The 284,845-nt window shown below is 47.6% G+C and overlaps 6 protein-coding genes across 13 annotated transcripts in view; 2 read left to right on the top strand and 4 right to left on the bottom strand.

The window, feature by feature from the left end:
• ACTN4 (actinin alpha 4) overlaps positions 1–49,914 on the bottom strand; it is a 56,036-nt gene extending 6,122 nt beyond the window's left edge. The window contains exons 1-8 of the mRNA XM_083370147.1: positions 49,570–49,914; positions 11,807–11,921; positions 8,502–8,621; positions 6,377–6,463; positions 4,528–4,615; positions 2,731–2,809; positions 2,170–2,251; positions 194–431 (exon numbers count right to left, since the gene is read on the bottom strand). Of these exons, the coding sequence (XP_083226273.1) occupies positions 194–431; positions 2,170–2,251; positions 2,731–2,809; positions 4,528–4,615; positions 6,377–6,463; positions 8,502–8,621; positions 11,807–11,921; positions 49,570–49,710 (950 nt within the window). The 5' untranslated portion in view covers positions 49,711–49,914. The remainder of the gene's footprint in view (positions 1–193; positions 432–2,169; positions 2,252–2,730; positions 2,810–4,527; positions 4,616–6,376; positions 6,464–8,501; positions 8,622–11,806; positions 11,922–49,569) is intronic.
• An 11,606-nt stretch (positions 49,915–61,520) lies between these two features.
• EIF3K (eukaryotic translation initiation factor 3 subunit K) lies at positions 61,521–68,694 on the bottom strand. Its single transcript, XM_083369838.1, has 8 exons — positions 68,447–68,694; positions 67,135–67,233; positions 65,820–65,940; positions 64,991–65,065; positions 64,211–64,277; positions 63,748–63,825; positions 63,144–63,269; positions 61,521–61,638 (listed from the first exon to the last, which is right to left on the bottom strand). The coding sequence occupies exons 1-8, from the start codon at positions 68,503–68,505 to the stop codon at positions 61,607–61,609; spliced, it is 657 nt and encodes a 218-aa protein (XP_083225964.1). The 5' UTR covers positions 68,506–68,694; the 3' UTR covers positions 61,521–61,606.
• Positions 68,695–71,260: 2,566 nt separating this feature from the next.
• Positions 71,261–98,822, top strand: MAP4K1 (mitogen-activated protein kinase kinase kinase kinase 1). Of its 8 annotated transcripts, none has more exons than XM_083369405.1 (32): positions 71,267–71,490; positions 73,985–74,042; positions 76,194–76,284; positions 77,104–77,168; positions 80,559–80,614; positions 81,419–81,466; positions 82,302–82,344; positions 83,531–83,603; positions 83,976–84,107; positions 84,244–84,306; positions 85,475–85,556; positions 86,168–86,281; positions 87,114–87,195; positions 87,349–87,407; positions 88,048–88,112; positions 88,212–88,253; positions 88,514–88,537; positions 89,141–89,255; positions 89,445–89,613; positions 90,157–90,233; positions 90,656–90,740; positions 91,674–91,750; positions 91,891–91,951; positions 93,465–93,570; positions 94,948–95,006; positions 95,125–95,228; positions 96,154–96,328; positions 96,662–96,730; positions 96,822–96,905; positions 97,838–97,908; positions 98,139–98,297; positions 98,478–98,822. In XM_083369405.1, exons 1-31 carry the CDS (start codon positions 71,380–71,382, stop codon positions 98,286–98,288), a joined length of 2,610 nt encoding a protein of 869 aa, XP_083225531.1. In that variant the 5' UTR covers positions 71,267–71,379; the 3' UTR covers positions 98,289–98,297; positions 98,478–98,822. The 8 variants fall into 8 exon arrangements, with proteins under 8 accessions (XP_083225536.1, XP_083225535.1, XP_083225531.1 ...); XM_083369407.1 differs by having other exon boundaries at positions 71,272–71,490; positions 89,141–89,183; XM_083369406.1 differs by having other exon boundaries at positions 71,287–71,490; positions 98,139–98,194.
• Positions 98,823–99,255: 433 nt separating this feature from the next.
• On the bottom strand, positions 99,256–215,088 carry RYR1 (ryanodine receptor 1). The gene is given in 106 exon segments (XM_083369446.1): positions 99,256–100,801; positions 101,875–101,926; positions 103,077–103,177; positions 103,652–103,716; positions 103,965–104,121; positions 104,386–104,520; positions 104,627–104,773; positions 106,142–106,202; positions 107,360–107,490; positions 107,838–107,880; positions 108,782–109,185; positions 109,740–109,826; positions 111,355–111,574; positions 112,518–112,600; positions 113,496–114,796; positions 116,247–116,328; positions 121,387–121,491; positions 121,783–121,911; positions 122,436–122,524; positions 123,349–123,429; positions 128,821–128,838; positions 129,596–129,669; positions 130,490–130,566; positions 131,217–131,296; positions 132,641–132,740; positions 132,841–132,869; positions 132,872–132,902; positions 133,473–133,524; positions 134,289–134,355; positions 134,358–134,394; positions 134,542–134,638; positions 135,257–135,369; positions 136,046–136,100; positions 136,102–136,181; positions 136,752–136,811; positions 137,310–137,480; positions 139,885–139,899; positions 141,081–141,173; positions 142,124–142,211; positions 142,922–143,162; positions 144,023–144,337; positions 145,781–145,911; positions 146,708–146,789; positions 147,258–147,496; positions 148,598–148,658; positions 148,912–148,961; positions 149,126–149,247; positions 150,384–150,451; positions 151,093–151,208; positions 152,714–152,837; positions 152,932–153,007; positions 153,387–153,461; positions 154,174–154,314; positions 154,477–154,566; positions 155,487–155,565; positions 156,488–156,651; positions 157,662–157,802; positions 158,018–158,108; positions 158,790–159,010; positions 160,132–160,301; positions 161,105–161,225; positions 161,953–162,064; positions 163,301–163,487; positions 164,166–164,301; positions 164,858–164,952; positions 165,573–165,705; positions 166,051–166,165; positions 166,918–167,191; positions 167,428–167,577; positions 168,205–168,316; positions 169,336–169,536; positions 170,329–171,247; positions 172,061–172,287; positions 172,453–172,539; positions 173,589–173,754; positions 174,071–174,231; positions 174,910–175,042; positions 175,336–175,718; positions 176,524–176,732; positions 177,263–177,437; positions 177,539–177,741; positions 178,629–178,776; positions 179,654–179,813; positions 179,906–179,989; positions 180,808–180,911; positions 181,333–181,437; positions 182,396–182,612; positions 184,577–184,769; positions 185,496–185,737; positions 186,267–186,400; positions 187,152–187,270; positions 188,008–188,103; positions 188,759–188,894; positions 189,810–189,996; positions 190,097–190,218; positions 191,163–191,327; positions 191,854–192,010; positions 192,389–192,463; positions 193,070–193,166; positions 193,379–193,472; positions 194,260–194,372; positions 195,995–196,073; positions 197,744–197,818; positions 203,132–203,236; positions 204,160–204,279; positions 214,926–215,088. Coding segments are annotated over 106 exon segments (15,183 nt in total). The 5' UTR covers positions 214,980–215,088; the 3' UTR covers positions 99,256–100,705.
• A 31,068-nt stretch (positions 215,089–246,156) lies between these two features.
• RASGRP4 (RAS guanyl releasing protein 4) lies at positions 246,157–272,209 on the top strand. The gene is made up of 17 exons (XM_083369447.1): positions 246,157–246,304; positions 248,841–249,048; positions 249,721–249,864; positions 250,989–251,044; positions 251,436–251,567; positions 253,298–253,451; positions 256,947–257,120; positions 257,405–257,521; positions 258,552–258,827; positions 260,723–260,803; positions 260,893–260,997; positions 263,140–263,249; positions 265,656–265,800; positions 267,226–267,262; positions 268,307–268,456; positions 269,554–269,771; positions 271,381–272,209. The coding sequence occupies exons 1-17, from the start codon at positions 246,282–246,284 to the stop codon at positions 271,510–271,512; spliced, it is 2,262 nt and encodes a 753-aa protein (XP_083225573.1). The 5' UTR covers positions 246,157–246,281; the 3' UTR covers positions 271,513–272,209.
• On the bottom strand, positions 272,176–278,880 carry FAM98C (family with sequence similarity 98 member C). Its single transcript, XM_083369441.1, has 8 exons — positions 278,813–278,880; positions 277,241–277,377; positions 276,528–276,662; positions 275,503–275,687; positions 274,614–274,697; positions 274,371–274,487; positions 273,539–273,706; positions 272,176–273,258 (listed from the first exon to the last, which is right to left on the bottom strand). The coding sequence occupies exons 1-8, from the start codon at positions 278,833–278,835 to the stop codon at positions 273,112–273,114; spliced, it is 996 nt and encodes a 331-aa protein (XP_083225567.1). The 5' UTR covers positions 278,836–278,880; the 3' UTR covers positions 272,176–273,111.
• Positions 278,881–284,845: the final 5,965 nt, after the last annotated feature.

Here is a 284,845-nt window from a genome sequence, read left to right as displayed (position 1 = left end):
GAATTTTGATGAGTTTTGGAGTTCCTGTTTGGTTGGAGAGTCCTGGTCTCGCTGCCGTAAAACGTTTTAAGGTTGCCTCTCCTTCTTCTAAAGTGGCCTCCATCTACGACAAGCCCTGGTTTCATTTCCCAGCCTCTCCCAAAGGAATTTTTGGTGAGTTTTGGAAAACCAGCCCGTATTTTTTTTTCCCTGCGTTGGGTCGTTCTGAAGCTTATCCTGAACTAGCTGAAGTCTGGGGTTCCCAGATTGCTTGTAGCGGCAGCCCTCTCCAAGGGAAGTCAAAAGAAGGCAGATGCTGGAAAGAACAGAAGCGGTTAATGGGAAAACGCTGTCCATCTCTGGTACCTTCTGCGCCCCGGAGAAGGCATGGTAGAAGCTGGAGACATAGGTCATAATAGCCTTCTCATCAGGACGGGCCGTGTTGACAATGTCTGAAAAGCGAACAAGAAGTATTAAGCACATCAGGAATAACTCATCTCCAAACTCATGCCATTTGAGCTCTGACATCACCAAGGGGCCGCAGCAAAAATCCAGCTTGGAAAAAAGTTAATGCCTAAGAATCCAGACGAACTGACACGGGATGTTAGCTGCCTGTCCATCGTACAAGCTGGGATGCTTATCCAAGATTTGTATCGCATTTCCTGCCCATAACTCAAGCCTGTTGAAAGACCGCAAAGCTCGTATATAACTTTGCGGCAATTCCTCGCATTCTTCTATTGCAGCGGGAATTTCAGGACTGCTCTATAATCTTCTGCAAGATCCCTTTCCGTGACACGAACAACGTTGGGAAACTGCCAGCTAGGCTGGAGGGAAGGGTCAAGTGGGGACTTAAGCTTGGAGTCGTTGCACAGCTGCAAACAAGCGTAAGCTTGACCGCCCCCGAAGACCCATGAAACCTTATCTGGTCCTTCCCAGGGGGTGGCAAGCAGTCTGGGGTGAGTCTTGTAACAGAGGTGGACTTCGACTATTCACATGTGGGGTCTGGGCTGCTGGCACTGATAGGCAGCCATATAAATCTGATTTAACAAATTTTGGGGGGGAATTTACATTTCTATTATTATTAAGAAATTCCACACAAGTCATTGAGTAAAAAGACTTGCGGCTGTTAATATGGAGGAGGAGGGGAAAAAATAAAAAATGCCTCAAAAACATTATTAGGAAGTTACTTGTTTCCAAGTCATACTCTTCCTTTGCATTGTATCTCGACAGAAAATTGCACACCTGTATGTTTGCAAGGAATGGTTTCCAAATTCCATTTCAGTCCTTCAGCCTATTTCAAAATGGTTGTTTCTAAAAAATTAATTTGGATGTTTGCAGTTTGCAACACTAATGTCAGCACTTAGCTCAGGTCACAAAACAGATTCCACAGAAATATTAGAACTACGTTTGAGATGCAGGTAGACCTTGACTTACCCCCATTCATTTAGTTACCATGGCATTGGGGGGGGGGAAGACTTACGGCTGGTCTTCGCACTTTATGACGACCGCAGCATCCCCATCAGATGGTCAAGATTTAGGCATTTAGCAACCAGCCTGTAGTTACGACGGGATCATGTGATCACCATTGGCGACCTTCCCAGCCAGTCAATGGGGGGAAAAACTGATTTGCTTAACGTCCACCGTGATTCACTTAACATCTGCAGTGATTTGCTTAATAACCGTGCAAAAAAGGTTGTAAAAATTGGGCATGACTTACCTAACAACCAGCTTGTTAATAACCGTGGCAAAAAAAGGTTGTAAAAATTGGGCATGACTTACCTAACAACCAGCTTGCTTAGCAGTGGAAATTCTGGTCCTAATGGTCGTAAGTCAAGGACTAGCTGTAGGCTACAATAACAGAATCTTGCAAGCCTGATTATGTTTTCCCTTCCCATGAATCAGCCTGAGCCTCTTCCTAATACTATCCTGTTTCCCAAGACTAAATAATATTTCATCCCTCTTTCTTCCTATAAAGGTTCCTCTTATTATGTCTGTCAAGATCGTCTCCCTAACTTTTCTGCACTGTCCCCTTCGACCAAACATTCTGACTGCAAAGAAAGGCAGAGGTTGTACTTCAGCGCCTGGTTTTACCCAACAAACTTCATTCAAACGCCGTTTTGACCTCTGCCTTGGTGGATCTGTGGAACAAAACGGGACCCCAAGATATTAAGGCATAAATCTCCGGCTTACCTTCTGCGTCTAACATCTTGGGAATGTCAAGGTACTTCTCTGCGACCTCAAAAGCGTTGTTCAGATTCGTGACCGGATCGTCCTGGGGAAAAGGTAAACCGCCGGAGAGGTTAAAACTCGGTTGAGACTGCCTTAATGGATCAATAGGAAAGGACAAACGTGGATCTCCCCTTTTTTCACTAGGACCAGCTTCAAACCTCTTAGCCAGGGCTCTTCAAACTTGGCCCTTTTATGACTTGTGGACTTCAACTCCCAGAAGTCCTCAGCCAGGCACGCGTGCCTGGCTGAGGAATTCTGGGAGTTGAAGTCCACAAGTCATAAAAGGACCACGTTTAAAAAGCCCTGGCCTAGAGTAACCCAGGTTTTTTTTGGGGGGGGGGGCAAACTGGGATTTGATCCCAGGCCTCACTCAACCCACTACGAACGGCACTGCAGAAAAAAGAAGAAAACGAGTTCGCCCAGGGTAAGGTGGAAAATATTTCAAAACCAAGAGGTGAAAGGCAGAAGAGCAGCCTGCCCCTCCCCCCTCTCTATCTCTCCCCCCCCCCCCGCAGCAAATACCTTTCTGAGCTTGTCATATTCGATCAGTTCTGGTCGGTGTCTGTGTATCAAAGCGTTAAAAGCCAGGCCGTCTTTCCAACTGGAAAAAAAATGGAAAATTAAGATCGAGTCAAGTCTCTGGAGGAAGAAGCCAAAGGTGTCTTTAAGAAAAATGTCATCACAAAACTGGGCGCCCTGTCGGGAGAACCTGTTGAGTTACGGAAGGAGATCAACATCCGGAGGCATCTGGCAAGCGCCTTTTCAGACACACACACACCTTTTGGTTCCAAGGTGGGCAACTTTCTGAGCTTTCCCAAAACAGAGCTTGCGGGTCCACGACAAGAGGAAAACGGCAACAGGATTGGGAACTTATTGTTTTCAATTTAGAGACTGTCCATTTCACTGTTGGAGCGACTCTGGGCAAGGATATAAATTTTGAATCATCCTCTGGCTGTGTGGTGGAAGGATCGACAGCCCCAGGGACTTTTCCCCGGCATCCATCAACCCGCCCAACACAGCAATGAAAAGTGAAAATATAAGAGGAATTATTCCAGAATTTGAGGATCGGCAGCCATTATTGTGGGGGGTGGCTCTTGCTATGGAGTGTCTACTCAGGAGTAAGCTGAGGAAGGGATAAGGCTGAGCAAAGTTAAGTGGACTTAATGAGGCTCAGGAATCTTGTGGTCATGGCTGTATTCTGACATTTCCTTCCTTCCTCTCTCTCTCTCTCTCTCTCTCCCTCTCTCTCTCTTTCCTGCCTCTCCTTCCCCCTTTTCCTCCTTCCCTCCCTCCTTCTATTCCTCTCTCACCACCTTTCTTCTTCTGTAACTCCCCTCCCTTCCTTTCCTTTCCTCTTTTTTTCTTCTCCTTGTCTGAGTTTCTTCTCTCTTTCCCAAGCTCCAGGGAAGGTCAGGTAGCTTTTAGCCAAAGTCCAACTTGTTCCCTTGCACAAGTTTTGAAATCTGGCCAAGAGCAGCCAATGCCCATCCTTGACCAGGGTCAGTTAAGCTGAGGGCGTGGGGTGAAAGGCTGCATTGCTCTACCTCCCCTCAACCTTGCTGTGTGGTGGGAGGATCAACAGCCCCAGGGACTTTTCCCTACTGGATGCTTCGTTGGATCGGCATCCATCAACCCGCCCAACACAGCAACCTTGCTGCAGCCAGCTGTCAACACAAAAGGCTTTTTGTGAAAAGAAGGAAATTTAGCCATTCACAAAGTTCCTTGGGCTCTCCAAATCCTGAGCCTCAGGTCCCAGCACAAAGCTTCAAAAAGTTGGCTTCCTGGCTGGCAGAATCTCTGAAGCCAGGAAATCAACATTCAGAGAAGCCCGTTTCTCCAGATGTGAGATGGCTGCTTCTGTGTTTCAAAGAGGTAAAGCCAAGAGTTGGCCCACATCTCTCTTTCTCTCTCTCTCTCTATAGATATATATATAGGTAAAGGTAAAGGTTCCCCCGCACATGCGTGCTAGTCGTTTCCGACTCTAGGGGCTGGTGCTCATCTCCGTTTCAAAGCTGAAGAGCCAGCGCTTGTCCGAGGAAGTCTCCGTGGTCATGTGGCCGGCATGACTAGACGCCAAAGGCGCACGGAACGCTGTTACCTTCCCACCGGAGTGGTCCCTATTTTTCTACTTGCATTTTTACGTGCTTTCGAACTGCTAGGTTGGCAGAAGCCGGGACGAGTAACAGGCGCTCACTCTGTTACACGGACTCGGGATTCGACCCGCCAAACTGCCGACCATCTGATCGACAAGCTCAGCATCCTAACCCACTGAGCCACCACGTCCCTTATATAGATATATATGTCGTCTTGAAAAGTTACCTGATGTGGAAATTTTGCACGTTGACATTCTTGTAAGGAGCCGTCTTCCTTTGGCACCACAGCAAGAGTCCTTCTTTGGCTGAAGTCTCTACAGAGAGAGAGAGAGAGAGAGAGAGAGAGAGAAAGGAGGTAATTGTGTTGTTTGTGTGGTGTTGTCGCAAGGGCAGGTCCACAACATCACATTTAAGTCCAGGCCAAAAAAAAAAAAGGACTGAGTGGTGTTTTTTCAACCTTGGCACAGTAAGATATGTGGACTTCCAACTCCCAACAAGGTTGACTGGGGAATTCTGGGTGCTGAAGTCCAGGCCTCTTAAAATAGCCAAGTTTGAAAAACACTGAGGTGAAGCCAAACCTAAATCCAAATAAATCAAAGATATCCCACTGGAGCATCTTTCGTTCCACAAAGAACAACATCTTTATACACGCATTCCTTGCCACGAGAAAAAGGATATTTTATTTCTCTTCCGCACTATTTATATTCCACCCAGATCCCCAGACTCTCGACGGGGAACAAGAGACTAAAACACACAATACAATAGCAAAGAAATAAAACAGATCCCACGTAAACCAGGTGCCAAAAAGAGAACTCAGGGCCGAAAATGTCTTCTCAACAAATGGCTTTCACGTGTCTGTCTGCAAACAGCCGGGAGGGCTTGGGATGCCCCCCACCCACCCAATGGAAACCCACTGGGAGGGGAAGAAGCAGCCTTTGAGGGTATTTGCAGGATGAAGGCAAAATTAAGCCAGCATCGGATCAAATCTGGCTGCAGAATGCAACTGGTGGCTAAAAAAAGGGGAAAGCGGGGGTGGGTGGGGGGAGATTCAAGGAGTGGGGGTGGGGTGAGACATTTGCAAAGCAGATGGGAAAAGAGGGAAGGGAAGGCTCTTGTTCATTAAGCTCCATCCTTCCAGCTAATTTCTGCTAAGCTTCCACACGCCAGATTGAGTAAAGCCTAAGTACACAGGTAGTCCTCAACATATGACCGTAAACGAGCCTGCAATTATGGTCGTTAAGTGGGTCATCACATGACTACGCTTCATTTTACAATCTTTCTTGCATTTAGACAGTCGTTCTAGGGCTAGGCCGTTGAAGTATCCAGGGCTGCATTTCAAGTCCATAAATCATTGCTTCTGCAGCTGAGTGAGCATCTGTGCCCTGAAAGATTTATTGGGACCGATTATTATTAATATTATTTGATTTGTATACCGCCCTTCTCCCTAAGGACTCAGGGCGGTTAACAGTGACATAAATAACAGAATGCACAAATACAGATATTGAAAACAAATTAAACCCTAATTTTGCCCAAATGCAGAAGATCTAGCCAGAAGCTACAAGCACAGAAGTCACGCTTAAGACGTGAGCACCATCCTGGATCACCACAAGACTTTGTCCTTGGTTTCGAATCTCGCCCTCTCACCTCCAGCAACTGCCTTCCTTCAATCAGGCGGTCTCCACATGGGTTGGACCACCGTTCCTGTCAATCTCATCCAGCCTGACCACTGTGGAAGGCGTCAAAGCCAAGTAAGTTGAGTTAAATCATTTTTTTTTTCAAACTTGGCAACCTCAAGATGGGTGGACTTCAACTCCCAGGGTTCCCCTGTCAGGACGTCTGGGAGCTGATGCCTGCCAAACTTAAAATTTACTAGTATGCTGGCCAAGGAATTCTGGGAGCTGAATTTCCACCCATCTTAAAAGTCCATCAGCAGTCTGGTGGGGAATTCTGAAGTCCACTCCTCTTAAAATTGCCAACTTTGAAAAACGTTGGGATACACGGGAGGCTGTTGCCGACTCGGGATGGGCGTGAGAAAAGAGCCTTAACCATCTTGCAAGCGCAAACCTGCCTCTTACCTTCCACTGAAATGTCCTGGATGGCAAACCGGAGAATGATGGTCCAAATCATACCCAGGGTCATCTTGGCGTTGCCATCGACGATTTCTGGAAAGAGAAGAGCAGGAAGAGAATGAGCAAGGAGTCTCTGCAGAGACATAGACCCAGTTTGCAAAGAGCGAAGATAATCCAGAGGGAAGCGTTTATGGGGATTCTCAAGTCATCCAGGGCACGGTTGTCCCAAAGCTGCTTTTTCAGGAGGGAACTGCCCTGAACTAAACTGAAGAAGCTTCCTGGATGAGAAGCAAAACGTCTTCCAAGAAAAACAAGAAATTCCAGTTGCCTCCTGAAAAAGCACCTTGGAGCAACTGGACTTATTTGTTTTTCCTGGAAGATGTTTCGCTTCTCATCCGAGAAGCTTCTTCAGTTTAGTTCAGGGCAGTTTGGAACTGAAGAAGCTTCTCGGATGAGAAGCGAAACGTCTTCCAGGAAAAAAAACAAAAACAACCCATGTCCTGTTTGCCTTCTGGAAAAAAGCATCTTTTGGGACTGTCCGGATGGATAAGACAAGATAACCTTTATTGTCCTTTATTTCTGTTTTTTTTACTGTGGGCACAACGGCACACATCGAAAATGAAATTTAGTTGCCCGCTTTCAAAGTGGAACACACACATGACACACACCTAACCATACTATATACATATATGTATAGACCCACACCCCTACCTATGCCTAACAAATAAGTATTAAACGTTAAGTATTAAATGGGCAAAAGAGATTGAAACATTTCCATCAAGATCACCTTCCTTACTCTCTACGCCTTCCGACCGGAGCGTGGACAGCCTGGCTGCCTTCACGCGGAGGTCCCGTGCTCAAAAAGAACAGGACACGCCTGAGATCAAAGGAACTGCTCTTATCAGTTGGCAACACTGGAGTAATTGTGCCAAGCAGGTACAATTCTTTCTCGGTCACCGGGAAAGGATCCTGGGTAAACACTGAATGCTCAGAATTGTACCTGCGCAGGCTGACTCTTCCACAAAACTCTGGCCGACGTGTTCTCACCATAGGTGGTACAAAGCCAGAACTCAAGCACATCCTCGAACACAGAACCACGAACACGCCCAGCCAAATGAAAATACACTTTTTTTTTAAAAAAAAATATGTATTTGCGTTTGTAAATTTGCTGCCCAAAGCAACGTTTTCTCTGCACAGCTTCACGAAAGGCATGTAAAAATTCTCATTTTTTTTACCCCTCGTCGTTTCAATGGGCTGTTAAATCTGGCAAAATTACGGTCAGCTTTTCTCTTGGATTTATAACGTATAAATGAGTCACACAGGTGATATTTGCTCGTGGTTGTACAGTAACCCGTATTTTCATACGGCCTCAAAACTTTACCTTGGGGTGATACATCCTCATATGTGGGTTTATGTCGATGTCATTTTTGGGAAATATTGTTAAGGAATTTTATAATTCTGGTAAATCTTTCTAGGCCAGGTGTAGGCAACCTTTGCTCTTTTATGACTCATGGACTTCAACTCCCAGAATTCCCGAGCCAGCCACGCTTGCTCAGGAATTCTGGAAGCTGAAGTTCACGAGTCATAAAAGAGCCAAGGTTGCCTACCCCTGGGCTAGACAGTCACTTGTCTGAGATGGTATAGGCTCTCCTGCTTGAGTGGGGGGCTGGACTAGAAGACCTCCAAGGTCCCTTCCAGCTCTATTCTACTCTATAGGATGGAGATGAACAGGGAAGCAGACTTAAGACAAATCAGATAAGCTAAGATAACCTTTAATGTCATTTTTTTTTACTGCGGGCACAACGGCACACACATCAAAAATGAAATTTAGTTGCCCGCTCTCAAAGTGCAACACAAACATGACACTCTCCCTGAGTCCCCAGGGAGAAGGGCGGTATATAAATTAAATAAAACATAAACATAAACAAGTGGGTGAACACGTACATGGCTACCCCCACCCCAAATATAAAGGGGGGGGGAACCCAAGTTCACTTTGAAGGCAGCTAATTTTCTATCACTAGACCTTTGCCCCCTTGATCAAACTCCCGCTTTGGTCCAGTACGTAGTAAATTGGCTGCCGATGACCAGTGCAAAAAAAAAAAACCCTCTTTATAAAGGCCGGCCCCCTTACCTTCAGCCCCTATGGACACCAACTTGACTCCTTTGCTGGCGATGAAATCCAGAGCTTTGTTCACATTGTTGATTTTATGTACTCGCATTTTCCCTCTTTCTGGCTTCGGTAACCGCTCACCTGAAATCCATAAACATAAATCCATATGTAGCCTTGGTGGCGCAGTGGGCTGATGCCTCCTTCAGTAACACCAGCTGCCTGCAATTAGTGCAGGTTCGCGTCCCACCAGGCTCAAGGTTGACTCAGCCTTCCATCCTTCCGAGGTAGGTAAAATGAGGACCCAGATTGTTGGGGGCAATTAAGCTGACTTTGTAATAATGCCGCTTGGGGTGTGTGTGAAAGCCCTAATAAGCAGGCATATACATAGAATGAAGGCTACTGCTAAGCTTGTTAGCCGCCCTGAGTCTTCGGAGAAGGGCGGGATATAAATGGAATTAAAATAAAAAAATAAAAAAATAAATAAATAAACAGAGGAGGTGGTATCTTAAAAAGATCCCAAAAAGGAACCGAACCGAGAATCAGAACACGAGTAGGGGCACGCCTCGTCTGACGGACACAACTGGGCCCAAAATTTCTGTCGCTAAGCGAGACGTTTGTTTTAAGGGACTTTTTAACCCCGTTTTACGACTTTTCTTGCCACAGGCGTTAAGTGAATCGCTACGGTTCTGAAGTTAATAACCCGGTTGTTAAGCGGGTCTGGCTCTCTCCCCCCCCCCCAAAAAATTGACTTTGCTTGTTGGAAGGCTGCAAAAACGGATTGTAGGGCCCCAGGATGCTGCAACCGTTGTAAATATGAGTCGGTTGCCACTGACGTTCAGATAAAAAAAATCAGATCAATTTTAATCACATGACCATGGGGATGCTGCAACAGTCGTTCAGTGTGAAAAACCATCACAAGTCACTTTTTTCTGTGCCGTGGTTAACTTTGAATGGTCACTGAATGAACTTCATGAGTGGAGGACCACCTGCACAGGTAGTTCTCAACTTACAGCCATTCGCTTAGCAACCGTTCAAAATCCCAAGGGCCCTGAAAAAAGTGGCTTGTATCTGGTCCTGCACTTATGACTGTCGCAACATCCCCACAGTCTCCTGATCAAAATCGGACCCCTTGGCAAGCCAGCACGTACTGATGAGGACTGGATCCTTAACTTGCCATTTGCAAACTTCGCAGCTGGTTCTGACAAGCAAAGTCACCGGGGGAGGAAGCTGGATTCGCTTAATGACTACGCAATTCACTCAATAACTCACTTAACAACCGCCTTTCTTAGCAACGGAAACCGTGGTCCCAACTATAGTCACAAATCAAGGAAGGCCTCCAGCCCTGCGGGATTGTTATAAATTTGTATCCTGCCATATTGGCAAAACTCTATAAACAATTATTAGCGAGACAAAGCCATCTCTTTCGCCTGTCAACTTTCTGGCTGTATTTTTTTTAAAAAAAAAAAATAAATTCATTTCCTCGTACCTCTGCATCAGTTCTTGGGTTAGCTCTTTTCTCTAAAGGGTCGCCCAATTCTCTGCATGCCTTTTGGGACAGACAGAGGAATCGCAACAAATTGATGAACGGAATTTTTGGTAGAGACAATTTTTTTTTGCCCCCAAGCTTATTCCTGTAATTATATTGTCCTCTCTCTTTACAATTGCAATATTTGTAGCTTGGGGGGGTGGGGGGTGTTCAATATACAGTTGTTGATATACAATGCACAATTCCCCCCCTAATTCACATATTTTCCAGCATCATTTGAACAGCAAAGAGAAGAGGCCAAACCATAAAAACAATATTGTTATGTTTCAGTTCATTTATTAATTCCGGAAGTGTAAGCCAAATAAATTTCACTCCCACGCTTTCAGTAGCTCAAGAAGAGCAGCGGCAGAAAACTTTTAAACTGAGGATTGTTTTGTATACATTTTTACATCTCAAAAGAATGCATTGGATGTGGTTACATCCTGCTTTGCTGCATTAGCCGATGTAAACAACCGCCAACTTAGCTCATTCTTAATTTAACGTTATACTGTACTGTTTTACCGTTTTAATCTTTTAGAACACTGTTTTTATTGTGCGGCAGGCCGCGCGGAGTCACTTGCCTGCAAGGTGGGTGGTATTTAAATTTAATAAATATAGCATATAAACACACATCGCTGTATTATATTTTCTTAGAAGAAAAAAATTTGACAGTTAGAACAATTTGCCAGTGGAACAACCTGCCTCCAGAAGTTGTGAATGCTCCAACACTGGAAGTTTTTAAGAAGAGACCGGACAGCCATTTGTCTGAATTGGGATAGGGTTTCCTGCCTGAGCATGGGGGTTGGACTAGATGACCTCCAAGGTCCCTTCCAACTCTATTCTATTCTATTCTATTCTATTCTATTCTATTCTATTCTATTCTATTCTATTCTATTCTATTCTATTCTATTCTATTCTATTCTATTCTATTCTATTCTATCCTATTCTATCCTATCCTTCCCTGATTGTTGCTTTGCTTGCTGTTCATCACTGAGAACATATTGTTAACAGAGAAACTCAGTAAATATAACACATTCGTGGCCTATGAAGAGTTGTTCTTATGGTCATTTCAAATCAGCATGGAAAATTAACAACCAAATTCCAGGTTTAAATGGGCTCCAGCTCAGCATACAGAAAAGGAGAAGGTGTGCTGGTGACCCATTTCTGAGACTGTAACTCCTGTTTGAATACTGGGAATACAGATAGTCCTCCACTTACAATCATTCATTTAGCGGCCATTAGAAGTTATGACAACGCAGGAAAAAAGTTTTTCACACAGAATCCATACAGAAGGCCAAAATATGGGGTACAAGCAGCCAGGAGACAGACTACTGACTAGATCTCATCCACTTCAAAACCGAATCTGAACTCAAAACTCAAGTTATTTCATTAAGACTGTCTGCTTAAATCAGGGCACTGAACTGGGGCCAGGGGAAGAGAGGGGGCTGATCGAATCTGCGTTCAGTTTAATTTAATTTAAGGGTTTCTTCACTGACTCCTCTCTACGATCTGTCGCTGAGGCTTCTTCGCCAGCAGCCAACGAGGCAGCAAAATTTAAGTGCTTTGGGAAAGCTTTTTTTAAAATAATAATAATAATAATAATTATTATTTTTAAAAGACGGCTTTGATCAACCCGATGCCCTGAACGTTGTCTGGGCATCCTTGGAATGGGAAGATCCCCATTTGGAGAGGACCACATGAGGAAGACGCAAGGATCCAGAATCATCTCCAGCAGCTACCTAGAGCTAGAGCCGAGAAGTCTTCTGCGGCCTCGAAACGCGCCGGCCCTCTGGAGCCTCACCTGAAATGACTTCCAGCAACAGCATCAGCTTGAGACCGTCGCGGAAGTCTTCGTCGATGTTCTCGATCTGCGTGCCGGCTTTCCGAAGGTGGGAATTGCACCATGCTGTGAAAGTCTAAGAGGGAAAAGAGAGAGAGAGAGAGAGAGAGAGAGAGTTGACATTCGGGAACATTCAAGGCTCAAAGGCGGAGCACCGGATTCTTGCGCTCCTTGAAGACAAGAGGCAAGCCAATGGAGATGTGACTTTGGCCGAGAAGACGACATCTCCAGGCGCCGATTTTCTGCCCCTCTTCCCATCCACTATGTAGCTGCTCCAAAACCGAGACGGTGTCAGGCCCGAAGAACCAAGAATGGCAGGAGTTACCTCTGAGTAGTCCCTTTATTGTTACTCGCCTGCAGGCAGAATCTTGGCAAACTAAAGCTACTACATCTGAAATAACTATAGAGATCCTCTGGGAACTGCTAGGGAGGACCCAACCTTGTCCTCTCCCTGCCCACCAGACATTCTCTGTCTGTTTGGCCCCTAGGAAGGACCCCCCCACTCCCTCCTGTAACTCTGGATTAATTCCACCGCAATTTCAGGAGCCGAAGTTTGGCAACTCCTGGAAATTCACAAAATTCCCCTGAACCCCGCACCGCCCGAGCTATGCAAGCCCGCAACCGTCCTTTTGGAAGTAAACCAGGTTTCCTGGCTTTCTCGTACAGTCCCTAGTAAAGCTTAGTTCTAATCTTCTGGTGAAGTCTGCTTCCTGATCTAGGCCACATCAAAGGCCTGGCCGAGATCTGCTCTCTGTCATTCCGGACACACCTCAAAAGTGAGTGAAGTTACAGAAAAGCAGGATTCGACTTAATACTCGTTCGTTCATCATTGAGAGGGCAGTTTGACAGCTGTTTTTTTCAAACTTGGTAAGTTTAAGACGTGTGGACTTCAACTCCCAGAGTTCCCCAGGCAGCATACTTTAAAGACAGGGGTCTTCAAACCTGGCCCTTTTCTGACTTGTGGACTTCAACTCCCAGAATTCCTCAGCCAGGCACAAGTCCACAAGTCATAAAAGGGCCATATCTGAAGACCCCTGCTTTAAGATGTTCCAGTAGGTTCCATTTGTAGGCTGAGGGAATCCTGGGAGCTGAAGTCCACACATCTTAAAGTTGCCCCTCTTGAAAATTCTTTGGTTTTGTTCTGAGGAACTCATCTCCACAAAACAAAAGCTTACTCAGTCAGCATGCAAAGCTCACATGACGTCCAGAGAATCTTTGCAATTGTAAAAGCTAGAAATGTTAACTTTCCCCCCCGATTTTGGTGAGATCCGGCACAAGCTGGAGAAAAGGAGAAGAAGCTACTGGTTTTCCAAGCTGCAAAATCTTGGAAAACTGTGGGTAATAACAAAAAACCTGCGTCACATACGATGGGCTGGAAGGGACCCTAGAGGTCTTCTAGTCCAACCCCTGCACAAGGCAGGAATCTTTATACCATCCTGGACAGATGGAATCCATAAAAACATCCAAAACAGGGGCACAAACAGTTATGAGATTCCAGACAAGGAATAAGCTCCAAAATTCTTCTAAAATTGAAGTTCTCCTTCCTCCCACAGTCTTGGAGGTAAAGCTACTCTCGTGAGGCTGAGACATAATTCACCTTGCTGAAAAAAGGGTCTGAACTGGCACGGCGGATTGGGTGCCCTGCATACAAGCTTCGCTTTTTCTCCCTTTGCAAAGTTTTGCAACTTGCAAACTAGTCCTGGGTTCTCCGAGCAGGAAAAAATAAATAACAAATGGACCCAGCTTGGATGCGGGAGCCAGGAGTTAACAGAGTAGCACAGCTGTTCACTGGGTGCGCCAGCAGAATTTTTTTTTTCTCTTTCACATCTGGAGGAAGCTTCCCCCCCCCCTTCGGTAGAAATGATGGGACCGTCCCGGCTCATTTTCTCCTACTAACCAGGAGAAAAGTGATCTAGAGCAAAAGTTTTGAACCAACCCCCCCACACACACTTCCCCATCTTTTTTCTGTAGGAGACAGAAAGAAAAAAAAAAGACGATGCTCTGTCTGCTCAACCTGAAGTAAACCTCAGATGGAAGGAGAAAGAGGATGTCCTGTTGACCTATGGCCGAGAAGATTATTCAGCAAGCGAGCCCACTTTTCTGGGATTAGCAACAGAAGTTTTGCAACAGGGAAAACTTTAGGCAGTGAAGCATCAGCTGGTTCCTCCTGGCCTTCAAGACCTTGCACATAATTTTGCAACCAGCTTCTCTTTCCCACCAAAGTCAAAGTCCTAATTCATTTTCAGGAACAAAACTCATGGGGTTTACAAGTCTTGCTCTACCTGTGTGCCCGCGGAACATGTGTGTAGTGGGTAATGATGAAATCCAAAGTTAACAAGGGAGTCACAAGGACACAGGGCCTGAGGGGAATTTGGCGTCAGCTTCCTGGAACCGTCTTTCCAAAGCAGGGGAAGAAATTTTAGAAAAGCCCCAGTTGCAATTTCTTCTTTTGAGAAAATTGCATAAGCTGCCCCAAGTTTACTTAGGCCTGGTCTAATGCATCAGGGTTGGCTTGAAGACGATGACCCCGTCAGATAGTTTTTGGAGGAAAGGATGAGTAAGGAACACATGTGGAAAGTGTGGTCTGAAGGAGACTGGATTTCATCCTCTTTCACCATTACAACGAATCATCCAGAGCAGAAGACCAGAAAGGGAAAACGGAAATGTAATGTCTTAAGTGATACACATGGTCATCCTAGCATCTGATACCATGAGCATGAGATGCGAAGAGATGAGACAACTGTAAAAGGAGATTTTCACCAAAATAGGCTGGGTTTATGTGTCACATTGACATAGTTTGGAAAACTGGAGGCTAAAACATGTAAGGAACGGTGGCTGGAATTGGGCATGTCTAGTCTAATGAAGAGAAGGACGAGCGGGGACATGATAGCAATCTTCCAACATCTCAGGGGCTGCCCCAAAGAAGAGGGAGTCAAGCTATTCTCCAAAGCCCCTGAAGGCAGGACAAGAAGCAACGGATGGAAACTAGCCAAGGAGAGAAGCGAGCTGGAACTAAGGGGAAACCTCCTGACAGCTAGAACAATTAACCAGTGGAACAACCTGCCTCCAGAAGCTGTGAATGCTCCAACACTGGAAGTCTTTAAGAAGAGAATGCACAGCCATTTGTCTGAAATGGTATAGGGCTTCCTGCTTGAGCAGGGGGTTGGACTAGATGACCTCCAAGGTCCCTCCCAGCTCTATTCTGATTGTGATTCAGATGTGCTGTTGCCTACTTCCCATCGCTCCAAAACCTCCTCCACCCTTATTTCTTTCTGGGATAAAAACCACCGCAAGTACAATAGTGAGTTTTCCATTATCCGACCGACGCCAGTTCTTCAAAAGAATCCATCATTTTTGTTCACTGGCAAAGGGATAAAATAAAATAATAATAATAATAAAAGATCAGGAGGCATCTGGGTACACCTTTTCTGACTAAGAAAAGTGATTTGTTCTGGATTTATTTGGTTACACCTAACAACTTAATCATCCCCGTTCTTCTTCAATTTTTGCTTCAGGGCAAAGCTGATTTTTATCCCTGCGCAGATAAATTTCTCAGCCGATCCATTTGAGCACAAAGCACGCTAGGCTTTTATGAGTTGTTTCTGCTTTTGAATGAAACGCATTCATCAGAAAAGGGCTACTGAACTCCTTTTGATTTTGGGCTATCCCAGATTAGTAGTATAGGTAGGATTTTGCCTCCCACAGTGCTGGCTTCCAAAAAAGGATGCCCAATGTGTTATTTTATATCTCGTATTTATGTAACTGTTCATTCAACTGACATGGCCTACTATCTCAACAGGACTCTGGTGTGTGTGTGTGTGTGTGAACAGAACTAAACACTAAACTCAAAACTAAACACTAAATTAAAACTGAACAATAAACTGAGCACTAAACCTTAATCTAAACTAAAAGCTAAACACTAAACACAATGACAAGCATTACAAAAATTAAAATGCAAAGCTCCCATCCAGATCGAGTACACAGCCTGTCTGAAACATCCCCCACCCACCCCTGGAAATTCAGTGGTGTCTCCCTTCTGCTCCCTCTGCGCATGGGCGAGGCGAGGCGAGGCGGGTGGCAGAAGACGCGGGTGGCAGAGCCGCCTTTTCTAGTTATCTGGCTCTGGGGCTACGAATAGGTCTTGTCATGCTACGTCAGTTGTCACCCGCAACAGCCCCGACTCCCAACACCTCCCTGTGTCTCACACTCACATGCACATGCACACATACACACTGGGAGCAGATGGGATGGCCTCTTCAACCATCCATCCATCCAGTGTATGTCTGTCCAACTACCCATCAACAGTGTCTCTTCAGCCCTCCATCCATCTACAATCTCTCCGTCCATCCATGCATCCATCCGTCAACAGTGTGTTTGTCCGCCTACGCTGTCTGTAGTCCATCCATGCACCCATCAACGGTGTCTGCCTATCCATCCATCTAGTGTGTCTGTCCGTCCACCAATCTACAGTCTGTCCGTCCTTCCACGCATCCACCCATCAACGGGCTCTGTCTATCCATCTACAATGTCTCTGTCTGTCCATCCACCCATCAACAGTCTCTATCTTTCCACCCATCTACAAAGTTTGTCCATCTCTCCGTCCATCTAGTGTCTGTCTGTCCATCCGCGCATCCACTGCCTGTCTGCGTCTGCCTGTCTATCTTATTTACACGGCTGCCCTTCTCGCCAGAAGTCACGCTGGTCGGCATACCACAATCAAACCACAGTATCGAAACAAAACCACCAGTATAAAATTGCTATAAAGGTAGGGACAATCGTGACGAAAAATCAAAATATTGCTAAAGGTTAGGTCAAATTCTGTCTGTTCTTCCCATTGTTTTCTTAACTTTTTCGTATGTCGTTTGAATTTGCAAATATGCCCACCATGCTAGCCCAATACCTTGACGTTGTACATCTTGCCTATCTTTCAGCTTTCCTGAAAAAATCATTTTTGCCGGACAAGCCCCTCTCGTTTTCTGTTCCACTCACCTTCTTCATTCAGAAAGGCAGGCCAGACCTGATCGAGGGACCAGCCGTGCCACCCCAGCTCCTCTGAGAGCGCCAATGGGGCTGGGCACAGTTGCCCGAGCCACTTTAACCAGGCCTGCAGAGCCCCGGGCAGCTTTGGGCCCCCACTCCGGAACCGTGGGACAATCGAAATGGAAAAAGGCAGCCCGGATGGGGGGCAGAATCCAGCAGGCGGCTTTGTCCTCGTCCCCAAAGCTGGCAAAGCAGTGCAAAGTTGACCAGCGTCGGAAAGAATCGGAAAGGGCAAGGGGGGGGAGCCTGAAGAAACCCACAAGAGAAGCTCATCTGTTCTTCTCCAGGCAGGCAGGACAGCCAGTGCTCGGGGTGGGGCAGGAGAGAGGCCAAAAAGTGGACAAAGGCACCGGCTGGCACAAAGGGAGCAATGTTGGGCTGGCCGGTCTGCGAAAAAGGGGAGATCGGATGCCGTGGCTCCTGCCGAGCGTCGCCCACTAATTACCTGACTGTTCGGTGCCACGGCCTCCCTGACCTAGAGAGGAAACGGAGAGGGGGGGGCAGTTTCAGCGGCAGGGAAGGGGCTGCTTTGAAGGGGCGAGCGTCGCTTCTTCCCAGCTGGCACCAGCTCTGTTACGCAAGGGATCCCAGGCTCATCATACACGACCCCAGAGTCGTATGGTTTCAGAAGGAGGATGCCCACGACCGGCTTCGAACGCCCGATGAGCGTCTTACAGAGTCGGCTAACCTGTGCGATTGCGATGGGAGAAAGAAATAGCCAGACCCCCGGCCAAGAACAGCATGACCCAAGTGCAAGAGAAGAGACGAGCAACTGGAATGATGAAAGGCCTGGAGACTAAAACATATATGAAGGACGGTTGCAGGAACTGGGTATGGCCAGTCTAGAGAAAAGGAGGACTAAGGGGGGGGGGACACCTGATGGCAGGATTCCAGTATTTGAGAGGCTGCCCCAGGGTCAACGTCTTCTCCAAAGCGCCCAAAGGCAGGACAAGAAACAACCCATGGAAACGAATCAAGGAGAGAAGCAATCTGGAATGAAGGAGAAACTTCCTAACAGCGAGGACAACTAACCAGTGGAACAGAAGTTGCCTCCAGAAGTTGTGGGTGCTCCGTCGCTGGAGGTTTTTAAGAAGAGGCTGGAGAGCCATTTGTCTCAAATTTTATTTTTATTTTAATTCCATTTATATCCCGCCCTTCTCCGAAGACTCAGGGCGGCTTACAAGCTTAGCAGTAGCCTTCATTCTATGTATATGCCTGCTTATTAGGGCTTTCACACACACACCCCAAGCGGTATTATTACAAAGTCAGCTTAATTGCCCCCAACAATCTGGGTCCTCATTTTACCTACCTGGGAAGGATGGAAGGCTGAGTCAACCTTGAGCCTGGTGGGACTCGAACCTGCACTAATTGCAGGCAGCTGGTGTTACTTAAGGAGGCATTAGCCCACTGTTCCACCAAGGCTCCACAAGACAAATTGTGTAGGGTCTCCTGCTTGAGCAGGGGGCTGGACTAGGAGACCTTCAAGGTCCCTCCCAGCTCTACTCTGATTGATTGATTGAAGACGGCATCCATCAGGCAAGCAAAAAGGAAAGCCATTTCTGCCAGAGGAGGGAGGCATCTGATGCGCTACCAGGACCGACGGACTTCCTTACTCAAGAACCAGGACTGGCCCCAGAGGCAAAGCTGAGCCTGGCCACTCACCACGCCACTGCATGCACCCGATTCCCACGCTCCTCCTCGGAGGAATCCTAAAAGTTTTGGGGACCCTGGGGGGGGGTCTGCATTCCACGAGACAGCCCCCCCGACACACACAAGGGGCTTCTCCTGGGTGGCATCAGAGGCACGTGAATGACCTGGGTGGACCGTGGCTTTTCCCCAAACCATTCGCCCTGCCAGGCCAGCCCATCGCTGCGGCCTCTGATGAGCTCAGCATTGAGGAACGCGGTTTTTGACAGCTTCAAACCCAGCATTCATTTGAGAAGAAAGGTGGCAAAGCGGGGTGGGGCCACCCCCCCCCCTAAGCCTAATCCAGGACCTCAGAGTTTCCCTTTTCCTTGTTTTTCCCAGTGTCGGGAGGAACCTCAAAGCGGAGTTATCCAGGCGGGGGGGGGGGGGGGGGGTCAGGCCAGATCGGAAGAGATGCAGAGCGGCTGAGATGCCACCTTCCGGGGGGCGGGCGGGGGGGGAAGAGAGGGGGAAGGAATATTGATAAAAAGTTTTGCACCACCCAAAAAAGAAAGGGAGAAAGAAAGGGCGAGAGGAGAAAAAGGGAAGCTAAATGCATTTACTGTTTCTTAAGAGCAGCAGGGGTCTTCAAAGTCGGCAACTTTAAGACTTGTGGACTTCAACTCCCAGAATTCCTCAGCCAGCCCTTGGCTGGCTGAGGAATTCTGGGAGTTGAAGTCCACAAGTCTTAAAGTTGCCGACTTTGAAGACCCCTGCTTAAGAGAAAAAAAAGTCTTGCTAGGACAAGCAAACAAAAAGAGCATATTTTGTCCTGACCCATAAGGCTCCCTCCAAAAATCAATTCCCCCCCCCCAAAAAGGTGACTGCAGCTAGGATCCTGAGAAGTGACTTAAGCCGGGGGTGTGTGTGTGTCCCCAACCTGTGGGCCACAGCCCACTACCGGTCCATGGCCTATTTGCAACTGGGCGGCGTGAGTGGCTGGCTGGCACACCCTTGTGGAGCGTCACTCGTCATGGGTGCTCTTGGCCCCACTCAGGCCAGCAACAGATGCTCGCGCCCGCGCGCATACGCCTATGCCTTCCACAAAACCATCTCCTCTTTCCCCTTGTTACACCACTTGTTTAAGGACCATCTGAAGTTACAACAGCGCTGAAAAAAGGGTGACCGACGGCCTCTTTTCGCACTTGCCACTGATGCAGCATCCCCGTGATCAGGTGATCAAAATCCGGGCACGTATTTATGATGGTTGCACGGTCCTGGATTCACGTGTGATCGCCACGTGCAACCTTCCCGGCTGGCTCAGGAATTCTGGGAGTTGAAGTCCACCAGTCATAAAAGAGCCAAGGTTGCCTACCCTAGGCCGCTTGATGACTTGTGGACTTCAGCTCCCAGAATTCCTGAGCCAGCCGCGCTGAGGGAAAAGGGAGAGGTTTCCAAGCTAAGCCGTGCTGGCTCAGGAATTCTGGGAGTTGAAGTCTACACGTCATAAAAAGCCAAGGTGGCCTAACCCTGGGCTAGGGGCTATCCTCACCCCCCACCCCACGATCTACTCAACAGACCATCATTCTAGCAAGCCACGGTGTAATTCAGCACCTGAGAATCCATTTCACTGACGCCAAAGCAGTTTCCCTCTGCTAGAGAGAAAGGCAGAAGAATCAGAAAAGGCCTTTTTGCTTTTTTTTTTTTTTAAAGAAGCTCAACATATTTTAAAGTCATTATCTCAATGTCTCATTCTTCAAATCCAATTTTTGGATGGCAAGCATTTCTCTCCGGTCAACAGAAGCCTGATTCCAATTCCCAGGGCTTTCTGGTGGAATTTGGGATGTTCTCTTCCAACCAGGAAACCAGAATGTGTCTTGTTCCAACTCCAGCTGATGTTCATTCTCTTAACTTCAAGGGATTCCATGGAGAATGGCCTATTTTTATAATTCCTGCCTGAAAGACAGCTGTTTGGATGGAGGGCAGAAAGGAAGAAAAACATATACCTATAAACACGACGCTGAGCCAGCTTTATATATAAATATGCTTTGGCTGGCCATTCGAACAATGGTTGCGATCAGCGTCTCTCAACCTTGGCAGCTTTAAGATGTGTGGACTTCAACTCCCAGAAGTCCCCAACCAGCATGGATTCTGGGAACTGAAGTCCACACCTCTTAAAAATTGCGTCAAGTGAGGAAACCCGCCTATCTTAAGGTTGCATGATGGTTGGGGAATCCTGGGAGTTGAAGTTCACAAATCTTAAAATTGCCAAGTTTGAGAAAGACTGGACTGGATATCCCAATGGGGACCAGTTCCGAGTTAAGAGGCGCTGCTCCGCAATCAGAGAAAAAAATAATAATAAACCAAATTAGTCTAGCACAGGGGTAGGCAACCTCGGCTCTTTTATGACTCATGGACTTCAACTCCCAGAATTCCTGAGCCAGCCAAGCTGGCTCAGGAATTTTGGGAGTTGAAGTCCATGAGTCATAAAAGAGCCGAGGTTGCTTACCCCTGGTCTAGCAGCATATTGCGTGACATGAAGCTTTCTGTATCACGTCTGTAACAGAATACGGGCACAGCCATACCTAATATCTAAAAATGCCTTTTTTTGGGTCTACAAATAACCCAAGGACGAGGGAAGGATCGAATTAAATGCATCCTGTTTAAAGGGAGAACCTGGGAGACAAATCTCTCGAGTGCTCTTAGCTGTCTTTCCCCAGCTAGCCGAGCCTTCAGGTCAAGCTGCAGGCAGTGCTGGAAATTAACAAGACTTAAATGTGTGATTTTGACAGAGGGTGTGACTTGGCATTTAGGGAACGCGAAGGAGGCAATTAAGCAGGCCGTGTTTTGCCAGGTCCCGTTCTGGCAAGCTCTCCACCTGTGCACACCCTCGCCAACCGTTCAACACTCTGGAGTTGTTAGCTAACTTTTCATCAGAGCCCCACCAGCCCAGATCTCGGGCGGTTTGTGAGCCAGCAGTTTCCTCCACACGCTGCTTAACCGCTTCGGCCTGCTCCTTCTTGCAACGGGCAGGGCATCCGAAACCAGGCCTGGGAAGCTTTCGTCAAACAAAGCCGGATCCTGGCAGCCGTGTCTCCAAGGTGCAGGCCGGAAAGTCAAGATGGCAGCCAGGAGGATTTAGTTGTTAAAAAAAACAAAAAAACCCGTGCTTTTAGGCACACCCATGCTGTTCTGGTGGTGGTGGAGGAGTGGTGGAGAAGAACAAGGGGGGTGGGCGGAGAAGGAGTGATGGAAAAGGAGTGGTGAGGAAGGAAGTGAAGGAGAAGCCGTGGAAGGAGTGGTGAGGAAAGAGGAGACAAGAAGTGAAAAAGAGGAGGAGTGGTAGAGAAGGAGAAGGAAGAGAAGAAGCAAGACAAAGAAGAAGGTGGCAAAGGACGGGTGGAAAAGGGTGGTGAAAAAGAAGTAAGAAAAGAAGAAGTAAAAGACGGAGGAGGAGTGGTGAAGAAGAAGCAAGAGAAGGAGGAGAAGACATTAAAAGAGTGGCGAAGGAGAAAGAGGAGGGATTGAGGAGTGGTGAAGGAGGAGGAGGAACCACCCAAGTTCTTTGGATATTGTCTGCTCATCCATCCGAAATTGGCCTCCAACTTCTCAAAACACTCAGCCTTGCGGAGCATGAGATGCTGGGGTCCTTGACAAGGCAAGATGCCTTTGGTTTGATGCATTTAAGCATTGAGGTCACCCGTTCTGTCTCTTGATCTGATACCTGGGAAATTTCAACCAAGCTGCTATGGAACCCTGACTAGATATCTTCAGAGGCTCCTACGCAGAGCTCCCTTTACAGAGACAAAGACCTCGTGTTTCTTCCACTCCCTGCACATATCCTAAAATCCGGAGACTCTGGGGGAAAAAGTGCAAAGAAGAGCAACTAAGACGATTAAAGATCTGGAGGCTAAAACATATTAAGAACGCTTGCAGGATTTGGGTTTGGCCAGTCTAGAGAAAAGAAGGACCGGGGGGGGGGGGGAGAGACATGATAGCAGTGTTCCAGTATTTGAGGGGCTGCCACAAAGAGCAGGGGGGTCAACTTATTTTCCAGAGCACCAGAAGGAAGGACAAAGAAACAATGGATGGAAACTGATCAAGGAGAGAAGCAACCTGGAATTAAGGAGAAACTTCTTAAGAGCGAGGACAACGAACCAGTGGAAGAGTTTGCCTTCAGACGTTGTGGGTGCTCCAACACTGGAGGTTTTTAAGAAGAGACTGGAGAGTCACTAGTCTGAAATGGTATAGATTCTCCTGCTTGAGCAGCGGGCTGGACTAGAAGACCTCCAAGGTCCCTCCCGGCTCTATTCTGATTCTAAAAGAGATCCTGGTGACAGACGATCAGTTAAGCTCCTATACTAACAACCACCACACGCTCTTCATTTCAAAGCAGAAAAACCTTTCTGACAACCAGCTGTCCCATTCAGGTTTCCCGATTGAGGATCTCAGGATGCCCCAGAAACACATCTCTATTTCTGGCAACAGAAAAAAAAAACCAGGAAAAAAACCCGCAGCTTGACTCTCCTTGGTGCCATGAGCCAGCTGCGAAAATACACTACAAAAACAATGCACGAGGGGCAGGGAAGGAGAGCTTGAGATGGAATTGGAGGTATTCCAAGACCATTTGGGGGAACAGGATAGGAAAGAAATATTTATGGAAAGTTTGATATATGGAGAAGGAGGAACGGTTTGCCTCAGGAGGGGGTGGATCTGTCGGAAAGTGGAAATTTGGAAGGGAAGACAGTGCATGCAATTCATAACAGGAGACGCTGTTTAATTTACGAGCTCTGGAAATAAAAATACCTCATTAAAAAGATCCATATTTATTATGCTTTAATTTCAGTGCTCGGCTTCTGCCTTCAAGAGCTCAGAAATGCAAGAGAGAGAAATTAAGAGAGAGAGAGAGAAAGAAAGAGAGAGAATCACTGCAAAACACTTATGCTAAGAAGCAAGAAAAACTGGATTTCGGAGTTAAAATTCTTCAAAGAGAAGTTCAGAATATACAAGTCTCTCAACTTTTTCCATGCCACTTCTGGCCTCTTGGCCACACCTAAATTCTTCAATTTCGCCTTATCTGGGCCGCGGCTGAATCCAGGCGAGCAGGAAGTAAAACAGGACAAAGCTGGGCTCGCTGATCAAACACCGGAAGATTTAATCTTCCTTGCCAACATCAAATCCCACGAGAATCGCTTCTTCCCACAGCAAGGCAAGGATTATTACTCCAGCAGGGACGGGCCAGTTTTTCAAGCACGGAACACGAGGTTGCAGAGAGCTGGGGGCCGGCGGGCTGATTCAATTTGAAAAAGTCCTTCAATTATTTGGCTCTCTCTTTTTTAAAAAAAGCCTTTTATTTTGTTCTGTTCCATTTTTTTTCCTTTTGGATTTTAATCTTTGGGAAATAAAATAAAATACCGGTAGTCCTACTCCTTAGGACCACCGCGCCGTGCCCAAAATTCCCACTGCTGAGACAGTGGTTTAGGCGAGTTTTATGACCATTTTACGAACTTTTCGGCCGCACATGTTAAGTGAACCACTGCAGTTGTTGAGTTAGGAACACAGTCGTTTAATGAATCAGGCTTCACCCATTGACTTTGCTCGTCAGGAAGGTCGCAAAAGGGGATCTCATGACCCCGGGACACTGCGACCGTCATAAATGTGAGGCAGTTGCCGAGTGTCTGAATCCTGATCACGCGACCCCGGGGATGCTGTAACTTCAAGGAGTCGAGGACTCCCTGTAGTTAAAAAAAAAAATTTGGCTTCTGACCTTATATTAAACAAAATAGCAATATCGAAGCTGAAGATTTTTCTTCCCTATCCCCCCAGACTTCCAATTCTTAGGCTTAGCAGACTGATGGGCTGACCAAATTATTATTATTTAAAAGATAGCATTTCCTTCAGCCGAGCTCAATTGGTTGACTTTTCTTTTCCTAAGCATTTCCAGAGCGTTTTTCAAAGTTAAACATTCCCCCGACTCTTGTAAATGCTGGAGTTAGGGCTTCTCCTGATCAAAACTCTGATGCGCTGAGCATTCTTATTTAATTAGGTTTCTTTATTTCTTATTTACTTAGGTTTCAGCAATTCAACGTTGCCTACAGATCTGCTGGTGATGTGCAGTAGATGCACAAGGAAAAGGAAAAAAAAAAACTTATTTTCCAAGCTAGAGGCCACAAAACCTCCTCCATTCCCTCAGCCTGGAATGTCTGGAACTGGAACAGGGTTTTTCAAACTTGGCCACTTTAAAAGACGTGGGCTTCAACTCCCAGAATTCTGGGAACTGAAGTCCACCCAGCTTAAAGTTGCATGGTGACTGGGGAATTCTGGGTATTGAAGTCCACACACAACTTCAAGCAGGCTGGATGGGGAATTCTAGGAGTTGAAGTCCATACAACTTCAAGCACACTGGCTGGGGAATTCTGGGAATTAAACTCCAAGCACACTGGCTGGGGAATTCTGGAAGGTGAAGTCCACCCCTGATCTAGAACCTCTCCACTCGCATTTCCAATATTCTCTGCCCTTTTCCTACTTTGCCCAGCTAGTATTAAGGGAGAAATTTCTCTAAGATGCTTCAGGCTTTCCCAGTCCTAAAGGCCGACCAGCTCTTCAATGGAGCCACCACCCCACCCCACCCCGAATTAACTGGAGGAAAAAAACGAGAAGGATAATCGGCCCACAAACTGAATGGGGAGGCAGGCTTCTTTGCAGCACCCCTTAATTATGGTCACTCCTTAGCTGCTTTGCAGTCCTCTGCCAGGTTTCTGGAGCAAGCCTCAAACACCATCTCCCCCCCCCCAAAAAAACCCCTTACAAGCAAGCAGGCTAGCAGAAGGGTCTACTCCGAAAAGCAAATCTCCACTAGACCGTTCACAAATCGTGGCCCACAATGCAAGGCAGCTCCGTGCAGGCATGACTTTTTCATTAACCTGAAAGGTCAGGAAAAGGGATGCAGGGGTAATCTGTCCGCGTTGCTGGGCAACTGACATTGGCAGGACACTCCGGAACGGTCAAGAGGCTGAGGCTTTGTCCTTTTCTGGAGAGGGGAGCAGGGTGTGTGTGTGTGTGTGTGTGTGTGTGTGTGTGAAAAATCAGGCAGCCAACAAGTACAAGCAAAGGGTCAAATCCTTCCCTTCTCCTCCTCCTCCTCCTCCTCCTCCCACATTAGCTCCCAGAATAATCGCAGGACTGGGATGGGCTGGCAGAGCCCCCAGCCAGGAGGGTCAGCAGAGTTGGGTAAAGGGTGGGGGGAGGGTTAGAAGCTGTTTAAAGCATCTTCCTTTTTTAAAAAATAAAAAAAAACGTCAACATCCTGCTAAGATGCTAAAAGGGGAGGCTGGAATCTAAACAGGGAACAATAGAAACGCGACTTCCAGAGACCAATTTTGGAGCATTACGGTTTTTTTGCAACTGCAAATTTGGGGAAAGGATCCCGCTGTGCCAGGTGGGAGAACTGGCAGGGACAGGCTTCTTGAAATGCCCGTGACGCTCAGTGGCCGACAGCAAGCCCTGGAGAAAGGCGAGGATTGAAGGACCCCTTCATTTGCTGGGCTTCGTAGCTTAAAATACCCAGAAAGTGCCCGATTCTAACTCAGGTGACAAGTTCTGTGTGGGCGCCAAATTAAAAGCCCATCGCCAGTAAACAACGAGGACATGCCGAAGTCAAGTCTATGGAGATTCTCAATCTTCCAGGTCAGGGTTGTCCCAAAGGTGTTTTTTCAAAAAAGAGAACTGGATTTTCTCGGTGTTTTTTCTTTCTTTCTTTCAAAATACTTTATTTATTTATTTAATTAGTTTTCTATACCGCCCTATTTGCTTCTCATCCAAGAAGCTTCTTCAGTTCTAGAGTTATTAGTTTAGAGCCGAAGAAGCTTCTTGGATGAGAAGCGAAATGGTTTCAAAGGGGGGGGGGGGAAACCCAAGAAAGTTAAGTTGCCTTTTGGAAAAAAGCACCTTTGGGACACGCTGAAGCCATCCACCAAGTGCAGGAGAAACGAGGGGCACCCAAGAGGCATCCAAACACCCCCCACCCACCCCCGTTCCTTCAGCACAGCATCCTTCAACCTGCTGCCCTCCGCAAATAACCATAGGCTCCTGGCAGGGTCATGGTGGCTCCCTATGGTTGCAGGTGCCCACCGTGCCTCTGATGTGCCTGATTTTAAAATGGGTGGAAGACCACTTACACGTTCTCGACTTATAACCATTTGTTTAGTGACTGTTTGAAGTTTTAATGGCACTCAAAGAAAAGTGACTTATGACAACTGCAGCATCCCCATAGTCCCGCAATTAAAATTTGGGTGCTTGGCAACTGGCATTTGTTTGTCTGTCTGTCTGTCTGTCTGTCTGTCTATATTCTCTATCTCTATCATCCATCCATCTATTATCTCTCTCTCTCTCTCTCTCTCTCTCTCTCTCTCTCTCTCTCTCTCATCTCTATTATCCATCCATCCATCCTCTATCATCTCTCTCTCTCTCTCTCTCTAATTTATTGGCCGTCCATATTACCACAGGTTAACTCTGGGTGGTTTACAATATTAAATTTACAGTATTTATGACAGTGACACTGGCCCATCATCTGATCACCATTTGTGACCTTCCCAGGTGACTTCCAACAAGTCAATGGGGAAACCCAGATTCACTTAATGACTTACTAACAGCTCTGCCGCTGGGGTGTGTGTGAAAGCCCTAATAAGCAGGCATATACATAGAATGAAGGCTACTGCTAAGCTTGTAAGCCGCCCTGAGTCTTCGGAGAAGGCCGGGATATAAATGGAATTAAAAAAAAAACTCTGGCAAAAAAGCCGTAAAGCGGGTCGCAAATCACTTAACAACTGTCTTGCTTAGCAACAAGAAACTTTGGGCTCCACTGTGGCCGGTACGTTGAGGACCCCCCCCCCTGTACTTGAGACCTAATGAAAGAGGACTCAACATGGCAATCCCAAGGAGAAGTTGCCAATCCAATGTCTTCCTTCTGCAAGCAAGCCTCTGCGGTTTACACTCCACTTCTGATGCTGCTTGGGCGTGTGTGTGTGTGTGTGTGTGTGTGTGTGTGTGTCTGTTTGGGGTTTTTTTTTTCTTCATTTGCACCGCTTTATTTATATTTAGGCTAAAAGCAAACATCCTAATTTCTATTCAAGTCCAGCTCTTCACAGCATACGTGGTCCCAACTCTAATGCTGGCTTCCAACTTTAGACCAGCCGCAAGTAAATGTGTAAGAGTCTTCTAAGCTTCTAAAACAGCCTCTCCACTTCTAAAATTAAATCCCCGGGGCCTCACAATTCAACGCCCCTCCACAGGAACTGGGGAGGAATCAGACGTGACCTGTATGAAACCCCAAAGAGAGCAAATTAAGGAAAGCGGGTGGGAGGCAAACCGCATGTTTCCTTAAGATTAAGCAAGAGAGACCCCTCCTCAACTCAGGTCCTGCACTGGCCCCATAAAAACGCCGGAAGGGCTCTGGGTTAGGAAAAGGCTAGCCCAGGGGTCGGCAACCTTGGCTCTTTTATGACTCACGGACTTCAACTCCCAGAATTCCCGAGCAGCTGGCTCGGGAATTCTGGGAGTTGAAGTCCGCGAGTCATAAAAGAGCCAAGGTTGCCGACCCCTGGGCTAGCCTCAAGCAAGAGCCTGGGAAATAGAAGACTGACATTCAAAGTTTGAGTCTTTTGAAGGGGGCCGGGAATATTCTGCAGATCAGGGCTGAAATGAGGGGGCTCTGGGTGCTCCCCGAGCTTGGTTGTTTTCACCCAGACGTTTCATAACCCAGCTAGGTAACATCATCAGTGTACTGATGAAGTTGCCTTGTTTGACTTATGAAGCATCTGCAAAAAACCAACTAAGCTGAGAGAGCAGCAAGGTCCCCTCAAAGAAGCAAGGCCCCCCAAGAATACTAAAACCCTTCCTTGATAAGGAAAAAAAACCCCTTCTTTTTTCATAACAAAACCTTGAAATATGGACAGCATTTCTCCTTCTCAAGAAGCCAGTCCATTTGGTCTAGTGGTTGAGGCGCTAGGCTAGAAACAAGGAGACCACGAGTTCTAATCCCGACATAGCCACAAAAAGCCAGCTGGGTGACTCTCTGGACCAATCCCAGGGAGATGCTGAGTTCTAGTCCCGCCTTAGGCATGACGGTCTGCTGAGTCACCTTGGAGCAGGCTCCCTCTCTCAGCCCAACACACCTCACTGGGTTGTTGTTGTGGCAGAGGAGGAAGGCCCGCTGGGTATGTTCGACCCCGTGACTTATTTGTAGAAATAATAAAGGCAAGATACAAATAAATAAAATAAAATACCAAAGAAGGTCAAGGCGGGCTTGACTTGACTTTCTTTCTCACCCTTTCCTGTTCTCCGGGATTCAGCTCACGATTGGTTTACAGCCTCTGCAAGCTCCTCCAAGGTCATCTCCGTGCCCTCCACAGAGGGAGACGTCACTGAGGCTGTCAGCTACACCCACCTTACAACTGACCTTCTTATCTGACCCAGGTTTGCTTCAGGAAGACGACTTGGGGGAGGAACTCAAGGGAAGCTTCTCCCAGGATCACATCCGAAGCACCGAGAGTCGACAGCAAGAATGGGCAACTAAGGTACCATCTATGGACTTCAACTCCCAGAATTCCTGGCTGGCTCAGGAATTCTGGGAGTTGAAGTCCACAGGTGGTAAAGGGACTGTAGTTGCCCACTCCCGATCTACAGGATGAACCTCTGGGTACCAAAGACCCCAAACTCTCAAAACCCCCAAATTAACTCCTTTGAATCAACCCAAGGCCCAAAGCTACACTCATTATCGCTTATGCCTTCAGATTCCCGTTGCATGCCAGACCAGAAACGCCCGCCAAAAAACAGTTACTTCAACCAGAGTCCAGAGTCTATACTCATTTTTTTCGGCAGAAAGCAAATAATGTCTCAAGGCAGATCCCGCACCATCAGTTAAAGCTTAGGTGGAGGACAGGGCAGAAAAACGCCAAATGTTCAGGGCCCAAGGCACCATTGGGGAGCTAACCCGCCATAAGGCCTGGAACAACCTACTCTGCAAAATCTGATCTCCAGATTCCATTTAAAAAGAAAAAGAAAGAAAAGGAACAGGAAGGGAGGTGTCAATCTTTCAGGGTGAGCTCCATGTCCATAAGTGGAATGAAAAAGGTTCCAGGCTGTGACAAAGCCTTAAAAAAAAAAGGAAAAAAAACTAATGACTAATGGTGGATGAATTTGACCAAGAAGAGGTCATATATGGTACTGGATTGTCACCTCCTCTTAATCACAACTGGGGGGAGGGGGGGACTTCACTCCAGTGGCCATGATTCCTACGCAGGTCCAAAACCCGGAACAACGTCCCCTGCCTGGAAAAAAAAATTAACTACAGGTAGTCCTTGGGGTAGTCAATGGGGAAATCCAGATTCACTTAAAAAAAAAATAACTTATCAACTGCAGTGACTCACTTAACAACAGTGATAAAACTCACTGAACAAATGTCTCACTTAACAACAGAAAGTTTGGGCTCAATTGTGGTCATTAAGTCCGAGGACTGGCACGCTCCAGGTTCCTTCAATTAACTAGTGTCTCCCAAGCTGGCAACTTTAATATGTGTGGAGTTCAACAGTACTCCAGCCAGCACTGAAAAAAGTAATTCATGACCAGTCCTCGCACTTACGACCGTCACAGCATCCCCATATTCAAGATATTCAAAATCCTGGCAAATGGTGTATATTGCAACATCCAAAAGAGTCGGGTGATCACCGTTTGCAAGCTTCTCAGATTGCTTCCGACAAGAAGAGTCAATGATGATAGCAGGATATGCTCAGCAGCCATGTGATTCACTTAACAACCCTGTGATCCGCTTAACAACCCTGTGATCCGCTTAACAACTGCAGACACCTGCTTAAGAACAGTGGCCAAATAATAATAATAATAATAATAATGGTAAGATTTGGCGCAACTCAGTCAACGGAAATCCGGATCTCATCGTAAGTCGAGGACTACCTGGAGTTTCAGCCTAGCTTGATCTGCAATATGTTCGACATTATCCAAAGCAAGCCTGCTACTCAGATAGCATTTTATTTTGCAGCCTGCTATGTGACAGCTGCATCATACTGAGGTCATCCTTCTTGCAAGGAATAAACTGAAAAATCATCTTATATTTTGCTGCAGTTATTCCTAAACCCCTCCATTGCTTTCCCACCCACTCCCCCGATAGAAGCGTGCAAAATCTGTGTGCGAACACCACCACCCCCACTTCCACAACAAGATGCTTTGATTCCACAGGAGCTAGAAACTGAATTCTTCAGCTTGCAAACCCTGATGAATCAATCAAAAAGGGAAACTGTGGTGTCCACCCTTCCAATTAGGGTAAGGGACATCCAGTTCGCAAATCCTCATTTAACCATGAACTACTCAATTGGCTTTCCTCTGCGGGATCCAAAGGATTGAAAACAAGGGCTGTCTGCCCTTGGCAATTTTAAGACCTGTGGACTTCAACTCCCAGAATTCCCCAGCCTGCATTCATCATCCAGCCGGCTTTCATGCCTAAGATGGTATGGTTCTAGAACTCACCATCTCCTGGTGCTTGGCCCAAAGTCACCAAGCCAGCTTTCATGCCTAAGGCAGAACTAGAACTCACTGCCTCCTAGTGATTGGCCCAAAGTCGCCCAGCCGGCTTTCATGCCTGAGGCAGAACTAGAACTCACTGCCTCCTAGTGATTGGCCCAAAGTCACCAAGCCAGCTTTCACACCTAAGGCAGAACTAGAAGTCACTGGCTCCTAGTGATTGGCCCAAAGTCACCCAGCCGGCTTTCATGCCTAAGGCAGAACTAGAACTCACTGCCTCCTAGTGATTGGCCCAAAGTCTCCCAGCTGTCTTTCACGCCTAAGGCAGGTCTAGAACTCACCATCTCCTAGTGTTTTAACAACTAGACCTAGCTCAGGGGTGTCAAACTGCCGGCCCATGGGCTGATGTGTCATGCCGAAACCGCGCCCACCCCATTGCTGGCAATGGGAAAAAAGTTGTGATACATCACGACACGTCACGGGACGTTGCGAGTTTGACACTCCTGACCTGACTGGCTATGATCAGGGCTGCATGGAGAATGTACAGGCCATTCCCCCTCGAAACCTGTGCATGGCCCAGAACAGGGGTAGGCAACCTCTTTTATGACTCGTGGACTTCAACTCCCAGAATTCCAGCTGGCTCAGGAATTCTGGGAGTTGAAGTCCACGAGTCATAAAAGAGCCAAGGTTGCCTAGCCCTGGCCCAGAACAAGGCGTGGAGCCAAGTGCCAGACTCCACATTGGTCCTTGCACAAAGCACTTTGGACGTCCGGTGATCTGCACAGCAGGCTAAGCAAAGACTCTCCTCTTTTGTTCGACGGGGAAGAGGGGCCAGCCAGGATGGACTCGCGGCTTCTCCTAAAGGCGTCTGAAAGCCTGCCTATTGGCAAAGCTAGAGGTCGGCCTGCATCTTCGCTGGCGAGATGAACAGCATCTTTCTAGACTTCCTTTGATGTTGGAGCTAAACACAACCAGTGACCTCAACTGGTTATGGCTGGGATGACTCAACAACACGCTTTAGCCTCTTGTGCCCAGACACGACCTCTTTCTTCCGCAACGTGGGCCAGACATTATTGTCCAAAACGCCATCAGATCCCCTTTTTTTCCTCCTTCCCACTCTGGGCGGAAGATCGTTGCACCTTTCCTTTGGACCCAGGAAAGAAGGAACAAAAAAAATGCAAGGAGGATTCGCACGCTCTCAAGAGACAAAATGAGCGGAGGGCGCTAGGGTTCACGCACGGAGCTCCACTGGCGTGAGCGAGGACACTTAAGCGAAAGGCGCACACCCTCCATTGGTGCAAATGGAGCTTTGCACGCAAGTGTCCTCCCCTCGCACAAGCGGAGCGCGCTTGTGCTCTCGCGCACGGAGGGTGCTTGTGTGCAAAGTTACATTCATACCAATGGAGCTGTGCGTGCGCACGAGCACCTGCCATTCTCACAAGAGGGCCGCCAAGATGGAAAGGCTGGGGACCGCTGGCATAGTCCATTAGCAGGAAGCGACCTTCTTTATAACAACATTCAGATTCCTGACACAGCTGTGTGTGTATATACCTCACCTTGGTCCACCATCCCTACCTAAGACACACGGCCTTATCTTCTCCAGGACCAGTTTCCAAAATAGCCCAGGAGAGAAGCCGAGGCTGGTTGGACCAGCTCAGCTAAGAACACACCGGTTTCCAGGGGAAATTCTCAGAAACGGAGCAAAACCTGCTGGAAATTAAAACCCCACCTGCAAAATTTCCGCACCCGCAAAAAAAATGTGCCTCTTTAGCTTTTGTGCTCTTGCAGGAAAACCACAAGAGTTAACTGTAGCTTGCTTCTTTTAGCCAAATGGTGTGTTGTTGTTTTTTTTAAATCAGGAGAAAATTTCTGAGCAAGACTTATTATGGCTTGCGACCACAACTGACCCCAGAAATTTCCGTTGCTAAGTGAGACATTTTTTCAGAGGTATCCGAATGGCTACTGCGCCACCCTGAATGCTGGTCCAAGATAAGGGCCTGGTCCTCCTCCATGCTCTGCTCTTCCCAGGCCTTCAAAGAGACAGCCGGGAAGCCTCCGTGCAAAAAAATCTCCCTGGGAGGACTCGCCGGGACCCCCTTCAGCCGAGACGTCACCTCCGTCCTTTGTGTCTCTGAAACAACATCGCCCTCCCCCCCCCACCCCCACTCGCCATCACATCTGAAGCCCCCGAGAGCAGCTCCAGGGAAAAGCCACAGAGAATTCCTGTCATTCTTTTGCCTTATTAGGCTGCAGAAGCGTGTAATTTGGTTTGTGTTCTGAGCAAGAGATTTAGGCAAAGCTGGAGGAGCGTCAGCAGGAAGCAGCTTTGGGGAGGGGGGAGCACGGAAAAACAGAGGCCGGGGTGGCAGAGATCAACCCCGCCAGTCAGCCGGATATTCCCCCTGCAAGAAGGTCTCGCTCAATGTCTGGGCAGATGTCAACAGGTGCGCGTCGCTTTTGAGGAACCGCTTTGGAAGGCTCTTGAAGAGACGGGGCACACTGAAACTTAAAACACACACACACACACACACACACACACACACACAAACGAGCATCTGAGGCTGCATTTCTCAACCTCGGCCACTTTCAGACAGGTGGACTTTAACTCCCAGAATTCCCCATCCAGCAGCACGTAGAAGAAGGCAGAGACTTTGAGATTTCAGGCTTCGCGGGTCCACCAACCTAAAGGAAGGGATGTGTTCCCAACGTGATTACGGGTCAAATTCCCCAACAGCCAGCCCAGGGGTGTCTGGGGATGATGGCTGTGAGAATCCAGCTGATCTGGAGGCCCCAAGTTGGCAAAGGTTGCCCTAGACCAGGGGTAGGCAACCTTGGCTCTTATATGACTCGTGGACTTCAACTCCCAGAATTCCTGAGCCAGCATGGCTCAGCATGGAAACCTCTCCCTTTCCCCTCAGCATGGCTGGCTCAGGAATTCTGGGAGTTGAAGTCCGCAAGTCATAAAAGAGCCAAGGTTGCCTATCTCTGCCCTAGAGTTTGGCAGTGCTCTCTCTAGATCAGTGTTTCTCAATCCTGGTGACTAAAAGAGGTGGACTTCCAATTCCCAGAACTGCTGGCTGGGGAATTCTGGGAGTTGAAGTCCACCTATCTTAAAGTCACCACGGTTGAGAAACGGTGATCAAGGGGCTTTCCAAAGATGCTCCAAGGGACTTTCACTTTTATGGAGAAGTTATGGGGGAGGTCAACCAGGCCGATTCCGAGCAAGAAGCACAAGGGGGAAAATCATCTGGTTGAACACCTGAAAGCAACCTGCATTTATTTCCCTCACCTCTGAGTCATCAACGCAACAGGCTGGATTACAACAACATTCCCACAAACCAACTACGGGAGCCAGGAGTCCCACGCATCGTGGAAAAACTTGGCCGAAGTGGGACCGCTTCGCTTGTGCTTCATGCTTCCCCATCCTTGATAAATGCTGCAACGTGAAGTTTCTTTTGAACATGTCTCCAGCTACGACGTTTGATGCCCTTCCCTGCCTTTCATCCATCCAGTCAGCGACCTGGGCGAAGTAACAACTATCAGTCATGGCTGGAATGGGCAGCTCATCCCTCTTTTTCAAGCAATGGTTCTTCTTGGGGCTTCTTGCAAAGGTGCCAACCACAGGTTCCCACAAGCATGCAACACCTCTTTTCACAATGTACCGGTTACGTAATGCCCCAACCCTTTGAAAACAGAGATAACGATCAACAGCTAGGCCCTGACGGGGCCTAGAGCAGTTTCTCAACCTGAGCAGCTTCAAGATATGTGGACTTCAGTTCCCAGAACTCTCCACCCACCATGGATGGACTTCAACTCCCATGCTGCATGGTGAATTCTGAGAGTTGAAGTCAAATGCATCTTTGGGGCCTACAGGAACACAGGCTGGATCAGAAGGAAGAACCTTTGGTTCTCCTTCTGTGATCAAATCCAGGGAGGGAGGGAGGGAGGGAGGGAGGGAGGGAGGGAGGGAGGAAGGAAGGAAGGAAGGAAGGAAGGAAGGAAGGAAGGAAGGAAGGAAGGAAGGAAGGGAGGAAGGGAGGGAAAGGAAAGAAGGAAGGAAGGAAGGAAGGAAGGAAGGAAGGAAGGAAGGAAGGAAGGAAGGAAGGAAGGAAAGGAAAGAAGGAAGGGAGGAAGGAAGGAAGGAAAGGAAGGGAAGGAAGGAAGGAAGGGAGGAAGGGAGGGAGGGAGGGAGGGAGGGAGGGAAGGGAAGGGAGGAAGGAAGGAAGGAAGGAAGGAAGGAAAGGAAGGGAAGGAAGGAAGGAAGGGAGGGAGGGAGGGAGGGAAGGGAAGGGAGGAAGGAAGGAAGGAAGGACGGAAGGAAGGAAGGAAGGAAGGGAAGGGAAGGAAGGAAGGGGTCCTGCACCAGCGGTCTTCAAACTTGGCCCTTTTATGACTTGTGGACTTCAACGGCCAGAATTCCTCAGCCAGGCAGAGAGAACTTTGCATTTTCCCAAATTTCCCCGTCACTCCCTGACCCCTGAAAGGAATTCTTTTTCCTTTCCAAGACGGGGTTCTAGCTTCAAAAATGGTTTAATTATTTACAAAGCTATGCCATGGGAAGTCAAAAGCTAACTTGTTTGCTGGGAGAAGTGGGGAGGGAAGCAGACACCGGGGACCAGAGAAGGGGGGGGGGACTGGATTTAGTTACCGGCCGCTCTACAGAAACACTGTTTTGAATTATACATCCGGCCGTGAAAATTTTAGTAGCTACCCCTTCAGCTTTGCTGGTTGAAAGAAACAAACCATCCAGGACAGGCTAAGAGACAAGTAAAGGCTTGTTGAGCAAAATATGTACTGTCACATGCTTGTTTGCACAGAAGTGGGTTGTCAAGGAAGGATGAAGCCACGTAGCACCAAAAATGTTGCTCGCAACCGGGAAGAAAACGTGGGCAACCATCTTTTTTTTTTTTTAAGGTGGTAAATGTAATTCTTGACCTACAACCATCTGCTTAGCGACTGTTCAAAGTTACAACAGCACAGAAAAAAGCGACTTGTGACCGCTTTTCATCCTTGCAGTAACCCTGTGATCGATCACACGATCAAAATCTGGACGCTTTGGCAACTGGCGTGTATTTAAGACGGTCGCCGTGCCGCGGGGCCATGTGATCCCCTTCTGCGACTTTCTGACAAGCAAAGACCATGGGGAAGCCGGTTCCGTTTAACAACCCTTTTACTGACTTAAGAACTGCAGCGATTCACTTAACAAATGCGGCAAGGAAGGTGGTAAAACGGGGAAAAAATTCGCTTAACCACCGCCTCGCTTAGCAACAGAACCCTTGGGCTCAATTGTGGCCGTAAGCCGAGGACCACCTGAATTTCTGCAGGGAAGCTACAGCATGATCACCTTTCCCGTGGAAAGGCAGCTGAATTCTCAATGTTTTAGCCTTTTGGCCAACGCCGTTACGGCCGCATCGTTTTTGACGGAAGGCCAAGAGTGAGGTCAACAAGGAGATGAGATCTTCAAGGCACAGATATGACACCATCGGTGCTTTGACTAAACAACTCCCTGCTGCACAGTCTGTACAAGGGGAGTAGGGGGCACGCCCCAGCACCACGAGACCCCTGCAGCCATAGCTTACCGTCTGTGAAAATACTGGACCGGTGGAATGTAGCTCTACAAGATTGTATCACCCTTCTAAATGATGTCATGGTTTTGCCAGAATTGGCTAATTACAGGAGGGGTCAAGGGAGATTATATAATACATACACACATGTATAATATCTGCATCTATATTATATCTACCTACCTACCTACCTACATCTATCTATCTATCTATGTCTGTCTGTCTGTATCTACCTACCTATCTACCTACATCAATCTATATCTATCTAGCAACTTACAACCATTTGTTTAGTGATGGTTTGAATTTACAATGGCATTGAAAAAAGTGCCTTATGACCATTTTTCAGACTTATGACTGTTGCAGCACCGTCGTAGTCACCTGATCAAAATTTGGACGCTTGGCAACTTCTTCATATTTATGACGGTTGCAGCGTCCCGGGGTCACGTACGTGATCCACTTTTGCGACCTTCGGACAAGCAAAGTCAAGGGGAAGACTGGTTCCCTTTAACAACTGGGTTACTGATTTAACAATGGCAGTGATTCACCCTGGACGTTTTTAAGAAGAGACTGGACAGCCATTTGTCTGAAATGGCACAGGGTTTCCTGCCTGAGCAGGGGGTTGGACTAGATGGCCTCCAAGGTCCCTTCCAACTTTATTATCATTATTATTACTTAACAACTGTGGCAAGAAAGTTTGTAAGATGGGGCAAAGCTCACTTAAATAGATGTCTCACCTAGCGACAAAAATCTGGGCTCAGCGCTGGCCTCGTAAGTGCAGAACGAGCTCTACTTATAATTAATCAACGATAGTTCGGAAACCTATGAACGTTGTGTTTTTAAATCCCTTAGCTTGCCTGTAATTAAAACCCTTTGATCTTTTTCCCCAAGTACTCCCCACCTCTTCGAACGGTTAAAAAGAAATAAAAGGACAATATAATAAAGAAAAATCCTGTCCCACCATCACCGCCAGACGGCGAAACGTTTTTTCTTTGGAGGCCAACTTGTCCTGGAGGCAAAGTGGAATTTCGGCTGTGGCGATTTGGCCAGGAGTCCCCTATCTATATCCAAAGCCATCATCAACCCGGAGGACTTCAAGCAACTGTTACTATCTCCACCAGGTCAAGGACCATTAATTGTGAGAAGGCGACAACGCTCACGCGAGGCAAGGACAGGGTTTCGGAGACGTCAGGAATTCACTCGTCCTGGCAACGTTTCTGAAAGCAAGGACGGTTCACTGAAGAAATCAATGGTCCAAAAAACCTCCACAAATTGCAGGCTTGACGGCTACACAACTTCCGCATTCTGTGCGCATTGTTAAGCTGTCAGCACTCTGGGCTCCAACAGCAGGGTTAAAGTTTTCCTTCCTGGGTATTGATTCCCCCCCCCCACCCTTATTATTATTAAGCTCTTGCTTTTTTAAAACATCTGTTGGCTTAGAAAGGTTTAGGCGAACATTCCTAACCAGGAACTGGAGAATCTCTCTGGCTGGGTTACCCCCCCCCCCACTTGTAATGTTCATTTTCTAAGTCAACTCTGGAATTTGGCTGGGGTTTCTTACTGCAACAAGACACCTGAAAACAAGGGGAGGAGTAAAAAAAAAAAGAGGAAAACTTTGGAGAGAACTTTGAAGAACAAAAGACGCTTAGTGCAGACAAAGCCTTGTTCTTTTTTTTTAAAAAAAAAAGAACAAAAAAAACCTCAGATCTTTGTCTGAAAAGTTGCTCTACCCGTCTCCAATGTGCCTTTTTTATGTCTACGGCTGTCTCCTTATATGGGAAGGAAGGACAGGTTTGAGAAAGAGATTAAAGCCAAAAACAACCCCAAGAAATGGGGTGGGGTGGGGGGGCCCTTGGGAAACCACTCTGCGTCTTTTAACACTTCCCAAAATAATAGGATAGAACAGAATACTTTATTTGGCCGAGGCTGGTTAGACACACAAGGAATTTGTCTCCGGGGGAGAAGCTCTCAATGGGCATGCAAAGCAACAGAGGAATCATAATCATAACAATATCAATAAGAAGATGAAGGATAATAACACTACACACATACAAAAATGGGTAAACATACTTAGGCGTAAGACAGTACTGGGGGAATTAGGTGTTCAGCAGAGTGATGGCACAAAGGGAAAGAAACATCTGTTGTGTCTAGTAGTTGTTTTGGCATGCAATGCCCCAGAATGGCATCCTGAGGGGAGGGGTTGAAACAGTTTATGTCCAGGATATTGGGGGGGGGGGGTTCCGTAGATCTTTTCTCAGCCCTCTTTCTGATCCGTGCAATATACAGGCCCTCAATGGAAGGCAGGCTGGTTGCAATTGTATTTTTCTGCAATCCTAACTATCCGTCAAGAGTCTCTACCTGCCCTGTTTAGTTGCTGAACCAAACCAGGCAGGTATACTACCTGTGGGACAGAAGAGAAATCGGCAAAACATCTCCAAAGAAGGTCAGCAAGTCATTCTTGGAGAATTCAGAAATTGGAGGAGGTCACCCAAAAGTTTTGAAGATGGCACAACTTGCTAGAAACCACCCGCACCCCCAGAGGTCAAAGGCAAAATGGAAAATTTGTCTCATTCACCAGTAATTTCACCAACGGTCCACAAAAAGGCTGGAATATAGCTCCTCGCCTGCTGTGAATCCAGAATTGTCTTCAGCAAACCATGGAGAGGATGCATTGTGAAATTAAAACCCAGCCTTGATTCATTTTTAAACCAGGACTCAAAATAAAATTCATCCGTGTTCCATTTTTAAACCAGGACTCAAAAAAAAATTCATCCGTGTTCCGTTTTAAAACCAGGAATCAAACTCAATCTAGCTGCATGTTTAAACACTGAGTCAAATTAAAACTGAGCCTTGTTCCATTTTTAAACCAGGACTCAAAATAAAATTCATCCGTGTTCCATTTTTAAACCAGGACTCAAAATAAAATGCATCCATGTTCCATTTTAAAACCAGGAATCAAACTCAATCTAGCTGAATGTTTAAACATTGAATCAAATTAAAACTGAGCCTTGTTCCATTTTTAAACCAGGAATCTCTCAACTTGGGGAGGCTTGCATTAGAAACAAGCAATTTAGCTCTAAGAGTTGAGTCCCTCTGTGAAATAAGAGGTTGTCTGAACTAAGCGGAAGGAGGCGCGCCTTCTGAGCCCCCCTCCTACTGTCACCCTTAGGGTCCGTGCATGGCGCACCCCAGCCTCTCATCTCCTTGCAAGAAAAATGCGGCCTTCTTCAGTCCAAGCCAGCATCTCCCATATTGCTCAGCAACGGATGCTGCTGATGGGATTTCAGCACAATGAGGTTAAAGACAAAGGACAGAAGCAGAATCGGGGTACAAGTTGCTGGCTGGCATGGAACCCCTTCACACTGTTTCCATAGGCAGGACCAAAAGGTGCAAAGATTGGCTTAACCAACCAAACAGTCCTAAAATTGGGTCTTGAAACACACCCACAGACTGCCACTCTGAAGGCACGTCGACTCCTACACAGAAATCAAAAAATAGATCGGTTGGCCTCTTCTGAGTTTCAACTCTGCTTTAGAGCCAAGTCAGCATCTTTAGAACTGATGTCCTGCAAGGCGCATGAATAAGCAACCCATCGCAGCCACAATATCTCACGGCTTGGATGTGCTCCAGCGCCATAAAAGTTAAATCATGACTGGCGACTAGGGCACTCTATCACCTGCCCGCTCTCCAAACTAACTCAAGCAAAATAGTAATAACAATAATAATTTTATTTTTAAGTGCCCAAGCAGCCAAACTGCCAGAAACCTACGGTCTCGGCTTTGCAAGAGATGGATGTGAGGAAGGTGCCAAGGTGCTTCTGAGCCAAGATTTGACTTCCTGTCTCCAGACAACCATTGAGATATTTCTCCAGGCTGGGAACGCTGGAAAATAGACAGGGCGATTCCTGTTTATTTTCCACGGCGAAGAAGACAAGAGCCGGCAAAGGCAGCGGCTACTGAAAAGGTGCAGAGGTGTCACTGCGAGACTAAACATCCTCGACAGTCGGTTCCTAAAACAAAACACGCAACCGCCTGACACGCGATGCACAACGTATTCACACATGGCCTCCATAAGTTACTTTAGCTTGCCTTGTTTTCAGCTAGTCAAAAAAAAAAAGAATATTCTAAGTCAGGGGTCCCCAACCCCTGGTCCATGGACCGGTACTGGGCTGAGGCATACCAACAACCGGTCCGCACAAGCAAGCAAAGCCTTATCCGTGGGATGCAGTCAGCACACAAAACCACGCACCCTCCGGTCCGTGGAAAAACCTCTCTCCACATAACTGGTCCCTGGTGCCCAAAAGATTGGGGACCTCTGTTCTAAGTAGCCTTTGACTTACGACCACATCGATTGAACCAGCTGTGCTGGCTCAGGAATTCTGGGAGTTGAAGTCCACGAGTCATAAAAGACCCAAGGTTGCTTACTCCTGTGCTAGAAAAAACAGAACAATTTCCCCAAGCCAAGAGACAGACAGCCTGTTGCAGTTTTCATTCCCACTTTATGTTGCTTCTCTTGAGTTGCAACTTTTGATATCCACTCAAGTGGGCACTTAAATACCGTTCTGCTATCAGCTTGGTGCCTTTCTTTTTCAAAGCCAGGAAGAAAAACCTTCCTATTCAAATGTGGGGGTTTTTGTTTTTTTTTTTGCTGGAAGTGCTTGGCCCATTAAGTGCCACCGGGAATTCTCTCCGATTAAACCAAAACTCCAAAACCTGAATCCTGCTAGTTTTGCAAACTTTATTATTGTGTTTTTTCTAGGCAGCTCTGCAGAATGCATCAAAACAAAAGCTATGGGGTGAGTCCCATCCATTTGTGGGGGGGTCCTACATCTCTACAAGGACCACCCATTGCATTCAAACAGTAGGAACTCAGCGCCCTTCAGCAGCCTGTTTTTGCAAGGTATTTCATCCCCCAATTATGGGCAACAGAAATCCACCTGATTGAGGAATTTAAACATTAAATATTTAAACATTAAATATTTAAACCTTGGCAATAGCATTTGACATGCCTGCCCCTCAGAGGGGTGGCAATCCCATGCCTTTTTGTGATGTTGTAAAAATTCAAACATGCTTCCAATTCAATATTAACAGGATTTCTTCCCTATGCTCATAAACAGGAAATGCATTATTAAAAATACCTTTAAACTATCCTGGCATTAATTAACTAATTGAAGGTGAAATTCACATCAGAAAGCCTTTCACTGACCAGTCCAGGGTGCCACTGTGTCCAAACAGAGGGGGCATTGCCCAATCAAACTGGGTAACTTAGTTTGGTATATATCCATCAAGCCAGCCATTCAGAAATACTTCTAAGCTTCAAGTGCATATTGGTAGTTCTCGACTTATGGCTACAATTGGGGCAGGAATGTCTCTCGCAAAGCGATGCAGTCATAAAGTGGATCCAGTCTGATTGTACAACCTGTTCTCCAGAATCATTAAGCAATTCCAGCTAAGAAAGTCATAATAAATACATGCCAGTTGCCAAGCACCTGAATTTCAAACAGTTCGTTAAACAAATAAAATTACCAGAAACCAAGACCTTACAGATCATCAAGATTGGAGAAAGTGAACTTTAATAAATCGGTGCTTTGAAGCGATGATGTTCCCCAAGGGAGCAATTTTAATCATGGTCAAGCTCAGGGGTCTTCAAACTTGGCCCTTTTATGACTTGTGGACTTCAGCTCCCAGAATTCCTCAGCCAGTGTGCCTGGCTGAGGAATTCTGGGAGTTGAAGTCCACAATTCATAAAAGGGCCAAGTATGAAGACCCCTGGTCAAGCTCGTTTCTCCCTGCCACTTCTCTGCCACCTCTCTCTCTCTCTCTCTCTCTCACACACACACACACACACACACACACAAAATTTCCAGGGGCAGAAGCACTGTTCATCCTGTTCGCAAAACCCCAAATGCACTCATGTTTCTCCCTTACACTGTCTGAACAAGAGACAGTTGCTCCCTGAGCAACCCAGCTGGATTGAAGCAGTTATGCAAAACAGATCCCATCCAACCGCCTAGCTGTGAAACTGGTTCACCAAGTCAGTGGAAACACGACAGATTTGCTTCAGAAGACAAACTTCAGGAAGTCACCGACCCGGTTAGAGGGCAAAGCGGTGACTTTCCAACAGGCAGTTGATGGTCTTCGCTTACTGTTTTAACGGTTTGACGCAGCCACTTCAAGTCATCTGGGCAAGAGGAGTAACACAAAAGTGTCTTAAATAAATGATAAAATAACGAACATTGGGAGAAGCAAGGTAGGAAAGAACCAGGTTCACAATGTGATCAAAAAGGACCAATTTGGTTTTCTTTTTTTTTTAACCCGGGGTAGGACAGGGGTGAGCTTACAACATAACAAACGGGTGGTCCTCAACTTACAACAATTCATTTAACGTCCATCTGAAGTTACAGCCGCACTGAAAAAAGTGAGTTATGACTGTAGTTCACGTGTATGATTATTGCAGCATCCCTGCAATCAAAATTCAGACGCAACTGGCATGTATTTACGATGGCTGCCGTGTCCGGGGGGGGGGTGGTCACGCGATCATCAATTCTGACAAAAATCAATGGGGAAAGCCAGATTCACTTAATAAATCATGTTACTAACTTCTCAACTGGGGTGAGTCACTTATCAGATGTGGCAAGAAAGGTCATAAAAATGGGGCAAAATTCACTTAACAAACCTCCCTGCTTAGCAACGGGAATTGTGGGCTCAACTGTGGTTGTTGAGAACCACCTGTACAAGTGTGTTTTAAGGATGACTGAGAACATGAGTAGGTGGGTGCTCTTCCCAGCCTTTTTGTTGAGACTCTAGAAAAAGTGAAGAAAAAAACAACCAAGATGATTAGAGGCTAAAACATATGAAGGACGGTTGCAGGAATTGGGCATGTCTGGTTTAATGAAAAAGAGGAGTTTAATGAAAAGAAGGACATGATAGCAGCGTTCCAGTATCTCAGGGGCTGCCCCGAAGAAGAGGGAGTCAAGCTATTCTCCAAACCGCCCGAAGGCAGGACAAGAAGCAACGGATGGAAAACTAATCAAGGAGGGAACCTGGAACTAAGGAGAAGTTTCCGGACAATTAATCAAAGGAATGACCTGTCCCCCAGACGTTGTGGAGGTTTTTAAGAAGAGATTGGACAGCCATGTGTCTCAAATGGGACAGAGTTTCCTTCCTGGGCAGGGGGTTGGACTAGAAGACCTCCAAGGTCCTTTCCTACTTCTGTTATTCTTTTAAGTCTTCTCCCCCTTCCATCTCAAGCAAAAAATGGAAAAGGAGAGGCTTTACGGGCTCTCCGGCACCTCAAATTTTCCACTCATTTTCACGTGCTCTGCAAAAACCAGAATGCCGAAAGTCAGGCCCGCAGGTAAAGCGAGGGAGAGTTACAAAAAAACAAAGACCACACAAGCAAACCCTTTTTGTCAGCTCCCCCCCCTCCCACCAGATTGTCTGGTTGTTGTTGTTGTCTACATGCAGAGAGGTGGCTTTGCTGGCTGGCACACACAGACACACAGAGAGAGAGAGAGAGGGGGGGGGGATTTGCAGGCTGGTTCAAACATGGAACCTAGAGCCCCCCTACACACACACACACACACACACGCACACACACAGAGAGAGAGAGAGAGAGAGAGAGAGAGAGAGAGAGAGAGAGAGAGAGAGAGAGAGAGAGAGAGAGAGGAGGAGAGAGGAGAGGGAAACACACACACACACTTCCAATTTACAGCCTGAAGCAGAACACTGGCGGGAAAATTCACGCTACTCTAAAATCGGGCCAATTCTACGGAGTGGCAGAGACCCACGGAAATTGCTCAGGTGCCACGTCACTGGAACAGAAGTGGCATCGAGCCCCGTAGCCAGGTGTATTTCTGCTACGGGTTAACATTCTGAAGGCTGCACCTCTTCTTCGTCCTGTGTCTTGCCCCCCCCCCCCCACGCACACCCCGGGGCCTTTATTCCAAAAACTTTGACTCAAGCAGCATTTGGAAGCAGACGCTGGCATTCGCGTCAAGCCACAGCTATGCCAGAAAAAAACATGGAAAAGCTATTAGCTGCTCGGAGCTGGCATTGATTCAGCGTAGTATTATAGGAGTCTAGCGTGGCTACTATTTTAGTGCAGGCGTTCTTTACCTTGGCAGCTTTATGAGGGGCTGGACTTCAACTCCCAGAATTCCCTAGCCACCATGGCTGGCTGGGGAATTCTGGGAGTTGAAGTCCACCCCCCCCATAAAGCTGCCCAGGTTGAGAAGCACTGCTTTGGGGGTCTCGACTTCTGCCTAGTTCCTTAATTTCGGTGGGGGGAATAAGTACAAAGCTTCAAAACTATTCCCTGTGTTCGAACATCACGGTCCCTGTTCGCAAAAAAAGTGACCTGTAGGGAATTTCTCTCCTGCCAATTCGGAATCTGGACTGCCGCCATTGCTCACTCAGCCTTAAACCCACTGGCAACTCACATCCCTTCACCGAAGACCAGATGGCCAGGTTTGGCATGTCTCATATTTGCCCAGAAATATGCGAAGGACAAGTCCTGAGTTTAGATGAAGCCAGCCAGCCATGCTGGAATTCAGGGCAAAGAAAGCGGCCTCCTGCCAAATCTTGGAGGAATTCCAAATTCAGAGAAGGGAAACTTATTTTATCCTTGATTTGCACTCGGCAGAACCACGGTTCCGCCAGAGAAATTCTATCCTTCCAATCCTGGTTAACTCCTCAACTTACGACCACAGCTGAGCCCGACATTTCTGCTGCTAAGCGGGACAGTTGTTAAGTGAGTTCTGCCCCATTTTACGACCTTTCTTGCCACAGTTGCTAGGTGAATCGCTGCAGTTGTTAAGTTAGTAAGTGAATCTGGCTTCCCCATTTTTTCTGCTTGTCAGAAGGTCACAAAAGAGGATCACATGATCCCGGGACACTGCAACTAAGGAGAGATTTCCTGACAAACTGAGGAGAAATTTCCTGACAGAACAATTAATCAGCGGAACAACCTGCCTGCAGAAGTTGTGACTGCTCCAACACTGGAGATTGGACAGCCATTTGTCTAAAATGGTATAGGTTTCCTGCCTAAGCAGGGGGTTGGACTAGATGACCTCCAAGGTCCCTTCCAACTCTATTATTATTATTATTAACCGTCATAAATGTGAGTCAGTTGTCAAGCATTCGAATGTAAATCGCGTGACCATGGAGATGCTGCAGTGGTTCTAAGGGTGAAAAACGGTCATAAGTCATAAGTTTTCATGCTGTTGTAACTTTGAACCGTCACTAACTGAACTTTTGTAAATCGAGGACTGACTCAAGAAAAGGAAGAGGGCTTGACGCTACACAGAAGATGAAAGCTAGTTTGGCCAATTCAGAGCTAGAAGAGGATCATTTCAGACAGAAATAAATGGGAGGGAGGAACGAGAAAATCATGACATCATGGTTATGCTTGCAAAGCCCCTGATGACTTCATTAACAGGAACCACCCGGAACTATTTTATTGGTTTATTATCATTTATTAAATTTATCTGCCGTCCACCTCATCTAAAAAGCCACTCTGGGTGGCTTACAGCTTAATGTATTTAATTTGCATGCTACCTGTCTCTTAACAATGCACAATTGAAAAACAAACAAATAAAAATAAGGAATAAAAAATAGCAAGATGACAGAAACCAGAGTGGAATGGGGGGGGGAAATCCCCCTACACACAGACACAAAACCGAAACAATCCACTCGCTCACCCTTGTTAAAGACCTGGGGTTTTATTTGCATTCCTCAATAAGCTTTAACAAACAAGTGAAATCTGTGTATCTACAAATGGTTCAGAGGCACCCACGCTGCCATAACAAGACCACCCACCAAGGTCAGGAGGGGGGGGAAATAGTAACACAACAACTTCAGACATCTCGGAGTTCACATCTCTGCCGCCTGCAGCAAGCCTCGCTCTCTGAAGCTATAACAATTATGCAATTTTCCGAGATTCTAGGCACCAAAATGCATACATATGCCTCTGACTCAGGGGTGAAGGAGTTGGGAGGAGTTTAAAAATACAACCTGGATTTGGCAGAGACTTGCACCCAAAATGTACAAATGTACAGAGAGATGCAGAGCATTTTGCAAAATTTAATAATGCCCTGCTGTTTTAAGATTTCTGACGGTCCTGAAACTGTTGTTTGCATATACAGGTAGTCCTCAACTTACGACCACAATTGAGCCCAAAATTTCTGTTGCTAAGCAAAACATACGTGAATTTTACCCGTTGACGACCTTTCCTGTTGTTAAGCGAATCACTGAAGTTGGTAAATTAGTAACACGGTCGTTAAGTGAATCTCACTTCCCCATTGACTTGGCTTGGCGAAAGGGGATCACGTGACCCCGGGACACTGCAGCCGTCATAAATAGCAGTCGGTTGCCAAGCGTCTGCATTTTGACGACGTGGCCACGGGGACACTGTGAAAAAGGTCATAAGTCACATTGTTCAAGTGCCGTTGCAACTCTGAAGAGTCACTTAATGAACTGTTGTAAGTCAAGGACTACCTGCATGACCATTTGGTATAGGGTTTCCTGATTGAGACAGGGGGGTTGGACTAGAAGACCTCCAAGATCCCATTCAACTCTCTTATTTTTTGTTACATCACTGGCGGTAGAAGTAAGAGGCAGGGATATTTGCTGCTTTTGTAGCCAGCAACTGGATGGGTCAGCTCCATCAGACATGACAGCTGACCTTGGGGACAAGGCTGGACACAGGAAAGGGGCGTGACAGGAACTCTCTGATCCCGGGGCCAACCAAAACCAGGCAGCATTGGTGCCTTCTAACTACAAAAGGGGTGAAAAAGGGGAAACGAAGTAAAATGCAGCAACCATCTAAAATTAGTGCCTGGGATAAATTATAATTGTACTGCATTATTATTACACCTGACATAGCCGTATTTATAACAACATATATTTATTCATATATTTATAATTACAGTTCCTCCCTCGGGAATTATACTGCATTGTTCAAATGTAAGCCAAATCAGGAAGGTGGTGGTGGGAACAGATAACATTTTCTGCTCTTCTGCAAGACAGTGACTATTCCAAGCGTGGCTTATATGGGGCAGAAGGGCGATTAGGAGAATTTTTGCTCCACAGTGACCCCCCCCCACACACACACACCCATTTTTTTTACACTTGGAAGATGTAGAGGCACCCCAATCGACTCACAGTAGCTCCGAGCTCCCAGGGAGCGGGATTGCAGTTTTAAAAAGTCAGTTTTCCCCACACTCCACGAGCTTAAAAGATGGGGGAAAGCAGCTCTAATCTCACATCTCACCCCACACTGCTGGATGAATAATTGTCTAGGGAGGGAGGGAGGAGGCAGCCCTTTGGCAGGCAAATGGAACTGCCCCACCCAGCGCTACTGTTCCTTTCTCTCCCTGCCCTCCCCCCCCCCTTCATAGGCAAACACCAGTCACCCTGACTGGCAGCCAAGCTTCGTGCCCTCTAGGAAGGTAATCCAATTCTGACCTCTGCCTTGCCCAATCCAGATAGGCATTCCTTTGACCGGCACCCTCCAGGTCAGCCATGCCACCTTCTCCGCCCCTCCCCGCCCCTCTGCAAGCATGCAGCATTCCAGACCAGACATCACGGGTTCACATGTCTCTGCCCTTCCCGGTCTCGCCCGGACAGGCCTGAAGTCTACAGAGCCATCCGCCTGGCAGCCTCCAAGCCAACCCGGTAGGCTGGCTCCGGTGCCCACGTACAAAGCACCCCCTCCAAATGGCAAAAATGGAGCAAAGGATCCCTATCTTCCTTCAACGGAATACCCTCTGGAGCTTGGGTGGGGGTCAAACCCTGCCACGTTTCCCGATTTAGTCCTTTGCCCCTGCCTGGGGCGGTTTAGGGTGCAGCTTCCATGCCAACTTGGGGTGCTCCAAATTCTCACGCTCCCCTGGAGCCTCTTCCCCACCCATCCCCCACCCCCAGCCCCGTTGCTCTCCAACCTCTGCATTGCACATCCAAGCCAGGACTCCAAAACCCATAAGATGCCAAGAAGGCCGGCCCACCCTCCAAGCCATGGCCACTTTGCCCCCCTTCCCAGCCCCCCACCCTCGCCCCAGGCGCACCCCGTGGAGGTGCCAAGTGCCCTGCTTTTCCCCACCCCCGCCCCAAAAAGGGCTCCTTCCTGGCCGTTGACTCAGGACCACTCCCAGGCAGCAGGGCTGGCGGATCGCGCTGCCCCGACCTGGCGCTGGCTGGCAGCCCAGTCCTTTCCCCCGGACCGCACCTGGCGCGGGGATCAGGCGCGCCTGGTCGCCAGGTGAGCCGCCGCAGGGCCCCCCTCCTCTCTCTCTCCCCACTCAGCCCCCCACCCACCCACCCATCCCCAGGCATGCCTGCCCCGCCAAGCCCCGGTCGGGAAGGCGAATCCAGAGGGCGGCAAACTCGGACCGGCTCTTCCTTCCTCCCCGCCCGGCGCCTTTCCCTCTCCAGCCGCCAGACGCGACCGGAGCCCCCCGGCTCTTTTGCAGGGCGAGCCTCCGAGAATGCCCGCCGGACGGGCAGGCGAAGGGAAGCGGGCCAGCCCTGCGTTGCCTTCCAGGAGAGCAAGCGCTCTGCCCATGCCCAGAGGCGCCCTCGCCTTCCCGATTCTGCAGTTGGCGGCGGCTTCTCGAGCCCAGCGTTTCCCAACCTTAGGAACTTGAAGATGCGTGGACTTCAACTCCCAGAATTCCCCAGCCAGCAGAGCTGGCTGGGGAATTCTGGGAGTTGAAGTCCACGCATCTTCAAGTTCCTAAGGTTGGGAAACGCTGCTCTAACCAACCGTGGAGAAGGGTCCTCCATCTCTAAATGGGGTCAGAATAACAGCATCACACAGGGGTCTTCAAACTCGGCCCTTTTACGACTTTGCGGACATCAGCTCCCAGAATTCCTCAGCCAGCGTAGCTGGCTAGGGAATTCTGGGAGTTGAAATCCACGCATCTTCAAGTTCCTAAGGTTGGGCAACGCTGCTCGAGCCCGCCCTCACCTTGCGCTGCTGCTTCTCCCAGGCGGGGTCGAGCAGCAGGTCCCGATCCCAGTCGTCCTCCTGAGCCATGTAGTCGCCGATGGCCGAGCCGTTGCCGCTGTAGTGGTAAGCGGGCTGCCCAGCGGCGTGGTAATCCACCATAGCCTGCGCTGGCGCGTTGGGGGCTCCGGACTCGAGGCGAGCAAGAGGCGGCGGCGGACGGAGAAGGAGAAGGAGCGCCCAGCTCCGAGCGCGGCGGCTGCACGGACCGACTGACGACGACGCGCCCCAGCGGGGCCGCTGCGCCTGCGCCGCCCCGCCCACCCACCCCCCCGAAGAAACCCCGCCCCCGGGAGAAGACGAGAAAGCCCGCTCTTGCCCGGCCGCCCACCAATCCTCGCCGCTTTCGGCCAAGCGCAGGCGCTTTCCGTCCGGGCCCCCCGCGCAGGCGTAAGAAGAGGCCCTCCGCGAGCGGGAAGAGCGAACGCCGCGTTGGGGAATCGTCCCTTTGCCGGCCGCAGGCTGAGCGTGCCAAGTGCGCGTGCGCGAGGGCTTCCCGAGCCCACGCGGCTGGGAAAGTTTGCGCCTTTTTGGCGTCTGGACTCGCTTTTAATTATGGCTTCAGATCAAAAAAAAAAAAGGCTTAATCGGGAAATCATGAACGCGGTGGGTTAAAGTGGCCCTTTGATTCGTGATTAAGGCAAATTCTTGCACGGTGTTTCTCAACCTTGGCCACTTTTAAGATGTGTGGGCTTCGACTCCCAGAATTCTGGCTGGGGAATTCTGGGAGTTGAAGTCTATATATCTGGCTGGGGAGTTCTGGGAGTTGAAGTCTATATATCTGGCTGGGGAGTTCTGGGAGTTGAAGTCTATATATCTGGCTGGGGAGTTCTGGGAGTTGAAGTCTATATATCTGGCTGGGGAGTTCTGGGAGTTGAAGTCTATATATCTGGCTGGGGAGTTCTGGGAGTTGAAGTCTATATATCTGGCTGGGGAGTTCTGGGAGTTGAAGTCTATATATCTGGCTGGGGAGTTCTGGGAGTTGAAGTCTATATATCTGGCTGGGGAGTTCTGGGAGTTGAAGTCTATATATCTGGCTGGGGAGTTCTGGGAGTTGAAGTCTACACATTTAAAGTACAGAGCGTTGAGATAGAATGCATTGGGGGTTGTAGCTTCCCTTTTAGTAACATCTATCTTTAATGGTTGCATGAAAGACAATAATTCAGTGAGTACTTTAGACCATGGAATCTCACCGTATGGAAGGAAGAAATTACAAGATAAAATAATCCACACTGATTTTTAACAATAGCAACTATTTTAAAAAGTGTGTGTGTGGGGAATTGCATTTGGACTGTGTTGTTCAGTGGACGATTCGACCACTTCCTTTCCGGGTGCAAACTTGAGGTTACAATTTAAGGAACTTGTGGTTTAAAATAACCCAAGGTTGTTTCTGCTTCCCTAACAGATAGTCTCCAGTGCTAAAGGACTTCAGGAAAGTGACCTTTGCAGTCTGAATTTTTCCTTCTGCATCAGGGATCACAGGATCTGCTCAGCTGCTCAGAAGTGAGGAATGAAGCAAACCCCCAAGGCAGGTTTTATTGATTTCAAGAAATGCAGGCTCCATTTATGGAATTTGCTCATCCTGTCCCAGATAACACCTCTCAAATGAGATTTCTCTATCTTTTATTTTGTACCTAACGATGTGAATGCTGGCTAAGGAATTCCTGGAGGTGAATCAAGTCCACATGTTGCTTACTAATTCAACTGTCTGTTCAACAATCCCGTAAGACAGTCAGCATTCTGTTGCTTTGCTGCAATCTGGTGACCATACAACCCACAACTTAAATGCACAGTTATATTTAATAAACTAGTCGAAGGCAAACAGCAGACAAGGTACATTAAGATCAGAATGGGGTGTGTGATTTTCCCCCCCTCCTCATGGGCAATTATTACTTGGGAAAGGGACAATTCTGGTGAAAATCACAGTCTGGCAGAAAATGTTCACCCCTACCCCCCACCTGCCTTGAACTGCAGTACATGTCCCTATTCTTCTTTCTTACTTTAGAGTTAACTTGTAAACCACAGGCAAATTAAACATAGTCATACATTTACCATAGCCTGTAGTTTGTCTTGAAGACTATGGCAATGATAGGTTGCCAAGACACCTAGTTTGCTAATCACAGACGAGACTCCTGTAGTTCTTACCTAGGCAGGGAAAAGACTCTTGTTTCAAAACTATTACATGCAGCTTTCATCCCACAGAGAGTCTTCAAGACGCCTCTGCAAGAGATAGTACAGCTGGTCCTCCACTTATGTGACCACAATTAAGCCCCAAATGTCCATTGCTAAGCCAGGCAGCGAGCTGCAACTATTTTAGGATCTCTCTTTTTTTCCCCTTGCCATAGTTAAGCAAATCAGTTAAGTGAATTTGACTTCCATTGACTTTGCTTGTCAGAAGCCGGCTGGGGAGATCACAAAGGGTGATCACATGACCTTGGGGCCCTGCAAAGGTCATAAAAACATGCCGGTTACTAAGCTCCCAAATTTTAACCGCCTGGTCCTGGAGATGTGCGATGGTTGTAAGTGCAAGGATTGGTCCTAAGTCGCTTTTTGCAATGCTGTTGTAACTTCAAACAGTTGTCCAGTGGACTGTTGCGGGCCACAACGGAGCCCAGAATTTATGTGGCTGAATGAACAATTTGTGAAATGAGATTTGCCCCTTTTTACGTCCTTCCTTGCCACATTTGTTAAGTGAATCGCTGCAGTGGTTAAGGGCATCTGGCTTCTTCCCCATTGACTTTGCTCGTCAGAAGGTTGCAAAAGGGATCACATGACCCCAGGACACTGCAGCGGTCATAGATGTGAAGCAGTTGACAAGCATCTGAATGTAAATCATATGACCACAGGGATGCTGTAGTGGTCGTGAAAGATTACCTGTTTCAAGTGCTGTTGTGACTTTGAACCGTCACTAAATGAGCTGTAAGCCTATAGTCAGAAAAGCAGCTATTGACAACAATAACTGGAAATATGGTATCAGGCTCTTCTCCAAAGCACCTGAAGGCAGGACAAGAAGCAACAGATGGAAACTCATCAAGCAAAGGAGCTAAGAAGAAACTTTGTGACAGCGAGGACAATTAACCAGCGTGGAACAGCTTGCCACCAAAAGTTGTGGGTGCTTCAACACTGGAAGTTTTTAAGAAGAGATTGGACAACCATTTCGTGAAATGGGAGAGGCTCTCCTGCTTGAACAGGGGGTTGGACTAGATCAGGGGTAGGCAACCTTGGCTCTTTTATGACTCGTGGACTTCCAACTCCCAGAATTCCTGAGTCCACGAGTCATAAAAGAGCCAAGGTTGCCTACCCCTGGACTAGATAGAAGACCTCCAAGGTCCCTTCCAATACTGTTATTCTATTCCATTCCATTCCGTTCCATCTTATTCCATTCCATTATCAAATGAACAAGTAAACAATAATAACATCCTTTCCTTGCCAAAAAAAAAATAAAAAATCCAAAAAAATCAATTTTGGTAGCCATCGCAAAGGTTGCTTATGGCCCAATTCTTAGTCTTAGTGTTTCTCAAGTTTAGCAACATAAAGATGGGTGGACTTCAACTCCCAGGATTCCCCAGCCAGCATGGAATCTTCTGGAAAGACAACCCCCCCCCAAACAGCTGGCTGAGGAATTCTGGGAGTTGAGCTGCCGAGGTTGAGAAGCACTCCTTTAAGCGATAAGTTGAATGTCCCCAGAAAACCTTTGAAAACGGTAAATTCAGACAGTTGCTAAACGAATGGCTGTTAAGTCAAGGATTACCTGTAGTTACTAGACAACGCCTTTTAAAGTCAGCTTCCTCACAGACTTGATTTTTGTTGAGTAACTGGTTTCCTTTTAACGCCCTCCCTGTGAATTCTCTTTTTCCCCCCTGCTTTTTAAAAGATCAGTTTTCATTCAAAAGCTCGCAAGGATTGCAAAAATGTGTTGACTTAGTCCACGATGGTTGTGGCTATCCAGTTTCACTTATGAAGTGTGATTGATAACTGTGTCCTTTATGCTTCTATCTCTATAGAAACAAAACAGTTTTGTTTTCAGGAATTTGCTTCTAAATAATCATTATTTCACAGTGACATACCTTGGGTGTGGATGCCATACCCGTTCTCTTCCTACACACGGATCGGCCCACTACTCCTGTGGGCACAAGTACACTTCAGCCCTTGTAAAAGGTTAAGATAACACAAAATGCCAATACAATGAGGCAGCTGTCAGCATTATTTCTGCATCCTTTTTTCCACCTTCGAGTTCAAGTTATTGTACACACCTTTTTTTTCTCCTACTTCCTGTTCTGCCTAATATGGAAAGACTCACTCAGGGAGAAAGTTTTGCAGTTTGCACTGCGGGCACTCTATAAAAAATGTGACGCCTTCTAGTGTATGCAAAAGAGGGCCCAAGGACGTAGCAATTTATTTATTTTACAACCTTTATAGCCGGCCCCAACAATGATGGATTCTTGGAAACATCCAGAAATAAAAGATATATACATACATCATCATAAACCTGAGAAATCAAATGGATTAGAACAGTGTTTTCAAGCCAGGCAATGTTGAAGATGCGTGGACTTCAACACCCAGAATTCCCCAGCCAGCATGCTAATGAAATTTAAGACCTGTGGACCTCAACTCCCAGAATTCCCCAGCCAGCACGCTAACGAACTTTTAAGATGCAGATGGGCTCCAGCACAAGCCCAAAAGCTTGGAAGACTAAGCTTCTGGTCCCAGTGACCGACCCAAATTGTTTCCTGGCTGGGGAATTCTGGAAGTCGAAGTCCGCACCTCTTCAAAGTGGCCAAGGTTGAAAAATACTGCCTGAGAAGAGCACGTTCATTCAAAATCACTCTGGGTCAAAGGATCATTGCAACACAACCGCCTTCGCTTGTGAAATATTAACAAATCCTTTGCACTGGCACGGGGAGAAGTCCCACAACACGGATTTGTCATTCAGCTCCCGAGAAAACCCTCCGCAGAGCAATGCATTTTGCATGTGACGGACCTCAGCAGGAAGAGCGCTCCAACTGGTTTGCAAAACTAAATCATAATCCACCCGGTTTCTGGCCAGCGTCCTTCCTCCTTTCTTTCCCTCTCGCTCCTCCTAGATGCCGTGAAGCCTGTCGGTTGGGGACGATGGGAGCTGTCGCCCCCAGATCTTGGGGACTAAGATTTTGCACCCGACTGCACCGGTCTAGCCAAGGAAGTTCCTGCGCCTTTCCCAAGGACCTGGGACTCGGAGAGCTCCTGCGTGGAGCGATGCAAAGTCACCGCCAGCATTTAAATGCGCATTTATCTGAGGAATGTTCAGCATCTCCCCGGACAGGAAAAGACAGGGCCACAACCCCTGCTGGATGGCTCAATGGAAAACAAAGGGGAGGGGAGAGCAAAGGGGGGGGGGTTGTTTCAGGAAAGAAAGAAAAAATGTCGATAGAATTGCAAATAGCGAGGAGGATTCCCGGCCAAGTTTTTTGGAAACGGCCCCCAAATGGACTCGTCTTTGGGGAGGGGGGTGGTGTTGCCAAGTTCCCAGCCTTCCTGGAGAATTTCTCCCGTCTGGAGACAGGCTTTATATGGCCACCTTCTGGAACAACAACTCCCCCCAACATACGCCAACCCCCCCCCCCAGCTTTGTAAATCTCAGACCCTCCAGACAGACCAGGCCTGTGCAAAAGCCGTCTCTGCGAAGGGGGAAGAGCGTCTGATCTACGGCCATCTGGCTGTCAGGAGCCCGAGGCCTTCCAAACCGGCTGCATTCACACAGAGCCCGGGCAGACTGGCCCGCCGCTCACACGGCAGGACCCATCTGGCAGCAAAGAGGTGGCTTGGGTTCGGATTGTGACATCTCTCCCTCGCCGAGCATTCCTACCGCCGTGTTTTCATATATTTTTTTCCAGACGCTTCTCTCGTAGGTTGCAGGCAGTCCTCTACTTACGACCAAGGTTACCACGCCACCAAAAAAAGCGACTTCTAACCAGTCCTCGCACTTAACGGCCGCCACATCCACGCAGTTACGTGATCGAAATTCAGGCGCTTGGCACGTATTCATGACGGTGGCCGCAAGGTCGGGGGGTGCCCATTTGCAGCCCTTCCAGGCGTAGTCCGACATGCAAAGTCAATGGGGGAATCTGGATTTGCTCATCGACTTAATTGTGGCAAAAGGTCTGTAAGATTGGGTCCATATAAAAGGCAAACTTTTGGCACCATCACTTTTTTTACAGCAATAAGTTTTGTTTTTTCTGACGGGGTGGGGGACTGTTTGGGCTACAAGGCTGGCTACTCCTACCATTAGTAAGCCAAAGGGTCTAAAAGCTGCAAGGTTTGCGTTTCACAACCACCCTGCAAGGCAGCCCCAGCCAAGAGATCAGGCTTGTCCAGCCTTCGCAGAGCTGCAAAACCAAAACTAAGGTGGTGTGTTGATTTGATTGAATTTGACCTCTACGGACGGAGGCCCGTCTCACCATGTCAGGCTCCAGGCAGCAGGCAAGAGACTGAAGACCCTCAATTAAAAAGGCATAAAGGCAGCGCCAGAAGGCCTTTCAGGACAGCCAGGATAAACAACTCGAGAGCCTCAGCCACGTGGCCTCTGACCTCCCAGCCCAGGAAGGAGCCCGTCCACCTCTCCCATGCTTTGCAGGAGGCCTGCCGAGGTTGGGCCAACGGAAGCTCAGGAGCACGTTGTCCTAAGAGGACGCCCTCTTTGCTTTTCCTTCCGCTTCTCCTCCTCTTCATTTTCCTGCTCTTCTCTTCCTTCTCGTCCTTTCCTTTTTCTTCTCTTTCCTCCTCCTCCTCCTCTTCTTCCTCTTCCTTTCCTCTTCCCCTTCCTCCTCCTTTTTCCTCTTCTTTTCCTTCTTTCCTCCTTCTCTTCCTTCTTTCCTTTTCTTCTTTCCTCCTTCTCATCCTCTTCTTCCTCTTCCTTTCCTCTTCTCCTTCTTCCTCCTTTCCTTTTTCCTCCTTTTCCTTTCCTCCTTTTTTTCTTTCCTCCTTCTCATCTTCCTCTTCCTTCTCCTTTTCCTTCTTTCCTCCTTCTCTTCCTCTTCTCCTTCCTCCTTTCCTTTTTCCTCCTTCTCTTCTTAGTTTCCTTTTTCTTCTTTTCCTTTCTCTTCCTCCTCCATTTCCTCCTTCTCCTCCTCCTCTTCCACCCTTCTCTGTCTTCCTAGTGAAGTCTTCGGCCTGAAGGCACCAAGGAGGGGAAGTCTGCCTTCAAGGAAGGGGGTGGCTGGAGGCCCCCCCAGGCTTTATTGTCTCTTACAGGCTGCAAGTAAGAGGAAGTGGTGCCACTCCCTTGCAAATGAAGCCATCAACCCTTTTTTATATACCTATAAATAGAAATCCTGCCGCTTCCTCAGGACGAGACAAGAGCGCTATGGAACAATGGCATTCCTTAGCACAGAACTGAGGGCTTTCGGCCTACCTGAATGTTAACCGCTGGCAAGAATAATACGCGACCCAAGAAGGTTTGATGTAGGCAGTGTCTGCCACTCCGGATCCAGTCGTTGGGGGGTTCTCCGAGACATTAATTGATGACCAGGTGAGGGAACATTGTCAATGCCAGGAGAGTCATCCAGCTGAGAGAAGACCAAGGACCCCACAAGGCGTGTTTCCTTTCTCCTGGAGTTCTTTCCAGTAACACAAAATTCAGAGTTTAACAGGATGACACGAGTTGGAAGGGACCTTGGAGGTCTTCTAGTCCAACCCCGCTGCTCAAGCCGGAAGACTGTTTGGGCAGAACGGACTCTGTTCCTTTTAGCTCTCTTTTGTGGACTGTTGTAAATGCCTAGCATCGTTATAACCGGAAGTCCTCATTTAGCAACAGTTTGCAGTGACAAGAAGAGGCTGGACAGTCACTTGTCTGAGATGGCATAGGATCTCCTGCTTGAGCAGGGGGCTGGACTAGAAGACCTCCAAGGTCCCTCCCAGCTCTATTCTGATTGTTCGATTGATTGATGGCCTTCCCAGGTCCATAAAGGAAAGGAAAGCTGAAGTCAGATCACAAGCAGTCGCAGTTTCACTTAGCAATCACTTAACGACCAGTTTCCGGTCCCATCTGTGGTCACTAAACAAGGACTACCTGTATGACATAGGCAGCTATGCGTCCCATCATAAAACAATATTCCAAAAATATAGTCCACTAGCAGACCAAGTCCTTCAAATCCTCAGCCTGCTTTTCACGTCATGCCTTTTTGGCAATGCGAAGCAAAAGAAAATAAACTAACCACAATACTTTGTGTTGAAGACCAAGGAGAGAAAATCAGTTGTTAGATGCTATTTTTAATCCCCTGATAGTTCTATTGACTATTTTCACCGACACTCACTTCATTAGGTCTTTATTTTTAGATCTGTTTGCCCCGAGCCTGTTACTTACTGCAGGCCAACTGGCAAACTTTTAGAAATGAGTCAGGATTCTTAAGAGAACCCAGTGGCCCCTTGGCAGCCTGACCAGAAATAAATAAAAGGGACTCCAACATCAGATATCAACCTATCAACCTCAGAAATGGACGATGACTTCATTCCGTCGCCCTTCCCAGAACTATCAATGGCAGTCACTGCAGGGAAAAAAGCTGAATAAACAGATCTGACAGTCTTAAGGATAAAAGAGAGAATTCCTGCCGAAAAATTACAAATTAGGAATGGCATGAAAATTCAGCCCGCTTGTGGCCAATCAGAATAGAGCTGGAAAGGACCTCGGAGGTCATCTAGTCCAACCCCCTGCTCAGGCAGGAAACACTGTACCGTTTGTGACAAGTGGCTGTCCGGTCTCTTCTTAAAAACTTGCAATGATGAAGCACCCCCAACTTCTGGTGGCAAGTCGTTCCACTGGTTCATTGTCCTCCCTGTTAGGAAGTTTCTCCTTAATTCCAGGTTGCTTCTCTCCTTGATTAGTTTTCATCCATTTTTTCTTGTCTCGCCTTCTGGTGCTTTGGAAGACAAGTGGACCCCGAAATCCTGCAGCCGTTCTTCATATGTTCTCATCTCCAGGTCTTTTGATCGTCTTAGTCGCTCTTCTCTGTGCTTTTTCCCCCAAAGTCTCGACAACTTCTTTGTGACGTGGGGACCAAACCCGGATGCCGTATTCCAATCTGAATAGAGTTGGAAGGGATCTCTTTTAACATCGTTGCCTCCCAGGGCTGGTTTTAGGGGGGGAAAGGTGAAGGAAATTTGAAGATCTCAAGCAGTAAGAATAGAGACGGTACTCGACTTACAGCTAGGCGTTTAGAGACCATTCAAAGTTACGACGGCACCGAGGTATGACCATTTCTCACACTTGTGACCCTTCCAGCATCCCCAAGGTCAGGTGATCAACGCTCGGCCGCAGGGCAACTGCTTCACATTTACGACATCCCCTTTTGCGACCTTCTGGCAAGCAAAAGTCAATGGGGAAGTCAGATTTACAACCGCGCTCCTAACTTGACAACGGCAGTGATTCAATTAACAGTTGTACCAAGCTGTGGGGCAAAACGTACTTCACTGTCTTGCTTAGGAACGGGAACGTTGGCCTCCGTTGTAAGGCCAGGACGACTTGTAGAAAGAGAGGTAAGGCCGCAGGGGTTTATGAAACTGACTCAGGCAATCCTCCCCACCCCCAAGAAAATAAAATAAAGCCACCTCAGGAAACGGGAAGGGAGGCCTCGTTCCTTTCTCACCTTTGTTCAGGTAGCGAATCGGTTTACAGGGAACAAGCAGGCCTTCTTCCCTGTTTTGGAGGTTCTGGGCCTGGTTCCCAGTTCCCGGCCCGAGAGAGGCTTCATTCAGGCTCGTTCCCAAGTGGGACTCCGGAGCCACCGCAGAGCCAATTGGAGGAAGGAGAAAGCCGGCGTCTGTTTTGCAAGCCAAGATCGGTGCAAAACGAGCTGGGAAAGAGCGGAGGGCGACGCCGATAAAAGCCCAGCCATCTTCCCTGAACAATAGGCCTCCTTCAGCCTCTTCTCAAATTATCCCTTTGTGCTCAAGGCTCTTTTTACGCAGGTTGTTTCCTTCCAAGGGGAAAAAAAACCCCGCCACGCAGGTCACTGCTGCTGGCAGGATAATCTGCAGTTGAAGAACCGAAAGCGTGAGGGCCATTCGAAGCAGACCAAAGCTCTGGAATCCAGCTGGTCCTCGACTTACAACCGTTTGTTCAACAACCGTTCAGAGTTACAACGGGACTAGAAAAAAGTGGCTTATAAAACCGGTCCTCACAGTTAGAACTGTCGGTGCGGCGTCTCTGCAATCACAATCTGGGTGGCTTGGCAACCAGCTCACATTTGCAAGGGTTGCAGCATCCCGAAGGTCACGCAATCACCACTTGCAACCTTCCCCGGGAATGTTGAGGGTGGGGTGGGAAGAGAACCTCCAAACAAGCTAAGCCAATGGGGGTAGGGGTGGAAAGCTGGATTAATTTAACAACTGCGGCAGGATAGATCGTAAAATTGGGTGCGACTCACTTCACGACTGCCTTGTTTAGCAACAAAATGGTCACGAGTAGAGGGCCGTACAAGTCCTTCTCGCATAGCAACCGTTCAGAGTTCCCATCTTGACTGTGGTCTAAGTTGAGGACTTGAGAACGGAAAGTCGGAAGCTGTCCCGCTGGATCACGGTCAGATGGCTTCGTGGACTAGCCGTGTCTGCTCACCTGGTGGCCCCAGGGGTTTCTTTGCCTTGGAGCCTCTCCCAGTCTCAAGGGTGGAGCCAACTCCCAACCACACCCTGTGAATCATTCCCGTTGGGTTTGCAAGCCCAGGGATGCATGAGAATAATTGCACCCACCATCCGCTTTACGGTTGGAGAAACACTTGGACAAGGTTCAGTCAGTCATGGAGGCACAAAATGGCAACTAAAAGTCACTGGGCAACTGACTAGCCCACTCACAACTCAACCTGGATCCTTGTGTCCTCTCCCCACCATGCCCTGGTTAAGGCCAACAAAGAGGGCAACAATTCCTTGCTTGATGAGCTAGCACAGGGCTAGGCAACCTTGGCTCTTTTATGACTCGTGGGCTTCAACTCCCAGAATTCCTGAGCCGGGTGGCTCAGGAATTCTGGGAGTTGAAGTCCACGAGTCATAAAAGAGCCAAGGTTGCCTAGCCCTGAGCTAGCAGGAACAGCAGTCAACTCTTATTTCTTCATGTGGCTCCCCAGCCCCATCTAGTGGAGATTAGAAGAACAGCACAACCTGGGTCACAATCTGATTATGCCACTGTATTTTGGTTTTATTTTTTTTAAAAAAATTTAACCCTGCCTTTATTAAAGCATTTTTAACCTTTGGCGTGGATTTCGAAGGGTGGCTGTTATCCACAGAGGGCAGTGTGTCCCAAGGCCACAGATGAAATTCCGCAGATCTCCTGTGTGGCTCAGGCTCCTTTCATGACACCATGTTGAGAATTGCCCATGCCTATTTATCTATTTTATTTATTCCGTATCGTGTAGCAGAATGCAGTGTAGTGCATCCAATTCACAGAAATGACATGTAAAATGCGCATCAAGATGTAAAACAGCAGAGCTGTGAATTATTTTAAAAACACACAGTACGAGTGATGCAATAGAACGATGAATAAAATCAAACGGCCCGTGCTTGGCAGGCTCAGCGGTTCAAGATGTTGAGCTTGTCAGCTGGAAAGCTGACAACCCGGGTTCAAGATCCGAGCGCCGCGCGACCGGGTGAGCTCCTGTTCCTTGCCTCAGCTCCTGCCCACCTAGCAGTTTGAAAGCATGCAAATGGGAGTAGATAAATAGGTATCACTTCGGTGGGAAGCTAACAGCCTTCTGTGCGCTCTTTAGCGTATATAGCCATGCTGGCCACATGACCACTGAAAATCTCTTCGGACAACGGTGGCTCCCTGGACCATGGAACCAAGATGAGCACTGCGCCTTAGAGTCGGACATAACTGGGCAGAGGAAACTTTTATCTTTTACCTGCCTGATAGAATCCAGAAAGTAACAGATATATATATATATATATACTATTGGCAAATCAGACAGCGGTTTATTGGTTTTAAAAATGGGACTGAAATTAGTATGGTGGATAAGGAGAGTGCCAGGGGGGATCACTGGGAAGAAGCCATGATACTGGAAACACCTGAAAGAAAGCAGAGGGGGAAGGAGAGAGAAATTCAGAATATGAAACGGCCTTTGGCCGATCCAGACAAACGCTCACAAGCTGGCAAACTACCGTAGATGATTACAAATCCCATTCGTCTCAGCCAGCATAACCGTATCATATGGTCCCTTGCAGTCATAAATAGAGGCAGGTGACCGGGCTCAATTTTATAACCGTTTTATGACGGTTGTAAAGTGAGTCCCTTCGGTTCTTCAGGGAATCGCACGGTCGTTAAGCAAACCGTGCAGTTGTTAGAAGAATCTAAGCATGGCTGCTTTCTGCTGAGTCACTTTGAATTGTGAGATGGGCGGCAAATAAATTTAGTAGAAATAATAAAAAAAACGGGTCAAAAGCCATGGTGGTGCAATCACAGGACACCACAACCGGTTATAAACGGGAGCTGGTTGCCAAGCACCCGAAAGCTGATGACGTGACTCCAGGAACAGAGGGTGGCAACAGTCACACAAGTAGCTTTCTAAAACTTTGACGTAATTTCAAACGTTTGTTAAGCGACAGGTCATAAGTCGAGTACCAGTAATACACGGGAGAGCGCCAACTTTGCCTAGTCCCCACCTTGCAATTCAGGGCCTCTTGAGGTCACCCTCCATTTTGCCTTCCTAGGGCAGGCCTACACCAGCATCTCTGATTGGTCTAAAGCAGAGACCCCCCAACCTTTTGGGCGCCAGGGACCGGTTCCGTGGAGAGAGGTTTTTCCACGGACCGGAGGGGGCCTGGTTTTGTGTGCTGCCTGCATCTTCAAGCTTTGCTTGTTTGTGCGGCCCGGTACTGGTCCATGGACGGTGGTTGGGGAGCCCTGGTCTAAAGGGATGTGGCTGTGTAGTTTAGGAGACAATAACTATCCACACCCGTGTGCCCCCAAGCATCCCTAAAACACACCACTGAATCAACTGTGACAACCCAGACAGCCAGAGGGAAGATTCCCGACAGAGAACGAGAGATGCAGATCCAGGAACCTCCAAGCCTATCCTCATGATCCTGAATCACGTTTTGCAGAAAGCGAAGGAACGGGAGATATTGAAAAAGTTGTAACTAAAACGAGACTGCCATTCTACTTTTTTTTTTATCTTTTGGGGAGGAGGGGGAAGCATTGTGACTGGCAAAGCTCAGCTCACAACGTCATGATGGTCATGAGGATCTGCCTACATGGGGGGGGGAGGAACCTCATCAAGTCAAAAGAGGGAATAAGCACAGCGTCCAAAAATGACAAAACAATTACACTAGGCTTCTGAGTTCCAAATGAACGTCACAGACACACACACAATGTTCCTCCCAGAGACTTCTGAGAGTTTTAAGTCCACACCTCAGGGAACATCAGACAGGAAAAAGGGATGGCGTGTGCTATTTACATATTGTAACACTTAGCTTTGAACGGCAGCTAATCTGTAAAGCATCCCCGCTTTAGTTTAGTTTTAAAGAAAAAAAATTAGAGGAGGAAGATGAGCAAGGAGAAAAACGGCACTCACTGTCAAAGTCTATCTTCTCCACAATGTTTTTAGGCTTGATGTTCTCTTCCTGGTTGCAAATGAATATTGTCCCAGGCTCCGTTTCTACCCAACCATATTTGCTCATCCAAGACTTCAGCTGATTATCTGCAACAAAGAAGAACGAGCTGCAAGTTGGGAGGACTGGGCCAAAGAGAGAGTTCCGTGTTCGATTAGAAACTCTTTTTTCTTCCCTTTCAGGTTTATTATCATGATTGTTAATACAAAATATACGAAGAGCAGCACGGTTGTGAAAGCAATGGAGAATTTGGAGTGGGGGGAAAACGAAATGAATTATGTAGCTTAAGAACCCGGGAAACGTTTCACTGCGTGGAAAACTAAAGAAAAATGTAAAATTCATTTGCTTTCCATTTGAACATGCGCTTGATCCACAGTCACCTTGAACCACGAGACGGGCAGCAGTTTGATTGACATTGGTAGGTAGGGAGGTAGATATAAACTTTCCATGTTTTTCCCACCCCCTTCCATTCTAAATATCAGCAGGCTCCAAGGAACAGCAAAACATTTTCATGAGCTCATGTGACAAAGAGAAGGAAATTATATACCTGCTTTTACAGCCACTCACCTGTTAGGTCGCCCAACATTTTGGCCAGGAGCCAGCAGTCAATATGTTGGTATGTGATTCCAACTACGTGGCAAATGACTGCAAAAGGAAAAAGGGTCACTGAGAATCCTAAATGGGGTTAAGACGACAGACTTTAACTGAGCTTAAAAGGAGGGAGGGGGGTAGATTTGCCGAGTGAGGAGGGGCTGCAAGACTTGTCGCTTAAGTGACTTGAAGAGCACAGCACAATCACTCTGTAGCCAGGGCCTTCTGCAACGGGTGCAGCATCAAAAAAAAAAACCAGCAGGATTTCAGTTGTGCAATTCTGGCTGCTCTCCTGACTCTTTATTTTTTTGACAAACACCCCCTGCAAGAATCTCCCAAATACTGAAAGACATAAAAAGCAGGGATGGGGGGGGGAAACACCCTCCCTACAGGAACACTACTTGAGATCCCCAAGCAAATTGCAGTACTTTTGACTTACATTTCCTAACCGAATCTTCAAATCCAACAATCCCATCTAGGAGTTTCATATTCTTATCCAGAGCTTGCTATTATTTAAAAAAAAAATAAAGAGAGGATAGTCTTGGTCAATGCCAGGACAAGGTCCATGACGGATACTGGTCTACTTTTCTATAATGAAAAGCATCTAAATTTACTGTTTCAGGAGATTAAACAAAAGCAACACAACCTGACACACATTAAACCACTGTGTCCTCCCAGAAACCAATAGAAGGGTGTTGTTCTGCAGATGTTCCTTGCACCGCTTGCACAGGTAGTCCTTGACTTATGATCACAGCTGGGACCCAAATTTGCATTCCTAAGCTAGGCAGTTGTTAAGGAGTTGCGTCTGAGTTTATAATCTTTTTTTTTTTTTGGCCACAATTGGTAAGTGAATCCAGCGGCCATTAAGCAAATCGAGCTTCCCCCCCCCCCCGACTTTGCTTTGGCCAGCTGGGAAGGTTGCAGACGGCGATCACGTGCCCCCGTCATCAATACACGCCGGCTGCCAAGTGCCCAAATTTTGATCATGCAACTGCAGAGGTGCTACAACAGTTATGAGGGCTAGGATCGATCCTAAGTCACTCTTTTCTGTGCTGTTGTAACTTTGAGCAGTGGTTGAATGGATGGTTATACGTCAAAGCCTGCCGGTATCGCAAAGGGCTTATTTCGCAAAAAACAAAAGCCTGCTGTTTTGATTTGATTTCCACGTGCTTCGTTATCAGTCACACCTGTGTGAATCTTATGAATAAAGTTGACTTACCCAGAAAGCCTGAAAATGACAGTTCTCCAATAGCTCCCCCAAGTATAAGATCTGACGGATTGGGCTCTCCTCTTGCTGGCAGAAACAGAGTTAAGGAATGCTACGTATGAAGCTGGGGGAAAGAATGGAATTCCTCCCACACACACACACACATCTTTTGGACCAGACACACTACAAAATACTCCCACGTTGCTCAGCTAAAACGGAGGCTTTTTAAGTACAGTAGATATCACGTATTCACCTACCTGAGTAAGCATAGTGATATAGTTCCTACAAGCTACTGTAGAAACATTAACTAATATGAAAACTGCTGAGTAGCAGGGACATGAAAAAATATCCACTGCCTGCAAATAAAAATAGCAACAATCCTCCTAATCTTTGTGTATTTTGGGCAAAACTGAAAGCAACTGGTTTTTTTTATTTATGAATATTGGTAGGGCCACCCATCTCACAAAAATAGGATTTGGGGCAGTGCACAACATTGATTTACCAAAAAAATAAATAATCAATGTATATATTTACGTATCCTGTTTATAATGGCTGTCCATCTCTCAAAACTGTGGGTCTTTGTCAGGAGTGGGCAGCTATAGCAACATTACGACCTGTGGCCTCCAACTCTCAGAACTTCTTGAGCAGCATGGCTGGCTCAGGAATTGTGAGAGTTGAAGTCCACAGGTCGCAAAGATGCCATCGTTCCCCACCCCTGCTTTGAGCCATTGTTCTCCACTGACCTCTCCATCTAGACTTTTTTTTCTGGCGAGCTGAGTCAATGGGAGGCTTGAGCTCCCAATAGGAGAAGTTATCCTAGAGTAACAAAGAGTTAGGATACATGAGCCTGGTCAATCATGCACTTGCACAAGGTGAAGTCCGTGTGGGGCAGGTTGGTCAGTGCTTTGAGGAGAATCTGGGCAGTCACCGAGACTTGGAATAAGTTAGGGTTAAACTGATACCTAGCGGAGGAAAGGATGGCAAGATCAAAACCCGACAAAATAATAATAATAATAATAATAATAATAATTATTATTATTATTATTATTATTTTAATTTGTATACCGCCCTTCTCCTGAAGGACTCAGGGCGGTGAACAGGGCAATACATAAAAACAAGATACAAAAATTAAAAATTATTAAAAAGTAATTAAACAATGCCCGTAATAAATTAATACAGATTAAAAATTAAGATCCATTTATAAAATCCAACCCCGTCCCATCAGGCCAGGCCAGCTTGTTCAAAAAGATGGGTTTTAAGATCGCGCCTAGCAACCTGGATCCTAGCATTTCTGCTCCTGAGCAACCATTGCAGGATTTCTCCCTCTAGAACAGGGATGTCAAACTCAATTTCATTGAGGGCCACATCAGCATTGCGGTTGCCCTCAGGGGGCCGGGTGGCCGTGGCGTGGCCTACTGGGTGGGCGTGGCTAGAGTGCATATGCCCTACTGGATGGGCGTGGCCAGCTCTACATCGTTGGCATCAAGGGTGCCTATGGGGGCCTGGGCAGGAGTGGGACAGATCTGAGGGTCTCTGGCAGAAGGAGGGTCTCTGGGCCAGGGCCAAGGCAGTGGGGGCCGTTCCCTCACTCTTTCCAGGATGGCTTCGCGGGCCGCATGAAACCACTTTGTGGGCCGGATCCGGCCCCCGGGCCTTGTGTTTGACATGTCTGCTCTAGAATTTGTTTCATTTATTTAAGAAAATTTAGACGGCCACTCAACTCACTCTTGTTGGCTCCAGGCAACTTAAAGGGATAAAAGAATAAAACGACAAGAATGAAAAAGCAATAACCCCTTCACCCTCCTGCCAACAACAATCAAATGAGTCCCAAAGGTGCTTTTTTCCCACGAGGCAACTGGACTTTCTTGTTTTTCTTTGAAGACATTTCGCTTTTCATCCAAGAAGCTTTTTCAGCTCTGACTGGATGGTGGGGAAGAAGCAGCTTCTTGGATGAGAAGCGAAACGTCTTCAAAGAAAAACCAAGAAAGTTCAGTTGCCTCGTGAAAAAGCATCTTTGGGACAACCGTGACCAGGAGGACCGAGAATCTCCATGGACAATCAAATGAGTCGCCAAATGGGCTCCATCCCACTTCTGGATTCCTCAGGCCTGGCCTTCAGGACTTTGTGGAAAGAGTGTCAAAAGATCAGCAACTCACAGTTTGAGCACAGCCAGATTGGCTTCCAAGTCATAGGCATTCTCCTTGGCCTGGGTCTCCACGTAGTGCTGCAGAGTGACAAGATTTTCCGGGTTATATCTGAAATTCAGGAAAACATGGAACAGCTGTCAGGAAAGATGTCCTAAGAGCCGATGGAGGCAGGCAGTCCAGTTCCTTGGTCTTCCAACCCTGGCATTGGTTGTTGTACTGAAAAGCTCCAGTTCCCCATTCCTGCTTCTGGTACCCCCTTCTCCTCTCTAGGCCTGGCCTTCCTCAGCTGTCAGTCACAAGAACGAAAGGTCAGCTTATGGAGCCGGTCAACCATGAAGCACGTATTCAATTTATATGCCACCCATCTGGAGGTGGCTCTAGGACAGGGGTCTTCAAACTTGGCCCTTTTATGACTTTTGGACTTCAACTCCCAGAATTCCTCAGCCAGGCATGCTGGTTGAGGAATTCTGGGAGTTGAAGTCCACAAGTCATAAAAGGGCCAGGTTTGAAGACCCCTGCTCTAGGTGGCTTACAATCAATGAAAAAAAAGAGCTAAAATTAAAACAATAGTAACACTAAAACCGATTTTGTCGTTTTAGCCTCTCTCTCTACTGAAGGAGGAAGGTCTGTTCCCCATGTTTCCAAGCAGTGTGGTCCTGAGCTTTCCTTTGCTAGTTGGGCTCGCAATACTTGCCGATGTCGTAGCTCCAGGTTATTTTTTGGTCTTTTTCATGGATGCTTTTTAAAACTGATTTAAAAGTGACAGAGGGGGAGGAAGAGAGCAAGACTGGTGCAAAAGAAATAGAAAAGGAAAAAATAGAATATAGAAGAAAATGGAATACAGAATAGAACAACAGAACAGGAAGGGAATAACAGAAGTGGAAGGGACCTTGGAGGTCTTGTAGTCGAACCCCCTGCTCAGGCAGGAGACCCTATCCCACTGATGCGCCCAAAGGCAAAATGCAAGAAGGGAAGCCCAGAGCCCCCCCCCCCCAAGTCCAGTGCTCTTTCCTCCACCCACCCACCCTTCTCCAGGCATCTCCAGGTGGGGCCCCTCCAGGCAAACGCAGCTCGATTTCAAAACAAAACAAGTAATTATTATAAAAACTGGGAAGTAGACCAATTCCTTCTGCCCCATCCCGGTTTCTCCTCCTAAATCTTTTTTCTTTTTCTTTTTCGAGGTAAAAGGAGAGGTCAGGGGTGTAGAAATGCTGCCGGCCCGGCGAAGACGTGGGGTTCCTGAGCGTGAGCAGAGCGCCACCCTCTCCCAGAGCCGCCTGGGGCTCCTGGCCGAGGCTTCCAAGGCCTCTTCGGGAAGTACCTGTCGATGCCCTTCAGCAGTTTCCCCACGCTCGCCCGCATCTGCTCGAAGGCCGCCATGGCTGCGGAGGCAGGAGAAGAAAAAGGGGAGGCCGGAAGAAGCCGAACGAAGGGAACTTCCTGTTAGAAAGGCGCCGACTTCCGTTTCCGCCCAGGCTTTGGCGGAGGTCTCCGGAGCAGACGTTGGCGCATGCGCAGTGAAGACTGGCCTGCCGCAGTCGCCTAGAAGCGTTTCTCGACCCCAGTCGCTTTAAGACGCGTGGACTTCAGCTCCCAGAATTCCTCAGCCGGCCTGCTGGGAACAGAGTAGGCGTCTTCCTTGGGCCCAGCAAATCCACTGAATTCTGGGAGTTGAAGTCCGCACGTGTTAAAATGGCCGAGGATTGAAAAAAATACACGGCGCACAGCCGCCGTCCCCGCCTTATAAGTAGTCCCGCCCACTTCCCGCCTCCTTTTAAAAAGCACGTGCTCTTTCACAATGAGGGATAGGAACTTGGCTCGCTTTCTTCATCACCCCTTTTGAAAGAAAAAAAAAATTCTCCAAATTTTCCTAGATGGGTGGGATAAGCCACAAACGTTTATGAATGACTCCCAAGCAATTAATAAATTCAGAGCGGGCTGTAGATTTTTGGGGGGGGGCATTTTCCCAACCTGCTTCTTCTCTGATCAGCTACCTCAATGCCCCCTGGCAGTGCCAACTAAGGGAGAGCGCAGGAAAGCGGGCTGGGAGCCCGCCACTCCAGCATCTGTGCAGCTTACCCCGCCAGGCTCTGTTGCAGCCTCCCTACCTTCCAAGGGCTTCCTTAACCTACCGGTGGTGCCCAAGTAATCAGGGATGGGATGGTGCTGGGGGCATCACTTTTAAGATTTGTGGACTTCAACTCCCAGAATTCCCCAGCCAGCATGGGTGGCTGGGGAATTTTGGGAGTTGAAGTCTGCAAGTCTTATAAAGTTACCAAGGCTTGACACCTCTGCTTGGCTGGCTGGGGAATTCTGGGAGTTGAAGTCTGTAAGTCTTAAAAGTTGCCAAGATTGGACACCCCTGGTCTAGCACAAGTCTTAGCCTAGGACAGGGGTCGGCAACCTCGGCTCTTTTATGACTCGTGGACTTCAACTCCCAGAATTCCTGAGCCAGCTGGCTCAGGAATTCTGGGAGTTGAAGTCCACGAGTCATAAAAGAGCCGAGGTTGCCGACCCCTGGCCTAGGAGATAATCAGCCAGTACAGACCAGAATCCACTGCTGGAAGCAACGGAGAAATCTCATAAATAAGATGTTACCTGTGTTACCTGTGAAAGGTGCAACCCTGTGGGAGGCAGAGCTGATGGGAGGTTTGGAGCATCATTTGCCTCCAAGGTAAACAGGATCTTCCTTTGATCCCATATCATGTTTGAAAAAGCCCCAAGACCCCAAACGTGAATTGCATCTCGCATGTGGGTGGGAGTGCTTTGGAGAAGGATGGAGAGATCATGTTTTTTACAGTAAAATATCCATTTTAGGGTATTTATTTATTTCAATATATACAATCCACCAACTTGCAAGGAGGCAACTCTTGGTGGCAAACACAGCTTAAAAGCATCAATGCAACAAAATAGGAAATGACAATAACAAACTACTGTTAAGATTTCTTATCAGGTAAGGGAAGAATCAATGTTTGACTTTGGGATTTGAGGATAGATCTGAGCTGACTTGAGAAATACTGTGGTTTTTCAACGGTTATTTGTATTTGACAGTGTGTTCTGTGTTAGATGATAATGGAGTGAAGAACATAACATGAATTTTGCTTTTTAGAATGTTGTTTATTGATTTAAGTATTTAAAATAGGGATTAAACTTAAGTGGTTGCTGTATTTTATCTCTGTACTGAAAAAAGTTGGAGGCCCCTCTTGTTATATATTTATTTAACCTATTTCTTGTCACTTTTTAACTCGTCCTACTAATATTCTCCTCCCCTTTCCCTCCTTTATGTTAGCTTGCATTTTTAACATTTGTTTTTGAAATTCAATAAAGATACTTTTTAAAACAAAAATAAAACAACAAGATGAAAAAAGGAAAAGAAATGACTGTTCAGGATAAACCTCAGGAAGACGTGAACGTTGCATAAAAGCTCACCTCACCTCCAGATTTCATTCCTGGAGGTTTTCGTGAGATTGGACAGCCATTTGTCTGACATGGTATAGGGCAGGGCTAGGCAACCTTGGCTCTTTTATGACTCGTTGAAGTCCACGAGTCATAAAAGAGCCAAGTTTGCCTACCCCTAGTATAGGGTTTCCTGCGTGAGCAGAGGGTTGGACTAGATGACCTCCAAGGTCCCTTCTAACTTTATTATTATTATTATAAGGTCCCTTTCCAACTCTATGATTCTGGTGTGGAGGACCTGCCCAAAAAAATCCACAAAGTTGGAACCAATCTAATCTTGAGGGCAACAGCATTCTAAGCACACATTGTTGAAAATTACCCACTCCCCCCTTGGTGTGGCAGGAAACTCATAGATCAGCCATCAGAGTAGAAAGCAAAAGGATTTGGAGATTCAAAACAGATTTGGGGCAAAATGCTGGCAGGAAAGGCCCAGTGATGGGATTCAAACCTGTGAACAACAGGTTCTCTGCGTGGATGCCATTTCCGGAAGTCTGTTCTGGGCCTGGGTAACAAAAAATTAGCTACCGGTTCTGCCGAAGTGGTGCGAACTGGCTGAATCCCACCACTGGGAAGACCCCATTCACACCCAAACTCCAGAAGGGTTCTGATCTTCTGGATCAGCTGAGAGGCCCGTCACCACCAAGTTGCTCGCCCACATTAATCACGCTGCAAATCAGGAAGCAGAGCCCTGCTGAGAAGCTCACCCGTATCCTGACCACAGTACAGAGAACGACGCCTACACGCGTGCAGAGTTTATAATCTCTTCCCGTGCACGGGGAGGGGGGGAAACCCTGAACAATGGATGCTCGAGAAGGGGCAGCTCGGCTAGAGATTTCCACCCGAAACCCCCAAGAGGACTTTGAACTTCTCCAGCGGGTTGGCGGAGGGACCTATGGAGAAGTCTATAAGGTAACCTCAACTGTCCTGCATGGGGTCTGGGTTCGAGTGCTGCTCCGGCACCTTTTTCAGCTGTGGGTTGCTTAAAATGGGTTTTGTTCCGGACATTAACAAATGCAACAAATAGAGATCAAGCTTCAAAGAAAAGACAAGGTGCAAAGGATTTTTTTTAAAAAAAAATAAAAAAGGTCAAGTTAATATTAGTCTGTGGAACTTTGGGCCACATGATATAGGGGAAGCTGATCTCATTAGTCTAATGGTCTAATAAATAAAGAAATAAGCATCTCCAGTTGCTTGCAATGCATTAAAATCCGGGTTGTATCTTAATTAAAACCCATGAAGGTAGGTTAATCTGATGGATGAGCAATAAATGTCCTGTAATTGTCTTTGGGTGTGGGGAAAAGTCCTCAAGGAGAGGCAGGCATAAAACTACAGAAGACTGGACTTTTTTGATTCCCATCAGTGGTCCTGACTCCAGCAGTGGCTATGAATTCTACCATTTAAGTGGTTTTATGTGGGCAAGAAGGTGTGGAAATCCCATCCAGGAACATTTTTTTTTGCAGACTTTTTTTTTACCCCAACTAACCTGTTTAAAAGGCAGAAGAGTTTTGCAGCTCCCTCACAAATTGCATTAAATCATTTTATTAAGGCTAATAACTGATTTTACAAAAAGGCACAAGCCTGCAAAATGAATAAAATTTGGTAGTCGAAAAAATCACTCTTACATTATTCTTGATTTTTTTTTGCTCTATTTTTTTTTGTCCTAAACACATCGGAAATAGCCATAAAGGCAGGCAAGTTCCTGGATTTTGGTTTTGTATGGCTCTTAGGGGTGTAAGAATCTCCCAAGTTCTGATGGGAGTCGGTTGTTTGATTTGATTTAATATGAATGTTCATACTGATTGGATCATTAGGTTGGTTCCAATCATCCGATCGATTAGGCTGGAAGAACAAAATCGGTTTAAAAGTGAGCTGTTTAAAAGGGTTTTCATTTACAATGCCCCAATGGACGATTGGAAAGGAGTCAATTTGGCTCTGTGTTTAACAAGTGTTTCTCAAACTTAGCAACTTTAAGGCGTGTGGACTTCAACTCCCAGAATTCCCTAGCTGGCTGGCTGGCTGGGGAATTCTGGGAGCTGAAGTCCACAAGTCTTAAAGTCACCCAGGTTGAGAAATACTGCTGTATAGAATCGTCCTTGATTCAAAAGAGAGATTATTTGATCACTTTGCCTACAAATGGAAGCCTTGGCCCGGTACAATCCACTATTAATTTCATTTTCATTGCTGCAATTTAGATTTCTCTGTAAAGAATTCTCAGAGCTGCACAGATGGCACTGAGGCAGACCCCGTTTCCTGTTTGCTACTACAACTTTCTTTTGTTTTTTATTTACTTTTTTAATATATCCCTGTAATCAAATAAAGCCTCGTGATTTGACCAGATGTACATAAATCACAAAGTGCTGGGCTAAACTCAGTGGTGGGATTCAGCTGGTTCACACTACTTCGGCAGAACCGGTACCTAATTTTTTGTTGCCCAGGCCCAGAACGGACTTCCGGAAGCGGCACCCACACTGAGAACCAGTTGTTCACCTATATGAATCCCACCACTGGCTAAAATCCTTTATTTGTACCACTTTATATTTGCAAAAAAAATCTCATTTTTGTCCTCAGCCGATTTCACACATCTCCGTTTTCCAAGAAAGGAAAGACTGAGCAATCTGAGCTGGCATTGCCCAACGCAGCCTACAAAACATAAAAAATTTTGCTTGAACAGCACAAAATGTGGATGAAAATAATAATAACACACACACAAACAAAAACCCTGAGCAGCTGTATCCTGTGCCAGCAACACACAGCACGTTTTTCAGCTGGGGTTTTTTGCTTCCTCTTTCTCACTTTCTCTTCCAAACCGGGAAATGTCAGAGAAAGCCAAGATTAAAACAAAAAACTGTTGGTAGAAACCGAGTTTGATAAAACCAGGGAAGATGGAGTAGGTGCAGAATTAGAACTCGGCTCCTGAATCGAGATGGCTTTTTTTAGGTACCATTTGCTCGACTTAATATAGAATTTGCACCTCCTGCCGCCACCTTCCAACGTTTTATTAAAATTGGGGTCACTTTCTTCTTCTTATAAGGGACGCGGTGGCTCAGTGGGTTAGGACGCTGAGCTTGTCGATCAGAAGGTCGGCAGTTTGGTGGGTTGAATCCCGAGTGCTGCGTAAGAGAGTGAGCGCCTGTTACTCGTCCCAGCTTCTGCCAACCTAGCATTTCGAAAGCACGTAAAAATGCAAGTAGAAAAATAGGGACCGCTACGGTGGGAAGGTAACAGCGTTCCGTGCGCCTTTGGCGTCTAGTCATGCCGGCCACATGACCACAGAGACGTCCTCGGACAAGCGCTGGCTCCTCGGCTTTGAAACGGAGATGAGCACCGGCCCCTAGAGTCGGAAACGACTAGCACGCATGTGCGGGGGAACCTTTACCTTTACCTTTTACCTTCTTCTTCTCAGGCAAGGAACAGAGAGTCGGGAAAGCTGTCTGCTATCAAAATTGTAAAGATGGAAGCAGGTAAGTGAGGAAAAATTTAGAGCAGGGTTTCCCCACCTTGGCGACTTCAAGGCATGTGGACTTCAACTCCCAGGATTCCCCAGCTAGCCACGCGTAACCTTCCCAGCTGGCTTCAAACAAGCAAAATCCATGGAGGAAGCCAGATTCGCTTAAGGACGGCGTGAGTCACTGCACCACTGCAGTGATTTGCTTAACAAGTGTGGCAAAAGTAGTCAAATAGGGCAAAATTCACTTAACAACTGCCTTGCTGAACAACAGAAGTTTGGGGCTTAGTTGTGATTGTAAGTCGAGGACTAGCTGTAACACAACAACAGAGTGGGGATGTTGGCCGTGGAAGCTCAGCAACATCTGAAAGGCTCAGGTCCAGATGTTTCAATAAAGGAGAATATTTGTAGCGCAGGGTTGAAATGAGGGGTCCTTGGTGCCCTCTGAGCTGGGTGGTTTTCTTGCAGACATTTCATGACCCAACTAGGGAACATCATCAGTGCGAGAAGGGAGGGGGGGGTCTAGCCCTGATGATGTTCCCTAGTTTGGGTAATGAAACGTCTGCAAGAAAACAAGCAAGCTCAGAGAGCACCAAGAATCCCATAGTCGTCGTTCTCCTCCTCCTCCTCCTCCTCCTCCTCCTCCTCCTCCTCCTCCTCCTCCTCCTCTTTCTCCTCCTCCTCCTCCTCCTCCTCCTCTTCCTCCTCCTCCTCCTCCTCCTCCTCCCCACAACCCTCCTTTCTTCTGGCACTGATGATGTTACCTAATTTGGCTAATGAAACATCTGCAAGAAAACAGGCAAGCTTTTAGAGCACGGCTACTCCTCCAGTTGGTTGCTGTGCATCCTCTTTAAAAGATTTGCAAAGAATGAAGCAGAGGAGATTTTGTTCAGGAAAAAAGCTTCCAGGGCTTTGGGAACTGGCTGCCTTGACTTTTTCTTCTTCTTCTTCTTCTTCCAATTTTGCCTTTCAACATGCCGCTCTCATCCCAGCCTACAAATCTCTCTTTCTATTAATTCCAGAGTTGTTAAGTGGGGAAACCTTCCAGATCTACACGATGCCGTGTAACTTGAGACGGCATCGTTCATTTCCAAAACGTAGTTCATACAAATTAGGGCAGGGGTAGGCAACCTTGGCTCTTTTATGAGTCATGGACTTCAACTCCCAGAATTCCTGAGCCAGCATGGCTGGCTCAGGAATTCTGGGAGTTGAAGTCCATGACTCATAAAAGAGCCAAGGTTGCCTACCCCTGCATTAGGTGATGGGGAAGGCTGGAACGATAGTAAATGGATTTTAAAAATACAGATTTCCACACATCAGCTGCAACGAAAGACAGAAGGAAAGGCTGCGTTGGGGATGCGACCTGCAGGAGAATCTATCAGAAGTGATGAGTAAAGCTTGAGAAGAGAGCTAAGCTGGAAATTACCTCTTTTGTGGGTGCATTGAAAGATTTTATCTGTCCCAACTTTCTCTGCTATTCTGTTACTCCTTGATCTTCCATGGAACTGTTTCCCGCCCCCCCAAATTGTGCCTGTTTGTCTGTCATTCACTCATTTCATTCACTCAACAGGTTTGACCTGATTTTTCTTTAAACAAAGCACTTTTCTTTTCTTTTTTTTTCCTCCCTACCCTTTAGTATTCCTTTTACTCTGCCCAAACCTGCCTATATAGGCTTCCCTTTCCTGTAACTTGCCAGGAAATATCCTTCCAAAAAAAACATTTCGTAAAAAGGCCACAGTGATTTAAGTGAATCACCGCCGTTGATAAGTTAGCAACACGGTTGTTAAGTGAATCTGGCTTCCCAGGAGGTCGCAAAAGGGAGTCACATGACCCCAGGACACTGTGACCGTCGTAACTATGAGTCAGCTGCCAAGTGTCTGAATTTTGATCACTGCAGCAGTCCTAAGTGTGAAAAACGGTTATCATTCACTTCTTTCAGTGCCGATGTAACTGTGAATGGTCGCTAAGCAAAGGCTTGCAAGTGGAGGGCTGCTGTATTCCATTTCTCCCTTAACGACGGGAAAACTCACCACCTTGCAATCTTCTGGCTTCCTGGATCTTCCCCAGAGCAACATAGGTGTTAACCTTCTGCCCTTGTCTTTCATTCATCCGGTTCCCATCAGGTCGTATCCTGAAACGCCCCTTTTCTCTCTTTTTTTTTGTCCAGATGATGATTGCGTTGCTATCCAACAAGAGATTGTGATGGTGAAAAGCTGCAAACATCAGAACATCGTCGCTTACTATGGGAGTTACATCCGGTGAGCGCTCCTTCTCTGAAGATGGGACAGTTCTCCTGTGACTGTTTCCCTGCCTTGAGAAAGCGGGGGGGGTGGATGTCCCAGAACCTCGTGCAAGATCCTGAGGTACAAAACTGGTGTATGACAGAGCCGTGGTGGCGCACGGGTTAGAATGCAGCATTGCAAGATAACTCTGCCCACTGCCTGGAGTTCAATCCTGACCGGCTCAAGGTTGACTCAGCCTTCCATCCTTCTGAGGTCAGTAAAAATGAGGACCTGGATTGTTGAGGGCAACATGCTGACTCTGTAAACCGCTTGGAGAGGGCTTTCAAGCACTGTGAAGCAGTATATAAGTCTTAGTTCTATTGCTGTTCCTTCCCTTCCATCTTCCTTCTCCCTCCCTCTCTCCCTCCTTTCCTTCCTCCCTCCATTCCTCCTGCACTTCCTTCCTTCCTTCCTTCCTTCCTTCCTTCCTTCCTTCCTTCCTTCCTTCCTTTCCTTCTGTTGTGGCACAGTGGTTAGGATGCAGTATTGCAGGCTCTCTCTGCCCACAGCCTGGAGTTCGATCCTGACCAGCTCAAGGTTGACTCAGCCTTCCACCCTTCCGAGGTCGGTAAAAGGAGGACCCGGATTGTGTGGGGACAATACGCTGACTCTGTAAACTGCTCAGACAGGGCTGGAAAGCACCGGGAAGCGGTATATAAATCTAAGGGCTATTGCTATTGCTATATGATTAGAAAGTGCTTTACGAGCAACCTGGATAGTTGGCCCTATCCTTCCAGCCTTTACTCCCATTCTCGGATTCCTTCAACGCAAACCTTCTCTCTCTCCTCTCTTCAGGTTTAAGAAGCTGTGGATTTGCATGGAGTTCTGTGCGGGAGGCTCTCTTCAAGACATCTATCAAGGTAGCCGCTAAGAAAACGGGGACAGATCTCACTTGCACTTCCTAAGCTCAGCTTATAGAATCATAGAAGCAGCCTAAGGCTTGAAGGACCTTGGAGGTCTTCTAGTTCAGGGGTAGGCAACCTTGGCTCTTTTATGACTCGTGGACTTCAACTCCCAGAATTCCACATGCTGTAGGTGATGGCTACCTTAGCCCTCAGTTGGCCTCTCACTCAAGGAAAGACGGGTCTAACTAAGATGCTGAGACTGTAGAAAGAGTGCAGAGAAGAGCAACAAAGAGGATCAGGGGACCGGAGGCTAAAACATAGGAAGAACGGTTGCAGGAATTAGGTATGTCTAGTCTAATGAAGAGAAGGATGAGGGGGGACAGGATAGCAGTCTTCCAATATCTCAGGGGCTGCCCCAAAGAAGAGGCAGTCAAGCTATTCTCCAAAGTACCAGAAGGCAGGACAAGAAATAACAAATGGAAACTAATCAAGGAGAGAAGCAGCCTAGAACTAAGGAGAAATTTCCTGACAGTGGGAACAAATAATCAGTGGAAAGACTTGCCTCCAGAAGGTTTGGATACTCCATCACTGGAGGTTTTTAAGAAAAGATTGGACAGCCATTTGTCCGGAATGGTACATGTTCTCCTGCTTGGGCAGGGAATTGGACTAGATGACCTTCAAGGTCCCTTCCAACTCTCTGATTCTATATTCTAAGATACGGTGTGGGGAACTTTCCTTTGTTCTGATCTTCTGGTGTTTAAGTACAGTTGTTAAGAGAGGAGGGAAAGAGGTGTTTCTTTCTAGCACACACACAAACGCACGCACACAAACACATCAAGCAAGTCATCTTGAGGGCCAGGTTCATAAGTTCCCTGGGGAAGGAGTGCAACTGAATAAAAAAAAAAGGCAATCCTTTTTTGCAACAGAAGTGAAACCCAGTGCGGTTGTTGGCTTTCTCTAGCATGTCAGCACCTGTTTTGAAGGAAGAGACCCCACAGTGTTCAACTGGCTTAGGTTAGGTTGCAAACTTCCCCCTTTGCACTCTGCCTGTGTTGTTTTGCACCAGAGAGCTGACTTCTGCTGCTTACAAGGAGAACAAAAAAACATAAGCCACAAAGCTAGGCAGTCCCATTTCTTGGACAAACACACCCATGCCCCTGCAGCTTCACAACGTTTTGTTACTTTTCAGCCAGCTTGAAAGAATAATTGTTAACTGGCCTGGAGGAACTACTGTGTGGCAGTTTGCGAATAGTCCACTTGCAGTAGGCTACAGAGTCTAATCAGAAGGAAAACCTCCCTTCAAGAAAGACATTTAAAAGCCTAGCCTGGAATTAAGGAGAGATTCCCTGCTCCGGATCACTCTCTGCTTTTTCTACGATCTAGTTGCAAGCTGAAGTGTGTGCTTAGCTTAGGAGAGCTTCTCCTAAGAAGTCTTCAGATCTTCTGAAGAAGCTGCACTGATGTGGTTACCTAGTTTGGTAATGAAATGTCTGCGGGAAAGCCACCAAGCTCAGAGAACAGCCGGGACTTCACAGTTCAACCCTGAGCTACAAATATTCTCTTCTGTTGGTCTAAGAAGTCTTCTGGCTGGTTGTGTTTTTGTCCTTCACCAAAGAAACCTCCAAACGCCCTGTAGACGTTGCCACCGATGTGATCCACTTGCGGCTGAGCTTTCAACATTTCATAAACGTTTGGAACCACCAGGAGGACAATCCCACCTAGCATCAAAGTCCTCCCAGCTCCAACATCAAACTCTCTGGAAATGGGGCTAAAGTATGAAAGAACATAAGAACAGGACCTGCCGGATGGGATCTCTGGCCCATCAAGTCCAACAGCCTGTCGGGGAAGTAGCCAACCGACCTGCTCATCTCCCACCAGATGGCCTTCAGAAGCAGTCCCAGGGCCATCCTGGTTCTGCAACATGAATTGGTCCAACTCTTTATAAGCCAGACGAGTGGATCACCAGCATCACACATCTCAGGGAGCAAATGCCCAAGTTGGATTATCTGTTGGTTTAAAAATATATATATATTTCCTTTGGACCATCCTCATTCCACCCTGCAGGGCAGAAGGAGGCAGGAGAGCTTCTGCTTTTAGGAAGCGACGTTCACAGCAGGGTGAAGAGGCCAGGCTGAGAAGCGGTTGGAACAAGGAGGAGGACATTTAGACAAAGGCTAACCCAAGGGTCCCTGTGGTGGGTCACCAAAGCCTCAGTTTCCCCGCCTCCTGGTTTCTGAGTGGGGGCAGAGAAGCGTCACAAGCACATCTTGAATGATGACAGGCTGACCGCAAGGCTGCTCTCTTGTTTTCATTTTTAATGCTCCTTGCCACTTCTTCAGCTTCTTTCTGCAGTAGCATCTCTCATGGTGCAGATCCAAAGTCAGCTGGCACACGCAGCATCCCAGCAAAGTGGGAAGGTTTGCTGATTTTCTAAGGCATGCAGGATACAGAAAGCAGGAATCTTCCAGAATTAGCCAATTTAGCAAAAATAAAATATTTATTTATTTGCCTTGATGGTTTGGGTGATGTGAGCAGCATGAAGAGCCTTCAAGGCACAAGTGGAGTTTGATTGGTGGAGATCAACGACAGAACAGTGCCAGCACCAATTTTTCTTTTCCTTTAAAAAAAAGGGGGTTTTTTTACTTCTTTTTTCCTTTTCCTACAGAAAAGAAGGAGTAGGGGGGACATGATAGCAGTATTCCAATATTTGAGGGGCTGTCACAAAGCAGAGAGAGTCAAGCTATTCTCCAAAGCGCCTGAAGGCCGGACAAATAGGAACGGATGGAAACTAATCAAAGAGAGAAGAAACCTGGAATTAAGGAGAAACTTCCTGACAGTGAGGACAATTGACCAGTGGAACAGCTGGCCACCAGAAGCCGTGGGTGCTCCATCACTGGAGGCTTTAAAGAAAAGACTGGACGGTCACTTGTCTGAAATTGTATGAGTCTCCTGCTATGAACAGGTGGTTGGACTGCAAGGTCCCTTCCAAATCTGTTCTGATTGATTGAATGAATTTCAGGAAGGAAGGAAGGAAGGAAGGAAGGAAGGAAGGAAGGAAGGAAGGAAGGAAGGAAGGCAAAGCTTTATATTTTTATAATTAGAGATACTGTTTTACTAAAAGTCACCCAGGTAACACACGGCCATCTAAACCTCTATAAATAAAAATCAAAAACTATTCAAACACACCATGTAAAATGATTTCAGGGCTCAGGGTAGACAGTGCCTCTTCTTTACACGGAAAGCAACTGAGCCAGCCCGTTTTGGAATTGCAATTCCTTAATTTCTCTGGCAACTTAATCTTAACATTTTTCCAGATCGTTCAAAGTATCAGCCATGGAGCCGAGCAGTGGCGAAATTCTTACAGGATGGAAAGTGCTATTCACCTGCTTCCTTGTTGTTTTTCAGTCATGGGCGCCTTGTCTGAGCTACAGATTGCTTATGTCTGCCGGGAAACTTTACAAGTGAGTAGGAATCTGTTGGTACGCCTTCTCCCATGCCATTATGCCCGAGGGTGGAAGTATGTTAGGTTTGGCTTGAACCCGGAATATCCCAGGTGCAATTCAGCTGGCTTTTTTTTTTATAACTCCCTCTGAACTGTGGTCGTTAAGCCGAGGACTACCTGTATGCCCGGGATCAAAACAAGCTGCCTAAATTCACTGACTTGCAAACTGCCAGAAAACTGGGAAATTGTTTTCCAAATTTTAACCTTCCTCCCATACCTGCAAATCCTTCCCAATCCTTCCTTAGTGCATTCATTCATTCATTGTTTATGTCGCCTTTATTAGTTTATAAGTAATTCAAGGCAGTGAACATATCTAGTGCTTCTTCCTCCTCTTATTTACCCCACAACGACAATCCTGCGAGGTGGGCTGGGCTGAGAGTTCTTGTACTTAGGGCCATCCCAGCATCCTCATAGTCCCCCCGATCAAAATTTGAACCCTTGGCAGCCAGCATTTATTCACGATTGTCGCCACATCCTGGGGCCACACGATTGCCGTTTATGAGCTTCCCAGCCTGGCTTCCAAAAAGCAAAATTGACTTAGCAAATACGCGATTCACTTAACGACTGCAGCAATTTGCTTAACAGCTGGGGCAAAAAAGGTCATCAAATAGGGCATGACTAATTTAACAACCCCCTGGTTTAGCAAGCAACGTTCTGGTCCGAATTGTGATCGTAAGTCAAGAATTACCTGTATATTAAATGTTATTATGCTAGTTGTATTTCCAAGATAATTGGATGTGAACTCCCCCCCCCATCCTTCTAGGGTTTGTCTTATCTTCACAACCAAGGCAAGATCCATCGAGATATAAAGGTAAGGGAGGAACCAGCCCAAACTCTTTACATTCTCACAAATCTAATCCCTCTTGAATTCTCTTTACTGTTCTCTAGCAGCCAATTTAATGCTGACCGTTAGTCGGCTAAATTCTTGTCTAGATGAATCATCTTAATTGGAAGTGTAGTCCCGGATTCTTCGCATCTGACACAGAGAAAACGAGCCGTGGTTGTGCTGTTGCTGCTACTTTTAACAACTAGACCTTTCCTCGATTCATAGTTTGTGTGGCTGAAGACCACGGATTTAATTTAGCTTGCAGAATTAAGCTAGCATCATGCACAAGTGCTAGGCCAGGGGTCTGCAGCCTTGACAACTTTTAAGACTTGTGGACTTCAGCTCCCATAGCTGGCTGAGGAATTCTGGGAGCTGAAGTCCACAAGTCTTAAAGTTGTCAAGGTTCCAGACCCCTGTGCTCCTGAATTTTTAAAACAAGTCTTACTAGTATAATATTCCTAATATCAAGAAGAAGATTCCGGTGACCCTCATGTAAAATTGGATGCGGGTTACTGGCCGGGGGGGAGCCAATGGGGGTGTGCGTGCACAGTGTGATGGGGATGATCTACAACAGAAAGCAAAGTTTGCAGCCGTCGTATTATTTTCCCAGCCTGCAGTCACAAAACGAGGTAGAAAAGTAGGAAAACTTTAGGCGGAGCGGTTTGCAAGATTGCAGCTCCAAGCGGAAGGGGATCTCACAGCCTGGGAATTGGGAGGATGGTCTAGTTGGGCGAGGGAAGTTGTAACCCTCGGCACGTCAGCCACAGCCCATTTCACTCTGAGTGGTGCTCACTTCCTTTTCCTGTGCTTCACCTTACAGGGAGCGAACATTCTTCTCAACGACCAGGGGGAAGTAAAACTGGGTAGGTGCATTCTCACAACATTTGTTTCTCAGGCTGTGCACCCTCAGCCACCCCATCTGGAGGGTTCATGGGCACCGCGTAGCCCCGAGATCCTATCCATTAGAATAGAACAGAATTTAGAATAGAATAGAATAGAATAGAATAGAATAGAATAGAATAGAATAGAATAGAATAGAATAGAATAGAATAGAATAGAATAGAATAGAATAGAATAGAATAGAATAGAATATAGGATGGGATGGGATGGGATGGGATGGGATGGGATGGGATGGGATGGGATGGGATGGGATAGGATAGAAGATAGGATAGGATAGGATAGGATAGGATAGGATAGGATAGATTACAAATTAGAATAGAATTACAAATAAGAACATAACAGAATAAGAAAAAGAATGAAAGAATAGAATAGAATAGAATAGAATAGAATAGAATAGAATAGAATAGAATAGAATAGAATAGAATAGAATAGAATAGAATAGAATAGAATAGAATAGAATATAGGATGGGATGGGATGGGATGGGATGGGATGGGATGGGATGGGATGGGATGGGATAGGATAGAAGATAGGATAGGATAGGATAGGATAGGATAGGATAGGATAGGATAGGATAGGATAGGATAGGATAGGATAGGATAGATTACAAATTAGAATTGAATTACAAATAAGAACATAACAGAATAAGAAAAAGAATGAAAGAATAGAATAGAATAGAATAGAATAGAATAGAATAGAATAGAATAGAATAGAATAGAATAGAATAAGAAAAAGAATGAAGTGAAATGGAATGGAATGAAATTAATAGAATAGAATAGAATAGAACAGAATAGAATGACAATAAATTTATTATTCTATTCTATTCTAAGTCACCTTCTCCAGTGTGTTTGTAACTTGAAACGGTCACCAAACCAATGGTTATAAGTCATGTGTGTGTGTTTGTGTGTCCATGTGAGAGAGAGATTTCATTGTGGAGCCCACCTGAGGTGGAGAGCCACGTATGAAGGCAAAATTTCAAGAATCTGGTAGCAGCTTTTCCAGCTCACAGATTTCATCCTGAGGCTTTGTGGATGGATTTCCTTAACCCCCACCCCCCACCCTCTTTAGCTTTCCAAACTAGAGCACGATGCAGATCTACCACAAGAGACTTTTTCAACCTCTCCCTTGTTTCTTTTCTTTCCTTCCCCCAGCTGATTTTGGAATCTCAGCTCAACTGAGTGCCACCTTTGCCCGCCGAATGTCTTTCATTGGCACCCCTTACTGGTAAAGAGAACCCACTCATTGGCCCGATGGGTATCTGAGCTGCGAGATGCCAAGGAAGAGGGTGGTAAATCGGAAGGGACCCCCGTCTCAGAATCTGTTCCAAAATTCATGAGGCTAACCAAAGGGCCTCCATTCCACACACACACCTGGTTCCTTTTTCAGGGACAAACACATCCAAAAGCATTGTCCCGTCCGCAAGGGGCGTTGGTGAGCCAGGAAGCGAGAGGGAAATCCTGGCTTGTAGGCTTTTGTCCTGATAAACCTGGTTAGCAGGTTGGAAAAGGCCCCAGTGTGTTCCTAATGGGACTGAAGAGGTTCTTGAAGGGGTGGTGAGCCTGAATGTCAGATACAGCCCCCCGCCCTCTGTTCTAGGATGGCCCCGGAAGTGGCAGCTGTGGAACTGAAAGGGGGCTACAACGAACGGTGTGACGTGTGGTCGGTGGGCATCATGGCAATTGAGCTGGCTGAGTTGCAGCCCCCCATGTTTGATATGCATCCTTTGCGGTAAGGCGACTCGGCGTGTCCGGTTCGTTCTCTCTGATTCCTGGGGATTGGGGAAAAAAACTTTTCCGTGAAGTGATTTAAGGAGGAGAGTGTTGCTCGGCTAACCTGTGGCTTGCCTCTCTGTGCCACCTTGCAGGGTGCTGGTGTTGATGACCAAGAGTGGCTACCAGCCTCCAAAGCTAAAAGAGAAGGCCCGGTGGTGAGTACGGTTGAGGAGTCCTTCAGAAGTGGTGACAGGTCCTTACTTGGTCTCAATAAAGGAGGATATTTGTAGCTCAGGGTTGAACTGAGGGCTCCTTGGTGCTCTCTGACCTGGGTGGTTTTCTTGCAGACGTTTCGTGACCCAACTAGGTAACATCATCAGCGCTAGAAGGGAGGGGGGTTTGTGAAGGAAGAGATGGAAGAGGAGAAGGACTGTGGGGTCCTTGGTGCTGAGCTTGGTGGCTTTCTTGTAGACGTTTCATGACCCAACTAGATAACCTGATCAGTGCTAGAAAGGAGTGGGGTTTGTGAAGGAGAAGGGAGGAGGAAGAGGAGGAGGAGGAGGAGGAGGAGGAAGAAGACTGTGGGGTCTTTGGTGCCCTCTGAGCTTGGTGGTTTCCTTGCAGATGTTTTGTGACCCAACTAGGTAACATCATCAGTGCTAGAAAGGAGAGGGGTTTGTGAAAGAGAAGGGGGGAGGAGGAAGAGGAGGAGGAGGAAGAAGACTGTGGGGTCCCTGGTGCTCTCTGAGCTTGGTGGTTTCCTTGCAGACGTTTCGTGACCCAACTAGGTAACATCATCAGCGCTAGAAGGGAGGGGAGTTTGCAGAGTGGAGAGGAGGAGGAGGAAGGCTGTGGGGTCCTGGCTGCTCTTTGAGCTGGGTGTCTTTCTTGCAGATGTTTCATGACCCAACTAGGTAACAACATCAGTGTTAGAATGGAGGAGGAGGAGGAGGTGGTGGTGGTGAAGGTGGCATAGGACTGGGGTGTCCTTGCTGTTCTCCGAGTGTGGTTGTTCTCTGGCAGACCTTTCATTATCCAACTGGGTAACACCATCAGTGCTAGTAAGGGGTGGGTTTTGTTCTCACTTTGTATTCTGGTGGCTGGCCCCCTCAGTGCTTCTGGGAGGGACCTTGGGCTCCTTTGTTCGGGCTGTTTACTGCTTGCTTGTTTGGCAGCGTTTTGATTGGGGCACGGTTTCATTCTGATTGTTGGTCCGATGTTAGTCTTAGCGTTGCCCGTTGGGGCAGAATGCCAGAGGTGTGAAATAGACGTAACCCACAATCGGGGCCAGCTTTCCCACCGCTACACAAGGCAGTTGTTCAGCATCAGCTACACTGCAGCTCCAGACATTTTCCCTCACCGCTGCTGCTGCTGCCTCCACAGGTCCCCAGCCTTCCACAACTTTGTCAAGGTGACCCTCACCAAAAGCCCCAGGAAACGGCCCAGCGCCTCCAAGATGCTGACGGTGAGTAAGCCACCTCACCCTCCCATCTCTGCCCAGGACAGGCTCTCTGCAGAGCTGGGAGCAAAGCCTCCCGGGGCCAGCCGACCCCCGCGGCGATTCTTCAGCCATTTGGGAACCAGATCCAATTCCCTACATCTGCTTAAGTTGGAGAATGGTCCTCGAGTTGCCGCCGCAATTGAGCCCAAAATTTATGTTGCTAGGCGAGGCGTTTGTTAAGTGAGTTTTGCTCCCTTTTGCGACCTTTCTTGCCACCCGTGTTAAGTGAATCCCTGCAGTTCGTCACGGGATTGTTCAGTGAATCTGGCTTCTCCCTTTGACTGGGCTGGTCAGAAGGTCGTAAAAGTGGGGGTGGATCACGTGATCCGGGACCTGCAACCATCATGAACCAGTTGTCAATCGCCTGAATTTTGATCGTGTGGCCCGTGGGATGCTACAATGGTGATGTGGGAGAAGGGTCGCCAGTCCCTTTTTTTCAGCGCCGTTGTAACTTTGAACGGACGCTAAAGAAATGGTTGTAAGTCGAGGACTACTTGTGTACATACAATATCCTCTTCCCTTCTTGTTCCGATCCCCAGGCTGGAACCCAACCGTCTTCCCCTTTCTTTTCCCAGCACCAGTTTGTCACCCAGGCAGGGCTGACCCGGAGCCTGACCCTTGACCTCTTGGAGAAAGTCCACAATCCTGACCAGCTCTCCAGAGGGGAGACGGAAGAAGAGGACCAAGAGGTGAGAGCCAAGAGCGATGGCTGGACAAGTGGGACTCTCTGCACTTGAGGGCCCATCCACACCTACCTCTGACTGCTTCCTCTAAGATGCCAGGCTTGGGGGTCTCCAAGGAGGGGTCCTCATGGTTCCACCTTCGTCTCATCTCCGGCCTACAGCTGAGCACGTGTGTCATGCCTGTGTTTCTCTGGCCTGACGTTCCGTGAGAGCGCTCCGTCGTCTCCCGGCACGAGCTTGGCTAGAGGCACATTTCCGTGAACTTTTATGGGGACATCTTTGGACCAGCTGGATGGAAACAGGTTCATCCCTTCTCCAGGGTCTGCCTGCCAGGGGAAGTTGCTTCCCTGTCTTCCCGCAGCCATAATAAGCATGACAGTGAAGCAACTGATCTTTAAGACACATTCAGGGCTTGAGCCTTTGGTATCCTACTGGCCCGGATTTTCTCGTGAAAGTCACTCCTGTCCTAATCCAGAATAGCCACATCACCATACGAAGATCGGGGGGGAGGGAAGGGGGGGGAATTGTCCAGGCTATTACTTTTTTCTCCCCCACACTACATCCATAAATCTAGCTCTCTCTTGTCTTGCTCAAGTTCAACTGAAGGGTGTTTAGGGGGGACTAGCAATAACAAGGGCTCCTCTAGAAATTGAAGAGTGGGGGACACAGCCATAGAAGCCCCAACACACCCTCTAACACGCCTCTTCCCCTCCCCTCCTCCCCTCTCCTCTGTTTTCTCTTCTCTCCTTTTCTCTCCTCCCCTCCCCTCTTTTCTCTCCTTTCCTTTCCTTTCCTCTCCTCCCCTCCCCTCCCCTCTCTTTTCTCTTCTCTTCTGCAGCTCCCTCCACCCCCGGTGCCCCGAAGAATTCGCTCCAGTCAGCGGCAAGGCGTGACTTCTCCAGGATACGCTGGTGCCCAGGGTATGGTTGTCCACTTCCGCTCATTCAAGACTCCCCTCTCCAACTCATCTAAGTGGATTCACCTCTCTAGGGAAAAACAACACGGCTGCTTGCTCTCTGCACCCTCCATCTTCCTTCTCACTGCTCTAAAACCCATTTCCAATCTCATTGCAGAGCATAATTTCAGCCCTCTCTTCCGGAGAAGACAAAGTCTGGGGTCTTCAAAATCTATGGTAACTCTTCATTGGCTCTTCCACTCTTCCCTTGGAGAAAGATTTTCCTCAAGGTCTAGTCTTGGTCCTCCACTCTTGGAGCCCACATATTCGATGCCTTAAGATCTCACAACTGTCCCGTTCATCTCTTCTCCTTCTTCAGATGTTCCTCTAGATCATGTTTCTCAACCTTGGAGACTTTAAGATGGTGGACTTCAACTTCCAGAACTCCCAAGCCATCACGCAACTTTAAGAAGGAAGGATTTCAACTCCCATGAATTCTGGGAGTTGAAGTCCACCCATCTTAAAGTTGCCAAGGTTGAGGAATAATGATCAAAGAGCACAATCAAACTCTAAGGCAGGGGGTAGGCAACCTTGGCTCTTTTATGACTCGTGGACTTCAACTCCCAGAATTCCTGAATTCTGGGAGTTGAATTCCACGAGTCATAAAAGAGCCAAGGTTGCCTACCCCTGCTCTAAGGCAACCTTTGCCAACTTGGGGTCTCCAGATGACCTGAATTATCGCGCCCAACATCCCCAGATACCAGTGGGGCTGGCTGTTGGGGAATTTGGCTTCTAATTCTGCTGGAGACATCTCCTTTCCTATAGGCTGATGGACTTGCAAAGGCTGAAATCTCCAAGTCTCTGCTTTCTTCTGCAGGAGATCATGCTAGACCCAGGCTACAGTACGATGGACAATCCTGGGTCGTCTGACTTCAGCAGCAGGTAAGGGGGCTCAGCAGGAGTCACAGGGACCAGCTTCCTTAGCTGCTGCCGAAATGTGAAATAAAGTTGATTTCAGCTTTGTTTTCTTGACCTTTGCAGGAAGAACGTAGCTGACTCTGATGACTACGATGATGTGGATATGTAAGTTCTGTCTTAGCTGCTTACAGTTGAGCTGGCTGGGGGATTCAGGGAGTTGTCGTCCACCTGTCTTAAAATGGCCAAGGTTGAGAAACACAACAGTAGGCTTGGACAATGGCAAAACTGCAACAAAGGACTCATAAAAACAGTGATGGGGGGATGGGGGCCAAGGGCCGCCAGACTCCTGAGCATAACCCCATTTCATCATCCTTGCTCTTCGAAATCCCTCTTCCCTGACCGTTCTTTCCTCCTCTTCCTTCCAGTCCCAGCAGACCAGACCCAACCAGGTAACAATTTCTCCCAGAATTTTAAAATATCAAATTATAGAACACGCAGTCATTTAGCCAAAGGTTGGGAAGAGACGGATCTCAGGATCCAGCAAAGAACTAGTCCCTGAGACTAATAGATTCTTGCTTGGGATTTAAAAATTACACTCCTGCAAAACAAATGTTTTCTTTCTATTCTGAAGGGGCCTCTAGCTTGCTGGGAGTGGCTTGTTGAGACCTGTGGTGACTTTTCACAGTGGACTGTGATGTCTTGCTACGGGGTCCTTAGTCCTCGAGTGTGGCGGTTTCCTTGCAGACATTTCATGACCCAACTAGGGAACATCAGCAGCGCTAGAAGGGAGAGAAGTTTATAAACAAGAGAGCAAACCCCACGCTCTTCTGGAACGGATGGTGTTACCTAGTTGGGTCATGAAATGTCTGCAAAAAACCCCCGCCCCCATCAAGCTCAGAGAGCACCCCACAGTTCAACCCCAAGCGATAAATATTCTTCTCTGGTATTAATATCTTGCTAGAACAATTCGTTGCAGGTGGGTGGAGGGGAGAAAACAGGCCACAAGCCCCATTTCCTTGTTTTTGATCCTGGTCATTTATCTTTCCTTCCAGGAACACTCAACCTGCCAATCTCCCACCCCCATTACCCCCCAAGGTAAACCCACTGTGGGAGCAAAGTAAGTTGCAACGCTCCCCTCTGTCCTTGCAGGTGAAGATATACATTAAGGTGAGTCCCAGGTGACTCCCAATCCTCCAGGGGGCAGCCATGCTCCATGGCCCTCTTTCTCCTACTCCACGTTCTTCCGTGGCTGGGGCAGATTTGGTCCACAGATGATCCCTTGGCCACCCTTAGCGCAGGTTTGCTGTTCCTGCTGAGCAATGAATTTCACGCCCACTGAAATTCCTCTCTCGGTAGCCCAGAGTCTGGCTCTCCTCAGACGAAAGGGCAGCAGATCGATCCCGCAGCCAGTCTCCGGCCAAATCCCTCGTCCGGGGACGGTGCTCCAGTGGTCCCATCCTGAGTTGGCCCTCGCTGCAGAGTGACTCCGGGAGAGCCGAAGCTTCCCAGCTCACTGCCAAATCAGGTATGACTTTCTCCCAGAAAATGGAGGCGTGGAGCAAAGAGAAAGGACGAGATGCTCCCAAACTTCGTACGTTGTCCCGGAGGGGCGTGTGTGTGTCACGAGACCCCCTTTTCCGACCTTCTGACAAGCAGAGTCCGTGTGGAAGCCAGATTCACTTAGCGACCGTCTTATTAACCGGGGCGGCGATTCATTTGTCAGCTGTCACAGGAAATGACGTGGGACAAAATCCACTGAACAGCTATCTCAAGGAACAATGTGAATTTGGGGGTCATTTGTGGTTGTAAGTTGAGGACTACATGTAGGGGAAAAATAGCCTGGGGCAGGGACCCCTTCCATTCCCGAAACAAGCCTCGCAGGGGTTATAGTCCTATTAAAAGATTTAATAGGACTAATCCATAAGACCGAATCTTGAATTTGGAGAATCCAGAGTAAAAAAAAAAAGACTTCATTGCGTTGCTGCCGGGTTGAGATCTGGGGAGGTCAGTATCATTGGGGCAGGATTTGGTGGGGTGGGGTGTTAACTGCTACCTTACTCCCTCCCAGTCCCAGAACTGCGTTCAGATCCCTTGGAAGAGGCGCCACCCAGCCTTCCTCCCAAGTTGGAGAGGAGACAGAAACCTGTAAGTGTTTTGAACCTCCACATTGGCTTTATTTGCTCTGATCCAAATCATTCTACTATTGCTCAAATTAAACTTTTCTTTTTTTTTAAACTGAGCCTGCTAGAAAGAGAATAGCTTGCATTTTTCTTGGGACTAAAAAGCAGCAAGGCAAGGAATTCTCCTCCCCCTCCTCCCCCCTTTTCCCCTTCCCCCTTTCCTTCTCCTTCCCCATTGCCTCCTCCTCCTCCTCCTCCCCCTCCTCCTCCTCCAAAATATAATTTCAAACCAGTACGGGGACCATCAGGGTGAAATTGAAAGGGCAAGAGGTACCATCAGGAGGGGAGGGAGAGTCGCCCGTGGGCCAGGATGCTCTCGTGCTTCTCCCAGGCGCCCTTCTTCACGGCTGGCTCTGGCCTCCTCCTCCTCCTCCTCTTCCTCCCCAGGACAGGGCCCTCTTCAAGAAAGTCTTCAACGAGTGCCCCTTGCACCTCACCTCGGCCACCGCTTGGACCCATCCGCACACCAATGGTAGGGCTGGAGCAGACTCGCCGGAGGGGCGGGTGGGCAGGCTGGGAATCCATAGGCTCCTCCTGCGGACCGGAGCAGCATCCAGCCCAGGGGATCTCCTCTCGTCCAAGGCTCCTCATCCTCAAAGAATCCAGTGATCTGTTCTTGCGGGGTGACCGCAGGGCTGCCTTCCGAAAAGGCATCTAGAAATAATTACCTGAGCTCCAGGGTGGCTCCCTCACCTTGGACTCGTTCTTCTGGACATCCTGTGGTCCTCGACTTGCAACAGTTTAGTGCCTTTTGGAGGTTAACAACAGCACTGAAAAAAGTGTCTTATGACCGTTTTTCACACTGGCTCCACAATGGAATCCACAGCTCTTCTAGCTGCTTCTGAAATCTCTCACACACACAAACACAAAGACACACACACACACACACGACTTTCAACCATTTGTTTAGGGACCGTTCGAAGCTACAACGGCATTGAAAAAAAGTGACATGACCATTTCCCTCCACTAAACGGCCCTTGCGGCATCCCCATGGTCACATGATCAGCATTCGGATGCTCGTCAACTGACTCACATTTATGATGGTCGCAGTAGCGTCCCGGGGTCACGGGACCCCGACCTATAGAGAAGCCAATTCCACGGGGAAGCCAGATTTGCTTAACAACCGGATTACTAACTTAACAACTGCAGTGATTCGCTTAGCAACCGTGGCAAGGAAGGTTGCGAAATGGCGCAAAACCCGCTGAACAAGTGTCTCGCTTGGCTGACATTTTGGCTCAGCCAGTCTGGACGTTTGGAAGACCTGACGGGCCACGTTTAGAGACAAGCGAGTCACGGAGGGCATCTCTGCTAAGTGGGGACACCCCCCCCCGGTGGCAGGTAGCCGATCTTAATCTTAATCTTGAATTTCGTAATCTTAATCTTGAATTTCCTCCCTCTTCCGCAGAGCTGCACTTAATCCTGGGGGCCGAAGAAGGGATCTTCACCTTGAACCGGAGTGAGGCAGAGCCTGCCCTGGAACTGGTGAGACTGACGGGTGGGCTGGGCTGCAGGAAGGAGTCTGACCGACAGCTGAGAAGGAAGGAGGCCGAGAATTCAGTTTCTGGCTTGCTTTGAAGAACGTCATCTTTTGTTGTTGTTTTTGCCCCCCTCCCTTTCTCAAGCTTTATCACAGCCGAACGACGTGGGTCTATTGCATAGGAAACGTGCTCATGTCTCTTTCGGGTAAGTTGGTCACCCACAGGTTGCGTTCGCACAACACACATTGACCTGGTGGGGAAGGCACCCAGTTGCTGGGTCTGCAATGTATTGAAGCATAGTCTAAAGCCAGAGGTGGGGAACCATGGCCTCTTTTTGGCCTGTGGACTTCAACACCCAGAATTCCCCAGCCAGTAGGAATTCTGGAAGCTGTAGCAGCCAAGGCTGAAGAACAGTTGTTGTTGTTGGTTGTGAAGTCGTGTCCGACCCATCACGACCCCATGGACAACGTTCCTCCAGGCCTTCCTGTCCTCTACCATCTTCTGGAGTGAAGAACAGTACTCTATGCTAAACACACACACACACACACACACACACACACACACACACACACACCAAAAAGTGTGAGTTTCTTCCTGCAAAGTGAGACGCATTTCCTTTTAAATTACTTAAGCGCAGAGTTTTCATTGAGTAGATTGCTAGCTGATTATATATTTTTTTACAGTTTTGAATTTTTAAAAAAGTGTTCTTAGCCTTTCAACGACGTTTTGATCGGCAAAACTCAGGAAGTGGTAATAAATCGGGAAACCAACCTGCTGTTCAAACAATTTCCTCTTTTTACTCTTTGTATTTTGTTTCGGGTTTTCTCGCCTCTCGTTTTAAAAGCAGCAACTGAACGACCGCAAGCAACTGCAGTAAAACTCAGCGCCCAAGAGAATGAGAGGGGTGAAAGGGGTTCCAAGAAGGCTCCACGCCCATTTGCACCACTCGGGTGACCCTGAGGACCCAGACAAACCTCCGAGTGGCCTCAACGGCTCTCTAAAAGGAGGCAAATGACCAGCTGTCTGCAAAGGAGTATCAATCCTTCCATTCCCCGCCATCTAGTCAGAGCCGAAGAAGCTTCTTGGATGAGAAGGGAAACGCCTTCAAGGAAAAACAAGGAAGTCCAGTTGCCTCGTGAAAAAGCATCTTCGGGCTCAGAGGATTTTTAAAAGTGCTTGTGGCAATTCGACAAACACAGACCCGCTCGCCTTGCAAATTTAAGTCCCAAGTCCCTGAACAGAATCCCTGATCATTTACACCCAGTAGCCATAATTGTTAATATCCCAAACAGGTAATCCTTGATTCACGACCACAGCTGGAACTGGCACGTCCGTTGTTAAGTGAGGTGGTCGTCAAATGAGGTGCAACCAATTTTGCGATCTTTTTTTTTTTGCTGTGGTCATTAAGTAAACCACACGGTCGTTCAGCGAATCTCGCTTCCCCCATTGACTTTCCTTGTCAGAACTGGCCAGGAACATCGCGAATGGTGATCACGTGACCCTCAGATGCGCCAACCGTCATTAATGCACGCCAGATGCCAAGCATCTGAATTCTGATCATGTGACCGTGGGGGATACTGCGACGCAATAAGTTGTTGTAACTCACTTTTTTTCAGCACCCATGGCATTTTCAAGCAGTCACTAAATGAACGGTTGTAAGTTGAGGACTTTACAGTCAATTAACCTCGACAGGTTTTTTTCCCCCCTCTTTTGTTCAGGCAAGGTTCCCCAGCTCTTCTCCCACAATTTACTGGGTCTGCACGAGCAGAGCAAGAGAGACCAGCGCCTAGCCATCTCCCTTTCCCCCCACCGACTGTTACCCAGGTAAACCCATCATCAGAACGGTGTCTTTTTCTTTCCACCGCCTTAATTCTTCAGGATCCATTGAGCTGTGAGAATGGCCAATCCCTTTCTTTATCTGGCAGAGGTCTTTAGCAGCCTGGCTGGCTGGAGGCTCAACAGGTTGCTTTCCTTGGGGTCCCTGGTGCTCTCTCAGCTTGGCTGTTTTCTTGCAGACTTCTCGTGTCCCAGCTAGGGGACGTCATCAGGGCTGCACGGATGTTCACCTATAAGTGGCTTGTCCAGTTGGTGGGTGAAGTCTTGGTGAATTCCAGACTTCTTAAAGGTTGCCTAGGTTGGGGAAGGGACACCACGCAGCCTCCTCGTGACCTGTTTTCTTCGTTACCTTCTGGTCAGAGGGGGGCTTCGGGGTATCCAAATCAGAACACCCAGATTCAGCCACAGTTTTCTTCCATACAGTATCAACCTTGTGAACTCTCAAGCTTCCTCTTTCCGTTATGTATTTATAGGTATTTGGTTTATACACGTGTTGTATGTAGCATCTTTAAATGTGTGTTACATGTACGCCTTTGAGAGCCAGCAACTAAATTTCATTTTTAATGCATGCCAATGTGCCCACAGTAAAAAATGACAATAAAGGTTATCTATCTCTATCTATCTATCTATCTATCTATCAACTATCATCTATCTATCTATGTGTGTCTGTCTGTCTGTCTGTCTGTCTGTCTGTCTGTCTATCTATCTATCTATCTGTCTATCAACTGTCTATCCCGTTTTTATCTCTGTATCTATTACCTATGTCATCTATCTGTCTGTCTCTATTATCTATCTATCTATCTATCTATCTATCTATCTATCTATCTATCATCAACTGTCTATCATCTATCATCTATCCATCTATCCATCCATCTATCTATATCAACTATCTATCATCCATCTATCATCTGTCATCTGTCTGTCTGTCTGTCTATCTATATCTATCTATCTATCTATCTATCTATCTATCTATCTATCTATCTATCTATCTATCATCTATCCATCTATCCATCCATCTATCTATATCAACTATCTATCATCCATCTATCATCTGTCATCTGTCTGTCTGTCTGTCTATCTATATCTATCTATCATCTATCTATCTATCTATCTATCTATCTATCTATCTATCTATCTATCTATCTATCTATCATCCATCTATCTATCTATCATCTATCTATCTATCTATCTATCTATCTATCTATCTATCTATCATCTATCTATCTATCTATCATCTATCTATCTATCTATCTATCTATCTATCTATCCATCCATCTAGCTAAAGACTGTGTAGGACAGTTCTAAAAGGGCAATCTCGCTTCCCTTCACAAGCACCTCACCTTTCCTTTCCTTCCTTCCCTCTAGGAAAAACATCCTCACCACCAAGATTCCTGACACGAAGGGATGCCAGAAATGTTGCACAGGTGCTTTGAACGCCAATCCTAACGGAGGGTGACAACCACCAGGCTTAACACCACCCCTCCTCCCCTCGGCTGCCCTGCCTAGCAGCCAATGCAGCATGTTCTCCCCCTTTTCTTGCAGCCAGGAATGCCCAGAGCAATTGCCACTTTCTCTGTGGAGCCTTAGAGGCAGGGGTGGTTCTCTTGCAATGGTATGAACCCATGCAGAAATTCATGCTGGTCAAGGTAAGAGCAGAGTCCTGTGCCAGAGGCAGCATCTCCTTGCCTGGGTCAAGGTGGGCATCCCAAGGAAGACATGGCCAGGTTGTGTTGGCTAGTTGACTAGGTCACAGTGTTTGTAGTTTAGTGCACTGGGTGTAGTTGCCAAGGCAGACTTAGGCCTGCGCCAACCAGTGGAGAACACTGCTGTCCCCACCATAGGCATTCTCGCTGAAGCTGTCTCGCTGATTTATTTATTGAACCTATGTTTGGATGCCAGGGTTTTCCCATTTTGCAGGATATTTATGCCTTCTGAGCAATAACTGAAAGCATGCTCCCTTTTGCATTGGAGACACCACACTTGGAATACTGCATCCAGTTTTGGCCACCATAATACTAAAAAAAGAAGTTGAGATTCTAGAAAGAGTGCAGAGAAGAGCAGCAAGGATGGTTGGGCGACTGGAGGCTGAACTGTACAAAGAACGGTTGCAGGAATTGGGTATGTCTAGCTTAAGGAAGAGAAGGAAGAGGGGTGACGTGATAGCCATCTTCCAATGTTTGAGGGGCTGCCACAGAGAAGAGGGAGTCAAGCTCTTCTCCAAAGCCCCTGAAGGCAGGACAAGAAGCAACGGATGGAAACCTATGGAGGAGAGAAGCAACCTAGAACAGAGGAGGAATTTTCTGGCAGTGAGAATTGATCAGTGGAACAGCTTCCCTCCAGAAGCTGTGGTGCTCCATCACTGGAGGCTTTTAAGAAGAGACTGGACAACCATTTGTCCAGAATGGCATAGATTCTTCTGTTGAGGACTTACCTGCATGACTTTGGGTCCCTAGTCTGATCTACTTTGAAAGGTTGACAGGTGGCTATTAGTTCAGGTACTCCCCTTGGTGAAGATAACACTTTTGAGGGCCTCAACCTCATTCAGGAAATCCTTCTCTTCTCCTTTGATAGTACTTCGATTTTCCCCTCCCTTCCATGCTGCCTGTCTTCGAGATGCTAATAACCCCTGATGAGGAATATCCGGTGGTCTGCATTGGTGTCAGCAGGGGCCCCCCAGGACAGGCTGTGCAGTTCCAAGTCATTAACCTCAATTCCTTAACCTCCTGGTTTATCAGCGACAAAAATGGTGAGTATCCTGGAAGCATCCTGATCTCTTTTTCCCCCCTGAAGTACTAGTTGAATCCCAGGATGGGTTCCAGGTCATCCGATGGTTCCTTTGACGCTGGAGGGCTGAATCTGTGTATCGGCTGTTGCACGTTCTTTATGATGGACAATAATAAGGTAGAACTTGCTGTCTTTCAATGGAAAGGCCATACCAGCTCATTCCTTCTTTGTCTGTTCAAGAGGCCATCTTCTCCACTAGGCTGAAGATCTTCCAGAAGGAACTTTTAAGGATCAAACGCAGACTTTAAATTAATACCAAGCCACAGTTCTGAACGATGAATCTGTTTGTCCACAGAGCCTTCCTGCTGTGGCTTCGTCCAGGTGACTCAGTTGGATAACAAGTCGGTGATGGTTCTGATGGACGGTAAGTAGAAACCAGGGGGCCTTTGGTTTCTCGGGACTGCGAGGAGGGACCGTTCCTGCTGGGGCCAATCCATTTTTGGTTTGTTTCCCAGGATGCGTCCAGTTTGTCAGCCCCCAGGGGGCACTGCTTGGATCCCCACCAAAACTCACCTTCGACGTAGCGGTGGAGTCAGTCGGTGAGTTCCCTTTCTCCACCCTGTTCGGCACTTCCTCCTCTTCCAGTTGCATCCTCCCCATCACCTAATGTTCCTTTCAGGTCTTGGAGGAAGGACAGGTTGACATCTCCAGGGCAGCTCTGACCTTGATGGAGAAAGAGATCTAATCTAACCATCTTCTCCATCAAATGCTGCCTGTGATTCTCTGGTTGTTGTGACGGTGCTTGTGGCAAGTTTGCTGGCTTGCTTGTCAGGAGTACTGAGAGATGCGTCAGGTTCCAACAACTAGACCCACACTTGCAGTTGAATTCAACCTAACTACTTTTTTTTGTAATTTTACATTTTTATTGTTTGGTGAAACAAACAAGGTGCTTAAAACTGCAAGAAAAATAATACAAACCAGTGTCAGAATGGAAAAAAAGCAAAAAGAAACAAAACAGAGGAGAGGAGAGGAGAGGAGAGGAGGGGAAGAGAGGAGAGGAGGGGAGGGGAAGAGAGGACAGGAGAGGAGGGAAGGGGAGGGCAGGAGAGGAGAGGAGGGAAGGGGAGAGGAGAGTTGCCCTGTAATTTCTTCTACAATGTCTTTCGCCTCTTAACCTAACTACTTTATTACGCTCTGCCTATCATACGCAGTCTCCTACTCTTGGGAACAAATAGATAAGGCTCCAAGGAACTTAGGGATGGTCAGTTAGCAATTTTATGGTTGCACAATGACTCTAGGCTACCTGCATGCTTGATTCCTCCTCCCTGCCAGGCTTCTCAATGATGGAACCAATCTTGCTTTGGGTTAAGGTTGAGTCGCCCTTTACTTTGAGGGATGTTAGACCACTTTTGAAGGTTTCGCTTCCCATTTCCCTTTGCCGAGAGGCATGTCCCACGCTCGAGCAGTTTTTGTGAAATGGAGAGTAAGTCATGGGGCAGGGCCTGACCTTCTTCGCTTCTTCTGTCTCCAGCACTGGTGCAGAACTGTGTGCATGCGTTTTGGTGCCATGGTGTGCAGACACGGCCACTTGGATCAGGGCAGGTAAAGAAGGAGCAGCTGTGTTTTCAACATGGCGTGGTCAGTTCTCTTGAGATTTTATGCCAACGATGGTGGTGGGAGAAGAGCCCACGATAACCCCTTCGTAGTATTCTCCAACAATGAGGGCATCTCATTTATCTCGTTTCTGATTTGTGGGTGGAAGTTCAACAATTCTTAGCAGGAGGCTCAGCTTGCCTCCACTAGAGTCATCTTGATCCGATGTTTCTTTTCAGGTAGCACAGAAGCTGCAGGATCAACAATGGACCTTCCGCCTACTGAGACCCTCCAGGTTTGAAGACCTCCAACCTCATCTCTGTGCTTCTCCCATCCGTGCAACTTGCTCCACCCCGTTGTGGCCTGCAGAACTTGGCCACTCCTCCTAACTTCCTTGTGTGGGTCCTGTACTGACTAAGTGGGGCTCCTTTTCTTTGGCTCTTAGGGACCACCTTCTTCATCCTGTGGTCTCCGCTGTCCCCAACCTTCTCAGCTAGCATGGCCATCCCGCAACCATAGAACGTCCTCTTCCAGGGTGCCCAGCTGATTCTGGTCTTTCTCTTCTCCTTTCTTGCCAGCACCATCGTATTAGAGACGCGACCAGTGAATAACCCAAATTCCACCAGTAATCTTTACGTGCCCGAATGACGATGGTCCAACCTCAACCTGTAGGTTGCCCAGACTGACTATCTCCCACCCTCCGGAACTGATTCCTCAAAGAAGAACAAGTGACGGGGAAGAGGACTCTTACCTGTCAGATACTTCAGGGCTGCCCAGGAAGCTGGCAAGACAGGATTGGAAGTGGGAAATTGCCCAGCCCAACCCCTCAGCAGCTTCACCATGAAGCAGCAAGGGACATCAGTGCCTTAGTTTTAGGCTTCTCTTTACGTGCCATTCGGCCTCAGTAAACAGTATGTTCACTTTTTCGTTTCGCGTATGTGCCTTCTCCTCTGAAAGATGTATCTCGGTGTGCGTGTGTGTATACGTTAATGCACCCAAGAACAGTGTCCAGGATGTGGCTAAGTTGTGTATGGCCAGATCCTGCTAGTGGATCAGTTCTGGGATACAAAGGAGAACTCCCACCCTGCCTGAGTATGGATTACCTCCAGGCTGTTGTGGGTGCTCCATCACTGGAGGCTTTCAAGAAGAGATTGGACAGCCGTTGGTCTGAAATGGTAGAGGGTTCTCTCCCTTGTTTGAGCAAGGGTGTGGACCTCCAAGGTCCCTTCCAACTCTTGTTATTCTGTTAAATCTCTTCTCAGTCAAGCTTCTGTGCTCACACATCCCTTACAAATGGGGGTGCCTCCATTCATCCAAGCCACGATGGCTTGGTATCATGTGATATCCCCCAAGCTGACGTTTGTTCCTATTTGCCGCAGACAGATACCAATAAAATGCACGGCAATCCAAAAAGCAGACTCATAAAAAAAAGGCAGAATGAACAGCAACAGGGGGAAAAAAAGCTTCGCAATTTCTTGGCTCTGCAGAAGGATGATGCCAACTCAGGGGGTGGTTGCAGCAGTCTATGGTTTTATTGGCGGAGAACCAAGCTGGACTTGAGGGACGGGAGAACCACGGAGGGGGTCTGCATCTCCACAACAGACCTGGCTTCAAAGGTTCAGTAGGCTGGCCATTAAATTGGGGACGGCAAGGGGTCTATTCTATTCAGGAGCTCAAAGGGCGGTGGATTCACGGACGGTGATGCCAGCCTCCTGAGCCCGGGCCCCCTGCCTCCCCCCCTGCCCCAAATCACACACATATCTGGCTAGACGGGGTGGGAGTTTTGGTGCCTTCTTAAATCCAGACGGGACCACTGGTGCAAGAGAAGACCCACACACACACCCTACGTATAAGCTTCAGAAATAAGATGGAGCCTAAGGGGAGGATTAAGTGCGAGGGTTATTCAGGTCACGGGGGGTGTGTGGAAACAGAGGGAGGGAGGGGGCTGCATTGTCTGTCTTGGAGACCTGGACTGGAACACACCAGCATCTCTTTGCCACCCGACTAGGCCGGGTGCCTGAAATCAGGAAGAAACTCGCCCCAACTTCTCCCCAACACCCAACTGGCCGTGGGACAACTCGCTGCGGGACAAGAGTTAAACTAACATCAAAGAAATGGTGGAATAGAATCCTGGAAGATACCAAAGGAGGGACAGAATGACGTGTGAATGACAGACATTACCGTCTATTTCTTTATTCATTTTAAATGAATTAAATTGAAATGTTTAAACTGCCCTGCGGGGAAGTTATCCCGTGGCGAGTTGTCCCATTCCGTTCTCCTGACGGATCCGGAAGAAAGAGTAGTCTTTCCCTGTAGAGAGGGCCCTCCCCTCTCCTTGGGGGGAGGGGGGTAAAGGGCCAATAAAAGGCACTTGAAACTGGGGGGGTGGGGGGTGGAGTGGGGGGGCTTTAACCTAGAAAGGAAGCCTATTGCACAGACCCCCACCACCACTAGGAGACCAGAAAGAGCTGGGAAGAGTTACTGGCCAAGTGGGAGGCTGACTTAGCCCAAGCAGGCTGGGACCCTCTGGGCGTTTCTTGGGGGGGGTGGGGGCTGGGGGGGTGGAGGGAGGCAGAAATACCCATCTCTTCAACCAAGGGGAGGGGGCTTGGCAGCAAGAGGCAGAAAACAGGGGTGATGACTTGAGGGTGGCGGTGGGCGGATGAGGCAGCTCTCCCCACGCTTGAAATAAAGAGACTCAGCCCGGCTGTCCCCCTCTGCTTTGCTGCTTGACCCCCTTTCTCTAGGGCCGAAGGAAAGGGGGCAGGGCAGCTGCCTTGCCTCCTGCTTTAGCCCGGGGAAGCCTCTAGCTCAGCTGGTCTTCATACTGTTTCCGGAAACAGTCTCCCGCCGGGAAGAAGTCCCAGCAGCGCTCTTGGTACATTTTCCAGACATAGGATTCCTGCAAAAGGGAGAAGACAGCGCCTCGCTGGTAAAGGGGAGCATCGTCCCTTTTTTAAAAAAAAAAATTCAAGTACAAGGAGTCCTCTACTTACAGCCATTCATTTAGTGACCTTAGGAAGCTACCATGCTGCTGAAAAAAGTGACTGAGGACCAATCCTCGCCCTTATCTCCAGGGTCATGTGATCAAACTTCGGGTGCTTGGACACCGGCATGTATTTATGATGAGTGCAGCATCCCGGTGTGTGTGTGTTTATTTTTTTTATTTATTTTTATTATATTTGTATACCGCCCTTCTCCTGAAGACTCTGTGTGTGTGTGTGTGTGTGTGTGTGTGTGTGTGTGTGTGTGTGTTTGTGAGAGAGAGAGAGAGTGAGAGAGAGAGAGAGAGAGAGAGGGAGGGAGGGAGGGAGGGAGGTGATCGCCATTTGCAACCTTCCCAGCCGGCTTCTGACAAGCAAAGTCAATGGGGGGAACTGGATTCGCTTAACGACCGTGTGATTCACTTAACAACCGCAGCACTTTGCTTAACAGCCTTGGCAAACAAGGTCGTTTTTTTTTAAAAAAGTGGGATTCCCTTAACAACCGTCTTGCTTAGCAATGGAAATTCTGTCTCAATCGTGGTTGTAAGTAGAGGACTTACCTGTATAATTTCATTTAAAAAAAACATTTACAGAATAAATAGCTACCCAAAGGGGGGGGGGGGAGAAAGGTGGGAAGAGGTATAAGGGATGACGAATAAGGTATCCGTAAGCAAGCAAAGGATTTCCAATGGTCCTAACATTTAAAATTCCTTATTTAGTGAAGGAATGATGGATTAAAATGTATACTTTGTGGCATCACCTTAAGAAAAAGTCTATAAAGCTTTAAATATCTTTAGTATTAGTATCACCATTATTTGTCAGTGTTCATCAAACAATGTGAAGAAAAAGAAAAGGAAAAATAAAGTGGGGGTGGGGGGAAAGAAAAATATTATTAAAACAAATAATTTGAAAAGAAGAAAAATCAATCAAAATATTGAGTTTTAACTTTTCTCCCCTCCCGTCCTTGGGCCCCCTCAGGATGTCCTCTCACCTGGCCAGTGTGCTCCGTTTCATCCTTGTTGATGAGATACATCAGGAAAAACCTAGGAGGAGGAAGAAAACCGGAAAAGAATGACGTGGAAACCTTTGCAAGGAAAGGAATCCTGCCAAGCACCTGCAGCCTATCTTCAGATTTAGAGAAACGTGGGTTGTGCCCAGAGGAATACCATCGAGGGGATGGGAAATACTGCCTCTGGGGAAGTGGAGAAATGAAGAGGGATGGGGAAGAGGAAGTCTCCCCCCCCCCTTAGCACCCTTCCTGCAGTTTAACTTGCAGCTCCCTTAAGGGGCTGAAATGGACTGTGAGAATAACCAGCAAATAAGACAATGGCTAGATAAGAGAAATCTGAATCCAAAACAGGAATGTAATTTGAGAAAGTGTCTCAGACCTGACTTGCAAGGTTTTCCTACATCATGTCAAAATAAAAGTAGTACTAGCATAAATAACATTGGTTTCCTGGTTCTGCACTACTTCTAAAGGCTGACATGGGTCCCTTGGACCTCACGGTGCTAGACTACCTTCCCCTGCTGCTCAGTTGGGACCTGCTGTTGTGATTCAGCGTCAGCCTGTGATACCGGCAGCTGAATCGGATGATTCTGAAGAGGAGGAGGAGGAGGGGTTTGGAGAGCCTTTGGTGTCAGAGGGAGGCTCTGATGCACTGCAGGACTCTCAGCCTGGCCCCTCCCATCATGTTCCTCATCAGACTCAGCCATGTGAGCACAAGGTAGATGATTCACAGCTGGATCTATTCAGGGACGCTAGGAGCAGGAGGCAATCCAGCAGAGCAGAACAGAGAAAGGCAATGAGGCAACTCGGTGAGAGGAAGAGAAGGCAATGAGAAGCCACACCTTGGGACTGCTGATAAAAAGGGGAAGGTGTGGGAGGTGCTGGTTGCTGAAGGCAACCATTTGAAGATCTTCTGCTAGAGTCTTGGTCTGTTATTCCTTTTTTAACTCTTGTTTGAACTTTTGATTTCTTTATAAATAAATTTGGTTGGGTTTTTTCCAGCCTGTTGACTATAAAAAGCGGTTGTCCCTGACATTCAAACAGGGCCGGTCGTAGGCTGGAACAGAACAGTTGCCTCTCAAGGTCTTTGAATGCTTTTCCGCTTTCTGAAACCTTCGGAGCTACAGAATAAAGACTAGGAAAAACCTGGCGGTTGCCTTCTCCTCCCCCCTCCATCCTTTGCTTACATGTAATTTGCCAGGTTGTGCTCCTCTAATGTGTGGGTCTCAAAGCCGTGGGGCGTCGTGTCAAAATAGTCACTGCCAAGTCCGCAGATGAAACATTTGGTCTGTCGAGGAGAGCAAAGGACAGTGAAGAAAATGGCAAAAAAGAGAGAAAAGTCACAAAATCAGACGTGATTCTTAACACCTGCTTTCCTTAGCAATGGAAATTCTCGTCCCAACGGTGGTTGTAAATTGAAACTAAACCTGTACAGCATTTTCTGTTCATAGGCCGACTTTCTACTGATGAATCCATTCGTGGTTTCATTATCCCACCAATTAAAGATACCGTCATTACATGTCCTCAAAACAAAGAGGTGAACAACATCTCTCTGGGAACAAAGCCTGGAAGAAAAGCCTCCAGAAGTTGTGGGGGCTCCAACACTGGAGGTTTTTAAGAAGAGATTGGACAACCATTTGTCTGGAATGTTGTAGGGCCTCCTGCCTGAGCAGGGGGTTGGACTAGAAGACCTCTAAGGTCCCTCCCAACTCTTGTTATTCTGCGATTCCATTCTGCTAAACACGACAGTGGTTCAGCCTACCTCCATGTCCTCCTTCACTTGCTCCTGCTGGTCTCTCAGCTCCCCAAAGGCATCAATGATCAAACCTGGGAAATGGGGAAAGAAGTCAAGAAGTCAAACAAAAGCCAAGGTGTCATGTTCAGTCACTGGAAGAGACCTCCTGAAGATGCTCAAAGACATCCTTCTTTCAAAAACAGAACATATCCCAAGAGCTCATCGCGGGCATCAGGAAGCGATTCGGTTCCCGCAAATACTAGTTAGAATTACGGAAGTAGATAAGAGACACAGTGATACCGCAGAGACTTGGGAAGGGATACAGGCCCAGCCATCTCACCTTGGATGATAGCTAACAAGATGACAATGACAAAGAAAAAGAAGGTGATATCAAAGATCACACGGTAGAGCTCATATTCGTCTCCGGCTGGATCTTCAATCTCATCACCGATGCCGCCACCGGCTCTCACTCCAACATACATGTGGAAGAGGTAACACTGTTGGGAAGAGAGTAGAAAGCATCCAGATTCAGGACACAGAGCAGAAGTTCTCAGCCTTCCCAACCCTGGTGCCTCCAGATGTTCAGGAGAATGATGGTCTAGGACAGGGGTCTCCAAACTTGGCAACTTTAAGACTTGTGTACTTCAACTCTCAAAATTCCTCAGCCAGGCTGGCTGAGGAATTCTGGGAATTGAAATCCACAAGTCTTAAAGTTGCCAAGTTTAGAGACCACTGGTCTAGGATATCTCGGTGTCTCTCACCGTCATCATATCATCACATTTCATGTCGGGTTCATCCTCGTCCTCGCTCTTGTTGTAGAACTTGCGGAAGAAGTTGAAGGCCACCACGGTGTAAAGGTAGACAACCACAGCCAACAACCCCACGGTCATCATCAGCTGGGGAAAGAGGGCACAGGTGCAGGAGATGGTCAACTGAGTAGCAGAAAAGAACAGCTTTTTTTATGGAGTAGACAGGACAGGATTCTTGCCCAACCCGACCGACCTGTTTGCCATTGTGGGTGACAGAGGACAGGATGGTCCGCAAAGTCTTGACGCCCATGGCAATGTCCAGAAGATGGCAAGCAAAGAAGAAGTTGTTGTAATGGCCAAGCACGGACATCACCATGTACCAGAAGAGATACAGGAAAGACTGAAGTGGGAAAGAGAGAAAGAACAACTGGATGGAGAGCAAGTGAACATGTCCTTGAGGACAGCAGGAAGGTATTGCTAATAAAGGTAAAGGTAAGAGTTCCCCCGAACACGCGTGCTAGTCGTTTCCGACTCTAGGGGCCGGTGCTCATCTCCGCTTCAAAGCCGAAGAGCCAGCGCTTGTCTGAGGACGTCTCCGTGGTCATGTGGCCGGCATGACTAGACGCCAAAGGCGCACGGAACGCTGTTACCTTCCCACCGTAGTGGTCCCTATTTTTCTACTTGCATTTTTACGTGCTTTCGAACTGCTAGGTTGGCAGAAGCTGGGACGAGTAACAGGTGCTCACTCTGTTACGCGGCACTCGGGATTTGACCCGCCAAACTGCCAACCTTCTGATAGACAAGCGCAGTGTCCTAACCCACTGAGCCACCGCGTCCCCTTATTGCTAATATCTTCTGGCATTAAACTTTAGTCTAACAACACTGATGTCAAGAGCCAAGAACATTGTGAAGTTACGCCTTAGTTTCGTTCTTGTTTCTCCACTGACAGAATCTTGCCAGACTAAAGCAACTATCTGCATAACTTTAGATGTATTCTGTGAACTGCTAAGGGGGGGGGGGCTGTCTTAGCCTTCTTCCTCCCTACCAGACATTCCTGAATCCGCTGCCTCTTTGCCCTCTGGGAAAAAGCCCCTCCAGACTTCAACTTGAATTGGGCTGTTGTATTTAATATTTCTTTTAATTTTTATATATTGTATCTTATTGTATTGCCCTGTACACCGCCCTGAGTCCTTCGGGAGAAGGACGGTATAAAAATTAAAGTATTATTATTATTATTATTATTATTATTATTATTATTATTATTATTATTATTATTATTATTATTATTATTATTATTATTATTTTGTGACTGTTCCAAGTTACAACAGTGAATTATGGCAGTTTTTCACCCCTACGACCATTGCAGCATTCTTATTGTCACGAGATCAAAATTTGACCTCTGGCACGCATTTATTTGTAATATTGTTTTTTGTGACCTTCTGACCAGCCAAGTCAACGGAGGACGCCAGATTCACTTAACAATCGTGTTACTAGCTTAGCAAACACAACGATTCATTGAACAACCGTGGCAAGAAAAATGGGACAAAGCTCACTTAAATCTCTCACTTAGCAACATAAATTCTGGGCTGAGTTGTGGCTATAAATCTAGGACTACTTGTACGTTCCACTACATCTGCGGATGTGTCGTTGAGTTGGTGCTGACTCTTAGGAATCAAAGGGACAGAATTTCTCCAGGATAAAAGGAGTATCAGTATATTTATTTTTAGCACTGAATTTCGCTGCCTTGGGGCTACGTCTTCTTACTTACATTATCCGTGAAGATGACACCAAGTTTCCAGATCTTGTACTTAACGTCAATGGAACTAGCCCTGAGAGAGAGAGAGAGAGAGAAAGCAAGGTATTTGTGGCTATCTGTGTGCAGACTCACCCTTCACATGTTGGCCAATGCCTGCTAAATACAGTTTAGATGTCAACCGCTAGCAGAACCAACATTTGTCAAACAAGCATGTGGCGTGAACAGCCATTACAGGTGACTGTGTCCCTTTTCAAATGCATTTTTAGAGGCGGATCCCAGGTTTCACCATTTCATGGGCGAAAAGAGCCGGTGCGTCATTGTGTGTGTGTCCTGCTTTGTGTGAATAAATAATAATTTCTACTACATCGATTTGAACAATTCAGGGCTAGTAAACCTTTTTCCTTTTCTTCTTTCTTTGAAAAAAGAGATAATTCAGAGATTACCTTTCCAGGATACAGTAAGTGGTTTAATTATTTTTTAAAAATAAAAATTAATAAAATAAAAAAATGATAATTAAAAATAAATACATGAATTAAAAAGAAAGAAAAAAACAAACTCAAAGGGCCACCAAGTCTTTTTTTTTCTGTCATCAGGTTTCTATTTGACGTAAATGGTGTGTGTGTGTGTGTGTGTGTGTGTCTGTGATGACTTACATTTCCAACCAGTCGCTTTCCACCTTCCAGAGTAACACAAAACTGCAGTGTTTTTAAAAGAACACATTTTAAAACTAGTAGAACTCACTTCTACTCTTGGATAATGTGTCAAAAGGTACTAAGGAAACTCTGAATTAGAACTTAGATGATTCCTTTTGTCTGTCTACCTGTTGGGATGACAAGGCCAATCTGAGCATTACTGTGTTTCCCCGAAAATAAGATCCAACCGGGAAATAAGCTCGTTAAGATCGTCAGCCAGACGGAGGCATTTAGTGCCGTATTTCCCCGAATATAAGACCTAACTGTAAAATAAGCCCTGATGCAGAGGTCTTGAACCTTGGCAACTTTAAGACTTGTGGACTTCTACTCCCAGAATTCCCCAGCCAGAAACTCTGGTCAAGGAATTCTGGGAGTTGAAGTCCACAAGTCTTAAAAGTTGCCAAGATTGGAGACCCCTGCCCTAGTGCCTCTTTTAGAGCCAAAATTAGTATAAGACCCGGTCTTATTTTCAGAGAAACACGGGGTATCTGCTGCCCCACATTAATCTCTCCCCTCCTGTTTTGCCCCTCTTTCTCACCAACTCAGGAACGACGTGTCCGGCTCTGATTTTTTTTCATTTTGTGCTGAGATTTCCAGGCTGGCCAAATCTATTCCCAAAAGTTCTGCGATCCTTTCTCGCCCGTAGATGTCACCATATTTGTCGAGGACCTGGAGAGGTAGGAAAATGGCAATTGTGCATAATTATACATTTTTAAAGATGCAGCCCTACAAGTGGTCTTTGACTTACCACCATAATTGGGACCAGGACTGTCCGGGTCATTAAGTGAGTCATTCCCAATTGTGTGACCTTCATTTACTCTGGTCATTAAACTAATTGCGCAGCCGTTAAGCAAATCTGGCTTCCCCAATTAACCTTGCCTGTCAGAAATAGTGATCACATGACCCTGGGACACTACAACTGTCGTAAATACATGCCAGTTGCCAAGCGCCCACGTTTTGAGCATGTGACTGCAGGGATGCTGTTTCTCCACCCAAGGACCTGCGGGCAATCTTACCTTTCTTTTGATGAACTTATCCCAGTAATTGCTCGGGAAGGACCTGGCAGAGACAGAAAAAATGGGAACAATTTTTTGAAAAGCCGTCGGGAATATAATCACCTTGTCCCACCTCCATCAAAACCTTCTGTTTTGCTAGGGATCCCTTTTAATCCCCCTGCAATGTCCATTCTACCCTCTCCCTCCTTTTATTTTGAAATTATTTTGCCATGCTGTTCAGGAATTCTGGGAGTTGAAGTCCACAGATCGTAGAGGGCCATAGTTGCCCCTCCCCGGCCTAGTCCCAGAAACAGCACACCATCCAGCTATAGACAACTACGAACAGTTCAAATCGGCCAATAAAGAAATCTTATCAAGAGAAGGACAGGCAGAGCATGGAGGCAGAGTCAAGAGAGAAATTAGCCTGGCATCATTACGTTCCCATAAATGGTCTGTCCAACCCCTCTTGATTTCCGTTAACTCTTAGCTAGTGCCAATTTAATGTTGACCATTAGTTGTCTAGTTCTTGTATATACAGTGTTTCCCTGAAAATAAAACCCAACTGGAAAATAAGCTTTAGCATGATTTTTCAGGACATTTGTAATATAAGCCCCACCCCAGAAATAAGCCCCAGTTAAGACTGTCAGCCAGACAGACGCATTTAGTACCATATTCCCCCGAATATAAGCCCTAACCGGAAAATAAGCCCTAATGTGTATTTTGGAGCAAAAATGAATATAAGACCCGGTCTTATTTTCGGGGAAACACGGTAGCTATGAGCAATAAATCAGCTTCACCGGAACTTAACGGGTGCTCCAGATTCTTTGTGCCTGGTGTATTTCTGCCATTTGCAATTTTAGCTCAATTACACCATAGATTCAGAAGTGACTGGGGCTGCCACGGCTTGAGGAGAGGGGACACTTCAGAGGCCCTCCATACCCCTTCCCCTTCCTTCCTTCACTCACGGAGCATTGAGCACCAGACGATCCCACTGGCCTTTGATGTCGTCATCCTCCGGTTGCTCGGTGATGTAGACTCCGCTAAACTCCAACTTACGGGCCAGCTCCTTCTCGCGCTTGAAGATGACCAGGGGCACCTTGAGACAGTTGTAGCCGATGATGCAGAGGAACGCCACCAGGGTGTGAATGATGGACAGGAACTGCAAGGCTGGCTGCATGTAGCCCGTGCTCTCCTCTAGGAAGAAGTAGACCACGCTGTCTTCTTCATCCTCGTCCCCATTGCCGTTGCCGTCCCCGCTGCCGCCATTGTCATCTGTGCCAAAGCCGGAGCCTGCCCCAGATCCGGCGTCCAGATCGCCTTCAAGACTGGAGCCCTCAAATTCTTCCTCGCCAGGTGGCGTGTCCGACACCTAGGAAATGGAAATTGTAATAGGCCGAAGAAACTCACATAGCAGAAACCAAGATGAGGATCTAAAGGAGGAAAAGCTAAGGTCCAGGCCTACAATCCTGGCTTTTCTCTAACTTTGGTCTTCTGCTTAAGAGGATGATGACCACTTATACCCCAGGGTGATGCCTAGTCCTCTGCCCCAACCTCTTAATAGATTCCACTACCACGTTCTTCTGGATCTCAGAATGCTTTGCTAGAAATGACTAGACCAAGGGCATCCAACTTTGGCAACTTTAAGACCTGTGGACTTCAACTTCCAGAATTCCTCAGCCAGCCATGCTGGCTGAGGAATTCTGGGAGTTGAAGTCCACAGGTCTTAAAAGTTGCCGTGGTTGGACATGGATTAAACTCTCACTCACTCTGGACCTTCTCAACTGGTTCCCAAACTACTCGGGAAGCCCCGATAACGGTGTTCCTGCGTCTTGACTCCCATCAACCCACAAATCTGTTTAATAATAATAATAATAATGTTGGAAGGGACCTTGGAGGTCATCTAGTCCAATCCCCTGCCTTTACCTTATAGAAAAGCAAGATGAAGTTGATGGCAAAGGCCAGGAAGAGGGCAAGGAAGCGCAGGTTGTAGAAATTCCTGGACAGGTAATTCTGAAAGGATGAGAAGATAAAACTTTTAGTGTAACCTTAACTGTTTCGCAAACAATTTCCAAGTCCAAGTTGAAATTTCTTTGCCTGTTTAAGTTCCTCTTAACTCCTTTGCTGCTGTTTTTGCTTTTTAGGCTGTGAGTCCTACTGTAAGAGCAATCCATCTTATTCCTGCCCTGCGCGCCGCTGCGATTGTTTTAGTCTCAAATATTAAATGGGACTATAGGTAGTCCTTGACACACGACCGCAACTGAGTCCCAAGACAGTCGTTAAAGGAGCTGTGCCCCCTTTTATGACCTTTTTTTGCCATGGTTGTTAAGCGAATCACTGCAGCTATTAAACGAATCAGGTGGATATTAAGCAAATCAGGATTCCCCCCCTCCCCCAATTGAATTTGCTTGTCGGAAGCCGGTTGGGAAGGTTATAAACGCTGATCACATGACCCTGGGACAACTGCAACCGTTCTAAGTACTATGCCAGTTGCCAAGCCTCCGAATTTTGATCACGTGACCAGAGGGAGGCTGCAACGGTCGTAAGTGTGAAAACCGGCCATAAGTTCCTTTCTTTCAGCGCTGTTGTAATTTTGAACGTCGATATGCAAGGGGTTGTAAGCTGAGGACTCCCTGCAGTGAAATAAATGTCGTAATATGCCTTTCACCCTTGGAGATGTTCTGTCCCTGTATTTCCTAAGCGCCAACACCGAATCAACGGCACATCAGCAGATGTGTTGGGACAGAGTTTGGGGAGAGTTCTTTTCCCAGAGGGCAAAGATAGTTGTAAGCTGAAGGCCACCTGGTGGTTGAAGAGCCCATGTGCTGGTTATTAGAACAGAACAGAGCTGGAAGGGACTTTGGAGGTCTTCTAGTCCAGCCCCCTGCTCAAGCAGGAGAATCTATACCAGGGGTAGGCAACCTTGGCTCTTTGATGACTTGTGGACTTCAACTCCCAGAATTCCTGAGCCAGCCGTGCTGAGGGGAAAGGGAGCCATGCTGGCTCAGGAATTCTGGGAGTTGAAGTCCGCAAGTCATGAGGGGGCCATAGTTCCCCCCTGCTGGCTCAGGAATTGTGGGAGTTGAAGTCCATGAGTCACAAAAGAGCCAAGGTTGCCTAGCCCTGACCTAGACCATCTCAGACATTATTAGATCAGGCAGAGCTACTCTCCTGGGATGTCTGGTCTCCGTAGGTCTAGCTGTGGTATTTGAGGGTCAGGGTTTGGTCTCAGTTCCATCAATATGGCTTCTCGCCAAGAACCAGGAAGGGGAGATTAGAGGGGTGGCTGATGCCCCAAGTCTCATGGTACTCAGATGCCCCAGGAAGGTCACCGAGATGTTTCTTCTCAAAATCAGGAGGACATAAGGTTCCTTATCTTCTGGAGTAGTGTTCCTCCACCTTGGCAAGTTTAAGACGGGTGGACTTCAACTCCCAGAATTCCCCAGCTAGCTATGCTGAAGTCCACCCATCTTACACTTGCCAAGGTGGAGGGACACTGTTCTACAGCACACCACAAAGTCCAACCCCAGAGAGACCTTACCAGGAATTTGATCCTCTGGATCTCCAACTCATTCCAAAACTCTGAGCCTCCCTGTTCCTCTTCTTTCTTCTCCGACCGCTGGGTCACCTTCTTCTTCTTCTTCTTCTTCTCCTCCTCCTGAGCTGGTGGTGGTGGTGGTGGTGGCTCTTCTGCCTTGTGTTCTTTCTCCTCCTCTTTCTTCTCCTCTTCTTCCTTTGCAGCCTTCTCCCCGTTTTCCGCACTAGACGTGGCGGGAAGGGCACAGAAACCACGTTGCAGATTATCACACACACACACACACACACACACACACACACACACACACACACACACATACCCTTCCCAGACCCTGTGCCCAATCCCAATAATCCTTGGGGCGTTTCTGTTCCAGAGACCAAGACTGCCAGCTGCCTTTCTCCACAAATGGAGCCAAGGATGGTTCCCGTTTGGAGGCTTAAGCGGAGGCAGGTCTGACAAAGATTTCCTTGACTGATCCGTTTTATTCATCTGGCGTCATTCCGCCATTGGCTGGGGCGTTGTAATTGTGCTAATCTCCCAGGCTCAATCCCAGCAAGAAGTCCTCAATTTACGACCACAACCTTCTGCTGCTCAGTGAGACAGCGGTTAAGTGAGTTTTGCCCCATTTTATGACCTTTCTCGACACAACGGTTAAGTGAATCAATGCAGTTAAGGAACGGTGACTCTGGCTTCTTCCCCATTGGCTTTGCTTGTCAGAAGGCCACCAATGGGGATCACGTGAGCCCAGGACATTGCAACGGTCGTAAGTATGAGCCAGTTGCCAAGCATCCAAATTTTGATCATGTGACCACCGGGAGGCCGCAACAGTTGTAAAAGTGAGAAATGGTCATTAATCACTTTTTTTCCCCAGTGACACTGTAACTTCAAATTGTTGCTAAATGAATGATTGTAAGTCAGGGACTGCCCATAGTTAACGTGGTGCTCTTAGGCAGGGGTCTGCAAGCTGGGCGACTTTAGGACTTGTGGACTTCAACTCCCAGAACTCCTCAGCCAGCTGAGGAATTCTGGGAATTGAAGTCCACAAGTCTTAAAAGTCGCCAAGTTTGCGGACCCCCGCCTTAGGCAATGAAACTTTCTGCCTTGTGATTTTTTTAGGAGTTTCTGATGAACTCAGCGACCACAGATGAACCTCCAAGCCACTCAACTCAGCCTTCTCTGGTTCTGTTGGGGGTTCCTCAATCTTCTCCAGCTCCAGATATGGCTCCTCCTCCCCTGCCTCTCCTTCCACCTGGAGGAATCACAAGAACAACCGTCAATGAATTGGATGCAAGAGAAGAAACGAAAGGGAGGGGGGACATGACTCAGAAAGGAAAAAAAATATTACAAGATTTCAAGAGGGACATCACTCAGTACTAGAATCGTATCCCGTAGCTTGAAGAAGTAAATGATGGATCTTGATGAAATAAACGATGGATCTTGAAGACGTAAACTATGGTTGATTAGGGGGACTGGAGGCTCAAAACATATGCAGAACACTTGTCTAGTTTAATGAAATTAGGATAGCAGTGTTCCAATATTTTGAGGGGCTGCCCCAAAGAGGAGGGAGTCAAGCTATTCTCCAAAGCGCCTGAAGGCAGGACAAGAAGCAACGGATGGAAACTCATCAAGGAGAGAAGCAACCTGGAACTAAGGAGAAATTTCCCGACAGTGAGAACAATTAGTCAGCGGAACAGCTTGCCTTCAAAAGTTGTGGATGCTGCATCACTGGAACTTTTAAGAAGAGATTGGATAGCCATTTGTCCAAAATAGTGCAGTGTTTCCTGCTTGAGCAAGAGGTTGGACTAGAAGACCTCCAAGCTCCCTTCCAACTCTGTTATTGTGTTATTCCCCAACCTCCATGCAGCCTGAAAGGGCAAACTCCAGCCCTACATTTGACATATGAGGGTTTGAGTGGCTTCCCATCATCTCTAGAACCGGACTCATATCCAGCCACTTTGCTTTTTATTTCTCAAGACCCTGCTTATATATCCACATATCCAGCCTATAACCTGGGTTTTGGCCCAGGTTATGGGCTGCTCTTAGGCCCACATTCCCTAATCATGGTTTCTTTCTGCCCTTCCTTTTCCTCTTTGTCCATATTGGACCTTCCCAGCAATTCCCACCCCCCGAAGCCCCAATCGTACCAATTTCCTCTTGAGAATGGGTGTCCCTTCAGGTGTGGGAGGTTCCACTGGGGTGGTGTCCCCCATATCTCCAAGCCCACCATGTGCATCCGGGGGCATTGAACGGAAATGCTCTTTCTTTGGATCTCCTCCAAAACCTTCTCCACCTTCCACAGATGATTCCTCCTTGCCGGGCTCTACAATCTTGATTTCTTCTCCTTCTTCCATCACCTGCTCATCTTCCTCAGAAGAAGCAACATCCCCATGAACTTCATCCTGAGTTGGATCGGGCATGCTAGCCAGCAGTTCGGTCATGGTGAGCTTCTTGGCCTCCTCCACCAAGCCGCCACCAAAGAGCGTGTTCCAGATGAGCAGGAAGAAGCCCTTGAGGATACTACAGAAGAAGAAAAGGATGCCCATCAAGATGGTGTAAAGGAAGGTGGCCACTCCCACAGCCATATCTTTGACCGTCATCTTCTTGACTTTGCGGAACTGTCGACGGATGTTGCGGTACGTGAACGTGTGGAAGAAACTCACGATGCTCTCCATGAACTCCCCAAAAACCGAAGATGCCTCTGAAGGGGCCGATGCCTTCTCAGCTTCCCCACTTTCGGTGCTTTCCACTTCTTCCTCCTCCTCTTGCGCCTCCCCTCCTTCCTCCTCTGAAATCTGGGATGCAATCTGCATCTCAAAGATGGTGTCCTCACAGAAATTGATGAAGAGCTCCATCTTCTCCGACTCACCTCCTTCGTTGACCACATCAAAGATGAACTGTCTCTTGGACTCCTTGACCTGGGGCATCTCCCACTGGGCCTTATTGGTCTCACTGATCTCAAAGTAGATGCGCTCAATGCGTTTGCTGGCACCCATGATCTCAATGCGGCCCAGGTAGGGATTAAAGTAGTTGAGGATGCATTCGGCCAGTTCCAGGAAGGTCTTGAGGCGGGCATCATGAGGCATGTGCTCTGAGAGGTTTGTCAGCAGCACAGCAATATTGAAGCCAATGTCTTTGGCGGGCTCCTGGAAACGGTTGGCAAACTCTTCATAGTCTATCATCTCATTCTCATCAGCCTCTGAGCAGGAGAGAAGGAACTGGATCTCTGACGGTGTGTACTGCTTCTGGCTGTCCATGGCCTTCTGGAAATCCTTCTTGGAGATGAGGCCCCGTGGATCTGTGATGTAATCCCGGAAGGCATCAGAGACCACAATGTCCTTCAGTTTCAAGAACATGTCGAAGAATTTGAGGATCATTTCCACGTTGCTGGAGGACTCCACCAACATGTCAACCATCTGCCGAGCGATGGTGCCATGCACCACATTTCCTGAGTAGATACACCAAGGACACAAATTATACTTTGACAACGAGACTGAACGCAGAAGACAGATAAGCAAGTTATGTTAGCAGGGATATTCTGTTCCTCCATCAAGAGATAGGATATGTAAGTCATACCGAGATGGCTTTGCATCTTTGGTAGACAACACAATTACACAATGTCATAACTGTCCCAAAGGTGCTTTGTCAAAAGGCAACTGGACTTTCTTTGTTTTTCCTTGAAGATGTTTTGCTTCTCATCCAAGAAGCTTCTTCTCACCTCCTCTTCTCTTCTCTTCCAAGAAGCTTCTTCAGTTCAGAACTGAAGAAGCTTCTTGGAGGAGAAGCGAAATGTTTTCCAGGAAAAACAAAGTCCAGTTGCCTCTTGAAAAAGCAACTTTGGAACAACCATGACCTGGATGAATGAGAATCTCCACCTTTAGCTATGCACTTTGGGATGAATATTCTTCGAATGGTGTGAGAGTATGAATCGATTTCCAGATAAACCATTCCCCACCATCCAGTCGGAACTGAAGAAGCTTCTTGAATGAGAAGCAAAAGGTCTTCTACAAAGAACTGTCTAGTGGCCTCTTGAAAAAGCAACTTTGGAACAACCATGACCTGGATGACTGAGAATCTCCACCGACAATGTCATAATTGTGTCACTGAGTCTAGATACACCAAGGATACAGGTGATGGCAGTGCTCCCCCTTCCTCCTGGCAGACCCTGATGGTCCCGTTCATATCTTTGCTTTGTTTTAGTAAATATTTTTTTTCTACTCATTGCTTCAAGTTCTCCAACCTGGAAGAATAGGACCAAGCGTGATCCAATTTGCAGACATGGTCTAAGAATGAAACTGCATGACTCACGTAACCAGAGAGCCAGTTTGGTCTAGTGGTTAAGACACCAGGCTAGAAATCATGAGTTCAAGTCCGACCTTAGCCATGGCCTAAGACAAGGGTCTCCAAACTTGGCAACTTTAAGATTTAGTGATTGGCTTTGGCAGACTTTGGGCCAATCACCAGGAGACTGGGAGTTCTAGTCCCACCATAGCCATGAAAAGCCAGCTGGGTGACTTTGAGCCAACCCACCTCACAGGGTTGTGTTCTGCAGAAAATAGGAGGAGAAAGATGTGTTGGAGATTGTCATGGTCTTAAGGCCAGGACCAGCTATAGCAGTGTTTCCTAACCTTGGCCACTTGAAGATGTGTGGACTTCAACTTCAGCAAAGCTGGCTGGGGAATTCTGGGAGTTGAAGTCCACACATCTTCAAGTGGCCAAGGTTGGGAAACACTGAGCTATAGCAAGCATTAGCCTTCAGATTTGGGGCCAGAGATCTAGTCAGAGTCCACCTGGAGATTCTAGAACCTGAGCCTAAGGCCCTATAAGCCAGGAGGTTCTGCCCTTTAGAAGCCAACATGGAGCCCAGAGACTCCTCCAGAGGGTTGCCAGGTGATCACCTTCCAGCAGAGAAAGCAGCATCACCACCATGTCCTTTTGAAGGTCCAACAGCTCCTTCAGCAGCCCAATTTGGCTAGAATCCTGGAAGAACAAGCAAGTGTAAGATACAGAATGCCATGAAAACGGGGGCATATTTCTCTGGTGCGCCCTGAGGCCTCTTTGAAACACACCTCAAGGACCCCTAGGCCTTCTTCACTTACAATCCTCCAGCCATCAATATTCTAATTGTCACCCACACCAGTTGGCTTCCGGCTAGCAGCATCAAAAATTGCAATGACCCGACAGGTGTGAAGGTCGTGTGAATCAATGGGTAAAGGTGCTGACTCGTGCTCTAAATCGCTCTGGGGTCCCACAGCAGGTGGAAACTAAGTCTAGAGGGACGTTTGGGATCAGAAGTCAGTTTGGATCAATGATCCTCAACCACAGCAAATTTAAGATGTGTGGACTTCATCTCCCAGAATTTCCCAGGCAGAATTCTGGGAGATAAAATTCCACACATCTTAAAAGTTACTGAGGTTGAGAAACATTGGTTTAGATAGATGCAACCTGACCAGTTACCGTCTCCATGCACTGCATGTAGAAAAAACATCCAAAATCAGCCAAAATGCTGGAGGTGTGGTGGCGAAGATGCAACATATTTTCATATATGGTGGACTTGTAAAAAGGTCAAGGCTTTTTGGATAAAAATTTGGTGGAATATGCAGATTTTCAAGCAAAGGATAAAGTTTTGTCCGCAACTCTTTTTGTTGGGTATAATTACAGATGCTACAGTTGTGGACACTAAGTTGATGTTGAATTTAATTACAGCAGCAAGACTTTTAATAGGTCAATATTGGAAGAAGGAGGAATTGCCGACTATAGAAGAATGGACTTTAAAGGTTTCTGACCTGGCAGAGATGGCAAAGATCTCGACTTATTTGAAAGATCATTCGCAAGAACGTTATATTATGGAGTGGAAAAAATGGATTGAATATATCCAGAACAAATATGGGACTAAAAAGTTTCATTTAGCATTTGAATAAGTCTTCCTTTCTATTTTCTTTTTTTTTCTTTTCTATATGAAATATTAGTATTGCTTGTAGTTATCTTATATGAGCTAGAGAGTGATAGATTTAAGAATTTATTGTTGGTAGCATATGGATGCTTATGATTGTTCTTTGTTTTTATACCCTGTACTTAGCTCTGGGAAGTGGGGGGGGAGGGGGGAAAGGGGGGGAGGGGGAGGGAGGGATAGGTAGGGGAGGGGGAGGGGGGGATTGTTAAAGATAAAATGTATTTTAAAACTTTTCAATAAAAAAAAATAAAAAAACAAACAAACATCCAGATGACCTTCAGATGTCTCTTTCCTGAAGCCTCCCGTTCTCTTTGGAGGATGTCAACCAGGAACTAACCCCCTGTTGTGATTCCTCTTGAGGAATCAGATGAGGAGGAGGGGCCTGGAGTGACATTAGACTCAGAGGAAGCCTTTGAGGAGCTCCAAGACTTACAGTCGGACGAGGAGCCTGGCCCCTCTACTCACGCTCAGGCTGAGACACAGCTGTGCTGGGAGGCTGAGTTGGACAGTGATGTAGCACAGCTGGGAAATATCCAGGACGTGAGACAGCACCAGCAAGAAAAGAGAGAAGGACAGAGGAATGCAATGGGGCGGCTCCAAAGGCAAAGGAGAAGGCATCAGGAAGCCACGCCTGGGCTGAATAATAAAAGGGCTGGTGTGGGAGGTGCTGGTTGCCAAAGGCAACTGTTCATGCTGAGGATCGAGTTTCTGTGGACTGTGTTTGTTTGCCTTGGACATTGACTCAGGTCTGTGAATAATACAAGGGGCCGGTTTTTTCTTGCGGTTCCTGCCTTTTTGTTGGAAGAGGAGTTTCTCCTTGTGAGCATAACAAGGATTCACGTAGGCTGGGTGCATTTGTTCCTCTGAACAGGTGGTGGCCTCCTTACCTCAGGGTAGGATTCGCTCCGAAAATGCTCCTCGTGGGCAGCGCAATAAAGAGATAGTTTGATGAGGGAAAGAGATAATTGCGGAAAGATTTCTCCTTGATGAAGTTGTCCCAATGCTTACTCCCGCCCTTGTGCTCTGAGGAAGCTGGGATGGGGTTGTCCAGACCACCTTCGCCATCCTGCTCTGACCGTGACTTGGAGAAACCTTCTCCAGTCTGAATTGTCCTCAGCTGGCCTCCTCACTCTCCCCATTTATGCCCCCATCGCCGCTGCAGTCAAGCCCCTCCACCTGGCTCTTGGTGGTCCTCTTCTTCTCCGTCCTTCCACATAATACCTCCCCTTGCATCCCTCCCCTCACCCGCCAGTGCCTGCAAGGTTACCAAATGAGCTCGGATGGGAGGGATGAGCCAGCAAGCTCAAGCAATGGTCAAGCATGGAGCCTTCAACCACCTCCTGATAGATGGAGGAGACAGAAAAACAGAAAGGACACAGCAGGAAAGGAAAGCTGGATGAGGAACAAGAAGCAGCCACTGCAAAATGGGCCAGATCAAACATGCTATTCTTCCACAATAAATCAATGGAGCAGGAGGCATCTGGCAGTTCCACGTCAGGATGGAATTGTGGGGTCCTTGGTGCTCTCTGAGCTGGGTGGTTTTTTGCAGACGTTTCATGACCCAACTAGGTAACATCATCAGTGCTAGAAAGGAGTGGGGTTTGCTCTCTGTTTATATATAAGTGGCTTGCCCTATCAATGTTGGTGGTGATGCTCTTGGTGCCTCTCTGATTAGGCTGTTTACTGTTTGTCTGTCTGGGTTGATAGCTCATCCTACCAAGTTCCTTTCATCCTACCAAGGAACTACCAAGAAAGCAAATCCCTCTCCCTTCTGGCACTGATGACGTTACCTAGTTGGGTCATGAAACGTCTGCAAGGAAATCACCAAGTTCAGGGAGCATCAAGGACCCCGCAGTTCAGATCCTAAGGGGTGTGGGATAAAAAGTAAAGGCTGCCTTGGGCTGATCTTGACTTTTGAGTAACCATACAGACACAGCTAGGCCATTTCCTCTGCAATATACCAATTCAGCCCACAGATCTGAGATTTACTTACTAGTTTACAAGCTAGTACCAATGATGCTCACGATCTGGGCAATAAAGCCATAGCTTTGTTCATATAGATCAGTGTTTTTCAAACTTGACAAAAGCACAAAATTAAGAGCCCCAAATGGGTGGCCACAAAAATGGGTTGAGCTACCCCTTTGGGCTGAGCCCAGCCGGTTCCTGTAACCACAAAACCTTGAACTCGGAAAATCAGCACCTACCCAAGACGAAGTGATGCAGATTCTATAGACTGTAAAAATCCAGCTTTAAGAGTAGCCTGGCTACAGAATTAATTTTGTTTCCCGTCAACTACAAACTGTCTGTCACCTCTCTGCGTGCAAAGCGATTTAGGACAATTTAAATCTAGACCTGGTCAACAGGATAGGCCACGAAGGCAGAATAACCTTTTTTATCAATTGCATTAAGCTCTGCCAGCTGGCCTGGGGTCCTGATTGAGGGAGGGGGGCGTATTATTCTGGAAGTGGCTAATGGGTAACACCCCACTTCCTCCCCGAATGCGCTGGGCTCCCTTCCTCTCCATCTTGGTCAATGTAATTTAAACTGAATGTTAAATGGCACGTCTCTATTGATAGCTTTACCTGGCATTTTTACTGACGGATTGTTAAACCACCTAAAGCTGCCTTTGGCAGGAAGAACGCCATATAAGCTTAATCAATCAACCAATCAACCAATCAATCCATCCATTGGTCTGGCCCGGTGAAAGAAAAGGGAGAGCAAAGGGGGATGGGGGGGTGGGATGGAAGGGGGAAGCAGGAGAACCGTGAGGATCAGCCAGAGGGGGGGGGGATGGAGGGACGCAGACTACAGAAAAGGTTCTTACGCCATTTCGAAGCGCTGGGGGTTGGGTCGTCTGTCACACATTGGAAAAAAAATATTATTCAGAAAGGTTTCTAAGAGAGGCGTTTTTCTTTCTTTCTGTTTTGTATTTTGCTAGGTTTGGCTCCTGGTCGTACGGTCAGCCTGCCCCCAAAACATCTTTGGTAGGGTGGGAACCACCATTTCAAGCCGTGAAGATTTTAACTTGAAATGTTTTGCACACTGCTACGGTACCAATAAAGGAGAATATTTGTAGCTCAGGGTTGAAATGAGGTGGGGCCTTGGTGCTCTCTGAGCTGGGTCGTTTTCTTGCAGACGTTTCACAACCAAACTAGGGAACATCATCAGTGCTAGAAGGGAGTGGGTTTGCCCTTACTTCTATACACTAGTGGCTTGCCCTGTCGGTGTTGGTGGGAGTGGTCTTGAAGGGTCTTTGGTTGGGCTGTTTCCTATTAGCTCGTTTGCCAGTTCCTTGACTGGGGTCTTGTTTACTTCTTGAATGTTGGCCTGATGTTAATCTTGGAGTTCCTCTATGCCACGGGTAGGCCACCTTGGCTCTTTGATGACTCGTGGACTTCAACTCCCAGAATTCCTGAGCCAGCCATGCTGAGGGGAAAGCGAGAGGTTTCCAAGCTGAGCCAGGCTGGCTCAGGAATTCTGGGAGTTGAAGTCCACGAGTCGTAAAAGAGCCAGGGTGGCCTACCCCTGCTTTGTGCTCATCTGGGTGCTCATTGCTGGTGGGAGGTGTTTTGGTCAGCCAGTGACCATTCCCACCAACACTGACCGGCCAAGATCATTTGAATATAAGCTGAGAGCGAATCCCACTCCTTACCAACGCTGATGATGTTACCTAGTTGGGTAATGAAACGTCTGCAAGAAAACAACCAGGCACAGAGAGCACAGGGACCCCTCACAGCGCTATGAATAAACCGGCTGGCAACATTCAGCCACCAGCTTCAGGCTGCAGAAGGGCTGTAATGTCGGACCTCAGCTCTAAAACCTAAGTGTTGGCTGCTATCCTAAATGACCTGGCAAAGGTCAATTTTTTTCCCTTTTCTTCCTTAGCGGCTGTTGGATAATTAGTCAACCTCCGGAGATCAGAGCTACATTTGGGAGGTGAAAGACACTGGTTGCTAGTGCTAGAAAAATCTGCTTTTGGATTAAAAGGGTTTTATTTGTCCGTACTCCTTCCGTGGACAGGGCGCTCTCTTCTAGAGCTCAAAACCAAAGCCACAATTCTGTCTGTCTCTTCATTTTCTTTTTACCTGCGCCAGCTTCATCATCATGTGAGCAAAGACATGGAGGAAGCCAATAACTGCGTCCCACAACCTGCTATGTGCTAAACTCTGCTGGTTGCCAGTGCAAGGCCCCTGAGAAGACAAAAAAAGAGAAAAAAAGCAAAGTGTGGCACATTTCACATTAATCACCTGCAGGAGCCCAAGATGAGGCTGCCAAGTCATTCAGACCAAGCCTAAATTACAGCTCTTTGCCTCTCAGCTGACCTCGGCCAAGCTGAGAGACATAAGCTGAGGGCAAACTCATTGTTTCATTATTACAGGTCCTCCGGGGGGGGGGTAATTCAAAGAAGCCGAAGGCCGAGACACAACACCTTCTGGATAAGGGCCTCTCCTTATGGAGCTTCCCCATCTCCTAAGCTGTACCTGGATATATTCGGTGAGGCTGTTGAAGACCTGCTTGGCTACGGCCATTGCTTTGGAGAAGTTGCGTTTGCCCTGGTCGTCAATCACGTCCTTGCCTGAATAATACCAGTAGAAATCGCTGATGGACTCCTGGATGTTTGGAAGAGAAGGAAGAGAACATAAGCTGGCTTCCCATCCTGTGGAGGTCCAACAGCCACAGAAGAGTTCTCCCAACTGTGGCTGTGGATGAAGCAGAGTTATTCCTGAGCTTACAGAATCACAGAGTTGGAAGGGACCTTGGAGATCTTCTAGTCCGACCCCCTGCTCAGACAGAAAACCCTACACCATTTCAGACAAATGGCTATCCCATCTCTTGTTGAAAACCACCAGGGATGGAGCACCCACAACTTCTGGATGCAACCTGGTCACTTGTTCTCGCTGGCAGGAAGTTTCTCCTTAGTTCCAGGTTGCTTGTCTCTCCTTGATTAGTTTCCCTCCGTTGCTTCTTGTCCTGCCTTCAGGAGCTTTGGAGAATATAGCTTGACTCCCTCTTCTTTGTGGAAGCCCCTTAGATATTGGGACGCTGCTGTCATGTCACCCCTAGTCCTTCTCCTCATTAAACCTGCTGAAACCGTGCTTGTTGCAGTTGGACATCCATAGCTGGGAGGTCTCACCTGAAGTCGCAGAAGGTAGTCAACAGTGCAGATTATGATGTTGATTGTGGTGGTGTTGCCAGTCTGGGTCCGTAGATAGTTTTGGAAATCTGCAAGGGAAAGCAGTGGGTGTGAATTCAGCCTCGAGCCCCTTCCTGGGTTCACCAAAACAGCCTGGGTCCAAGTCGTCACCAATAACAGTCACATTCCTGTTGGAGTGACAGCACCCCCAATGAGACATGATATAAAAAATTATATTAGGGGTCAACATCGCCCCACCTAAGGATGCAGAAAACTGAACAGAGTTGGGGATGTGTGAACATCTGGGGAATGCTGTCCTGGAGAGTAGGAAAAGGTCCATCTTCAAGGTCTCACAAGGTGGCCCTATCTGGACATGGAAACTTGAGCCCATCAGCCCTCCTAGATTTTACTGGCTGGTTAATATAGACCTCCACAATGGCAACCATTTCTCTTTACTGAACGTTCAGCCATGCTCCCCTTCCATCATTCTCAACATCGTAACAGTTGGAAGGAACCTTGGAGGTCTTCCTAGTCCAGCCCCCCTTGCTCAGGCAGGAAACCCTATGCCATTTCACACAAATGGTTGTCCAATCTCCAGTGATGGAGCAACCACAACTTCTGGAGGCAAGTCATTCCACTGGGTAATAGTTCTAAACTTTCAGGGAATTCCTCCTTAGTTCCAGGTTGCTTCTCTCCTTGATTAGTTTCCATCCGTCCTTCTTGTCCTGCCTTCAGGTCTTTGGAGAATAGACTGACACCCCCCCACACCTTCTTAGTGGCAACCCCATAAAGGGGGTTGTATGTTTATATGTTTATGCAGCTGTTCCTATTTCTGTCACTCTGCTCCGGTTTTGGAGCCCCCGGCTGCTGAGCAAAAACCTTCCTTCTCTTGGGTTGGATAAGTTCAACTTACCATTGTTGTGTCCTTCACAAAGGAGCTGCAGGAACCGAAAGAGGTCCTGGGTAAACAAGTCGTCAGCCATCACCTTCTCTCCTAGAGGGGTGAAGGGGTGAAGGGAAAAGACAGAACTGGCTAACGTTAGCAGGAGTCACATAGCGAGGAGCAGAGAGAAGGAATTGGGGTGAGCCAAGGATGGGCAGGGACTGATGCAGTTAGTAGAAACTGAAATTTCTCCAGTGCTGGGCACAAGCTAGCTTGGGCAAGGCAATCCACACGGCAAAAACATGGCTGCACACTGGGTGAAGACACAACCCTGCAGGACTCAGCCAGGCTGAATTCCCCTTAAGGTCTTGGGGACTACAGTTGCTTTTTGCAAACAGTAGCCGCCTAAATAAAACCTGGCAGAATTTTAGATGCTCTTAATGACTTTTCCAAATCAGTGCTAAAATGAAAGGTGTTGGGGGTCCTTGACTTGCTGCTCTTTGAAAAGTATCAATAATGGAGAATATTTGTAGCTCCGGGCTGGAATGAGGGGTCCTTGGTGCTTTCTGAACTTGGGTGGTTTTTCTTGCAGATGTTTCATTACCCAAACTAGGTAACAGTGCCAGTAGTAGTAGCAGTAGATATTTAAATTTAGCAGCTGGAGCAGTGGGCTTGTGCAGTGAGCCAGAACGCACAGTTATGGCTGATTGGTTGAAGAGTGCTGGCTCCTTCGTGAGGCAATCTGCACTGTTATTGGTTGCTCTGGATGTGGAGGGGGAGTTTCCCTTTTTTCCCGCCTTTTCCTTCTGTGTGCCGTTTGCTGTATGATTTACCTCATGATTCACATTTACCTCATGATTCCCGTTTACCTCATAATTCTCATGATCTAGTTTGACTCCATTTGGACACTTGCTGCACAAATTCCCTGGCAGTGTTGTTCTTTGAAAAATACCAATAAAGGAGAATTTTTATAGCTCAGGGTTGAAATGAGGGGTCATTGGTGCTTTTTAAGCTTGGTAGTTTTCTTGCAGACATTTCATTATCCAAACTAAGTAATACCATCAGTGCTACCAGTAGTAGTAGTAGTAGTAGCAGCAGCAGCAGTAGACTACTGACACTGATGATATTATCTAGTTTGGGTAATGAAATGTCTGTAAGAAAACAACCAAGCTCAGAGAGCACCAAGGACCCCTCAGTCCTCCTCCTCCCCCTCCTCCTCCTCCCCTTCTTTCTCTCCACAAACTCCCCTCCCTTCTAGCACTGAAGATATTAATTAATTGGATCATAAAACGTCTGCAAGAAAGTAAACAAGCTCAGAGAGCACCAAGGACCCTCTCTTTAAAAAAGAAGAGAATGGTTGAAGAGCAAATCAGTGAAGAATTAGTTCAAAAGCTCCTTCTTCAATTTGATGAGGGTTAATACAGAGGTCCCCAACCTTCTGGGCACCAAGGACCGGTTCTGTGGAGAGGTTTTTCCGTGGACCGGAGGGGGTGTAGTTTCATGTACTGCCTGCATCTCACAGATAGAGCTTTGCTTGTTTGCGTGGCACGCCGCGGCCCGGTACCAGTCCACAGACCTGGGGTTGGGAACCCTGTGTTAATATACATACATTGGCCTCTAACGGGCACTGAAGTTGAGGACTTCTAAGCCCAGGTTTGGTGCCCATCAACCTTGAATGATTATTTTCAGAGCAAAAGAATTTAAAAGACTGGTCTTGGGGAACTGAGCTGAAGTGAGGCCTGCAGTGGTTGACTCGGTTGTAGTAGAATCGGGGTTCTCATGCATCCGGTTAGTGGATTGTTTGACTCCATCATGTAGGAAGGCAGGAAGGTGCACAAAATTTTGCTGAAGAAAACCCACATCTGTGACATTCCAGCTACAGCTCAATGTCAACAGATCGGCGGGATGTTTCCATCGCTCCTGATGGAATTTCAACCTCAAGAGTTGGAGACACAAGAGGTGTTATGATGGGATAGCAGAGAGGAGGGTGGGAGAACGGAGTAGAGTTTGGCTTAACCAAGGCTGACGTGAAGGAAGGCCTTCTGCTCGCTTCTGCCCTATGACCAAGGATGTTCTTTGCCACGTCATTCTGGGACAACCCTTTTTGTGGCTCATGGGAACAGGATCAGAGGGTGACACACAACGTGGGAAGGGAGGGTTGGTGTGGGACGAAGAAAACGCAAGCAAAGAAAATCCAGCACATCAAGACAGCGGTGGGAGGGGATGGAGGTCAATACAGACCAGGAAGAAAGCAAGAATTAAGGGACCCAAGGGACCAGCCCTGTCCTTGATGGTTAATAGAATTAGTGGTAGAAGACGGTCCATCATCCGTTCTGTGGCCTTGGTCATTAATGAAGATATGAATCCAACTTTGGCATGAGGAGGGCAAGGACTGCTATCCCATTCACATGAAGGAGTTTCCTTCCTTCTGTGGGATTCATATGTCCCAACTGGCATTAATGACCAATCCCTTTTCCACTCGTGGTGAAGTAGCTTTCTCTGTTTCCTGGCTGAACGCAGGTCATCCTCCCCCATGAGAACAGCCATCTTCCCTTCCAAACTGGGCACAGGTAGTCCTCAACTTATGACCGCAATGGAGCCCAAAATTTCTGTGGCTTAGCCAGACAGTTGTTAAGTGAGTTCCCCCCCCCCATTTTATGACCTTTCCTGCCACAGTTCTAAGGTGAATCACTGAAGCTGTTAAGTTAGTAACATAAGCGAATCTCGCTTCCCCATTGACTTTGCTGGTCAGAAGGCCGGGACACGGCAACCATCATAAATATGAACCAGTAGTTGCCAAGCGGCTGAATTTCGATCACGCGGCCATGGGGTATGCTGCAATAGTCTTAAGTGCGAAAAACGATCCCAAGGCTCTTTTTTCCAGCGCCATTTTAACTTCAAATGGACACTAAATTGTTTAAATTTGATGTAAGTCAAGGACTACCGGTACAGTTGCAGATGGAAGCCGGCCTCAAGGAGAGGGAGAGAGAGGGCCATTTGCTGCCCCACGTTACCTCATTAAGAATGACTTTATATGAAGACAGTTTGAATTAGAAAAAAACCCGGGGTGTTCAAAAATCCAATTAAATAAAATCTGGGAAAGCAGAGGAGCTAAGCAGGACGAACATGGTTACGACATTTTAGAAAGACAGGACAGCAGTGAGGCTACAACCTCAGAACATAAATAATCAAATCTGAAGAAGCCCAGATGTGGCTTTTCCAAAACTGGCCTCTCAATTGTAATTTTTAAACAAAAGGGAAACGTCATAAAATACTAGGCCTGCGATGATCAATGCACTGCATTAGTTCATATTGAACTAAGCTGGAATATTTTTTTTTATCCAGATCTCTTTTTTTGGGGGGGGGGGTCCAACCTGAAAACACTGCACATCTCTGTCTAAAAGCACAGAACACAGGAGGTTTACAAAGGCGTGCTACAAGGAAGGCCATAGAGTGGTTGCTATAAGGTTATTAAAGCAGAAGAACATTTACTACAAAGAGAGAGGAAAAGTATATCAAATACTAGAAGCACTATTATAAGAGCTTCTTAAAAATATGCCAACATAATATAAAAAGACCACCACAATACTGGAGGATGGTATAATACAGACTTTCCTGCATTAACCAGGAATTTAATAAGAATACAGTTGCTAAAAACGTCAGTGCAATTTCAGATGCCAAAAATGTCTGTTATCTCAATTTCTACAGAGGTACTATAATGTTTCTACTGCCAAGTGTCCAAATTTTGATCACATAAGTGTGAGGATGCTGCGACGGTCATAAGTGCAAGGACTGTTTATAGCTCACTTTTTTCAATGCTGTTGTAAATTCAAACAGTCACTAAACAAATGGTTACACTGAAGGCTACTTGTATGTACACAGCATTTCCACAGAGAAGGACAAAGTTTACCTACAAGACTGAGGCCCAAGAAGCGTAGTAAATATACTACACTTTTACTCTGCAACTTTTCTACTTGCTTAACCTGTACCTGTCTCACAAATACACAGACACACTCTTTTTCAAACACAAAACATCAGAAGGTATCTACATGGGTACTGAGGACATAGGATCCAACAGCTAGTTACTACAATGACGCCGCACTGTTACAAAGCACTTATACCACCAACACAGCCACACAATTGTGCTTGCACCCTCCTTTGTCCCAGTCTAAGCTGGGACGACAGCTGGCAATAGGCAACGAATAACTCTGCTGTAAACAAAATGGCGGGAGGGTGCAAACATGGAGGCAACAAAGTGTGCTACACTGAAGACTTTTGGAAATAGGACAAAGAAAAGGGAAGATGGGCGGGATAGACCGGGATCTGCATCAAAAGTAGTCAGGAGCCCATAAGGGATCCTGAAAGTGGGAGGGGTCAAAGCTTACAAGAAACACAATGCATGATTGTTTGAATTTTGGGGAGAAGGCTAGAATAACATGTGGTCCTGGGGTTATCAACTAAAGGACATGCACCAAATAAAGTTCAGGACACTTTCCTGCCCCCTTTGAAGACTGATCAGAACCCCCTCCAGCAATTCAAGGTTGACACGGGTGTAACGAGTCGCATAATTATTCAGCCAGGTTCTGGCTGATCATGGTGCCTTCACCCAACGGTGAGAAGAACCCAACCATCTTGCATGGAGGAGAAGCAACTCCATCGTGATTTTTTTTTACTTCAGTGGAGTCTCTTCACCAGACTTCAGATGTTTCTCCAGCTAGGACTTGAAACCTATCTTAGCTTCTGGTCTTCCAACCAGAAGACTACCCAGAACTGCTTGCTTTTGGGGCCTTGCCTTAGAACGAGAAAACTAGCCATTCTGTCCATAAGACTTGGCCTGGTTTCCAAAGAACAGACCAGCCTAGCTAGTCAACCCACCTCCTACTGATAAGCATAGACGTTCAACAGTGGATTGATATATCTACCATTAGCCTTGCCTGGACCATAAATTATAGTCTCCTGTCTGCTTCGCTTGAGATTCCAGGTAAAGCCCAGATTCTCAGTTGAGGTAATTCAGTGATTTGATCACCAATATCAAGTCCAGTCTGAAGACTGTAGACTTGGAGCTCACTGGGCAAAATTCCTCACTGTCCAGAACTTCCAGACTCTAAGGAGATGTGGCTTAACGCAACCCAACCATTCCCAACACACACTTGAGCAAACTTCATCGCAGTTATTTCTGAGCATCCCCGTCGCCACATCCATCTTGCCCATCGTCTACTAGTTGGTCCAAATGTAGGACCGTCTTCTGATCTCTCTACATTTGCAGCGCTCAGAGTACGTTAGACACCCGTGGTGAATTCCTTAAAGATTCTAGGATTCTAGATTCTAAACCAGGATTGGGAGGAAATGGGAGGAGAGGGTTCCGATCAGGTTTCTGCTTTTTTTTTTTTTAAGCTTTCATACTCTCAGGTTAGAAAGGGCCATTAAAACGGAAAAGAAAAGAAAAGATGAGAAACTGGCCATCAAAGAAAAACTCAGTACAAAGCAAGAGAGATTATTTACCATTTTCACGACTGATGACTGAGGGAGGGGCAGCGGTGACACCAGGAGAGGGGAGGGGAAGGGGAAGAAGGAGGAAGGAGAGAGGAGGTGAGTGCAAAAAAAAAAAAAAGGAAAAGGATACCATTATAAACCAAAGAGAGGGAGCAAAATAAACCCCCCAAAATAGATTAAAATGCCATTAACGTGGAACGGAGAACGGATGAGACCAGAGAGCCTGGGGTGGAGGAAGGTGGATGGGGAGGAGGAAAATCCATTTCTGGTTTTAGAAATCTCAATTAATCCGCGTCTGATCAGAAGGAAGCAGTGAACACAAAGAGGATATGCAGAGGACTGGGTTGGGTTTGGAGGAAGAGGAGGAACACTGGGCAGGCAGGCCGGGTCAGAAAGAAGCCAGTGTCCATCTTCTGCATCCTTCCCTAGGGATGCAAACTCTGCCCCCATCTTCAAAACAACACTGAGCCTGCTCCATAGCCAGCCTGGAGAAATGCCTGGGAAAACATTTTCCAGCAAACAAAAACCAGGAGGTGATGTCTCACATGCAAAGCTTCCTGGCCTCCCCTGCTGAATTTTTTTGGACACCCTGAGCAGCACCCGCCCTCCCAAAAAATCCAGTGCCCAGACTCAACCTTGGGGTGTGTGTGTGTGTGTGTCAGAAGGAGGGGTGGGCTGCTGGCCTCCCCACCTGCCTTAGGAGGCAGGCGAGCTAAGACAAGCTGGATGGACTTCGTTCTTGGTCGATTTGCTGGAGCATCTCAACCGGGTCAGAAGGACTTACTTGTTCCTTCTTCTGTTACCATTCCAAGACCTTCAGCTTTGTTTTGCCTCTCAAAGGCATTGAGGTCCAGCACGCTGCAAATGAAGGGGAGGAACGGAACAAGAGAGGAGGTGAGGAAATAGTAGAATGGCGGTTGCAGGACCAATAAATACTGGGAGTAGCAGCTTCCAGGATGAGGGTTGTAACACTGACCTTGTTTAACTTTTACTTAACTTCTCTGGACCAAGACAGATCCAGCAAGAATGCTTCCTTACTATGCGTTCTCTCATTCACAAGTAATCTTTACTTTTTTTGTGTGCATTAGGACTCCATTTTGAGCAGCAGCAGGCAACCCAATTGCTTGGCCAACAGATCCCCTAATGATTTTACCGCTTGGTCTGAGGCACCATCTTAAATTTCTTGTGATGCCCCCAATCTAGCTTCAGTCCAAGGCATTGTGGGAAATTAAACAACATGAGACATACACAGAAGTCCCACGGATGGAAAAGGTGGCCTATATGGAAGTTATCCTCAAATCTGGAGTTCCCCATAGTCCTTCCCTAACTGCTTCTATTGAGCTCCAAGCTTGAAGTCACCACACAGCCTTGCAATGGGTCCCCCGATTTTTTCTATCTGTTCTCAGAAGATACACATGGCGATGTCACCATTCTTGGCGCTTCCCTGTCCCCAGAAAGGACCCATCAGTGAGGTGAAGGGTCTTCAAGTCTTTCGCAGCCTTTTTTTATAACCAGAAGTATGGGAAAGAGATATGGACTGAAGTATGCAACTTCATAATCTCACAAAAAGGACTTATCCAGTCTGCAAGGCCTTGCTGAATCCAGAGAACCTCAAGTTCCAGAAGATCACGAGAAGTATTGAAAACAAAGAAGAAAAGTAGAAGACACCACAAAGTACCTGCAGGTCTGCATTAGCACCTGGACACTCTGGAAGAATCCCACCTCACGTTTCTCCTTCAGATAATTCAGCATTTTCTGAAGAAAGGGAGAAAGTCAACATTTCAAAAGGATCAGGGAAGCTAATGTTTTAAGTTTTTGGAGACTCAAACAACATAACGTTGCAAGTTCATATCTTCATAGATCATCGTTCTTCACATCTACAGCTCTGAAGGTCTACAGAGTCTACAGAAGGTCCATACTATAGATGGAAGGAGAACCATACTTTCCTCCACGGCACGGATCTAGTCAGGCCCTTCCCTACAAAGGAGTTAGTGAGAGAATCTGCTCTTGACATGATGTACCTCTTCCAACCCCCAAAATCAGATGCTTCAAAGCAGACCATCATGTGGAAAGCTAGAAAGGCCGAAATCTGCCCCCTTCAGTTAATTCTACAATTCTGATTTATGCTGGGGCGGAAGGTCCATGGTGGATATCCAAAATGAATATCCATTTGATATAATCTGTAGCTTGCTCTCGCTCTTCTTTTATAGATTTCTCCCACCACCAGCTGTTCTTCAGACTGCTTCCCACTGAACCAGAGTTCTCCAACTTCAACCACCACTTCCCTCTCTGTGTCCTAATTTTATACTCCATCCAGTGTTATCTGACTCTTTTAATCTTGGGGGTAAACCATTTCTTGGTCTCCAAGAATTAGCCACGAAGAATCCTGGTCTCCTTCTTCTTACCTGCTGTACCGTCTCATTGCCACCATTTAGGATGGAGATGCCCAGTTTCAGAGTAGAGGCAACCATGGCCCCAGGCTCCCCTGTCAGGACAGAAAACCAAATTGTTTCGTGACATGGCTAGTCTTGGAACACAGAGTGACTTTCTTCCCCAGGACATGCATCTAAAAACCAAACCAGAAGGGATCGGAGAACCGTGGTGCTAGACTCCGAAGGGCGTAGGAGAAGAAGAGGCAGAGCCTGGAGGTGGAATCAAGAGAGGAATCAACCTGGAATCCTTACGTAACCACAAGCAGTCTAAGTCCAGTCCCTCTTGAATCCCATTAACTTTTTATCTAGCAGCAATTTAATGCTGACCATTTTGACTAGATCCTTGTACACAGGCATGAGCAATAAATTCTCTTAACTGGAACTTCAATCAATCAATCAGAACAGAGTTGGAAGGGACCTCGGAGGTCTTCTAGTCCAACCCCCTGCTCAAGCAGGAGAACCTACGCCATCTCAGACAAGTGGCTGTCCAGTCTCTTCTTAAAAACCTCCAGGGATGGATCACCTACAACTTCTGGTGGCAAGCTGTTCCACTGGTTAATTTTCCTCACTTTTAGGAAGTTTCTCCTTAATTCCAGGTTGCTTCTCTCCTTGATTAGCTTGTGGTCCTAATTTGTGGTCTTGATTCCTCACACCTGAGGAGGATTACTGATTCTTGAAACTCTGTACAAAGCTAAAGCACTACAATTAACGTTCAGCTTGAAACCTCCAAAGGTTTCTCCAGCCCCTCCCCCCACACCGAATATGAAACCCAGCCAATATCTTAGGAATTTAGACTCAAAAGCAAAACAACTTTCTAATTTCTATGGCTTAAACAGAGAAAAAAAATTGTTCGACAGCATTACTTGCAGTACAGGAAGTCCTTGACTTATGACAATTGAGCCCAAAATTTCTGTTGCTAAGTGAGACAGTTGTTAAAGACCTTTTGGGCCACAATTGTGACGTGAATTACTGCCATTGTTAAGTGAGTAACACGGTGGTTAAGTGAATCCGGCTTCCCCATTGACTTTGCTTGTCAGAAGGTCGCAAAAGGGGATCACGTGACCCCGGGGGATGCTGCGACCGTCCTAAATATGAACCAACTGCCAAGCATCCAAAGTTTGATCACGTGACCCTGGGGATGCTGCAACAGTCATAAGTGTGAAAAATGGTCATTTTAAGTCACTTTTTTCAGTGACACTGTAACTATGAACGGCCACTAAACAAATGTTTTTAATTTGAGGACTTCTTGCATTTCCCAAATCTTCCAGCTACAGCCCTTTCCAACTTAATTAAGGTTTCCTCTCTTAGACTGAAGTGATCCTGGTCTGCCCAGGGATCCATTCTTTGCTGGAGTTAAGAGGAAGGGGAAGTGGGGGGGGGAAAGACCCCCTTCTAACCTTTACAAGCGCTAAGCATTTGCAGGACCATCTCAGCTGCTCCGCGATTGTGAAGTCGCGATTGTTGGTACAAAAGCTTCTGCTTCTCCATCTCCTTTTCCTGCAAGAAGACAAAGGATCAGGCAGGAGGATATTACGGGAGAGAGACAGGGAGACTTCCAAAACCAATTTGGGAAGCTGAGAAGAGAGAAGTCTCTAACCTCAAACGGCACTTCTTCTTCCTCTTCCCATTGCCTTCTTCTCCTTCATTAATGTGGCAGCTCTGAAGTCCCAGGGATAAAGAAAGGAAATAAAGGGGGGGGGGGGAAATCAGCAATATAGATATATGAAGATCCTTCCCACAACTGTCTCCTGGAAAACTCCCAGCCTGGCAAAGGAGGAGGGATCAAGCATGTAGCTAGCCTGGAGTCCTTGCACAGCCACAAAAGATGTAGACCTAACACTGCCTAAGTTCCACGGGACCTTATCTATTTGTTCCCAAGGGAAGGCAAGTATCTGGGGAGATTCTTGTAGTATAGGTGGAACACAATAAAGTAGTCAACTTGAAACCTTCATGTGTGGATTTGGTTGCTTGTGTTTGACACTGTCCCAGCCATGACCCATTCCAGAATACATATAAGATCCAGAAATAGGTTGCATCCCCTTTCCCCCAAACCCTCCCACCAATGGGTCCTGCCCCACCCGTTTTTGGAGAGCAGCCAACATGCCGCAAAAAAATTGGTGCAGCATTTGCAGCCACAGAAGCCACGTACTCCTAGAATAGAGGTGATAATGTGGCAAGACATTCAGGCCAGCTTTTGAAGCAAACCAAAATGGCCCATCTCTTGCTTACCTTCGCCATGATGTCAGCATATGCCATGTACAGATAGTCTTCATCCAGTTTGCTGAAATAAAGTAAACAAGTTCAGGATCCACAGCAGCCTGTCATGCTCCAGATAGACTGAAATTCCAACTCCCCAAATCAACCAAGAATTCCGGAAGTTTCAGGGCAACCAAGCCTGAAGGACCTCAAGTTGGAAGCTGGCCATACAAGCCACATAGACTTCTTATGCCATCAGCTCTAGGAGAACTGCTATCCCTTCTTTGGAGGATAAAGGATGATTATGGACAAGGGTGAGGGTACTGGGTAGGAATCCCAGGGTTGTTTGTTTTTATATATATCAAACTGAGCCTGGTGGTGTGGAGACGCTTGGTCCGTTCTTCTTCAACTTCCTCAAGTAATTTCCCTCAAACCATCTCTGATACTTCCAGCTGAGCTGGGAAGAAGCAAATTGAAAGGATCCCACAGCTGGCTGGCTGAATCTGATGACTCCCAAATATCTCCCTCATCCGTGCTTTATAGTCCAGGATCGGGCCCACACATTAAGTCCCAGCTAAGCTGAATTATTGCTCATGCCTCTACACAAGACTCTAGTCAACTAACCATCAGCACTAAATGGTCACTAGATAAGAGCTAACAGAATTCAAGAAAGTTGGGCTGAGACTACTTGTGAGAACGTAATGATTCCAGGCCGATTCCTCTCTTGACTCCAGCCCCGGGCTCTGCCTGCCCTTTTCCTCTATCAGGGCAGAACATTTCAGCTAGAGCTACTTCATCCTTTTTGCACCCAAATTCACACCGGGCTTTGACTCTATCCCCACTACAAACCTCTTTTCTGTTAATGCTGTCCTGCTAAAATGGAGAATGAGCTGATGCAAAGGGTCCGGCTTCTTTCCTCCTCCTCTTCCTCTTCCTCTTCCTGTGGCCCAGGTTTCTACATCCCACAGTGGGAAAAAGAGCAATTAGAAATTAGGCTAGGGCACCTCTGAAATGTAGCATTTCCCCTAAACAAATACCAGGGCATGAGCATCCAAACCATGCACCCAGTTGACCTCATGTGGTCTTCCCGGAGAAGACTCACAGACAGGTCGTCAATCATTCTGTCTTCAAAGGGATGCTCTTCAGTGAAGATCCAGGAGTACTTGTAGCTCTCCAGGAACATGTTGCAAGCCCGATGCCTGAGAAGCAGAAAGGCAGATCAGCCGTGTCCCAAATGATTCCCAATTTTGGCAGTGTTAGGGGAGCACAGATCTCCCCAACTGCTGGAAGGGCTCTACTCGCCATGGCCAATTCACCACAGCTACCTTGTTGCAGCCAACTTGGTGTGGCCAACTCACCTTGGACAACTCGCCATGGACATCTTGCTGCAGCGAACCTGATGTGGCCAACTTGACACAGCCAACGCAGCATGGCCAACTCATGGTGGCCATCTTGCCGCAGCCCACTCGCTGCGGCCAACTCACCTTGGGCAACTAACCACAGGCCAACTCATTATGGCCAACTCACTGTGGAACAACTCACCCTGGGAGAAGAGCTATGCCAATATCGAAGAAATAGTTGAAAAGAATAATTGATGAAATGTGAAGAGCAAAAATTAAAATATTTTTAAAAATTATTTTAAATAATTAAACTGAATCTGTTGAATTGTCCTGCAACACGTTGTCCCATGGCGAGTTGGCCGTGGTGAGTTGACCGTTGACTGTGGCGAGTTGGCTGTAGCTGGAAGAGGTAAATCTGGGTATGGAATGACCCTTATTCAAATCAGTAGACCAGCCAACCAAGCTGTATTAACTCACCTGGGCAGGTTATAAAGGGGCGTCATGCGGAAGCACGCCACCACCGCACGCCGCCGTTGCTTGGAGAGCAATTTGTGCCACGCGGCTTTCTTGGATTTGTACGGGTGCTCTAACTGCAGGAGAAAGCAGAAGGGGATTGGGCAGGGTAACCGACATTTCTCTCCCCCACCTGCTTTTCCTAATCAGTGGTTTCCTTCCCAATTCTTTGTATTTCTCCCTTGAGGTTTCTCCCTCTGAAAACTCTATGATCCATCAGGAAGATAGCTTGCTATCGTATCCACAAGGCCTTCCCGGGTGATTAATTGTTAGCTGGACAGCCTCCAAGCGCATGGAATTGCCTTGAAGGCTTATATGCTCTCGGCATGCACAATTATTGAATGAATGTCCAGAAGGATGATTTTGATGTTAGAAAAAGGAATTTAAAAAATGGAAACAAAGTGGAAGGAGGGTGTTTATTTTTATTTTTTTTAAATCCAATGAGGACTTTTCATAAAATGGGCCATGAGTCCCCCGGACAAGGGGGCTGAGAGATTAATGGGTCCTGACTAATGGATTTATTGCAATGCCGGTTTTAACTTGGGCTGCCATTCTGATTATATTTATTGTTGGTGCTTTTTTGTTGTGGCTGGATTATTTTTTTTAAAGCTGACTTTTAAATTTTGGCAGCCGCCGAGAATCGCTGTATGAAATTGTTCAAATTTGGGAAGCTCTCGGCAGCCATCAAAAATGTAGATAGCAAATCCTATTCTTCTACCTATGAAGCTGCCAAATCCCTTTGTGGGTCTATACCTGTTCCAGGTGGTAGAGCACGGCAGAGACCTCTTGCACCCGTTTGACAATCTTCCGGCTTGTTGCAGTCCTCAGCTTTGCCAGCCATCTCCCTGTAGAGGGCCATCTGCCAGCGCATGGAGGAGGAATTCTCACACTGCAAGGCAAATGGGGACATTCACAGAGCATAAGCCATGTTACTTGACCTTGAAACACACACACACACACACACACACACACACACACACACACACACACACACCAATTCATGTACTCCCTACCCAAGCTCTAGTTAAATGAAGTCTTAAAACTAGTTTCTATCCCCAAATCCTGGGTTAGAATGAGTGATGGATCCCTTGTGTGTTTTTTTCAGATTCTTTTTGGGTGACAGTTTCTGCGTTTTATTATAGTCATTGCTATGTAGTAGTTTGTAAGCTGCCCGGACTCATTACGGAAGGAAGGAAGGAAGGAAGGAAGGAAGGAAGGAAGGAAGGAAGGAAGGAAGGAAGGAAGGAAGGATGGATAAGAAGGGAGAAGGAGGGAAGGAGGAAAGAAAGAAAGAAAGAAAGAAAGAAAGAAAGAAAGAAAGAAAGAAAGAAAGAAAGAAAGAAAGAAAGAAAGAAAGAAAATAGATTCTACTGTAACTCATGTGCTCATCCAGACACGAAGGGAGCAAGTCAATTTATGGCAAAACCTGCAAAACCCTGGAGCAGTTCCAGGTCCTCACCTTGCCTTGAAGATGAAGGTTATTGTTGAGATATTCACGCACCTCTTCATCAGTGTCTTTCTGCGGAAAAGGAGAGCATTCGCATGAACAAAATAACCAAGAAACAATTCTAGAAAAACAAGGGTCTGTTCCCACCAGGCTCATCCCTTCTGAAATACACCATCAATTGTGATGTTTGTTTCTGAACACTTGTGTTCCTTGACTGATGGGACTTTGGGTTTGGTATCCTTGATGGCAGGACAGAAAGCGCTGAAATCAAAGAGAGAACTTGAGGAGGAACAGGGTCAGTGTGATCCCGTGTGTCTGTGCTTGTGTTTGTGTGTCCTTTGCAGCTTCTCTAGCCTCCCTCAGCTGGGAAATTGCATGTCCATTTCACGCTCTCTCAATCATCTGGGTTGCCTTGTTTACTCTCTCCAGCTCCACAGTTAAGTGGACCCTTCAACATGGCTTCAGATTTAGGCAACCAAGGTCAACAGGGTCAACAGCTGGACATCTTGGGAGCCTTTGCCAATGTCTCCTCCCTGATCTTCTTGGCAGTCCCCACCCCAGGTGCCTCACCAAGGCATAACGTATCTTGGCCAGGCTGATCAGCTCTTGGTCAGTTGGGGAACACATGTTCAGTCCGATGGGAAGCATCTTCTTCAGCGTGGCCACGATGAGGGATGTGTGGACAGAATAGCGGTCCCCTCGACGCTTCTTCTTGTGACGTTCCTGATCCGAGCCACCTGACTGGGAGAGGAAGACCAAAGTCAGCCTGGTGGGGAGGCTGTGCCGCTCAGGTTGTCCTCTGGCATGCCAACAGCTTGACCGGGCAAAAGCTTTAATGACCAAGCACTGCTTCAGACATGGGGATTCCATGACCTGGTGAGAAAGCTGGAGCAGGTCCTCCGTCAAGAGAAGACGGGAGGGTGGAAGAGAAGAAGCTGTAAAAACTAGGGCAGGGATGTCCAACCTTGTCTACCTGAAGACCTGTGGACTTCAACTCCCAGAATTCTCCAACCAGCATGTTGAAGTTGGAAATCCACAGGTCTTCAAGTGGACAAGGTTGGACACCTACGATCTAGTGGGTCAAAGTGACAATCCAGACACCTGCTGCCTCTAATACTCAGGAATCTGGGATCGACCTTCCAAGACCATCTGTCAGGAGCATGTGGATCAAAATCTCATTCCATGCGTTAGCTTTTTGATCCACCAACCTGGAGACAGAAAGGAACACTCTGAGCGGACTTTGGAAGTGATGGTGCACATGCAGAGGTTATCTCCGGATAGGAGAAGGGACTTCTCGGGATGAGAAGAGGGTGGGTGTTAGGAAGTGTAGAGAGGACCCATTTGGGAGGACTGGAGGAGAGAGAACGGAGTTGCAGGGCTAGGAATGTGGGATTAAAATGAGTCACACGGAGGAAATTGCTGGCAAAGGGAATTATCGGACATTTTAGCAGGATCTGTGGAAGTGCTCATGTCAAGAGGTCAGGGGTGGCCGCACGGTGTGGTCAAAAAATTCAAGATAAGTAGTTTTATATGATGTATTATTAGTTATTTGTTATCTGTTAGTAATATAATTATGACTATGGAGAGTTAAAGTGCGACAGAATTTATTCTCTTATTTTTATTGTTAGCATATTCTAGCTTATGTTTGTATCACTATACCCTGTATTCAGCTCTGGGAAGTCGGGGAGGGGAGAGGGGAGGGTAGGGGAGGGTTGGGGAGAGGGGAGGGGGAGGAGGGAGTTTTTTGTATTTAAAAATGTATTGTAAAACTTTTCAATAAAAAAAAAATCAAGATGGCGGCTGCCACAATCCGATGCAAACTGCTTGTTGTTGGGTTTTTTTTTTATGTGATGCATCTAAAGCAGATGTTGGATCACACCGTCATGGACACCAATTTGAATTCTTTTTTTTTTTACCACATCCTACAGCAGGGGCGGGCAATTAATTTTCCCAAGGGGCCACATGAGAAACTGAGCCTTTATGCAGGGCCGAACCAAGAGGGCTAGGAGGGTGCATAGGCAGGCATGCACGCACATCTGTAAATTGGAAACAACAACAACATCTCAGCAGTTGCCTTTAAAATTAAAAGCAGACGGGACCGGACAGAGACAGCCAAAAGGCCGGATGTAGCCTGGGGGCCATAAAATGCCCAGGTCTGCCCCACAGACTTGGAGACGGAAAGGAGATGCTGAACTTTATCGGGTAGACCAGCGGTCCCCACCTTTCTGGCTTGGAGGACTGGCAGAGGGGGCAGCGGTGGGATGGGGGGGGGAAGAGGGGATGGTTTCACGCAGAGGCTCACCCACCAATTCTGCGGCCCAGTTTGGAACGGGCTGCGACAGGAGGAAAAAATAATCAGATTTCTGAGACACCCCCCCCCCGGACCAAATTTTGAAAACGGGCAGGATTGAGTTGTCGTGGCACAGAGAGGCCCTCTTCCTCCCTCCCTGGGATCAAAGTGAGATGAAGCCATTTGGGCCAATCAAGACGACAAGACACGGTTCCAGCATCTTGGCCCGCGGAACAGCCAGCCTTTCAAAACAGCCTTGCTAACCTCTACGCATAACCGCAGACAAGCACGGTGGGCAGGCAGGGAGACGAGGGGGCGTGAGCAGGCAAGCACCCCACCCCTGGAGAGTGGCAGGGCAGGATGATGGGCTCTAAGGTGTACAGGGAAGAGAAGAGGGCCAAGAAGGTGGACTGAGATTAAGAAGAGGACCCCCCCGAGGCATGCTGGGAGTTAAGGAACATCGTTTTTTTAGTACTTGATTTTGGGGACTTCGGGACAAACTGGTTAGTTAGGAGGAGGAGGACGAGGAGGACATGTGGCTGAACTATTCCAGAGCGTGGCTGCCCGCTTCAACATGGCGTGAGTCCCACTAACTGGGTGATTGACAGTCAGAAGACGCCACCCATCGCATGTCTGATGCGTTGCGGCCAGACCTGCAAAAAGCTACCGCATTTTTGTCACCGTCCATGCAGCCGCAGCCCCTTCCCTTCCTCCCGGCCCCCGCCCAATGACTTTGCAAGGACTCCCTCGCCCCACTTCTAAACAGGGAGGGAGCGAAGGGTTGCGGCAGAGATACCCATTGCTCCATGCTGCCTTGACCCTTTGGGCCAGTGGAACAGCTATGCTTTTGCTAACCTGGCTTTCTTCCGACTAAACCCACATGTGGAGAGGGGAGAAAAAGGAAGACAAGACAGGAGAAAGAGAAGGTTAGAGGAGGCAACATCCCCGCCTCTCCCTTATTCAGAGGAAGGACTCGAAGCAAGAATCACCTACCCAGAACTTGGTGGATCTAAGATCCTAGGAAAGCTCCCATCACCCAGATGTTGCTTTCTTCCTCCCCCACCCCAAGCAATAGCTGGTCAGTTGATCCAAAGAGAATAGAGCCTTGGTGGAGCAGTGGGCTAATGCCTCCTTAAGTAACACCAGCTGCCTGCAATTAGTGCAGGTTCGAGTCCCACCAGGCTCAAGGTTGACTCAGCCTTCCATCCTTCCCAGGTAGGTAAAATGAGGACCCAGATTGTTGGAGGCAATTAAGCTGACTTTGTAATAATGCCGCTGGGGGGGGGGGGGCGAAAGCCCTAATAAGCAGGCATATACATAGAATGAAGGCTATTGCTAAGCACATTGATTTGTGCTTTAGATTGTAAGCCGCCCTGAGTCTTCGGAGAAGGGCAGGATATAAATGGGATTAAAAAATATATATTCGCAGCTCAGGGTTGAACTGTGAGGTCCTCAGTGCCCTCTATCCTATTTGGACGTTGCAATTGACCTGCAGGACACCGTTGGCATCCACTGACGTCGTTTGCACGCCTTGCCATGGTTTCTGTAAATTGTAATGAACGACGTCGCCATGCAAACAATGTCGATGGACATAACGGACGTGCTTGCACGGTAACACTGTCCACACCAATGGTGTAAACCCCCTCATTTATTATACGCTCGAGTTGAGTAAAGATTCCTGAATAACAGACACCTTTTTTCCCCCTCCACCTTTTGGGGCACGAAAAGAGGTTTTGTTGTTCTCTCACTTCGTGTCCCTTAACAGAGGAATCTAATAAGAAAAGACCAGTATGGTTACACCTGCAAGTTAAATGTTTAGAAAATGAGTAGCTAAGCCAAGGCCACTTAGTAAGTTTGCCGTTGTCCTGAGACCTGGAATCTTGCAGCCCTCGGACACTTCCTGTCCACCTGGAGCTCAGCAGTGGTTGGGTCAAAGGCCCTTTCGCTCATGGCTTCAAGGATGGCAAGAGCCGCCAAGAAGGACAACTCCCCCCCACACACACACTGCCTTCTCCCCAGCCGAAGGAGGAGACCCCCAACAACCTTCTGACCTTGGACATTTTGCTTTTGCTGTCGGCTGTCAGGAAGGACATGTTGTTGATTTCATTCTGCACAACAAAGTTCTGCTCTTCTCGCTTAAAGTTCTGCAGGAGAAAAGAAGAATTGGGTAGGAGATTTCTGCAGGGGGCTCAACCTAATACATGCAAGCCAAGTTACCTAAGGAAGAGTCTTGGTTGCATGATATTGGCTCGTCCCGCTGGTCAGGCAGGCTATGTTGAGGACCCCGTCGGTTAACGAATTCCGAACGGTGGGGTCCAGGAAAAGAGCCTACTCTGCCGTTGCCCCAGCCCTGTGGAATATTCTCCCCGTGGAGGGGAGGCAGGCCCCTCACCCTCCTGGCCTTCCAAAAAGGGGTTACGTTGAGACAAAAGCAACGGATGGGAACTAATCAAGGAGAGAAGCAACCTAGAACTAAGGAGAAATTTCTTGACAGTGAGAACAATTAACCAGTGGGAAGACTTGCCTCCAGAAGTGGTGGATGCTCCAACACTGGAAGTTTTTAGGAAGAGACTGGAGAGCCATTTGTCTGAAATGGGATAGGGTTTCCTGCCTGAGCAGGGGGTTGGATTAGATGACCTCCAAGGTCCCTTCCAGCTCTGTTATTCTATTCTATTCTATTCTATTCTATTCTATTCTATTCTATTCTATTCTATTCTATTCTATTCTATTCTATTCTATTCTATTCTATTCTATTCTATTCTATTCTATTCCATTCCATTCCATTCTATTATTCTATTCCATTCCATTCCATATATTCTATTCTATTCTATTCTATTCTATTCTATTCTATTCTATTCTATTCTATTCTATTCTATTCTATTCTATTCTATTCTATTCTATTCTATTCTATTCTTACTCTATTCCATTCCATTCCATTCCATTCCATTCTATTCTTCTACACAGGGGGGGCCTCATAATCAAAAGACAAGGAGCAGCTCTTTGCCTTTTCTTCTTCAACATCCTCAATGGAGAAGAAACTTGGAAATGAACCCACAAGCCTGCCCCTCTGCTACCCCAAAGCAAGCTCACTCACGTGGGACTTGGACCAATAAATAAAGATTTCCCCAATCATCCGGAAGAGCTCCTCAGCATCCGAGTTGGGCTCAGTCAACCAGTGGGCCCTGCAGATGCAAAAAGGAGTGGTTGGTGAGCACCTTCGTCCACTTTCCACGATTCGTGGGATCTACCCTGCCGAAACTCAGCACCGAGACCCACCCTATCAAGAGAAGGGACTATTGGTAGGTCAGAGTTGAACTGTGGGGTCCTTGGCGCTCTCTGTTTCCTTGCAGACATTTCCTTACCCAACTAGGTAATATTCCTTCCAACTGTTATTATTATTGATCATTGCACAGTCATTTATTATTATTATTATTATTATTATTATTATTATTATTATTATTATTATTAAACTATTATTCATAAAACATGAAACTCAGTCAACTGAACACTCAAATTGGCTGGCGCTCATGGTTAACAAGGGTTGCTGCCAGCATCCTAGGTATCAACCAGGTATCTACTTAAACTGTAAGATGTTCTGAGTAGCACAGTTTTTTGTAGCTTTGCTGGAGTTATTGCAGGAAGCTGCAATTTCTTGATGATGATGATGATGAAGATGATGATGTCACTCAGCTGGCGTTCAGGGATAAGGCGGGACTTGAACTGACAGTCTCTTGCTTTCTAGCCCGGTGCCTTAGCCATCGGACCAAACTGTCTCTCTTGAAGCATTCCTGAAATCCCCGTGCTGCGTTTCTGAACTACACCCACCTCGAGGCTCTCATTAGGTGGCAAGTTGCAATCTGCACCTACTTTTTTTTTCCAAACTCTATATTACCTGCTGTTGTCCACGTAGCGGATGAGCAGCGGGTACAGGGCGTAGAGGTCGCGACACAGCACCGAAAACTCATCCCGGATGAGTAGCTCCGTGTCCTCCGATTCAGACTTGGCCTCCAGCCGCAGCTGTTCCTCTTCGGCCACGACTTTCCCAGACCGCTTCTTCAGCTTCTCCATGGTGGGGATGAAGTGGGAGCGGAGCAGTTCGGGCTTGGCTTTGCTGACAATGGGCTGAGCAAAGACTGTGCAGGGAAGAGCTTCCTCAGTCGGGAGCAAGCTACCTTGCTCCAAGTCTACGTTAGAGGTCTCTCCAATAGTTCAAGAGAGCTTGGAAACTTCTGGACCTCTTAACTGCTCATTGGTACCGCTGGTTCCCAACTTATGACCACAACTGACCCCCAAATTACATGAGGGCAGTCTTCCATTATTTGAGGGGCTGCCACAAAGAAGAGGGGGATCCACTTATTTTCCAGAGCACCGGAAGGCAAGACAAGAAAAAATGGATGGAAACTAAGCAAGGAGAGAAGCAACCTGGAACTAAGGAGAAACTTCCTAACAGGGAGGACAATTAACCAGTGGAACTACTTGCCTCCAGAAGTTGTGGGTGCTCCATCCCTGGAGGTTTTTTAGAAGTGACTAGACAGTCACTTGCCTGAAATAGTATAGGGGCTCCTGCTTAAACAGGGGGTTGGACTAGAAGACCTCTAAGGTCCCTTCTGGTTCTACTCTGATTGATTGTAAATGCTGTGATGGTCATAAAGGTGTGACCCTGTCCTAACTCACTTTTTTCAATGCTGTTGTCACTTTAAGAGTGCTAAGCAAATGTTGGGCGGGGAATTCTGGGAGCTGAAGTCCACAGGTCTTACAATGGGCAAGGTTGGACACCCAGGGCTAACACGTCCTGCAAACATCACCATTACAGTTCAAGGCTTAGCACAGCATGCAAAGGCGGATTGTGTGTGTGGGGGGGGCGGGGGCGGGAAATCCTTAAAACCTTTGCTTAGTTTTGTAACTTATTCCGCTATTTCTCTCCGGAGCAAAATCTCATTCGGCTTTTGAAGAAAGAAACGCCTCAATCCCACCGCCCAGGCTCCCTTCGTACCAGCCAACCGTTTCATCCAAGAAGCTTCGTCTATGCCAAGGTTGCTGACGATGATCTTCAGGATGTTTCCCAGCAGAGTGTTGAGGTGGTCCGAAGTCACTTCGGTGCACCACGGACCCTGAGCGTTGGTCTCCAGACCCCGCTCCCACCAACGGGGCAAGTAGTTACAAAGCATCGGCAGGGTGACCTCTATCACGTGGGGCATTTCAGTATAGCGAGCCCCGGACTCCGCCAGCACGTTGATGTCCTTCATCAGCTTCTCCAGCACTGGAATGTCAGGACACATCTCCTCCACGCAGTTTGGCAGGCCTAAGACTAAGGGTGGAAGGCGAGCTAGTTAAATTTCTGAAGGTCTGGGGCAGGGGGAAGTGCTCAATTCAGAGATAGTGTCTCTTTGGGGTTGTATGCAGATCCCAGCCACTAGGGCAGTGATGGCAAACCTTTTAGAGACCGAGTGCCCAATCTGCAACCCAAAACCCACTTATGTATCGTCGGGTGCCGGGTGGGCGTGGCCCATTGAGTGGGCGTGGCCCATTGAGTGGGCGTGGCCCATTGAGTGGGCGTGGCCCATTGAGTGGGCGTGGCTGCAGTGGTAACGGCAGACTGGGTGGGACTAAAAAGTTCAATCAATCAATTCCAACTTTGCGAGATCTTTTTTTTTTCCCCTCAAGAAGTTGAAATTGATTGATTGAACTTTTTTTTTTTTTTTGCACACGGCGGCGGAGGCCTAAAGCGAAAAGGTTTTATAAAACCCAGCTGAAGGCCTAGGACTGGGGCGACGGCGCGTGTGACATAGGTTTGCCACCACGGCACTAGGGTGACCATGTCAGAAAAGCAAAAAAAGGTGAGACTGCAACGCTTACAGGTGGTCCTCGACTTATGACAGCAATTGGATCAGAAAACTGGTCATAAGTTGAGGCACCACACGACCGGACCTGATTTTTCCGATCATTTTTATAGCAAACTAAGCGAATCAGGCAGTTGTAATCTGCATCACATGATTGTTAAATGAATCAACACGGTCATAAATCCAAATCCATTTTCCTGATTGTTCTTTTGGGGTTTTTTTTGTTTTTCTTTTTGCCAGAAATCAGCACCACGTTGGGAATCAGCAAAAAGAGTTGTAAATTGTGGTCATCTGACGGCTGGTCATAAATGAGCGGGTTGCCGAGCAACTGAAATGTGATCAGATGACCGGTGTGTGTGTGTGTGTGTGTGTGAAGCAACAATATTTTACAGGCCATAAAACACCATTTCCAAGGCCCTCATAACTTCAAACAACCAGTTGTAAGTCAAGGACTATCTGTATACATGTGTGTGCAAGGCCTTACCGAAGACGTCTAAACTCTAGCACAAGGGTGGGCAACTATGCCTCTTTATGACATGCGGACTTCAACTCCCAAAATTCCTGAGCTAGCATAGAATTCTGGGAGTTGAAGTCCACAGGTCATAAACAGGCCATAGTGGCCCACCCGGGCTCTAGTAGCAATTAGTAACAAGGTCTAATTCACGCGTGCCTGGCTGAGGAATTCTGGGAGTTGAAGTCCACAAGTCATAAAAGGGCCAAGTTTGAAGACCCCTGGTCTAACTTTTCCAATAAAAAAAAGGATTGAAAATGATGACTGAAGGCAGAAGTAAAAAAGGGGAGGGTCTAGATGGGCATTAACCCCCTGCCCAACAAGGAAGGGAAGAGAATTGGAGGAAACGTCAAGGCAAAAGAGGATTGTGGTCCCTCCTGCTTCCTTCGCCCATACTCACTGGCTCGCTCTCTTGGGGACTTGGTGGTGTAAACTGAGCAAGGATTGTATTCGTTCAGATGCGGCTCCAGAAAAGCCACGGGCATCGCCGCTGCCAGCCGTGCCAAGCATTCCCCAAGTTGGGGCCTCTGCCTGCAGAGAGGGACCAGAGACCACGTTATAATTCATGCTGCAGAAGAGAAACTGTGCTAATATTAGGTATTTGGTATCTAATATTCTCTCCAAACCAGAGTTGTACTTGAAAAAGCTGTTGGTTCATAAATGCCTACAGCAGGGGTCCTCAAACGTGGCCACTTTAAGACTTGTGGACCAAGTTTGAGGGCCCCTGGCCTACAGTGTTGGTCATTCTGCAAGCTAACTCTGGAGGGTGGTGCCATTCCATCTGGAGAGAAGGAAGGACCTCCGGGAAGACTGGAGATGAAGAAGGCTTATGTGCCACTTCTTCCATCCTTCCAGTTCTGTGTCAAAACCCTACTCCTCCCCAGGCTAGAGGACAAACGTGTCAGGCGAAGAAACCGGGACAACGTCATACCAAAGCACTTCCTTTGGCTCTGTTCCCTTGGGAACCAGCAGATAAACCTTCTAGTCTGGTCTATGATGTTCCCTCCCCTGAAGTGATACTGGTATGCCTCTTAATTCCCTCCTCCCCTTTAGTCAGTGATTCCATCTTTAGACCTGAGCAGACCAGACCAGACCAAATGTCCTTAAACATTTTCACTCTGTGTTCCATTTGTGTCAGTTTCAGCAACCAGAACTACTCATCAATAGGTCATGTTTATGCTGTTTGTGGCTGTGCAATGACTCCAAGCTATGCTCTCGCTTGACCCCTCCCTCCAGTCTAGCTAGCCATTCCCCTGCCTCTTGGCCCCATCTCACCACAAAGGGTCTATATCTTTTCAGCTGAGCCCAACCTTGCCTTTGTGCTCACCTCTCCACATACGGATTTTTGGTTGTCCCCAGGGAGTAGATACTACACAGAGTTCGGTAGCAGGAGACCTGGACATCATCCACTAAAGGAGCACACAAAAAGAAGAAAAAAAGAGAAGAGAAGAGAAGAGAAGAGAAGAGAAGAGAAGAGAAGGGAAGGGAAGGGAAGGGAAGGGAAGGGAAGGGAAGGGAAGGGAAGGGAAGGGAAGAGAAGAGAAGAGAAGAGAAGAGAAGAGAAGAGAAGAGAAGAGAAGAGAAGAGAAGAGAAGAGAAGAGAAGGGAGGGAGGGAGGGAGGGAGGGATAAAGAGAGAGGAAGAAGAAGAGAAAGAGGAAGAGGAAGAGAGAGAGAAAGAGACAGACATACTGAACAATGGGAGCCATGCAACTTCTCCATCCTCCTCTTTGATGTCAGGAGGTGCTCCCATGTTCTCGCTCCTCCAAAACCTTCTCCCAAAGCCTCCACCACTCCTGGGCTAGATGGGTGGCATTCTCATGCCCTCCTCGCTTCAGAGCCTGCTCAGCCCACCCTCCCTTCTCCTGCTCTACTCACACATCACATCGTCCCCAAACTGGTGCTGGGCGATGTGCTCGAAGAGGGAGGTGAGGACGGGGAGCAGGGCCACGGTGGTGTAGGTGATGTTCTGCCCCACACCCTTGACTTGAGTGCGGGATTGGGACACTTTGCCGAGCTTGAGGTTCTCCACCATCTTCTCAATGTCATCGGAGGCACTTTCGAAGAACGAACGCAGTCCCGCCTTGACAATTTCAGGGCCTGACTTCATGACTGTCCTGGAAATAGCGGGGGGGAATAATAATCAGCACCTAGATATTTTTTTTCAGATGCCCATCAGGCGCTCATCACCGGAACAGTATAACTAAACCTGTTTGTTCTTCAAATTTTCAAAAGAAAGAAACTTCTAAGCTAGAATGTTGCCCCATTCATCAGTATAGACACGGCATTTGAAACAAAACCAAACAGATTTAACACAAATATGTATACAAAGAGTCCTCGACTTAGAATTCCCATTGCTAAGTAGGAAGTTTGTTAGGCGAGTTCTGCCCAACGTTACAGCCTTCCAGTTTGTTGTTACAGAAATGGCTAATGCATATTCAATATGGAAAAATAAAAAGTTGAGGCTGTGATGTTCTTATTTTAGTCTACTGCTCTGAGTCAGAAGTTAAATGCTTTTCTTTCTCTCTCCCCCACCCCGTTTCTCCTACACTTCTCTCTTCCCCTTTCTCCATTTTTCCACTAATTTTCATTTTCATTTTATATTTTGATCTGATGGTAATGATGACGTAATCCGTTCAGTCACACCCATCCCTTGGCTGAGTCTACTGGCCAGGTCTCTCCAGATCTTCCAAGTTGCACCACTTCTTCGAGATGTTCTGAGCTCTGGCTGGTGTCAGCTTTGATGGGGTGCAGCCGTTGTGGTTTTTGGGGTGCCCGGTTTCCTTTTACCGCTAACTCTTCCAAATTGCTTTCTCCCCCACGTAACACGGCCAAAATAAGATGCAGTTTCGTGATTTCGATATATTTTGATCAGTTAATGTGATACGTGATGGTATATTTTGATACGTTTAATCAAAATCATGTGACATTTATAATGCTACATTATATATCATGGCAGAGTCCCCAAGGTGCTTTTTCACCAGGCAACGGGACTTTCCTCTTTGAAGATGTTTCGCTTCTCGTCCAAGAAGCTTCTTCGGCTCTTCCATTCCCCACCCTCCAGTCAGAGCTGAAGAAGCTTCTTGGACGAGAAGCGAAACGTCTTCAAAGAGAAAACAAGGAAGTCCAGTTGCCTCCTGAAAAAGCACCTTGGGGACAACCAGGACCGGCTGACGGAGACTCTCCGCAGACCATCACGACAGAGGAAGCCTGCTCACCTGGCATCCAAGGAGCGAGCCAGAATGTGGAGGCAGTTCACCACGGCAGCCGCATCGGTACCTGAAGGAAGAGGATCAAACAGGTGGATTTAGGACCCCCGTACGAAGCGATGGGCAGGTTGGGCATGAGAAACATGGCCTCAGGGCTGGAGCAGCAGGAAGTTGGTTTGGGAATAGAGCTGACACAGCGTCAGGAAAGTCAAGATGCGGACCCGAGAGCGGTGCAGGCGGCGCTGAGCCCCACTGAAGCAGTGACAGGGAGAAGGGGAGGGAAGAGGTGGGCTCAGAAAGCAGGAGCAGAGAGGGAGGCTTACCAAAGAGAGAGACCCGGTGCCTGACCAGGGCTGCCAGTTTGCAGAAAAGGCTGAACGGAGGAAAAGAAAGGAAAAGAACAGAGAATGAAAGAGGTCCCTCCCGACAAGATGAGGACACGCAGCGGGGCAAGATGGCAGAGGCAGCATCTCTTTGAAGGCTGCAGGGCTGGTTCACACCTGCCACCGGCCGCCGCTGGGGTTGCCCAGCCCTCACCTGGTTATCATCTCTTTCTCTTTGTTGGAAGCGTGGCCTCCACTGCCCAGGACCTTGGCCGGGGTGGACAGGAAGTAGAGGCAGTGGTTGTTGAAGTACTGGTTGATGAGGGGCAGCAGGATCTGAAAAGGGAATGCAAGTGCATTGTGGGAAGGAGACTGGGGACACCCCCACCCCCACCCTCGAGTGCTTGGACTAAGACGGGAGAGGAATTCCAAGGAACTTTGTGCATTTGTGTGTGTGTGTATACTGCTCAAAAAAATAAAGGGAACACTTAAAACAACACAGTGTACTGTATTCAATAGTAGGATGTCTTATCATGTTCCCTTTATTTTTTTGAGCAATATATATATGTATGTATGTATATGTATATGTATACACACATACACACACATGTATGTACGTATGTATGTACATATGTATGTATGTATTACATATATGTATGTGTGTGTGTGTGTATATATATATATATATATATGTTTTCTGAGGTTTTCGCGGGTGCCTGTATGTGGATCCTTGGTTTTTCGGGTTTTTCCCCGCGTAGAACTAAAGGTGTGGGCGCAACGTTTCGACGGAGTCCCATCCGTCATCATCAGGCTTTAGCTTCCTTCTTCTGGGAGAAGCATGTGGCTGTTAGTTCCTCTTTTTTAAACTGCCAGAGGGGGTGTGTTCTGTGGAGGTGTGCTCTGATTGGGTAGGGGACCAAGTGTGTTCTGATTGGGTGGGAGTGTGTTTTGAATGGTGGGTGTGTTCTGATTGGGTGGGGGGGTGTTCAGAGTGGATGGGCTGGTCTCAGCTGCCAGCTCCAGAACTGATCTGGTGAGTTGTGCTGCTTTTGTTCGGCTTCGTGTTTGTGGTGGTGCCATGTTTTTATAGTGGGTGTCAGTTTGCTTATTGTGTGGTTTGGAGGGGTTTAAAGTGGCTGATGTTGCAGCTGTGGTTAGGTTTCTGTTTTGTGGTTGTGTGTCTTTCTCGTTGTGGGTTCGGATTTGCTTTTTGAATGGTTGTGTGGTGGTGATGTCATGTGATGTCATCAAGCTAAAGCCTGATGATGACGGATGGGACTCCGTCGAAACGTTGCGCCCACAACTTTAGTTCTACGCGGGGAAAAACCCGAAAAACCAAGGATCCATATATATATATATATATATATATATATATATATATATATATATACACACAAAACACACACACACACACATCCTCTTCTTGACCCAACAGTAACATAAAATAAATAAAAATACAAAGGCAGGTTTACCTTGGCGAAGAACTTGATCTCCTGTTCATGTGGGGACTTTTCCACTCGTCCACTGCTCACCACAGCCTCTGAAGTGGGGGGGGGGGGGAAAGGTCAGGAAATAAATCCTCCAAGAAATACAAAAAGTTTACTTAAACTGGCTTAGACTATAACAACAGAATGTTGAAATCTGGGCAGCCTATCTCCTTCTTTCCCTCTGATACCAAAAAGACTCAAGGTTCGGCAATCTTGAGTCTCTTTCTCACAAGGTCTTGTCTTCCTAGGTGGAATTCATGTTTTACTAATGGCTCTTACATTCCTTTTTCAAGGCCAGCTCTGCAGCGCTCTACAACTTTATCCTGCTACTCTGCTTGGATGACTAAACTTGGCACTGTGTGACCTCTGACCACAGGTGAGATGATCTCAAGAGAACCCAAGGCAGAGTTAAAACTTTCCGATCGTATTTGAACTGTGGGAGCCAAGCAGCCCAGCAATGGCTTCTTATCCCACTATCAGAATAGAGAAAGAAACTCAGAGATTGTATCTCAAAGGCTTCTGGATCAGACTCTGTTCCCTGTCCAGCACTATAAATTGAGAAGGTAGGATTCTGGATCCCAAGCCTTCGTCTAACTTCCCACTTTCCCTCTCCCTCTCCCAGGAAATCATGAGTTAACACTATGGGGCCCACCTTCCAGGAGCTGGCTAAGGAGAGCAAGAGGACAGCTCTTACCCAAGTGGGCGATGAATTCTTGGGAGATGTCCATCCACTTCAGCAGCTGCTGCAGGAATCCAAAGGCGAAGCGTTTCTCAATGGATGAAGTGTCCAGTTCCATGTCCTTCAGACCCCTGGGAGAAATGATGGAATTTGGATTCAGGTGGGTGACAAAAGATTGTGTGCCAAGCTTTTAGGAGAGGCAATGCTAGGAAACACCCAGGGCAAGACAGGAAATTGCTAAAGATGCCTCCTTTAAAGATGGTTGGTTTGGCTTTGCTTTAGTTGTCTATGATGATGCTGGTGATCTTATCCATTCAGTTGTGTCCAACTCTTGGCCAGGCCTCTCCACATCTTCTGATCTTGCACTACTTCTTTGAACTGTTCTATGCTCTGGCTGGTGTTAGCTTTGAGAGTTGTCCATGAATGATGGACCAATGCCACTTAGGTTTAGAATTACATTTATTATCACAGCTATAGTTAACAGAATCTTATAAGTCTGAATGTGTGTCCCACTTCCTCACTGTATCTTTGTGTGAACTAGGGAGGGGTTTTTGCTTGGTTACTATCTTGGCCTAGGCTAAACCCCCTCTTATCTAACCCAGGATGAAACCTTGGCAGCTACGTTCCTCTGCGTTTCAACTTGCATTCTGATTAAGGGAGTGTGAGGTGTTACTTTCCAGTGAGTAGTTGGAGAAATGAAACTTCTTCAATTCAGCTACAGACCATGGGAGCTTGAAGCCTTGTCAAGGACACCAGAACAGGTGTGGATTTGAAGCAGATGGTTCCCATAACAAAGTAGACTTGTTGAAATGCATTACATAAGACATTGGGGGTTTGGCTGGGAAAACTATCGTTTAAGTCTATGAATTGGTGTGGGAACCACAGAGTTAGTTTTGCTTCAACGTAACCAAGCAATGTATTCAGTAAACAGTAAGATTTTCGGAAATGGAAATTAGTCTGGAGTTTTATTTGGATTTTCCAACTGGATGTTGACATTGAATTGATACTGATTATTCCTCCTGTCCTCAAGGACATTCTCTATGTCCTCTACAGGAAGAGACCATGAAACCCTTTTCCAGGAATTCTCAAATGCCCAAAATACATGGGAATATTTCCCCAGTCCTTTGCTTGTTCAGTAGTCATTTATTAGGCACTTAAACCTAAGTGCAGGCCAGATCCAGAGGAAAACAACCATTGATTAATACATTAAAATCAATTAGCATCTTAGAAAAATAAAGAGCCTCTAAACGAAAAGGCCTTTGATATGCAGACATTAATCCCTGTACCTTCAAAGCAGCAGAAGAATTGATTTATTTTAAAACAACTTCGAGGAGAGGAGAATCTCTGTTGCTCAAGGCTGGATTGTGGGGCCTTTGGTGTTGAACTTGTTGGGTCTTTTCTTTTGCAGATGTTTCTTTACCAAACTAGGTAACATCATCAGTGTTAGAAGGGAGTGAGGTTTGTGGAGAGGAGGAGAAGGAGAAAGGAAGGAGGACGACTGAGGGGTCCTTGGTGCTCTCTGAGCTTGGTTCTTTTCTTGCAGACGTTTCATGACCAAACTAGGGAACGTCATCAGTGCAACTGTGAGAAGACACTCTATTTCAGCCAACCCGTTTTTAGCTCCTTCCCTACTTACCGAGTCACTGCATAGCCATTAAGCTGTAAGAATTTAAGCAACTCCTGAGCTTTTTCCCGGTCCCGAGCCTTCTCCTTGGCCGTCAGTGTGTCATACGGCACCAGCAAGGGGTGGGTTCCACCTCCTTGGAGAAAAAGAGAAAGCAGGTAAGTTATTTCCCTGCAGGGGCCAATAAGAAAAGAGAACATCAGCGTCCTTCAAAAGGCCCAGAATCTCACCTTTGGTCTCCAGCTCCAATTTCTTCTTGCGTCCCCAGGTGTTGTGATAGTTCTCAGCCAGTTGCTCTGCCATGGCCTGTGAAAGGAGAACCGAGATCAGTTGGGTGGATACGAAGGACCCGGTCATAGCCAACTGAATCCTAATTTACATGGAGGAGGAGGAGGAGGAGGAGGAGGAGGAGGAGAACTGTGGGGTCCTTGGTGGTTTCTGAGCTTGGAGATTTTCTTGCAGACATTTCATGACCCAACTAGAGAACATCAACAGTGCTGGAAGGGAGTGGGGTTCACTCTGTTTATATACAATGCAGAAAGATCTCGACTTTTTGGCGGTTGTGATGCTGCTTTTCAGGGTAACCTTGAGGTCTACATTTATTGGGTTATTTGTTCTGACTACAAATTATTCCTTCCCTATTTGTTGGCAGGTCATCGGTGCTTGTGAGGCCAGCCTTTCTCACCTGTAATTCCCTGGAAAGAGTCACTGCAGACAGATCTATTGGCTGAGGATTGTAACCATGGCTGGGGTCGTAGGCCTGAAGGAAAACACAGAAACAGGCATGCTTGACATCCATTGTCCCCATCCTTCTCATCTTCCTAGCTAGCTCTCCTTGATCCCATCCTCCAGATTCCCAAGTCTACTGCTTGTTCATTTTTTTTTAATTTTTATTTCATTTCCATATGTGGAGTCCTCGGTGCTCTCCGAGCTTGGCTGTTTTCTGGCAGACGTTTCACGACCCAGCTAGGGAACCTCATCAGTGCTAGAAGGGGAGTGGGGTTCGCTCTCTGTTTCTACACAATGCAGCAAGTTCTAGACTCGGTTTCTGAGGAGGCTCTTTTGGCGGTTGTGGTACTGCCTTTCAGGATAACCGTGATGTCTTCTACACCTGAAGAGTGAGTGGTGCATTGTGTAGAAAAGCCTGAGGCGAAATCCTGTGGAGGTACAATTTTTCTTCTAAAAAAAATATATGATTTTATAGTTTCACAAGGAACCATCACCGTTAGCTAAGGACAATGTTTCCAAACCTGACAACTTTAAGATGGGTGGACTCCAACTCCCAGAATTCCCCAGCCAGCCATGCTGGCTGGGGAATTCTGGGAGTTGAAGTCCACCCATCTTAAAGTTGTCAGGTTTGAGAAACAGCGACCTAGAGTAAGTGCACGCTTGGAAACACTCAGGTAGTAGCTGAGACAGGAAGACCGTACGGACAGGAAAAATGGAGGAGAAGGATTTTTCTAGAAAGCAACCTGGGCTGTCTGAGAGATTTTACGGGTTTTCTTCTTCTCCGTTTTCTCCTCGTCGCCCTCGCGGGCTTTCTCCATCATCCACTCCCAAGCAATCATGGCCTTCAGAGATTCTTTGATGGGCCACCGATAAATTTCCTTATCCTGCCGGAGGAAAACACCCAGTCAGGTGACAAGTACGGAAGCTCTTTTTCCGGAAAGGCCTCCAAATGCCACGTGCGCCTTTCCCTCCGCCTTGGACTCGAGGAGTCATGCAATCCTTGTGCCCGTTTACGGAGGGAGGAATGGTGGGGAAGGAACCCTAACCTTTTCAGAGAATGTCTTATAAGGGCGCAACATAGGATTAGTCTTGGCCTGCTCATCAAACGCCTCCCCAAAGGACCAGTTATTCTGAATCTGTGGGAAAAGGAGACTGTCAGACATAGTAGTTGAAAACCAGGTGAGTTCTAGTCCCGACTTAGGCATGAGCCTTGGTGGAGCAGTGGGCTAACGCCTCCTTAAGTAACACCAGCTGCCTGCAATTAGTGCAGGTTCGCATCCCACCAGGCTCAAGGTTGACTCAGCCTTCCATCCTTCCGAGGTAGGTAAAATGAGGACCCAGATTGTTGGGGGCAATTAAGCTGACTTTGTAATAATGCCGCTTGGGGGTGTGTGTGGTGAAAGCCCTAATAAGCAGACATATACATAGAATGAAGGCTACTGCTAAGCTTGTAAGCCGCCCTGAGTCTTCGGAGAAGGGCGGGATTTAAATGGAATTAAAATAAAAAATAAAAATAAATAAATGAAAGCCGGCTGGGTGACTTTGGGCCAATCACCAGGAGACTGGGAGTTCTAGTCTTGCCTTAGGCACAAAAGCCAGCTGGGTGACTTTGGGCCAATCACCAGGAGACTGGGAGTTCTAGTCCCGCCTTAGGCATAAAAGCCAGCTGGGTGACTTTGGGTCAATCACCAGGAGACTGGGAGTTCTAGTCCCGCCTTAGGCATGAAAAACAGCTGGGTGACCTTGGGCCAATCACCAGGAGACTGGGAGTTTTAGTCCCGCTTTAGGCATGAAAGCCAGCTGGGTGACCAGTCACCCAGCCAGTCACTCTCTCTCAGCCCAACCCACTTTACAGGGCTGTTGTTGTGGGGAAAATAGGAGGAGGAAAGCATAAGGAGTATGTTCACCGCCTTGAGTTACTTATAAAAATAATAAAGGTGGGATGTATCTGCTCTTCTCTGCCCAACCAGGAAGCAGGAAGTACTTGCCGAGGACACCAGGAAGCCACCAGATCAGGTCTCAGGGAACCAGAGAGGTTGTGTGGCAGCCTTCTTACCTTGTCAAAGGCCCACTTCTCATGAGTGTACTCAGCGTACTTGTTGATGAAAGAGTCCAGCTTCTCGGGAATGATGACACTAAGAAAAGGAGGAAGAGAAGGACATTTGGAGGGGTGGGCTGTTGTGGGGAAAACAGGGGCAGGAAGGGGTGTTGGATATGTTCTCTGCCTTGAGCTGTTTGTAAAAATAGTAAAGGTGGGATATAAATAAATGAATATATACAAATAAACATATAAACATATAAGGAATGGTTGCTGGAATTGGGTATGTCCTGTTTAAGGAAGAGAAGGACGAGGAGGGACATGATAGCAGTCTTCCAGTATCTCAGGGGCTGCCCCAAAGAAGAGGGAGTCAAGCTATCCTCCAAAGCACCAGAAGGCAAGACAAGAAGCAACAGATGGAAACTGATCAAGGAGAGAAGCAACCTGGAACTCAGGAGAAACTTCCTGACGGTGAGAACAATTAACCGGTGGAACAACCTGCCTCCAGAAGCGGTGAATGGTCCAATACTGGAAGTTTTTAAGAAGAGGCTGGACAGCCGTTTGTCCGAAATGGTATAAGGTTTCCTGCCTGAGCAGGGGGTTGGACTAGATGACCTCCAAGGTCTCTTCCAACTTTGCTATTATGATTATGATTAAATAATAAATAAATATATAGTGATGGCACCTAATTGCTTTAACCTGGCAAGATTCCGTCTGTAGGCAAATGACCATAAACTACTCCACGTGTCGTTCTTGATTCTTGGGCCTGGCAGGATCAACGAGGGAAGAGCCTGTTTGAAGGAGGGGGTGGACATTTGTTTGCTGGGGAGCGACGGGTTAAAGAGAGGCTGGATGGCCACCTCTAGAAGTCACCGCTCGCATTGGCCAATGGGAATATTTTTTCAAACCCTGCTGTCTATACTAGAACATTATTTTACATGCCAGAGGGGTAAGAATGACATTCTAAGCATCATGATGCAAAATTTGGCCAGTCAAAATTTTCCCCTGTAAACACTCACTTTAGCGTTTCCACTGGCTTGGGGTCAAAGTTGCCCTCGGCATCCACCGAAGCCTTCTTTTCGGTTTTTGAAGAATAGCTGGCATCCACGTAGTCTGGAGGAATGGCGCCGGCGATGGCACACAAGCAGGGCATGGCTAGCTTATACAGATCGGAATCAAATTTCTGAACATCAAAGGAAGAACAGGAAGAGCGAAAAGATGCTTCGTCAGGCAATACCGTCCATTGAAATGCTCCCCCAAGAATATTTTTGTGGTGGTTTTTTTTTCAGAACTCCACTATCATTTTCAGCAATGTTTCCCGTCAGATGATTGACTTTGCGAGGCCGGCGTGTTGTGCAATTAGCTCACACGGCGTAACAAGATGGTGGGTTTGTTGTCACTGTGAGTTGTGGGGGGGGGGCACGAAGGGAGGCTCAGCCAATCTCACTGTGCACATGTTGTACTTTGACAACAAAAGTTCATTCATTCATTCAATTAGCTCAGGGTTAGGCAACCTCGGCTCTTTTATGACTCGTGGACTTCAACTCCCAGAATTCCTGAGCCAGCCATGCTGAGGGGAAAGGGAGAGGTTTCCAAGCTGAGCCATGTTGGCTCAGGAATTCTGGGAGTTGAAGTCCACGAGTCATAAAAGCGCCGAGGTTGCCTACCCCTGAATTAGCTAGAGCTCAACATTAATGGCCGAGAGTTTGATGGCACCCGATCGCACAGACAAAGGAAGTTACCCAAAAGGAAGCAAACTCCAGACGCCTTCCCTACGCTGGCTGGGGAATTCTGGGAGTTGAGGTCCACGAGTTATAAAAGAGCCAAGGTTGCCACAATCTCTTTGCTTTCAAATATAGGAAGAAGAAGATCTGCCGAGTGCTCAGAGGTACTCTTCCATTCTTAACAAGCTCTTGTTCCGTGTTTCTCAACTTTGGCGACTTGAAGAAGAGTGGACTTCACCTCCCAGAATTCCCCAGCCAGCCAACTTCCTGGGAGTCCACACCTCTTCAAGCTGCCCGAGTTGAGAAACGCTGCTCTTTTTGATCTTTTCTCAGTTCCTATTCAGTTGCCCATAGATGGACGCAAATGTTGACCTTCTAGAAAAGATGTTGCTTCTAGAACACTGCAAACCTGGGATTTTGGCTGATCTCGAAGCCCCCACTTGAGGTCAAGGATAAGCACACTGCTCACCTTATGGGACAATGACTCAAATATACCCCAGAAGAGTTTCCGTGTCAGGTGAAGTTCCTCCTCTGAGCTGACCCCATAGTTGGCCCAACCAGTAGGAAGGCAGTAGTACTTCCAGCAACGCTCATAATGATTAGTCAACAGCTGGATGGAGAACAGGAAAAAGAACATGTCGTAAGCCGGAAGGCCATTTATAGTCACAATCAGGCTGGGGAAAGCTACAGCAGGCAGAGTGTCCTGTTTTATATGGTAATGGGAAAAAATTCTAAGTTAACAATAGCCAAGCATTGGATGTTGGCCTGTTCTGGCAATGCACTGGCTAATACTTTACCTAATATGGTCACACGGCAATGGTTTACCTTGAGAGGCATTTTGGAAAATTCATTGAGGATGGGTACATCAAACACCAGCCGGCGGAGAAGATGCTGGAGCATGGAGGGCCTTATATACCTTGAAGGACAAGCCGGACAATGAGTAAGCAAAGTCAAAAAGGCATTATAGTCAAGAATGATCTGTCCACCCCGTTTCTCCTTCTGGCTGGCAATTCAGTTGCCTCCAGATGATGCTACCGTAGGTCTAAATGGCAGACTTTCACCTGGTGGCCACGTTACGTTGTTTTCCATTACTTCCTGTGTTTCTCGCTAAGATTTCCACTTTTTAAAAAATATCCTTATTGGTTAAGGACGGAATAAACAAAATAGCTTCCTAATATCTTTTAAGTGAAAATTTTTGGAGGCCACCATCTGAAAGGAATTTAAGGAGAAAGAGGGAAGGAAAGTTGTATGAATGATCATTAGAAGTTCTCCTGTTCAAGGGCTAAGCTTACTCCGAAGAAGCTGCCACAGTGCAGGAATGTCAGAGCTGACCCACAAATTCCTGATTCTTGGTCAGACGTGAAAGACCAGGTCCAGATGTGAAGGTCCAGTTAAATTATTTTATTGCTAAACTGCCTATGCACAGGAAACTTCTCAACTAATGGCTAGCAGCTGCTTGGAGTCAGATAAGGCTCAACAGAATACAAAGGAGGTTGGGCTTAGCCTGCTTGCGACTACGTAGTGATTCTAGGCTGATCCCTCTTTTAACGCCACCCCCAGCTTCCACCACTCCTTCTCCTACAATTCTTCTCCTTACTTGCACAGCGCCATGAGGCAATCTTCAATGACGTCACGCTGGGCCTTGGTAAGGGAGCGACCACGAGACAGCCGGTAGATGGTGTGCAACATGGAATCCACCATGATAGCCCGGTGCTCAGTGCCAGCAAAGAGAGGGGCGCATTTGGTGATGAGCGGCAGCACAGCCAGGCAGAGGTAGCGGTTCATGGCCAGGGCCATCTCTGTGGTGCTAAAGGCAGCCTGTGGGGAGGAGAAGCCATGAGGGACATTTGGCTGAGAGAGAAAGGAGTGGCCAAGGCACATCCTGGCCCGATTCGTCTTTTCAAAGCTGTCAGGCTAAAACCCAGGAATAATAAAGAACAATTCAACTCCATTCAGTTTTTTATTTGCTTGCATCCAACGGACAGAATTTTGCCAGACTAAACCCTTACTACTCTCATCCTAATGGATATACCCTGGGAAATTCTAGGGAATGGCTCTTGTCCTCTGTCTCCTATACCAGGGGTAGGCAACCTTGGCACTTTTTTGACTCGTGGACTTCAACTCCCAGAATTCCTGCTGGCTCAGGAATTCTGGAAGTTGAAGTCCACGAGTCAAAAAAGAGCCAAGGTTGCCCACCCCTGTCCTATACAGTTCTGGGCTGGGCTGCCTCTTATCTGCCCTCCCTTTCCGGAATGTTCTCCCCCGCTTCCTGGAAAACTGCTGGTTTGTTGTACGGGTAGTCCTCAACTTATGACCGCCACCAAAATTTCCACTGCTAAGTGAGACAGGTGCTAAGAGAGATGTGCCCCATTTTATGACCTTCCTTGCCACAGTTGTTAAGTGAATCACTGCAGTTCTTAATTTGTTAAGGGAATCTAGCTTCCTCGCTGACTTTGTCAGAAGGTCACAAAAGAGAATCACGTGACCCCAGGACACTGCAACCCTCAAAAATACAAGTCAGTTGCCAAACGTCTGAATTTTGATCATGTGGCCATGGGGATGCTGCAATGGCTGTAAGTGTGAAAAACAGTGTAAGTCACTTTTTTCAGTTTTTGTTTAACCAACCCCTGCTCTTAACCCAAAGGGAAACACCCCAAAGCATTACAGATGTGGACAAAAACCTTACACAACATTCACTTTCCCCACCATAGCAAGCTGGGATTGATGCCGAGGTGGAGGGTGGTTGCACAGAGCAGACACCACAACAGAAAAGCAACTCCTCCCAAGTCCCATCACACGAGAGATCTGAGCATGCTTGAGCATGTGTGGAGCAGTGGGGTGATCAGAAAACACTGGAGACAGTGGTTCCACCAATAATCCGATCCTATGTGTAGACTTTGAATGTTGTGATGATATCATCCAGCCCCAGAGCTACTTACTGTGTCCAAGGAGGCTGCAGCTCTCATGTCTGGGAGAAAACCCACTTCCAGCACATGGAGGAGGAAGTCCTGGTTCTCGATGCCGTACACACGGTCCAGAAACAACACCATGGGTGACTTGTGGTCAGGCACAAAGCTGGCAGACATCTTGGGTTCAATGACACTGCCATCTAGAGTGGGAAGGGCAGACTATATGTCAGAGGAGATGGAGGTGGGGGTAGTGACCAGAGAGAGGAGAGAAAGGCAGACTTTCCAAGGAGTGAGGGTCAAATGGTGTCAGGCACAAAATGTAGGAGAAGGGCAGGCCGAGCTAGGGGAGTGAAGTGTGCCATTAGCTTAGAGTCATTACGTTGCCACAAACAAGTCACAATCCAATCCCTATTGAATTCTATTGACCCTTATCTAGCGCCAATTTACTTTTGAACTTTAGTTGACTAGGTTCTTGCGTATAGGCTTGAGCGATAAATCTTATGAACTGCAACTCAACATACGGTCTTGATTCTTTGTGCCTAACATTAACCTGGTCAAGTATATAGTTCAATACTAAATTGGCACCCGATGTGGGTCAGTGGAATTCAAGAGGGGTTGGACTTGGAGCGCTTTGTGAGAACGTAATGACTCTTAAGCTGATGACACACTGAACTTAGTCCCCCAGCTCTGCCTATCCTTTTCCTACACAAGCAACCAGTGGATAGGCTGAAGCAGATATTTTATTGCTGAACACCTACATTACAAGAATCTTGCCACACTGTCTGCCTTCACTTGGGAAATGGCAGATATGGACCTAAGGCTTTGATCTTTGATGTCTCATTCCCCAAATTGACTCTATGCTGGAATCTCTCTTCACTCCAACTGGCAGGGCGCCCCCCTTTCAGCCGATGGTTCCACCACAAATGGGCAATAGCTGAACTAAGTCTAGGAGTAGGAAGTAGAACCTCCTACGGATACTTTGCTGCCCAAAGGGCCACCATACCTTTGCCAAATGAAGGGATCTGCAGCGGGAGGCTGATGACTCCAACAAGGTCCTCGATGGGCACTAAGGAACGCAAGATGGCTCTGATCCGGAGGGCTTCCCCCTTACCAGCTTGGATGAGCTGTTAAGAAAGGAAACCAGAGGAGGGGAGACAGTGTGAGCCTCTAAGTGGAATTTTCCGCCAATGGGATTTTCCCATGTATTTTACCAGGAAACCTAGATAGGGCAGGCTAGAAAAGTCAGTGCCCTCCTAACCATACCCAACCACTCCAAATTTGTTGGTGATGACTACTTTGCTCTATGAGCTCATGGTGACCTAACCCTAACCTAGTAGGTAATCCGAGCAAGGGCTCGCTTGGGTGTAAAAGAAAGCTAGAGAAGAAAGGGCTGTTTTGTAAAGAAATGGGATCAGTGGGAGGGGAGATGGCCCAAACCTCTGAATGCTGAACAGGTAGTCCTCGACTTAACAGCAGTTCATTTAGTGACCATTCCAAATTACAATGGCATTGGAAAAAGCAACCTGACCATCTTTCGCACTTACGACCGTTACAGGTGATCAAAATTCGAAAACTGGGCAAGCGAGGCAGATTTATGACGGTTGCCGTGTTCTGGAATCACCTGATCCTCTTTGGCAACCTAATTTAATGACTGCAGTGATTGGCTTAACCACGGCGGCAAGAAAGCTTGTAAAAATGGGGCAAAATTCACTTAACAACGGTCTGGCTTTGCAACGGAAATTTTGGACTCCACTGTGGTTGTAAGTCAAGGACTAGGTAAACCTGGGAGAACCTGACAACCTTCTGCCCCTGAGGGACAAGACAACAATGAAGGGAAGAGAGGAGACCTACGTGCATTTCAGGGGCACACCGTCCCAGCAGGTCGATGAGGGCGGCGTAGAAGGACATGATCGCGTTTCCCAAATGGACCCGGTAATCCTCGTGAGTTTCTTCTCCCCCAAATCTGGGGGTGAGGGAGTGAAAAAGAGAGCAGGGGGAAGAGAGCAGTATTAGCTACAAAGGCAGGCCTTTCTGAGGCGTTTAGAGTATTAAAATAGAAGATCCCTCCGCCCCTCCATTGCGTACTCCCCGCCATCTTTGCCCATTCTAATGTTCTCTTTACTGTTTCAAAATATGGCTTTGTCACATCACAAGCACCCTAGCGGCCCACAGCAGCAAGGCAGGCGGCCTATCAATGTAATAAAATCAACAAGCAAGCAAGCAAGGTCGCCCGTCTAAAGGACAAGGTGAACACAGGAGGCAGAAAGGGGGATCCGAATGGCTAGTGCAGGGGTAGGCAACCTCGGTTCTTTTATGACTCGTGGACTTTAATGACTCCACGAGTCATTAAAGAGCCGAGGTTGTCTACCCCTGGGTTAGTGGGGTTTTTTTTAAAAAAAGGAAACGACGACTATACTCAGCCTTCCATCCTTCCCAGGTAGGTAAAATGAGGACCCAGATTGTTGGGGGCAATTAAGCTGACTTTGTAATAATGCCGCTTGGGGGTGTGTGTGTGAAATAAGCAGGCATAGACATAGAATGAAGGCTACTGCTAAGCTTGTAAGCCGCCCTGAGTCTTCGGAGAAGGGCGGGATATAAATGGAATTAAAATAAATAAATAAAAAATAAAAAATACTCTCAGTGACTCTGGCGCAAAATACAGAGTGGCTGGCAGTTCATTAAGATATATTCCCAATACTATAAATGCAAAATGTCCCTTGTTGCTGTTGTTAGTTGCGAAGTCGTGTCTGATCCATCGCGACCCCATGGACAACGTTCCTCCAGGCCTTCCTGTCCTCTACCATCTTCTGGAGTCCATTTAAGCTCATGCCTACCACTTCAGTGACTCCATCCAGCCACCTCCTTCTCTGTCGTCCCCTTCTTCTCTTGCCCTCAACCTTTCCCAGCATGAGGCTCTTCTCCAGTGAGTCCTTCCTTCTCATTAGGTGGCCAAAGTATTTAAGTTTCAGCTTCAGGATCTGGCCTTCTAAAGAGCAGTCAGGGTTGTCTTTTAGAAATCTCAATTTTTAAAAACTCATCGGGCCAGAAAGAGATGGCGAGAACAGAAAAATGAGGAGGAGCTTGGCCTCCAAACCAGAATTGTACTTGGAGGCTGGTCAAGCAAGAGAAGCCCTTCCAGATTATGCAACAGGTTTCTCCTCCCCCCCCCCCACCAGCTTCCAGCCAGCCCTTCACGCACAATTCCCGGCGGCGATCCTTCTTGATGGTAGGACCATCCCGGGCAGGATCCTGGGAGATCTGGATGGCTTCTTCTATGGCGGCCAGCAGGCCGTTGCCTCCTTCCCCGCGCAGGGCCGGTCCAAAGCACTCAGGGCGACGGATCAACAGGCGCACCACTACGTTGGCGTTCTCCTCCACGCTCTCACCTGTGGAAGGAGAAGGACCTCAAGGAGACCCTACGGGAGTAACTGATTAGCCCAGGAGTCTAGAAAGGCAAAATGGAGGTGGTAACATCGGAAGCCGGGGCGTTCGAAGAACTGCCTCTCCCCTATTACATCCATCCAATCCACCAGGATGGGAAAGCAAGGTGTGTGACAGCTCCTATCGGTTAGAGGTTGTCCTCTGGTAGGGTCACCAAAAAGGACCTTCTTAGTGGTGGCCCCCTTTTTATGGAATATCATCCCTTTATCCCTTGTCCCTATCCCTTGTCCCTCACCCTTTTCCGAAAGGCCCTAAAAATGTTTTGTCAGCATTCCCCAAATGGAAATGGAGGCCATCAAGCAGTTCCTTTGATTGTGTTGCTGCTGCCCTGGGGGGATGGGTTGGGCTTTTCAAACAGATTTTATTAAATCATAAATTTCCATTTTTAAAAAAATGTAGGCCGCTCATTGTCACCTATGGGTGGGTTGGGCAACTCTACAAATTTGATGGATGGATGGATGGATGGATGAATATACTACTTAGCTTCCATGTACTTCCACCGCAGAAGGATGAGTTGCAGAATCTTGTTTCCCAAATGTTTCTTTGGCAACTGCAACGTTCTTAGGGCTAGAAGACATCTGCTCTTTGTCTCAGTGTGTGACTATGCTGGCCACCCAACTCACCATTGACGAAGACGGTGAAGCGCAAGAAATCCAGGTATCGCTCGCCTCCGCAAGGGTTCCAACCAATGTCGGGATACCCCTTGGAGAGCAACATGGGACAGCTCTGGAGGCCAGTGCCAGCAAGGTAGGTCACCACCTACGGAGGGAAGGAGAAAAGTTCTCAAGAAGCCCATAGATCTCCAGGGAGCTCCTACCAAAGGAAATACATCAAAGCAAGCTGAACTGGAAGAGTTTGTAATCATTGCCTAGGAAGGGCCTATCGCATAATAGCCTAACCATAATCAGAGACTGCCCAGGATGCATGGAATGAAGGTAGAAAGGATGTTAACCAATAAAGGAGGGTCTCTCAGGTTCAAGGTTGAATTGTGGAGTTCTTGGTGCTCTCTGAGTTTAGCTGTTTTCTTGCAGAGCTTTCATGACCCAACTAGGTAATATCACCAGTGCTTGAAGGGAGTGGGCTTTGGGGAGAGGAGCAAGATGACTGTGGGGTCCTCGGTGCTCTCTGAGCTTGGCGGTTTTGTTGCAGACGCTTCGTTAGCAAACTATGGAACCCCATGAGTCTGGGGTGCTTCCACTGGGATTCTTGCCCTGAGCAGGGAGCCCCAAGGCCTCCTTCCCACTCTAGGATATGAGTGGGATATTCTTTGCCATCCACCCTTGCGTGTTGACACCCTCTTGGTGGGCAATGCTACCTTTTCCAGATCTTGCTCCTGCAAAGCCAGGGCCAGCTCATTGTTATCAATGACCGAAGCAGCTGCCACATCCAAGGGCGTGGATCCTCGCATGCCTGGAAGAGAAGGAAGGGAGGAAGGAAGGAAGGAAGGAAGGAAGGAAGGAAGGAAGGAAGGAAGGAAGGAAGGAAGGAAGGAGGGAAGGAATGGATAGATGACGTATGGATGGATGGGTGGGTGGGTGGATGGATGGGAGGGAGGGAGAGAGGGAGGGAAGGAAGGAATGGATAGATGACGGATGGATGGGTGGATGGATGGATGGATGGGTGGGTGGGTGGATGGATGGGAGGGAGGGAGGGAAGGAAGGAAGGAATGGATAGATGACGGATGGATGGATGGATGGATGGATGGGTGGGTGGGTGGATGGATGGGAGGGAGGGAGGGAGGTCCATCAGTGAACTTAGCAGTGCCTCAGAGGTTGGAGGAACCTGGCAATGCCCCCTGAGAACAGGAGATGAAGACCCCACCACTCTCCCCTGCATCAAACTGCAGACCAATTTCAAAACCCCAATTAAAATATCTCAACGTTTGAGGAGAAATGTTGGGTTTACGTCAGAGACCCGCATAGGCTCAATCCTAACCCGCCAGAAGAGTCCCTCTTCATAGGACAGCGTTCATCTCTGGGCTTGATCGTCTCCACTGTATCCCAGGCCTTGTACTGAGCCCGGCGACTCACCCAGCCCGATCCCGCTATTCTGCAGCAGGTAGCTGAGATGGTCAAACATGGAACGTTGGTTCTGGCGACTGATCCGGCAGAAGTAGCACAAGAAGCGGCAACAGTTGGTCACCATTTTAGGGAAGCGGATCTCCTGTTGGGGACGAGAGAGAGCTTCCTTGATGGCCTGGGGGAGCACCTGCATCATCAGGTCCTTTTCCACCGGCAATATACTACCAAACCTCTCGTTGTTAGGACCTTTTCCTGGGTGAAATGGTGCACTGAAGAGCAAGAGTTTTAGAAACAAGGTACCTCAAATGGGCTAATTTGAAGAAAGTCTCCAAGATCCAGGAGCCAGCAACGTTTTGTCAGAACAGGTACAAGACATGTTTTTTTGTTTTTGCATGGGGGAAGGTTGAAAAGGTGGCCCAGATGTGCAAGCCATGACTTAAGTGTGAGGCACCAGAGCACTGACTGGCCAAATGACAAGGTCCCTTACCTTTGAGTCCCCTCCTCCCAGGACGTTCACCATCACCTCCATGACGGTCTCATGCATTCCCAGGGCCCTCATCAAGTTGGGATGCTGGTAGAAGACCTTGTTGTTCATTATATTGCTTGCAAAGAGAAACACAGAGAAGCAACAGTTGGACTCCAGAGCACATGGAAGAAGTGAGGATGGAAAAAGAAGAACGGAAGTCTCAACCTAACAGGTAGAGGTTGGCTGAACATGAGAATTAGCAGGGGAAGAATGAAAAGGTAGGTCTTAGGGAAAGAGTTACTAGTACTACATCACCTTACTACACCCTAATGTCTTCTGGATGTACTCTAGACTCTGGGCTGTGGGTTTTAGGACCTGCAATGTATCTGGAGAAGATCAACTGTAGAAGGTTAAGTGTTAAGTATTTTGGGTGGAAAGTGGCAGTGGTTTAAAGGAAATCCGAGTATAATCTAGGAAGTATGGAGATAATTTTAAGGAGCAGGGGAAGAGATTGATGGACACCTGAATCTACACTCTGCAGTCGCTGTACTCTTAGAACTAAACAGGGGTCAGCATCCACCATCTGGGAGAGATGCATGCCTTCTTGCAAATGAGGCTCTTAATTTACTGGAGAGGGTCCTAGTTCAATTTGAGGTATCTCAAACTAGAAGGGACTTCAGGAAGCAGAAAAGCAATGTTACTTGAAATTTGGAGAAACCTGTCAAGGCAAAGTATATCGTTCTCAGTTAGATGGCTCCAGAATGAATCTGTATGAAGAAAACATGACAAATGGAATGAAAAGCTCCAGTCTGAATTGGAGCCTATGAAAAAGCTTTGCGGTGAAAAACATCTACCGTTCAAGAAGCTGCAGAAGATTAAAGCACATACCCAATGCTCTGGATCATCAGGTTCTCCTCCTCAGGTCCCATCTGAACAATGAGTAACGAGCGGATCTGCCCCAGGCACTCCAGGAGACTCATGGTATCCTCCACCGAATTGGCGTTGATGGTGTAAGCCTTGGGCATAGCACGGATAAGCTCACCAAGGCCATCGTATTGCCGATGGAGAAGGCTGAACATCAACCGGACTAGCTCTGGGTTCTGGACGAAGGACTCTTGGGCCCAATGGACCATCGTGTGGGAGATCAGCTCTTGCAACGTGGCTACAAAGTGGGGAGAACAGGATGAACCCAGGGCATCTTCTTCAGAACTTCTTCAATTGGTCTTCACCAATCCGCCTCCATAACTATTAATGTTCTCCTGTTAGAACTTTGACCACACGGGCTAAGGCTGGTAAGAACTGGATCTCACAATGCTTGGAAGGCCATGGGCTCCCCCAAAACTGATTTAGGGGTTGGCTACATCACTCTCTTCCCCTCCACCACTTGGGGATACCTACTGGGCTTTGGTTCCTCCTCTGGAGGCTGCTCATCTTGCTGGTCTTCTTTTTTCTTGCGGAGGTTCACCACCTTCTCCACCAAATTCATCAACCGCCGGTGAAAGGGAGTATCTTCCTCTTCCTGTTCCTCCTCCCCGTCGCTTTGGATTCCTGTAGAGGAAAGATGGCGAGCTGCTGAACGCAAAATCCAATAACAGGCGACACCTGCCTGGCAGATCGAAGGCAGCATGAAACAAAATCCTACCCTGACTGCCCGGGAAAAGATATTAAAATAGGACGAATGAGGTCATTGTGGAAACTAAGATTAGAAACTACAATAAAAGGGTTTGTCTACCACTGATTCTATATTGGGATGTCCAATCATGATTAATTTAAGACTTGTGGACTTCAACTCCCAGCATTCCAACCTCAACCACTTTAGGACCTGTGGACTTCAACTCCCAAAATCCCAACTTTAACCGCTTTAAGACCTGTGGACTTCAACTCGCAGAATTCCAACCTCAACCACTTTTAAGACCTGTGGACCTCAACACCCAGAATTCCCCAGCCAGCCAAGCTGGCTGGGGATTTCTGGAACTTGAAGTCCACAAGTCAACATTGCCAAGGTTGGACACCCTTGTTCTAGATCAGATGGATGGAAACACTTTTCTGAATGAGCTCATTCCCAATTTTCCTCTAGTCTGAAGTGGTTCATAATTCCAGAATTGTTTCCAGAACTCTGCCGTTATCCTTCTCTACTTTGAGTTGATATGTGCCCTTCGGCTTCCAGGGTCTTACCGCAATGGGATAGCAGGTCGGTATGAAATTCCAGCAATTCATCTCGGATCTGTTCAGGTACTGGGCAGTCCTCTGTATCGGCGCCGTTCTTAAATTGTAGCAGCATGTTGATCTGTTATGAGGAGAACACCCTGGTTCTGATGATGCAAATTCCATATTCTCGGCAGCTGCTCTAGGACAGAGGTCCCCAATCTTTTGGGCATCAGGGACCAGTTGCATGGAGAGAGGTTTTTCCACGGACCGGAGGGTGCATGGTTTTGTGTGCTGCCTGCATCCCATGGATGCAGCTTTGCTTGGTTGTGCGGACTGGTTGCTGGTGTGCTGTGGCCCAGTACCGGTCCATAGACCGGGGGTTGGGGAACCCTACTCTAGGAGACACCTTGAAATTTCAGCTGGGGCCAAACCCAGCAACTGTGGTACGGTCACAGGATCCCACTACTACAGGAGTTGCACGGACTATGGGTTTGTTCTAAGCGTACAAGTCCTCCTTGACTTATCACCACCACTGAGACCAGAATTTCTGTGACTATACAAGGCTGTTGTTAACTGAGTCATGTTTGATTTTACGACCTTTTTTGCCACGGTTGTTAAGCGCATCACACGGTCATTAAGCAAATCCAGCTTCCCCCCCTCCATCGACTTTGCTTGTCAGCAGCTGACTGGGAAGGACACAAACGTTGATCACGTGACCCTGGCACACTGCAACTGTCGTAAGTACATGCCAGTTGCCAAGAGCCCAAATTTTGATCACCTGATCATGGGGATGCTGCAATGGTCATAAGTGCAAGAAGTGGTCAGAAGTCCTATTTTTGGTGTCATTATAACTTTCAACAGTTGCTAAATGAATGATTGTAAGCTGAGGTCTACCTATGTGGTAGTTGGGAGGCCTTATAAATAAAAAATCTAATCTAAATCTAAATCTAAATCTAACAATCTAAAATCTAAACCTAAACTGTAATTCCCCAGGCGCATTGGGTTTCGGACAATCATTTACTAGCCCTTCCCAGAGTTTCAAGCTCCTAAGCCCAACATTGCAGACGCACATAACACATTTGTATGTTCTACCACTGAGTGGTTCTCCGCTCCATTTAACTTTGGCTCCTCCCCATCCTCAAGAGTCCTGCCCCGTACCTGCTCCTGGGGAGGAGAGCGGAATTCCCGGGTGCGCCTGGCGGTCTCTGCAGCCGACATGGTGAAGGCCTGCATCAGCGTGGAGTAGCGCTGCCGTTGGTTGGTCTGTAGTCTGTCTACGTAGCGCTCGGAGAAAGCAATGATGGCTTCCACGCGGTGCTGTAGCTCCCGGTCCCAGAAGAACTGCAGCAGGTTGCACATCTGTAGGGAGGAGGAGAAAGGGAGATGGGCAGAGAGAAGATGGAGGCAACTACCGGACTTGGGTGGAAGGGACGAAGGAGGAGAAGAAAAAATGCTTCTGGCTATCTAGGTGTTGCAGTGGGAAATGCAAAGTAGGTTGGACATGATGAGGATCCAAAGATGCCTCCAGATGGGCACCTACCTTAACAGAATAACAGAGTTGGAAGGGACCTTGGAGGTCTTCCAGTCTAACACCTACTTAAGCAGGAGACCTTATAGCATTCCAGACAAATAAGTTGTTCGGTCTCCTCTTAAAAGCCTCCAGTGTTGGAGCATTCACAACTTCTGGAGGCAACCCGTTCCACTGATTAATTGTTCTAACTGTCAGGAATTTTTTTCTTAGCTTCTAAGTCGGATCTCTTCTTGATTACTTTCCACCCACTGCTTCCTGTTCTGTCTTCAAGGCCTTTGGGGGACAGGTGACCCCCCCCTCTTCTAGTTCTAAGAACCAAGGAGAAACTTCCTGACAGTGAGAACAATTAGCCAGTGGAACGGCTTAGCCTTCAGAAGTTGTTGCTGCTCCAACACTGGAGGCTTTCAAGAAGAGACTGGACAGCCACTTGTCTGAAATGGTAAAGAGTCTCCTGCTTGGGCAGGGGGTTGGACTAGAAGACCTCCACGGTCCCTTCCAACTCTGTTCTGAGATGATATATGTAGTTTCTTTCTTCTGCTCAAGGTCCTTTCAATTATTTGAAGGATGCATCTGGGGAAGCTGATAGAAACGAAGAGAATTCTCAAAGCTCCTTCTTTTACCTGCAACTTGACTGATTCAGGAAGCTTCATCTGCAGCAGGCCCTCTTCCAATCCTTCCTCATCCTCTTTGTGTTCAGCTTCTCCGGCCTCAATGGCCTTCAGCTCCTGCTTTTCTCCTTCTTCGGCTTCCTCCTTCTGCTCTCCTCCAGCCTCTTTCTCCTCCTCCTCTTCCTCCTCCTCCTCTGCTTCCTCCTCCTCCACATAGCCTTGGTCTTCTCCTTCCCCCGCCGCCTCCTCACCACTCACTGGCACTTCCTCCTCCTCTTTGGATTCTCCAAAGACATTGGGGTCAATCATCTTGAGGATATGGCGCACATCTTCATCCTCAAACACACCCATGATGAGGAGGGTGCAGACCAGCTTGAGAACTGGCACAAACTGGAACTCCACGCTACCCCCGACAGGGTCACGGGTATGTTGGCCTCCATCTTGGACAACCTCTGTCAGCATGTTGATGGCCTTCACCTTCAGCGCATCCAACGGGATGGAAGGACTCAGCTGGTAGAGCTCAGAGGTGGTGCTGACAAAGCAGGTGTCGGAGAAGTGCAATGGAGGACGTAGACAGGTGCTCATGCCTACCCCGGGCAACCCCGGTTTCTTCATCCCATCCGGGAACAGCGTGATGCTCTTGGTCTCATCCGTCATGGGTACAATGAACTCGCTGTTCATCATGAGACGGGAACGCTTGGCCGACTCCAGGTGCATGCTGATAAGGAGGTCGTAGTAGCCACCACGCAGCAAACCTGGAAGATGGTTGCTCTCGATGGTGTAAAGCAATTGTGACTCGTCCACATGGCTGCACAAGGCATGGGCCACCCGGTTGTTGCCCAAGGCGCACACGGCACAGTACAACTTCAGACTATGGGAATGGAAAGTCAACAGGTCTTGGCGCTCGGACAATTCCAGAATGTCTATACATCTGAAAGAGGGATGGAGAAAAGTCTGAGAGCTAAAGAGGGGTGGAAGTTCCAAGCTTGGTACGGTATTAAGAAAGTAAAATATTTGCTAATCCGCTCAGATTTTCTATTGTTCAATGTTTAGCAACTACATCGATCGATAGATGTCTCCCTTTGCTAAATTAGACTGGCAGACGAAAACCTAAATATTAAAGATCTTTAGAGGACAAAGGCATTTGGGTCATTTTTTAATATAATTATATTTGCTCTCTCTCTGGCAGGCCCAAAGAAACAAGAATGCCACGTGGAGTAGTTTATTGTTCTTCACCTATAGATACGAGTCTTGCCAGATTAAAGCAACTATCTGCATAACTATTAGATCTACCCTGTGAGTTGCGAAAGAGGATTCAACCATAGTCTCTTCCAGCTCACCAGACCTTCCAAAGCTCAACTGTCTTTTTGCCCTCTTAGAAACAGCCTCTCTCTTCTGAAACACCAGACTACGTTGTCAGGTGCAAGCAACCAGATCTCTTGTGAAAGGTCCACATCGGCAACTTTATTGTGTTTGACCTATATGACAGAAATCTCCCCAAGGTTGCTTGCTTTCCCTTGGCAACAACCAGAGAAGGTTCCATGGAACTTAAGGGTGCAGCTGTGCAAGGATGCAAGGCTAGTTCCTTGCTTGACCCCCTCCTCCCTGCTTGGCTGGGAGTTTCCCACCATAATTCCATCACGCTCCCCTTGAGTGACAGAACCATAAACCTAGCCAATAGTCTTCTTTTTCCTGGCACCCTACAGATTTTAAGTCCCCAAATCCCCCCCCCCCCGACTCTCACCGGTTTTCCTCTGGGATGTGAAGAGCCATCATTATGTTTGGTTCTACGCATTCAACCATCCAGCCATGACGGTCACTAAAGCGAGTAACGTCCACCCGTAGAAATTCATTGGGCATACGGCTCCAGGTCATGGGGGCCAGCATTTGGATGGCAAGGCGAGGTGGGCACTGGGGTTCCGCATTTTTTCGTTCGCTCCGGAACATGGCAGCTGATATCGGCATAATATTCTGTCACACGAGGAGTTGGAAAAGCAAAAGAAAATTGTTTTATTAACTAATCTGTGTATAATATTTCCAAACCACCCTGATCCAAGTGGGATTCCATCATTATTTCAGGAGCAATGTGTTTTTTTTTTCTTTTTTCCAACATGCAGCTTCAGGAATGGGCCTTACCTTCAGTTTGCCCAGTTCAAATTGGATTACATTCTGGTTTGTTGGGAGCACGACCACAGCAGGAAACAGTTTTGTGTTGGGCTCCACCTGAGATGGATCAGTTGTGAGAAAACATATATACATATAAATATATATACATATATATATACATAAACTGTATATATATATACATATATGTAGGTCTTGGCGTATTCGGATCTTTTCCCGTGTAGGATTTATATATACATAAAGAAACCGGGGTTTCATTGCAACGTTTATTAGCAAAGATCTCCAGCAACTGCAAATATCCAAGGGTAAAGATGGCATCTTTTTTGTTAGGATGCTGAAATAGGCTAGTATTTTAATATGTAGATCAGGAGTCTCCAAACTTGGCAACTTTAAGACTTGTGGACTTCAACTGCCAGAATTCTCCAGGCAGGCTGGCTGGGGAATTCTGGGAGTTGAAGTCCACAAGTCTTAAAAGTTGCCACGTTTGGTGATCCCTGATATATAGATCAACTACAAAGTAAATCCCATTAAGTCCAATGAATATGGTTCTCAAGGAAGGGGATAAAGTCCTTTTCCACAGCCTGAAGTCATGGTGGAGAGCCATCGTCCCAGTTGGGAGGAGGGCTGAGGGGGGTAATTAGCCTGAACTAAGTGGACAAGGTTTCATCCACCAGCACACACACACACACACACCCAAATGCCTCTGAGCCTTATCTGCTCTTTCCCAGGCAAAAGCTGCCAATCTGGGGAGATTCCTGTATTATAGGCAGAGAACAATAAAGTAGCTGGTTTGAACTCTACAGATGGCCCATTCCAGTCTTCCAGTGCCAATTTTCCAATTTTTTAAAAAATATCCAGCTGAATATCATCTGGATTGGGTTATTCTTATATTACTTGCAGGTCATTGGGAAAACTTTTATGATCTTCTCTCCATCAGTTACCCTAGATTCCTTGTCTAAAAGTTTCATCCCGAGGACTTCACCTTTGTGTCTTCTGTAGCCAAGAAAAGAACCACCAAGGGCTGTAGTCATCCACCTTCTCTGCCGTCTTCTTATCTGTTCTAAACACTTCCTGGACTTCTTATCCAACTATCCAAAGATCTCCCTAATAAATTTCAGCCCCTGTCAAAGTCTCCTGAATCAGCTTACCTGGAAGAAAGTGTTGACTTCTTTCCCGTTGGCTGTGAAAGTCATGAACCCCGTTGCCAAATCAACAAGACAACCGATTACCAGATCCACTGTGCTCACTCGGGTCTGCTGGGTACTGCTGACGAAATCCCCTCCCCAAACCATGTAGCAGTTGTTTCTCTTGATGCTGTTGAAGTGAAAGACAGTGGAGATGACATGTCAACCTACTTTTTCTTGAGATACTGCAAGTCCCTGGATTGGAGATCCAGAAAGTTTGAAGTTATATTCCCTCCTTTCTCCCAAATCCTTCATGGCAACTGCACCCCCTTTTTTCCCCCACATCAAAAGGTTGTTTCACCCCTTTGGTCAACCTGCACAGGGAAAGAGACTCTTCAAACACCCCCAGATCTGGCCAGATCTCCACCCTATTGGTACCTACTTCCATTCGTCAGAAATTGTTTGTAACTGATCCACAACGCACAGCAGGTCAGGATAACACTCACCTGTCGTGGATGTTTCCCTTGTCGTCACCCATGGTGACTGTGACGTTGCGCACCTTCGTGAGGTCAAAGTTCATGTCGTGCTGGTGGTAATCAGGGGTCACCCAGCCCACCCACACAGTAGTCGGTTCTTGGCCTGCAAATATCCGGACTGAGTAGTAATACTGTTACGTTGGAAAGAGAAAGGAGCAAAGGGTAAACAATATGGCATGGGAAGTGCAGTTCCTCATACAAATATTATGAGGAATAGGCAAAGTATTCTGTAATAACTCATGGGTAGAGATTATCAAAAGAACATGCTAATTTCACCCCCATCCAGCATTTCCACTGTGGAACACCAGAATTACTGTGGTGGAATGGAGTCTGGATTCCCAGGAGGAAGGGGCTGCATTCCAGAGGAGCAGGAGACAGCAAAGTTTAGAAAGTTTCCTTGGGAGAAAAAGGTTGAAAATGAACTCCCTAGAAGTTCTCAGGGGTCTCTCTTTAATGATCCAAGTAGTTTGCTAAGATTGATGTCTGTAGGTGATGAACAATAAAGGAAACTGCTTAGAAGAAACTCTGTGTGTTTTTCTTGGGACCCGATATCAATCCTGCCAAACTAAAGCAATTACTTGCATCATTAAAAATAGATTCTGAGAACTTCTAGGGAGGCGCTATCTTCCTTCTCTTCCAACCAAACTATCTGAACTCCGCTATCTCTTGGTCCTCTGGAATGCAGCCCCTCCCTTCTGGGAATTCAGACTACATTCCACTACAGTGCCCTCCAAACAAATCTGAATATTGTCAGGTAGGCACAATAGGCAATATTGCACTAAGTCATTAGATATTCAAGTTCCTGTTACCGTTGTGGTGTTCATGATGATTTCTGGATCATCCCGGTCATCGGGAACTACTTCCTCTTCAAGTCGTGGTACCGTGGAGACCACAGGAGCAGGGGTAATGAGGGTGGTGGCTTTCTTAGCTTTGAACAAGAAGCTGGAGAAAATAAATAGGGAGGAGAGTATGATCAGAAAGGTCAGTAGATCCTTCATCTAAGATGTCCCACCTGATTTTCTCCAGGCACACTTCTCGGAAATGAACCCTACTCAACTCAGTGAGAACTAGTTCAGAGTCAACATATGTCTGATTATGTTGATAGCCTTCCACACCAAAAATGCTTCTCTCTCACTCTGATATGTAAAGATCTTTTCATTATTCCTTTTGAACCCAATAATTTCAACACTAGGAGATTTCCTGAACTCCTGGTAAGCTTTCCATAGAGTTCTCACCCTCTTTTGGCTTTGCTTTTCTCGTTGGAGGAATCCTTCTCGTTCTCTGCTTTGGGGGCCTCTTTGGGTGACTCCTTGTGGGTGGCCGGGGAACCAGGGCCTTGCTTCTCCTTCTCAGCTTCCTCTGCTTCCTTGCGGCTGGCAGTTTTCTTCAACTGCTCAAACTCAGAATCAAAGTCAACATCTTTGACCTCATCTTCAGGGATGGTGAGCGCATGAGTGAGTGGTGTGGTACCAGCTAGGACTTTGAACTTCTCACGGAACTCCACTGGCATGCTGAGACGCAGGAAAAGGAGTTCCACAATGGCATTCTGGGAGCCAAACGTTCGGTGTGTCAGCTTTAGACATGGCGGGTTATCCACAGTGCCATCAATCCGTGAAATCTGTCCATGGAGGACCAAAGCAGAAGGTTAGACTAGCACTGGTCAAGCTTCTTCCCAGGCTCATCCCAGTCTTCCATTACTGTTTTTCAAAGTATTATGGACAATCCCTCTTTAGAATCCTCCAGAACTTATAAATATCCGTTAGTACAGAGGTCCCCAACCTTGGCAACTTTAAGACCTGTGGACTTCAACTCCAGCTGAGGAATTCTGGGAGTTGAAGTCCACAAGTCTTAACGTTGCCAAGGTTGGAGACCCCTGCGTTAGTAGAAAAATGTGGCAAAGTTTAATTCACTCAATGTTGCTAATCTTCTGATAGGTCATGTAGACCTGGAGGTGGCATCAGAGGAGCAGTCAAATAACCATATCTCCTCTCAGCCATGCAGCATCTCTCATTGCATTTCAGTCATGAGATCAACTACGATCTTGACGTACAACAAATAAACCTTCACACATGCCACCATCAGTGCCTCGGGCTCCCCGTCCTGTAATTTTGTGGTCATTTTTCATTGCCACATTTTTTCCATGCCCAGGCCACTGTCTGGCTCATGAAGCTCCCTCAGAAGGCACTACCCACCAAGCTTCCAAATCCCTTCCAACTCCCACTCGTTCAAAACAGTGGCCCCCTTCTCCTCATCAAGCCAACCCCAAAGCATCTCGCTCATCAATCCTTCCCCTTTCAGAATGTCCTTCTGCTGCTACGGTTGGTTCTCCTACGTGATCTCCTTGTCAACATGAGTCCCAAAGCACACCTGCTGCAGGAGACACTCTCCGAGGCTCCGCCCTCGACTCAGTCTCTTGCTCTCACCTCGTAGTGAGGGTGCTCATCAGGCACAGGAGAAAACTGAGGCAGGCTCTTGCTGAACCACATGGTGACCTCCCGTTTCGTGTTGATAGCAAAGGGTTCGTAACCCTCTTGGAGACCACAGATGGTGAAATAGCGAAGGCTGCTGACATCCTGACCCAAGTTGAGTCGTCCCACCTGGGATAGTCCCAAGCTGCACACTGGGATGAAGCCTGTAAAAGATGAGGAGGGAAAAAGTGAACTTTAGATCGCTGACAGTTAATAAAGAAACGTCCAGCCTCCACCTGGTTTGGACAGGAAGGCTGGGCAGAGAGTGGTGAGGACAGCGGAAAAGATTGTTGGAAGTCCACTTCCTTCCATCCAGAACTTATCAGCGCTGCCTGACCAGGGTCCACAGTATTGTCAGGGATGCTACATGTCCTCTCTAGGACTGTTTTTCTTCGTTACCTTCTGGGAGGAGGCATTCTGCTATCAGAAGTAGAACAACTAGATTCTGTAAACTCTTGAGATATTTTTTCCCCCTGCTATGTATTTAAGATAGACTGTGATTAATGTATGTGCGTATGTTTTGGCGTCATTTTTGTATAATTTGGCATTCCTGGATGCTTGTGCTGTTACTATAGTATTACGGTTATTTTGAGGGTGGTGCATTGGAATGTCATTTTAATATGTGCCATTGTGTATACAGGAAAAGGACAACAAAGGCTGTTCAGCCTCTGAAGGAACGAGGTGCTCTGCTTACCATCTCCGGTCTCTATTTCTCTGAAGGCGAGCTCCGAGCCCGAGTCACTGATCAACATCTCCCCATTAAGCGTAAACATGATGTGGTTATCAATCAGATCAATCAAGCATCCGACCACATCTCCCGGTTGCCACGGGCGACCAAAAGGCTCACTCCCTATGTGCCAACGCTGACCCTGCAGGACCAAGACAAACGGAGGGAGGCTTCAGGGAAATGGAATAAGAAGACGGACAAGGGCTGGCCCAGGGTGAAGAGGAGAATGCAGCCCAGGCTCACCCGGTGCCCGTTGAAGACGTAGGCGAGGTCGTCGGCTCCCAGCTCCACGTCAGGCCGCACGTTCGGGCGGGCCCACCCCACCCGCATCTCGCCGGTGGTGACGGCCTCAAACTCAAAGTACCACTTGCCCGATTTCACCGCATAGAACTGCTCAGCACGGAAAATGCGGACTTTTTCCAGCCGGCCCTTGGTCAGTTCTTGAGCTGTTCAGAGATCAAGAAGACGAGAGCATGGAAAAGCAAGACAAAATGACATACGCACCAGAGGTGGTTAGTGGACTAGGAAGAACATCCCGCCTCCACTTAAGTAAGAGAACTGGAAGGGACCTTGGAGGTCTTCCAGTCCAGCCCCCTGCTGAGGAAGAAGACCCTATACCAGGGGTAGGCAACCTCGGCTCTTTTATGACTCGTGGACTTCAACTCCCAGAATTCCTGAATCAGATATGCTGGCTCAGGAATTCTGGGAGTTGAAGTCCACAAGTCATAAAAGAGCCAAGGTTGCCTACCCCTGCCCTATACCATTTCAGGCAAATGGTTGTCCAGTCTCTTCTTAAAAACCTCCAGGGATGGAGCACCCACGACTTCTGGTGGCAGGCTGTTCCGCTGGTTAATTGTTAATTCACTGCCAGGAAATTTCTCCTTAGTTCCAGGTTGCTTCTCTCCTTGATAAGTTCCCATCCGTTGCTTATTCTCCTGCCTTCAGGTGCTTTGGAGAATAGGTGGACCCCCCCCCTCTTCTTTGTGGCAGTCCCCCAAATATTGGAACACTGCTATCATGTCACCCATAGCCCTTCCTTTCATTAAAGCAGTCCTACCCAATTCCTGCAACCACATTATACTTCACAGCAATCTGGTTTTTAACTAAGTTGTTTGTTAAATGTTGATGCCGCCCATCTCACTGATCTAGCGAATTTGGGCTGCTCCCTTTAATTTTGGTTTATTTAATATTTTACGTTTTAATGTTTTGCACTGCTGCCTTTATGAAGTTTGTCAGCTGCTCAGCGCTGCTTGACGGCAAAATAGGTGGCATATAAATGTAATGAAAGCATGAATGAAGGAAACCAGAGGCTGAAGAACGGAAGGACACTCACAAGCTTCCTGATCTGGGGGTTCAATGTTATAACCGTAGCCGAGGAGGGTCCGCACCGCTTCACGCAAGCTGTCCCGGTTTGTTTTCTTGGTCCGCTCATCCAGGAGGTGATAGGGCACCAGCCGGGGGTTACGCTTGTTTTTGATGTCCTACAAGATGCGCAGCCCCAGGAGGTGTATGAGCATAAAGCGGTTTAACGAAGCATATCACAAAGCCACACACATCTTACTAGAAAGCCAGCAGGAGTGGAAGAGATGACCCGGAAGTGTGTGGTACCTCACCAGATACACCATTGTGGTCCCTCATCCCATACTGCACCTTCCTTTACTCTCTTCCCCTGCCAGCTTGTGGCTTTCAGCCATCAGTCCATAGGTAAAGGTCAAGGTCAAGGTTCCCCCGCACATGCGTGCTAGTCGTTTCCGACTCTAGGGGCCGGTGCTCATCTCCGTTTCAAAGCCGAAGAGCCAGCGCTTGTCCGAGGACGTCTCCGTGGTCATGTGGCCAGCATGACTGGACGTCAAAGGTGCACGGAACGCTGTTACCTTCCCACCGTAGTGGTCCCTATTTTTCTACTTGCATTTTTACGTGCTTTCGAACTGCTAGGTTGGCAGAAGCTGGGACGAGTAACAGGCGCTCGCTCTGCTACGCGGCACTCGAGATTCGACCCGCCAAACTGCCGACCTTCTGATCGACAAGCTCAGCATCCTAACCCACTGAGCCACCGCGTCCCTAGGGACCCCATAAAAACAGGGGTTCCCAGTCCCTGGGCAGCGGGCCACTCTCGGGCCACGGCCTCTTTGGAACTGGGCTGCACAAGTAGCAGGTGCACGCAGGCACGTGTGCAAAGCGCTCCTCTATTTGTGTGAGCGTGCACCCGCCACTCACACAAATGGACCTGCACACGCTCATGTCCACTCGCCTGCCATTCGCAGGGAACTATCCCCTCCCCCACCCCACCCCGGGCCGGGCAGCTAGGAAGGTTGGGGACTGCTGCCATAGAAAACCTTTTCCTCTGGAATCCCCCACCTGCACAACGCTGTAGGTCCAGCCCTGTTGGACACGATCCCTTGCCCAGACATTGTGTCCATTCTCAGCCAGCTTGTCCACCAATGTATTCTGGGCTGGAGTGAGCTTGATGTGGTTGAGATCCAAGGGTGCTGGTTTGTAGCCGTTGGACATCATGTACCTGCAAAGGAGGAAACCATATGGACACTCAGGACACTGCAGTCCAAAAATCAGCCTCTGCACACCCAACCAACGGGGAGCCAAACCGGTTACGTTTTAGGTAGCTTGGTTTTCTTGAGGTTCTCTTCAGCTTTCTCATCCGCCATCCCCACATGGCAGCCGAGAGCAAGCAAGGTCCTGCAAAGGAAGAGGTCAGATTGTAACAATTCCAAGGGGGAATTGGGGAGATAAGCCACAGCCCTCTCCTCACTTGGGTAGCGCATAAGGCGCAACGTGCTTCAAGCCCCAAGGGCAGTTCCTCAAATCTGCCATGTGTTGAAAAACTAAATTGTTATCCAACGAATTGGGGAAAAACAACAACTACTTTTGCAGTTTCCTACTGGACCAACAATTAAGGAGCAAGCAGTACTCCAATCAAAGAACTAGCAACTCAGACAAAGAAGCGAATGGTAAACAGGCTAAGCAAAAAATCTCCAAGAGCATTCCCACAAACCCCGACTGGGTAAGCCGCTAATATACTGTACACACAGAAAGGAAACCCCACTCCCTTGTAGAACTGATGATGTTCTCTAGTTGGGTGATGAAACGTCTTCAAGGAAACAACCCAGCTCAGAGAGCACCAAGGACCCCACAGTTCTCCTCCTCCTCCTCCTCCTCCTCCTCGCACTGATGATGTTTCCTAGATGGATCATGAAAGGTCTTCAAGGAAACAACCCAGCTCAGAGAGCACCAAGGACCTCAACACTTCCTTTATGCTTCCCCCAGAGTCAGACGGACTCCATCAGAACTGATGGAGACATTCCATTTCTTGTGTCTTTTTCGGTTTCATTTCACTTTCCAAACTCTTCTGCTCTCACGGCTAAGCAACCTGTACGTAAATGTCCACACAATCGCTGAAACTGGCCACAACCCAAAGAGTATAGAGGAGGTCACGGCTCAGCAAATCCAGACCCATTTCAAGGTTATCTCCCAGGGATTCCCCCATCACCACTCACTTGAGAGTCTCTCCTGACATCTGGAGGTTGTAATTGCGCTCCGGCTCGGGAAGGCTGTGGAAATCCAGCAAACAAGGGTGCAGGTGCTTGTTGTCATCGCGGACCTGAGAGGAGACAACGGTTGATCGGGGATGCTTGTTGCAATTTCATTGGCAGCTGAAAAGGCTGCTGATCTCACCCGAGCTATGATCTCTTGTCACACAAAGGGCAGGAACGACAAAGCTTCCCAAAGATGCTTTTTCACGAGGCTGAAGAAGCTTCTTGGGCGAGAAGCGAAACGTCTTCAAAGAAAAACAGGAAAGTCCAGTTGCCTGGTGAAAAAGCACCTTTGGGATAATGGTGACCTGGATGACCGAGAATCTCCACGGACAACTCTAAAGCCTGCATCGCTTGTGTGATGTCATCGTGAGGGGCATGGCGTCATGGTGGCTTATTAAGGACGCCTAAGACTACGCGATCTTTCTTGCTGCAACTAAGAAAGACGTGGCAATGTCGGACATCTGGTTCCCAGCGAGCAGAACTCACCGGCCCATATATCCATCCCTGCTCAATGCGAGTGAGGGCCCACAGTTCGTGGATGTTCTCCGCCAACTTCTCACGGATCTTCTCAAGGTGTGGAGGCAATACGATCTGCGGGGATAACGAAAAAAAGAAATGAGAATGAGAAGCGGAGGCTTTTGAGAGGCGATTTTTAAATATATGTAGTCTTCAACATACAACAGGAAGGAAGGAAGGAAGGAAGGAAGGAAGGAAGGAAGGAGGGAAGGAAGGAAGGGAGGAAGGAGGGAGAGAAGGAAGAAGGGAAGGAAGGGAGAGAGGGAGGGTGGAAGGAAGGGAGAACAAGAACAGGCAGGAAGGAAGGAAAGGAAGGGAGGGAGGGAGGAAGGAGAACAAGAACAGAGGAAGGAAGGAAGGAAGGAAGGAAGGAAGGAAGGAAGGAAGGAAGGAGAACAAGAACAGAGGAAGGAAGGAAGGAAGGAAGGAAGGAAGGAAGGAAGGAAGGAAGAAAGGAAGGGAGGAAGGAGGGAGAGAAGGAAGGGAGGGAGGAAGGGAGGGAGGAAAGAGGGAGTGAAGGAAGAAGGGAAGGAAGGGAGAGAGGGAGGGTGGAAGGAAGGGAGAACAAGAACAGGCAGGCAGGAAGGAAAGGAAGGGAGGGAGGGAGGGAGGAAGGAAGACGGAAAGAAGGAAGAAAGGAAGAAAGGAAGAAAGGAAGGGAGGAAGGAGGGAGGGAGGGAGAGAAGGAAGGAAGGGAGGAAGGGAGAGAGGGAGGGAGGAAGGAAGGAAGGAAGGAAGACGGAAAGAAGGAAGGAAGGAAGAAAGGAAGGGAGGAAGGAGGGAGAGAAGGAAGGGAGTGAGGGAGGGAGGGAGGGAGGAAGGAGAACAAGAACAGAGGAAGGAAGGAAGGAAGGGAGGAAGGGAGGAAGGGAGAGAGGGAGGAAGGAAGGAAGGAGAATGTGAAAGTGCCCATGAGTCCTGGCAGCAGTCACCCTTCTGGCTGATTTTGCTCTCCAGCCCTAAAATTGCTCACTTCCGCTTTCCCACCTTTTCTTCCCACGCTCTCTGGCCCGGGAAGGCCCGAGGTGCCTACCTGGATGGTATCCACCGGGTAGGGGGTGAAGGAGGTGTGCGACAGGGACTGGGTCGGCCCAAGGAGGTTCCGGAAGCCGTTGATGTCCTGCTTGTACTCCTTGATGGGCTCCACGCGCATCTTCTCCCGGGGAAGGACGCCCTCGTAGCAGGGGGCGTAGCCCGGGGGCGGCAGGAATTTGAACTCTCCGTGGCGCCCCCCCAGCAGGAACCGGACTCTGGCAGGGAGGAAGGGGGGGAAATGTAGATGCTCATTGATGACTGGCTCTTCTGTTGTGATTCAGGGTCAGCCTGTGGGTTCGGCAGTTGGGTCGGACGACTCAGAGAAGGAGGAGGGTGTTGAAGAGCTTGCTGATGAGAGCCCTCAGCCAGGCCCCTCCCACCTGGTCACGACGGAGACCCAGCTGTGTGAGCCTGACAGCATGGATGAAGATGACCCACAGCTGGCCCTGTTCAAGGACGCCCGACGCAGGAGGCAGTCAATCAGGAGTAAACAGAGGAAGGCAATGGGGCACCTCGGAAGGAGGCAGAGAGAAGCCACGCCCTGAACTGTATAAAAGGGGAATGCGTGGGAGGGCTGGTTTGCTGAAGGCAACCGCTTGAATAGCTCCTGTTTCATAGCTCCTGTTTCATGGTTGGTGTCTTGTTTTGCTCTGTTTTATGTTAATAAATTTGGCAGGCTTAATTCCAGCCTCTTGCCGTTTGTAAAGGGGTTGTCCCTGCCTTTTCTGCAGGGCCGGTAGCAGGCTGGTACAGAACATCTTCCCTCTGGGGAGCTCTGCTCAAAAGGAGCTTTTTCTGATTTTGTTCTGCGATGTTGGAGGGGCTGATATGAAGCAACTGACTCAGTCACACATAAGGAGTCCTTGATTTACAGCTACAGATCGTCCTTGACTTGCAACAACTTACAACAGTTCATTTAGCGACCGTTCCAAGTTACGATGACACTGAAAAATGTGACTCATGACCATTTTTCACACTTATGGCCATTGCATCATCCCCGTGGTGGCATGATCAAACTTCAGATATTCGGTGACTCCTATTTAGGACGGTTGCAGTGCCCCGGTGTCACGTGATCTCCTTTTGCGACCTTCTGACAAGCAAAACCAAAGGAAGCCAGATTCACCTAACAACCGTTTGACTAGTTTAACAATGACAGGGATTCGCTGAATAACTGTGGCGAGAAAGGTTGCAAAATGGGGCAAACTCACTTAACAATTGTTTCACTCAGCAACTGAAAGTTTGGGCTCAACTATGGTCATTGAGGACTACCTGTATTCATTTAACAACCATTGAAGTTGCAACGGGGCTGACAAAAATAGATGATGCCCGCTCCTCACATTTACAACCGTCGCCCTGTCTCCACACGGTCATCCGATCAAAACTTTTGTTTTGTTTGGCACCCAACGTGTATTTAATGGCGATTGCAGCATCCTGGGGTCACGTGGTGGCCATTTATGAGCTTCCTCGCTGCCGTCCGACAAGCGAAGTCATTGGGAAGGCCAGATTCACTTACATAACTGCATGATCCACTTAACAACCGCAGTGATTTGCTTAACAACTGTGGCAAAAAGGTCAGGAAATCAGGGACGACTTAATGACGACATCAATTGACAGTTTCAGTCCCACCCAAGGATTAAAGGTAAAGGTTCCCCCGCACATGTGTGCTAGTCGTTTCCGACTCTAGGGACCGGTGCTCATCTCCGTTTCAAAGCCGAAGAGCCAGCGCTTGTCCAAGGACGTCTCTGTGGTCATGTGGCCGGCATGACTAGACGCCAAAGGCGCACGGAACGCTGTTACCTTCCCACCGTAGTGGTCCCTATTTTTTGGCTTGCATTTTTACGTGCTTTTGAACTGCTAGGTTGGCAGAAGCTGGGACGAGTAACAGGCGCTCACTCTGTTATGCGGCACTTGGGATTCGACCCACCAAACTGCCGACCTTGTGATTGACAAGCTCAGCATCCTAACCCACTGAGCCACCGCGTCCAAGGATTAGCTGTAGTGAAATGTCTGAATTTTGAACACGAGACCGTGGGGGATGGCTGCCACAGTTCTAAGTGTGGGGAATGGTCGTTAGGTCCCTTTTTTTCAGTACCGTAACTTTGAACAGTCACTAAGTGAACGGTTGCAAGTCAAGGCCTGCCTGTGGCTCTCCTTTTCCGTCTGTCGGGGTGGAGCTTACTTGATGCCGGCAGAGAAGCTGATCACGGGGAAGAAAAGGCCGTCGAGGTTGAAGTCCTCAAACATGCCTTGCACCGGGAAGCCGTTGATGCGGAAAGAGATGCTGGGCACGCTCAAGTCGAGGCAGCAGCTCACCACATCGTCCGCCCCCAGCATGTGCTGCCCGGGGGACGCCACTGCCCGAGCCACGCGGCCTGAGCCAAGCGGAAAGGAGACAAGAGGGAAATCACCCCGAGAAGAAGAACGTGGGGAAGAGCCAAAGCTGAGACAGGGAGGTGCGCTTAAGACATCTTGGAAAAGATTTCTGCTACCTGGTCCGTGAGGTCAGGGCTGAGTTCGGTCAGCTGTAATGGTCCTACAAATTGGACCGCTGCCTCCTATTCCTTATAATTTATATAATTTATCTGTGAGGGTTGAGGAGCGTCCATTAAGAAGTTGGTCTTCTGGCAACTTAAGGAGAGAAGGCCACAGTTGGAGCATCTGAGGAGGATGCGTCCACACAGCTGCGTCTACCAACTGGACTTTCTTGACTCTCCAAGTGTCCTTGGGCCACTATTTGACACGTGTGTGTGTGTGTGTGTGTGTGTGTGTGTGTGTGTGTGTGTCTTTCTCTTTGTCTCTCTTTCTCTGTCTGTCTCTCTGTGTGTTTCTCTCTCTCTCTTTCTCTTTCTCTCTCTCTGTGTTTCTCTCTCTCTTTCTCTGTCTCTCTGTCTCTCTGTCTGTCTGTTTCTCTGTCTCTCTCTTTGTGTGTGTGTGTTCCTCTCTCTCTCTCTCTCTCTCTCTCTCTCTCTCTCTCTCTCTCTCTCTCTCTGTCTGTCTCTCTCTCCCTCTCTCTCTCCCTCCCTCCCTCCCCCTCCCTCCCCCCCTCTCTCTCTCCCTCCATTTGCCCTGAGGATCAGCCATGGATGCAGGAAGCTTACCTGACCAAAGCTGGACACCATCAAAGCCGAAAGAATAAAGGTCATCCCCCACGCCGTTGCCACCCCAGCCTTCTCCGCCCCCTGGATAGGGGCTATAACCTTCCGCCATGGCCCAGCCAACTCGCAAGTGTGTGGCCTGGGCGGTCACAAAAGGCTCCACCGAATCCACAATCAGCTCGTAATACCACTTCTTGTACTGGGTGGATCCTTCGTGGGTGCCCAGGAAGATGTTGGGGCGTATGCTGCAAAGGGACGAGAAGGCAGGACAGGGAACAGAAAGGATCAGCGTGGAAAACCAAGAACACTGGGGAGGGGGGGGAAACTTGACCCTGGATGGGTCTCCAAAAAGCCAAGCAGCATTTAGTCATTGATTTCATTCATTGCCTTGTCTCCCCTACAAGGTGACTGTGGGAGCTTACATATCCTAAAAGCAGGTGAAAAATAAAAAGTTAAAAGCTCTGCTGTTTGGCCTGGGGTCCAGATTGGGGGTGGGGGGCGGGGTGCCATCCCGGAGGTGGATACTACCCATGCATTCCCAAAAATAAGACCAGGTCTTATATTAATTTTTCTTCTAAAATACGCATTAGGGCTTATTTTCCAGTCAGGGCTTATATTTGGGCTTATATAATACAGTAGATTAAAGACAAGTTTCCACCTCAGCTCCACTGTATACCCCCCAGTCTATCCTTGATGTGTCTTTCTCCTCTTTGACTCCAGCCCAATCCCCGGAGACCCCCAGCAGGGGGACATCAAAGATGAGAAAGCAGCAACCTGGTGACGTGATTGATCAGCTTTGTTTGCAACAGCAAATCTCTCCCTGGCAGCAAGTTTTCAGTGATCAGGTTTTGATTGGAGCGGACGGCCACACCGTTGCAAACACACAGAGAGCAGAGAACATCCAGCACCTGCAAAGGGAAGGAGGGAGGAGTCAAAGTTAGGTTGGGTTCAGTTGGGATGGGATGGGTTGGGATGATGGGTTGGGTTGGGTTGGTTGGGATGGATTGGGTTGGGTTGGGATGAGTTGGGATGGGATGATGGGTTGGGTTGGGATGGGTTGGGATGGGATGATGGGGTGGGTTGGGTTGGGATGGAATGATGGGGTGGGGTGGGTTGGGATGGGTTGGGATGGGATGATGGGATGGGTTGGGTTGGGATGGGATGATGGGTTGGGTTGGGATGGGATGATGGGTTGGGTTGGGTTGAGATGAGTTGGGATGGGATGGGATGATGGGTTGGGTTGGGATGGGGTGGGGTGGGATGAATAGAGTGGAATAAGAATAGAAATATAGGAATAGGAATAGGAATAGGATTAGGAATAGGAAAGAGAAGAGAAGAGAAGAGAAGAGAAGAGAAGAGAAGAGAAGAGAAGAGAAGAGAAGAGAAGAGAAGAGGGTTCCTAGTCCTCATTAAACATCCTAACCCTAGTCCTTGCCTCAGGATTCCATGAACTTTGGCCATTAGAGTCCCAGAAAGGCCCTAGGAAAAAAATAGGGTCCTAAATGAGGCATGAGAATGAATTTCATCCTCATGATACGCTGAGAAGGAAAGCAACTACTCTATAGAGCAGAATTAAGGCAGGGGCGAGCAACTATGCAACTTGACACTCTGTGGACTTCAGCTCCCAGAATTCCTGAGCCAGCCATGATCAGGACCCACCTTGTGGTTGCGTCCATGTTTGTCCAGGAGGGAGATGATGGACTTGATGTGGTTTTCCTGTATGATATTCAGGACTTCCGGGCTTTCAATGAGGACACAATATAACACCTCCAAAATGCCTGAAGAATATGATTAAGGAGAAGAACGCGATGAAGGAGCCTGTTTTCACCCTCTCCCTGCCCTGCAGTCTCATATTTAATTAAGACTGATTAGTTCTTCTCTGGGCTTAAAACGGCTGCAAACTGCATTGTGCAAATCCAGAAAAATCACTAAACCAGGTGGAATTGAGGTGGTTCTCGACTTACGACCACAACCAACCCGAAAATTTCCACTGCTAGGCAAAACAGCTGTTAAGTCAATTTTGACCCATTTTTACGACCTTTCCTGCCACGGTTGCTAAGTGAATCACTCAGCTGTTAAGTGAGTAACACGGCTGTTAAATGAATCTGGCTTCTTCCCCATTGACTCTGCTTGTCAGAAGGTTGCAAAAGGGGATCACATGGCCCCGGGGACGCTGCAACCGTCATAAATATGAGCCAGCACCTCAATTTTGATCACGTGACCACAGGGATGATGCAACGGTCGTTAAGTGTGAGAAATGGCCACAAGTCATTTTTTTCCAAGTGGCTGCAACTTCAAACGATCACTAAACGAATCGTTTTAAGTCGAGGATGGCCTGTAACCAGAGCAGGCACTGGATATGAAAACAACTCCTTATCCTGACAAGGTGGTCCGTTGTCCAGGAACAGCAGACCTAGTGGTTTCAGGGAGACTCTGAAGCAGCCCAGCCCCCTTAACTGCCTGGGGGTGGTGGGTTAGGAAGCCCCCCAAACTTGTGATTTCCCCCTCCGCTCACCAGAGGACGCCTCCAGTCGGTCCAGTTTGCTGACCAGCCAGTCCAGGTTGTTGGAAAAAAGGGCACAGTTGGAACGGTTCCCACGGATGAGCGAGGCTGCAAGGTAGGAAGGCAAGATGGTGGTTATGCCCTTGGTTCATCTCCATGATAGCGTTAAGTCATTTGCCTGTCAGTTAGCTTGTCCTCCGAAGGACCTACACGGCGTTTCTCCACCTTGGCAACTGGACAATGTATGGATTTCAACTCCCAGAATTCCCCAGTCATTGTAAAGTAGAGCGGAATTTATTGTCCCACCAGCACTGATGTTGTAACCTAGTTGGGTCATGCAATGTCTACAAGTAAATCTCCAAGCTCAGGGAACACCAAGAATCCCCCAATAATCCTCCACCACCACCTCCTCCTCCTCCTCCCAACAAACCACACTCTTTTCTAGCACTGATGATGTTACTACTTGGGTCATGAAACATCTGCAAGCAAACCACCATGGACTCCATGAAACTGGTCTGCTTTCTGCACCCACAACCACCTATTTTTTTTTCTAGGCTAAGCACACAGCAGTCCCCCCTCTGTGGATCCCACAAAGCTGATATCAGAGGTGTGCTTTGTAAAAGTAGCAAGTAAACCACAAGTAATTTGCAGGGCCGTGCTCTCCGCCATGAGATTCCGACAAACTCAAGAGACAGCATTTGTGTTCAAAACACGGTTGCTGGTCACCCAAATGTACCAGGATCGTCTCCTCGACTCAACCCACCTAACAGTTCATACAGCAAATTCACAATCTCTTTCCAAGACTCGGCCGCGTCCTCTCCAGCGAACTCAGCAAAGTGGGCAGCTGTGCTGTACATGTTGAGGCGGTCGATGCAGTTCAGAACGAGGGTGATCATGCCCTGCAAAAGAGCAGATCCCCTTAAGGCCAAAAGCTGCCCCCCCCCCCGACTCACCTGTCTTAACTTCATGTCTGAACAGCAGCAGAGTGCCTGACACGATAGGACAAGCAACTATACTCAACTGTACTCTAATTTGTTTTAAGCAATAAGAGCCACATCCTGGCTGTGTTTGTAGACCTTAACTTATATCCAGACATCCCCAGGAGAAGAAACAGACCTTGGGATGCTGGTAGATAAGCCATGAAAAAAATCTATCAATCAATCAGTCAGTCAGTCAGCCAGCCAGTCAGAATACAGCTAGAAGGGACCTTGGAGGTCTTCTAGTCCAATCCCCTACTCAAGCAGGAGACCCTAGACCAGGGATAGGCCACCTTGGCTCTTTTATGACTCCTGGACTTCAACTCCCAGAATTCCTAAGCCAGTATGGCTCAGCTTGGAAACCTCTCCCTTTCCCCTCAGCATGGCTGGCTCAGGAATTCTGGGAGTTGAAGTCCAGAAGTCATAAAAGAGCCAAGGTGGCCTATCCCTGCCCTAGACCATTCCAGACAGACGGCTGTCCAGTCTCTTCTTGAAAGCCTCCGGTGATGAAACACCTGCAACTTCTGGAGGCAGGTTGTTCCACTGGTTAATTGTCCTCCCTGTTAGGAAGTTTCCCTTTAATTCCAGGTAGCTTCTCTCCTTGATTAGTTTCCATCCGTTGCTTCTTGTTTTGCCTTCTGGTTCTTTGGAGGTTGACCCCCCCCCTCTTTGTGGCAAACCCCCCCCCCAAAAATTGGAAGACTGCTATCATGTCCACCCCACCCACGCCCTTCTTTTCTCTCGACCAGCCACACCCAGTTCCTGCATCCTATAGAGTGGCCTATAGGATGCCTAACCTGCTTTTTAGTCGCCCTGAATTGAGTACGACTCGCTCACCTCCTCCTGGAAGAGGTTCTGCCTGTTCTTTAGGGAGCGGAGTTTGGTCTGCTTCTCTTCGTGCCGGAGTTCTTCCTCGGGGTGCTGGAAGTAGTTGATCAGATCCTGCAAGCTGAGGATCATCCCTTCAATGGGAAGAGTCGCCGGAGTGCTCGACTTGGCCTTCCCGATCAGGGTGTCCAGCCCTCTAGAGGACGGAGAAAGCAGAAGTCAAGAGAAACTTGACAACAGCTCCCAAGCAGCTAGTTCCTGGTGATCCCGGAGAAAAGGACCCAGACGAGGCTTACTTGATGAACTGGTTATAAAGCCCAGAAGTGCTGTAGATCATCCGGGCGGCTTGGGACTGCTCACGTTGGCAGCGGGTGAGCGAGAGGGCATCGTCCATGTGGCCCTCCTGGTGCAAGATGGCCTGTGGATGGGAAGAGAGGCCTTAGGGAAAGCTCAGAGACTCCTAAGCCTAGAAAGAACCTTGGAGGTAGCCCACTCCCTGCTCCTTCAGCTCCATGAACGATGCACAACGATGACCCGGCAATCTAGCACTGGACTCTGATCCAGGAGCATCTGGGCCATTGTTGCAAAAGGGTCAGCTGATTGGCAAGACCCAATCTGATTGTATTTGGCCTCATAAAAGCTGCCAGCCAAAGCCAGCCAGGAGAATGCTCAGATATAGGCTGAGCCAGTCAAGATCAGCAATTCCCTGTATGGCTACTTGGGTAGGAGAGGAAAGTCCCTTTAAGGAAGGGCCTTAAATCCTGGGATGGGTCAGGATGATGGGTTGGGTTGGGTTGGGATGGGTTGGGATGGGATAGTTGGGATGATGGGTTGGGTTGGGATGGACGGGTTGGGTTGGGTTGGTTGGGATGGGGTGAATGGGCTGGGTTGGGATGGAATAGAGTGGAATAAGAATAGAAATATAGGAATTGGAATTGGAATTGGAATTGGAATTGGAATTGGAATAGAACAGAACAGAACAGAACAGAATAGGGTTTCTAGTCCTCATTAAACACCCCAACCCTAGTCCTTGCCTCAGGATTCCATGAACTTTGGCCATTAGAGTCCCAGAAAGGCCCTAGGAAAAAATAGGATCCTAAATGAGGCATGATCGTTTTACCGGTTGATTTAGAGCCCTGATGGGGGCGCTCTTTTGCTGGCGCCGTTTGAAGGGTTAAGAAGACCACCCCACCCCCACCCACGCACCCCGCCGTCCATCCCGGGATCCTAATTTTTATGCAACTCTTCCAAATTTTTGTTGTTTTTGTATTTATCTTTTGAGCGCTCGTACACCGCCCGGAGTCACCTTATTGGTGAGGTGGGCGGCATGGGAATTTAATAAATAAACAAGGCCAGACTTACCCTTCTCTTGACCAAACCCAGACGCATCGCCTTGGTGTCGGCCGCTGCATAGGTCACCCAGAGAGCACTGTCCACGTGTTGCACGAAGCACATGGACTCTCCGTATTTGATGTCCGGGGAGCCCATGCCTTCCACGTCTCGTTTGGGGGCCACGTCCACCTTTTCCTGAAAGAGAAAGAAAGAGGTGTCAGGCACGAAAGACCCGATTCACACGTGAAGATCCAATGAAACCGGATCATTGCTAAAAGGCCAATGCCTTTCCAGTGAAATCCCCTAAACTGTTCCAAACTTTGGAGCTATTTAAAACACAAATGCAGGGGGGGGCTCCACCCACTCACTACAGGCCCCTGATGAAATTACCTAGTTGGGTAATGGGATGTCTGCAAGCAAACAACCCAGCTGAGAGAGCACCGAGCACTCCACTTCTGAAAAACTTAACATTCGAGTTTCTCAATCTGGGCAATTCCAGACGTGTGGACTCGAAAGTTCCAGAATTCTCTGCAGAGTGTGTGCTGCTTGAGGAATTCTGGGAGTTGGTCCACACCTCTGGAGGTCAGCATAGTAGAGAAATGTTGCTTTCCAGCATAGCCTTTGGGCCACTTTCAACCTCTCCAAGGGAAGCGTAGAAGTTCCCATTCTTTAGACGGCCCTTCTGGGCAGGATCAGCCCTTAACCTGAGGTGACCTCTCACCTTTGAGACGCGGAAGCAGAATGACGTCGCTTTGGTGTTGGCCTTCTCAGCATCCACCACAACCAGCCCTTTATCCTCAGTCAGGGCCAAGTAGCGCCCCGTTGTGACATGACGGACGCGAAACGGTTGACCCCATTTCATGTGGCTACCACTCCAGCTGTAGGACAAAAGGAATCCCAGGTTTAACCATAAGAAAGATGTTGTTCGGTTTGGTTTAGCTTGGGACGAAGATGGTTAGTTATCTCCCTGTTTATGGCTTAGCACGTCATGGTAGTCCCAGTGAAGATGGCTTCCAAAAATGGAAATATTCTCTTCTAAAGGTAGTTGATCCCATAAGCCATGGATAAATCACGATTTAGTACAACATGGATACAGACCAGCCTGTTCCCTGTCACATTTAATTTTCTGTTCTGCCCAAGCAAACAAACGTCAGCTTGGCGTAAGAAGCTTCACAGAAGTCAATTTAGCGAAGAATGTTGAAAGGTCCAAGGCCAAGGAGAAGATGGAAGACGAAAGCATGGAAAAACCAGCCTACCTGATCCGCAGGGGCTCCAGGCGCCAGAGCGATCGGGCCTGCGAACAGACGGCTCCTCCTTCATAGTTCACCACCCTGCAGAAGAAAGATTTAAAAAGGAATGGGACTTAGTTACCAGATCCTTGAGTAGGAGTCTGTGTCCACTGCAGGCAATGTTTCCCAAGGGACTTCTTGGTTTATGGCAGGGGTCTCCAACCTTGGCAACTTGAAGACTGGTGGACTTCAACTCCCAGAATTCCTCAGTCAGCTCAATTCCACCCACAACTTCTGGAGGCAAGTCATTCCCTGATAGGTTTTTCTAAGCGTCCGGAATTTCTCCTTAGTTCTAGGTTGCTCCAACATGAGGGATTTTTAAGAAGAGATTGGACAACTATTTGTCTGAAATGGTACAGGGTTTCCAGCCTGAACAGCGGGTTGGACTAGAACAGGGGTAGGCAACCTTGGCTCTTTTATGACTTGTGGGCTTCAACTCCCAGAATTACTGAGCCAGCATGGCTCAGCTTGGAAACTCTCCCCTCAGCGTGGCTGGCTCAGGAATTCTGGGAGTTGAAGTCCATGAGTCGTAAAAGAGCCAAGGTTGCCTACCCCTGGACTAAAAGATCTCCAAGGTCTCATTCAACTCTGTTATTCTGTCCTGTTAAGGTCTGTGTGTGCATCTCTGGATCTACTCAAGAGATCTACCTGCGCTGCTCTTCATTCTGGTCCGTGGTGGAGATGGTGAGGCATTCATCCATATGGCCATGGAAGAGGCGCATGACGTGGCCACCAGTCACACAGCCTTGGAGAGAAGAGACAGCAGAGTGAGGAAACAACCATCTCCAGATGCTGAGATGGCAACAGGGCAAGGCCCAAGGTCAACTCAGTTCCCATCCAGTGCACAGGTTCACCTCTGCAACGCATCGGCTACCCTTACCTAAAAACTCCCACGTGATCTGAAACCTTTGAAGGCCAAAGGAGTCCCACCCCATCCCGCAAAAAAATGCCACGCACCTTCCTCACAGCCAGAGCTGATGGGGTTCATGTTCCAAAGGGTTTGCATGAAGGAGGCATCGGCTTGAAGTTCTCCACTGGCGGTGGACAAGTGCTGGAGAAGACAAAGACCACCCGCCTCAATGGTCAGGCCAGGCCAAAAGGAAAGAGCAGCAGAAGAAATTGGTGCAAGAGGCGGAGATTTTGCCCAAGTGTTTGTCTCTCCGAGTAAGCAACCTCAACATATGCTGAAGATGGTCTTTCACTGTGGTTAAGATGCTGACCTAGTCACCAGGAGATGGTGAGTTCTAGTTCCGCCTTAGACATGAAAACCGGCTGAGTGAGTTTGGGCCAATCACCAGGAGACGGTGAGTTCTAGTTCCGCCTTAGGCATGAAAGCCGGCTGGGTGAGTTTGGGCCAATCACTAGGAGATGGTGAATGCTAGTTCTGCCTTAGGCCTGTAAGCTGGCTGGGTGACTTTGGGCCACTCACCAAGAGACAGTAAATTCCAGTTCTGCCTTAGTCATGAAAGCCGACTGGGTGACTTTGGCCCAATCTCTCTGTCTCTCTTGGCCCAACCCATCTCAAAGGGTTGTTATTGTGAGGAAAACAAGAGTAGGAAGGAATATTAGCTATATTCGATATTTCCAGTTACTTCTAAAGTAACAAAGGTAATTAGAGATAAACGTAATAAATAAATACATAATCCCTTTTCTTGAGGCCTGTGTTTCTCAACCTGAGCAACTTTACCTCAGGTGGACCTCGACGCCTGGAATTCTGGGAGTTGAAGTCCACACATCTTAAAAGTTGCCAAGAAACACTGGCCTACAAGCTCTCATCCCCGACCCGAACACCTGCCTTGAAGGCACCACCACCACCACCACCAAACTGGGACACGCACCAGATACCGCTCAGAGGAGACACTGACGAGGATGAGGTCGTCCCCGACGCGCACTTTCTCCCCTTCCGACCGCTGCTTTGAGGCAGGGTGGATGGTCCACCAACAGGCTTCCCCTGCGGACGAGAAGGAAGAATCGTGGACAGCTACCAAGATGGCGGCCAAGAATTCAAGCACAGTTCTCTGCCCAGCCATGCAGCAGCCCTTCCCCGGGTCACCCTACAATGATGGGCATTGTAGTCCAGCCTATCAGAAGAGAAACGGGAGAGGCAACGCCCGGCGGTTTCGGAAGGCGAGGAGAAGAGGGCATCTATGTGATAGTCAATCATGCTCTAGCATCCCACACAGCTGATAACTCCTTGTCCAAAGGAGAAGGAAATTAGATCAAGCCAATTATGCAAATTATGCAAGGGGGGGGAGAGGGCTTGCTAGGGAATGCAATTTATAGAATACGGAACTCATGCAGACCACAAAACTCTGCTTCTACTTCGCACCCGGTTTCAGTTACAGGTTGTCCTCAACTTACGACAACAGGGAGCAAAATTCCCATCGCTGAGCAAGGTGGTTGTTAAGTGAGCCGTGCCCAATTTGACTACCTGTTTTTTTTGCCACGGTCGTTAAGCGAACCACCCAGTCGTTAAGCAAATCCAATTTTGCTTATCGGAAGCTGGCTGAGAAGGCCGCACACGGCGGTCACAGCACCCGAGGATGCTGCAATGGTCGTAAGTGTGAAGACTGGCTGTAAGTCCCCGTTTTTTTCCAGTGCTGTCATAACCTTAAAAACTCACTAAACGAATAGTTGCAAGTCAAGGGCTATCTGTACCTGGGTAGTTTGCTAATGAGGATGATAAGAAAATGGGAACAAGAAACAACAAGGCATAAATTGTACACTGCCCAAAGCATAAATAGCGCATAAGAAGTATAAGCAAATGTAAATAAATAAAAAATGTAACCCAAAGTACACAGAATAATTGGAATAGTCCTATGTAGAGTCTGATACGTAAATTCTCCCCATCCCTTTGAAGCATCCTATAGATCGGGGTCCCCAACCCCTGGTCCGTGGACCAGTGCCGGCCCACGGCATGCCAGCAACCAGTCCACACAAATAAGCAAAGCCCCATCTGCGAAATGCAGGCAGCACACAAAACCAGGCCCCCTCTGGTCCATGGAAAAACCTCTCTCCACGGAACCGGTGATCCCTGGTGGGGACCTCTGCCATAGATGCTGTAAGGGACCTCAAAGGTCATGTAGTCCAGGGGTACCCAACGTATGGGCCATGGCCCACTACTGGGAACGTGTACTCACCCCCTCCTTCACGCCTGGCTTTGCCATGAGCATTGCCTGTGCACTAGCATTGGTGTAAGCGTCACACGGGTGCTCATGGCCCTGTTTGCATCATGCGGGGACTTGCAGCCCCGCTCACGCATGTGCTTGTGGCCCCGTTTGTGTGTGCGCATGTGTACATAAAGCCACCTACCCCTCCCTTTCCCATCAGGCCGCCAACGCAGAAAACATGGGAAACTCTGATCTAGTTCAACCCTCTCCATCCTGTAAGAAAACCAATTAAACCAGTGGCCCTCAACCTTTTGGGCACCAGGGACCAGTTCCGTGGAGAGAGGTTTTTCCATGGACTGGTTTGTGGAACTGGTGCTGGTCCATGGTACCAAGGGTTGGGGACCTCTGAATTAAACCATCAGGCCTCCAATTGTTCCCTTGAGGGCTCAGCCACACCACATACCTGAAGCATCTTCTTGAAGGCCCACGTCAAAAGCGAGTTTATCCGTCAAGGAACGCGATGTGGTCAAGCAGCTTAAATACTGAACATTGGGAAGGAGAAAAGTTCCAAATAAGCCAGGATTCCTGGCTTATCCCAAATACAGAATCAGTGCAAAAAAACAATCTAGACCCGGAATGTCAAATCTTAGCAACTTTAAGACTTGTGGACTTCAACTCCCAGAATTCCCCAGAATTGTGGGAGTTGAACTCCACAGGTCTTAAAGTTGCTGAAGTTAGACACCCTTGGTCTAGATCAGGGGTAGGCAACCTTGGCTCTTTTATGACTCGTGGACTTCAACTCCCAGAATTCCTGAACCAGCCTGGCTCAGCTTGGAAACCTCTCCCTTTTCCCTCAGCGTGGCTGGCTCAGGAATTCTGGGAGTTGAAGTCCACGAGTCATAAAAGAGCCGAAGTTGCCTACCCCTGGCCTAGACGATGTGACGACTGGCCACAGGTGTGGGGAGCTTGTTGCTGCAACATGTTTCAGACACAGAAATCTAGACTGAGATTGTTCTGGTAATATACAGCTGAGTTTAGACAGCCTTTAGATCAACCCTGGCCACTTTAAGATGAGTGGACTTCAACTCCCAGAATTCCCCAGGCAGCATGTTGAAATGTGCCTGTCTTAAAATTGGCAAGGTTGAGAAACACTATAGTAGGGTTTTGCGGTGGCGAACCTCTAACCAGGGTTCAAAAACAGGAGGGATGGAGCGTTATGTCTGTTTGCTGCCTTGAGTTGTTTATAAATTAATAAAGGTAGGATGAAAATAAATTTAAAAAGAGAGGATTTCCGCTTTTGACTTAATCAACATTAGCTGTTTATTCCTGGTCTGCGAACTTTGGTACTAAACATTCCCCCTTCAATGTCCCACTTCTGCTCCTCTTTGCATGACTGAAGCCTTCACTTATTCCCCATTATTCTGTTAAACGTCAAGCAAATTAGGCTGATGGGAATTCTAATTATTTTTTTTACTCCAAATTGATCTGGAACCTGGATCCAGGGTGTATTAAGATTTGGTCCTTCCAACATCATCTCTGCGGTCTTCCTGAACCACTGTCGCCTTTGAAAACCCGAAAGATAATTGGAAAAGAGTCAGATCAGACGCTGAGCCACCACTTAGAGGCAGAAGCTTCTGAGAAGATAGGTTAGGCCTGATCCAGGGAGTTAATGCTAAGGGGTTGATTGCAATGTCAGCCAGCAATCAATTCATTCTGGGCTATCGAATGAAAGTGGTAGCAACGGGACATCTCAAGCAAGTAATTCCAGCCAATGCGAATACCTGCTTGGCCGACTTGGTGGGGTAGTGAACCTACCCCGTAGCTATGGCTCTCCTAGGAACATTGACACAGAAGGCAAGGAACAGATGACCTCAGATGACCTCAGCTTCTTTACTTAGAACTTCAATGTGGCCTCCAGAATATCTCCCAGCCTTTTCAAACCTTGACGTTTACTTGGCCGAGAACGACATCCCAACTCCCAAGCCTTCCTTCGAGATTCCTTGCAATTTCTACTCCCCTTAGTAGAGAACAGATGACTCAGCGTTTGAAAATAAACCTGCTTGGCTTTGACCCAAAAAAAGGTCCTGGGTGCCACTGTGTGCCAGCGCCACTCAGTTGGGCCAAATGTAGAGTCACCTTGCCCTGTGTTGAAGCTCCCTCCCCTGTCCCCATGTCTGAATCCGCAGCTTCCTTAAATTCCATTCCCTCTTACCATGCCGCTGTGGGAATGCCGGAGAAGAATAGCGTGTCCATAAAGGAGAGTCCGGTGTCCACCACCTTGTGAGGACTGGAGGATGACAAGGCAAAAGATAAATCCAAATCACTCAGGGCATTTGACAGCCTTACCTGTGGAAGGTTCAACCTGAGCTCACTCAGATCCATGCACCATTCCCACAACAATCATTGCCAGTTTTTGGCTTTTTGCATTTATGGACAAGATTCTACACCTTGTGGTTAACGAAACATTCAGAGGTGGGATTGAAACCTACTAACCGAAAGGCAAGAAGGCAACAATCTCTTAGTCAAGCTTGATCCTTGATTTGTTCATGGAGGTTCATGTTGTTCTCTTGGCAATAGTATACTTTTCCATTGGTTTGTTTGTTTTTTTGAGATCTTGCTGATCTCCCGTCCAAGTTACTGACCAGAACTGACCCCGCTTAGCTTTCTAAGATCGGCCAAGATTGAACAGATAGTGTGACTGCTTCAACTCAACATGTTAATTTTCACAATGGGCCACATGTGAAACTGGGACCATCGCGAAGGGCCGAACCAAGAGGGCCACCACTGCCCTGGGCAGGACAGGGACAGCCAAAGCGCCGGATGTGGCCCACAGGCCGTAGAGCGCCCGGGTCTATGTTACGGTGTAGTAAAGAGCGCAATGACTTATATTTGACTCAGGCAGACCTACTGCACTTCTCAGGAGCCTGGAAAACAGATGTTACCCATGTAATGCCAAAGCTCAGTTAAAGCTCAAATGTCTACTGAGATTCTCAGTCATCCAGGTCATAGTTGTAACGAAAGTGGTTTTTATTTTTGCAAGACAACTGAACTGGTTTTTGTTTGGAGGAGGAGGGGGGAGGGGGAGAAGGGGAGGAAGAAGAAGAAGAAGAAGAAGAAGAAGAAGAAGAAGAAGAAGAAGAAGAAGAAGAAGAAGATGATGATGATGATGATGATGATGTTGTTGTTGTTGTTTTGTTTCCTATCCTGGAAGCTTCATCAGTTTCATCCTATCCCGATGAAGCTTCCAGGATAGAAAGCGAAAGATCTTTTTCTTCTTCCTCCTCAAAAAATCAGTCCAGTTGCCTTTTCAAAAATAAAAGCCACTTTTGATTCTGTTAAAGCATAAGTCGGAATTTTCTCCTAAGGCTAAAATAGATTTCCTCTTAGGGAATAGGAATAAAGGTTGCCATCTCCATTAATTCATAGTAAACTGCTCTTAACATATTGCTTGGGGAGATTTCCAGGATGTCCCAATCTCGCCTCCTTTAGCACGTGCCTCAAAATCTGGTCCCCACCACCCTGGGGAGAGGTCAACTCCTGAATCTCATATCTCAAGGTGCATATAGTGAGTGACATACTCAAAGGGTGGATATGTTTGAGCCACGTCTGCACAGATGTGACCAGATCCTGACTCACTGCAGAAAATGCCAATCATCATCATCATCGGAAGCTCCAAAGCATGCTCAGGAATTTCTAATTATGTAATATATTCTTGCAGCCATAAAACATCACATGAGCATGGACCCAACTGCTATGTAACCATCATAGTAGCCAATTAGGTCCAGATTATTGGGATAGACTAGAGCCTTAAAAGCAGAGCATTTGCAGTTCATACAAGCCTGAAATTGTTACTGCAGAATTCAAATTATTGTAGGACACTGGATTTTAACATTTTCTTCCTTGGGATCAAATTATCCAGAATAGGGCAGGATCCATATCCTCCTAGCTTAGCTACCTTGCAAAATTGCTCCTCCTTCTAACAGCTCCATCTGGGCCCCCCACCCCACCCCAATTTTATCCCAATAAAACATCAAGAGAACCGGTGTGCCCATTTGGCAGGTTCAACCTGGGTTGCTTATCAACTTAGGATTTCATGGATGTCCTTCGCCAAAACGTGAACAAGGTTGAGGGGTGTGATCAGAGCCAAGCTGGCTACATTCCGGGGTCCTCATCATTCCCCTCTGAAAGGCTTTATGAACCTTTTCTGGACCTCAACGTAAAGTTGCTTCTGGATTCAAGGTTTTGGTGATAGAGAGTTTCCACGATTTCCAGGATAGAGAGTTTCCACAAGGAGCAGCAACTCTCCCTCCCAAACCTCCTTTATCAAGTACCATGTTTGTTTTGTCCCACTCCCTTCTTCACCCAACCAGAGCAGTAGAGGATTCTCCAGAAGGAAAGAGGCGTTCACAGATAGGAACCATGCAGTGAAGTGAGAAGGGACACAAGAAGAAATCTGGGAAACCACAACCATCGGTGAAGAACAACAGGAAGGAAGATGGGTTGAAAACATGGAAGGAAGGGAGGAGGCACGAAGGAGGGAGATAAAAGATTACTGGAGGGAGAGGACAAGGGGATCCCACCTGGTTTGCCACAAGGAACACCCACAAAGGACCCATCGCTAAGAACTGTGGGGATGGCAAGCCCCCTCCCTCCCCCAACTTCATAAACTGCGATATTGCTCTGTATTTCCATAGGAGTTCACAACTGCTCCAAAGCTTCGATTCACAGAGGAGAACTGGCCTGTGATCAGAATGGGACAGTTTGTGAGAAGGCGACACGACCAAACACAAAACCAAACCAGGCCCACTCCAGATCCTGCTGTCATTGCGAGAATGCTGGCTCAGTTCTGGGAGATGTAACTCAATATATATCAGAGTGGTAGCTGATGGCTAGCATAACTTAGAAGAAAGGCACCTTAATTAAGTATTTGGGGGGTCCTGCGTCCTGCGTGGAAGATCAGGTCCACATCAGAAGGTCCAATTCAACTGATTTACTATTGCTAATCCTGACTATGCAAAGGGAATCTTCTCAACTAATGGTTAGCACCTGCTTGGAATTAAATTAAGGGTCTGTAGAAGATTACCAGGCTGAACCCAAGGGTGAGATCAACCACGACATTAGTCTGGAATCCCTACACCCCTAAAAGAGACCCGAGTCCAGCCCCCCCCCCCCACTTGAAGTCTGTTGATTCTTCTCTGGCGCCAATTTGCATTGACCGTTAAAGATGAGGTTCTTATATATAGGTTGCAGGGAATAAATCCTCAGGGTTTATATAAACTATCCTGGTTCCTGGTTTCTTGATAGGGTCAATGGAATTCAAGGGAGATTGGAGTTACTTGACTGCATAAGGATTCTAGGCTGATCTCTCTTTTAACTCCGCCCCCAGCTCTGCCACTCTTTCTCCTACACCCTAGGAGCAGAACTTTTGTATGGAGTTGGGGATAGAGAGTTTTAAGAGGCCATGGGCCTGTCTTACCATTTGCAGGTCCTTAGTATGCTCAGTTCACCCTTCAAGGGATCTCAACGCTCTTTCCCAAATGGGCCCTTGACCCCTGACGTAGCGTGAACAGTCTGGAATGTCTTTCAAACCAAGTTGTGTCCATTCTAGGTCAACGTCCTCCCCCCTCCCCCCACGGCAAATCAACTATCTTCTTGAAACCTGTCACTTGTCTATTATGGGTTCAATTTGAGGAGGTGGGAACCCCGAGAAGGGAAACAGGAACTGGGAGGCACACACCAAAACAGGGTAGGGAGAGGATGGGGGGTGAAGAGGTTTAGAAGGAAAGGCACGAGGAGATGGGATCACGGCAGCGGCTGAATGACCTACCCACTTGTCCAAGTCAACACCCTAGAGGGTCAGTCGGCAGATTTGAGAAGCCAAAGAAAAGAAGAGGAAGACAAGATGAACCATTGAGGATTTACTCAGACCAAGGGCCAACAAGCATCGCGGGGAGACCTGCGGCTTTGCTGGATGTCTCACTTCACCCCTTAAAAGGACCCCCGCCTCCCATTCATTCACCATTCAAGACGTCCGTTGGCTTCTCCCCACTGGGAGAAAGCTGAGAACAGACCCAGGACGTGCTCAGCCTCATGTGAGGACCATGGGATCAAAACCAGGAAGGGACAGCCCTCAGCAAATCTCGGGTTTTTCGTCATTTGCAGTTTTAGAGAGGAAATATTTTTGCATTCACCCAACTATCTGAGAATCAAATTGGTCAGGCGTCTCTTCTTTCAATACAGCTCTGGGAAAAACTTGTATGTCTTGCTTGTAGCTGTCCAGGACTAGGCATCACTAAGAAATCAATAACTTTACTTCCACACTAAAGCCCTTTAGGTGAATATTATTTCCCACAACTAACCAGGTGCAACTAAATTTGAGATTGTGTACAGAATTCCTTACTGGGTAGACTCCCAAGTAAGGATAAGACTCCCACTGATATTTCTACAGTGCAATATTTATTCGTACGTACCGAACCACCTTGTAATGTTAATTAAAATGTTCCTCTGGCATTTTTTTTTTCTTGGAGAACTAATCACTGCTTAACTTTTTTTAATCCCACGGTGAGCTTTCGCAGTTTTATTTTACAGAGAAATGGTGCTGTTTTGATAACCAAAAACATAAAAAGGGAAAACAATTAAAGGCTGAAAGACATTCTTCGCCTGGCCCCAAAGTTGACTGAGTAAAGGGGCAGTTTATTGTTAATCATCAGGCAGGCTTCAAAATAAATAAATAAATAAATAAATAAACAGAAGGGACCTATTAATTCAAGGCACAAAAGGCTCAAAATGGCAGTATTGGAACTGACTTTTTATTCAGGTAATCCTCAGGTTAACAATAGTTTGTTGGGTGACCCTTCAAAGTTACAACGGCTCTGAAAAAAGGGACTTATGCCGATTTTCATGACTTAGGACCGTTGCGGCCTCCCCGTGATCATGTGATCCAAATTTGGATGCTTGGCAACTGACTCGTATTTATGACGCTCGCAGGGCCCTAGGGCAGGGGTAGGCAACCTCGGCTCTTTTATGACTCATGGACTTCAACTCCCAGAATTCCTGAGCCAGCTGACCCAGGAATTCTGGGAGTTGAAGTCCATGAGTCATAAAAGAGCCGAGGTTGCCTACCCCTGCCCTAGGGGGTCCCGTGATCCCCTTTGGTGACTTTCTGCCAAGCAAAGTCAAGGTAGAAGTCAGCTTCACTTAACAGCTGGGTTACTAACTCATCTGCTGCAGTGATTTGCTTAAGAACAAGAGGCCAGAAAGGTCGTAAAAGGGAGCCAAAGTCACTTAACACACGTCTCAATTTAACGACAGAAATTTTGGGCTCAATTGTCCTCGCAAGCTTATGAGAAAGGTAGAGCTGGCACTCCTGGGTGTGCTTCTTATCCGGACTACCTCACAAGGCTGGCACGTATACATAGCTTTTGTGCCGGACACACGAAAGAGAGGCTCATTTGCTCCCCCTAGTAAGATACTTGTAGCTCTCTTGAACAAACAGACGTACATTCTCATCCATGGTCAGATCTCGGGGGGGGAGGGGGACACCACGAGCTCGCCTTCTAACTTACTGCCCACAAAGGAAATAAATGTTTCTCTTTCTTACCTCCACACCGGCCTCCACGGTATTGGCCAGCATTTCCTGCAAGGCTCGTACGGACAAGGATTGTTCCAAAATGAAGCAACATATTGCCAGATCTGGGGGGACTTTCTGCGTGGGGATAGAAAACCAGGATTTGTCTCCATTGACAGAGTTTTACAACTGTTACGCCACTTTTTAAGGTACACCATAAAACTTTGCAAGCAGGTCAAAAGTCTGAGACGTGATTCCCGTTTGGTTTAGTGGGCAAGGTCCCGGGTTAGAAAGCAAGAGACCACGAGTTCTAGTCCCGCCTTAGCCATGAAAGCCGACTGGGTGACTTTGGGCCAATCACCAGGAGACTCTTGAGTTCTAGTTCTGCCTTAGGCACGAAAGCCGGCTGGGGTGTCTTTGAGCCGGTCCCTCCTCCTGAGCCCAACCGACCTCCCAGGTTTGTCGTTGTGAGGATAACAGGAATAGGAAGGACTGCGACAAATGTTCACTGCCTTGAGTTACTTACAAAATCATAAAGGGCGGTATACAAATTAAATTAATAATAATAATAATAATAATAATAATAATAATAATAATAATATAATAATAATAATAATAATAATAATAATAATATTATAATAATAATAATAATAATAATATAATAATAATAATAATAATAATAATAATAATAATAATAATAATAATAATAATAATAAAGCAAGTTAAAAATCTAATAAATGATAAATCTGGTCAATCCATCCATGGAAGGAAAGCCAAGTTCTCCAGATGGATAGACTTCCCTACCTAATTCCCAGCAGGAAAAGCCAATCTAGCAGGTGGCCGCAGGTCACGGAGAATGGCCAAAGCCAGGGGTAGGCAACCTCGGCTCTTTTATGACTCATGGACTTCAACTCCCAGAATTCCTGAGTCAGCTGAGTCAGGAATTCTGGGAGTTGAAGTCCATGAGTCATAAAAGAGCCGAGGTTGCCTACCCCTGGCCTAAGCTGTTGTTCAGGCACCTTTGCAAGTCACCCACCTGGGTCACCTGCCTTACTACATACCTGAGCGTTAGAGGTAGGTTCCAGGAAACAGAGCCGATTTCCAAAGCCTTCGGCAGCCAGACATAACTTCATCTGTTCGTTGAAGACTACGGTGGAACACTGAAGGACAACCTCATCGTCCTAAGGGAGGAAAAATTGTTCAGAATGATAGATGTTCAAGGTAAGTTCTTTTTTTTTCTTCAACAAATTTTATTATTTAAAATATTCAGAAACTTTGGACATGGCGTTATCGGTCTAACATACCTTCTCGTCTTACATCATTTTTTTGTGTTATATACATTTTACATACGTATAAACGTATCATTTCTATACAATTGTGTGCAAGGCAAATTCTATTGGAAGTCCAAACCAGACTGTTTCTCTCCGATAGCGTTTCCCCACGGCTGGCTGGGGAATTCTGCATGTTGAAGTCTACCCATCTTAAAAGTTGCTAAGATTGAGAAACAATGCTCCCACCCGTACATGGTGTGGTCAACTTATTATGGTTGTCTTTCTTCTCCCCTCCCCTGTCTAAAACATATTGTTAGACCAAATCACGAGGACTAGCAACCCGAATGCTCAAATTACCCTGAGATAGATTTTTTTAAAGTTTATTATTTCAAAGGTGTGGTCATAAATCAAAATGCTATTTTTCTGGGACACGCTCTGATATGGTTTATTTTATTTATTGGTTTTATTTGTAAGGCTGCCCAAGGGGAAAAAAATATGACTCTGGACGGTATGCAGTATAAAAAACAAGCGATGAATAAAAAAATTCAAAAACTCCACCCGGTAACAATATGCATTCATTCCGTTCTGGTTCTTTTCTAAAAATGTGTGCCGAAGCCATCAAACAACAGCATGACATTACAAAAAGAGAATCCAATGGTAAAGCATTTATTTGCGGATAATTTCTGTCCTAGGAAATGTTCTCCCATCAGAAAAGTGAATGAAAACCTTTGTGTCAATTGACTTTTTGTTGTAGGAGCTGGCTCGGTTCAGTGGTCTCTATACCTAGGATTCCCTGTGTAAACTGTGAATCATAGTTTAGCTCTAAGTATCCTTCACGTACACATAGGTTACAAGAAGGTGGCTGTAGCTACCGTGCCTGAAAGACAGACTTCTGGTTCAAATTTCAGCACATAAATGAGTTGGGAGAAGATATTTCAACTAAGGGAAAACACAAATAATAATAATAATAATAAACCGACAAGCACTTGCTACACAACACCCCAGACTTAACCGTTGTTGACAAACAAGATAAAATAATCAGGATAGTGAACAATGGCAATGCCCGGAGACAGCAGAATAGAAGAGAAAGAAGTGGAGGAGATAGCAACATACAAAGAAAATAGAAACTAATCAAGGAGAGAAACCAACTTAGAACTAAGGAAACATTTCCCGGCAGTGAGAACAATAAATCAGTGGAACAACTTGCCTACAGAAGTTATGAGCGCTCCAACACTGGAACTTTTAAAGACGAGATTGGACAGCCATTTGTCTGAAATGGGATAGGGTTTCCTGCCTGAGCAGGGGGTTGGACTAGATGACCTCCAAGGACCCTCCCAACTCTGTTATTCTGTTTTGTTATTCTGTCATTCAATAGATCCGACTGTGGCAACAGAAAGCAAATGTAGTACCAATAGCTGTCGTGGGTGCAGTCCCAAAACATATGGAGCATCACTTGAACCCCATCGGCATTGACCAAGTCAGTCAATTGCAAAAGGCAGCTTTAACTCGGAACAGCTTACATCCTGTGGGATCTTCAAGACCACCAAACAATATCTGCCTCTCCCAGGTCCTTGGGAAGGACTCAATCCAGTCGAAACACCTGGCTGACACCGTAATTTATGAAACTTGTATGTCAGCAGACTCCAAATGTACTCTGGGCAACTCACAACAGTCCAACGAAGAAGTTACAGTAAAATCCGAAAAGGTGAAAAAGGAAGATAAATTGATTTTCCGCTGCCGGATCAAACAGAATAAAAATCGCATTGCATGAAGCTTCTTGGGCTAGAAAGTCTATTTTTGCAGTCCTTCAACCCTTCCCCACCCTCACCCCCCACCCCAACATCAGAATCAAAGTGGTGTTTCAAAGCCGGCGTCGTTAATGACCGTCGAACTGGAGTTTCAGAAGGAGAAGATTTCCGATCAGCCCAGCTGCCGTAGCTGGCAGCCTCCATCCGTCAAGGGCACCGAAAGGAAACCTGCAGCACCTGGGCAGGGAATTAAAGAGAGCTGGGAAGGCAGGTATGCACCAGCCAAAGAGCCGCAATGCGCAACCAAAGATGGAGACCTTGGAACGCAGCCACGATGGAGAAGGTGACTCAGGAAGTACTAGGACAGCAGTGTCCTACTTCCAGCCTTGACAGATGCTTCTCCACCGTGCTGGTATAGGCAATGCAGGCCAAGGAGAGTCCTTGACTTACAACCATCATCATCATAGTTGGAAGGGACCTTGGAGGTCATCTAGTCCAACCCCCTGCTCAGGCAGGAAACCCTACATCATTTCAGACAAATGGCTGTCCAGTCTCTTCTTAAAAACTTCCAGTGTTGGAGCACCCACAACGTCTGGAGGCAGGTTGTTCCACTGGTTAATTGTTCTAACTGTCGGAAAATTCCTCCTTAGTTCCAGGTTGCTTCTCTCTTTGATTAGTTTCCATCTGTTGCTTCTTGTCCTGCCTTCGGGCGCTTTGGAGAATAGCTTGACACACACCCCTCTTCTTTCTGGAAGCCCCTCAAATATTAAAACACTTCTATCATGTCACCCCTGGTCCTTCTCTTCATTAAACTAGACATCCCCACTCCAGCAACCGTTCCTTGTATGTTTTAGCCCCCTGATCATCTTTGTTGCTCTTCTCTGTACTCTTTCTAGAGTCTCAACATTTGTTTTATATCACGGTGACCAAAACTGGATGCCGTATTGCAAGTGTGGCCTTACCAAGGCCTTATAAAGTGGTATTAACACTTCACGTGATCTTGATTCTATCCCTCCGTTAATGCAGCTTAGCACTGTGTTGGCTTTTTTGGAAGCTGCAGCACACGGCTGGCTCATATTTAAGTGAGGGTCCACTAGGACTTCGAGATCCCTCTCACAGTCGCTACTATTGAGACAGGTACCCCCTATACTATATACCTGTGCATTTGGTTTTTCTTGCCTAAATGTAGAACCTTACCGAGTGACCATTCCAGGTTACAATGGCATTGGAAAAAGTGGCTTAGGACCGTTTTTTCCTACTTAGCACTGTTGCAGCATCCCCACAGTCACGCCAACAAAATTTGGATGCTCGGCCACTGGTTCATATTTATGACGGTTGCAGCTGCAACCCTTCCTTTAGTGACCATTATTAAATTGCAACAGACCTGGAAAAGTGACCTAGGACCGTTTTTCACGCTTTCGACCGTTGCAGGCCACGCGATCAAAATCAAAATGTCACCAAGACACTATCACTCTTACACGGGAAAAGACCCGAATACGCCAAGACCTACATATACATATACATATACATATACATATACATATACATATACATATACATATACATATACATATACATGGCTTTTTTTCTCATAGAACGCTCAGAACGGAGTTCTGGCACCTTTTTTGGATGGAACCTTGTAGGGTAGGCAAGGTGGGTTGTATGACATGTGTGAGTTCCGGCACTTTTTTCTTTTACAAAAAAAGCACTGTACATATACATATACATATACATATACATATACATATACATATACATATACATGGCTTTTTTTCTCATAGAACGCTCAGAACGGAGTTCTGGCACCTTTTTTGGATGGAACCTTGTAGGGTAGGCAAGGTGGGTTGTATGACATGTGTGAGTTCCGGCACTTTTTTCTTTTACAAAAAAAGCACTGTACATATACATATACATATACATATACATATACATACACATACACATACACATACACATACACACATACATACATATACATATACATATACATATACATATACATATACATACATACATATACATACATACATATACATATACATATACATATACATATACATATACATACATACACATATACATATACATATACATATACATATACATATACATATACATATACATACATACATATACATATACATATACACATACACATACACACAGAGACACACACATACACATACACACACACACATATTAACAAATCTAAAATGTGCCCAGATCTACCTTCTGTACCCCCAGGCCCCCCTCCGCCCCTCTCATTCCATCTGGCTGACCTCAAAACCAAGCTGGCTTCTTCAGCCCCCTGCAGATCAGGTTCCTTGGCAGCTTATTTTTGCCCTGGGAATGTGCGCCATCAGCTGTGGCTTGTGCAAAAAAGCAGCCTTGCCCTCTCACAAGCCCCGCCTGAGCTGGGGGGGGGGGGTGTCTGTTAAACCACTCACCCACCCACCCACCCAAAATATGAGGAAGGGGCTCCGGGCGGTGGGGTGGGAGAGACTGAACCAAATTGCTGGCTAGGGAATTCCGGAAGTTGAAATCCGGACACCTTAAAAGTCTCCGAGGTTTAAGGACACCAGCGTTCTAGGTAGCTCCAGCTCACTCACCAATTGTGGACCGCTTTCAGACTCCCCCCAGCTCTGTAACCTGAGTTCAAACCAACCCACGAGAGTCCAGATTAAAAATTTAACCCGTTGGGGAAAAACAAACAAACCTTGTTTTGAGGAGGGCTGGGTTTTTTGAGGTTTTTGAACGGGGGGGGGGGAAGAGAGAGAACAATTGAGAAGAAAACTGCGCTGGAAACAGAAAGATCAAACTCCCATCCTTTCAAGCTTCCTTCCCCCCCCCACCCCCCACCCTGTTTCACCCGCCTTCATTCACCATTCCACCCCATGGGCCTGGGGAGGAGAAATGGGTATTTTTGGTCTCTGCACCTGTTCGAAGCATTCCTACAACTCTGGGTAAGCACATAGCTTAGAGTCCAGGAACTTGCTGACATACAAACACACTCACTCACTCACATATGCACACATGCCTTGCAGACCGCTCAGGACTGACAGTGGGGCAACAACAGACCCGAGGGCACACTCCCACCCCAGATAGCGTGGAATAAAAGTTGTGGAAAAGAAGGATCACGTCAACCCAAGATACCCAGCGGCGTAACGTTGCGTCTGGGGTGTTTCTTTTTTTCCTTTTTAAAACTACAGCCGTTGAGCAATTCATCCTGGAGTTTAAATATTTCCAAAGTCTCCAAGTCAAACACCTTCTCTGTGATTAACCGATGAGGATGATTGGATATTAGCAGTCAGAAACCAGTACGCTGCACAAATCTTTGTGTTTTTTTTTAAAAAAAATTACTAGTAATTAGTAGTTTGGGAATAAACATGAACTCTAGAACTGAAATGTAAAGGGTACCGACCCCCTGCTCAGCGCAGAATTACCAGAGCTGGATTTTTAAGTGCTAAGATGTAGGGACTTCAACTCCCAGAATTGCCCAGCCAGCATGGGAGTTGAAGTTCACACATCTTAAAAGTTGTGTGCTCTCCCTCTCTCCCTCTCTCTCTCTCTCTCTCTCTCTCTCTCTCTCTCTCTCTCTCTCTCTCTCTCTCTCTCTCTCTCACACACACACACACACAGAGGGAGGGAGAGGGAGGGAGAGAGAAAGAGTGCTCTGTTTGAAGCCCTTTAAGCAAAGAACTCATTTCATCACGCAGAGTCTTCTTTGGGCTAATTGCTCATATTATTTGATAAAGATAAGGACTTATTTCCCTTAGCCCTGATGAAGTCGGGTCACCAAGTTCAGAGAGCACCAAGGACCCCTCATTTCAACCCTGAGCTACAAATATTCTCCTTTATTGGTACTTAGTTCCCTGCAATAAAACCATCCCATAATTTCTTGCAGCCGTTTCATGATCCAGCTACGTAACATCATCAGTGCTCTGTTGACAGAGTTTGGAGAGAGCAAACCCCACATCCCTCTAGCACTGGTGGTGTTACCTAGTTTGGTAATGAAATGTCTGCAATAAAGAAACCAAGCTCAGAGAGCACGAAGGAGCCCGCAGTCCTCCTCCTCCTCCTCCTCCCTTCCTTCTAGCACTGATGATGTAACCTACTTGGGTCATGAAACGTCTGCAAGAAAACCACCCAGCTCGGAGAGCACCAAGGACCCCTCAGTTCAACCCCATTTCAAATGTGGATGTGAGACTCCTTCCCCTTCCTGCAGTTGAGGAATCAAGGAAGTTGCCATCCCAAATTCGACCTCAGCCTGGAGAACGCTATCAAAAGATGATCAAGCTCAGCGGCTTCGAATTTTGGTTGCTGGGCTGAAATATCACCCTGACGGGAGTTCATCCCCTCTCCATATCTTTAATTGCTGCTCACTTCCTTGCCTGAACTCTCTGGCTAAATCTCCACTAACCCCGGGTATATTGAATTCGTTTGGAACAAATCACAACAACCTAAGATATAATATAAGCCACAGGTGGCGGTTTACAGGCCTCAGTAGCCGACATCACAGGTCAGATCAAAACCAAACCAGCGGTATGAGGGAAGACTTAGGGAGAGACGTGCCTCAGTTTCCCTTTCTGGAAACAACTTTCCCAACCGCAGAGAGAATGGTGCAAAGACACTGGAGTTGTACAGGTTGCAATAGGGAGAATTGAAACCATGAAGTTGAGAAGCAGAGAGACACAGACACAGACACACACACACACACACACACACACACACACACACACCATTGCTTCTCATCCTCCTCCTATCCAGTGCCATAGGTGCCTTGGAGCCTAGACAAACTTTAGTTGTGTTGACAGAACACATCAGACTAGGCTAGAAGGCAGTTAGTTAATTTACAATCCAGGCTGTTCTGGGAATGCAGCCCTTGCTTAAGGAAGGTGATAGGAAGCAGATCTTTCCATGCTTTTCATCTGCTTAGCCACAGAACATTTTGTGAATGCGGCAATTGTGTCTCCTTATCCTAGCTAGGCTGAGGATTCAGGGCATCGTGTGAACCCAATCGAATGCAGTCTTTAACCCATCAGAAGCCCTACCCAAAATCCTCTAATGCTGCATTTCCCAAGCAAGGCAACTTGAAGAAGTGTGGGCTTCAGTTCCCAGAATTCCCCAGCCAGCACACAAGGACTTCAACTCCCAGAATTCCCTAGCTAGCATGCTTTGACTTCAACTCCCAGATTCCCCAGTCAGCATATGTGGACTTCAAATCCCAATTCTCTAAGCCAGCACACATGGACTTCAACTCCCAGAATTCCTCAAGCCAGCTTACTTCGACTTCAACGCCCAGAATTCCCCAGTCAGCATATGTGGACTTCAGCTCCCAGAATTCCCCAGTCAGCATGCTGTCTGGGGAATTCTGGCACTTGAAGTCCACAATCTTAAAGTTGTCAGAGTTGAGAAAGATTACCCTAGACTCTAGAGCAAGGGTGGGGAACCTTGGCTCTTTGATGACTTGTGGACTTCAACTCCCAGAATTCCTGAGTAAGCAGGGCTGGTTCAGGAATTCTGGATCTTGAAGTCCACAAGTCATCAAAGAGCCAAGGTTCCCCACCCCTGCCCTAGAGAGACAGCATGGTGTGGTGGTTAAAGCAACGGAGTGGAGAGACTCAATCTCACATCTTCCCTTCGGCACAAAAGCCAGCCGGGCGACTTTGAGCCAGACACTCTCTCTCAGCCCTAAGAAGGCAGCATTGGCTAACCATTTTTGAAAATGTTACTAAGAAAACTGCAGAGACTTCTCCAGGCAGATTCCAGGAGTTGTGTTGTGTGTGTCTTGGACCGGGACAGCAACTGCCGTCCTAAACCTGAGAAGGCAGTTTATAAGGAACAGCCCTCAGCTGTCAACCTGAAATAAATAAAGGTTTGTAACCGGAGAAGCCACCGCACAGGCCCCACTTTCCCTGTGACTCTCTATGGAAGCAACGGAGAGATTCTGAAGCAGCAGGAGAGAAAAAGAAGGGATGGTTTTGAACTTGGGGATTGGAGGAGACTCCTGAGAACTCCGTGGGGAGCCAAGAAAAGAAACGAACGGATCCCCGAAAAAATCAATCCGGAATTTTTAGCCAAGGGACAAATACAAGGCTGAAATTCTACTTCGGACACATTATGCAAAAACCCAAGTCTCTGGAGAAGGCTTTGGGGCGAAGGGAGGAAGAAGGAGAGGGAGGGAGGAAGGAGAGGGAGGATGGGAAGGAGGGAGGGAGGGAGGGGAAGGAAAAGGAAGAAAGGAGGAGAAAGGAAAGGGGAAGGTGGAGGGACTTAATAACAGCAGCAATATCCCAAAGCTGCTTTTCCAAAACGCAATTGGACTTTCTTCTGATTTTTTTCTCCTTGAAAACATTTCACTTTTCACCCAAGAAGCTTCTTCGGTTCTGAGGAAGGTTTTTGAATGAGAAGCAAAACATTTTCAAGGGGGAAAAAACACACAAGAAAATCCAGTTGCCTTTTGACCTGGATGATCGAGAACCTCCGCAGACAACAGCAGCCGTGGCTACATCATTGGGAAAGGCAAAAGTCCAGACGGGGCAGATTTTCCCGGGGAGAAAATCTTGCTCTGCGGTTGCTAAGAGTCAACATTAACTTGATGGACACATCGGCTGCCAAGGCCAGACTTGGGAAAAAACATCAGCTTTTCCGTGGCATCTAGGCAGGACCAAAGACGTGTCCTGAATGGGCACTCGTGTCCATCCGCACGTGCCGTCCCACTTGCAAGTGACACGTACGACGTTCCTTTGCTGCTGCAGGCTTGAGATGCAGATGTTGAAAGCTCTCGACCCCTCTGAGGGCCCAGCAGCAGCCAGTCCCTGCCCCGTGGAATAGGCAGCAGCTGGAATCTCTCAGCCCGCACCCCAGTGGAAGAGGGGAGCCAACAGCTGGATGAAAGCAAGGAAGTGCTGGGGGTGTGGGGGGGGAGGACAGGCCTTAGGTTCCTGATGAGCTAGAGCAGAGTTCCCCAACCTTTGGGGCACCAGGAACCACTGGTTCCACGGAGAGAGGTTTTTCCACGGACCGGAGGGTGCGTGGTTTTGTGTGCTGCCTGCATCCCGCGGATGGGGCTCTGCTTGTTTGTGTGGACCGGTTGCTGGCATGCCGCAGCCCGGTAGCAGTCCACGGACCGGGGGATTGGGGACCCCTGAGCTAGAAGACGGCCATCCAAGGTCCAGCAAGATTCGCTCGTCTCGGGGGAGGGGGCAGAGGAGGAGGAGGAAGCAGAATCGAATCCAGCGCCCTCCACTAAGTCCTGGCGCCCCACCTGTTCTCAGGATCCATCTGCCTGGGAATAGGAACAGACTCTAATTTTAGTGTCGCTCAGCCCCAGTGGGGAAGAAAAAGAGGGCAAAACTCCAACGGCAGGGCTGAGGGAAGGGAAACAGATAGACCTGTCCTAGCCGTGGCTGTTCTGGATTGCAGTATTTTGGGTCCTGCTTCGTTTCATCGGCCTGCCCGTCCCGGTTATTCCCAAAGCCGCCCAGCTGATTCCCACAAGGCTGCAGCTGGCCAGGAAGCCTCTTTGCCCACAATAAAAGTGAGCCAGAGCAGCGCCCTGCCTTCCTTCCTCGTTGGCCGCTGGCAAGGAAAGGGAAAGGAGAGAGGGGACGCCACAAGGTTGTGTGAATGAGGGCAGAGGGAGATAGATGAGTTTGCCCCCACCCACCCCCCACTTGCCTGGCCATCAACACCCCAAGTAAGCAGGCCGACCCCAGATATCAAGGGGGTTGTGTTCCCCCCCCCCCGGCTCCTCCCCTCCTCTGGGCTGCCCAAATGTTGGGCCCAGAAACCAGCCCTTGCAGAGGTTTTGCCCCTGGAAAACCCCTCCTTCCAGCCATGTGCCGCTAGGACCCCCTCTGAAGAAGATGACGACGGGGTGGGGGTGGGAGCAAAAGCCCCCAACCCACGTCCATCTCCCCAGCAGTCCAAAGGGCATCAACTCCCTGGACTGTATTTGGGGGCAGCGTGTCCTGGTCTCGGGTTCAGGACATTCTTGCTGCAAACTTTTGTCCCACCGTGTTGAAGTCGGCCTTCCCTCCCTCATCACCCCGCGGTCCTCTCCACTTGGCGTCTCAACTGGGGTCCTGCCTTAGCAGCCCGCTTTCCACCTTGGCACAGCCCGGAGGCACCACTCTCCCCCGGCTAGGAGGGTTGCGTGAGGGGGGGGCTCTCTGGGCAGGGCGAGCCAGCATTGCCCTTGGCTTGACTCGCCCCCCCACCTGTTCGCGCCCCCCCCATTCCTGGATGCCCCTTCCAGCCAGCCCCTTCCTCCTTGGTGCCCCCCAGCCCAGTGACCCACCAATTCCTGGACGCCCCTTCCAGCCAGCCCCCCCTCCTCTTCCTCCGTGCCCCCCAGCCCAGCGCCCCTCAATTCCTGGGTACCCCTTCCAGTCAGCCCCTTCCTCCTTCCTCCTCCTCCTCCTCGGTGTCCGCTAACCCAGCGCCTCCCAATTCCCGAACGCCCCTTCCCGCCGACCCCTTCCTCCTTCCCCTGGCCTTCCTCCTCCTCCTCCTCCTCCTCCTCCTCCTCCTCCTCCTCGGTGCCCCCCAGCCCAGTGACCCACCAATTCCTGGACGCCCCTTCCAGCCAGCCCCCCCTCCTCTTCCTCCGTGCCCCCCAGCCCAGCACCCCTCAATTCCTGGGTACCCCTTCCACTCAGCCCCTTCCTCCTCCTTCCTCCTCCTCGGTGTCCGCTAACCCAGCGCCTCCCAATTCCCGAACGCCCCTTCCCGCCGACCCCTTCCTCCTTCCCCCGGCCTTCCTCCTCCTCCTCCTCCTCCTCGGTGCCCCCCAGCCCGGCTCACCGTCCGCAGAAACTGCACGTCGTCCTCCCCTTCGCCGCCTCCTCCTTCGGCCATGGCTGCGCGGCGGGCTGGGCGGCCCTGAGCTGGCGGCGGCGGCGGCGGCGGCGGGGATGGCCGGCCGGAGCGGTGCGAGCGCAGCAGCCGGGAGCTCCTGCGGAGACCCTCGCCGGGCGTCCCGGCTCCGCCAGCAGCCCCAGCCGGCCAGCCGTCCCCGCCCCCGGCCCGCCCCTAGGAGAGGGAGGGGGGGGAAGGCGAGACTGCCCGCCGGCCCTCCGCCGCCAAGTGGAGCCTGCCGGGTCGGGAGCAGTCTACCGTGGCTCGGCATGCCGAGCGGGGCGGCCGTGACGGGGTCTTGTTTGCTGCACCTCTCCCGTCCTCGTTCATTTATTCTGCCCTCCCGCCAGCTGGGGTCTCTGGGCCCACCCTTTGCAGCGACAAGCCCCCGACTCCACAAACATGGTTAGCCCCCGAACGGGGAAGCTGCTCTAAACCAGCGTTTCCCAACCTTAGGAACTTGAAGATGCGTGGACTTCAACTCCCAGAATTCCCCAGCCAGCTATGCTGGCTGGGGAATTCTGGGAGTTGAAGTCCACGCATCTTCAAGTTCCTAAGGTTGGGAAACGCTGCGTCTAAACCATGGTTAGACCAGCAGCCCCAGGGCTGGGCTGGAACGCCCCAGCTTTAGTGCGACTCGACTCCGGTCTTTGCAAGCATCCATCCCCCTCGCTGCTTTACGGATCGTCCTTCTTCCTGGAAGGCTGGCTGGGGGATTCTGGGAGTTGAAGTCCACGCATCTTCAAGTTCCTAAGGTTGGGAAACGCTGCTCTAAACCATGGTTAGACCAGCAGCCCCAGGGCTGGGCTGGAACGCCCGAGCTTTAGTGCGACTCGACTCCGGTCTTTGCAAGCATCCATCCCCCTCGCTGCTTTACGGATCGTCCTTCTTCCTGGAAGGCTGGCTGGGGGATTCTGGGAGTTGAAGTCTACACACCTTAAAGAGTGGCCAAGGTTGGGAAAAGCTGGGAGGGCTGCTGGATTCAATAACCAGTTGATGGGATAAGCAGGTGTCAGGCACCCAGGGGGTAAAGCCAATGGTTAGAGGCATCGGGTCTTGGGGGAGGACTGGCCAGGGCCCCACCATCCAATATTTGAGGGTCTGCCACAGAGAGAGGAGGGGGTCAACCTGTTTTCCAAAGGCCAGACAAGGAATGACCCATGGAAACTCATCAAGGAGATTCTACCTAGAAATAAGGAGAAATTCCCTGACAGTGAGGACAATCATCCAATGGAACAGAGTTGCCTTCAGGGGTTGTGGGAGCTTCATCGTTGGAAGCTTTCAAGAAGAGATTGGACTGCCATCTGTCAGAAATGGTGTAGGGTCTCCTGCTTGGGCAGAGGGTTGGACTAGATGACCTTAAAGGTCCCTTCCAACTCTCTTATTCTATTCTATTCTATTCTATTCTATTCTATTCTATTCTATTCTATTCTATTCTATTCTATTCTATTCTGTTCTACTCCATTCCATATTTTCTATTCTATTCTATTCTATTCTATTCTATTCTATTCTATTCTATTCTATTCTATTCTATTCTATTCTTTCTTATTCTATTCTATTTTCTATTTTATTAATTCTCTTCTAATTCTCTTCTCTTCCCTTCCATTCTTCCAGACATCCAGCTTCCATCCTGTCACAGACAGACTTGCATTCATGTGATACACTGAACTACGGGTAGTCCTCTACTTACGACCACAACTGAGCCCAAAATTTCTGTTGTTAAATGAAACATTTGTAAAGAGAGTTTTGCCCGATGTTATGACCTTTCTGGCCACAGTTGTTAAGCGAATCACTGCAGTTAGATTAGTAACACGTTTGTTAAGTGAATCTGGCTTCCCCCCTTGACTTTGCTTGTGAGAAGGTCGCCAAAGGGGATCGCGTGACCCCGGGATGCTGCGACTGTCATTACTATGAGGCAATTTCCAAGAGTCTGAATTCTGATCACGTGACCCTGGGGATGCTGCAAAGGTCGTAAGTGTGAAAAACGGTCGTAAGTCACTTCTTCGGTGGCGCCCCGTAACTTTGTATGGTCAGTAAAATGAACTGTTGTAAATTGAGGACTATCTGTGTAAGCTTGTCAAGGGCATTTTAACTGTGTTTTGCAAAGTCAGACAATACGGTTAACTTTGCAACTTTGGTGGGTATCCAAATCCGTAAAGGAAGTACAGGTGATCCTTGATTTATGGTGAAAGTTGGGATCCGTGGCTAAGCAAGGTGGTTGTTTAAGGGAGTCACAGCAATTTTACCACTTATTTTGCCAAGGTTAAGCAAAATGGCTGCAGTTGTGAAGGGAATCATATGGTTGTTAAATAAATCATTGACTGCGTGTCAGAAACTGGCTGAGAAGGTCGCAAATGGCGATTACATGACCCCAGGACACTACAACCACTATAAATACAGGCCAGTTTTGAATTTGGATCAGGTGACCTGAGGATGTTGGGACAATAATAAGATTATAATTCACTTTTTGCAATGCTATTGTGGCTTTCTGCAGAGATCGCTGGTTCCCACGGCAAGTTAAGCCCTAATCTAGTTTCTTTAATTCAGGCATAGCTGTTATGAAGCTGGCTTGTCCCATTCATGGCTTGATCAACCAACCATGGTTAAAACAAACCATAGCTCAGCTGATGCATTACCTCAATGCGATTCTCCACATCTAATTTATCTTGCAATGAACTTTGTGTCTCTTCTTCTACCCTCTTTCAACTGATGGGAAAGAAAGACATTTCCCCCCACCCCCACCCCACCCCCCCCACCCCCGTTTCTTGAATACAGTAATTTGATTTTCAAAATCAAGTTTTGGAAAAGGTACTGCAAAGGCCTCGGGGACAGCAGGAAAATAATGCTGAAGGTCATTTTTTTCCCGTTTGAATTTGGATTTTCACCCCAGCCGATCAGCATCAAGAGCAAAAAATTTCCAGAGAAGCAAGCAAGCAAGCAGCAAATTCTGAAATGTCCTCATTTTTCACCTTTGAAGGGGAATTACTGAAAAGGACAGAGACTGGAGGAGGACAGCTGCATTACTGTAGTCTGGAGTCAGAGAGAGAGAGAGAGAGAGAGAGAGAGAGAGAGAGGGAGGAGAGAGAGAGAGAGGGAGAGAGGGAGAGAGAGAGGGAGGGAGGGAGGGAGGGAGGGAGGGAGAGAGAGAGAGAGTGAGAGAGAGAGAGAGAGAGAGAGAGAGAGAGAGAGAGAGAGAACAGGAATTGTTTGCTAGCACCTTCTATGACCAACACATCGGATTAACAAGCAGGAGTTTTCATCAGCTTGCAAAAACGGGTGGCTTTGAATACAAGGTGTTAGTTGCAAAAGTGCTACCAAAAGATTCCTGGGTTTTGTTTTTGTTTAAATTGTTTTGAAAACGACGAGAAAGCTGAAGATGAAAGCCAGAGGGAGGGAGGGAGGGAGGGAAAGAGAGAGAAAAGATAGGGAGCAGGCAGTCAAACCCCAGTAAGCTAAAGGAAAGCGAGAAAGGATTGCAGATGCTGGGAAGGATTGTTGTGTAGGGGGAAAAAAAATCAAATGCATGGCAGGAGTTTGATTGGCAGGGCTGTGTTTTAGGAAAAGGGGTGTCCATTGGAGTAGTCCTTGACTTACAACAGTTTGCTTAGTGACCCTTCAAAGTTACAACACTGAAAAAAGGGTCTTACAACCGTTTTTCACACTTACAACCATTTCAGCATCCCCATGGTCATGTGATCAAAATTCAGAGGCTTGGCAACTGACTTGTACTTACGACAATTGTGGTGTCCCGGAGTCACGTGATCTCCTTTTGCAACGTTCTGACCGGCAAAGTCAGTGGAGAAGCCAGATTCACTTAACAACCGTGTTACTAACTGAATAACTGCAGTGATTTAACCACTCTGGCGACAAAGGTCGCAAGGTGGAACAAAGCTCACTTAGCAATGGTCTCGCTTAGCGACATAAAATTTGGGCTCCATTGTGTTCGTAAGTCGAGGACTCTGTATCAATAACAGAGTAAAGACACCTTCAGGAGAACTGCTTTAAGGGGCTAAAAATTAACGATGCATTCTCTACCTTATGGGCGGGGGATTGGAGTAGATGACCTACTGGATCCCTTCCAACTCTTGTTATTCTAATTCTAATTCAGTAATATTTCTCAATCTGGGCCATTTTAAAAAGTGTGGACTTGAGTTCCCAGGATTCCTCAGCAGGCCATGCCTGCTGGGGAATTCTGGGAACTGAAGTCCACACATCTTAAAATGGTTGAGGTCAAGAAACACCACACTACGAGTAATCCCTAACTTACAACCATTCATTTAGCAACTCTCCAAAGTTACAAAAAAGGTGACTCATAACCAGTCCTCGCACTAACGGCCGTCACAGCATCCCCACAGTCCCACAATCAAATTTCTGGCTGGGGAATTCTGGGAGTTGAAGTCCACAGGCCTTCAAGTTGCCAAGGTTGGACCCCGCTGGCTTACAGCACAGAGCGTACAGATATAAAAATATTCCTGTGGCAGCAGATACTATATCGGGCATCTGCCCAGTTCAATGCCTCTGACGGACTCGTAGGATTTGCAGCTGCTCAGCTAAAACACACTCAAACCTGAGGTGAATTTCTCTCTGCAAGCTGGCCCTTTTGTAAGCGACCCTGGGCTAAAATAAATGAAATCAGTTTGGGAAATTCAGGAAGCTATTTAAACAGCAGGAACCTTTCCTCAGCCTTAAAGTGGCCATTGATGGCAGGGATAGAATAGGATAGGATAGGATAGGATAGGATAGGATAGGATAGGATAGGATAGGATAGGATAGGATAGGATAGGTCTTAAAGTTGCCAAAGTTGGAGACTGCTAGTTTAAGTGTTTTCTCGCTTGAACCAGGAGTGCTAATTGAATACAAACTTTTGTTTCAAAAAAAAGAAAAACATTATTTGCAGACAGTATATATATATATATATATATATATATATATATATATATATATATATATATATATATATATATATATATATATATATATATATATTGCCTGAAATGGTATAGAGAGAAGTCAAGGAGAGAAGCAACCTAGAACTAAGGAGAAACTTCCTGACAGTTAGAACAATTAACCAGTGGAACAACCTGCCTCCAGAAGTGGTGAATGCTCCAACACTGGAGGTTTTTAAGAAGAGACTGGACAGCCATTTGCCTGAAAAGGTATAAGGTTTCCTGCCTGAGCAGGGGGTTGGATTAGATGACCTCCAAGGTCCCTTCCAACTTATTATTATTATAAACCATTCAAGGTGGCAGACATACCTAATATTCCTTCCTCCTCCTGTTTTCCTAAGAACATCAGCTCTGGCCCAAAATCACCTAGCCGGCTTTCATGTCTTAAAATGGGGCTGGGCTGGGGGTTGGACTAGATGACCTCCAAGGTCTCTTCCAACTTATTATTATATCTATCTATCTATCTATCTATCTATCTATCTATCTATCTATCTATCTATCTATCTGTGTCGAACCAAAAGTAAGAATCACAGGGTCAAGGCATCCCAGCTTTTTACAGACTCAGGATATTAAACTTATTCCCTTGGAGAGCTTTATGTAGCACAATCTTGTTCATTTCTTTGCATTCCACCTTCTAAATTCATGCTATGCCAATGGGCTGGAGTTTTTCTTTTCTGTTTTTGACTCACTCCACTATTAAGCACGCTTCCCCACTCCCCTCTGAAAATTGCCTAGGATTCAGCGGGAAGAAAAAGAGGGCAAATTGCCTAAAGCACTCAATTAATTAGCAAAAAGGAAGACGCCGGCTTTCCTATCAGACAAAAGAAGGACAGAGGCTACAAATTTAGCAACCGCTGGGAAGAAATCAATCCTTCACGTCTGCAGGGATCTGGGATTTTAGCAGAATGATTTTTGTGCCATATTTCTCATCATGAAAACATTCCTTATTCGATTGGTGTTTTCCAGAGACCAGCCAAAGCAGATCTTACAGGGTTATCCTCTGCTTACAACAGTCTGAAGTTACAACGGCACTGACTTATGACCGTTTTTCACGCTTACAACCGTTGCAGCATCCCCGTGGTGACGCTGGGCAACTGGCGTGTACTTAGGACGGTTGCAGTGTCCTGGGTCATGTGACCACCTTTTGCAAACTTTTGACAAGCAAATGTCAACGGGGAAGCCAGTTTCACTTAACAACCATGCTACTAACTTAACAACCGCAGCGATTAACTGCAAGAAAGGTCATCAAATGGGGCAAAGCTCCCTTAACAAGTGTCTTGCGTATTAGCAACGGACATTTTGGGCTCTGTTATGGTCATAAGTCAAGGACTGCCTGTACTGTAAGTGCCACATTTTCTTTTTTATTATTTACACCCGTTTTTAATGCATTTTTGTTGCGTCCTACTCAGAGACAGCTTGAGTTGAGGACAGGCTCCAGGTCTACACAGATATAGGCTACACAGCTTGCTTTCAGAAGTTGTGGGTGCTTCATCGCTGGAGGATTTTAAGAAGAGACACTAGACAGTCACTTATCTGAAATGGTAGAGGTTCTCCTGCTTGATCAGAGGGCTGGACTAGAAGACCTCCAAGGTACCTTCCAGATTCTATTCTATTCTATTCTATTCTATTCTATTCTATTCTATTCTATTCTATTCTATTCTATTCTATTCTATTCTATTCTATTCTATTCCTATTCTGTTCCATTATTTATTTCTATTCTATTCTATTCTATTCTATTCTATTCTATTCTATTCTATTCTATTCTATTCTATTCTATTCTATTCTACTGTATTCTATTCTATTCTATTCTATTCTATTCTATTCTATTCTATTCCTATTCTGTTCCATTATTTATTTCTATTCTATTCCATTCCATTCCATTCCATTCCATTCCATTATTCTATTCTATTGTATTTTCTATTCTATTTTATTCTATTCCTCCATTCCATTATTCTATTCTATTCTATTCTATTCTATTCTATTCTATTCTATTCTATTCTATTCTATTCTATTCTATTTCCTATTCCTATTCCTATTCCTATTCCTATTCCTATTCTAGCCCAGCCCAGCCCAGCCCAGCCCCATTTTAAGACATGAAAGCCGGCTGGGTGATTTTGGGCCAGAGCTGATGTTCTTAGGAAAACAGGAGGAGGAAGGAATATTAGGTATGTCTGCCACCTTGAATGGTTTATAATTATAATAATAATAATAATAATAATAATAATAATAATAATAATAATAATAATAATGATGATGATGATGATGATGATGATGATGATGATGTTGGAAGGGACCTTGGAGGTCATCTAGTCCAACCCCCTGCTCAGGCAGGAAACCTTATACCTTTTCAGGCAAATGGCTGTCCAGTCTCTTCTTAAAAACCTCCAGTGTTGGAGCATTCACCACCTCTGGAGGCAGGTTGTTCCACTGGTTAATTGTTCTAACTGTCAGGAAGTTTCTCCTTAGTTCTAGGTTGCTTCTCTCCTTGACTAGTTTCCATCCGTTGCTTCTTGTCCTGCTTTCAGGTGCTTTGGAGAATAGCTTGACTCCCTCTTCTTTGGGGCAGCCCCTGAGATACTGGAAGGCTGCTATCATGTCACCCCTCACCCTTCTCTTCATTAAACTACACATACCCAATTCCAGCAACCGTTCCCTATATGTTTTAGCCTCCAGCCCCCTAATCATCTTTGTTGCTCTTCTCTGTACCCTTTCTAGAGTCTCGACATCTTTTTATAAAGATAATATTATAAAGATAATAAAGGTGGGAGATAAACATTCATCCAAGAAGCAATCTTGATTTAACAGTCTATTTATGTAAATTGCGTAAAACTTCCTTCTTCAAGATCGTTTTTCCTTTGCTGCTGCATTTCAAAACTATTTGCGGCTGCGGTGGCATCAATCGACAGCACCAAAGGAAAGCCTAGATAACACGAATGTGACAATCACAGTTTTAAGTCTCGCTAACCTTCAGTTTTGGCCCACCTATGTGTACATAACCTGGCTGCCTCTCTTGTGTTTCCAAACACCCCAGGCTTAGAAAGGCTTTGCATACAGGAATTAATAAAATCAATACGAAGAGGACTCTGAAACGCTGGCTTAGGCTGCAACAGCTACGCTCATTTCATGAAGCTCTTGTAGCGGGCTGCACATTTTGGAGTTCTTTGGGCGAGAAGCGTGGCTGTGACATCGCTTAACAAAGATAAATGCAACCGTGGGGCAATTAAAAAGAAAACTTCTCATTAAAAGCAGCTTAAGCAGGGAAAGGTCAGGCCAGAGAACTGCAGCTGTGTGGCACATCTTGTTTTTAATTATTTAGGATTGCTGAACACCCAGCGTGCAAGCAAGTAAACAGAGAGAGAGAGAGAGAGAGAGAGAGAGAGAGAGAGAGAGAGAGAGAGAGAGAGAGAGAGAGAGAGAGGGAGAGGGAGAGGAAGGGAGGGAGAGAGAGAAAAAATTAAAAGAAATAGAATGCTACATGTTGGCAATTAGGAAGGCTCTTGGCGCCTCCTTGAGGGCATCTGTAAGCATTGCACCAATTAATACATCATTCCATATAAACCTACACGAAAACTTTGACGGAGTTAAGTGAATTTTATTTCTCTTCCAGCGATTCATAATTTGGAGAAAGGGGAAGCTAGGAACTGCAAGGGGGGGGGGGGAAAGCTGACATAGCCAAGCAGAAATGTGCAGGTCTTTCACTCGCTGCACCCGGAGCCCTTTCCTCGCGCCTTGCAGACCCCCTTCATATTTGGGGGGAATAAAACGAATAACGGAAGGCAGAGGTAGCGCCAAGAGCTGCAGGAAAAAAACATTATCCAAATGGCCGAGAGGAGGGCTCTTAGCCGTCTCCACAGATTTACCCTGTTAAGGGGAAAAATTACAGGTGGGATTCACACACGCCACCCACAGGATTTGGGCAGAGGCAAACCCCTCCTTGACTTGCCCCCGCCCCCCAACAACAGACCCATTTCTGCTCAAATTTAGTTCCAACTAATGGCAAATCGAGCCCAATATGTAAGCCCAAAACACAAATCAATGGCTCCTACCCAGAATGGAGGTCTGGCTCCCGCTGGGACGGTGACCATCTTGAATGAACCATAACCTACATCTCCCCTGCCAGGTTTTGGGGAGAACAGCAGCTCTCGGGCGGCTGGTCATCTTCGAACAGGAGGCCGGTCTGCTGGTCTGGGGGATCTGCCCTGGGTCCGTATCCCTCTTTTCGGCCCCACAGCCCCGCCAAAGAGCTCTTGATGTGCTTGTGGGTGATGACGAATTGCCGGCCGCAAGCCTTGAGCTGCTGCAGGGGGTTCTTGGGGGGCAGACTGGACCCCCCTGCCTTGCAGACCCCACCCTGCAAGGGAAGGCCGCTTTCGTGGCTCACCGACCGGCCAAAACGGCGCCTAGTTTTGGGTTTGGGAGAGCTGAGGATGCTGATTGGAGACTCTTCGTTTGACGGGACTGGAGCCCGTAGGACGTTGACGGCGAGTTGCCTGGCAAGAGTTTGGCAGACTTGACCGGTGAGATTCCCACTAGTCTCCAGCACATCCGGCTTGGATGGAGACAGCCTTGGAGAAAGATGGCAAGACTCAGCTCCTGAACTGCCAGCCGTGGGGCTCTCTGCCGGTGCCACGCACACCGGGTGGAGTCCAAGTTGCTTCAGGCCAAATATGACTTCTTTCATGCCAGATTGAGCTGGCTCAGCTCGGCCAGGGTCCTCTTGCCCTCCTGGGCTCATGGGAGCTTCGTCTGGAGAGAAATTGCTTTCGTCTGTGGCATCCCGCAGCGACAGCTCTTCTGGCCAGCTCAGAGATCGCCGAAGGGCTTTGTGGCACATGGCGAGCGAGATGCCTTGCCTACTCGTCTCTGCCAGGGCCTCCATCTTTGCCAACAACCCTCTCTTTCCAAGTGGGGCCCTTGCATCCTGCCCTGAGGGCCGAGAATTGAGCACCTCAAAATAGGGCCTTGGTTCTGCAGGTCTTCTGGATTTCACCTCCTCGAAAGCCCTCGGGTCTAAGGAGATGCGGGCACTTGCCTTTGCACTGGGCGAGCAGCTTGGAGAACCTTCAAAGAAATCCAGAACGACAGGTGTTTTAGCCCCTTCTTGTGGTATGGATCTCTGTTGTTTTGGAGAAGGGTTTTCGATGGGCACACGCAACGAATAAAGGGTGTGGAAGGAATGTGAGGAAGGAAAGGCTGTTGAAAGTTTGACTGGGGAGGAGGGAAATATCAAGAGTAAGAGAGGCATCACAGTAAAAACTATTTTTTTTCCTATAGTCTTCCCTTATACTCCTTGCAGACCGCTGGTCATTTGCATCCATTTAGAGAGCCGTTGAGGCCACTTGGAGGTTTGTCTGTGTCCTCAAGGTCACCTGAGTGGTGCAAACGGGTGTAAAGCCTTCTTGGAACTGCTGAAAGAAGGCCCCACACCCATTTGCACCACTCAGGTGACCTTGAGGACACAGATAAACCTCCAAGTGGCCTCAAGGACAAGCATGCAAACGACCAGCTGTCTGCAAGGAATATAAATCCTTCCCTTCCCCACCATCCAGCCAGAGGTGAAGAAGCTTCTTGGATGAGAAGGGAAGCGTCTTCAAAGGAAAAACAAGAAAGTCCAGTTGGCTCCTGAAAAAGCACTTTTGGGACAACCAGGACCTGCAGGACTGAGGATGTGGCATGCAGAATTTCAATTGTTCTGTGGTGGCCACCACCTTGCCTGTTTTGACCACACCCTGCAGAGTCCCCCGAGTTCACACACTCCATAAAGGCATACAGTTGGTTTTAGCATTGCATGCTAAACCACACCCAAACCATAGTTAAGGAAGCCTTTCTTGGTAGCCCTTCAGGAGGGCCTAGCTCAAGCAAGTGTACCTCCATGATCTTCCTGGACCTTGTAGGATTGCAGGCAAGCCCACTGCGGTCGGATCATGGTGAGGTCTCCTGCATCTTGCCTCCTCTTCTTCAGAGGGAACCATCCACTGGGGTCTGCTCCTTTGGCAGAGAGGGAGTGGGGTGGCTGGGATGAGGGCTGGAAAAAGGAACAACTTTGAATAAATCCAGTAGCACTTTCTCTAGATCGGTCCACTCATCGTGAAAATTACTAGAACTACTTCTGCGTCAGAAGCCCCAAAGTTCTGTTGGGGGCGGTGAAAGGATCTGCCAATGACATCACCATTGCCCGGGGAATATGCAGTGTGTCCGTGAAGTTGCCCACCGAGGTGGTACCCGTTTATCTTCTCGTGATCACCCGCTTTCGAAATGCTGGATTGCCAGGAGCTGGAGCATGTGACGGGAGCTCACTCCACCCAGTGGCAGCAACAGGTCTCAAACACAAACCTGCTGATAGTCAGCCCAGCCTTCTATCCTCCATCTAACTCTATTATATAACATCACCACTGCCCAAGCGATATGCAATTGGAGGCTCCTTTCGTGTCTCCATGAAGTTGCCCACTGAAGTGGTGCCCATTTATCTTCTCGTGATCACCCGCTTTCGAAATGCTGGATTGGCAGGAGCTGGAGCATGTGACGGGAGCTCACCCGGTCCCGCGACAGCAACGGGCCTCAAACGTGAGCCTGCTGATCGTCAGCCCAGCATTCTATGCTCTATCTAACCCTATTGATGTAAATTTGGATGATTCGTTGCCTGCAGGTTTATTTGTTGTGCTTTGCATAGATTCAGCGCATGAAACACACCAGGGTTTGCATGTGAGAATCCAGGTCAGAGAAAGAGAGGGAGAGGGAGAGAGATTCTCACGAGCAACATAAAACAGGTGCTGACATGGGAAAACCAAACCTTGCAAGAAGCTCAGAGGCCTGCCTGCCCACCCCCCCCACCCCCCCCCCCGGATCCCATCATAGATCCCAATCTTTGCATATCTCAGATTAGAAGCACCTTCACCTGCCCTTCCTCTGATGTGATCGATGTCCTCATTTGCCAACAATATGACCTGTTCTGTATTCCATGTAGGACACACTGGACAGTCCTTGTGTAACAGACACAGGTTTAACATCAGGACTCAAAATAGGGGCAGAGGAATGGGAGAGCATTTTAACCTGCCAGGATCCTCCGTTAGAGAAACCAGGTACCCATTCTGGGGGGAAAAGGACTTTAAAACCACCAATCAGCAAAGGCACTGAAAGGTCCCAAGCTATCTCACACTATCTCAGCCAACACACTGGGTTTTTAATACATTGCAATTGTTAATTGATAGGATGATCGTAATCTTTGTCAGCTGAATCTATACAACCACTCTGCCCTTCCTCTCTTTCCCCCATCCCCCTTTAAATCCTAAGTCAATTTATCCACCCCAGACTTCTGGTGACGTATGGAGCTCGCAAAAGCTGTTGCCTTTTAATAAATTTGTTAGTCTGAAAAAAGGGCAGCCAGGTGACTCCTGATTTTTGGCTACAGCAGACCAGTGTTTCTCAGCCTCGGCAACTTTAAGCTAGGTGGACTTCAATTCCCAGAATTCTGCAGTCAGCATGGAAGTTGAAGTCCACCCATCTTAAAGCATGTGGACTGAGGAATTCTGGGAATTAAAGTCCCTCCATCTTAAAGCATGCGGACTGAGGAATTCTGGGAGCTGAAGTCCCTCCATCATAAAGCATGCTGGCTGGGGGGATTCTGGGAATTGAAGTCCACCTATTTTAAAGTAACCAGGGTTGAGAAACACTGTATAGACAAATACAATGAGTCTCTCTCTGTGTGTGTGTGCACATTCTTGCGCTCTCCCACTTAAAGATGGTTGTCCCCACCTGCCCTACTGAGGCGATATTTTAAAGTAACCCTAACCCTAGCCATTTTGGAGTTCATCACTCTTGTTACCTGCTGGCAATGGTTCCTGGGGATTGTAGTCCAGCTAACAATAGCAGCTCTACCGAAAAATGCATACAAACCCTCTGTGGTTTCCAGCAACATCCTCAAGAGTTCTCACCTGGTCTTTGCTGTTGCCAGAGAAGATGCTCAAGGATTTGTGCCCTGTTTGCTTCCTCTCGGTGACAGAAGGTGAAAAGCTGCTGGAGGCAGGAATAGTGGACTTCCTGAAAGAAAAGATGGGGGGAGGCAGGGTGGCAACTGGGAAACAGTCCTCCCAGGACCCCACGTGCCTGCTAAGAAATAGAGCAACATGTGCATCTAATCTGAAGGAGACCGTGCTGTTTGGACCATCCTGAACAGCTCAATTCTATCATGCCCTGCTAAAATAGGAATAAAACGGTCAAGGTCAAGGTTTCCCCGCACATGCGTGCTAGTTGTTTCCGACTCTAGGGGCCGGTGCTGATCTCCATTTCAAAGCTGAAGAGCCAGCGTTTGTCCGAGGACGTCTCCGTGGTCATGTGGCTGGCATGACTAGATGCCAAAGGCGCACGGAACGCTGTTACCTTCCCACCGTAGTCCCTATTTTTCTACTTGCATTTTTATGTGCTTTTGAACTGCTAGGTTGGCAGAAGCTGGGACGAGTAACAGGCGCTCACTCTGCTACGCGGCACTCGGGATTCGACCCGCCAAACTGCCGACCTTCTGATCGACAAGCTCAGTGTCCTAACCCACTGAGCCACCGCGTCCCTTAAAATAGGAATAAAGAAAGGCCAAAAAAAAAATGGTGCCTTGGATATATAGTTTTCCTTCTCCCTCCCCTCCTTTCTTTCTTTCCTGCTGTGTATTTTTTTTAACATGGTGAGCCAGAAGACGTGAACTGTTTAGCCTTTCTCACTAGTATATATTAATATTCTAGCTAGGACAATTTCAGGATGAAGAACAGAGCAGAGAGAAAAACAAGCAATCAGAAAGGAGATTCTCAACCATCCAGGTTATAGTTGTCCCAAAAATGCTTTTCCAAAGGCAACTGGACAATCTTGTTTGTTTTTTCCCCCTTGAAAATTTCTTTGAAGTTCAGAACCGAAGAAGCTTCTTGGATGAGAAGCGAAATGTGTTCAAGCCAAAAGAAAAAAAAATATCAAGAAAGTTCAGTTGCCTTTTGAAAAGCACCTTTGGGAGAAAGGCACAAACTTTAAAATGCACCTGGTGTGTGTGTGTGGGGGGGATTGCAAGGGGGTCAAAATGGTGGCTGTGACGTGATGGAAGCCTCGCCTCTGAGATGCATGCAATGCATCATGCCACTAAAATGCAGACCACAATTGCAGCTGACGCAACTCCTTTGCAGCGGCAAGTCCCCATTGGGAAATCCATATTTGCATTTGTCAAGATAACCATCTTCCTGCTTTTGCAAAGAAATATCTCTAGGGAAGATTCTTCCCCACCCACCTCCGAGGGCGTTTCCTGCTGTTGCTCTGCTTCCGCTCAACTTTCCTGGGTGGAGTTCCTGAGCTGCCTGTAAGAAAGAGGCGGTGTAAGAAAGGCTTGGAGAACGCAAGAGGCAGACCGGCTTCACAGAAGCAAGAAAAGTTGACCAGGGTGACCTCTTGGATTCGGTTTCCTGCAAACATTTTCACCTGGATTTCTTGGCGGGGTGAAATAAAAAGCAGGGTTACAATATATTAGGGTGACGCCGAGCGATGCAAAGAGATTTATTTATTTTTATTTATATACCGCCCTTCTCCCGAAGGACTCAGGGCGGTGAACAGGGCAGACATATAAAAATACAAAAATACAAAAGTTAAAAAGAATTAAACATATGCCCAAGCTAAAAACAGTAAATACATATATTAAAAGTGACAATAAAAACCCAACCCATCCCCCATCAGGCCAAGCCGGCTTGTTCAAATAAATGTGTCTTCAAATCGCAATGGAAGGAGCGAAGGTCGGGCGCCATCCGGAGCTCAACCGGTAACCGATTCCATAGCTCCGGGGCGCCCACAGAGAAGGATCTCCCCCTGGAGATCATCACTTCCCTTATAAGAGGGGAATCTGCAGATTAGGGGTTTATAATTGCAGAATCAACCCCGAGAATGCCTGGAGGGAGAAATGATCCAAGGTATCTTCTTGCAGCCTGACCATTAGTGATCTCTCTACCAAACCAGCTGCTTTTGACCTATCTCTCTTGGTCTGGTTGAAATGGAACAGAATTCGGTCTGATTCTGGAAGGCAGGCCTCTGCCCTGTCTCAGTGGGAATGGAAACTATTACGCAATGTTGTGCAAGATTCCCCATGACGTGCGTTCTCTGGTTCCCCAGAAGATCTGCACGAAGCAACGCCAGGGGCCATCGCCTGGACCAGGGGTAGGCAACCACGGCTCTTTTATGACTCATGGACTTCAACTCCCAGAATTCCTGAGCCAGCATAGCATAGCTGGCTCAGGAATTCTGGTAGTTGAAGTACATGAGTCATAAAAGAGCCGAGGTTGCCTACCCGTGGCCTAGACAGTTGAACTGGGCATCCAGTTACGAGGCCACTGCCGTATCCCCATAGAAGTTTTCTGTATACTGTAATCAGGTGGATTGTGTGTGTGTGTGTTTTCTTCCCTTCTGTCACCTTATCATCGTGCGCTAAATAAATAATAATAATTGCGGGATAGGGATATGTCTGGCTACAATGCCCATCATTCCCGGACTGGGAGTAAGACTGATTTAAGTTACTGTATTATAGCAGATAATAAATGCTGGGGCAAAAGGCGTCCTTCTATGGGGGGGAGGGGAGGTCAAGGAAATTACCTTGCACCGAAGTCAAGTCAGCTGGTTGATCAAACGAAGGCCCACCATTTCCATCCAAGAGGTCTGAACCGGTTATTCCCAAGTCTGACCTCCTGCAGGCAAAACGACGGACAAATCTTACCGTTTGGTCTGGTTTCCCGGTGGGGTGTGTGTGTGTGTGTGTATTTAAAAGAAGATCTTTTAAAAGCAGAATGACTCAACCATGAGTAGAGATCAGACTTTTCTTCCCCAGCTCCGAGGTTCCGCAAAAAATGCAACCCGGGTTGGCTAGGAAGAAAAAGCAGGGGAGAATTGTCCGCTTGGATTTGCAGGGTGATGAGAAAAGCTGGGACTTGTGGACAAGATTGCTTGACTTGTCCAAAGCTGAGAAGGTCAGACCTGAGGGAACAGGATCCTTCGTGAAAACATGAACCAAGCTGAGCCAAGGAAGGAAGGAAGGAAGGAAGGAAGGAAGGAAGGAAGGAAGGAAGGAAGGAAGGAAGGGCACTTACACTTATATACCGCTACACAGTGCTTTACAGCCCTCTCTAAGCAGTTTACAAAGTCAACACATTGCCCTCAACAATCTGGGTCCTCATTTGTCCGACCTCGGAAGGATGGAAGGCTGAGTCAACCTTGAGCCGGTGAAGATCGAACTCTTGGCAGTGGGCAGAGTCAGCTAGCAATACTGCCTTCTAACCACTGTGCTGCCACAGCTCCTTAGATAAGGTGCCCTGTGCCAATTTTGGTGATACCTTTCTCCCAAATGCAAGCGCCTCGGATCGCTTTGAACCCAACAGTGAGAATCATTGAAAACTGAGGACTTCTCTTGTCTGGCAACTGATCTCCAGAGCATATTCATTTATAGGTTAAATTTATATGCCAGCCATCCCACTCTGCAAAGCAACTCTGGCCAAACTTCCACCACCTCCAAGCCGGGTTTCTTAGCAATCCCACCCTGACTGTTCCACCAGTGGTGGGAGTTAAGATCTCACCTCTTTTTGATAGAAAGCTCGGTAACTGCCGCCACCTCTTCGGATGCTTTCCGCTTGGAGCCGAAGGATATTTTTAGGACTGGGCTACCTTGAGACTCTGTGGGAACAGGTTCAAAGCAGCCTCAAACCGGGCCTCTCAGCCACTTCAGCAACACTGATGGGCTGAAATGAGGGCCGAGAGATCTGCCACACAGCAGGTTACATGTTCTCACCAACCCTCCATTGCTACTGTGTTTCCCTGGAAATAAGACTGGGTCTTATATTAAAGACGCATTAGGACTTATTTTCCCGGTTATTTTCAGGGAAATACGGTACTAAATGCCTCCGCCTGGCTGACGATCTTAACTGGGGCTTAATTTGGGGGTGGGGGCTTATATTACGAGTGTTCTGAAAAATCATGCTAGGGCTTAATTTTCTGGTTGGGTCTTAATTTTGGGGAAATCAGGTATCAAACACGTTTAAACCCTGGAACTAACTGGGGGGAAAAATCCAATTCAAAGGCAATTCATCCTCACCCTGTTTCATTCCCAGGTCAGGAGTAACGCAAAGAGTTCGACTGGTCCTGAATTTGCTCAGGGCCTCAGTGACCATATCTGCAAGGCCAAAAAAAAAAAAAAAGAGAGAGAGAGAGAGACAGGCATTTACAGTCCTAAAAAAACCTTACCCCGTCCACCTTCTCTCCTTCAAAGACCCTTTTCTTCTAAAGGGTTTTCGAAAGGAAAAGCCGTAATTCAGCAAATAATGTGATGTGCATGGAAGAGAATTGCAGGAGAAAATTTGAAAATGTTTTCTGGGAAGGAACCACGGCGGTCAGAGGTAGTTCCCCTACTACCAACTCTTATCAAAAGAATTCCAGCATTTCGGCAGTTTCCCAAATTGCATTTGTCGTGTTTTTTTTTTTTTGTTGTTTTGTTTTTCTGGCCCGATTACATTAGTGGCTAAAAACAAACAGCCGATTTCCTAATGCATGCTTGGTAACCGTTTCATCTCTTCTGTAGTAGTGGCTAGCTTGTTTATTGTAGACTGGAAAAGCACTGGATATTTTTCATTCGATCTGTAATACTGAAAACTGCAGGTAAACACTTGGCCTGCCTCACTTAGCGACCGAATTTCCGCTCCAAATTATGGCTGTAAGTTGAGAACTACCTATAATAATAATCAGGGCTTTTTTTTTCCTCATAGAACGCTCAGAACGGAGTTCCGGCACCTTTTTTGGATGGAACCTTGTAGGGCAGGCAAGGCGGGTTGTATGACAGGTGTGAGTTCCGGCACCTTTTTCTTTTATAAAAAAAGCACTGATAATAATCATTATTGGTACATATTTCTACGCCATACTACTCCAAAAGGACTTCAGTCACAAAGGCTAAGCCCCAATATTGTGGGCAGTATGGTATATACCAGGGGTCTTCAAACTTAGCCCTTTCATGACTTGTGGACTTCAACTCCCAGAATTCCTCAGCCAGCAAAGCTGGCTGAGGAATTCTGGGACTTGAAGTCCACAAGTCATAAAAGGGCCAAGTTTGAAGACCCCTGGTATATAGGGTCTCCTGCCAGGGGCAAGGGGTTGGACTAGAAGACCTCCAAGGTCCCTTCCACTCTGATTATTCTATGTTCCGTAGTCTTCTTTTCTCCCATCTCTGCGCACCAAACTTCCCGGGTCTCGCTGAATGACCATCGGAGGTGCAAATTTTGGCCTAGGTCAGCCTCAGACCTGACCCAAACAGGCCTCTCTATTCCTGACATCTCACATTCTGAAAAGCGGATCTGGGTTTTCCACGGCACACTCACAGCTTACGCTGCGCCGCTGTCTCCTTCTCCCCGCGGTGCGGCTCTCGGCAGCCACTCCCTGCCCTCGCCGAAACTGCCGTTGGCTTTCCAGGTCTGAAACGGCAGCGTGGATTTTCCCCCGGAGAGGCTCAGGAATCGTGCCTAAAGCCAAGAAGGGGGGGGGGAGAGAAGGAAGGGGGGTGGAGGAAAAAAACAACCCCACTCACTCCATATGAATCTTTAATCTTTATTGAGGCTCAAAGTCCAACATGAAAAGACGAGCATCGTAAAAAGAAGAGGGGAAACGGAATAACAGAACAAACCGAAAGTGGGAAAAACAAGTAACAAAAATCATATAGCTCTATTACAAGTGGTCCTCAACGACGAGTAGTTTAGTGGCCATTTGATAGTTCTACAGCGCTGAAAAGGGTGACTTGTGACTGGTTCTCGTGCTTACAACTGTCACAACATCCCCACAGTCGTGTGATCAAAATTTGGGCGTGTATTTATGACACGTTGCCGTCTCCTGGGGTAAAGTGGTCACCTTTTTAAAGAAGAGACTGGACAACCATATGGTGAAATGGGATAGGATTTCCTGCCTGAGCAGGGGGTTAGACTAGATGACCTCCAAGGTCCCTTCCAACTCTTCTATTCTAGTCTAGTCTAGTCTATTTTCTATTCTATTTTATTTTCTATTCTATTCCATTCTATTCTATTCTATTCCATTCCACTCCACTCCACTCCACTCCATTCCATCACATTATTCTATTCTATTCTATTCTATTCTATTCTATTCTATTCTATTCTATTCTATTCTATTATTCTATTCTATTCTATTCTATTCTATTCTATTTTATTCTATTCTATTCTATTCTATTCTATTCTATTCTATTCTATTCTATTCTATTCTATTCTATTCTATTCTATTCTATTCTATTCTCTATTCCATTCCATTCTGCAATGACTTGTGTTGTGCATGTCACGGAAAGAAAAGAAGACGGTGTGCGTGCAAGTCTCTGCAAGCTGCTGCAAAATGTAAGGTATGCACATCTGTCTGCTGCTTCCCACACACACTTCAGAGAAGGAAGGAATTTATCATCCAGCAATTTCCTTTCCCGTAAATTTTTGGCAGCAGAGAACGGCCTGTTCCTGGGATAACAAGTTAAGATTGCTCTATTCCCCACCTCCCAGTAAACAGGCACTCCTTTATTTGAACAGCCTCTCCTGTGACTCATGCACACAAAATGGCTCAGGTCCCTTCCTTGCGGCGCAAAGGGCCCACCTTCAGCCTCACCGTCACTTTAGCTGGACTGAGCCACTCAGTAGAACCGAGAATTGTGCCTGCAAACGGACCCTCCTTGGTGAAACAGGAGAGCATCACCAGGCCAGGTTTGTTTGTTGCTGCTGTTCCAGAGTTCCCCACCACCACCACCCCTCACAGCAAGCAATGAATTAAAACACATTTATATAGTCGCCCATCTTAAACCAAACTCTGGGTGGCACCCAACCCAAGGGATATAACACAATATATATGCGATCGATAAAATAACAACAGCAAAGCCACAAGCAGAAAGACCGGGCACGCAGCTGAACTTTCTGAGGCAGCCCGCAACCTACGCTTCCCGCGATGACCACAACATCAAGTTTAAATATTAAATTTACACGCTAGCTCTCTCTTAGCTCCTCTGGGCTGATCACATTTGTTAAAGCAGAACAAAGGAAGGGCGCAAAGAAACACAAAACCCGCACTAGACAAAAGAACAACGGTGGTGAAGAAAAAATTCAAAAAAAAAGGCGGGGGGGGGGGGTCAGAGAAAAGAAGAAGGGGGCAAGCCGTTGTCTTCTCCCCAAAGGCTTTGGGAAAGCCAGGTTTTTGCAGCCCTCCCAAAGGTTAGTAGGGTAGGAGAAGCCAGTGGAATTTTGGGGGTGAGCCTCATTCCAGAGGGCAGGCATTGCTACAGAGGTGGAGGCTTTCGGAGTCCCAACTGGCGGCACTGTTTAATCTCCCCCTACGCCGGCATTTGGGGAGAAAAGCCAGGTCTTAAGGGCTTTCCGGAAGGTTACAAGAGTGGTGGTGGTGGGGAGGCTGCCAGATCGCAAGAGCAAGAGGGGTCCATGGGGCAGGGGCTGCGACAAACCAAAAAGGCATAGTCATGCCGGATGGTGACCCCCTTGTTTAGCAGTGGGTCTTTATGAAAGGGAGGGCAGGCAAGGAACAGGGCTGTAGAAGCTGGGATAGCCTTCCAGGAAGAATCGTGTGTCTGTGTGTGTGTGTCTGTGTGTGTGTGTGTGTGTGTGTGTGTGTGTGTCAGTCCGTCCGTCCGTCCGTCCTATCAGCCAGGCAAGTATCAAGGAAACCCAGTCTGGATGCTGACAGAGGGTCTGCTGTTGTTCCACCTGAACACAACAGGGGGCAGCACTTTCACACCATCAAGGCATTGGAACAGGCATTTGTTTGTTATTGGTTACTGAGTTAAAAATTAGTCAAGGCGGTGGGTGTACTCCCTCCTCCTTCCTCCTCCTCTTTTTATCACAACACAACCCTGTAAAAACCAGGTTGGACCGAGAGGGAGGGGCTGGCCCAGAGTCACCCAGTTGGCTTTCATGCCTAAGGCGGGACTAGAACTCACCGTCTCCTGGTGATTGGCCCAAAGTCACCCAAGAAGGCTTTCATGGCTAAGGCGGGACTAGAACTCACCATCTCCTGCTTTCTAGGTCAGCATTCACTCACCTGCCACATTCCCCCCCCCAATTTTCCAGAGGGTGCCAAGTAGAAATATGCCCCCCCCATGTGCCCATGACCCACCAATCTCCGAGGCACGGCTGATCAACAGCTGAGTGACTGCCACTTGATTCCGCAGGCGCTCCTCAGCCTTGCTGATGCCCAGCTGGCTGGACGTCTCGGCCGAGAAGAGGTTGGGCACAAAGATGATGGCCAAGTTGGCCAGGTCCATCTTGTTCTGAGCACACCTGAAACGAAGCCACAAAAAAAAAAGACACACACACACACACAAAAATGAGCAAGAGATAATCCAACAATAACGCAAGGAGAAGGAGAGGTGAGGAGATCCGGGCTAGTCCCTCGCCTGCCCTTCTCTGAAAAAAATCATGGTTTGGGTTTGTTTAGGTGAAAACAAGTTGCTAGTCCTCAGGGCTGTTAGCGGGGCGCATGCTTTACGTGCCGCGCGATGTCCTCCTCCTCCTCCTCCTCCTCTTCCCCCCCATGAGCCTTTTTTTACAGAATGAATATGAGCTTCATGATCAACATCGTCATTACAATGTTCAGCTGGCGGTGACTCATTCAGAAACTTCTCCGCACGCAGCTCCTTTGCGTGCTCTTTGGAGAAAAGGGCTCTGCCATCCTTTCGGATCACGCGGCAGAAGAGGGGGATTAAGGACCCTGTGTCCTTGCAGCACAGGAAGATTCATTCATTCTTGCAAACAGACATCCGTCATAGGAGCAGGGGTGTCGGCAGGCGTGCAAACGCCCATCACAACCAGCCAGAGCTTTGAGTGCAGCCTCGTGGCTGCCGCCATTCTCACTTTTGGGGAGGGGGGGCGTCCACGCCATACAGACAGCTCTATGCAGGACAGGAGCAGAGCTTTCGGGGAGTCACATTTTGGGGTTCCTCTGTGCCCGTTCCGGCTTTTCACAGAAATATGCCAAGCGCACAATCCTTCTAGAACAGCCCAACTCCGCAAAACACACACACACACACACACAGCAGTATGAGGTATGCAGAATACAAAGATCCCTGAGTCACAAAGGAACAAAACAAAATAAGAGCCAGGAATTTAGGTTTCCAGCCATCAAAGTAGGCAAAAACAGGCATGAAGACAAGAAGAAGCAAGAGTGGCAGAATCCTCAGAGGTTACTTGGGGTGGGGGGAGGGAATTAGGATTCCCAACGGGTGTGCAGAGCAGTTGGAGGGGGCTGCAGTGACTATGGGGCTCCACAGAATTAGGCAAAAGTGGGGCAGACAGAACCAGGCTAGAAACTAGGAGACATCTAGTCCTGCCTTAGGCATGAAAGCCTGCTGGGTGACTTTGGGCCAATCGCCAGGAGACGGTGAGTTCTAGTCCCACCTTAGGCATGAAAGCCTGCTGGGTGACTCTGGGCCAATCACCAGGAGACGGTGAGTTCTAGTCCTGCCTTAGGCATGAAAGCCTGCTGGGTGACTTTGGGCCAATCGCCAGGAGACGGTGAGTTCTAGCCTCCTCTTAGTCATGAAAACCAACTGGGTGACTTTTGGCCAATCGCTAGGAGACGGTGAATTCTAGTCTCACCTTAGGCAGGGGAGCCAGCTAGGTGGCTCTTTCTCTCAGCCCAGTCCACCTCACAGGGTTGTTGTTGTTGTGGGGAAAATAGGAGAAGAAAGAATTATTAATCAGCCAATCAATAGAGAGATATATTTGGAGGGGGGGGCTCACCTGGCCACAACTTCCTGCAAGAAGCTCAGAAAATAGCGGAGGACGCTGGAGTTGCTCGGGGGAAGCAGACAGGTGAGGAGCAGAGTCAGCGAGTCCCGGTCGTGATCTTCTCGGCTTTGTTGCTGCACCTGGCAGAGGGGTCCTTGCAGCTCGGCGGAGATCAGGGGTTCAGGCAGGCTCCTCAAAAACTGCTTCACCAGAGCGGCCACATCGCACGGGAGCGCCATGTGCAGGCACCGCTCCCCCGCTTCCAGCCGGGCCTGGAAGGCAGAAACGTCAGCGATCCCATCCAGGTTGCAGAAATCCCACCTTGCCCGCCTTTTCCGGCTCTTTAAGTGAAGACCTTACAAAATCTACGGGGCTCAAGGTCCTGCCTCCTACCCCTGCAGCTCTCACTTCTGTGCTATGGCACCTGAAGGCCCAGGCAATCTTTCCCGGGCTGAAAGGGGAGCATCGGGCAGCTTAAGTCATGGTTAAAAGAGAAGATCAGAAGCGTTGGACAGGATGAGGTCCCCCGTTCACCGAGATTTGCTTTTCCTGAAACTGGTACCTTCCAGATGAGCAGGACTACAAAGTCAAAAATTCCTGGTCCAGAATCAGAGACATTTCAAAGGCACAAGGGCTGGGGGAAACTGTCCATCAGTAGCATCCTGTTTCCAATAGTGGAAAGGAAAGGAAAGGAAAGGAAAGGAAAGGAAAGGAAAGGAAAGGAAAGGAAAGGAAAGGAAAGGAAAGGAAAGGAAAGGAAAGGAAAGGAAAGGAAAGGAAAGGAGGAAAGGAAAGGAAAGGAAAGGAAAGGAAAGGAAAGGAAAGGAAAGGAAAGGAAAGGAAAGGAAAGGAAAGGAAAGGAAAGGAAAGGAAAGGAAAGGAAAGGAAAGGAAAGGAAAGGAAAGGAAAGGAAAGGGAGGGAAGGGGAGGGGAGGGGAGGGGAGGGGAGGGAAGGGAAGGGAAGAGAAAGAAAAGGAAAAAGAAGGAAAGGAAAGGAAAGGGGTAAGAAAGGAAAGGAGAAGGAGGAAAGAGAAAAGGAAAGGAAAGGGGGAAAGGGGAAGGGGGAAAGGAGAAAGCAGAGGAGAAAGATAAAAGCTCTCAATGACCCCAAGAACAGTCCGAATAGTCCCAGATTTTAAACCTGTATCTTTCTTATCGAAAGCATTAATATCCTCCAGGCTTTTTACATTTCTCGTTTCTCACACTTGGGGGCAGAAGATTTCCAAGAACGGACGCAAGCAGCCGACTGAACATTCTTTCCTTCTTTCATTTTTTTCATCCCCCTTCCTTTCCAGGACCCTTTACCAAAGACAAGCTCCAACACCCGTTCTCAAACTAACAATAACCACTAGTCCTTGATTTACTACTATTCATTTAGCGACTGTTCAGTTTAGAACTGTACTAAAAAAAAGTTTTTCACACTAACGACCGTTGTGGCATCCCCAGGATCGCGTAGTCAGACTTCAGATGCTTGGCATGTACACAGGACGGTTGCAGTTTCCTGTCTCCTAGTAAAGATTCCTGCCTCTTTTTCTCCCAGAGCCATGCATGGCTCGGTTTTCCTCTCTGTAAAACAGGCATGAAAGTCATGGCTGCAAACGTGATGTCACGGTGCCGACATGTTCGCCTCCCCTGAGCACGCAGCATCAAAGCACAATTCCCTCCTCCAATTAACAGTCATAAATCACATTCTCCAGTTAGTTTGAAATGCAGGCTTCCCCTCCAGTTCTCCAGCTCGCCAATTCTTATCATCTCTTATTTCAATAACCTTGGTTCTCACACTAGGTGCAGTATTGTTATGTCTAGCTAAACCCTCACGCACATTCCTCCCCGCCACCCCAGCATCATCTAACTCTAACACTAAGAGTAAAAGATCAGAAGAGAGCGGTTGCATCTTCATCTGTTGTCAAAGCAAAACATCTGATGTCAGCAGTGTTGACACATGACAACCAAGGGCTGTAAACTGACAAATTAGCTGTTTTAATGTTTTTTTAAACGTTTTAGCGGTTTCTACTCTTTTTATTGTTTTAAAATGTTTCGAAGATTCCAACAACTGCAATACAGGCAATCCTGGAGTTAACAGCCACAACTGGGCCCCAAATGTCTGTCGCTAAACGAGACATTTGTTAAGTGAGTTTGGCCCCATTTTATGACCTTTCTTGCCACAGTTCTTAAGTGAATCACTGCAGTTGATAAGTTAGTAACACGGGTTGTTAAGGGACTCTGACTTCTTCCCCATTGGCTTTGCTTGTCAGCAGGTTGCAAAAGGGCATTGCGTGATCCCGGGACCGTCATAAATACGAGCCAGTTGCCAGGCGTCTGAATTTTGATCACGTGATCACGGAGATGCTGCGACGATCGTAAGTGTGAAAAAAGAGTCACAAGTCCCTTTTTTCGGTGCTGTTGTAACCTTGAATGGTCATTAAATGTAGTGTTGAAAGTCGAGGACTTCCTGTAAGTAAATAAATCCTCTCGATTTACTCCCTCGAAATAACAGATGAAATGCAGATCCTTATGGGCATGAAAGAGAAGCTGGGCAACGGGGAAAGATGCCAAGGTTTTACGCTTCGGCAAAGGAAGGAAGGAAAACTATTTTGGGGAAGCGGAAGCCTCAGGTGGGGGGACCTGTGCTCTTGCCGCAGCTCTAGAGTTTACCTTCAAAGCTTTGATCCGAGTCATCGAGCCGCACTTGCGGAAAAGGCCTTCGGTGTGAAGATGGGGCCGCAGGAGCTCACAGGCCTCCACTAGAAACCTGGGATGGGAAACACAAAGACGCAGTTATTGGATCAGTCTCCGTTGGGCTGGTGTACGACAAGGGAAGGTGTGGTGTGATTTCACCCTATGCCAGGGGTAGGCAACCTTGGCTCTTTTATGACTTGTGGACTTCAACTCCCAGAATTGCTGAGCCAGCTATGAAGAATTCATAGGAGACAGTAATGCTCCTTGTGGGGGGGGGGTCCTTAGTGCCCTTTGAGCTTGGTTGTCTTCTTGCAGATGCTTCAAAACCCGACTAGGTAACATCATCAGTGCTAGAAGGATGTGGGGTTTGAGGGGAGGAGGAGGAGGAGGAGGACGACGACGACTGTGGGGTCCTTGGTGCTCTCCGAGTTTGGTTGTTTCCTTGCAGACATTTCATAACCTAACTAGGTAACATGATCACTGGTAGAAGGTGTGGTTTGCTCTCTGTAAACTCTGTAAACATAGCACTGATGACATTCCCTAGTTGGGTCACAAAATGTCTGCAAGAAAACCACCAAGCTCAGAGAGTACCAAGGACTCTTCCCCTGAGCTACAAATATTATCTTTTATTGGTAGCAATGCTCCTTATTTCCTCAGTGCACAGAGAAGTAGCATAACGGCTCCTGAATTATAGTTCACAGATCCCAACAGTTCTCTTCCCCCAATTAATTGAGGGGAAGAAATTTTGGGGGGATTATCCAGGATGTGTAGAGAAGGGCATCCAAAATTACTCACTCCGGCACACCTTCGACCTGTTGTGAAGGATGCAACAAGTGCAGCGGGATGCCAAACAGCCCCAAGGCTGGAAAACGCCCACCTGGAGCCTTCTGTAACAAAGCAAAGAGCAATTGAACAGGCAAACCATTCCCTTGAGAACTAAATATTTATTTCCTTTAGTCTGTGCGATTTTTTTTAATCCACTGAAGTTCATAGCCTAGCACAGTGATAGCAAACCTTTTAGAGACAGAGTGCCCAAACTGCAACCCAAAAACCACTCTCTACATGGGGCTGCCCTTGAGGACCACTCGGAGGCTCCAACTGGTACAGAATGCAGCCGCGAGAGTTGTGTTGGGAGTTTCCCTGATACTCCCATGTTACACCCTTGCTCTGCGAGCTGCATTGGCTGCCAGTTGTCTTCCGAGTGAGATTCAAGGTTTTGGTAATGGTTTTCAAGGCCCTACATGGCATGGGTCCGGAGTACCTCGGGGATCACCTGCTGCTGGCATCAACTTCCCTCCGCCCAGTACGCTCCCACAGAGAGGGCCTCCTCAAGGTGCCACCGGTCATAGAATGTCGTCTGGTGGCCCCCAGGGGGAAGGCGTTCTCTGTGGGCGCGCCGGATTTATGGAACCGTGTTCCGGTTGAGCTCTGGATGGCGCCCGACCTTCGCTCCTTCCGGCGCGATCTAAAGACCTACCTGTTTGAACAAGCCGGCCTGGCCTGATGGGTGATGGGTTTGGGTTTTATTGCTTTTTATGTATTTTAACTTATTGTTATAGTTCTTGGGCATCTTGTTTAATCTCTTTTAATTTTTGTATTCTTGTTTTTAACATGTATTGCCCTGTTCACCGCCCTGAGTCCTTCAGGAGAAGGGCGGTATAAAAATAAAATTATTATTATTATTATTATTATTATTATTATTATTATTATTATTATTATTATTATTATTATTATTATTATTATTATTATTATTAATCGTCAGGTGCTGGGTGTGAACAATTGGGTGGCCGTGGCCCATTGGGTGGGCATGGCCGAGGTGGTAAGGGCAGACTGGGTTGGACTAAAAAGTTCAATCAATCAATTCCAACTTTGCGAGATCTTTTTTTTTCCCCATGAGAAGTTGAAAGTGATTGATTGATTGAACCTTTTTTTTTGCACGAGGCCTGAAACGAAAAGGTTTCATAAAATCCAGCTGAAGGCCTAGAACTGGGGCGACGGCACGCGTGCCCACAAAGAGGGCTCTGCGTGCCACCTGTAGCACGCGTGCCATAGGTTCGCCACCACGGGCCTAGCAAATGGGAAAATGTGGGAGACACAGGTAATCCTCAACTGACACCAGTTCATTTAGTAACCGAAGTTACAAATTGGACCGAAAAAAGTGACTTATGACGTGATCCTCATAGTCACGTGATCAAAATTCAGACATTTAGCAAATGACTCATATTTATGACAGCTGCAGCGTTCCGGGCTCATGTGATCTCTTTTTGCGACCTGCTAACTGCTTGTATCTCATCCAGAAAACCTACGCAGAGATGTCCATGACAGCAGTCTTCCAATATCTAAGGGGCTGCCCCAAAGAAAAGGGGGTCACCCTATTTTCCAAAACCTCTGAAGGCAGGACAAGAACAATGGATGAAATCTCACCAAGGAGAAAAGCAACCTTTAGAACTAAGGAGGAATTTCCCGACAGTGAGAACAATTAACCGGTGGAACCACTTGCCTCCAGAAGTCGTGGGTGGCTCCAACACTGGAGGCTTTCAAGAAGCCATTGGACAACCATTTGTCTGGAATGCTATAACTAGGGTTTCCTGCCTGAGCAGGGGGTTGGGCTAGAAGACCTCCAAGGTCCCTTTCCAACTCTGTTATCCTGTTAAGCCAGCAGACTCAAGATGGACTCCCAAGGAAATTTTACTTTTAGAGCCATTTTTAGGGAGCCCTTTTTAAGTCTTCAGATCAGGCCCTCCCCTGCCTTACTCACCTGCCTGTGGCCGGTCCTGGGAGGACAGACATAAATGCCACTACTGGCAAGATAGGAGATGATGGCTTGAGACAATTCACTTGGCTTGTTCTCTGGGCCTGACATGCTTCTTGCTAGGCGGGAGGCTACGTTTTGCACAAGGTAGCCTGCATGGCTAAGCCTTCCTTTTTCTGGCTGAGAAACAGGAGAGATATTTTAGAGAGGAAGCTTTGGAGATAAAAGGTTGAAGGAAGCACAAGCCAGCCCAATTAGTCGACTCAAACCCCCAGGGCCTAGAACTGGGGTTTAAACGTTGCCTCTTTTCCAAAGCCAGCCGCGTTCAAGTAAGACCAACGGAACCACATTTTCAATTTTTGGAGCCCAATATTAAACTTCTGGGTTTTCCACCTTCTCGAGAGGTTGATCCGTTTTCCCACTCAGAAAGACCTCAGAACGTCTTCGAATGAGAATCTTAAAACAAACAAACAAAAAAACCAAAAAACCCAAACAATAAAAAAAAAGCCTGGATAGTTTCAACTTTAGGGCTATCTATACATTTCCACAACGCCCACCAGATTTGGCCTTCCTTTCCTTTGAAATAAGCTCTCTTCTAAGGCAGAAAGCTCAGCCTTCCCCCACCTACAAGTGTCACCGCAACGGGGAAGGTACAAAACCAACAGGCTTCGGAAAGAAGAAGAAAAAAAAGAAGAAGAAGAGGAAGCAATATCCCATTTATAAATCCCCTGCGGAGGGGAAAGAAAATATTTAAAGGGGCATCTCTCCTGGAAAAGAACGGAAACACAGCATTTGCGAAAGGAAGATAAAACCGGCAGAGGGGATTCCCTTGGTAGTTATCCAGTGATAAAATTACATTGAGAGAAAAAAAATTAGACTATCTGAATTCCGTTTCTTGACTGTGTGTGTGTGTGTAATCATCTTCAGTGTAGGATCCGTTGCAAAGTGACATTTCCCTGAATAAATGTGTATTCGGACGGAGGGACTTTCTTTTGGTTAATTGTTCTTAAATCTGATAGCATTCACTAGGTTGCAAAGAAAAGTAGGATCAGCTTCTCTTTCTCCTTTCTGTGGTCTACTCCTGTGGCTTTTACACCTTCTGGTTCAGGCAACCATCAGCTGCTGAAGCTCCTCCTTGCTTCAGAGAGAAACATTCTCACCTGTTCAGGTATGCAGGTCAAATAGGTGAGGGAAAGCACACAGGCCGATGGAAAGATGCTCCTTCCCACTTTTTCTGGGGTTGGCTCCCTTGTTCTTATAATGTGGTCCGCTGGGTTTGGTCGAGTGTGTTTGTGAAGCCAACCACTGTGGCTTCCTGCTCAGTGTGTTTGGGGTAAACGATAAGAGGTGTTTGGTCAACGAGGGCTGATTTGAAAACTTTGTCATTAGTTAAGCGCAATGGGTGGGTTCAGGGTCGGACTAGGGCCCTCAAAATTCTGCAGTTGTGCAGCAGAGAGGGAAAGAATAAAGGAAGGAGCGAGAGAGAGAGAAAGAGGGAAAGAAATAGAGAGAGAGAGAGAGAGAGAAAGAGAAAAAGAAAACGGAGGAGAAAGAAAGAAACAAAGAGAAACAGAAATCAGGGCAGAAAGAAAAAGGGAAAGAAAGAGAAAGAGAAGGAAAAAGAGAAAAAGAAAGCAAGAGAAAAAGAGAACGAACGAAAGAGAAAGAAACAAAGAGAAAGAGAAAGAGAAAGGGAGTGAGAAAGAGAAAGAACAAGAGGGAAAGAGAAAGAAAGGGAAAGAAAGAGAAACGAGAAAGAGAAAGGCAAGAGAAAAAAAAGGGAGTGAGAAAGAACAAGAGGGAAGAGAGAGAGAGAGAGAGAGAGAGAGAGAGGGAGAGGGAGAGGGAGAGGGAGAGGGAGAGGGAGAGAGAGAGAGAGAGAGAGAGAGAGAGAGAGAGAGAGGGAGAGAGAGAGAGAGAGAGAGGGAGAGGGAGAGGGAGAGAGAGAGAGAGAGAGAGAGAGAGAGAGAGAGAGAGAGAGAGAGAGGGAGAGGGAGAGAGAGAGAGAGAGAGAGAGAGAGGGAGGGAGAGGGAGAGGGAGAGAGAGAGAGAGAGGGAGAGGGAGAGAGAGAGAGAGAGGGAGAGGGAAGAGAGAGAGAGAGAGAGAGGGAGAGGGAGAGGGAGAGGGAGAGGGAGAGAGAGAGAGAGAGAGAGAGAGAGAGAGAGAGAGAGAGAGAGAGAGAGAGAGAGAGAGAGAGAGAGAGAGAGAGAGAGAGAGAGAGAGAGAGATTCCTTTCTGTTAATTCCCAGCCAGGCAAAACACCAGGGGCAATTTTTGGGGTAGAAGGGATTTAAAAAAAAAACACGTCAAGATGGGGGCCAGCTCTACACAATGGAAGCCCTGATCCTTTTCATGCATGTTCAACATTCAAACACAGGCAGTGCTTGACATACAATGGTTCATTTAGTGACCATTCAAAGTTACAACGGCACTGGAAAAAGTGACTTAAGGCCACTCTTCACGCGACCCTTGCAGCATTCCCATGGTCACGTGATCAAAATTTAGATGCTTCTCAACTGATTCACATCTATGACGGTTGCAATGACCCGGTGGGTCGTCTGATCCCCTTCTGTGACCTTCTGACAAGCAAAGTCGATGGAGGGGAGAGCCAGATCCACTTAACAACCGGGTGGCTAACTTAACCATCTGCAGTGATTCACTGAACGGCCGTGGCCAGAAAAGTCATAAAATGGGGCGAAACTCACTTAACAGATGTCTCGCTGAGCAACATAAATTCTGGGCTCGTTGTGGTCGTATGTTGAGGACTACCTGTCCAGTTAAAACCACCGCAACGGAGGAAGTTCACCTGTTGAATTTGGCCTCTTTGGTTTAAAGCTCCATGAACAGGAATCTCTCTGATTAACTATATAGCGAAAACCAAGGTTTAGTTCTACTTTTTTCCAGACACACACACGCACACACACACACACACACACAAACCACATGTGTAACCCAGTTCCTTTTAACTCCACATCAGCAGAAAACTGACCAGTTCGTTTTGACTCAGCTGCCTCTCTGCCATCTCACTTGCCTGCGCCTTGCTGGGGCCGACGGGAAGCTTTTGGCACTTGGCAAAGAACTCCCAAGTGAAGAGGCAACCCGCCCTAATGGTCACAACCGACTGAAGGGAAGGATCCTGGTGAGCTAGAGAAAGAAACCATGATCCGCCGGGAGAGCAAGCGGTAAGCCAAACGCACTGAAATCGCCCGTTCTTTCTTTCTTTCTTTTTTTCTCCTTTTAGTCACCGGGGAATTCCTTGGGTGTTTTGTTTTGTTTTTTTCTCCCTAAGTTCCGTGTCATTCTGAGTAAGGTGAGCTCAACTTTATCTTCTCACTTCTCCTCTTTTGCGCTCATGTGGAAGAGGAGGCGTTGCCCTCCATACACCCTTCTGTCGCATGAAGTAAAGCTTTCCCAAGGCGCCAGTTTTGGGGAGAGGCACCGGGCTGACGGGCATCAGGATAGGCTAAGCCAGAAACTTACAAGGGGGGGGGGGGAAGATCCTTCCTTCCTTCCTTCCTTCCTTCCTTCCTTCCTTCCTTCCTTCCTATCCTGGAAAAAGCTTTTCGACTTTTCTACTCGGGAAATCTCTCGCCGCCTAGAAAAACAGCAGCCGATCTATTTGCCAGGCAGCTGGTTCTTCATTCTTACCTGCAGCTCAGGGGGCCCTAATGGCCGGACACCCGCAGGTAAGTTTCTTTTCAACTCGGCACAACTTAACGAGGGGGGGAAAAAAAGAGCCAACTCTAAATTGGAAAATGACAGCTGTCGCATTTGGGGAAAGGTTGAAGGGCACCTTCAGACCTGCATGTTGCTGTGCACAAGACCGCTGGAAAGGTGGGGAGCCTCTGAATTTGACAGCAACTGCCCCAAATTTATCGGAGCGAAATCTTAACGACTCCGATCGCAGAGTCTCAAGCCTGGGCTAGCCGATGTTTGCACTTGGGAAGGGTGGGCGCACACCTGCAAGATGCCGGCACGCAGCAACAGGACCGAGAACGGGAAACTAACTGGAGGGAGGGCAGCAGGGTGGCGGAAGAGAGTCTTTCCATGGGGCTGAGAGGGGGGAACTTGGCAGGAATTCCCACAGGGCCTCCTATTTGCCTTGCCGAATAGCTGGGGTTTTGAAACAGCCAGGCAACCTGAGGCTGCACAGTGTGTGTGTGTGTGTGTGTGTGTGTGTGTGTGTGCGTGCGTGCACGTGCATTTTAAGGCTGCCGGGATGTGGAGCTCTTGAAATGGGCATTTGAGGAACTTGTGCAAGATCGCCGCACAGGGCTGCAAGCAGTTGGCTCAGAGGCCTGTTGTGGGAAATCACCAGAGCCTCTCCAGGAAAAGCAAATGCAACAGCCGCTGAGACTTATATACCGCTTCGTAGTGCTTTACAGCCCTCTCTAAGCGGTTTACAGAGTCAGCATTTTGCTCCCCCCCCCACACACACACATCTGGGTCCTCATTTTTACCGACCTCGGAAGGATGGAAGGCAGAGTCAACCTTTGAGCCAGTCAGGATCAAACTGCTGGCAGCGGGCAGAGTCAGCCTGCAATGCTGCATTCTAATCACAGTGCTACCAGCAGCATCAAAGGGCCCAAGGTTCCTGACCATTTGGGGGGAAGATTTTTTATTTTTTATTTTTTATTTTAATTCCATTTATATCCCGCCCTTCTCCGAAGACTCAGGGCGGCTTACAAGCTTAGCAGTAGCCTTCATTCTATGTATATGCCTGCTTATTAGGGCTTTCACACACACACACCAAGCGGCATTATTACAAAGTCAGCTTAATTGCCACCAACAATCTGGGTCCTCCTTTTACCTACCTCGGAAGGTTGAAAGGCTGAGTCAACCTTGAGCCTGGTGGGATGCGAACCTGCACTAATTGCAGGCAGCTGGTGTTACTTAAGGAGGCATTAGCCCACTGCTCCACCAAGAGGACAGATCAAGGGGTCTTAAATGTTAGAGGAGATTAATCCACCCCTTGGGATCTCCCAAAAGGCTCCTTGTCACTCCATCTGTCTTCGGAGTAGAGCTGCTATGGCTTTTGGTGTGTAGAAGATAAGATGCAAGCATACTTCCACTCCAGAGCTGATGGAGGCACCGGCTGCATGATCCGCCACAGCCCCATTTAGAAAGTTCAAGATTTTCCAACTTGAAGAAGAATATTTCTTTTTGTTTTTTTTTAAAGTGATGGGTGCTTGGTTTCATGTTACCTTCCTAAGCTAATTTCAAAACATCTTCAACCTTCTATTTTCGAGATGAAGATTACACTTGGAGTGAGTCCCTTAGCGCTCTCTGAACTTGGTGGTTCTCTTGCAGACGTTTCATTACCAGACTAGGTAACGTCATCGGTGCTAGCTGATGGTAATGAATCGGTCAGGAAATGTCTGCAAGAAAACCACCAAGCTCAGAGAAGACCAAGGACCCCACCGTTCAATCCTGAACTTACAAATTCTCTTCTATTGTTACGTTGATGGTCTTTGGTGTCCCCTGGCTGATCGACTCGCCTCTTTTATTTTACTGGCTAACTTGCAAAAAAACACAAAACGCCTTTGCCTGGCTCTATCTCTGCTATTGAGGCTGAGCAGAATTATTTAACTGCGTAGGGACTTGGCGATGGACGGCAAGCGATTGGTCCTATTTTGCCCCCCCTCTCTTCTCTTGGATGCCAGCGAAGTAGCCCAGGTTGTTGACAATGGCCAAATAGCAGGGCTGTTGCTTTTGCAGGAGATCGCGGACCGAGGCCGCTGGTAGGATGGATTCCAGCACCCTCCCAGGAGCCGGCAGGATCTACCGGCGGAAGAGCCGACGCCACATGACCTGCCCCAACCCTCGGGAGATCAACCAGGCTTTGGCCTGCATCAGCCTGGGAGAGCTGAATCGCTCCTGCACGCTGGAGGAGCTGATCGAGAAATGCCTTCGCTCCTTTGGTACCGTGGACGGGAGGGTGGGATGGAAACCCCTGCTTTGATTGGGGTGGGTGGCTGGCTGGCTGGAGGGGAAGATGTTCCATAAGGCTAAAGAACCGGGACTGAGTCTAGTGCAAATCAGGCCACAGATACTCCAGCTTACCAGCCAGGAGTATCCCGCCTTTTGTTATTTTCACACATCACTCAAGGCGGAGAGAACATATCCAACACGCCTCCCTTCTCCTGTTTTCCCCACAAAACAACCCTCTGAGGTGGGTTGGGATGAGAGAGAGGAACTCGCCCAAGGTCACTCAACTGGCTTTCATGCCTAAGGTGGGACTAGAACTCGCCATCTCCTGGTGATTGGCCCAAAGGCACCCAGCCGGCGTTCATGTCCAAGGCAAGACTAGAACTGACCGTCTCCTGGTAATTGGCCCAAAGAGGTTCAGCTGACTTTAATGCCTAAGGCGGAACTAGAATTCACCGTCTCCTGGTGATTGGCCCACAGACACCCAGCAGGCTTTCATGCCTAAGGCAGGACTTGAACTCACTGTCTTGTGCGTTCTAGCCTGGTGCCTTAACCTATAGAGTAGACCAAACTCTTAAAAACCAGGAGCGTATTGTATTATGGGGCAGATCTAGCCGTGTCTGCTTGTTTCCTTCAATTTCTGTTCAGCTCCCTTTCTGCCTATGGATAGATCCACTTTAATGCCTGTTTTTCTTTTCCAGATGTGGATGGGAATCTGTGCACCAGCGACTTCATGGTCAACATGACACTAACCATTCACAGCTGGGTGGTCCCGTCTGCAGAGCTCGCTCGCCGCCTTTTGACTTTATATCCTTTGAGGAACACCAAAGAATCTCTCCTTAAGACGTCCCAAAGGTGCTTTTTCAAGAGGCAACTGGAGTTTCTTCGGGGGGTTTTTTTTCCTTGAAGACATTTCGTTTCTCATCCAAGAAGCTTCTTCAGTTCTACATTGCGGTTCGTGGATGAGAAGCGAAATGTTTTCAAAGGGGGAAAAACCAAAGAGTGTCCTGTTGTCTTTTGAAAAAGCACCTTTTTGGGACAATCACGGCTTGGATGACTGAGAATCTCCATAGACACTCCTTAGAATGTCTTCCCGAGGGGCAGCCTTGAATGGGATGGTGGCTTATTTATTTGTTTGTTTATTCATATCATTCATTCATTCATTGGCTGCCCATCTCGCCAAAGGGGACTCCAGGCAGCTTCCAGACATTGAATAAAATGCTGTATAAAAACAATTACCTCTTAAATTTAAAGATCTTAAATTGAAAAATTGCGTTAAAGGTAAAACCATGGCTTGCTGGTGATCCTGGCGGAGCCAAAGCTTCTAAAGGGGCTGATTTTGCATAAAAGGGGTCGATTAGTTGGTGGTGTAGTTTGCTGAGCTGTCAGTTTCGAAGGCTGCCTGAGTCAGGCCTCACGATTTTCCTATATTCTTACAGTACATTATGTCAACCTGGATGTGGGGCTTTTCGTGCATTATACAGTATGAACCTAACAGATTTCTTTGCCGAATCTTCAATCGGACCTCCTGGAACAGCTTCAGAACCAGCCTTATTTATATACTTCAGCGGCATTCTGGTTTTTTGTTGTTTTTTTAAACCGGCACAAAAAGGGATCTCGGGTTTTAGCGCTTGCGATGAACGACAATTGCTAGTGAACAATTTCTGGGTGAATTGCTGAGGCTCTTCGAGAATTAACTTCCTAAGGAGCAATTATGCCAGTGAATTAGTGTGAGCTTTGTAGCAGGAGGCGTATTTCCATGGGGAAAAATGTTCCGCCGTTATGTCCTCTTAGTTAGTACGGTCCTGCTAGAAAGTCTCACATAGTAAAAGAACTCTGTTGAAAGAGAGGAGTGCATTTTAGCAAAGTAGACGCTCGAATGCTTTGCCCAAGAATCTGAGAGCTAATTAAGCCTTAACTCTATTGATCACATATCAGGAATCAGCTCAGGACAAGAATCCTTCACGTCAGCTGAGGATCTGCTACTTTGTCCGGTCTGAACACTCTTCTCATTGTCCTCTTTAATTCCTCCAAGGTTTCTCAACTTTGCCAACTTAAAATGTGTGGACTTCAATTCCCAGAATTCTCCAGCCCCGTACACTTTTAAGTCCCAAAATTCCCCGGTTAGCAAGCTACGGTAGTAGACTTTAAGATGTGTAGACTTTAACGCTCAGAATTCTTCAGCCAAAAGCTGGTCAACGTTAAGGTATATGGACTTCAACTCCCAGAATTCTCCAGCCACACACTAGTAAATTTTAAGTTATATGGAGTTCGACTCCCAGAATTCCCCTGTCAGCAAGCTTGTAAACAATAAGATGTATGGACTTCAACTCCCAGAATTCTCCAGACACTCAGCTCCAATCTGAACTTTTGCTTTGTTTTCAGCTACTGGCTTGTGAACTATCCGGAGGCCTTTCACCTGGACCCCCACCTGGAGGAGGTGATCACAGAAATCTTGGAGGTGGTGAGGAACCAAGGCCCAGCCGAACACTGCAACGTGCTTGATGCATCCTGCATGTGAGTGGCGACAACCAGTTCAGAAACAGGAATTGCTCTGTGGAAGGGACGGGATTGGCACGGCGAGACTCCGTGTGCTGCTGTTTTATTTTATTTATTTATGTATTGAATGTACTTGTTTTGCAAAAGGGGGCCTTTGGGTAGAGAAAAAGGGGGAAGCTGAATGCATCCCATATTAATTATAATATTAGCTCCACGATACTTCAAAAAACCTGCTGCGTATAGGTAGTCCTCAACTTACGACTGGTCATTTAACAAAAATTCAAAGTTATGACGGACTTCTGAAAAGCCTACTTCAGACCTAGCCTCGGAGTTACCACTGCTGCCCTGCACCCTTGGGGTCACGTGGTTGCAGTGTGGGCTCTTGGCAACCTGTTTGCACTTACAACCGATTGCCAAGCAGTCTGTAAATCATGCGATGGTCATTTGTAATCTTCTCTGCTGGCTTCCCCCAGAAAGTCAGTGGAGAAGCCTGTAGGGAAGGTTGCAAGTTGCTGTGCCCTGATGTCCCCTCTCCTCCCAGCATGGAGGCGGAGAGGAGTTCTGTGGTGGGGTGGAGAAAGGGCGCTCGCAGTCATTGAGCAAAGTAGTCACGCAGCCTTCTCCCTTAGTAGCTGCTTGGTGGTGCAGTGGTTAGAATGCAGAACGGCAGGCTACTTCTGCTGACTGCCAACAGTTTGTCAGTTCGAGTCTCACCAGTTCAAGGTGGACTCAGCCTTCCATCCTTCCGAGGACCCGGATTGTTGGGGGGCAAATATGCCGACTCCGTAAACTGCTTAGAGACGGCTTTAAAGCACTTTGAAGTGGTATATGTCTAAATGCTATTCCTTCCTCCCTTCCTTCCTTGATTGTTCTTAGAAAAACAAGTACGTTCCAAGTATCTTGAGTTATAAAGATACACCTCGCTATGGAGGCATGAGGGAATTGGGTCTCATCTATCAGAATGAGATGGGCGCAGGGCAATTTACAAAGGATCCTTTTCAATTTTATCTTGTAGATGTCTTCTTACTAGAGGGCATGCTGGCTGGGGAATTCTGGGAGTCGAAGTCCACAAGTTTTAAAGTTGCCAAGGTTGAATGCGCCTGTTCTGTAGCAAACTTTATTTTGAATGCAAATTCCTTGGGGGAGGAGGAGGTGGAAGGGGGGAGCTCCAGGATATTACCCATCCTTTAAAAAAATCTTCTGATTCAATGGCAAGGAAGAGTGATTCAGCAGGTTCTCCAAAGACGTTGCCCAATCACGGTGAGGCTGTAAAGCAGAAGGAAAGTCCAACGAACGTGTCACTTGGTGGAGATGGACCAAGAATGACGAAAAACCACGGGTGTTGCCTTAAAACCCGTTCTGAGCTTCCGTGGTGCTACTAAGCCTTCTCCTGTTCCTCAGGAGAACTTGAAGGTCCTGCTTCTCAGGTTCTCCTTGCTTGATCTCCAACCGCTTGGCCTCGTCACCTCTCCAACGCTTGCTGTTCAAAGGAGCCGCAGATCTCATTCCTCAGGAAAACATCTGCCTTCTTCATCCTTCCCCTTAGACCATCCCATCTTTGCACAGCTATCCATGGAAGCTAACATTTCTCTAGTTAACTCAGGTGCACACCATCCACACCCTAGCAGTTGTGTTGGTCTTGTTTACACAGAGCGCTCTGCAGTTCCACAGAGAAGGTCCTCTGGTCTTGTGAATCTTTGGATACTTGGTCCCTAATGAGTCCCTTCTTGCGCTTGTTCTTCCTCCAGGGTGAGCCACACCTGGAACCGTTCTCTCAGTTGCCAGAGCAGCCCTGCCAGTGGCAAGAAACGTAAGGTCTCTCTGCTCTTTGATCACCTGGATCCAGGTGAACTAGCCGACCACCTCAGTTACCTGGAATTCAAGGCCTTCTGCCGTCTCTCGGTAAGCAGCTGCAGAGGAGCACCAAAAGCTTTGCAGGATGGATGGATGGATGGTTATGAAAGCCTTTCTCATCCTTGTATCTTTTACAAATATCTTGGACTGGCGGGGGAAATTGGCTGGTTGAAGACAATGCTAGACATAGGAAGTCTCTGTGTTGAGGATGGCTGTGTACCGTATATATTAATCAGTGTGTCTCAGCCCTTGGTGCTCTCTGAGCCTGGTTGTCTTCTTGCAGCTGTTTCATTACCCACACTAGGTAACATCATCAGTGCTGATGTCACCTAATTTGGGTCATGAAATGTCCACAAGAGAACAACCAAGCTGAGACAGCGTCAAGGACCCCACATTTCATCTTGAGCTACAAATCTTTTCCTTTATTGGAATCCAGTCAGCAGAAACAGTACGTCTGTACAACTTAAAGTTGCTGAGGTTGAGAAATGTTTGATTAGATCATGGGCTTCAAAACAGGAACTTCCTCAACCAAAGGGAGACGTTCCTACTCTGAAACCAGGGTGATCCCTCTTTTTTTGGAATAGCAATGGTGATGGTTATCCATAACCAGCTAAGAGGTTTGTTGTTTTTCCCATTTGAAGGGTGTATGTGTGTGTGCAGGTACATCCATCTGACCTAAAGTAAGTATGAAGGTCCTTCATACAAAGAAGGTAGGACAGAATAACAGAGTTGAAAGGGACCTTGGAGGTTTTCTAGTCCAACCTCCTGCACAAGTGGATGTACGGTCTTTTCTTAAAAGCCTCCAGTGATGAAGCACCCACAACGTCTGGAGGCAGATTGTTCCACTGGTTAATTGTTCTCCCTGTTAGGAAATTCCTCCTTAGTTCTAGGTTGCTTCTCTCCTTGATTAGTTTCCAACCGTTGCTTCTTGTCCTGTCTTCAGGCGCTTTGGAGAATAGCTTGACTCCCTCTTCTTTGGGGCAGCCCCTGAGATATTGGAAGACTGCTATCACATCACCCCTCACCCTTCTCTTCATTAGACTAGCCATACCCAGTTCCTGCAACCGTTCTTCGTATGTTTTAGCCTCAAGGTCCTTTCAAATCCACATCCTTGTGAACTCTCAGCCTTCCTCCTTCCATTATATATATTCAAGTTGGACAGTATTTAATATTTTATTGTTATGTATATGTAGGGTGTGGGTCTATACATATGTTGTATGTAGTATGTTTTGGGCGGGTGTCATGTATGTGTCTCACTTTGAGAGCGGGCAACTAAATTTCATTTTTGATGTGCGCCATTGTGCCCTTTATCTTTATCTTATCTGCCACAAGACCTTCTTCCTGGCATAAATTGTTGGCTGGTTCTTTAGGATAATGACTGCGGTGAAGGAAAAATATTTCACCCTGTGGTGGGGTCCAATGCAGTCTTCCATGGGAAGCTCAGCATGGCTGGCTGGGGAATTCTGGCGGGAAATCCACCCATCCTAACCATGGTCACGGATGAGAAATATTGCTTTAAGCATTTTAACAGCAATTGCCTCCTTGACCTTTAGGGTGCAATTATGCATCAACCCCGTGTCTGGCTGCCCAATTTGGGTGATTGAAATGTTGTGTTAACGCTGACTGCTGCCATCCTGTCTACTGATTTTTCCCTGGTCTGTGGTTGATTTCTGGCAAACAACGCCCCAAGCATTGTTGACAACTGTATCCTTGGTAGCACCAGACCAATATCTAATACAACATACGACATTTTCTTCCCCCCCCCCCGAGCGCCCAGCCAAAACTTACTAGTAAGCCGGGACCTTGTGTACCAACCATCTAGAGGCTCACAGGAAATGTGGAAATTTCCTGTCTAGTGGAAATTCCAGATCAAGCCATAAGATAGGGCATGCGTCTTTCTGAGCTTTTCTGTCTGTGTTCGCAGCTGGTACCAAATTCTGCCACCCTTTCGGAGAAGGCTGTAGAAGAGGAATTCCAGTTGTGAGCAGTTAGACTGTACGGGTGGTCCTTGCCTTAAAAACTATCTGTTTAGTGACCGTTCGAAGTTACAACAGCCCTGAAAAAAGTGACTTACGACCGGTTTTTACGCTTAATGACTTTTGCAGCATCCACACGGTCATGTGATCAAATTTTGAGTGCGTGGCAACTGGCATGTACTTATCACGGTCTTGGGGGGGGAGGTCATGTGATCACCACTTGCCATCTTCCCAGCCGGACTTCCGGCGAGCAAAGTCAATTCGCTTTGCTTAACAACCACATAACTGACTTAACAACCCCATTGATTCACTTAACTCCGGGGGGGTGGGGAAGGTCAGGCAAAACTCCCTTAACAGCTGCCTCATTTAACAGCAGAAATTGTGGTTGTACATTGTGGACTTCCTATATAACTGGCCTGAAAATGGCCTGGAGACCATTAGTGGATCCTTACAACTTTGTCCTCTGCTTCCGAAGCCCTTTCAAGAATTGGCATCAAACCTGAATGTGATCCAAAGGGATACAGTATATGACTGAAGATCTGAATTTTAAAAAAAAGTTAACCAAATATAAATGTAATTAAAAATTGGAAGGCAAGAAAGCAATTGCTTATCCCCAATTTTTAACTGGGGTAGCAATTTTTGGAACCTGTTCTACTTGCTCACCGCAAACCTCTGGGCCTGCCACTTGAACCCAGTACTGCTCTCCACCTTGAAATGTCTGTGTATCCTGTGTCCCTAGAAGGAACCAGCGTACAGGTCGTCCTCGACTGACTTCATTTAGTGACCATTCGCAGTCACAACGGCACGGATAAAAGTGACTGAAGACCGTTTTCCCCCATTTATGACTGTTGCAGCTTCCCCCACGGTCATGTGATCAAAATTCGAACATGTGGGATCCAACTCATAGTTATGACAGTTGTCCCAGAATCACGTGATCCCCTTTGACAAGCTTCCAACAAGCTAAGTCAATGGGAAAAGCCAGATTTGCTTAACAACCACATTACTAACTTAACAACTGCAGCGATATATTTAACAACGCTGGCAAGACAGGTTGTAAAATCCGGCAAAATTCACTTAACTAATCTCTCGCTTAGGCAACAGAAATTTTGGCCTCCACTGTGGCTGTACGTCGAGGACTACATGTATTGCCACACATGTAGAATTTTCCCACCTACAGTTAGAGAAGCTGGATTAACATAGTAACAGAGCTGGAAGGGAGACATTGTAGGTCATCTAGTCCAACACCCCCCACTCAAGCAGGAGAGCCTACACCACTATGGCTGAATGTGATGAGCATTCTCTTCGCGGTAATAACAAGAAGCAGTGGCCGTAAGAGACAGGGTTTTAGACGCGTACAAGAACATTGCCACAAACGTGGAAGGACCTCCCTTCCCACTATCCGTCCAGCTCAAAATCAGCGAAGGAGACATCCAAAGCGGGTGTCCCTTAAGTGATTTCAAAGTGGCATCCCCTGATGACTCAACTGGAAAACAGGACCATGGATTAAGTTAGGACTCGGTTTAATCCAGCCAGACCAGTTCTTACCTTTTAATTTTCTGTTGGGCAGTACTTGGATTTCCAGAATTACGTGCTGCGTGGATCTGTTCATGGAATCTCAGCCCTGGAACGCGCAATTACCCTGTTTAACAGCATCTCCCAGTGGGTGCAAGTGATGATCCTCAAGCGTCCCACACCCCAACAGCGAGCAGAAGTCTTCACCAAGTTCATCCGTGTGACACAGGTAAGGTCCCACTAGAAAGAAACAGAAGTGGGAGCGTGGGCCATGCAGCGGGGGGTGGGGGGAAAGAGACCTATAGAATGGAGAAGAACAGAGTTGGGAGAGGCCCGTCCTGTCCAATCGCTTTGTCAAGCAATAACATTTGATGTTAGCAGCACTGAAAAGCCCATACGTCGGAAACTTGAAAACTTGTTTTCTTGAAAACTTCCCGTCTTGGAGCACCCACGACTTCTGGAGGCAAGCCGTTCCGCTGATGAATTGTCCTCTTCTTCTTCCTCCTATTGCAGAAATTAAGGCAGCTGCAGAACTTCAACACGCTCATGGCAGTCGTGGGGGGCCTTTGCCACAGCACCATCGCTCGCCTCAAGGAGACCCATGCGCTTCTACCTTCCGAGGTTACCAAGGTAAGGAAAGAATCCTCCTGAGGAGAAAAAGAGAGGAGGTTTAGTCTTGGTGAGGTATCCTAAAGGTAGCCATGTCCAAATTAGAATTAGAATAACAGCGTTCGCATCCTGGCTCTCGACTGTCCACCACAGGGCTCTCCAACCTTGGCAACTTGAAGACTGGTGGACTTCAAGGTTGAATGTTGAGGCTTTGGAAAAAGTGCAAAGAAGAGCAACGGAGATAATAAAACATATGAAGAACGGCTGCAGGACTTGGGTTTGGCTAGCCTAGAGAAAAAGAGGACCAGGGGAGACATGATAGCAGAGTGCCAGTATTTGAGGGGCTGCCACAAAGAGCAGGGGGGTCAACTTATTTTCCAGAGCACCAGAAAACAAGACGAGAAACAACGGATGGCAACTAATCAAGGAGAGAAGCAACCTGGAATTAAGGAGAAACTTCTCGACAGTGAGGACAATCAACCAGTGGAACAACTTACCTCCAGACGTTGTGGGTGCTTCATCACTAGAGGTTTTTAAGAAGAGACTGGACAGTCGTTTGTCTGAATTGGTATAGAGTTTACTGCTTGAGCAGAGAGCTGGACAAGAAGACCCCCAAGATCCCTTCCAGCTCTATTCGGATTCTCCGATTCTCTCCACTCCCATGCTGGCTGGGGAATTCTGGAAGTTAAAGTCCACAGGTCTTAAAGTTGCCACGGTTGGAGACCCCAGGTCTACAAGATGCAAATCTTATGCCAAGTCCCTAAAGAGCTGGATGTTCTTTTGTTTATAGAGGCTGGAGGCTGGGCGAGCCCTTTACATTTTACAGTCTTTTTTTTTCCAAACTTAAGGGAGTCTTAAGTTGTTAAGCGAATTGTGCGTGGGTGTTCAGTGCATCTGGCTTCTCCCACGGACTTTTTTTTGTCAGAAGCCAAGAAAACCACGAATCCAGGAATTCATTTTGAAAGGGGTTCTTTAGAAGGGGTGCATGGCTCAATGGTTAAAAATGGATTTTACCCTTTCTCTTCTGGACTCTGCCTCTCCCTTCGTGCAGGTGCTTGCTGAAATGACTGAACTGCTCTCGTCAAGCGGAAACTATGGGGCGTATCGTCGGGCCTATGCCGATTGCAAGGACTTCAAAATCCCCATTGTGGGAGTCCACCTCAAGGACCTGGTGACCTTGCACGAAGCCCTCCCAGACCGTGTAGAGGGTGGACGTCTCAACCTGAGCAAGCTGCAGAGCCTCTATGAGCCAGTGTGGGAATTCCGGTTGCGGCAACGAACTCAGCCGCCCTTCGAAGCCAACAAGGACCTGGTGCATCTGCTGACCGTAAGAAAGACCCGTGGAGAACTCATGGAGACCTAGGAGGGTTGATGGTCAGGTGGCCCAATGGTGGACAAGTTCAAGGACGTCCTGTTGGCTGCCTTGAAAGGAAATCAACTGGAGTCAAAGTCAACCACTGTTCATCTGGCCCCATGTCTGGAGAATGTGGCCTTTTTCCCGCCAGCATTCATAGAGTCATTGGGCTAGAAGGGACTTTGGGGGTCTTCTACTCCAACTCTCTGACCAAGGCAGGAGACGTTATACCAGGAGGTCCCCAACTCCTGCTCCATGGATGGGCACCGGTCCGCAGCATGTCAGAAACCGGCCCACACAAACAAGCGAAGCCCTATCCAGGGGATGCAGGCAGCACACGAAACCAGGCCCCCTCTGATCCATGGAAAAGCCTCTCTCCACGGAACTGGTCCCTGGTGCCCAGAAGGTTGGGCCCCCCTGCCTTATACCATCCTGAATAAATGGTTGTCCGATATTTTTCTTAAAAATCTCCAGCAATAGAGTACCCCAAACTCCCGGAGGCAAACTATTCCATTGATGAATTGTTCCATCAGGAAATAGGCCTTTGCAGAAGTCCCTACCAGCACAGTGTGGCCTATCACATTATTATATTACTAATTTGTATTATGTATAAATAATAAATAGGGGAAGTGTAGAGGGTGGCAGGCCTTCACCCACTGCCTTTTGCTGGGATACGGCGCCCAACAACAGGCAAACACCTCTTCTACAGGCTTCTAACCTGTTGCTTAGAAACCTCTCCTCCAGGAGGAGAGTCTACAAGAGCTGCAGGGTTGCCTAGCAACCGCCTCCCACTACAGGCAAAGAGGGCCGGCCTAGTGGGTTGACTCAGTCATCCCAATGGCTGCACTATCTCTTGCCACAGAAATAGGGGCCTGGCAGTTGAAAAGATGGCCGGGTCTTATGTGTCCTAACCCAGATGCCTGGTTGCCTAGCAGCACCCAGTGTGGGCAGGACCGTGGAGCACGGTGATGCAAATGTGGCTTAGCAACCCAGGCAGGGTGAAGCATGACTACAGGCCTCCATGGGGAATCTTTGCAACCCTCAGTCAGGAGCCCAGTGTCCTCCAGAGCTGTTGGACTACAACTCCCATCTTTCCCACTCTATTTTTCACCAGGTGGACTAGGAAGGAAGGGAGTTTCAAGCCCGCCTGTCAAGATGGCACAGGCAGCAGTATCACGGGTTAAGACAAGGACTGTAGTGTTGTAATGTGGACAGACACACAGGAGGCTGTAGGAGGAAGTCACCCCGAACAACTCATCCAGGATGGGAGACGGGGACAAGATGTAGGAGAAAGATGGACTGGAACCACTCCGGCGGTAAAGCTGGCCTTGGGGTCCTGATCCACTCAAGGGGGCTGCCCCCTTGTCCATTATGGTCATCAGAATGTCAAAGGTTCTTGCCCAACACTCATGAAATTAGACATTAACAACCTCTATAGACTATGCAAAAGAGACAATCAACCATCCCATAAGAGAAAAAAGACTCCAGCACCTCTCCATCAGCAATCAGCACCCAGATCAGCATAGATTAATTCCAAGGTTAACTTCAGACCAACAATCAAGTAAGCAATACCCCAATCAAGAAACTGCCAAAGAGCCATTAGTAAAAACATCCAACCAAAAAATCCCCAAGACAGCCCTGTCCCGCATAGACAGGACACCAGAACATAAAGACAAGACACCAGAATATAAACTGAGAGCAAACAGCACTCCTTACTACCTCTAGCACTGATGATGTTCCCTAGTTGGGTCACGAAATGTCTGCAAGAAAGCAAGCAGGCTCAGGGAGCAGCAAGGACCCCCTCACTCGTGAGATTTTAGGGTCCATGGTTCGTTTCCATTGCCCTTAAGTGCCTTCTTGCCTTCCAGCTCTCCTTAGATCTCTACTACTCAGAGGAGGAAATCTACAGCCTCTCGTATTCTCGTGAACCTCGCTGCCGCAAACTGCTGGTAAGAGGAGGACAAGGGCCCGAGGAAGGACCACGTCTTCCCTGATATCCTGTTTCCTAAAGTTTTCTGCTCTCTTTCTCGCTTCCCAGCCGTCCACCCAATTCAAGCCCCCGGTGGTCGTGGAGTGGGCACCCAGAGTAGCCACCAAGCCGGACCGTCTTGGCATCAAGAAGCACGTCCAGCAGATGGTGGAGGTAGGACAATCAAAGCAATGGAGAACAGAGAACATATGGAGCTCAGGGTTGAGCTGTGGGGCCCTTGGTGCTTTCTGAGCTGGGTGGCTTTCTTGCAGATGTTTCATGATCCAACTAGGGAACATCATCAGTGCTAGAAGGGAGGGGGGTTTGTGAAGGAAGAGGTGGAAGAGGAGAAAGACTGTGGGGGTCTTTCGTGCCCTCTGAGCTTGGTGGTTTTCTTGCAGACCTTTCATGACCCAACTAGGGAACATCATCAGTGCTAGAAGGGAGGGGGGTTGGTGAGGAGGAGGAGGAGGAGGAGGAGGAGGAGGAGGAGGAGGAGGAGGACGACGACGACAGTGGGGTCCTTGGTGCCCTCTGAGCTTGGTGGTTTTCTTGCAGACCTTTCATGACCCAACTAGGGAACATCACCAGTGCTAAAAGGGACCGGAGTTGGCGAGGAGGAGGAGGAGGAGGAGGGTGACGGTGGGGTCCTTGGTGCCCTCTGAACTTGATGGTTTTCTTGCAGACGTTTCATGACCTAGATAGGTGACATCAGCTCTCTCTCAAACCCTATCTAGCACTGATGATGTGAGTTCTTTGTGGCAAGTCGGTGAGCCTGGCATTCAGCTTTTGCAGCCCTATGGCCTCAATTATTCCGCCCCCCCCCCCAGCGGCCAAGTCCAGTTCCCGCTTTTCCCCTCCCATTTCCACCCAGCCCCCCCTCCTTTTCTCTTAAAGGAAGATGCTCAAATCCGGCCACTCCAACCACATCCTCTTCTACAAATAAAACATGCTGCTGAAAACAAGGTTGTGCATGGCTAACGGAGAGAGTGACGGAGAGAGGAGAAAAGCAACACCATCCCTGGGCTTAATTCGTTTGCAGGGAGGGGTCCACATCCAACACCTTCCCCCCTGCTGTCTGGAGAATTCTGGGAGTTGAAGTCCACACAACCTTTACACTGTCCAGCTTGAGAAGCGCTACCTAAGAGTGTCAAATTAGCAGATGATGGTTTTAGATGCTCACATATAAGCCCAAGAGATCTACAGGAATGCCATTACAAATAGCATAGATGTTTGGGGTTATCTTTTATCAGATAACCTCAGCATTGCTAAAGAAGGAGTATTTAACCCTTCTTCTCTCTCTCTCTCTCATACTACAGTTCAGCTGTTCTTTGTATTTTCAAGAGCTGCAACTCTTTTGAAAATCACGGCAGGAGAAATAAGGAACTTTACTTGCAAGGCACCTACCGCTTTGCCTAGCCCTAGGAGATGTGTGGTGTGTGTGTTGAGAATCTACACTACGTATGCAGGACTGTGCCCCAATCTTGGTGATGGGGAGGGACTCGAGAACAGCATGTAGGTCCTGGGCTGGGGGAAAAAAGAGGATGTGGTGAGAAAAGAAATAGGGCAGGCCCAGAGTCGAAAGCTTCTTTCAGCCACCTTACAGACTCGTGATCACTTTTCGTGTTTAACCTGCTATGCGGAAATTGGCGTTAGCTGAAAAGTGCATTTTGCATGCATAAAAAGCATGCAATTTCTAGGAAACTGAGCCATCGCCCCTAAAGGGAAAATTAGAGGTAGCGCTTAACTTACAATCATTCGTTTAGTGCCTGTCTGAAGTGGAAACGCACTGGGGGGGGGAAAGCGACGTATCCCCATTTTTCACATTTACAACCGTGGCTGCGTCCCCATGGTCACTTGATCAAAATTAAGGTGCTTGGCAATCGGCACGTATTTATGTCAGTTGCACAGTCCTGGGGTCCTGGGGTCACCATTTGTAAACTTCCCAGCCAGCTCCTGACGAATATATTAGCAGAGAATGAACGCCACTCCCTTTGTAACACTGAGGATGTTACCTAGTTGGGTAATGAAACACCTGCAAGGAAACCACCCAGCGCAAAGATCACCGAGGACCCAACAGTCCTCCTCCTCCTCCTCCTTTCACAAACTCCCCTCCCCTTCTAGCACTGATGATGTTGCCTAGTGGGGTAATGAAACGTCCGCAAGAAAACCAAGATGAGAGAGACCACCGAGGGGCCGCACCGGTGAACCCTGATCTGTACGTGTTCTCCTCTATTAATAAATACTCTGCAGACTTTTTCCATCTCCATGGCTGCGATTGAAGCCTTCTCTCTTCTCTCCCCCCCCCGCCCCCAGTCCGTGTTCAAGAATTACGATCCTGACCAACGGGGTAGCATCTCTCACGAAGACTTCGAGAGCATTTCCATGAGTTTCCCTTTCTCCTTCTACGGCTTGGAAAGAGAACGGTAAGCACGGGGGTTGTGCGGAAAGGAAGCACTGCCAGGTTGTCGTAGAGTGGAAAGCTAGGGTGTCTCCTTGAAATCTGAGGCCCACCCGGATCTCCTGTGAGTACGGACAGTTGTTGACTCACAAGCATTTGTTCAAGGTGACCGCAGCCTTTGCGGTTGATGGAGCAGCTCCACGGTCATCTGGTCAAAATCTGGGCATTGGGCAACCCCCATGTGTTTGCAAGGGTCACCACCTCCTGGGGTCAGGGGATAGCTATTTTCGGACCTTCCCAGCCAGCTTCTGACAAGCAGAATCAAGAGGGGAAGCCCAGCTTCGCTTAACGGCCGCAAGATTCATCTCGCAACTGCGGAGATTTGCTTAATGGTGGCAAAAAAAGAGAGATAAAATTGGAGCGATTTGCTTAACAAACGTCTCCATTTCTGTCGCTAGGTGAGACAGTCGTTAAGTGAGTTTGGTCCCAGTTTACGACCTTTCTTGCCACAGCCGTTAAAGGAATCGCTGCAGGTGTTAAGTTAGCAACCCGGTGGTTAAGTGAATCTGGCTGTTCCCCTTTGGCTTTGCTTGTCGGAAGGTTGCAAAAGGGGGAATCACTTGATCCCGGGACGCAGCGACCGTCATAAATATCAATCAGTTGCCAAGTGTCTGAATTTTGATCACGTGATCATGGGGATGCTGCAACAGTGAGAGTAACAGAATTGGTAGGGACCTTGGAGGTCTTCTAGACCAATCCCCTGCTCAGGTGGGAAACCCTACACCACGGGTAGGCAACCTTGGCTCTTTTATGGACTTCAACTCCCAGAATTCCTGAGCCAGCCATGCTGAGGGGAAAGGGAGCCATGCTGGCTCAGGAATTCTGGGAGTTGAAGTCCACGAGTCATGAGGGGACCATAATTCCCCCATGCTGGCTCAGGAATTCTGGGAGTTGAAGTCCACGAGTCATAAAAGAGCCAAGGTGGCCTACCCCTGCCCTATACCATTTCAGACAAATGGTTGTCCAGTCTCTTCTTAAAAACCTCCAGGGTTGGAGCATTCACAGCTTCTGTGACAACTGGTCGCAAGTCCCTCTCTTCAGTGCCATCATAACCTTTGAACGGTCACTAAATGAATGGCCGTAAATCGAGGACTCTCTGTATTTAGCCAAGGTGGGCATGCCCGTTGATTCTCCGCCCTCTTCTTTCCAAGCTGCCCAGCAAACAGTAGGAAGGAAACATTTTGAAGGGAGGTTCGTTTCGCCGGGACCTGAAAACCTGGCTCTTTGAGTTATCTGGCCTGGACTGAGGGGTTTTAATGATTTTAAATTGTGATTTTAACTTTTGGGGGCTATACTTAATTTAAGTTTATTTTAATTTTATATTGTATTGTTTTTAAATTTTGCCCTGTAAACCGCCCTGAGTCCTTTGGGAAGAGGGCGGTATATAAACCGAACTAATAAATAAATAAATAAACAGCCCCAGACTCTTCCTGCCAGCCATAGCTTGGGGTCAGTAAACATCTCCACCAGCAAAAAAAATAAAATAAAATAAAATTGCTTTCTCCCACAGCCAGCCCCAGACTTCCCTCCTAAGGAACAGACAACCAAGCGCCACAGAGTTTACCCATCCCGACAAGTGATGGAACCAGGGGACAAGACAGGGCTTGTTAAGGATGACCTAGCCCTGCCTTACTCCAGGAAGAGGGGCATGCCGCATCGTGGAGATAGGACAGAAAGCAAGAGGTCGCCAAGGCGTTCTGTGTTTGGGATAGCCAATTGCGTTTTGCAAAAAAAATTTTTTTTAAAAAAAAATGTTTTTAAAATAGGGAGAGACGCTTTGCAAGAATAAGATTGCGGTATAAGAATCAGTGGGTGTTGGCATCAAGTATGCTTTCACATGTGGTTTCTAGGAGCTTATGAATACTAGATAGAAAATAACCCTTGGCCTAAAAAAACATACAATTCAGGATGGTAGCGACCAGCTATACCCAAAAGCATCTATGTGGTGCTCCATTTAAATTAGGGTTTTTCTAACATGGCAACGTTAAGAGGCGTGGACTTCAGCTCCTCAGAACTCTTCAGCCAGCTTTCAAGCTAAGGCGGGACTAGAACTCACCGTCACCTGGTGATTGGCCCAAAGTCACCCAGTTGGCTTTCATATCTGGGGCGGGACTAGAATTCATTCTCTCCTATTGATTGGCCCAAAGAACATTCATGCCTAAGGTGGAACTAGAACTCGCCATCTCCTAGATTGGCTCAAAGTCACCTAGTTGGCTTTCATATTTAATGCGGGACTGGAGCTCACTGTCTCCTGGTGATTGGCCTATATAGTCACCCAACTGGCTTTCATGGCCAAGGTGGGACTAGAACTCACAGACACCCAGTTTCTCACCTCAACCACTAAACCAAACTGTCTCTCTCTTTATCGCAGGAAAGGAACCTGGAGTCGAGAAGACCTTTCGGGGTATTTCATGAGGGCCTGCGCCATCTTCTCTAAGCTGGGCCTTGGGTGCCTGCACGATTTCCAAGAGGTCAGCTTTAAGAAACCCACCTTCTGCGACCACTGCAGTGGCTTTGTGAGTTTACGCACCTTTCCTGATAAACAACCCCCCCCCCAATTTTGCACTGGCAGAAATGACTGCTGGAAACGTAACATCAGAGATGTTTTTGCACAACTTACAAATAAAGACAACCGAAGGGGTTGCCCAGAGTTGGCACCTATGCCCAAAGCCAGTAGTGATAGAAAGGAAATTTCGCAGCTAGACTCTGTCCTCCTCGTCCTCCTCCGAGTTGGAAGGGACCTTGGAGGTCTTCTAGTCCAACCTTCTGCTCAAGCAGGAAACCCTATACCATTCAGAAAATGGCTGTCCAGTCTCTTCCTAAAAACCTCCAGTGTTGGAGCACCCACGACTTCTGGAGGCAGGTTGTTCCACTGGTTAACTGTTCTCAATGTCAGGAAATTTCTCCTTAGTAGTAGGTTGCTTCCCTCTTTGATTACTTTCCATCCAGTTTGTTGTCCTGCCTTCAGGTGCTTTGGAGAATACCTTGACTCCCTCTTCTTTGGAGCAGCTCCTTAAATATCGGAAGACTGCTATCACGTCACACCTAGTCCCTTCTCTTCACTAGACTAGACATACCCAATTCCTCCAACCGTTCATATGCTTTAGCCTCCATATTTCAGCAGTTCCCTCCAGAACTCTCAGCCCTGCTAGTCTCTCAGCCTTCAAGGGCCTCCATCAGGACTAGGAACATACTATTTTTTTTAAAAGAAAAAGAGTGATTTGAGGCCAGAGTATCTTCAAGGATGCTTTATTCCCATTTTCTAGCCGCCCTGCATATGCACAAGCTGTTCTAAAACATTGCTCCCCAAGCTTAGCCAGTTAAGAGATGTGGACCTCAACTCCCAGAATTCCCCAGCCATAACCCTAACCCTGTTGGAAGCTGGGGACTGCAAAGAACTAAAAAAACAATAAAGGAAAGCTCTCAAATCAAGATGTAATATTTGAGACGGGTCTAGTCCAACCTTCTGCTCAAGCAGGAAACCCTATACCAGGGGTCGGCAACCTCGGCTCTTTTATGACTCGTGGACTTCAACTCCCAGAATTCCTGAGCCAGCTATGCTGGCTCAGGAATTCTGGGAGTTGAAGTCCACGAGTCATAAAAGAGCCGAGGTTGCCGACCCCTGCCCTATACCATTCAGAAAATGGCTGTCCAGTCTCTTCCTAAAAACCTCCAGTGTTGGAGCACCCCCCGACTTCTGGAGGCAAGTCGTTCCACTGACTAATTGGGAAGTGAAGCGACAAAGAAGTCGAATGAACATAAAAACAGACGAGATTTGTTGTCATTTTTCACTGCGGGCACAATGGCAGACATTAAAATAGTGCAAGAATGGGCTGGGGATGCTCTGGGAGCTGTTTGCATCCTCCAGATGTGGTCTCCAGCGGTTCTTGCAACTGAAACTGACCCCCCCACCTTTTTTTTTTCTTCCTTTCCTGTTGTAGCTATGGGGAATGTCCAAGCAGGGATACAGATGTAGGGGTGAGTACGCCCTCTGCTGGGCTCTGCGGGGCAGTACAACTGCTTTTCTGAATCCCAGGAAGTGGGAAACCCCCCCCCCAAAAAAATTGGGACAGCTGCAAATAGGTGTAAAAAAGGGGTTAGGGTTAGCAAATACCCCCCCCCACACACACACACACATCCTTCTAGCACTGATGATGTGACCTAGTTTGGTAATGAAACGTCTGCCAGAAAACAACCGAGCTCAAAAGCGCCCAGGACACTATATTAAGCTGGAGAATAACGCTCACAATAACTAAAATTCATCTTCACTCACTATCAACACAAGGAAATTGTCAGCCGCTGTCCCAATGAAGCCGTAGAGGCTGACACGAGCTTGTAGTTTTATAGAAGCAAATCCAAATTTAAGATATGCACCCAACTAGACAGTCAGTCAAACAGGAGCCTCCTGAGGTAAATCAACCCCGCGGGTAAATCGTGAGGTAAATTACAAAGCACACCCAGGGGAAAAATGTGCTTGTGGGGGAGAAAGCGAAACACCTCCTTTTTTACACTCTGTTACCAATTCGCCAACCCCACTGCTCCAGTTCCTAAATTTAAGTATCTTAACTGAAATTATTATTAAGTGTGCTTCTGACTTCACCGGCTCCTGGTTTGGAGTTTGATTCTTCACATTCCTGCTTCGGGAGGGGGGGGGAAGTACACAGGGGTAGGCCACCTTGGCTCTTTTATGACTCCTGGACTTCAACTCCCAGAATTCCTGAGCCAGCCTGGCTCAAGCATGGAAACCTCTCCCTTTCCCCTCAGCATGGCTGGCTCAGGAATTCTGGGAGTTGAAGTCCACGAGTCATAAAAGAGCCAAGGTGGCCTACCCCTGACTTAGGCAGTTCTTTAGTGCTGAAGCAATAAAAGTGCCTTGACCCAGTCCTATGGGTGTTGTAGTATCAGGCTGGAGAAGATGGGGGGGCGGGGCAGGAGCCATTGGGGCGAGGCTTCATCTTTTCACTTCTTTGACTTAAAGCCTTTTGCGGGTGGTGTTTTTTTTTTTTTGGTTATCCTCTCCAGATTGTTCCATGATCTGTCACAAACACTGCAAGAATCAGGTGGAGTTGGAGTGTCAAAGTCACCACTTCCTTTCTTCCTCTTCCTCCTCCTCCTCCTCCGACAGCACCCCACGCAGAGCCACGCTGGCCACGAATCACCATCCCAGCTTTGGTAATGTGGGTTGTTGAGGGTTAAAAAAGTAAAACAAAAACAAAACATGCACAACCACATTGCTTAGTTGATGGAGATTCTTCTCCCAACTTATGATCCTTAAGCCGAGGTTTACCTGCACAGGTAATCCTGGACTGCCAACCGTTCGCTTAGCGAGGGTTCGAAGTTGCAATGGCACTGAAAAAAAGTGACTCACGACCATTGCACCATCTCCCGAGTCGCATCAAAATCTGCCCGTTTAGCAACTGGCATGTGTGTTAGCACACTTGCATTGTCCTGAGGTCATGTGATCCCCTTTTGCGACCTTCGGACAAGCAAAGTCAATGGGGAAGAAGCTGGATTCCCTTAACAATGTCCAGGTTATTGACTTAGCAACTGCAATGATTCAGTTAACAACTCTGGCAAAGAAAAGGGGCAGAACTCGGTTAACAATTGTCTTGCTTAGCAATGGAAATTTTGGGCTCAGTTGTGGTTGTTGAGAGCTCTGGTGGCGCACTGGTTAGAATGCAGTAGTGCAGGCTAATTCTGCTGACTACCCACTGCCTACAGTTCGGCAGTTCGATCCTGACCGGCTCAAGGTTGACTCAGCCTTCCATCCTTCTGAGGTCGGTAAAATGAGGACCCGGATTGTTGGAGGGCAATATGCTGACTTTGTAAACCGCTTAGAGAGGGCTGTAAAGCACCATGAAGCGGTATATAAGTCTAAGTACCCTTCCTTCCTTCCCAGTGGTTAGAATGCAGTATTGCAGGCTGACTCTGCCCGCTGCCAGGAGTTCAATCCTGACTGGCTCAAGGTTGACTGAGCCTTCCATCCTTCTGAGATCGGTCAAATGAGGACCCAGATTTTTTTTGGGGGGGCAACAGGCTGACTCTGTAAACCATTTAGAGAGGGCTATAAAGCACCGTGGAGTGGTATATAAGTCTAAGTGGCTACTGCTACCTGCAGTATCCCATCCCAGGTTATCACAGCCTGAAGATGAACCACTTCAAAAGTCACCTGGCCAAAGAGGCAAGGATCACCCCAAGAGCATCTCCCGTCTCTGAGATCTGGACTGACTATTCTGTGGCTAACCCGGCCTCTTTCTTTCACCTTGCAGGCTCAGAGGAAGAAATGTTTCTCTTCCCACCAAGGTGGGAGCAGGGCAAGAGTCCCATGTTCTCGTTGTCAACTAGCCCGGGCAACCGGCTGGTCAAACATGCCTCCACCCAGACCGAGCAGGCTGGCCCAGCAGCTGAAGAGCAGGAGGAACAGCTGGCGGATGGTTGCAACGAAACTCAGAAGCAGCTCCTGGAACTGGTGAAAGAGCTGGAAAAGGTGAGGAGATGGACAAGGGAAATCATTGTGGAACTCATTGTTTCTCAACCCCCAGGCATTTTAAAAGGTGTGGACTTCACCTCCCAGAATTCCCTAGCCTGTTTGCGATGTCTTACAGGATCATGAACACATTTTACGACAGCTTGGTCGAAAATAGGCATTTACTGGCCAAAACTGGCCCCTTAAGAGAACCACTGGCTTGTTTAACAACCGTGGCATTGTGTATGTCCACCTCAAAAAGAGCTTGTGAAATTGGGCGATTCAGCTTCTGACAGTCATGACTTATGACCAGGCTACATTATAACTGTAAGTCAAGGACTACCTGTATCTTGATTGACAAATGCCTATATATCCTACCAATAAAGGAGAACATTTGTAGCTCAGGGTTGACATGAGGGGTGCTTGGTGCTCTCTGAGCTTGGCTGTTTTCTTGCAGACGTTCCATGACCCAACTAGGTAACAGCATCAGTGCCAGGAAGGCTGTGGGCTTTGCTCTTATTTTTATAGACTAGTAGCATGCCCTGTCAGCGTTGGTGGGAGTGGCCTTGAAGGGTCTTTGGTTTGGACCATTTACTGTTAACCTTGTTTGGCAATTCTTTCATTGAGGTATTAAGAAATACTGTTTACTTCTTGTTTATAGGAAGTAAACAATACCCCAATCAAGGAACTGCCAAACAAGCTAACAGTAAACGACAGCCTAATCAAGGAGCCAACGAGAACACTCCCACTAACACCGACAGGGCAAGCTGCTCGTGTGTGTGTGTGTGTGTGTGTGTGTATACATACACACACACACACACACACAAAACAGTATATGAAAACTAGCATATAAAAATAAGAGCCAACCCCACTCCCTTTGATGATGTAGCCTAGTTGGAGTAATAGCAGTAGCACTTAGCCCTTAGACTTATATACCGCTTCACGGTGCTTGACAGCCCTAAGTGGGTTACACAGTCAGCCTCTTGCCCCCAACAACCTGGGTCCTTATTTTAGTGACATCGGAAGGATGGAAGGCTGACTCAATCTTGAGCCGGTCAGGAGGAGCCAGTCAGAACTGCTGGCAGTGGGCAGAGTCAGCCTGCAATACTGTATTCTAACCACTGGGAAGGAAAGGAAAGGAAAGGAAAGGGAAGGGAAGGGAAGGGAAGGGAAGGGAAGGGAAGGGAAGGGAAGGAAAGGAAAGGAAAGGAAAGGAAAGGAAAGGAAAGGAAAGGAAAGGAAAGGAAAGGATGGGAAAGGAAGGGAAAGGAAAGGAAAGGAAAGGAAAGGAAAGGAAAGGAAAGGAAAGGAAAGGAAAGGAAAGGAAAGGAAAGGAAAGGAAAGGAAAGGAAAGGAAAGGAAAGGAAAGGAAGAAGGGCACTCAGACTTATATACCGCTTCACGGTGCTTTACAAACCTCTCAAAGCGATTTACAGAATCAGCTTCCAACAATCAGGGTCCTCATTTTACGGACTTCAGAAGGCTGAGTCAACCTTGTAATAAAACATCTTCAAGAAAACCACCAAGCTCAGGGAACACAGGGGGGGGGGCGGCGCTACCTGTCAGCCTCCCATCACCCTGAGCGAAGATATCATTGGTTCTTCTCTAAACGGCTCTCTCTGACCTGCAGGAACGGGACAGGCTGGTCACCGCCAACCAGTGTCTTCAGAACCGCTACACACAGCTGGAGGCTGAGAACAGGCGGCTCCTGAAAGCCAGCAGCCCGGGATCCCTGTATGAAATCGACCCCCGGTTTATCTGAAACCAGCTCTTCCGGTCGCTCCTCTGCTGCTGCTGCAAACTCTAGTAATTAAGAGAGCTTTCCTGGCATGCAAGCCTTGGGCTTTGAAGTGCCGGAGATCAGGAGAAGAGACTGGCGGAGGAAGCTGAAAAATTAAAAAGGCAAGAAAAAGGAAAAACTGGGAGCTGGGAATAGATGCTGTCCGAGCGGTTTCTGTTGAATTTCCACTTGAGGACCTTTCCTGTGAACAACCTTTGCAGTCCTAGGAGGAACAGCGCGAATCTGCCCCCTTGACTGTGCAGCTTCAGATTTGTATTTATTTATTATGTATTTTTAAAAAAAAAAAAACACCAAAGTACGCGCTGCCCCATTTTATGGCTCTGGCAGTTTTGGGGATTTGTGAATCCACAACTCACAAGAATTGATACCAGTGGCATTAATATTCCTAACCTAAAAAGTAACCTGTTGGAATGTCCCTGAGAAATCTCACAAGGTGAAGAAGGCAAGCTTCGAGTCCAATGTGAAACGGCAAAAAACAAAACCTCGCCATGAGGGGAGGACCGCCTGCAGCTTTAGGAGGGATGGACTTAAACTCCCAGAATTCCCCAGCCAGCATGCTTTTAAGATGGGTGGACTTCAGATCCCAGAATTCCCCCGCCTGAAATCCTACACAACCAACCAGAAGGCAGAAAAATAAAAAGTTTTATTTTGAACAGGATCTTTACACAGCAAGAGTTTGGGTTGAGTGAGAACAGTTAACTATCAGCGCTGCGCTAGTGATCCCAGAATGCTAAATTTCAACTGTGTCTATTTGTCCCATCCTTAAACAATACCTGACAGCCCCCGCCCCCCTGCTTTTTGTTAAATACAAAAGGCCCCTGGGCCATCCTCACATGTGATCATTTTGGGTCTCCCAGATCTCCCACAATTCCCTTATTGCCCAGCCAGGGGAACTGGCAGATATGCTGACTGGACATTAAGAAAGTTCTAGTCATCCTCCTCTAAAAAAGCCTCAGGTTAAAGAAAAGAAAAAAAAACAACCCCCACCCCAAGATAATCAACAAGGAGAAAAGAGGTACTTTCCCCTCCAACCATAGCTCCCACCCCAGCAATATTTTATGCATTTCTGCTTCTGAATTAACAGATACCCAGTTTGGAATCTTTTAATTTTTTTTTACAGTAGAAATCTAGATCAAAGCCCATTGAACTTATCCTTTTTTTCCTCAGCTATGCACCCCGTTCCAAGACGTGTAGAGTGACATTTTCTTTGGGGGAAATTAACTCCAAACACAAAATACCGACTTTGGGTTTCAAAAAGCCAGCAGCGCATGCTTAGCAGCTTCCAAAACTTTAAAGCAACCGAGCTGGTACGGCACGTAGCCTCTCGTCCCTGACCTTCCCCATATATTAGGAGAATTACGCTTCTCCTAAAGTCAGCATAGTCTTTGGATTATGGGAGCTGGCTTATAAAGAGCCACATCCTTAGTTAAAGCTGCCTTGGCTCCATGCTGGAGAAAGGCAAGATTGAGGATTGGACACTTTCAGTGAGAATCTGTGGCTTCTTTCATTTCATTTTTCTGGCCAGGCCAACCCACAGTAGCCAGTTTAATACCCTCTTCTTCATTTCTTCTTTTTCTTGCCCCGTTTAGCCCAGCGTTGGCCGCCTCCACCACCACCTCCGTCTCTCCTCTTCTCCCAGGTGGGCATGGGGGGCTCAATTTCGTTTGGACGTCCTCCCCGGTCTGGCACACTGCCAGTCATCAACACCTGTGGGAGGGAGGGAGGGAGGGAGGGAGGGAGGGAGGGAGGGAGGGAGGGAGAGGATACTAGCATCCTCCCTCCTCTGCCTCTCCACTCTAAGATTCCTTTGGAGGCAAAGCTGCAAATGTAAAGTCAGGGTTTCCCTATGCCAACCATAGTCGGCTGAGTAAACAGCATGACCTGGCATTGGGGGATGGGCTAAGCTTGAAGAGCTTGAAACCCCCTCAGGGTTCTCCTCCACCCGGCTCCAGCTGCTGGTCACCCAGATGTCCCCTCCAGCTCATACCTTGTTGACAGCACAACTGGTTTTGCTCCGCAGGGCACCGCTGCTGGTCTTCATGATACGAGAAAAGTCCTCCCGGGCAGCCAGCAGGTGGGCAAGGCAGAGCGGGGTATCTTCCGGCAAAGACTGCCGCAAGGGGTGGAAGGCTTTGGACATGGCTGTGCTTCGGTCCTAGCCAGGACAAGAGATGAGAAACACAACAAGAATCCTGAGACAGTTGTGTCCCTCTTCCCCAACTCGTTTGGTCTAGTGGTTAAGGCACTAGGCTAGAAAGCAGGAGACGGTGAGTTCTAGTCCTGCCTTAGACACGAAAATTGCCTGGGTGACTTTGGGCCAATCACCAGGAGACGGTGAGTTCTAGTCCTGCCTTAAGATATGAAAACTGGCTGCGTGACTTTGAGCCAATCACCAGGAGACGGTGAGTTCTAGTCCTGCCTTAGACATGAAAGTTGCCTGGGTGACTTTGAGCCAATCACCAGGAGACGGTGAGTTCTAGACCTGCCTTAGACATGAAAATTGCCTGCGTGACTTTGGGCCAATCACCAGGAGATGGTGAGTTCTAGTCCTGCCTTAGCTATGAAAGCCGGCTGGATGACTTTGAGCCAATCACCGGGAGATGGTGAGTTCTAGTCCTGGTCATGAAAGCCGGCTGGGTGACTTTGAGCTAGTCTTTCTCCCTCAGCACCTCACAGGATTGTTGCTGTAGGGAAAATAGGACAGCGGGTTGGATACATTCACCCTCTTGAGTTATTAAAAAATAATAAATGAGGGCTATCAATCGATCAGTCAGTCACGGAATGAAATCAATGCTGCTAACACAACAGCTTCACTCTACCTTGGCCCTCTCAGACCAGTGGAAGGAGGCAATGGTCACGTCGAAACGGGTGAGCATCATGTGTCTTCGGCACAGGTATTCGGCCCCCAGCACTCGGCGAATCTCCTCCAGCGCTTTCTGGCATTTCAAGGAGAGCGAAGCGGAAAGCAGAGATGCTGAAGCTCCACCGGCGCCAGACCAAAACCCCCCCACACACACACACATACCCCTCCTCCTCTGCCGCAAACACAAGGCCCCTCCTACCCATTGCTCAGAGGTCAAGGGGGCCTTCAGGAGCGGTGCCGGCCACTGGGACTGGGGCGCCTGTGCGGCGATTGCTCCTGAAATCTGAAGGAAGCATGGAGTTAGCTTTCAAAGAGAAAAAGGCAGATGACACCACAATTATTAACACAATCAAGTGTTAAGGCCGCAGGTGGAATACAGCACTCTGCGGGAGACTGACAAACCAAGCATTTGTCGCATCTGGACACCCTGCCCCCCAACAATCTGAGGTCCTCATTTGACCAACCTGGGAAGGAGGGAAGGCTGAGTCAAGCTGGAGAGCCGTCAGGATCGAACTCCTGGCTGTGGGCAGAGTCAGCCTGCAACTCTGCGTTCTAACCACTGCGTCGCCAGGGCTCGTAAGCGCGAGGACCAGTCACAAACCACCTTTTTCAGAATGACAGGCGCTGGAAGGGACCTCCGAGGTCTTCTAGTCCAACCGTCTGTTCAGGCAGGAAACCCTACACCAGGGGTCTGCGACCTTGACAACTTTGAAGACTGGTGGACTTCAGTTCCCAGAATTCCTCAGCCAGCACAGCTGGCTGAGGAATTCTGGAAGCTGAAGTCCACCAGTCTTCAAAGTTGTCAAGGTCGCAGACCCCTGCCCTATACCATTCCAGACAAATACTGTCCTTACAAATCTCCAGTGTTGGCAGGACCCACAACTCAACCCATCCATTTTCAGCACCATTGTCACTTCAGTCGCTGAACGGATGTCCGTACGTCGAGGACTACTGGTATACCCCCTCCCTCGTCTCGGCAAGCAGCTGGGCCTCTTCCGGCCTTTCGACATGGAAAAGGACAGAGGCTGAACTGCTCCTCCCGGGACCCCACCTGCCCAGCCCAGGTCTGCCTGCCCCTTCAGTCCCACCTGGGATCCAATGTCCTCCATAACCTGAGCCACACAGGACGCTGGGTCTGGCTGAGGCATCCCCAGGGCTTGGCAGATCTGATGGAGTTCTCGCAAGGCTTCGCTATTTTTCTCGACTTGCTTTGCTGACTGGACCTTTTTCCTGGCCTGGAGCCGGGCAGCCAGGAGCTCCGAGCTCAAAAAATCTGGAATGGAAGGAAGCAGGAGGGGGAAGAAAAAAGATGGACACAGGCCAGTCAAGGCCTCGGTTCTCGGCAGCACCTAGTATTCAGAATAGTGGAGTCCTTGGTGCTCTCTGAGCTTGGCGGCTTTCCTGCAGACGTTTCATTACCCAACAAGGTAACATCATCAGAGTTAGAGGGAAGGGGGGTTTAGGGAGGGGGGGGAGGGGGAGGACTTTGAGGTCCTTTTGGTCTCTTGAGCTTGGCGGGGTTTTTTGCAGACGTTTTATTACCCAACTAGGTAACATCATCAGTGCAAGGAGGAGGCAAGATAATCTTTGTCATTTTTTACTGTGGGCACAACGGCACACTTTAAAAATGAAATTTAGTTGCCTGCTCTCAAAGTGAAACACATACATGACACACACCTAAAACATACTATATACAACATATGTAGAGGAGGAGGACTATGGCACCCTTGATGCTCTCTGAGCTTGGCTGTTTTCTTGCAGACATTTTATTGCCCAACTAGGTAACTTCATCAACGTTAGAAGGGTGTGGGTTTGTTCTTACTCAGTATTCAGAATACTCGTTTCCTTTCCCAAAACTCGCAAACCTTGAGATCCCAATTGTAACCCCTCTGTGTGTATTAAACTGTCAAGAAACTAGGCAATTACAACCAGCCATTCGAGGCAGCAGCTGTATAGAATAAGGGCAGGAAATTCAACTTGTAGTTTGGAAGTCCTGGTGGACGGCCTGCTGCCTTGTCTGCTTGGAGCCACTTGGGTTGAAATTCACCAACCACGGCTAAGCCAGCTATGGCGTAGTGCAGTGCACCAATTCTGTCAATCTCTCTCGACTTACACAGAAGCTGCAGGCGGTTGTCTCGGGTGCCGAGTCTCGCCATGAGGTCCCCTGTGGTCAGTGAAGGATACGGGCAATGCAGCTCACCGAGGAGGCCACTGATTTCGATCTGAAACGTCTCTGCATCCTCAGGTCCTGATAGGGTGAAATAGAGTTTTATAGAATCAGAGACTCGGTCATCCAGGTCATAGCTGTCCGAAAGGTGCTTTTTCACGAGGCAACTGGACTTTCTCGTTTTTCTTTGAAGAAACTTCTTGACGAGAAACGGAACGTCTTCAAAAAAAACCCCAAGAAAGTCCCGTTGCCTCGTGAAAAAGCATCTTTGGGATCAGAATGATTTATTATTATTATTTTTAAAAAAGATTCCTATCACCTCCCCTTCAGCCTCTGCTCACTCTTCACCTTTCTGTGTTGTTCATCTGTAGCTTTTCCATCTTCCATCCGCTTCCATCCCTTCTTCCTCTTCCCTCCCCCTTCCTTCCTTCCCACCTTCCTTCTTCTCCTTCCTTTCCACCTGCCTTCTTTCCTCCTCTTCTCCCCTCCCGCCCCTCCCCCTTCCCATATTCTTTGTATTCTCAGTTCTTTCACATGATCTAGAGCAGTCAGATTTGTTCCTCCCCGTACCTTGAGACATATTCCCAAGTCCCATCTCCGCAAAGCCCGATGCCCTGATGGAAACCGCCCTTCCCCTCTCACAAAGGCCAAGAACTTACCCTGCACCGGGGTAACATCCTCCTCCAGCTGACAAAGAGTTCGGAGCTCTGAAACCAGCCAGGAGCAGAGCGTCATGAACTGAGGGCTGGAGACACCAGCTTCAGCCACCTGGGTGAAGGTTTTTATTGATGGAAATCTACAAATAACGATAGTAACGAAGCAAAGACAATACCGATAGTCATAGGCGCCTTGGGTACAATCCCCAAACAACTGGAGCATCACTTGAGCATCGCTGGCACTGGCAAAATTGGCACCAGTCCATTACAAAAGGCAGTTTTACTTGGAGGTTACTCTATGTTTCGACTGGATCGGGCATTTTTGTCCACTTCTCGAGTCTTTCCCAAGGACCTGGGTGAGGGAGATATTGTCTGATGGTCTTGAAGGTCTCCTCACAAGACGTAAGTTGTTCCGGTTAAAGCTGCCTTTTGCAATTGACTGACAGTGACTTGGGTCAATGCCGATGAGGTTCAAGTCGTGCTCCAGATGTTCTGGGATTGCAACCAAAGCACCTCTTCTCTTGGTACAATCTTTGCTTTTCTTCTGCCATAGTTGTTCTACATCAGGGGTGTCAAACTGCCGGCCCGCGGGCTGGATGCATCACAGCGAAACCGCGCCCACCCCATTGCCGGCAATGGCAAAAAAGTCACGATATGTCGCGACACGTCACATGACGTTGCGAGTTTGACACCCCTGATCTACATCTATTTGCAGGTCTTTTGCACTTTGTGATTTTTTTCGACAGGTCTTTGTCATCTCTTCTGCTGTCCCTAGGCCCGCTATCCAGCTGTTCTTGTCTTTCTTATTGACAATCGTTACCGTAATTATTATTAGCGCTAGAGTGCAAACCACAACCTCCTTGGCACTGGTGAGCTGGGGAATGAAGCAACCGAAAGTCACCCATCCAGCTCAGAGACCACTCATAAATCCTTGAATAACAGGATAACAACAGACTTGGAAGGGATCTTGGAGGTCATCTAGTCCAACCCCCCTGGCTGTCCAGTCTTCTTAAAGGCTTCCAGTGTTGGAGCACATTCACAGCTTCTGGAGGCAAGTCGCTCCACTGATTAATTGTTCTCCCTGTCGGAAAGTTTCTCCTTAGTTCTAGGTTGCTTCTCCCCTTGGTTGGTTCCTATCCGTTGCTTCTTCTCCTGCCTTCAGGGGCTTTGGAGAAGAGCCTGACTCCCTGGCTGAGTGGGCCTCCTGTCCAGAGGCTTCTGTGGCCTGCCGGGGCCTGAGCGTCGGGCCTTCCCGGGCAGAAGAGTCCAAGAGCTCCCTCGCCACCTCCTGCCCGCACAGGGCTCCTTCTGCAACCTTCCTCTACAACAGGGGTCTTCAAACTTGGCCCTTTTATGACTTGTGGACTTCAACTCCCAGAATTCCTCAGCCAGCTTTGCTGGCTGAGGAATTCTGGGAGTTGAAGTCCACAAGTCATAAAAGGGCCAAGTTTGAAGACCCCTGCTCTACAACAACCCTGCGAGGTAGGCCAGGCCGAGAAGGGAAGGCGGGAGCAGAGCCCCCCCCCCCGGAATCCTTCACCGGAAGCCCCCCCACCCCACCCCGCCCCCGCTCACCCCGGGACGCTTTCCAGCTCCATCTCTCCGCTGGAATCCCCACCTCGCCCAGACCGCTGGTCTCTCGAGCTCTGTAGCCCCGCCTTCCAAGCAGAGGCGGCCTTCCCCATTGGCCAGGCCGTCCGAGCACTTCCTCAAGACGTCAAACACCGCCAACCAAGGCCGCCAATGAGAGCACGGGCTTGACCTCTCCTCCCCCCCCCACTCAGCTCCGCGAGGCGCCAATCCGAGGCGTCCCTGGACCGGTGCGGAGCCTGGGATTGGCTGAGGGCTATCATAGCAACCCAGGGGCTCCTCCCACTGTGCTTCGCTTTCTTCCCGGCCAATCGGGAGTTCCTTCTTGCGGTGGAAAGGGACAAAAAAAAAAAAAAAACTCCGAAAGAGAATCGCACCTCAGAACGCCCGCAACACTCGTCAGCCAATGGGAAGGTGCCCTCGCTGACGCCCCCCCCTCTTCTCCATGGCAACGTGCCAGACACAGGAGAGTATCGGAAAAAAGTATCAATCGTTGACCAATCGGAGCGCGCTGCGGGGGCGGCGTTTGGAGGAACAGCCGGCCGCCTGCTTCCTTACGCGCTTCCATTCTGGCTCAGCGACACGGCCGGCTTCTGAGCACGTGCAGAGTGCTCCCTTTTCACGCCGAGCTTTCTTGGCCGTGGAGGCGTAGGTTTTACGTGTGCATGTACGAACACGCTTGTTGGTTCACGCACTCACACTCTTGTGCGTCGGTGGCAACTTGTCCGAGGGTATTAAGATAAGAGGCTGTCTGGATTCTCTTTCATTGTTGCTAATCTTAATTTTCATGCTTTGAATGCCTTTTATGTTTTCATGCTACGTTAAGCCGCCCAGAGTCCCTCTAGATAGTGGCGGGAATATACATTTAATAAATAAATTAGAGCAGCATTTTTTCATTTTTAAAACTCAGGCTGAGTTTTAATTGGAGTTTTAACTGGGGTTTTACATGTTGCAGGGACTTAGTTTAATCTTTTTTAAATTGGTCTTAATTTTTGTATTAATGTTTTAAAAATTATACCCTGTAAACCGCCCTGAGTCCTTCGGGAAAGGGCGGTATATAAATTCAATAAATTAAATTAAATTAAATTTTCCCCCTATGTGATTCAAACATAAATATAAAGGCATTCAAAGCATTAAGATTAATCTTAACGCTTTGAATGCCTTTATATGTTTTAACAGTATTGAAAGCAGTCCAGAGTCACTCGAGATAGAGGTGGCAATATAAATTCAAGAAATAAATAAAATATGACCATTTCCCCCCCCTTCTTCAATTCACCCAAAAAATTCAAGAAGTGTGATGTATGATACAGAGGATGGAAACTGAATTCAGGTTTTAAAGAATGAAGCCAACCAACCAGAATTCCACTCCACTTGTCAGTATGGAGTTTAAGATTGCAACTGAGAGTGAAACAGACTCTTGTGGACTAGTAACTTGGTCAAGTTTTGTTTATGACCATGACTGTAGTTTATTAGCCTTAGATGATGATGATGGCTTTTCCAATCCAAGGAAACGGATGTTACCTTCTGCCCAAATTTTTAGCAGGGAGCGGGAGAAAAGGATTATGCCGTGAAAGTTTTAAAATTGGGCTCCTGGAAAGAAACCATGAACAGTGTGCAGTGAGGAGAAGAATCCAAACGCCAGGCTGCTTCTCTTAAGTGTAATGTTTCCTTTTTAATTTAAATTGTACAGTTTTAAATAATAGAGCATTCTCTTCCAGTGCCCTCTGTGCCATTCTTTTAAAAATATTCTTGTTTTAAAATACACAGAAATTCCAATACCGAATATACAAATCTGATAAAATACTTAAAACAGGAAAGAAAATTAGCTTGGCAACCACATTAGGGGTGGGGGAAGACGGAACATAAATCTTCTGGTTTGGTTTTCGTCGACTCCTTTCCTCTGCAAAGACCTAAAAGAGAAAGAAAGCAACGGCCCAGTGTGGGATGCCCGCTTCGCCCCATCCGCCTTCCCCCATCCGCCTTCTCAAGGTCTGCCCCTCTCTTTTAGCACAGCCTTCCCTGCCATAGCTGCCAGCTTATCTAGGCATCCGGAGAGTTGCAATCCTAAGGGATTCCGTGCTACCCCTAGGGTGGAGGGTTGAAGCAGTTGCCCCAACGGAGGAAGGCAGCATCTGAAATTCAGCCTTTGCCAGTTTACTTCTGGAGCCAAGCAAGCAATTAGAAACGTAAATAGTAGAAAAGGGGACACACGCCAGCAGAATTCTATCGGTGAATTCTCTGAATGGGATTTCAGAATAAATGGAATAGATCTGTGTTGCTAATAAGAGAGATTGGGACCCCAAGGAAAAGAAAGAGGGGAGGGCAAACCCCCTTAATTTAGGCCAGATTTTAGGCTGCCAAGAGTAGTCCTTGACTGAATGAACAAACCATTCGTTTAGTGACCGTATGTACGACGGCGCTGAGGGGGGGGGGTGAAAGGGATCTGTGACCATTTTTCACACTTCATGACCATTGCAGCATCCCTACAGCTACGCGATCAAATTTCTGATGCTTAAGCGTTCAAGGGCTTAAACTGTGAATCCAGTCAGCAAATTGGAATCTGGCATAATTTACATCAGAAGGACTTTTTTTTTAAAAAAAAACAACAACAATACTGGGGTTGCATCAATAAACTTCCTAACTAAACGACGACGTATAACGGTTCAACGGGTTTTTTGTGCTTTGGAGATTTCATTGAAATGGAACGCAGGAGAAAGTGAAGCTTGTATTATTATTATTGATGCCAAAAGGGGGAAGAAAGCCCACCAATCCCTTTGCTTTTCTCTCCCCCCACCCCCGTCCCTCCCAGTGGACTCCGTCCCCTGCCCCCCCCCAAGTGCCATTTTCTGCAGCTCAGTTCTGCAATGAAAAACCTTGCAAGGCCCTTTTAAAAGCGCGGGACAAAAAAATTCTTCCTCCGGGTGCTTCTCGATAGCCCAGACTTTACCAAGGATCACGCATCCTCTCCAACTGATCTACATAACAAACAGGAAGATAACAAGGTGTGCATTTGTGTTTTTGTGTATACCCTGTAAACCGAACCCTGTCTGCACGAGGAGCCTTTTGAAACAAGCTGTATAAAATCTCAGAAGCGAATCACGTCGATCCGGCTTTGCTTTCGGACGTAAAGAACCAGGAAAAATCGCAAAAAAGTAGAATTGTACATATTAAGGGCAGGATGTAGGCGCTATCTTAGTCAACCAAAGATGTCCCTCTCCCGAAACTGGAATGTATATCTATCCCGTAATAATTTTTTATCTAAATGAGGAAAGCCATTGATTTTTTTTCCTCCCCTCTTGTGTGTTCTCTTCGTAGTCCTTTAAGCTTTGCATATTCCCACAAATGCAAGTTTTAAAATTCTGGAGACACCCTACGCCGGTCTACAGCTAGTCCCTGACTTACAAATGTTCATTTAGTGTCTGAAGTTACAATGGCACTGTAAAAAGTGATTTATGAGTGTTTTTTTCCCCACTTAAAACCGTTGCAGCATCCCCGTGGTCACATGATCAAAATTCAGAGGCTTGGCAACTGGCATGTATTTACGACGGTTGCAGCGTCCCGGAGTCATGTGATCTACCTTTTGCGGCCTTCTGACAAGCAAAGTCCAGAGGGAAGCCAGACAAACGTGTGACTAAGTTAACAAATGCGGCGATGCGCTTAACAATTAGGGCAAGAAAGGTCATAAAATGGGGCAAATCTCACTTAACAACTGCCTTGCTTAGCAACAGACGTTTTGGGATGGGAAACAATAAAAGGAAATCATGCTTTTAATGCGCTCCTCTCTGCTTTGTATTCCCAGGCAGCCCCAGTTCCTTAACGCATCACACATCCTTTCTTTCGTTAAAACTCTTCCGTTGGGTTCTGACAAAGACAGCCTGAAGAGAAACGGCAAGGCAGAAAACTTAAAACATTTAAGAATTAAGAATTGTCCTTTTACATTTTAGGTTAAAAAACTGCCAATTTAAATGTTTTCAACCAGACTTTAAAAAATGACCGCATTGAGGAATGAACCAAGCTTGTCAGGGATATCCAACCTTGAAAAACTGAAGACTTGTGGACTTCAAAAGTCCCAGAATTCTCCAGCCTGCATGATTGGCTGGAGAATTCTGGGAGTTGAAGTTAGTTCACAGGTCTTAAAGTTGCCAAGGCTGGACACCCCTCCACCAGCTCTTAACCAGCCTATAATTTTACCTCCTCTAGATGCTGAAAACTCGCCTACAAAACATCAAGACCCTTATGGTCAGATTTTAAAACACAGCCTGGGCATTTTTATTCTTATTTTTTAAAAAGAAAAAAAAACACGTCTTCCATCCGGCCTTTTGCTAGAGGAAATCGACACATCTGCTTTAAATAAATTATGCAAACTGTACTGTCTGCCTATCAGATTATTTTGCATACATAATTCCTGCAGTTTAGAAGCTTGGGGTTATTAAAGAAAAATGTTGCTTTTTGCTTTGAGTCAGGGAGGACAAGGAAAAAGGTCAACCTAAATGGAGCTAAATTAGAGGATTTCTGAAAAATAGAACTTGTGGGATTTTAAGTGCTCTTATTGCACTGGTGGCTGGGCTTGAATATTGTTGACAAATAAGGAAGAGGTTTTTTAAGATTCAGGGGGGGGGGCGCGGAAATTTCTCAGCCCACCTGAAGACCTAAGATCTGTTGTATGCAAACCAGATCTTATCTTTCCAGCTAAGCCAAACCCCATCTTTTATGAACCAAAGTTTACCCACTTCCATCTCTTCCTTGAAGCCTCTAACAGAAATATAACCTGGTTAAAAAATGTTGTGCGTTTGCATCAGGCATTGTGTGTTGTGCGTGGGTCTGCCACCCAGACACGTGCAGAAAAAAACTTGTGCCCAGTTTCAACGGGTAAAGCAGGGAGAGAAAGAAAGATTAACAGAAAAGCAGAGTTCGAAGGGACCTTGGAGGTCTTCTAGTCCATCCCCCTTGCTCAACCAGGTTATCTACAGGTAGTCCTTGACTTACAAAACCATCCGTTGAGGGCCCGTTCAAAGTGACAATAGCACTGAAAAAGATGGCTTACAATCTGTCCTTGCACTTACAAACGTTCAGCATCCTGACGGTCAAATGGTCAACATTTGAGCACCTCGCTAACCAGCCTGTACAGATAATCCTCAACTTACAATAGTTGTAAGTTGCGACCTTCTGATAAACAAAGGGAATGGGGAAGCCAGGTTCACTTAACAACCGAGTTACTGACTTAACAACTCCACTCATCCACTTAACCCTTGTGGTGAGAAAGGTGGTCAAATGGGGCAAAACTCATTTAACAAATGTCTCACTTAACAACAGAAATTTTGGCCTCAAATGTGGTCGTAAGTGGAGGACTGTCTGTATTTATGATGATCGCCGTTGTGCGACTTTCCTAGCTGATTCCAGACAAGCAAAGTCATGGGGGGGGCGGGGGAAGAGGAGCCGGATTTGCTTAACAGCGGCATCGTTGACTTAACAACCATAGGGATTCACTTAGTAATGATGGCAAAAAGATCATAAAATCAGACGCAACTCGCTGAACAACCGCCTTGCTTAGCCACAGAAATTCTTTGTAGCTGTAGACTTAGTACCTTTCCAGGTAGTCCTCCATTTACAACAATTCACTTAGTGACCAAAGTTACAACGGCACTGGAAAAAGTGACCATTGACCTTTTTTTTAACATTTCCGACCGTAGCAGCATCCTCATGTTCACATTTGAGCAGGGGGCTGGACTAGAAGACCTCCAAGGTCCCTTCCAGCTCTAGTCTATTCATATTCGGGTCCAGCTGGAATGGTGAAAGAGGAGAAGGGGGAGGGGCTGGGAGAACGGCTCACTTAACGACAAGGAAACAAATCCACCAGTCCCGTCTTCCGGACCCTCCACCCCACCCGCAAGCGCTCCTGGTTCACTCGGGGAAAGCAGCCTTTGAAGACAGAGACATGCTCAGCACATCGTTAAACATCAGGCAAAAAAAAATATACAGGTAGTCCTCGACTTACAGCAGTTCATTTAATGACCACTC

Source organism: Vipera ursinii (genome assembly GCF_947247035.1).
Source record: "Vipera ursinii genome assembly, chromosome: 9".
In the NCBI taxonomy this organism is placed as follows: Eukaryota; Metazoa; Chordata; class Lepidosauria; order Squamata; family Viperidae; genus Vipera; species Vipera ursinii.
This window is presented reverse-complemented; position numbering and strand designations above follow the sequence as displayed.

What these genes read in the sequence shown, in the direction of transcription:
- EIF3K (XM_083369838.1), bottom strand. Translation starts at nt 68,505, where the DNA reads ATGGCGGCCTTCGAGCAGATGCGGGCGAGCGTGGGGAAACTGCTGAAG. An exon ending in GCATGATTGACCAGGCTCAT is followed by an intron (nt 65,066 to 65,819) that starts GTATCCTAACTC and finishes TGTTTCTGCCAG; the next exon opens with CAAGAGGAGAGCCCAATCCG. An exon ending in TGAAGATTCGGTTAGGAAAT is followed by an intron (nt 63,826 to 64,210) that starts GTAAGTCAAAAG and finishes TTCCTTTTGCAG; the next exon opens with TCATTTGCCACGTAGTTGGA.
- MAP4K1 (XM_083369405.1), top strand. Translation starts at nt 71,380, where the DNA reads ATGGATGCTCGAGAAGGGGCAGCTCGGCTAGAGATTTCCACCCGAAAC. An exon ending in CCAGGGGGAAGTAAAACTGG is followed by an intron (nt 82,345 to 83,530) that starts GTAGGTGCATTC and finishes TCCTTCCCCCAG; the next exon opens with CTGATTTTGGAATCTCAGCT. An exon ending in CGGAAGAAGAGGACCAAGAG is followed by an intron (nt 86,282 to 87,113) that starts GTGAGAGCCAAG and finishes TCTCTTCTGCAG; the next exon opens with CTCCCTCCACCCCCGGTGCC.
- RASGRP4 (XM_083369447.1), top strand. Translation starts at nt 246,282, where the DNA reads ATGATCCGCCGGGAGAGCAAGCG. An exon ending in AGGCCTTCTGCCGTCTCTCG is followed by an intron (nt 253,452 to 256,946) that starts GTAAGCAGCTGC and finishes TCTGTTGGGCAG; the next exon opens with TACTTGGATTTCCAGAATTA. An exon ending in TACGGCTTGGAAAGAGAACG is followed by an intron (nt 263,250 to 265,655) that starts GTAAGCACGGGG and finishes TCTTTATCGCAG; the next exon opens with GAAAGGAACCTGGAGTCGAG.
- FAM98C (XM_083369441.1), bottom strand. Translation starts at nt 278,835, where the DNA reads ATGGAGCTGGAAAGCGTCCCGGG. An exon ending in GGATGTTACCCCGGTGCAGG is followed by an intron (nt 276,663 to 277,240) that starts GTAAGTTCTTGG and finishes TCACCCTATCAG; the next exon opens with GACCTGAGGATGCAGAGACG. An exon ending in ACTGGTCTGAGAGGGCCAAG is followed by an intron (nt 273,707 to 274,370) that starts GTAGAGTGAAGC and finishes TGTCCTGGCTAG; the next exon opens with GACCGAAGCACAGCCATGTC.